The sequence below is a fragment of the Tiliqua scincoides genome, chromosome 1 (assembly GCF_035046505.1).
Source record: "Tiliqua scincoides isolate rTilSci1 chromosome 1, rTilSci1.hap2, whole genome shotgun sequence".
Taxonomy (NCBI): Eukaryota; Metazoa; Chordata; class Lepidosauria; order Squamata; family Scincidae; genus Tiliqua; species Tiliqua scincoides.
In genome coordinates, this window is record NC_089821.1 from 24,399,358 (window position 1) to 24,667,243 (window position 267,886).

General features: G+C 45.8%; 3 protein-coding genes and 2 pseudogenes across 13 annotated transcripts; 2 read left to right on the forward strand and 3 right to left on the reverse strand.

Annotated features, from left to right (window-relative positions):
• The first annotated feature begins 19,124 nt into the window (after positions 1-19,124).
• On the forward strand, positions 19,125-20,540 carry CHRM4 (cholinergic receptor muscarinic 4). Its single transcript, XM_066637945.1, has one exon. It carries the CDS (start codon positions 19,194-19,196, stop codon positions 20,538-20,540), a length of 1,347 nt encoding a protein of 448 aa, XP_066494042.1. The 5' UTR covers positions 19,125-19,193.
• Positions 20,541-33,056: 12,516 nt separating this feature from the next.
• On the reverse strand, positions 33,057-57,336 carry MDK (midkine). 2 transcript variants are annotated; one of them, XM_066634073.1, is made up of 5 exons: positions 57,108-57,336; positions 40,101-40,177; positions 39,051-39,212; positions 36,545-36,706; positions 33,057-33,867 (listed from the first exon to the last, which is right to left on the reverse strand). In XM_066634073.1, the coding sequence occupies exons 2-5, from the start codon at positions 40,174-40,176 to the stop codon at positions 33,842-33,844; spliced, it is 426 nt and encodes a 141-aa protein (XP_066490170.1). In that variant the 5' UTR covers position 40,177; positions 57,108-57,336; the 3' UTR covers positions 33,057-33,841. The 2 variants fall into 2 exon arrangements, with proteins under 2 accessions (XP_066490170.1, XP_066490179.1); XM_066634082.1 differs by having other exon boundaries at positions 57,070-57,329.
• An 11,890-nt stretch (positions 57,337-69,226) lies between these two features.
• On the reverse strand, positions 69,227-201,185 carry DGKZ (diacylglycerol kinase zeta). 10 transcript variants are annotated; one of them, XM_066634479.1, is made up of 32 exons: positions 201,019-201,185; positions 153,596-153,694; positions 119,129-119,237; positions 118,193-118,288; positions 115,825-115,902; positions 115,234-115,290; positions 111,824-111,892; positions 111,212-111,283; positions 109,724-109,840; positions 109,547-109,618; positions 107,580-107,675; positions 107,386-107,468; positions 106,481-106,541; positions 106,037-106,150; positions 105,760-105,900; positions 103,993-104,071; positions 103,359-103,414; positions 102,315-102,377; positions 100,251-100,324; positions 100,006-100,117; positions 98,968-99,167; positions 97,329-97,429; positions 96,862-96,941; positions 93,074-93,143; positions 86,838-86,878; positions 85,459-85,640; positions 84,788-84,819; positions 82,707-82,750; positions 81,719-81,842; positions 80,785-80,821; positions 78,083-78,182; positions 69,227-72,547 (listed from the first exon to the last, which is right to left on the reverse strand). In XM_066634479.1, the coding sequence occupies exons 1-32, from the start codon at positions 201,087-201,089 to the stop codon at positions 72,431-72,433; spliced, it is 2,847 nt and encodes a 948-aa protein (XP_066490576.1). In that variant the 5' UTR covers positions 201,090-201,185; the 3' UTR covers positions 69,227-72,430. The 10 variants fall into 10 exon arrangements, 9 of the variants coding, with proteins under 9 accessions (XP_066490576.1, XP_066490562.1, XP_066490545.1 ...); XM_066634465.1 differs by lacking the exon at positions 201,019-201,185 and adding an exon at positions 188,688-189,061; XM_066634448.1 differs by lacking the exon at positions 201,019-201,185 and adding an exon at positions 120,736-121,598 and having other exon boundaries at positions 153,596-153,616.
• Positions 88,794-88,916, reverse strand: LOC136637807 (5S ribosomal RNA; annotated as a pseudogene).
• Positions 201,186-205,139: 3,954 nt separating the features above from the next.
• LOC136637164 (5S ribosomal RNA) lies at positions 205,140-205,259 on the forward strand (annotated as a pseudogene).
• Positions 205,260-267,886: the final 62,627 nt, after the last annotated feature.

Consider the following 267,886-nt stretch of genomic DNA (forward strand, 5'->3'; position numbering starts at 1 on the left):
GGCGTCTAGCCTAGACGCCTTTAAAAGGGGATTGGACAAGTTTCTGGAAGAAAAATCCATTATGGGGTACAAGCCATGATGTGTATGCGCAACCTCCTGATTTTAGGAATGGGTTAAGTCAGAATGCCAGATGTAGGGGAGAGCACCAGGACGAGGTCTCTTGTTATCTGGTGTGCTCCCTGGGGCATTTGGTGGGCCGCTGTGAGATACAGGAAGCTGGACTAGATGGGCCTATGGCCTGATCCAGTGGGGCTGTTCTTATGTTCTTATGTTCTTATGTAACGTGTGCTGATTGCAGAAAGCAGGAGTTTGTTTTAGGAGACTGCCTCCTCCAAAACCACCTTCCATGTGTCCTTGCTCCCAGGGGCAAACAAGGGACGTTGTGCAGTTGAATAGGTTAATTCATTTAAATGTATGCAAATTTCAAATTGCTCATTGCTTAGCACTGAGGCAGAGCTAAAAAGGAATGGCTGAGTGCCAGGAAAGCACCCAGTTGAGCTGCATTAAAACTAAATGGCAACCCCTGTACCCGCATCCAGCATTTGCAGGTGAGGCACCCACCCAATTCTTCATGATTGCTGCCTCCGCCCAATCACAGGGAGGGGGTTCGCACAATCATATAATTGCACAGTGGAGCATTTGTGTGAGTAAATCCTCAGTGTCTTAAGTACGGAGGGCTCATCTGCATTTTGTGTTAATAAATGCATGATAAGAGATGTGATCTTTGCCCACAAAAGTTCAGATAGATGGCTTTTGCTAGAAAAACAAGAGGTCTTCACACCTGAAAGACTAATAAATGCATCGTACCATAAGTGTTTTGGGAGACAGAACTCACTTAATTGGATGCGTAGAGTGTATTTTGACTGACAGACACAGATCTATCTGTCTGTCCAGACTATTGGGGTTGGACTATTGGGCACTCATTGGCCCCAAAGCAGTGCCCAACTTGGCTGACTCCTAACACTGCCACTCATCAGAGAAGTTGAAATATTCTCCCACTGCTTTCTAAGTGTTACCATCTACATAATGCAGTCGTATGCATGTTTACTAAGACATAAATTCCACTGTGTTCAGGTGGTAGTCCTATACACACTTACACAGGAGTAAGTCTCACTGCACTCGATGGGTCTTACTTCTGAATAGACATGCATAGGCTTGCACTGTTTGTGTCTGATTTGTGTCCATTTCTTCTGTTGCACAGTTTAGGCAGAGTAAGTGACAGAAGGGCGTTGTTGGCAAGCAATAGAATAGACTGCATTAGCAATTGCTGTATTTTCCCAGAGAATAAAGAGAAACAATACAGTTAAGTTTATTATCTTAATGGACACTGCATTGGTTTGTATGCAGAAGTATTTACTCAGAGCTATTAATGATGTTTGCATTGATCAGGTGCATTGTTTTATCTACAGTTGAGAATTAGGGCTTGTGCAAAAGATCATTTTCTTTCCAAGTAACTGGATGGTATTAGTGCGAGGAGGTACTACCCCCAAGTCTGCACACAGTGCTATGATTATAAGAATGGGAGCCTTTCTACAGTGAGGCTCACTGGGGCTAACAACAGGGCCAGCTAGGCTATTTGTTTTCTCTGGTATGAGTGCAATGCTTGGTCATGTGACAGCCATTGATCATACCAAACCAACTTTCGGTAACAATCAAACCAACAATCTCGGTATCAATGATGTCACAGGCACTACCCAATAGATGCTTGTGCCTGCTGTAAAAAAAGAGAGTGTACAGTATACACCCTCATCACCGTGCTTGGGTGCTACAAAACTATTTTAAAAGTTATTTGTCAGTGATTGAAGTGTAATAGAATTGAAGTGTGGATCATACAGGACAAAAAGAGGAAAGTACCTTTCAACATCTCCAAAAATGTACCATCTATAGAACCCTTTAACATCTTTCTGTTCTGCCTCTTAAAGAGTTCTTTGCAGGCCCTTGACCATCAGAAGTTGGTTCAGTAAAATACATCTCCTCCTTTTCCTCTGTGTGTGTGTGTGCATGTGCGCGCATGCGCGTGTGTTTATTTATTTAATTGAAAAAAGACAAATTAAGATCTTGCTTATTTAATTATCCTTCTCCTACTCAGAGAGAAGGTGATGGCGTGCTGGTATAAGGTATTACTTGGGAGCGGACTCCATCCATGTCCAGACTCTGTCCATTGAGTCAGGCCCTAATCCTATTGCACTGCTAGAATTAGCATTCTGGCTGCACAAGGCCCTTTACAGTAGTGCAAAAGTCAGGCTACTGTAGCATGCACCCAGGCTCCTGTCACAAACAGGCAGCAGTGTGGTGTGGACAGCAGTAGCAGCTCCTGAAGCCCCCATCCGAGCCAGTATGTTGGTAGTGGAGGTGTGTTAAGGCCCTATCCCCTCTTTCTCAGGCCACCCCCACCCCTGTTCTCTCCGCATATGTATGCCAGCAAAATGGGCATAGATCTGAGAGACTCATAGGTGATCGGGCAGCCTAAAATACTTTTTTACTTATCCCCTGCTGGCTGTTGGATCACCACCCCTTCTACTACTGAATGCAGCACATGTTCTGTTAGTGCTGTTGCATCGGTACCAATGGTGGGGGATAGGATTGGGCAGTTTATATAGTAGTTTAAGGGTGGAAGCCTAGATCTACTGCACCCTCTCTGAAGCAGATCCTGTTTTTACCAGATGTTAGTTTGTTTTGGGAATGTTCCTTGAGATTTCCTGTGAATGAAGCTAGACTGGATACACCTTTATGATCTGATGTAAAAGTGATTGTATATAGCTATATAGCTCCTGAATACTGCTGGAAAAACAACTGTCAAGCCACACTATAATGAGAAACTTAGACACCAATCACCCTTTCGTGTGATCAGCAGAAGTCTGACCTGTCCCATGGTACAGACTCACATAGACAAGCAAAATTGCCCGTGTCTCCACTTTCTGAGAGAAGTGAATTTATTTTTCCCACTGTGCCTTCTGAAATGAAGATGAAACATTTCAGATGAAACAAATTCATCTTAGATGAAACTATTTTTTACTGTTGTCTTGCCTATTCTGACAACATCTGCTGCTTGCCCTGTTTTTGCTGTTATTTGGTTGCACTTTCCCCCTGTTAGTGAACTGCTTTAGTTTGATTTTTATTTTATCAAATAACTCTTTGAAGAGCCAGAACGGCTGAGAGGGACTCTCTAAATACAGTCAATAACTAAAACAAATAATCATGTGTCAATTCAAGTGATGGTGGGATTTGGGTCCCATCGATTCTGGTTATCACGGCTGATGGGAAAAATGTCCCACTGCAAACACAAGAATTGTTGTGGTCCATCGCTATGACGACCTGTTTCACATACATTATCTCTGTTCATGTAGGAGACCAGAACTGCTCTGTAGGTAAAGAGTCTATTGTCCAAATCAGTCTTTGGTTAACTGTACTGGCCCAGCTGGGGGAAGAAGACTGCCTGTTAACAGGATCAAAGCTGTATCAGCAGGATACCACAGACTTGGCAGCATTAAGCTGATCCATCAAACCTATTGACCTCTCAACACTTTTTATCATTGCTACAGAGGGCATCATTATTGTTTCTCAGGATCAAGTGTGCCACCTAGTGGCTGTTGGCATCTAATGCCAGTGAAGTGTTTCTTGGCAAGAAAATGTCATGCCAGAACCAGGTTCCTATAGAAACAGGATTCTTTAAAATGTGTATGTAGGGTGGAATTGTGAGTGATCTGTTGGGATCACTTAGGCTAATAAAGTTCACAGGTGCCTCCTCTTATAATATAGAGGCCTGCTAAGCAAGGATAAGGCTTGTGGTGGAGGGCAGGTCTTTTCTCTCTATGGAACCTACTGGGGATTTTTTTTTTAAGCCCATTTTCCAATGAAAAGAGTCTTTGTGTAAATCTTTATTACACAGCTTATTTGCAAAGGCTTAGTCAGGCCTCTAGGCAGGTATTTTAAAAAAATGTATTTGTTTCGGGTGCAAAGCAAAGCCATGGAGAAGACTGGAAAAGGTGAAACTGAAAATACTCTGGAATCAGAGGGATCTGCCTTGGTTGTCAGAGGCCATTCAGTGGACGATGGGGATTACAACTGGAAGCTATGCTTAACCCTACTGGTTAGGCTCCAGCTTCAGGATCTACTGCAAGGTTGAAGGATGGAGCGCAGAGCAACTTCTGCTTCCTTGCATAGATGCCATTTTCCCCTTTTGGACTTCCTAGTAGGCAGAAGGGTCAGACTGCTGAACACATTACAACTACTGCTGTTGATTTGTACCCATGTGTGTTTGTGCTGATGTTTTGTAAACTGTGCTGTGTTTGCTGTGGCACCCTCAAATGCCATGGGTACAGTTTGCCCTTGGGATTGGTTGGCATATGGCCTCTGGGCCTGGATGTTTCATGTAAATAACATGGCTGATGGGCTTGAACAGACCTCTCCTCCATCAATTTGTCTATGCCTCTTGTAAACCACCAAAGTCAGTGGCCATCACCACATTGCGTAGCGGTAATTTCCAAAAATTAAGTGTTGTGTGAAGACATAGTACTGTACTTCCTTTTGGTGGTCCTGAGTCTACTATCAATTGTTTACATTGGTGATCTTTATCGACTTTAAGAGCATAAGAACATAAGAAGAGCCCCACTGGATCAAGCCAAAGACCCATCCAGTCCAGCTTCCTGTATCTCATAGTGGCCCACCAGATGCTCACAAGACAACAAGAGACCTGTATCCTGGTGCTACTCCCTTGCACCTGGCGTTCTGAAGTAGCCTACTTCTAAAATCAGGAGGTTCCACATACCCGTCAAGGCTTATAACCTGTGATGGACTTTTCCTCCAAAATCTGTCCAATCCCGTTTTAAAAGCATCAAGACCAGATGCCATCACCACATCATGTGGCAAGGAGTTCCACAGACTAATTCCACAGACTTTCTCCACATTCTGCATCATTTCATAACCTCTCTGATTTTAGCTTGAAATGACAACCCCCGAGACACTTTGTCCCTGTCCTGTAGGGGAGACTCCGCAAGCCTTTGATCATTTGGGCTGCCCTTTCTTTGCATATTCGAACTCTATAATATCCCTTTCAAAATGGGACTTCCAAAACTTTTCATGTACACACGATTCCAAATGTGGCTCCACCAGCAATTTATTTCAAGGCATTGTGATATTGGTTCCTATCTTCTATTCCCACTACTATAAGTACGTAGCCAGGGAGACCTCAAAAACTGGTCCCCAGGGCTTTCCTCTCTATCCCTGGCCTCCTCATGTTCATGTAAAGTTAGCCTCAAATCTTCAACCAAATAGACCTCCTTGATTTGGTGCACGTCTCCCATCCTAACAGGAACATGATAATTCAGTATTTACTGTGCCTTTCACAACCTGTTGCTTTAGAAACCAACGGTGTGGATTTCTTGTTCGGGTTAGGCCTCCCAGTGAACATTCTGTCACATTTATTGACAGTTAAATTGAGTGACCTTAGAACCCAAATGTTTCATGAGATTTCTACCCTGTTTCTCTTGGTAGGGAGAGGTGTGGAGTTGATGGGGTGGTGGTGGTGGGAATCTGCAGATTTAAATGCTGGATGCAATCTGTTGATTTGGATGCATCCCAGAGGATCTTTTTTTTTTTTTTTTACACATCTAAAAAGGAAATAAATAACCGCGTCACCGCCCTTTGCTGCCTGGGGAAGAGACAGCCCGCCATCCCTACTTCTTCCAAGCTCTGTTCTTCCTCCAAAGGTCCTGATTTAACAAGCACAGATCAGAAACCAATCTCCTCTGGGAGGAGATTACATTCATATGGCTTAGAAACATTAATTGGTTTATCTAATTCATGCCATTTTTGTATGTGCATGTTCCTCCTACAGACTTATTAGTGTTTGTCCTTTTTTCACCCTCCCCCTGCCCAGCCCAGTGACTATTCCCTTGGGCTGATGTTTCCACTTAACCTGTTTTTGTCTTTCTTGCACTATTCCATCCCTATTCAGAGAGCAGGTTGAAACCTTGGCTATTCTTTGTAATGCGTTGTAGTATATCCTGGAAAATCTGAATCAACCTCTTTCATATAGCCACTGGTGTCACTAGGATTTGTGACACCTAGTGTGAGAGGCCAGCACGTTATCGCTATGATGGACCTTCTCCCATGCAGCGGGCAGGGCAACACCCCGGGCCATGGGTGTGGGGATGTGCCATCGTTCCACGTCCACTGGTTTTTTTGGCCATAACTTTCGATAGAAGGGAGATATTTCAACGCAATTTGTTTCATTGCATTCTGCATGAAATTATGCATCAACTGATATATAACATGATGGTATAATTCAAAAATACCAAAATTTAAAAATTTTGGGTGACTAGTGGTGTCATACCCCCAGTGACACCACTGCGTATCTAGTTACCCTAGTGCCGGTTTTGGTAGCATGCTAAACATGTTAGATTTCACTGTTTTTAAAGCATGCTGATCCAAAGATGGTCATCAGTGCACAATGAAGATACTACATGCACAGAGTAATTTTCCTCATGCCCAATCCATAGGCACTCATTGCACATGGAAAATTGCCTGTCTTGTGCCATAGGGAAAAAAATCTGCACAGGATCTTGCTGTGCATGAGCAGTGAAGAAATACAGTTGCCTGGAGTAAATGAATCCAGAGTTCTGTTTCCTTATGTGCAAAGCATTGCAGATGCACAAATAGCACAATGATGATGCCTTGTAAATAGAAATCTGTCCTCTCAAGCTGTCTTCCTCTCACTGCCAAAGGAAATGCCTATCTACATATTAATCTACCCTAACGGACTACAGGCAGCACTAGCTGTTCACACAGATCTTGGGGGGAGGCCATAGCACAGTGGGTAAGACTGAGAACATTGCCTGAAAACCCAGAACATTGCAGTCAGTCAATATACACAATATTGGCTATATGGGCCAATAGTCTGATCCAATATAAGGCAGTTTTGTATGTTCGCATCTCTCCGTTGGGGCTCAGGTTACTGGTCCTCGTGGTTATGAAGAAATCTTGTAGCAGTGGTTTGCAAAGGCTCAAAAATGACAATAGAATGATGTGAGATTTGATGTGGCCCTGATGTGCTCTCAGCTCTGGTTCTCCAACAGTCTTTACACTCCTCCCGTTGTCCCGTACATGAAACATCCTCTAGGGCAGGGGTGCCCAAACCCTGGCCCTGGGGCCACATGCGGCCCTCAAGGCCTCTCAATGTGGCCCTCAGGGAGCCCTCAGTCTCCAATGAGCCTCTGGCCCTTTGGAGATTTGTTGAAGCCTGCACTGGTCCAACGCAACTGCTGTCAGCTTGAGGGCAACTGTTTGACTTCTTGTGTGAGTTGTGGGATGAGGGCTTTCTCCACTGCTTGCTGTTTCATGTCTGTGATGCAGTAGTGGCAGCAAAGGCCAGCCTTGCTTTGTGCAAGACCTTTTATAGGTCTTGAGCTATTGCAAGACCTTTATTCATTCATATAAGTTCATCTTTAATATATTCATTTATGTACATTTATTCAAATTTATTCAAATTTTAAATATAAATTAATTCTTCCCCCCCAGCCCCCAACACAGTGTCAAGAGATTATGTGGCCCCCCCTGCCAAAAACTTTGGACACCCCTGCTCTAGGGCATTACGAACCTCTTGCTCAAATTTACTTTCTAATCCAAACTTCTGAATTCTCATATCTATTGCTGCTGGTTAGGTGCATCTGGACTGGCAGTTGTCTTGTTATCTTCTACCAAAATTAACATGAGAAATTGGTCATTTTGCTGTGTTCTGCATTGGATTCAGTGCTCTGTCACTCTTTAGTGCTTCACTCACTTCCACCTTTCTCATGGAGACACTTATAAAATAAGCAGATACCCTTCTGTGATTGGACTGGACAAAGGTGTCTTGTTGGCTCTCTTCCCAGTGGTTGTCCAGACCTTCCTCAGGACATGCTCCTCAGGAAATGCTTGTTAGGAGCATTTTCTTCTCCCTCCCCCCACCCCGTGTGTATGTGTATGTACATTTTATGGGGAATTGTTTGCACCTGGGTACTCGTGTGTGTCCATTCACCCGTTTCTTTTATAGATCCTAAAGCTCAGATGTGTTTTCCCCCCAATTAAGGATGGCTCAGAATCAGGATGTTGTAGGCCTTCATTCCTTGTTGGGGTTCAGCCCACACAAAGTGAAAATTCCAGCTGCTGCAAACTCTCCTCTCTGAGCTCTAACATGCCTCCCTCAACTGTCTCTGGGTAGTCTTAAGGAGACGGTTTTACAATGCACTGTAAGAACAATCCTTATGTCTAATGATACATAGTCCGGAGCAGTGATTTTCAACTGGTGTGCTGCAAGATTTTGCTGTGCTGTGAAAGGTCTACAGGCATGCCATAAGAGTTTGGAGCACAGCATTGAAAATCTCTGAAAATGTCTGAGTTCTGTGGCTCTGTTACTAGGGCAACTGTCTGTAGTAACAAATTGTCTGTCCCTCTTCCTCTGCTGGCAAAGCTGGGGGAGAAAGAGGGACAAACAATTCTTCACTACAGACAGATGTCCTAGAAATAGAGCCACAAAACCTGGACAAGTCTCCCAGAAGGCAGAAGTGACATCCCAAGAGGCAAAGACCATAGAGGTCAGTGTTCCTTGAGAAGAAAAATGTTGAAAATTGCTGTTCCAGAGCTTAGATGAAGAGTCCAGGACAAACTATTATGAATAGCTATCACAGGGATATATTAATGAACAGGGTACCCTGAAAACCTAAGATGTGGAATAAATTCCTTTAGGTTCAGGAAACATTCGGGTGTTTCCAAACCAAACAGAAAGAAAGAAAAAATAAAACCCCAACTTGGACATCACTTCATTTATTTGCTTTTGGGTCAGCTGCCAGAAAAGCAGGGGCAAGACTAATTTTCCCTCCCCGTGGTTGTTTTAAGCTATCCACTTTGGCTAATTAGACAGCTGTGGCACTGGGTTCTGGGACTGGGAACTGTCATCTGAGTGCTGGTTCAATTGTGACTGTGCAACAGTTTCTCTGGGAAATTATAGTGAAGTCATCCCTTCTTTGCTTGAAGACTGGAGCTGCAGAGTGTAGTTAATGGTACTTTTGGGTCCAACAGCAGAGTTGACAACAAGCCTGCCTTGCTTGTGTTGTGCCCAGACACTGTAGGGAGGGCCTCCAGAGCAGACAGACAAAATATCTGGATCTTTATCTTTCAGGAGAATAAAGGCCAGGATCATAATGACAGAGGCACTGAGAGCAAAACAATCTGTAAATCAGAAAGGCAGAGAGAGGAATGAAGACAGAAATTGAATTAGTGCCAGCTTGCTGGTCAAAGTGTGCTTGTGAGAGCATCTGCTGAGTGCTCCAAAAGAGTGGCGGAGAGCAAATCCAACTGGCATCTGTGTTTATTGCTCCAAATGGTTGTCATTCCCAAGAGCCTTTGCAAAGAGCCTTTGTTTCAGATCTGCCTCTTCCTTCTGACAGCACCGCGAACATGGGAGAAGCAGACAGGACAAAGGGACATAAGAAAAGGGGTGAACGAGACCAGTGCTGGCCCCAGGTTGCTGGGGGCCCTGGAAAAAAGAACTGCACTAGCTACCCAAAGGCCACTCCCAGCTGAGACTCTGGGTGCTACTGAGGATTCCTGGGCTGACCCAGACAGTGCCTGACCTGACTGACATCTGCCTGACAGTGCAGGTGATCGGAAATAGTCTGGGTCACTGTCAGAACAAATAATAGAGGAGAAACCTGGAGAGGGAAATGGTGATGTTCACATAGCTGCAATCCCATGCACTCTTTCCTGGAAGTAAGTCCCCTTGAACTCTGTGGGACTTACTTCTGTGTAGACGTGCTCTGTGTCTTATGCTCCGTGTCTGCTCCATAACTGTGTATTCTTTATTTTTAGTTGGGATTTTGCCCCCCCCCAAATTAAATGGACAGGTGTGATCATTTTTCATCACTGGCTGTCCACATTCAGAGGCAGTTTACCTTTATACCAGTCACTAGGGAGTGCAGCAGCATAGGACACCTTTATAGCCTTTTGTGGGCTTCTCAGAGTCACTGTGGGAGGCAGAATGCTTCACTTGCTGACTTTTTGGTCTGGCCCTGCATGTCTGTTCATATGTTCTTGGAGAGAACATTATGATCTTATGTTCTTGGAAAGGCCTGAGGAACCAAGGCCCAATCTCCCTTCGTTCATGTCATTAAAACAGCTTGCAGCAGGGAGCAGCCAGGGCAAGGCCCAAAAGGATGACCTTGGTTCCCACCAACATGTCACTAAGGGTTGGTTCTCACACGTACATATCCATCACTCATTGGTCACAGCCACAACTCAGTGGCTGCATGTGTGAACGATTCCTCACAGATTCTTCATCAGAAACAGAATTTGCAAATCACTCCAGAACCGCCTTAGGGCAATTAGACCAATTTGGCCAAAATGGGCCCTGCACCTGTAGGGGTCCTGCACTGCACAACTGCAGCCAGCACCTTGCCCTGTAGCTGATGCTCCAGCATGGAATCTTCCATGCCAAGGCTTTGCAAGGAGAGCGCAGTGAGCAGAGCTTTGTCACTGGATGGCCCTCCCACCCGCTCACCCCTGGGTCAGACTGGCTTGAATTGTCCCCCTCCCAAGCAGTTGGTGGTGACATTGCTGCCAACTGCCTCGCTGCTGCCACTCATCCTGGTGAGTGGGAGGGAAGCAGGAGTGGGGGGCCCTGCAAAAATATTTTTCATTGGGCCCCCACAGCTCCATAGGCTGGACCTGGCCAGCTCAGACCAAATGCTTTTCAGTGAACCTAATTCACAAATGGAGTTGTAAGCTGTGTTGTTGCGTAAACACAACAAACTCTCGTGGCTATTTTGCTGTGTCCATACATTCTCCATCCTCTTTGGAGCACAAAGAAGCACAGTAAAGTGCCTGGCTTTACTAGCTTGGTCTAAGCCTAACTAGGAGAGTTGAGTTTATTTCTCATTTATTCTGAACTGAGAGGTCTCGGATGGCTTAGGGCAGGGGTGCTCAATAGGTGGATCGCGATCTACCGGTAGATCGTGAGGCAAAATGAGTAGATTGCGGAGTGCCGACCCCCCCCTTTAGGTGCCTCTGGGAGGAAACGCCAGGAGTAAGGCCCATTGTACTCAATGGGGCTTACTCCCAGGTAAGTGTGGCTAGGATTGCAGCCTCACAGCCTAATCCTAGGCATGTCTACTCAGGAGAAAGTCCTGTTATACTCAGTGGGGCTCAAGGTACACCAACATACATTGTACACATAAATGTTATGTTATGATGGCGCGAACATTGTAAAAAAAACTCTGGTAGATCTCCGGGCCTTGGTGGGTTTCAAAGTAGCTCTCGAGCCAAAAAAGTGTGAGCACCCCTGGCTTAGGGAGACTGAGATGGAAACTGTCCCAGGCTATCAGAACTCTGTTTTCCATCATATTGAGATTGTGCCAAGATGATACATTGAAACTGACAATGAGGAACCTTGTGAAAATGGGGTATTGGCGCTTTGGAGTGCAGGGATGTGTCATCCTCTTCAAGTCTGCAGTACTTGACTTGGGGCCATACAAGATAATTGGTAGCTCCAGGCTGAGAAGCTGACCTGTAGTGAAGTGCCAGTCTGCCCAGGTGTTTGACAAGGGTAGTCTCTCTCTCTCTCTCCCTCTCTCTCTCTCTCTCTCTCTGTGAGCCTCATCTATGGGGTTAGCAATTTTCATAAGAATGCTCAGCATATGATCAGCTATGTGATAAGACAATCCACTTACCTTTTGTGATCCTGTGAAGTATCTGTAACCGGGACTAAATATGTTAACTAGTTTAATTTACCTTTTTACATTTTTATACCACCCTTCCTCCAAGGAGTTCAGAGTGATGTATGTGGTCCTTTCCTTCCTTTTGTCCTCACAACAACCCTGTGAGGTAGGTTAGGTTAAGAGCCGGCGGTCACCCAAGAACCTTCATGACTGAGCAGCGTTTTGGACCTTGATCTTCCAGGACTAAGTCCAGCATCAGAAACACTGCACCATTTCTGGCTAATGGATAGATTAATCAGCTAAGACTTTAACTGATTAATTGGTGGGTGACAATTTTAATCTATGAAGAGGTGTAGAAGTTGGCAATGGGTGGGGATGGGCAGAATGGACCCAGAAGGAGGCAGGATCAGTGTCAGGGGCACACACTGCATCCTATCCTCCTTTCTGGGCATGATCTGCCAACATGGGGCACCATAGACTCAGGCCAGCTATGTCGCTCAAGCAGGTCTGAGGTGTCCCATTGCAGCTGCTGGGGCTTACCTTACCCTGTGGAAACCTCCAGCATGCAAACTTCCCATGCAGGATTTAGCATAGCCTGCACTGGTTCCACTGTATCACTGCATGGGGATTTGCATTGAATTTGGCTGTAAGTCTTCTTCATGGGTCAGGTAGCAGCAGGTTTGCTTCTTTAGTGAAATATCAAGAGGGAATTGCCATGAGTCCATTCTTGTGCCTGGTGGTTTCTTGCAATTTGCTCCTGAGATTCTGGAAAGCCAATGCAAGAAGAGAATTCTTTCAAAAAGTAGTGAGAAGAATTTTAACATGTGTTGTACCTCTAAACCAGGGGTGTCCAAAGTTTTTGGCAGGAGGGCCACATCGTCTCTCTGACACTGTGTCGGGGGCTGGGGGGGAGAATTAATTTACATTTCAAATTTGAATAAATTTACATATGTTTACATAAATGAATATATTACAGATTAACTTATATGACTGAATGAAGGTCTTCCAATAGCTCAAGGCCTATAAAAGGCCTTGCACAAAGCAAGGCTGGCCTTTCCTTTTCTGCCGCTACTGCTTCACAGATGTGAAACAGCAAGCAGTGGAGGGAGCCCTCATCCCACAGCTCACGCGAGAGGATAAACAGTTGCCCTTACGCTGAGAGCAGTTGCATTGGGCCAGTGTGGGCTCCAACAAATCACCAGAGGGCCAGAGGTTCATTGGAGACTGGGAGCTACCTGAGGGCCGCACTGAGAGACCTTGAGGGCCACAAGTGGCCCCAGGGCCGGGGTTTGGGCACCCCTGCTCTAAACTGTTTATACACCTGACAGGCAGCTATAGTCCATTCCAACTCTTGGGGGCCGAATAATGCATGCACATATTTACCAAGACATGCTACCTATCTATATACATACTGTGTATATGCATGCTTTTTGATGGTTGATTAAGGAACATCACCCTCTTTTTTTTGTATCACACATTCAGGCTTCACATTTTGAAGGGTTTTTATTGGCCTTCGACTGCATTGCTGAACTTATCTGGCTAGGAAATGCAATGAATTGATGTAATCAGATCAGATGTGATCAGAAGACTGGAGAACAAGCCTTACAAGGACAGGTGGAGGAAGCTTGGTACGTTTAGCCTGGAGAACAGAAGGTTGAGAGGGGATATGATAATACTCTTTATTACCTGAAGGGCTGTTATATGGAAGAAGGAACAAATTTGTTCTCAACTGCCTCTAAGAGTAGAACTAGATCCAGTATAAGAGAGGAGATTCTGGCTGAATATCAGGAAGAAATGTTTGACAGTAAGGCTGTTTGGCAGTGGAACAGATTGCCAAGGGAGGTGGTGCAATGTCCCTCACTGGAGATCTCCAAGTAGAGCCTGACAGGCACCTGCTGGAGATGCTCTAGGATAGTGGTCTTCATGACACAATCAAACAAACAAACATGAGACTGGGGACCCACTGTTGATCCACCCCCCTGGGATCCTATCTTCCCAACCCTGTACCCATTGCCACCCTCCCCCTACCCTGTAACGACCCCCCCCCAGCACTGTTCACTGTAACCAAATATTCTTATTAGAGAGAACAGAAAAATTTGCCATGAAGTTTGGCACTGTTGGCAACCTTCAGTCTTGAAAGACTATGGTATCGCGCTCTGAAAGGTGGTTCTGGAACAGCGTCTAGTGTGGCTGAAAGGGCCGATTCGGGAGTGACAATCCCTTCCACACCGGGAGCAAGTGCAGTCTGTCCCTGGCCTGTCTCCCTGGCTATGGGCCTTCCTTCTTTGCCTCTTAGCCTCAGACTGTTGGCCAAGTGTCTCTTCAAACTGGGAAAGGCCATGCTGCACAGCCTGCCTCCAAGCGGGCCGCTCAGAGGCCAGGGTTTTCCACTTGTTGAGGTCCACTCCTAAGGCCTAGTTTGGCACTAGTGAAAGCTATTTGGAAAAAGATACTAGTGAAAGCACAATGGCTAAGAACCTGAGCAGGACTGGGACACAAACACCAGATGCCTCTCCCTTTACCTGGTGGTGCTCGAGGCCAGTGGTCCTCAACCTTTTTCATTCCTGTAAGTTGTCACAACCCCACAACTGAGGATACACTACCCCATTGGGGTCCTGACCCCATAGTTGAAGAACACTGCTCCAGGAGGATTTTCTGCTACAGGCAGAAGGTTGAACTAAATGTCCTTGTGTGTCCCTTCCAGCTCTGTGATTCTACGTATGATTTGGGGTAATGATTCCACTTTAATTGAAATTGCTCACAGGAAGTTTATGCTGCACCAAACATTACATCACAGGCAAGTAGCAAGCACTTCTCCTTCTAATGAAGAATTTGCTCTGGGCTTTCTTTCCAAAGCATTTCAGGGAATGTCTTCACAGGGCATGATCTGATGGAGAAAATGAGACCCTTGCAGAGCACCTCAAACGTCTGACTCCACTCACAAAACTCTAAGGATGTCCAGCAGAGGTCAGGCTCTTCCAAGCAAACCCCTGGAGCATGCCTCTGGGTAAGGCCGATCAGACCTTTCCTTGACATTTTGCTAACTTTCGCTGGAGCTGATTTTCTCTGGAGCTCTCTGCATCTGCGTAATCTCATGCAATAACTTAAAACGAAGTTGTGAGCTACTTCTGAAGCTACTCGATGCCATTGTACAATCTCTGCTGCCGTAAACAGCTCCTGCAGAGAGGGTTGCAGGGATTTGAGGGGAGATGGGAACAGCTCAGAAAAGGTTTTTTGGACATTAGTTAAAGATAACTCCAGCCTGGGAAAATGCTGGAACATTTCGACTCCCAGAACAGCTTGACTGTAACATGCGCTGTCATTGTTGCTGGGCAGGCAGATGAGATTTAAATAGTTTTTCTAAGACTAGGAAATGTGTGTGTGCGTGGGGAGCATTCATGCACATAGATGATACCATTCTCAACATATTGCATCACATTGCACTGGACTGGATGGCATGACAGTTGTATGTTACAGGTTCCAACACATGGTCTGAGGACATGTAATCAGGGCCTAGGAGAGGGGGGTAAAGGGGGTAATTTGTACCTGGGCCCAGGGTCAAAAGGGGGGCCCAGGAGCCAAAGGAGGGGGCCCAGAAATTTCTTGGGATCTTATATTTTCCTATCTACTCAGACTTGTTGCCCACATGGGATGATGGAGTCACTACCACAAGCTTGTGGCTGCAGCTACTGCAGCTCCTGGCAAGCCATATATGCTAGGCTGAGGAATGCATACATGACATTCCTTGACACAGTACCAAATCTGGGAGGAAACTGGTCTGCTACACTAGCTCTTTGGCTTGTGGATCTGCTTACCATAAATGCCTGTATAGGAGGTCAGAGACACAGCGGCAAAACTACAGCTGCTGCAGAAGCAAGTTTTGGTACACACAGGACACTTTCCATTCTAGCGTGACCCTAAATATGATAATGCTAATTTTCTACACAATTTTCTAGATTTAAAAGAGAGACTTGGAAATGTGTTTGCTTTTCCATATTCCTGTATCTAGCTGCCGACGCCACATGCGTAGGTAACCCGGCTTCCAAAGACTTTTCCAGCTGTCTCCATCCTCCCCCCACCCTGTTTGGCCTCTCCCTGCCCCCATTCTACTTGCCCATCACCATCTTCTCCCACTCTGTTTCACCCCCCCCCCTTTGCAAAGGGGCCCAAAAGAAACTTTGTACCTCCTGATAAAATTCCTCTCAGAGCCCCTGCATGTAATACAGGTCCTTGAAGAAGCTCAGCAGGTCTGGGTCTGGTCAGTGTTTGAATGGGAGGTTGACTGGGAATCCCAGATATGTTGCTGCATCCTGACTGCCTGATCCACCGACATGGGGCAGTGCAGACTTGCGACAGCAATTGAGCTTGTGGAGGTCTGAATTGCCCCATTGCAGCAGCTGGGCTTACCCTGGCACAAGGGGACAAATGTCCCCTTATCCCAAGGGGACCTCCAGCAACCAGAATTCCTGTGCAGGATGCAGTGCTGGCTGCACCACTGTGTGGGGATTTGTGCTGGATTGGGCTACAACTTTCCAGCGCTGATGCAGCTGCAATGCAGCCCTGCAGTAAGAGGCCAAACATTCTCTTACCTTGAGGATGCCTCTGTGACTACTTCCCCTACCCCACTGGTACAGCTGCAGTGGCACTGGAAAGTTGGTTAGGATTGGGCTGTTAATTCTTTACCATAAATTCCCACCATCTAGCATATCAGGGAGAAGTCTAGGCTAGGATTCTTCTTTCAGTCACCTGTTTATTGATATGCAGGGAGGCTTTTTTTGTTTCTCTGGACGAGGATTCAACCACCTGCAGGCGATACAACCTTAGGAGCATTCTTTCACCTTGTTGCCAGTTTTAGTGTAAACTAGGCTGTAGGTTGGCAAGTTCTGACCATGTTAGAAGGACCATGTTCCTGTCCTCTAGTGGCCCAGTCCCATAAACCAATGTGCTGGTGCCTGGGCTCACAGGATCAGTGGCAAGCTCCCCAGTGACAGTGACAACCCCTTGCACTAGAATACTAATGTGTCTCGAGGTTCAATACAGGGACAGCATGTGGTATTGCAAGCTTGGCTCTAGCAATGGCAGGAAGAGGATCCTAAGGGATGTTAGAAAAGTCTCAGATGGGCACACCCTTGGGTCTGGAGGAATAAGTAGGTCTAAGGGTTTTTTCAACTGTAAGAGGGGCACAGCTGCACAATAACTCTGCCATGTGCATTCTGCAGGGCAGAAGTTCATTTGAGTTATACAGTTAAAATAGTCCTTTGGGACTGGGCAATTAGCTCACAAGCAAATATGATGATAAAAGATGCTGGAGCAGGGCTTGGCAATCTTTTTCTTTAAATGAGCCAGATGTTTGGTGGTGATGGAATCACATCAATGCCCATCTTCTGGGTTGGCCTGTGCAGTACTCAGTTCCCAGTTTATTGCACACTCCTCTGTTCCTTTTCCAGTGCATGGCAACTTGGCCATGAGGCAAAGCCTCCCAAGCTAAGCTGTGTGTGGGCCAGATGACTTCGGCTGGCAGGCCAGATCTGGCTAGAGCAGGGGTGCCCAAACGTTTTGGTAGGAAAGCCACATCATCTCTCTGACACTGTGTCGGGGGGCCGGGGGGAAAAAAAGAATAAATTTACATACATGAATTTATTAGAAATGGAACATATGAATGAATGAAGGTCTTGCAGTAGCTCAAGGCCTATAAAAGGCCTTGCACAAAGCAAGACCAGCCTTTCCTTCACTGCCACTGCTTCATCACAGATGTGAAACAGCAAGTAGTGGAGGGAGGCCTCGTCCCACAGCTCAGGTGAACAGTCATCCTCATGCTGAGAGCAGTTTCATCGGGCCAGCATGGGCTCCAGCAAGTCTCTGGAGAGCCAGAGGCTCATTGGAGATTGGGGGCTCCCCGAGGGCCTGATTGGGAGCCCCTGAGGGCCGCAAGTGGGCCCCGGGCCGGGCTTTGGGCACCCTTGGGCTAGAGCATCAGAAACAAATCATCAAAAGATGACAAAATATATTAAGCTCCATTCATTTTAAGCTGGTGAGGCCAGTATGGTGGGACGGGAATCACACTGGACTTGGAGACCTGGTTTCAAGTTTCTTATCCAGCCATGGAGCCCAATAGGTGACTTTGGGCCTGGCACTATCTCTCAGCACTATCTCTCGCAGGATTTTTGTGAGGACAAAATGGGATCAGAAAGCTTTCCATGTATGCTACCTGAGCTCCTTGGAGACAAGGCAAGAAACAAAATGTGATAAAGGGAATAATATACTGTATTGTTATAGCTGACCAATCAAATTTCATTTTGGGACAAAGACAGAGACAGCTCTAAAGGCACCTTGTTGGTGTAGGTATTACTAGGGATCTGATGTAGGGTGGAGGGGTTTTCTTTCTTGCAGTATTTTGCGTACAGTCTGTCCCCACATATGAATGCCATAAGGCTCCAGTGCTCTTTCTCTCTTCAAGAGAAACCAAAATCTGAATGGTGCTGCCCCTGGAACTTCTCATCACTTGGAGAAGTAGTGAGCCCAGAACAATATCCATGTTTTTCACAGGCCAACTAACCTCCTTCATGATTCATGGTAACAATTACTGAACAGGGACTGCATGGCCACAAGCTTCAGTTTTAGCATTTGTCATGTTTATCACAGTGATAAAGAAATGATGTTATGTGCAAGCCGTGCAAAATAGTTTTCAGCCCTCTGGCTCATGAGGCTTTGGCTCTCAGGACTGAAACAGGGAGTGACCATAGAACCACCTTTGTGCCACATGGCTAGCATGCAACAGTCAAGTGGTGAGGTTTTCTTTGCTTTCACAGAAAGGAGTGATGATTCATACCCATAGCACACCATTTTGTAGTTACTGAATGCTCCCAGTATAAAATTACTTCAAGGATGTAAAAAAGATTCCAGGATCCTTAAGTACACTCTCATATGTCAGAGTGGGGCAGTTGATTGAGTGTGAAACTTGGAGGAAGATGAGATGGGTTCCAGTGTCTACATAGCCATGAAGGTTAGTGGCTTACTTGATAGGATAATTATGAGGACAATGGGGGAGGATCAAATGTACATCCCTGAGGTCCTTGAAAGAAAGATGAGATACAAATCTGGGGAGGGAAGATGAACAAGAAGAAAGTTTAAAACCAATCAGAGTGAAAGTTTGCATATGTGGAAGTGCCTCTCAAAAATATATACAAACTTGGACCTGTTTACCAAAACCAGAGATTATGTACGAGGAGAAATGTCATGGCGAATTAAGTTCAAGGATCTTCAGGGGGTAAAATTAAGGGGTAAAATGGAAGTGGTGATAAGAAGGGAAAGGTTAATTCTTGGGCACTGCAGGTGTATCATATTGCTCTAATGTCTCTCTCTCTCTCCCCCCCCCCACCCCCCACATCTGCAGATTCTACATACAACCTCTCCGCTCCATCTTGGACAAGGATGCCCAGCTTCACCAACGATAACTTCACCAAGGCCAATGACAGTACCAACAACAAGTATAAGGCAGTAGAGATGGTTTTTATAGCCACAGTCACTGGATCGCTCAGCCTTGTCACTGTGGTTGGGAATATCTTGGTCATGCTGTCCATCAAGGTGAACCGCCAACTCCAGACTGTCAACAACTACTTCCTCTTTAGCTTGGCCTGCGCTGACCTGATAATTGGAGTGTTCTCCATGAACCTCTACACAGTCTATATTATCAAGGGCTATTGGCCACTTGGGGCTGTCGTATGTGACCTCTGGCTGGCTCTGGACTACGTGGTGAGTAACGCCTCTGTCATGAACTTACTCATAATCAGCTTTGACCGCTACTTCTGCGTGACGAAGCCGCTAACTTACCCAGCTAGGCGGACGACCAAAATGGCAGGGTTGATGATTGCAGTTGCTTGGATATTGTCCTTTATCCTTTGGGCTCCTGCGATCTTGTTTTGGCAGTTCATTGTTGGGGAGAGGACAGTTCCGGAAAGACAGTGCTATATCCAGTTCCTCTCCAATCCAGCTGTGACCTTTGGCACAGCCATAGCAGCTTTCTACCTCCCAGTGATCATCATGACTGTGCTGTACATCCACATCTCACTGGCCAGCCGGAGCCGTGTGAGGAGGCACAAGCCTGAGAGCAAGAAGGAGAAGAGGCCTAAGCCACTCAACTTTTTGAAGAGTCCCTTGGTAAAGCAGAACAACAACAACTCTCCCAAAAAAGCCATGGAGGTGAAGGAGGAGGTGAAAAATGGGAAAGTTGATGAGCAGCCCTTGCAACAGTCAGAAACAACTGGCCATCAAGAGGAGAAAGAGACCTCCAATGAATCCAGCACAGTAAGCATCACCCAGACTGCTAAAGAGAAGCAGGTGCTGGAAATTGCACCAGTTGATCAGGGGCTGAGTCCAGCCCAACCACGGGCCAACCCTGCCTCCAAGTGGTCCAAAATTAAGATTGTCACTAAGCAAACTGGTACTGAATGTGTCACTGCCATTGAGATTGTCCCAGACAAAGAAGCCAGTTCGACTGCAATTACTTTGTCAAACAGCCGCCCAGCCAACGTGGCCAGGAAATTTGCTAGCATTGCCAGGAGTCAAGTGAGGAAGAAGCGCCAAATGGCAGCCCGGGAGAAGAAAGTCACCAGAACCATCTTTGCCATTTTGCTGGCCTTCATCCTGACATGGACACCTTACAACGTCATGGTCCTCATCCACACCTTTTGCAATTGCGTTCCTGACACGGTCTGGTCCATTGGGTACTGGCTGTGCTATGTTAACAGCACCATCAACCCAGCTTGCTATGCTCTTTGCAATGCCACATTTAAGAAAACCTTCAAGCACCTTCTCATGTGTCAGTACAGGAACATTGGCACAGCAAGATAATCTGAAATGGAGGGACTGCTTGGCAGAGCTGTGACGAGTCATCCTTTTCTTCTCCAATCAGATAAATGTACTGCTGTAACTATCATCAGATTTCAGAGGGAGCCTTTGCCCAATGCAAAATTAAAACCAGAGATGACACCACACCTTTCCGTTGTTCTTGGCTCTCCAGTGTTTGCCAATCAAGAAGCCACCTTCCACATATATGACCCATAAATATCATCTCCAGAAAACAAGGAGTGCAAAGACAGTGGAGGGATACTCAAGAAATGTCACAGTTTAGCTAGTCAAACATGAGAGAACAAGTACATATTAACTTTTGATCTCTCTGGATAAAGCTAAAGAGTCGTCCCCGTCCCCCCAGCTGTGCCAGTGTACTAGATAGGATATTTCTAAAAGAGAATTGGATGTAACAGGAAGTGTCTCTTTTTCCTGAATGCCTTGATGGCTTTGCACTTGTGTATGTGTAAGAGATTGTATGATTGAATGAGAAGGTGCAGCAGTGCTTATTAGTTCATTAAAAATACAAACAAGGACTATCAGTGCCAGTCACCAAAATGGCAATGGATTCTCCTTGGTGTCGAGACTGGGCATACTCAGAAAAGGTGACCAATCAATGCATACTTAATTCCTTTTATACACATGAGCACTTTGTCTAGTTGAGTTTCCAGTGTCCCCAGTGAAAGGGACTCATTCCCCTCAGGGAGAGTATTCTACAGCCAGATCAACATGTCTGCTTAAAGGGTTATCTAGGGACTCTTTGACCTGTCTTAACTCCATCTTGACTCTTTGTGACAGAAGGTTGAAACGGACAGCTGAACAGAGAAACTGATTTTAGGTTGAAAGAATCGCAGCTAAAAGTAATGACAAAAGTCACGAATATCATGCCTACAAAAAGAGTCAGCACTGTGACTTTCTGACCACATGCCCAAGGGAATGTTTCTATAAAGATATTTGTGTCAAGGCAGAAGAGCAACTGCCCTTGAGATGGCAGGTACTCAACAGGTTACTCTGAGGAGAACAGTGCACACAAAGTCTCCATGATGGGTTAGGAGTAGGGGTGGGGTGGGGTGGGGTGGGGTGGGGGAAGATTCCTGTACTGAGGAGACTTTTCAAAGGGTGTGTAGATTATTTGATGTAACCAGGTTTCCCCTTTGGGCTTTATTTTATTTTATTTTAAATGTCACATGCACAGTGTGTCCTGGTTCTAAGTTATTGTTTTAGCAACATTTTCTTTATCTACTAGATTTTGGGTTCCTTCGGATAGCGGGTTCCTGTAGGGACTTGGGGAGAAAACTCCCCACTCGCTACTGCTCCAAGTGCCTGGGGGCATATCAAGAAGATGGTCACTGAGCTTTGTAAATGGATGTTACCTCCCTTTAGTCAGTGTTGTCATGGAATCCTCAGCATGTGGGCTCCGATGTAACTGTACAGCCTAAATCTCAGAATATTTGTGTACAACCTAGACCAATTCAATTCAATTGTTGCTCCTTTCTCCAGAGTTTAGATGGTGCCAGCAACCCCCCCACCCCCAGCCCTTCCAGGCACAACAGTGCACAGTACAGATGAATGGCCTGGTTCAACCTGGGCTGGGCAGGGATGACACAATCGCCATCTCATGGCGAAGGACTCTCAGCTCGAGAGATGCAGTTGTATGTGGACAAGGCTGCTGCTTCATTTTGCTGGGGAGGCAGCCATAGAGCCACTGCCTTTAGAATAATTTGCATAATGTTGCCCCAAATGCCTTGCAGGTTTGTTGTTTTTTTTAAATTGTTACAGCTACAGTGAGACCCACTTAAACAAATAAAGTAATTGAACTACATAAACCAGACTTTTGGCTCATTATTCAGCCAATTATTTTATAAACTATATAACTTTTGTAAATTATTTTATAAAACTATAATTATACATCACTTTTCAGCAAAGTTCCCTAAATGGTTCACATGGCAAAATAAATGGAAAGACAGCTTCCTGTCGCTAAAGGGTCACAATCGGAAAAAAGGCACATACACAGTCACTGGAAAAGATGTTCTCCTGGAGTGAACATGGACAGTTGCTCTAGACTTGCTAAAAATAAGGGAATAGCCCCTTAAAATTTGTCTGCTATGGTCCAATTCTATGGGCCGTTTATGACAGCGAATCTACTTATCGGATCTACTGATCTGCTATCATAAATGGCCCTGTGACGGTGCAAATGGTCACACGGTTGTTGCCAGCAATGGAGTTGCTCTCAGAAACAGCTAGTGGCTCCACACATGCACCAGTCTAGCCTGGATGCTCTGCTGGCCAAGTTAAGATGACAGACGGGATAGTTTGTGTGCGGGCCAAGGGATGTTTGCAGTGAGGATAGGACAGGACAGGAGTGGGGATTATGGATCATGGTGACAAAAGCCCATTCTGGTTCCTATCCCCAATTTTCCAACCCAACCCCCAGACTCACACCAGCAAAAGAGCACGGTTCCAAAGAGTCTCCTAGGTGATGAAATGGTATGCTGGAAAGTAAGTTAAAAAACGTTTTACCTACCTCTTACAGGTTATCTGATCACCCTCTTCCCTATACCATAACATGCAGCACACAGTCTGTGGGCACAGCTGTATGCTATGAAGCGATAGGGGATAGAATTTGGTTGCTAGTCTAGTTAACCAATGCCCTCCTCTTAGGGGTTTTACACACAATGGTTTTAGGACTCCGGTGTGAAATGATGAGGCTCCATGAAAAATTTACAATGAACTAGTCCGCCACGGTTATTATTCAGGGCATCTTAAACAACAGCCAGGATCATAGAATGCGTCCTTCATAAAAAAATGCTACCTTACTGGCAGGCTACAATATGCCAAACAAATTTAAGGAAGGTAGTACAAGTACGAATATTGGCTATTGGTTGAAGGATATTTGCTCAAAATTGGAGTAACACTTACTAGGTTAGGAAATGAACTAAAAAGCAATATCTAATTGTACTGGATTGCTGATTGTTTTAGTATGCTATGATGGGATCTGACTCCTGCGACGCCGCTGGAACCAACCGTATTGGCTTCTGCCTTTCCATTGGACCATTCCAGCGACGTGGAGAGGGGGGATTTGCTGCATGGGTAACAGCCTATCCTCCATACCTTCTTTACCCAGGCTTCGCGCACTGGAGAGGACACTCCAACTTCGCCATACGGCGTCGGCACAACACGGGAAGCAGCAGTTTACCGGTTATAAGTCTTTGCTCGATTGGCGTAGAGCATGACGCCAGGGGCTGCTTCCGACGGTGGGAGAGATCATTGCATCTCATTGGGCAGCTACCGCCCGCCTTAAGCTGGGCAGTCCCCAGCCAGTAAGGTGTTGCCTCGCCACGGTCCGTTAACCTCATGGGGTGCGTGGGGTTTAGGGTGAAAACCGACAAGCGGATCGACAACTCTGCACCATGCAACAGAAAACAGAAAACTACTGCCCTAAAGCTGGGCACCTGGAACGTTAGGACAATGACACCTGGCTTCTCTGATGACCTGCAAGAAATAGACGACGCACGCAAAACAGCTGTCATCGACGTGGAGCTGAGCAGACTGCAGATGGACATCGTCGCCCTTCAAGAGACGAGGCTGCCAGATTCCGGATCTGTCAAGGAGAGAAATTTCTCATTTTTCTGGCAGGGAAAACCACCAAACGAAACCAGGGAACATGGCGTTGGCTTTGCGGTCAGAAATACCCTGCTGAAATCCATCATCCCACCTACTGTGGGAAGTGAAAGAATTTTGTCCCTGCAGCTCCAGTCATCAGCAGGACCTATCACTCTCATCAGTGCTTATGCACCGACTCTGTCGTCTCCAGCGGAAGCCAAAGACAAATTCTATGATGACCTGGCCACCACTGTCAAGAAAATCCCTGTAAAAGAGCCATTGTTCATCCTCGGCGATTTCAATGCTAGAGTTGGTGCTGATAACAGTTCATGGCCCACTTGCTTAGGTCAGTTTGGCACTGGGAGGATGAACGAAAATGGCCAACGCCTGCTAGAGTTTTGCTGTCATCACGGTCTCTGTGTCAGCAACACGTTCTTCAACACAAAGCCCCAACATAGAGTCTCTTGGAGACATCCAAGATCAAAGCACTGGCACCAGCTCGACCTGATCCTCACCAGACGCTCCAGCCTTCCCAGCATCAAGATCACACGCAGTTATCATGGTGCTGCCTGCGACACTGACCACTCCCTGGTGTGCAGCAGAGTGAAACTGCAAACAAAGCGACTGTATCACACGAAAAAGGAAGGAAGACCTCGCATTGATACCAGCAAGACCCGGGATCAGAGAAAAGTGGAGGAATTTGCACAAGCGCTTGAGGAATCTCTTCCAGGCCCGGCCGACGCAAACGCATCCAACAGATGGGAACATTTCAAGAATACCATTTACAACACCGCCTTGTCCATATTCGGCAAGAAGACCAACAAGGCGGCAGACTGGTTTGAAGCCCACTCTGAGGAGTTGACACCAGTCATTGAGGAAAAGAGGAGAGCTCAAGCAGCATACAAGGTCTGTCCCAGTGAGCGCAACCTGCAGGTCCTCCGAATTGCTCGCAGCAAAGTCCAACAGACTGCCAGGAGATGTGCTAACGACTACTGGCTCCAGCTCTGTTCCGAGATACAGATAGCAGCTGACACGGGCAACATCAAGGGGATGTATGATGGTATCAAGCAGGCCCTAGGTCCAACACAGAAGAAAATTGCCCCTCTGAAGTCTGCCACAGGCGAGGTCATCCAGGATCGGGCGCAGCAGATGGAACGCTGGGTGCAGCACTACTCTGAGCTATATTCCAGAGAAAATGTAGTCACTGAAGAAGCACTGAACAACATTGAGTGCCTGCCTGTGCTGGAAGAGCTTGACAGTGAACCAACCCTAGAAGAACTTCACGTGGCCCTGGACTCCCTTGCCTTTGGCAAGGCACCTGGAAAAGACAGCATCCCTGCTGAAGTCCTAAAATGCTGCAAAGAGATCATCGTCACTGAGCTGCATGAAATCCTCTGTCTCTGCTGGAGAGAAGGTGGAGTACCTCAAGACATGAGGGATGCAAACATCATCACGCTGTACAAGAACAAAGGTGACAGGGGTGACTGCAACAACTACCGCGGCATCTCTCTCCTTAGCGTTGTAGGAAAGCTGTTTGCCCGAGTTGTACTAAAGAGGCTCCAGGTACTTGCAGAGAGCGTCTATCCAGAATCGCAGTGTGGATTCCGAGCCAACAGGTCCACCACTGATATGGTATTCTCCCTTAGACAACTGCAGGAGAAATGCAGGGAACAACGACAGCCACTCTTTATAGCCTTCATAGATCTCACAAAGGCTTTCGACCTGGTCAGCAGAGACGGCCTCTTCAAGATTCTCCCCAAGATTGGATGTCCACCCAGGCTCCTCAGCATCATCAGATCCTTCCACAAGGACATGAAGGGCACTGTTGTCTTCGATGGCTCCACATCAGACCCTTTTGACATCCGAAGCGGAGTGAAGCAGGGCTGTGTTCTTGCACCAACCCTGTTTGGGATTTTCTTCGCTGTCCTGCTGAAGCAGGCCTTTGGAACTGCAACAGAAGGCATCTATCTCCGGACCAGATCAGACGGAAAGCTCTTCAACCTCTCCAGACTGAGAGCAAAATCCAAAGTCCAGCTGAAATGTCTGCGTGACTTCCTCTTTGCCGACGATGCAGCTGTCACTACCCACTCTGCCAAAGATCTCCAGCAGCTCATGGATCGTTTTAGCAAGGCCTGCCAAGATTTTGGACTGACAATCAGCCTTAAGAAAACACAGGTCATGGTTCAGGATGTGGACTCACCTCCCTGCATTACAATCTCTGAGCATGAACTGGAGGTTGTCCATGACTTTGTGTACCTTGGCTCAACGATCTCTGACACTCATTCTCTCGATGCCGAGCTAAACAGGCGCATCGGTAAAGCAGCTACCACGTTTTCCAGACTCACAAAGAGAGTCTGGTCCAACAAGAAGCTGACGGAACATACCAAGATCCAGGTCTACAGAGCTTGCGTCCTGAGTACACTTCTGTACTGCAGCGAGTCATGGACTCTTCGCCCACAACAGGAGAGGAAACTGAGTGCTTTCCACATGCGCTGCCTCCGACGCATCCTCGGCATCACCTGGCAGGACAAAGTTCCAAACAACACAGTCCTGGAACGTGCTGGAATCCCTAGCATGTATTCACTGCTGAAACAGAGACGCCTGCGTTGGCTTGGTCATGTCGTGAGAATGGATGATGGCCGGATCCCAAAGGATCTCCTCTATGGAGAACTCGTGCAAGGAAAGCGCCCTACAGGTAGACCACAGCTGCGATACAAGGACATCTGCAAGAGGGATCTGAAGGCCTTAGGGATGGACCTCAACAAGTGGGAAACCCTGGCCTCTGAGCGGCCCGCTTGGAGGCAGGCTGTGCAGCATGGCCTTTCCCAGTTTGAAGAGACACTTTGCCAACAGTCTGAGGCTAAGAGGCAAAGAAGGAAGGCCCATAGCCAGGGAGACAGACCAGGGACAGACTGCACTTGCTCCCGGTGTGGAAGGGATTGTCACTCCCGGATTGGCCTTTTCAGCCACACTAGACGCTGTGCCAGAACCACCTTTCAGAGCGCGATACCATAGTCTTTCGAGACTGAAGGTTGCCAATACATACATGATGGGATCTGAACACCACCCTTCAAGCCCCCCCCCCCCACAAGCCCCACAGCCTACCTCAACGTCTCACCTACCCAGTGCAATGGTGGTTGTAGCAGAGTAGCAAAGAGGCCTCCTTCCCTGGTATCAATTGGAATACAAACTGGCAATTGTTCAAGGCATCAGGTAACCTGAGAAATGAAATGTCCTCAAAGCACAACGTTTTTGTTCCTGGATGTCAAGCACTCTGGAGAACATGTCCTGGAGCTCCTGGTGTAGAAAGGTGGAAGGGAGGAGTTCTTCTTCAACTCAGATTATAACCCTGAAGATGGGAGATGAATTTACAAGGCTACAATGCTTGTCTTAGGTCAGGGGTGCTCAATAGGTGGATCGCGATCTACCAGTAGATCGTGAGGCAAAATGAGTAGATCGTGGAGTGCCGACCCCCCCTTCAGGTGCCTCTGGGAGGAAACGCCGGGAGTAAGGCCCATTGTACTCAATGGGGCTTACTCCCAGGTAAGTGTGGCTAGGATTGCAGCCTCATAGCCTAATCCTAGGCATGTCTACTCAGGAGTAAGTCCTGTTATACTCAGTGGGGCTCAAGGTACACCAACATACATTGTACACATAAATGTTAACATAAGAACATAAGAACATAAGAACAGCCCCACTGGATCAGGCCATAGGCCCATCTAGTCCAGCTTCCTGTATCTCACAGCGGCCCACCAAATGCCCCAGGGAGCACACCAGATAACAAGAGACCTCATCCTGGTGCCCTCCCCTACATCTGGCATTCTGACTTAACCCATTCCTAAAATCAGGAGGTTGCGCATACACATCATGGCTTGTACCCCATAATGGATTTTTCCTCCAGAAATTCGTCCAATCCCCTTTTAAAGGCGTCTAGGCTAGATTCCAGCACCACATCCTGTGGCAAGGAGTTCCACAGACCGACCACACACTGAGTAAAGAAATATTTTCTTTTGTCTGTCCTAACCCGCCCAACACTCAATTTTAGTGGATGTCCCCTGGTTCTGGTATTATGTGAGAGTGTAAAGAGCATCTCCCTATCCACTCTGTCCATCCCCTGCATAATTTTGTATGTCTCAATCATGTCCCCCCTCAAGCGTCTCTTTTCTAGGCTGAAGAGGCCCAAACGCCGTAGCCTTTCCTCATAAGGAAGGTGCCTCAGCCCCGTAATCATCTTAGTCGCTCTCTTTTGCACCTTTTCCATTTCCACTATGTCTTTTTTGAGATGCGGCGACCAGAACTGGACACAATACTCCAGGTGTGGCCTTACCATCGATTTGTACAACGGCATTATAATACTAGCCGTTTTGTTCTCAATACCCTTCCTAATGATCCCAAGCATAGAATTGGCCTTCTTCACTGCCACCGCACATTGGGTCGACACTTTCATCGACCTGTCCACCACCACCCCAAGATCTCTCTCCTGATCTGTCACAGACAGCTCAGAACCCATCAGCCTATATCTAAAGTTTTGATTTTTTGCCCCAGTGTGCATGACTTTACACTTACTGACATTGAAGCGCATCTGCCATTTTGCTGCCCATTCTGCCAGTCTGGAGAGATCCTTCTGGAGCTCCTCACAATCACTTCTGGTCTTTACCACTCGGAAAAGTTTGGTGTCGTCTGCAAACTTAGCCACTTCACTGCTCAACCCTGTCTCCAGGTCATTTATGAAGAGGTTGAAAAGCACCGGTCCCAGGACAGATCCTTGGGGCACACCGCTTTCCACCTCTCTCCATTGTGAAAATTGCCCATTGACACCCACTCTCTGCTTCCTGGCCTCCAACCAGTTCTCAATCCACGAGAGGACCTGTCCTCTAATTCCCTGACTGTGGAGTTTTTTCAGTAGCCTTTGGTGAGGGACCGTGTCAAACGCCTTCTGAAAGTCCAGATATATAATGTCCACGGGTTCTCCCGCATCCACATGCCTGTTGACCTTTTCAAAGAATTCTATAAGGTTTGTGAGGCAAGACTTACCCTTACAGAAGCCATGCTGACTCTCCCTCAGCAAGGCCTGTTCGTCTATGTGTTTTGAGATCCTATCTTTGATGAGGCATTCCACCATCTTACCCGGTATGGATGTTAGGCTGACCGGCCTATAGTTTCCCAGGTCCCCCCTCTTTCCCTTTTTAAAAATAGGCATGACATTTGCTATCCTCCAATCTACTGGCACCGTGGCCGTTTTGAGGGACAAGTTGCATATCTTAGTCAAGAGATCTGCAACTTCATTCTTCAATTCCTTAATAACTCTTGGGTGGATGCCATCAGGGCCCGGTGACTTATTGATCTTTAATTTATCAATGAGGTCTGAAACATCTTCTCTTTTAACCTCTATCTGACTTAACTCCTCGGTTAGGAGGGGCCGTTCGGGCAGCGGTATCTGCCCGAGGTCTTCTGCCGTGGAGACAGATGCAAAGAACTCATTTAATTTCTCTGCCATCTCTAAGTCTCCTTTTATCTCCCCTTTCCCTCCCTCACCATCCAGAGGGCCAACCGCTTCTCTGGCGGGTTTGAAGCTTTTATTATTATATGTTATATAATATATAATAATGTTTTAATGTTATAAAATTAATAATTATTAATATTATTAATAATAATAATAATAATAATAATAATAATTATTATTATTATTAATAATAATAATAATAATAATAATAATAATAATAATAATAATAATAATAATAATAATAATAATAATTGTTTTAATGTTATATGTTATGATGGCGCGAACATTGTAAAAAAAAACTCTGGTAGATCTCCGGGCCTTGCTGGGTTTCAAAGTAGCTCTTGAGCCAAAAAAGTGTGAGCACCCCTGTCTTAGGTTAAAAGTGAGCATTACAAGTCACTGAGGTTCATATTCTGAACCCAAAAATGATCAGTTCTGACTCAGTTGATAATTGTGCTCCAGGAGTGCAAGGGGCCTTCAGAGCAGTGCAACCTGCCTACCCAATAACAATAAATCAGGATAGGATGACACATGGCCCAGCTGGGGAGGAAGGGGCTGCCATCCTTGCCAACCAACAAGCAAAGAGAAGAATGATTCTTGGGCTTGTTAAACAAAACTTGCAGTAGCAGCCGTTCAGAATGGCAAACACATAGTGCTCATCACCATTATTTCATTGGAGACATGAAACTTTGCAAGGCTGCTTTTCGGACAAAGGAGGGAAGTTGACCCAGCAGGCTGCACTTGGACATTGCCTGAATTAGATGGCTCCTTGGGCCACAGGAATTGGGTGGCTCACTTTGATGAGTGGGCTGGTGGTTTAGGTGATCCCGTCTTCTTTCAGCACTTTAGTGGCAAAGTCTTCTTTGGTGCCCTGTCTGTGACAGAGTCTCCGAGCAGCACAGGCCTGCAGGGATTGCTCTCGATGGACAGCAAAAACCCTATCAAGCTCTCATGTGTATTTCTCCATTGACCTGCAAGCCCAAGAGACCTCTCCCCGCCCTGGAATCTGCTTCCAATCATCCTGCCACATTGTCAGTCTTGTGCTGGTCTGGTAGCAATTATGCGGCATTAACAGAGGAATTCTAGGGAGCTCCAGAGCCTGGGGCAGGGATTTTGTTCCTGTAAGGGGAGGGCACATTGGAAGGAAGAGGGATGGGTGAGCATTCAGGCAGCTGCCCCTACATGAACACAAAGGTCCTCTGAGGCCCTTCTGCCAATAGGTACGGACAGGGCAACATCCCTGCATGCCTAGTCATGTGGAGTCCACTTGGCTGACTTCAGTAGAATCTCCAGTGCAAACTGCACCGGCTGCCTTGACTGAGGGGTGAGAGGTTAAGGCAGTTTGAATGTTGAGTTTCCTAAACGAGGTCACTTGAATCTTGGGGGAGGGGATTCCACTGAAGCCAGAGATAGGAGGGCAGGAAGCAAGGCAGAAGAACAGGGAACAGACTGACCTTTCCACATCACCACAGAGTTAGCTAGGAGAGGCTCTGGGTGAATAGTACTGAAGGAAAGGGAAGGGTGACAATGGACTGAGCAGATCTCAAAGCACAGTCTGTTGATTGCCTCTTTTGGTTTAGCCCTGAATGAATGGAATCTGTGCAAGAGTGCATACATGTTTGCCTTGCTCATTTTGTTGGGACTTGTACAGGAGATGCTCCTGAAGATGGATCGTACTGAGAGTAAGGCTGCAAGCCTAACCACACTTTCCTGAGAGTAAGCCCCATTGAACAAAATAGAACTTACTTCTGAGTAGACCTGGTTAGGATTGTGCCCTAAGAGGAAGACTGGTGCATCTCAGTTCCAAAGGTACCATGGTGGTTTTGAGTGGCATCACTGAAGAAGAGGTGGATCAAAGCAATAGCCACAGCAGAGGGTAGCACATCTTTTCCAAATGCAGAAATAATACATTTGCAGAGAAGATCTTGTCCAAATGGCATGAATTGTTAGTCTGTGTATTCCAAACACTATAGACTTTTTGCACTAGCCTATTTGACACTGAATCTAGCTACATGGGGAGTTGGTGTGAATCTTGCAAGTGGAGAAAAATGTGCCCATTTGGTGTTACCCCGAATTACCCTCCCTCCCTCAAACGCCCATGGGACACCTGCAGACCACTCATAGCACACCAATTTGCCACAGTACACCGTGCTGAAAATCACTGCCGTAAGTTATAGCTAGCCACCAAAATTGCAGTGACAGCAGTGAAACCAGGAGGTAGATCCCCCACCTGGATCCATTAGCTTTGCTGACTTTAACAGAATGCACTGCCTGTTATCTAATATTATTTTACATAACTGGTTTTGTGCATTTACGTGACTTGGTTTCTGTAAAAAGGAATGGCAGACTATTAAAAAAAATGCTTTGAGAGAACAGGCAGTATATGCCTCATTAACCATTTGCTCACTTGCCATTCTCCCTCTGAATTACAGTAACGAAGTGAAAACTGTCTTATGTCAGAAATGGGCTGAAGGTATCCAAGGAGCAGCTGGTGAACTTTAGTAGTATTTACACCAGTCTTAATGTGTTTATGGTAGAGGGATAGTGAAGGATCTCAGTGATGCCATCTGTATTGTTGATTCCCCCACACTCTTCTATAAACACATAATAATAAGTATTTATATACCATCTTTTTTGGACACTGGATTGCTCCTTTGACTTTAATCCAAGATGGTTCACATAGGTAGGCTAAACCCTGAAGGGGTTTTGTACAATAACAAAGAAGTTAGATCTTTTCACAGGACTTGCACTGTAATTATGCTTATATCAGCAGTAATTATGATTATAATACAGTATTTATATACCGTCTTTCTTACTGATTCATATCTAGTGTGTCTCACTCCAGTGGCTGAAAAGTGGCACTCTGGAAATGCAAAAGGACAGCAGGCTCCCTGCCCTGGGCTTCTAGTCAACGCCTCCCAGCTTCTTCCTAATCAACTGAGTGTGGTTAAGCTTGCAATATCCTTTCCTCTTCTTCCTCCATTATAGTGACTATTTTGCGACAATGCATTTTAGTGAGCGGTGGTCTTCCTACACAACCTGTGCTGTTTTAGCAGACCCTGTGACCTTAAAGCTCATGGCACAGAAATGGGACACAAAAGAGTATTGTTTTTGTAAAAAGATTTTTATTGGAAAAGGGGAAAAAACTGTAAAAAGCAGAGAAGGCTTACCCAGCACCAGTAAAACAGGGGAAGGCAAAGGCCATAGCGTTCCATCAAAAATACAGATAAGAAGGGGCAAAAAGGAACAGGGGTGTAACAGTTGAAAAACAAGCAATGCTTCTGGGAAGATTCTTTCCTGGATGCTGGAGGTGGTGCAAGGTGTGGGTTGTTGGCAAAAAACAGAAAAAAAAAAAAACCCCAGCAAACACATCTATCTCTCTCTCTCTCTCTCTCTCTCTCACACACACACACACACACACACACACACACACACAGCTCCTCAGATGGAGAGTTGACAAAAGAATGTGGTGCTTGTGAAAAACATGTATTGGAGAGCTGGACAGGGGGAAAAGGAAGCAACACATACACATGCAGGGAGCGCCATAGGCAGCTTGCACAGATTGAGCCCCTTGAAAGTAGAGGGGGTAAAAATGACACCCAAAGTAGTGAAGACCTTCCTATTGCACACAGCCTCCTCTTTAGGAAGGCCAGGCAAACTTGGGGCTCTTCACTCGCCGTTCTCATTGTAACTCCCCTCACCCCATTACATCCTCTGGAAACAGTTTCCTTGGCTAATCTATAGAAACAGACAATTGCATGGGGAATTCAAAGGCATTGCTAAGGTGGTAAGAGACATGTCAGAAGGTCATTTGCTTTTGACAAAGGGCCCTGCATGTGAACAACTCCAGCCCAGCCAACCCTAGCTCAGCCCCATCCCAACACACACATGATGCTGAATTCTGGGCAATAAACCAGAGCAAAGAACATATACAGGGTGCATATACAGGGGGGATGGAAAGGAGAAGTTGGGGGAAGGCAAACAGCACCTCCTTCAGGACAGGGTGGGCTTGCTCTCTACAGAACTAGCAATTAGAACATGGTATCTCAGTTAAGGGCAAAGTTGGGGAGGCAGAAGAATATTGGGATTTGGCAAAGCATCGCCGAGCTGGGAGGGACCACACTGCAGCTCCGAGTGGTATATGTCCAAGTGGAGTCAGGCACCATGCCCTGAAGATGGTGGGATTGTATCCATCGTTCTAGTCCTTCCCCTTTCCTTTCCTGGCTGTTTGAAATAATGACAGAAGACAAGTGTTAGTGTGACATGTGCTGGGCCCACATGCTATGGCCTGCTTTGTTTGATAGGGTCTTTGTTAGTCTAGCACTTTCTTAAACTTGCTAGCTGCTTATTATCCATTGGAATACTGAGTTATAGTCTCATATTCATTCATCTACTGACTTGTACATAACTAAGGCACCCTGAGGAAATCCAACTGGGGCAGGCTGATTTGCTCCTTCACTTTTTCTTGTCACCTTTTGAGTTTGCCCTGTTTGGATACAGCACTTTCCTTTTAGGTGGGTGGGCCTAGTTGAGCCACTCAGATCGTCTGCCTCTCACCTTGAACAAATAATTTCTGCAGTACTTTGTGGAATAGGCACTAAGGACTTTTGATTCCTCTCTTAACATCTCAACCCAGTATGAATCTCAATGATATCTGCATCACTCAGGTCTAATATTTTGCAAAACCGGGTTGCATAATATGGAATTCATTATGACCTAGGTTTTTTCCCCACAAGATCTCCTCCTCCTCCTCCTGTTGGCAACCTTCAGTCTCGAAAGACTATGGTATCGCGCTCTGAATGGTGGTTCTGGAACAGCGTCTAGTGTGGCTGAAAAGGCCGATTCGGGAGTGACAATCCCTTCCACAACGGGAGCAAGTGCAGTCTGTCCCTGGTCTGTCTCCCTGGCTATGGGCCTTCCTTCTTTGCCTCTTAGCCTCAGTCTGTTGGCCAAGTGTCTCTTCAAACTGGGAAAGGCCATGCTGCACAGCCTGCCTCCAAGCGGGCCACTCAGAGGCCAAGGTTTCCCACCTGTTGAGGTCCACTCCTAAGGCCTTCAGATCCCTCTTGCAGATGTACAACTTATGCATGGTTGTGGCTCATCTTCCTTCCCCTGGGGGCTGGGGATAAGAATAGGCCTTCAGTTTGGCTGTACTTGTCGTAAGAGGCAACTAAACAGCCACCGGGTCAATGGGACTCGTCAGCCTGGGAAGGCAGCTCATCTGAGAGAAGGAAAACTCTGACCCCAAACCTCCACTGCCTTGTGGCTACATCCAGTTATGGAAAAGGCTTCAGGAGTCAACCTCGAGGCAAAATCCGGAGCCGGAGTCCCTGAGGCAGTTCATGGCTGAACACAGTCACGTTCTGGCAACTCCTGCGACGCCGCTGGAACCTACCGTATTGGCCTCTGCCTTTCCATTGGACCATTTCAGCGACGTGGAGAGGGGGGATTTGCTGCATGGGTAACAGCCTATCCTCCATACGTACTTTACCCAGGCTTTGCACACTGGAGAGGACACTCTGTTCCAGAATCACCATTCAGAGTGCGATACCATAGTCTTCCGAGACTGAAGGATGCCAACAACAACAAGGCTCATCTTCCAGGGAAATTGCTACTTTTTCTAGCTCACAGGCAAAGAACTATTAACTTTCGTGTACGTTTGTGACTTTACCATTATGCTATTCACATGATTAGACTTTTTACATGAACAGTTATTTCATCATGATTGATTCTTAGAACTGTCTGATTTAGATCCTTCATATAGGCCTAAAACTGCTGCCTTTGTCAGGATGCAAGGGTCTATTGACTAAAGTCCTTCCCTTTGACTTGATTTTATTGTAGTGAGGTGAAAGTGCCATTTTTACGTGCGTGTGTGAGATCAGTCTTTTGGGGGTTCTCAGTGAGATGCCCCATCATTCCAGCTGCTTAATAGCAAGAGGTAGTTTGGCTCAGATTACTTGTGCCCCATTTGTTTAAAACAAGTATTGACAACATTCCAGGGATGATGAGCCAAATGCAATAATGATGTAATACTCATACTAACAACAATCTTTTGAGTTCACTAGAATTCTTCCTTAGGCAAGATATTAAAAAGTGGGGTGAGGAGGAAGCAGACAGAGGATTGAATGCCTAGAGAAGCTTTCTGTGAACCTGAAAGCTTGATGTTTCAGATGATCCTAATAAAGGTATTGCATTACTGTTGCTTTTGGAATTTTTTTGCCTGCAATCTTGATCGGTGATGACGCCATTGCTTTAAGTGCCATCAAAAAGAAGTTTATGGATAGTTAAGAGGAGACTCCCTGGCTGTGTGTTTGTCTCAGTGGTATATTTATTTCTATTAGTATCTTGCCTTCTGTTTTCACAAGAAGCCCCAGAAGGTTTGCAACTAGCCAGATAATGATGGGCATTGTAACATTCAAACCTTAATAGTGACATCGGACTACTGTTCCTGGGGATCTATCATAAAACCTTCAACTAGCTAAATGTAGCCTAATTGAGCCAGCCCTAAATTTCGTATCTCTCTACAGGAGCAGTTACATACTTTCTGTATAACCATGAGTTAATGTAAAGCAGTGGTTCCCAAATTGAGGTGTCATGACACCCCACCCGGAAAACATCTGTCACTGCCCCCTTAAGGGATGGGGTGAAAGCAACAGTGGCAATGTGATCATGCTGCCGGCGGGGACAAAGGAATTTTTAAAAACTTACCTAGGGGTCGCTATGGCTCTCTGGAGGGTCGGTCCAGGGAGCCTGCGACCTTCTCCACAGGTTTCTCTGCACCTTCAAACAGATATTTTTGAAGCACTTACAGTGTACCCAGCTCTCCCTGAGAGTTGAAAGCCACTGATGTAAGGTAAAAACACAAAAAGCAGAAGAAGAACCTCTAAGAGCTGGGACTGACCTTTGGATTTTGACTTGGCCTTGGGAGAGCAGGGCTTAGTCACTTGAATAGTCTCCTGGCACTCGGCATTGTACAGGGCCTTCTTCAGAGTACCCGAACGAGCCTTTAGACCTGTTGCAGCATCACAGCCACCCCAGCTCTCAAACTTGTACTTGCAGTCCGCTAGAAGAGAAGTTTAGTCCTTTATGTTATTGTTACCCACAACAAAAAGTGAGCCTGTGAGTGGCACCTGAAAGTGATAAAGAGTGTTCACCGTGGTTTGACCATATTGCCAGGAATTATCTCCATGTAGTCTGAGAGGTCCAATCATAAATACAATACTGTATACAAAGAATCTGCCAACTTAGGGCCCAATCATATGCAGCTTTCCAGCACTGGTGTAGCCACAATGCAGTCCCAAGGTAAGGAAACAAATGTTCCCTTACCTTGAGGAGGCCTCTGTGATTGCCTCCCCACCACAGGATACAGCACACGCCCATTGGCACAGCAGCACCAGCACCAGCACTGGAAAACTGGATAGGATTGGGCCTTTATTAGACAAGATTAATTTCACAGGGCCTAATGCACAGATATATATGCAAATAGCAAAACCATAGCAAATAGAAAAACCCTTCCACTTTACAATCCAACACAGACTTTAAGAATGACAGCAACACAGTGGTCCCACTGATTTTGGGGATTCAGGACCTGCGGATTTCACCATCCGTGGATCCTGAAACTGCGGGAACAGCCTGATATATACCCTTTGGGAGACCTTAAAAGCCTTCCAAAGGCCTTTAAACGTCACTTCTGGTTTTCATGATAAACCAAAAGTGACCTTCCAAAAAACCTTCTGGGGGCCAGGGAGGCCCAGCCGTCAGAACATCTTCCAGAGTACTCAAGACCTGTGGATTTCATCGTCCGCGGGGTTCGGTATCTGTGGGAGGTCCTGGAACGGACTCCCCCCCGCCCCCGCAGATACTTAGGGCCCATCTGTAGTTGGGAGGGATCCAAGATGTGGGTGAGAAGCAAGGAGTTTATTAATTTTATTCATGTGTATCCTGTCTTTGAAGTTGAAACCTCCCCAAGTGGTTTACATGCCACTAAAAATGACAACACCACAATCCAAAAAGGTATGGAATTGACGGGCAAGCCCCCATCCCAGCGAGTCATAGACCAATGGTGTATTCTGACTAAGCAGGAGAGAAACAGGCACAAGAACATGAATGTGACTCGGAGATGGCAGAACCAGAACTAGGGCTGACCCACAAATTCACGGAAAAATTTGGCAGCATTCAAGAGTGTGTGGGCAAATGTTTTCCTGAACGCGCCCCCCATCTCCACTCATGTTTTCAAAAACACCATGTGTTTTATGCTCCTGACAGTGACAGCACCCTCACAGTGTCAGCAGCTTGGTGCTGCCTCCCTCCCCCAGCAGTCTGTGGAGTGAGGGCAGGAAGCACTGCACTCAGTCCGATTAGCTTTATGACGATAACGATGAAGCCAGTTCAGAGAAAGGAATATGCTTCCCATCATCACTCTAGAGACAGCTGAGGAAAAGGATAAAAACAGCAGCTGCCAAGTTCTAAGACTCTAGGCAGTAGCACAGCTACAGGGGTGATGGCACATTAAGTACTGCAGGTGCTGCAAAGTGCTCTTTAAGTGGCCCTTCCCACTTGCCACTGCTGCCTGGAATGGCTCCAAGTGCCGCCCCCCCCAGATACACCACTAGCTCAAGAGGTGCCTTCACAGCTAGTGATTAGTCACCGAATTCATCCCTTTTGCACATCCTGTCACCGAAGTGCCACACCTTTGGTAGCCCTAAGCAAAAACAATATGGTCAATGGAGGGGAACAGCAAGGGGACGACTGGAGTTCCCACAAGGGGAGTGGTTTAAAGCTTGGAGGTTGAATAAGGCACCTTATGCTGGCAATTCAGTTTCCCAGGCAAGCATAGTGGAAGCATGCCTCCTTCGAGCTCTCACTGATGGTCTATTTTCAACTCCCTCTCACACTCTCTCTTGCTCTTTGGAACAGGGATAACCCCCAACCATCATTCCCCTGGCCTCCAGTAAGGGCAGAAATTTCCTACCTGAGAAAGACTAACCCAGAAAAATATGCTTATTTAGAAGCATGTGTGATCTTAACCCAATTCTCTCTTAAAAAAATTTATTTTGTAAATGGAAGCTGACCAAGGAAGGCCAATGCTGGAAACCACAGCTATGCATCTCTACGGAAAGCCCAGATGGCTACAGAAGTCCAAAGAATATGTATCTTATATAAAAGTGATGAAACAAGCAGATTAGCTGGTGCCAATTCACTGAAAACAATGCAAAATGATGTTCCAAAGCCAACAGTGAGTTTTCATTTAGTGCACATATGATCTGAGCATTACCGGTCGGTCCTTGTTAACTGTGTAACCTGCCTGGACAACTAATTACATGCTCTCTAAAATTTGATAAGTTGCCCTGCTGGTTTCCCAAGGGCACAAAGCCCCATTGCTTTTCCTTAGGAAGCAACACACTCACCTCCAAATTCCTTTTTCCAGTTGCAGGGGATCTTGCACTTGAGTTTCTTGGTCTCTTCATTACAAGTCCCCTCACGGTAGCCAACACCACAGTCTTTGCTATTTGGGACACAGGGGCCCCAGCGCCATTCCTCACAATCTGAGCCATTTTTCTTCACCTTGTCTTTAGGGAGTAATAGGGGAACAGGAAGTCACTAAAGAAGACAACAAGTAGCCTCTCCTTTCAACTAATTCAGTGATTTTCAACATTTTTCTTCTCATGGCATACTGACCTCTATGGTCTTCTCCTCTTTTGATGTCACTTCTGGGAGACTCTTCTGGGTTCTGTGGCTGTTTCTAGGGCAAGTCTCTGTAGTAACAAATTGTCTGTCTCTCTGCCAGCTGATGGCAGAGGAAGGACAGACAATTCATTACTACAGAGAGTTGCCCTAGAAACAGAGCCACAGAACTCGGAAGATATTTTCAGCCATTTCCAACCACTGGGCTCCAAACTCCGGTGGCACACCTGCGGACATTTTGTGGCACACCAATGTGCCATGGCTGCCCTAACTTACTAAGTGGTGTAAGAAAATTGCTGCCCTAACTTACCAAGAGCTGTAAGAGCTGGCACTGACACCCAGGTGGTATAAGTTAGTTAGTGTTAGTTTAGGACTGATGAGACCCAGGTTCAAATCCATCCTTAGCCATGAAGCTCAGCAGGGGACTCTGGGCCAGTACCTTCCTCAGTCTAACCTACCCAAACATGTTTCTTATGAAGGGGGAGGGGGGAGCAAGTTCCTTGGAGGAAGGGCAGGATATATTAAAGGTTACCCCCAGTGGCTTAGCTACATCACTATTGTTAAAACTAGAAGTGCCTTTCTAAAGCCTCTGGCAGGCCTTCTCAGCCTTCCAAGGCTTGGGGAGGCTAGGTACAGCCTTCTTGGGCCTTAGAAAGGCACCCCCCCCAACATGGCACCTGGGGCAATTGACCCCCCCTGGACCCTCCTTAGCTACGCCACTGGCTACCCCAAATAACAGCAGATAGGGCCTTACCTCCCTGGGTGTCACTCACCTTTTTTGTTCTTGCCAGCCTCCAAAGATGCAGCCAGAAGAACGAGAACCAGGAGAAAGAGTCCACGGACCTGCATTCTAAAAATAAAAGGAAAATGAGTCAGCTCAGGCATCAAGTCTTTGCATGCTGTGGTGAAGGGGAAATCCACCCAAGGAACCTCGGAAGCATGAAGTTGGGGACAGCAAGCTAAAGATTCAGACCAAGGGTAAGAGCATACAGGCAAGATTCAGGGGTGTCAACTTTTTTTTACTGGCCCTACTCCTGAAGCTTTAGCTGCAGCCTGGCAAAGAGTAAGCAGGTGACGCTTATCTTCATCGCTCTATCCCAACACTAGGAAAGGTTTCCTCTGCATCATTTCTGGATATCAGTTTGCTTTTGAAGGCACAGAAACAGAGCCAGAATGGTCTTGACATATTTCTGTCTGGCTTCCAAACTGGACTCAGGACTCAAACCGATTTGATTGCCTTAGGGCGCAATCCTGGCACAGCGGTGCCAATGGGGCATGTGCTGCATCCTGCAGTTGGGTATCACTCACAGAGGCCTCCTCAAAGTAAAGGAATGTTTGTTGCCTTACATCAGAGCTGCATTGCCCTTAAGTCAGTGCTGGAAAGCACTAACATAAGGGGTTAGGACTGCACCCTTAGTTGGTGACCTAAACCAAGAACTAGGCAAGAGGAGTACACCCCTTTTGGTTCTGCTGGACCTCTCAGTGGCATTCAGTCCCATCAACCACAGTATCCTTTTGGACCACCTCTCAAGGTTGGGGTTGGGAAGAATAGTGTTGTGGTAGTTCATCTTTTCTTGAGGGAAGGATCCAGAAGGTAGGAAACTACTGTTAAGAACTGTGGCCACCTGTAGGATTCCTGTAGCGTCACAGAATTGGAAGGGACCTTCAAGGTCAGCTAGTCCAATCCTTATGGACAGCCATCTCAATCTCATCTGGTCAAAGGACAATCATGGATGATCTGAACCATCGTTTGGAAGCAGTTATATGATGGATATGGATAACAGATTGAGACTTATTTCAGACATGATGACAGCGGTATCCTGGAGCCTCCTGGCACCTGGGGCTGGGTGATGTAGAAACTTCACCTCCTTATGTGACTGTGTTTCAAAATGCCTGAGCTGGACATGTCCCTGATTCCAGAATGGCTCCATTTTGGAGCCAATCTGAGCTGAAGGAGGGTTCAATTTGTGGCACTCCCTGCTTCCAGTGATGAGCACTGTGTCCTCCCCACAATGAACCCGGGAAACAGGTGGGCAGCCATGGCCAGGAGCACTTCTGCCCAGTTTCAGCTGGTGAGCCAGCTGTGGTTCTTCCTTAAGAAACCTGATTTGCTAGAACTACAGGCTTCCCATTAGTTTCTAGGCCCAATTCAATTCAAAAACCTTTAAAGACCTAGAAGGCTTAGGTCTTCAATGCTTAAGAATTCCCTCATGCCAGAGGTTTTCAGGGGGCCCTGGCCTCTTTGCCCTTAAGGGGCAGGGGCAGCCAGGAGGCAGGGAGGAGGCAGCAGCGCAATTCCCAGGATCGTGCCGCTCAGGGGGCTGCTGGGGTTTGGCTGCACTTACCATAGCCTCCTGCAGCCTCCTGGGGGTGCGGGGAGCCCTGCGCAGCTGTCCACAGGGCTCCCTGCGGACAGCTTTACATATTACACTTTACATATTAAGTTGCCCTTAAACCCAGCTTGTAAATCAGGTTACTTTTTACCTCCAGCAGAAGTCCTAGTTAGGGTCACCTTCCCCTCCCCCCCGCATGTCCCATTACACACAACTGCACCCTTCTCATTGATGATAGTCTATAGGCCCTCCCCTTTCTGCAAGCCTAGAGCACACAGGTGCTGCTAGTCAGAGGCACCTCTCCAATCCCTAGAGCACTGGTGGATACGGAGCAGGATTCAGGCCTCTCCTTTCAAAATCTGGGTAGCATTACAATTGCTCTCAGATTTCAAATCCAGAGCAGCCAAGTAGCAGCCAAAACTAGGTAAGCAGATCTGCCAGAGGGATTTATGCTGCCCCTGCCTTTGGAAAGCCAGAAGGTTTCTGTGGGCTGGCAAGAGTGAGGCCCAGCTCCCCATTCCCCTCCAATGCATCCACAGTCCCGTCCCCCCATCTATCCCCTAATTTCCCAGTGCCTCTTTTATCCAGTGCTCAGCAGGCTACCTTGCCAATGCCAAAGATCCACGAGGTTGGGGGGATCTCAGCTGCCAAGGAACCTTTATCCAGCTCCCAAAGAATCCAGGGTGGGAAAAAGAAACCCCGACAGGCACAGTTTTTGAAAACTAAAACAGAAGATTAAAAATAAAAGCCCCACACAATTGGATCTCATGCAGAGCTTTAGAAGGCAGGCTGCTCCCCCTGCTGGCTCTCTTAATGTCAGCCTATTACCATATCCCTACAAAGGGACTATGGAAACAAGGCTCTGGGAGCGAACAGATTGAGTGAGTGAGAGAATGTGTGTCCATGTACCATAAAGGAGGCTGCAGGTGTAGAGAATAATATAGGAATGGGTGTGTGTAGCAGTTTCATGCATGTATGGAAGGAGGTACACCAGGAGACGAATTGCCTGTTAGATAGCCAGGGCAGATGCACTCCATGGGCCGTGTTTACTGAAGTATAGGTGCATTAAGAGAGAATGAACCTGTGGACAGCTTTGCCATTCTCTGCTGCATCCCACAGTATGTATTTCAACAAACAAGGTTAGTAACAGTAGGGATCCTCAAGTAGTAGACCCTGAAAGAAAGACAGGAAACCCAGATTCTTGGCTGGCTCATTAATTTAACCAGAAAATGGAAACCATCAGCTGTGTGTGCCCCTCCCCCATCCAAGTTTTAGGGCGTGTGATTCTTACACACCCAGGTCAGCCTGGCAGCAAAACTTTCAGATCAAATCTCCAAAAGCAAAGGGCATATCCCAGCAAAATAATTCTGATATTCCCATGCAAAGATGGGAAGCAGTGAGCAGAATAGAAAGCACAGTTCCTCCTGCTATATAATTTGTGACTTTACACTCAGGATTGCCAAATCTGTGGGCTACATCAACACATTTTGACCAGTTTGCTGAACTCAGTGGCAGTCTAATTATATTCAGCCCCCTAAGTCCTGCTCCCCCATCCTGCCACCGTGCACCTTCTTTCTCTTGCTGGATGAAATGATTGTTGGACTGAGTTGTTCTCACTGAGAGCCTGGTTGGTTGGTTGAGTGAGGGAGAGGGCCCTGCAGCTGCAAAACAAAAGCAACGCTCCCAACAGTGGCAGACCTCCCATGATGTTTGATGGGGCAAATGCCCCAGGTGTGAGCCTTTAAGACCCTGCGGAAGCCTCTCTCCAACGCAGGTTCAGGTCGCGTGAGGCTCTGTGAGCCTCAGGTGAGTGGGGAGGCAGCTTTCTGGGGGTGGGGCGGCAACAGCCCATGGGGACATCATCATGGACCTCTGCCCCATGGTGCAGAGCTGGGGAAGTCTGCTACTGGCTCCCAAACTAAAACAAAATTTCCTCCTACTGTGAAAATGTGAGTTATGTCCAAAATGGCTCTATTACATTATTATCAACCTGCTCCAGCCAACCAAAAAGAGCAAGACTGCATGATATGGCCCTGGCAGTTGAATGTTGGAGCCTGTCCCCAAAGCAGTACCCTTCTTTCCCATAAGAGAAGTTTTTCGCTGGGATGGGTGGTACATGGTGTGGCTTGCACATGAACTGTAGATATCATTGTACCACCAGGAGGAGGTATATAGTTTGACACTGGAATACAGAATCTATAACTAGGCCATATTCGTTTTACTGTGTTAATTATTGGAACAATAATTAAGTTATTGGAGGTCCTGGGGTGCAAAAACAGCTAGCACGGCTTTCGGTTGCAGCAGCACCGCTCACAAAAGGCTTCCAGAAGCAAGGGAGCATCTTCATTAGAAATCCCATGAACTGAACATGTGGTGATGCAACTGCACCAAAGGGGCACATGCCCTGTATCTTGCACGGGAGTTTTAGGCACTGCTCAGAGACCCTTAAGGGCTAGAACCATGCTTATTTATTAATTTTAAAGGCTTTCAGATTTTTCCATTTTGTAACCAAAAATCAAGCTTGCACGGTGTTGTGGAATCCATGTAACACCAGGCAGATACTATCCCCAATGCTTCCATATCAAGTGGCTGTACACAGACTTCACAGCTTCAAAACTCTTCCATGGGATCTATCCTTTGCTGGAGGATCCAACCAGCCCATCTTTTACATGACATGCACTTGAAAGATATTTAATTCTCTTTCCTCTAATAATGCCCCCCCACACACACAGCACTTGAAGGATATTTAATTCTCTTTCCTCTAATAATGCCCCTACACACACACAGCTTTGGACCAGGCAGCTTGAGACTTCATCAGGCACAGGGCGTTGATGGAAAAGCTCTTCTGCTTCTACTTGGCTGTCAAGGCAGCTCACAGGGGAACTGATTGCCTTGCAGATTGGGATGAAACATGCCATGCTCAGTGTAGGGGAAAGAGATGGCCAGGAGGACAGAGGAAAAGAAACACTGGGTCAGCATTTTTGCCCCCTCCCCCACCGTGCCCCCCCCCAGGCAGTCCACTGTAGAGAGTTCTCTTCATTACTCAGGCTCCAGTGCGCTCACCTTTTGTGTGTCTGTTGCTGTGAAGCTGCCGGATTCACTCTGAATTGAACTGTCACAGAGAATTACACAGCCTGGGTGGCTGAAGGCACAGCCCAAGGGATGAGAGCCACATTCCCCCTTCAGCTGGGAACCATCCTCAGAGGAGCACAGTGCCTGCCAGGGCATAGCCCATAGTTCCCCCCCCCCCCCAAAAAAAGCATTCCTTCAAGGGCCTAAATGAGCAGGAAATCAGCATGGATCAAACTCTGCTGTGACTGGCGTATCTGACAATAGTCTTGCCAGACATATGGGTTTTGAGCATTTATCCAGCCATGAAAATTAACAAGCCAAAGGAGGCCAGCCTCCTATTAGGCTTGGGAACGGGCCTATACATACCTAGCAAGTCAAGCTCAAGAGCTTTCTTATTTCCATCGGAACAGGACTGACCTTCAGGGTGGTTCCATTAAAAAAACTGTGATGTACTTCTCCAGAGTTAAATGTCACAGGTCAGGGATAGGCAACCTACAGTCTGTGGGCCAAATATGGCCTCCCACCCAAAATAATCCTGCCCACACGTTCCCAAAAGGTTTATCACCCAGCCTCAGTGGTCCTAAAAAAGAATTCAAATTTGTAATTCTACTTCTGTAAGGATGAGAAGATCAGGGGCTGATGCTCTTTTGAGTGTCATGCTCTGTCTGAGCATGTGTCTCTCCATGCTGTGCCCATCTCTTTTTTCTTAGCTCTATGGCCTAATTGGGAGGCTTGCGCATGTGTTCTTGCCATTGACAGACCTGGTGCCTGGCCTCTATGCAGGTTGCTGACCCCCACCCTAGGTGAAAATCTGGCTCATGATTTTGGGGAGAGAAAAGAGATGTCCAGCAGAGGCCGTTTTATATGTTCGTTTTGCAGTGTGGTTACCACTTGTGTGTGGTTTGGCAAGTTTGGGAACTGAAGAATAAGTGGGTTGGGAAGATAATGCATTTACATCCCATAGCAATGCTTCTAGAAAACCCTACAAAAAGGAGTTAAAATTAACCAATTTCTGCCCAGCCTGCAGACATACACATTTGATTCCCGTTGCGTACATGCAACGTTGGGGCAGAAGTGACTTAATCACGTCACCTGCCCATCCCTTGCCATCTTCCTGTTTCAGATGATACCAGTGCAGGACAAGAGCTGACCACACAGAAGTAAGCAGTGGTATTTAAGAACTGGCCTGGCCTGAATGTTCTTCCCCAACAATGAATGAACATAACTACTTTGTGAATAACCATTTGTGGAAAAGCAGAATAACAATAATAAATTATTCACCCAAGATATCATTGCTGTCTTCTTCTTACTAATACTTTCTAAAAGAAGTTATCATGGTGGAAAAATGCAATGCAGCCCTCCAGATGCAGGTACCCGGAGGATAATCCAGGCACACAGAGACCTCAGTGAGCTTCCTCATGTCATTCCTTTTTCTTGCAGACCACCTTTGGTGTAGATCAGTGGTGCTCCATGACATGACTGATGTGCACAGGGAATGCATTCTCCAGTGCAACCAGCACTCAAAGTTCTGGAGCCAGAAATCCCCAGATCGGGATGATGTAACGCTCTGGTCAGCCACATCTATGCTGAAATGCCACAGTGGGCACTGTGCCCGGACTTCTGCGAAGACACGACTGGCCACGTCCTCATCTGGGGACAAGAAGAGTTGTGGCGCTCTGGAAGTGCCGGTCATGTGAGGGAAGGATTTGGTCGAACCCTGGATCCAGCCCTCGGGCTGGGGTTCAACCAGCCCTAATGTAGAGGAAAAAAATGTGCTGGTGGGAGCCCAGAAATCAGAAGGGGAAAGAAATAATGGGCAATGACTGATTAGTTGTGAGAAGGAAGGAAAAATAAATAATTATGTATATAGAGAAGCAAGGTTGAAGGATGACTACATATCCAAGGTTACTCCATGCTTGAGCTGGAATTTTAAATCAAGTGTCTCAGACCCAAACTAGATGACACATAAGATCCCATGTTACCTTCCTTTGCTTCTTTAAAGAAGTCTTGTTAGGGACCTGTCCATCCTTTGTTTAGACCAGGGGTCTCCAAACCCCAGCCCAGGGGCCAGATGCAGCCCGTGGCGAGCCTCTATCTGGCACGCGGCCAGCCTCTGATCTCCTGAGAACCTCTAGCCCAGTTGGCCAAACACAACCAGAGTTGTACTTGTTGGGTGGGGGAATGGAAGTCCGTTTAAGTGTGTGCTTTATTTCTTGGACTGTGTTGGTGCTTGGAGAACACTTGACATTTGAGTCCATTCATTTATTCACTCATCTAAGTTCCATCTCTAATGTATTTATTTAAATTTTATATTTAATTTTTTTTTCTGGCCCTCAATACTGTGCCAGATATTTGATGTGGCCCTTCAGCCTAAAAGTTTAGAGACCCCTGGTTTAGACTGGCAGCCTGCCAAAGCTGCTTTGGGGGCAAGAAACAACATGGAATTCAGTATAATATTTAACAAGTCCAACACCATCACTGCTATAGCTTCTTTCATGACCTTGGTTTTATCATTTTTCTACTGTCACATAATTCTTCTGGGCAGAAGGTCTGGTCTAGAGGGTAGAGCTGTCATTAACCTAAGACAACATCGGAAGGTTGCCAATTCAAGAACACTAGAAGCTTCCATGTCCAGCGAGACTCTCAACTACATGGTGAGCTGAACTGAGCTCTCTTGAGTGGGTGAGAAGAAGCCAGCTGCAGCTGTTTCTCAGTGTGGGAGACAGCATGGCCAGAATGAAGTCCAGACAGAAAAAGATCCACCTGGAAAATAGTGTGTTCATGAATGACAGAACTTCTTTGTTTATTGTAAAAAAACAAAAACCCTTGGGGTTTAAAGAAAGCCTGCCAATGAAAACCATCTTGAATAAAGTCAAAGGAGTAATCCAATAGCCAGAAAGGCGGTATATAAATACTACTACTACTGCTGCTGCTGCAGATTCCACGGTCTTTTAAGAAGCTCAGCACCTGTGGCCCGGGAAACTACAATTCCCTTCTCTTTGCCCCTTTTCTTTTCCCCTTTTCTTCACATGCAAAGTGGCACAGATCATCCTCAATAGACCACCCTCTTAGACCACTGCAAAATCCAGCCGAAGACTGCATTCACATTCTCCATGCACTTCTTCTGTCCTAGTCATGGTTGTTTGCTCTTTTCTTCTTTGTACTATCAGGTCATTTTCTCCAAATTCGGCTATCTCTCCCCTCTGTGGCTACTGCTGTCAACTACATGGCAGATCTCCCAACTTCATGGTATATCCTTCCATTTCATAAAGAGAAAAGTTGTAAAAGCCTATATTGGGTAGTAAATGAAATGTTGGGGGAATAGGTTCAGTTCAATATGGCAGTTAAAGCTAGTTATAGATAGGGCCAATTTACTTACTTTTTTGGCAATATTGTTTCCCAAAGTAACAGAACAGTTGTGTGTAAATCCTCTTATTAGGTCTGTCTGATGACACATGCATTATGGACAAGGAAACAAGGAAACAAGGAAGACACTAACAGCCCAATACTATCCAACACTGGTGCAGTGAGCCACCAGGCCAACACTGTATCCAGTGTTGGACTGGAGCAGGTGGGAGTTCTCCTGCAATAAGAGAAGATTTGTTCCTTTAACCAATGTAGTACTCCAGCCTGCTCAATGGGGCTGCTCAGATCTCTGCCAGCTATCCCAACCTGCTCCCTGCTCCCGCCTGAAACACTCCTCACCTGGAATGCCCCCCCAGTCATCATACTTACCTACTATGGTGGCAGTTGAGAGGGACACAATGCCTGCGGGACAGTATACAGGCCTTCCCACCAACTCCACTAATTCACGTGGTGTTGAAAAGCACTTTATGGTGCTTTTACAACACCCAGCACCAGCTGGCAACAAGATAGGGCTGTAATGGCCCACTTATAGCGAAATATAAGGCTACTTTATATACAGTCATGCCTCAGCATCTGCAGGGGTTCCAAAAGCCCCACAGATGTTGAAACCCACAGGTAATGAAATCTGCTGGTCAGGCACCCTGTAATCCTCCAAATGCAACCACAGCTGCACTCCGGTTGCATCCAGAGGACCTTCTGAGGGCTGAGGAAGCCTCCCCAACCCTCACAAGGCCTTCTAAGGCCTCCAGAAGGCAGAAAATTGCAACCTTTGGTTTTCACCCACAAATCAGAAGTAGAAGGCCTCCTGAGCATTGGGGAGACCACATACAGCTTCCCCTGCCCTCAGAAGGTCCTAAGGATGCAACTAGAGCACAGTTCCAGTCACGTTGGAAGGACCAGGTCCATCTGAACGTTCAGAACCTGTGGTTAGATAGAATTGCAGGTCCCGAATCCACCGATAATCAATCTGGACACGTATTATCAAATTTCTACACTCACCGTGCACAAATAGCAAAACCCCACAATATATGCAATCCCTATGCAGGGATCATGACATATGCAAGCACTATGTAGAAACACTTTCCATGAAGAGATTTTGTGATGTATTAAAAATCCCTAAAATCAGAACTTCAGTTTTCACTCCCTGCACTTCTGAAGGTTCATTTTAGAAGCCCATAACACACTCCCCATCTCACATCACTATTAGCAGTCAGGATGGTAACAGTGGGAACAGCTTTCTCATCACTCCTCAGTGGAGAACACCACACTTTGTTCTTTACAATTCCAATGTGATGAAGTCAAAAGATGAACTCAGGGCTATTATGAACTCTTCTGAAGTGAAGGGAGAGCAAAAAGAGGAGGGGAGAGGAAAAGATGGAAAGGTGCCAGGAACCATCAGAAACTGCTGCTCCAGAGAGCAGTTAAGGCCATAATTTGCATAATCATCTCTGAAACTCCTTCCTTCCTTTTAGATTTTGTTTGAGGGGTGGGGGGGATCCTTAGCTTCACACACACACAAAAAGCTGTAGGAAATGAATTTTGGTAGAGAAAAGGGTTATTTTCCTCTCCTCCTCCTCTTTCTCATCTTGTTCATTATGGCAATGCAATTATCTCTTCCTTTGTCAGATAAAAGTTTTAGAACTTGCACTGTGCTAAAGAACAAGAAAGAAATTAATTTTTAAAAACCATTAACTCCAAGGTATTCCACTGTGTTGAAAATAAAAATAGAGAGTACCGTACAAGTCAGTCATAGAAAATATTTCAGAACACAATTAAATAGTCCCAGCTGAGAAACTCATTGTTAAGATGAATCTAATGTTTGTGAGGTTTTTTTCCCCCTCTTGCAAAGTAATGGTATTTCTGGTGAGCAAAATCAGGCTCTGGTTCCCCGATGTCTCATTATACTCCTGTAGCATTTAACTTTTGCTGTATTCAGGTCTTGGAGCATACCTCATTCCTGCTAGCTCTTTTGCCTCCTGGGTTGCGCATGCTGAGCTGTAGCTGAAAGTTTAGACATACTTTGGCAACAGTTTGGATTGCCAAGGATTTGACTAGCTCTGGATCAATTCCATGGAAAACCTCTCGGTGATGCTGGAATGGGACTGTAGGTGCCAAACACAATAATGAGGGGCCCTTAAGCTTTCCTTGGCCTCCCTTTGTTGCCAAGTAACATCTGCACTAGATGTCACTTCTAACCCAGTCGCCCGCACTGGGATATTTAGATGCTCCACTGCCTCTCTCCACCAGATGAATCATTCTGCAGGCAATGAGCTCCTTCTTGGTGAAAATGCAAGACTCCAAGGCTGCAACTCCATGCACACATAACTTGGATGTCTTAAGCTCACTGGAACTTAATCCCGAGAAAACAGGCAAAGGATGGATTGGGATGCATGTTTTGAGGAGTCGCATTTTGCTACCAACACGTTTGAGCCAACATACTTTTTCCAAGGCTTAGAGTCCCATCTGCCTGTAACTTCCTTCCACCCCTAAAGTATCAGAACCTGCTGGACCTGAGTAACCTGAATACTTCAGGGATTTCAGCAAAAGATGAAAAGAAAAGACAACCTCCTCCTTGACAGCAGAACACATGCAGCATTGGAATGTTCCCATGCGGGAAGAAACAGGCTTTTCAAGGAACCATTCATATCTTTCTCAGAATACACATTTCTTGTTCTGATAAATCAAGCAGGTCTAGATAATTTTTTTTAACCATGGAAACTGCTTTAGGGCCCAATCCTATCCAATTTTCCAGCCCCCAAAGGCGCTGCAATGGGAACAAATGTTCCCATACCTTGAGAAGGCCTCTGTGACTGCCTCCCTAACACAGGAAGCAATGCATATGCCATTGGCACAGCAGCACCGGTACTGGAAAACTGGATAGAATTGGGCCCTTAATCAGTTATAGAATATGGGGGCGGCTCATCTGCCATGAAGGCAACATCTCTTCAGCTGGTCTGCTCCTTCTCTTCTGACACACAGTCCACTCTATCTGATATCAGTGCACTTTTTAAACTAATTTTGAACACCCTTTGCTGCATAGGCATTGGCAGGTTGGTAGCAGGATGGGATAAAGCAGTGGATTCCAAACTTTTTTGACTAGTGGGTTTCTTGTCCTACTGGGCCATTGGCCGCAGTGCCCCATTAGTGCTACAATCTATATATTGTATAGGGCAGTGGGTTTTTTGCAAGGATTCCATGGCTCCCCTGGCTGGTTTCCACAGCTCCCAGGGGAACCACAGCTCACAGTTTAAGAACCACTGGGATAAAGGATTAGAATGCAGAGCAATCATGAGCAACACAACACCTAGTGACTTCAAAGTATTCCTTTCCTAAATCTTTCTCAGCATGAGTTTTCTCCACCTTCCAGACTGCCAGTGACCTCTTCAGAGTAGGATTCTACTGAGAGATTAATAACAATCTATGTAACTTCTAAGTACACAAAGTATTTTAAAATGCTTATTCACCATCAAGGTAAATAGATGTACAACACCAGCTAAGGTAGGTTGAACAAGGTAGGTTGAACATGAGTTTCATGCTCAAACAGAGAAGAAGTTGGGTCTTGATTTTTCTTATCTCTTTGGCCCAAAGTTCCCTTTTGAACTGAGGCATTCACATATCAGTTGACTAACAAGAGTCAAACAAAAATCAGTTTTCCATGTGATAAACAAATAATCATATTAGTTGCCATTTGCGAGATACACTTACAATGGTACCATTCTTTCTCCTTGCATTAGCTCAAAAGCTAACAAAGGGAAGAAAGCTGGAATGTTATAAGAAAAGAGTCCTCACCAACATACAATTACAGTATAATTGTGGCAGCTCAAACAGTAACTGGTTAGATTTATCATTTCATCTCATGTGGAGCCAGGAGTAAAAATGCTTGGGAATGAATAGATATATGTAAATAGAATACTAGGGGAAAAAAGTATCCCAACATTTTTCCCTGACCACCAGCAAGGCATTACGGGATTTTGAGAAATACCTGCAATTCATGTTTATCACTATGTGGGACTCAGCTTTACCTCATGCCCTGCATTTAGCAATAACACCAGAACAAAAATTGCAGAGGTACTGAAAACTTTGGAAAGCATCCTTTGTCCAAGATGACGAGTGTATATCTTTTGTGGATCTTTAATGATCTTGATTTCAGCTTCAAATGAGTGGTGTTTTGTAAAACATAGGCCACCCGAGAGCCACAACTATTCTGAACTGTTTACTGTATGTGCCAATTATATCTGACTGCTGGTTATTACCAAGTATCCGTTGAAGAGGACAGCAGTTCACAAAAGCTTGTGCTGGAATGAATGTGTTAGCCCAACCATTCTCAAACTGTGGGTCAGAACCCACGAGTGAGTCGCAGCATGATTTTGGGAGGGTCCTGAAACCAACAAGCAGACAGCTGAGAAGGAAAATGTTTTGAGCCCCATGGAAAGCAAAAATGAGCTACATGCGCACTTTTTTACTTGCAAGTAGGCAAATGTGCCTCAGCTCTTATTGAAGGCCAGGTGAAGGGGAACACAAAGACACTGGAATGGATCCGGTCTGATGGAGCTCAACAAAAGCTTCAGAAGGAGGGGGTCCCTTCCCCCTAACTTTTTTCCCCCCATCTCATAAAGCTAGGTGGGTCCTGACAGAGCATCATTTAAAAAAGTGGGTCCTGGTGCTAAAAAGTTTGGGAACCACTGCATTATTTTGTAATGTGCCACAAGACTCTTGGAATTTTTCAGGACCCTTTCATTCGCACCTTACCTCTATTTTCTGGCATCTGCTTTTTTGCTGCATTCAGAGAACAACTGCAGGCATTCTAATCTCCAACCTGCTTGACCACCACTTCTCCTTTTAGCCAGCTCTCATCCCCCCTTCTCTTGCTCTCTCTTTCTTATCTTTGGCCCTCTCTCCTTTTCTCTTCCTCCTTCTTAGTAAAAACTGGCCACCTCTCCTTGCTTTCCCCTGTAGTGAGAAGCCTCCTCAGATTTCGAGAGCCAAGTGCCGCTTCAGTGCCCTGCACTGTTCTTCCACCCCCTCTCCCTCCCCACCTCCCTTCTCTTAGGCTTCTGCCTGGTATGCTTCAGATCCTGTCTTCCATGCCTCCTCCACTTTTACCACTTGCTATTCCCAGCCCTCTCCTCTTCCTCACTGTAGCTATTGTTCCTAGGATATACAATCACTTGGCCACACTTGGCATGAGCAGACTCCATAAGCCGGATGGCATCTTTCCCCACAGAGTTAGAATTGTAGCAACAAACTAAAAGGGGGGGGGGGGAATCACCTCAAGGAAGAAACATCAAATGTTGCAACTGACAGTGCAATCCTATGCAAGTTTAGGTAAGTAATTTCCACTGCATCCAACAGGGCTTAAGTCCAAGTATGTGTTTTTAGGATAGTGAACCTGCTGTCAGCACCTTGCCTACCATCTATACTAGTAGCAATCAGCACAATGACTGGAATGGTCTGTATGCAGCTTGCCAGCATTGGCATCAGTGATGACAGACACTATATATCTATCTATATATATCTATATCTATATCTATATCTATATCTCTATATCTATATCTATCTATATATATATATATATATTTAAAAACCACCCAAGAATAAACCACTCTATCTGGAGGAACCTGATCATTTTTCACATAACAAAGCAAAACATGAGGTGCATTCTTCCTAAGATAGCATTTCAAACAGTGGAGCAAATTAAAGAGAATGTTAAAGGGTGACTAGATAAAGCAGGGAGGGTAGAGAAAGGAGGCTGTTGCTCTACCTAGACTTGCAGAGTAAACCCCCAAGAGAGTAAACCATCAGGAATGGCTGGAGGGCACAACAAGAAATTGACAGGCAGACATAGGTGTTGACGCATTCCTTGAGGCAGCAAAATAATGGAAACACTGGCCTGATAGCATGGGCAAAAAGTAACTTTTCTGATGGCGCACTTCCCAATAAGTCTATCATCACTAAGAACTACTACTCAGCCACAAAAGGAACCTCAACACCTCACAGTATTCAGAATCAAAAGCCAATAAAGCAGAGCCTGATTTAGAGAAGCACTTCGCAAACTTTTGATTTCCAGAGCCCTTTACACTCCTAAATGGGAAGCCCCATAGCCACATATACAGAGTCTCAGGGAGCCCCTCAGTGTCAGAACATGCATGAAGTAGCACAGCACTGAGCAGTTGACAGCCACTTATGGTGGCTCCATGGAGCACACTTTGAGAAACACTGGCATAGAGAAAGATTTGATCCTGAAAAACTCAGGCTCAGGGAGTATCAAGGGAGGTCTCAACAGTTTCATGGCTTATAGTCAAGCTGTAAACCCCCTAATATGCCAAGATTCTTGGCTTTCCTTTTGAAGTCATCATATTTCAATACATTTTGACCTCCAGCCACAATGCATCTGCTAAAGACAGAATCTAATAGGACTTGCTTATAGTCTCCTCAACACCTTTTGTAACCACCAACTCCAGCTTGTAACAAAAAAAAGTTCACAAATCAGAAAAAGCAAAGAACCCTGGCAAACAGAATAAAACATGGCAAATGTATCTAAAATGTTCCAGTAGAACGCGTGCTTCCAGTTTCAGAATTCAGAAGGATTTTTACATACAAAATCCTTTGCACTCTGGCCATAGCCCAAAATATCTGTAAGAGTGGGGGTAGCAAAAGGAGGGGGGGAGCAGGAATTACCTCAATACCTACTTTTTTGCCAAGAGCTTTTAGGCTTTGGGTGTGGAGACCACTGCAGAGCAGGACTGTCAGTAGAATGTACTCCCTATACAAGATGCAGCCAGGCATTCCTGTTGCCAATCTAACAGGAGGTTTGGATAAAGACCCGCTACTAAACAAACTGAGATCAGGTTAGAGAAAGCATACAAAAAAAAGCATACATCGCTGGCAAAAGTCCTTGTGAAGAGGGATTCTGAATCACTGCTGCTGCACTAGTTAGTGAAAAGGGGGCATAAAGATCCACCACCAGCTTCTCCTCTCATAACACACAATTTTGTTTTGTTTATGTGCACAGTGAAACGAGGTGTCCTAGTTTCATGGGGACAGTTCCTTCCTGGAACCAGCCTTGGGGAGAAACAACACCCTTTGCTCATTCTTGGTCCAGGCTGGAGCAGTTCCAAGAGCAGGGGTTTTGAATAGAGTGCTCTGCTTAGGAGTGAAGGTACTCATTCTCCATTATATGCACTCAAGTTCCAAATGCCTACAGTAGTTTAGGGAAGTACTAAGCAAAGGAGGGCTCTCCCAGGTTCCCGACTAAACACCAAGCAACAGGCGAATCCCAACCAAGACAGAAGGAATGATCAACAGTCATTAACATTTTCCTTTTCTGCATCAAGCAACCCTTGGGGCTTGAATGGAGATCCCACACCTCTGCCCCCCAGTCTAAGGTTAAGAGACCCCTGCAAGGATTAGGAACACCCGACCCTGCCTTGCCTGAATTAACTTTCACCCTAATAACCCAGATTAGTGAGTGGCAAAAACATAAGTAAACCAGGCGCATTATTTCTGAGGTGTGCATCGGAACAGAATGAAAGAAACCAAAAGACAGGGAAGGTGCATGTTTGAGCTCCCTTAACACAGATTTGTCAATGCTCTTAAATCCAGAACCAGGTTGGTTAAACGGTGGATTTCAATGCATGCATATCCTCTCTGTGTGCACGTGTCATGCAAGAGTGCGCTTTTGCCTTTATAGTGCAAGATGGTTTAAGCAAGTGAGTGGCAAGTAAGCCAGCCGGTGCCCAGGAAAGAGAAGAAACAGCCCCTTGCAGCTACAGGTGAAGAAACAGAAGAGACACAGAACTACATCCTGAGCACAGATGCACAATGGCAGAGCGCTCACGTTCCCCTCTTGCACTTTACTTTGCGCGGCAGGGTCTAGGAGAGGGGGGTAAAGGGGGTAATTTGTACCCGGGCCCAGGGTCCAAAGGGGGGCCCAGGAGCCAAAGGAGGGGGCCCAGAAATTTCCTGGGATCTTATGTTTTTCTATCTACTCAGACTTGTTGCCTGCACAGGATGCTGGGGACACTACGGATACCACATGGGTTGGTAGACCTGGGCTCCAAAGACTTTTCCAGCTGTCTTTACACTCCCCCTAACCTGTTTCGCCCCTCCCTGCCCCTGTTCTGCTTGCCCGTCACCACCCTCCCCAGCTCTGTTTCACCCCTCCCTCTTTGCAAAGGGGCCCAAAAGAAACTTTGTACCCCCTGATAAAATTCCTCTAGGAGGCCCAGTTGTTCGGTGTCAGCCTAGTTCAGGAAAAGCGGACAGGCACTGGGCACATACATGCTGGTGACTTGCAGTGCCAGCCTGCATCTTGGCATCAAGCAAGCAGGCACAGGTGGGTTTTGGGGCTTGCAACAACCCCCCCCCCCCAATCTCCCTACAAAACACTGCTTTTCCTGTTAGAAGTATGAGCAGATTTTTTTTAAGTACATGCAAATACCTACAGAGCGTCTTACACGAATGAGACCCCTCCCCACCACCACCAATGCTACAGGGCTGAGGAGTGAACGCAACCTACGGACACGATCCGGGCCATTCAGGAGAAAGGGATCAGCGCTGGAATCCCGCAGATCTCACCCCGGGAAGGCAACTTGCAGCCCAAGCCTAGGCATGTCTCCTCAGAAGTAAGTCCCATTAGAGTCAATGGTGCTTACTCCCAGGGAAGCGTGGACAGGACTGGGCTGTTGTGTCCCCTCGACAATTTCCCCCCGAGCGGTGGAAGGGCTCAGGATGGGGAGAAAGGAGCCCCTTCCATGCCTGGGGGCCACGATCCTGCGGCAGCCCCCTCGATCAGCAACCAAGGGTGCCTCCTCTTTCCCCCTGGCGCGCCGGCTGCGCCACCTTCCCGGGCAGGACGCGCGCCACTTCCTGGGAGCCACAGGACCCGCAGCGGGCAGGGAAAGGGCAACCTGGGGGCTCCTCCTCGCGGGCTGCAGGCAGGCGAAGTTTCGCGCGCGCAGCAGCCACTTGCCTGGCTGGGATGCTCAGGGCTCGCTGCCCGCCACTTGCCTGGCTGCGTCTCCTGGCGAAGGCTGCTGCTGCTCCTGCTGCTGCTGGCTCTGCCCCGCTCGCTCTCCGCTCCCTTTGTGTCCTCAGAACTAGTTTCAGCTGGTCACACGTGGACACAACCTCGCGCCCTGACGTCACGCCCAGCTGACCACCAAAGGTGGTTTGGGGAGCCCCAACGGGCTTGCCAGGCTCCTCCTCCCGCCCTTCCTCAGGGAGCTGCAGGCAAAAGGCGGGCTGGCTGGCTGGCCTTGGGGTGCAAGCTCAGGCTGTGGGACCCGGTGGCTGAAGAGCCTCCAGCCTTGGCCCAGCCCCATTTTCCGCCTGCCTTTCTTCCTCCTCCTCCTTGGGAATGCAGGGTTTCCAAGAGTCTGGAAACTGCCCTCTTGGCCTCTTTCTTCTCTCAGTTGCACACCAGCCATGCAGTCCTGATTGCACCCCCTCAAAACATGAGGCATGAATGGAGAGCCAGCAAATGTTTCTCCTCAGCTATCACCCTGAGACTGGAAAAAAAACCTGAAGGGAAGAGTTTGACGGCATGACTTCACTGGGGAACACTTTCCCCCCACTTTGAATTGTGTTTTTCAAAGAAATGTCAACCATGCAGCCATGCAGACCTGATTGCACCCCCACCCCCAAACATGAGACATGAATGGGGAGCCTGCAGAAGTTTCTCCTCAGCTATCACCTTGAGACTGGGGAAAAAAAAACCTGAGGAGAAGAGTTTAATAGCATGACTTCACTGGGGAACACTTTTTCCGGCACTTTGAATTGTGTTTTTCAAAGGAATACTCAGCATGTGGAAGTGTTTTCAGTACCTCAAAAGCCCGCATACCGCACCAGGACTGTTGGTTGGTCCTAACAGCGGTGTTATGGTTAGTGAATCAGACTGTTCCTTCCATTTCTGCCCAATGTTGCGTATACGCAACAGGGACCAAGTGTGTGTGCCTATGGGTCGGGCAAAAATGGGTTAAGAACAGGACAGATGTTACCAAGGCTTTTAGTCAAGTGATGTTTGAGAAATGGTTTGAGCGCCCGTTGAAATTCCAATCGGAAATCTACATTCACTAAAATAATCTGTGCACTTTTCCAATTTATTGTACACCAATAACCCAAGTTGCACTTTTCAGCCTTCACAGACACGTGGTTTTTTGACACTTTCTTCAATTCAGAGACCCTTCATAGCTGTGATTGTTCCCAAATAAGCAGTCTTAACTGCAGGACTCTACACAGAAGCCCACGTTGGTCACATTCACATGGCTGGTCATGTTTTGCACTCATAAGAAAGTTCTGAAACTACAAAAGGATGGTAATACATGAGATTTAGGGCAGAATCCTAACCAACTTCCCAGTACTGGCATAGCTGTGCCAGTGGGGTATGTGCTGCATCCTGCAGTTGGGGGGCAGTCACGGAGGCCTCCATAAGGTAAGGCAATATTTGTTCCCTTACCACAGAGCTGCATTACCCTTACCTTGATTCTGGAAAGTTGGTTAGGATTGCGCCTTTAGAGATGTTTGAAAACAGTGTTATTTATTTTACTCAGAAGGAAGCCCATTGTGTTCAGTAAGACTAAGGGTCCAATCCTATCCAATTTTCCAGTGCCAGTGCAGCTGTGCCAATGGGGTATGCACTGCTTCCTGTGGTGGGGAGGCAGTCACAGAGACCTCCTCAAGGTATGGAAACATTTGTTCCCTTACCTCGGGGCTGCACCAGTGCTGGAAAGTTGGATAGTTTTGGGCCCTTAGGCTGTAATCCTACCTTACTTGCTAGAAACACACACCTCTAGAGATTAACATAACATAAGAACATAAGAACAGCCCCACTGGATCAGGCCATAGGCCCATCTAGTCCAGCTTCCTGTATCGCACAGCGGCTCACCAAATGCCCCAAGGAGCACACCAGATAACAAGGGACCTCATTCTGGTGCCCTCCCTTGCATCTGGCATTCTGACATAACCCATTTCTAAAATCAGGAGGTTGCGCATACACATCATGGCTTGTACCCCGTAATGGATTTTTCCTCCAGAAACTTGTCCAATCCCCTTTTAAAGGTGTCCAGGCCAGTCGCCATCACCACATCCTGTGGCAAAGAGTTCCACAGACCGACCACACGCTGAGTAAAGAAATATTTTCTTTTGTCTGTTCTAACTCTCCCAACACTCAATTTTAGTGGATGTCCCCTGGTTCTGGTGTTATTTGAGAGTGTAAAGAGCATCTCCTTATCCACTCTGTCCATCCCCTACATAATTTGGTATGTCTCAATCATGTCCCCCCTCAGGCATCTCTTTTCTAGGCTGAAGAGGCCCAAACGCCGTAGCCTGAAAATTACTAACAGTTTTCAGATATGAGTCTCTGTTCCATCCAGTAATTTCTGGATGAAACTGATGATCTGAACCCTTCTGAATCCAACTTCTAGCCCAATTTTCCAACACAGACTTCCCTGTTTATTCTTGTGGGTGACCTATACTAGGAATTGGGTGGGGGAGTGAGCCCTGGCTGATTTGCTGGACATCTCAGTGGTTTCTGGTACTATCAACCCTTGTATCCTTCTGGGAAGTTGGGTTGGGATGGGGCGGGGCTACTGTTTTATGGTGGCTCTGATCTTTCCTGGAAAATTGATTGCAGAAGGTGGTGCTGGGAGACTCTTGCTTGACAAAATAACTATTGGTTTATATCATATTGCCTCACAAGGTTCTGTCATGCTATTTAACAGCTAAATGAAACCACTTGGGGAGGTCATCTGAAGATTTGGTGTGTGTGTGGGGGGTCATCAAAATGTAGTTGACAACACCCACCTTTATCTTTCCCTAGCTGGGAAGGCCGTGGCTATTCTGAACTGATATCTGGAGTCAGTGAAGAGCTGGAGAAGGACTAACAAGCTGAAATTAAATTTGGAGACATGCTGAGATGGTAATGATTTGGCCATCAGTTTTGGGCTTTGCTGCTGAATGTCCAGGTGGCTGTTGTAGCCAGGGGTGCTTTTGTACAGCTCTGACTGGTATGCCTGCTGTGCCAGTTTCTTTTTTAGCCATGATTAGTTGCTTTGCATATATGGCAAGGTGCTCTACATGAAACTGCCTGCGAGGACCATCCGGAAACATCAGCTGGTGCAATATGCAGCCCTTGGGTCCTGATGGATGCCCATTGTATTCATGTGACATCCCTCTGGATGCAGCTACATTGGTCACCCGTACATTTCTAGGTGCAATTCAAGATCCTACATGACTTAGGACCAAAGTACCTCAAGGACCACCTCCCCCCAGGGGAGTCTTTCAGTCCTGTTAAATATTTTGAAGATTCTGGTCATGACCTGTAAGAAAGTGTTCTTCATGGTTGCTCTGCCTTATGGGATGAGGGCCCAGCTTCCCCTAGACTGGGGTGCAAATTTTATCTCTCTGTGGCAGCATTCTACTAAGGTTTTTGCATAGTAGTTACCCTGCTCCTGTGGGCTATGAGGCTATGCTGGACCACCACATCCCCATTCCCTTTTTTTCTTTTGTTTACCATCAAGACTGAGGAAGAGGTTGTGAAACTCAAAAGCTAGTTCACTGTTTTGGGATATTATTGATCCTAATATAGATGCTGTCTTACTGTACTCAGTTGAGACTTGTAAGCTCTTTCAAAGCTGCACCTCTCAGTACCTCATCACATCTTGTAAATCTTGGGCAATCACCGATTTGCCTTGCGCCAGTCTAGCAGGGAATGCTAGGGCTGGCTCTCCTGCTGAGCTGCCAGTAGACTGTGGGAACTCATGTCATACCTAAGGAATTGGTTTGTGGTGAGGAATGAGGTAATTTTTCCACCATCCTCTCTGGAAGTTTATTCAGTGAGGGCTAAAAGCTGTCACAGAGTTTATGAGCTGCCTCAACATCAGAAATGTCTTGACACTCCCTCTCTCCATCTAATTTACACATTGCCAGCAGTTCCCTGATTTCGGCTCAGTTATGGTCTGGTATTTGCATGCAGCAGGCAGATGCAGGTTAAGCTGCACGAGCCATTTCATGCACCCAACATGCCTGCTTAAGCACCCAGAAGCCATGAAAAGTTTGCTGTATACAAAGCTTCAGTAGGCATAGTTCCAAGGAGCACATTGCTTCTGCATGGCTTCTTTCTCTGTTTGCTTTTAATATATGGAGAACTGGAAAACAACTGTCTCCTGCAATCATTCACCACTCTCAGATCTGCATGAGATGAGATACTGGTTCAGCTTGAACAATCAGACAAACAATTACGCAGGACTACCAAAAGAAAAAGAAAAAAAACACACTTTTTTAGTAGCCAAGGATGTTTGAACAAATTTAGAATATTTTTAGAGTGCTGACTTCAAAATTGGCATTGGTTTTTTTGCCCAGTTGGCACTAGTTTTTGGGGTGCGTCATAGCCACCTTATATACTGATTCAGGTTCCAATCCTATCCAACTTTCCAGCTCTGGTGCAGCCGCAATGCAGCCTTAAAGTAAGGGAACAAATGTTCCCATACTTTGAGGAGGCCTCTGTGACTGCTTCCCCACCGCAGGATGCAGTGCACACCCCCTTGGCACAGCTGCACTGGCACTGGAAGGTGGGATAGGATTGGGCCCTCAAGCAGCTTCATTGTGAGGAAGCCAGCACCATGGCATCCGCACAAGGAAGCTACTTGAATCAGCATACAAGGTGGCTATGCCATACATACCCCCAAAACTAGAACCAATCAAGCAAAACCAAAGCCATTTTTTGATTCAGGACCCCAAATAGATCCAAGAATAGATCTTTTACAACAACAAAATATATGTTATCAGGACTAACTGTTCTTTAGAACCCATACCTTGTTTCAGGCTTCCAAATGTACAAAGTATGTTTTAAAGCAACTTATCTGCTATTGCGTCCTCACACACACACACACACACACAGAGAGATGTTCATTTGACTGGGAGTTGTGGGTCTGGAGTTCCTTGCCTGGGCTACAAACCCATTGCAATGGGGAAAAAACTTCAGGTTAAATTCTAGAGGGTATTTGAAGAAATTTATGCGCATTTATTTCTCTCTATATGAATCTATCTGGAATGCCGGATCTCATAAGTTCTTCTGAGATCTGGTAGAGTCATTCAGATGCAGCATCAAAACAGAACAAGCAATACCTGCCCACCCTCCCCCCGCTGCCCTCCCCATCTACAAATGCAGCTCCTATATTCACTATGCCAGGTTTGCCAGTTTGATGTACAGTTCATCCTGAATGCATTCAGTGCACACCTTACAGCATCTTATTTCAAAGATAGAGCAGAAATGGCAGACAAGGTGGGCCACTTGTGCACAACTGCTGATCTGCAGACTGAGTAACTTTGATAAGCTTCTGAGAAACCCTAGGTTCTTAGGAACACAGTTTGAGAGTCTATAATCTGCTTAACTTGAGGTTGGACACAGTGCTGCAACCCATTTGCCCTTAGCAGTGCACAAAGACAGAAGCCTCAGCCAGTGCAGGTTTTCCAACCCTGTTTGGCAACTGCAAGATCAACATGAATTGTACAATCTATGTGGCCAGCTTCCTTCTGTCGAACAGGATTGTGCTAGTCCTGCCTACTGACCCCGGGCCATTGGCAGGACTTGCCCTTGAACCCTTGAACCCTTACATTTTTGATGTTTGAATAATCACCACCCCCAAATATTTTCAAGGTTTCCTATTGTTATAACAACTGAAGTCAAGATTCTCTGAATTCTGCATATACTTAGAAAACCACCATATTACGTGGTTCCCAAACATTTTAGCACTGGGACCCACTTTTTAAAACACTCAGCAATTATCAACCTTTTTCAGCTCACGACACACTGACAAGGCACGAAAATTGTCAAGGCACACCATCAGGTTTTTGACATTCAACAAGCACACACCGTGCTGTTTGTGGGGGGCTCACATCCCCCATTGGCCCAACTAATAAATGACCTTCCCCCAAATTCCTGTGGTACACCTGTGGACCACTCACAGCACACCAGTGTGCCACAGCACAGTGATTGAAAATGGCAGACCCGTGTAAATTTATGAAGCAAAAAAAAAAAAAAAAAAGGTTCCACTTTACCAACTGCTCAAGGCTCTGTTTTAAACCGTTTTACAATAGTGGTGGCGGGGACAGCCTTCTGGAGCATTTGTTAAGCTCTGCATTCATCGGATCAAGACCATTCTGATAGCGTTGCATTCCCCTCAGCCTGCCCTTCATAGAGGACTGAGGCAGGTTTACCTACTCATGTGCTGCTCAGTAGTGTTGAGCAAAAACACTGTATGTCGAACCTCCCACATTTCCCCCACCTCTTTGTAAAAGGGTACAACATGGTTTGCAGGAAGGTAAATAAAACATCTCTGTCGCAAAGGCAACTGGGTTGACAGTTCCTCAACTTGATCCATATGTGCTTATTTGGCTAGTTAGAAAGGATGGAGATGGGGTGCATTTGATGCACATCTGAGTGTGTCTCACCAGCCATGTTCTGCCATAACTAGTCAGGTGTAACAGCCTATGACTAGAACTGAAATGGGATGAAAGATGCGCTGCCTAGCACTGGTGAGCATTAAATTCCCAAAACGGTGTGGCAAGAGAGGGAACATTAGCCCAGTTGCCTGGGCAACAGGTATGCAATTCCTTCCCCCTCCCCAAGCAACAACAGATCAGGGGAACAATAGCTGCAAACAGGCATGAAAAAAATGTGCAAAAGAGTGGAAGGTATGTTTTTTTTTTTTTCTGGGAACATTTTCATGCCCCTGAAATGACCACATTCTCAGTGAAAACTAAACCTCACAAACATTCAGCATAGCAGAAGTAACTTGCGAGGTCAGCGGGGCCCAGATGGGCTTCATAAGAAAAATAACAATATGCAGTCACATGTTGGGAGTGCAAAAGTTTCGCCTTTGCTCAGCTGGGGCAATTATCTTCAGAGAGAGTGCCAAGAACGATTGTCTTGCGATATGTGATAAGGAGAGGCTTTGAAGCAGTACTTGGCAACGTGCCTGCTCTCTGTATAGCCGTGTGCGCTTCTGTGATCTGCAGCTTCCAAGGAACCTGAAGGGATATCCACACCATGTTTACTGCATCCACAGTTGGGAAGGCTGAAAAATCTCCTTTAAGAATATCCAGTGTGATGAAGGAGAAAACAGAATTGTTCTTAATGGAGTGGAACACTGGTAAATGTTCTAGGGCAGTGTTTCTCAATGTTTGCCCTCCACTGTACCACTTCACATGGTGCACCTATTCAGAGTACCACTGGAAGTAACTGGTGATGACATTATTGCCAGTTGCTTCTGGGTTGGGAGGCCAAAGGTGAAGTGACAAACACCAGTAAGAAGCTCAGGGTGGACAGGAGGGCTTTCTCAAGTGCAGAAAAATCATGCTTTGGAGCTTTTTCGGCCAAGCCGAGTCTCCTACTGCTGTTTGTTGTATCACAGCAACATGGGTGGCATGGGTCTGGGGGCCCGCAAGCACCATCAGACACCACCTCCAGTACCACTGGTTGAGAAACACTGGTCTAGGGCTTGGAACAGTTTATTTATGCCTTCATTGCGTAACTAAAGGGCTATCCTGAATAGGTGATGGGATCTTGGAAGTTGTTCCAAATTGCACAACAGGCCTGTGGATCAGCAGGTGCAGGCTCATGTTCTGTGGGAGGATACAAATCCAAGGCCATATTCCTATTAAAGTTAGGGGGGAACCATTGTAAGGAAACAATGGTGCAAAAGATCAAACTGCCTGTTTGCATCATTAAAATAAAATCTGTAAAAGCATTCTGTTGCTCTAATGGAAGTGCAAAAGTGAGAGTGCAATCTGCACATCAAGAGCTTTGCCTTGGTTTTTGTATCTTGGCTGGGAAGAGAAAAGTAGCATGTCTCGTCACCACTCCTGTTAGGCGTGCTGTCATGGACTTGTGTCAAATTTTCCTTGGTTAACAAAAGGTGCTGGCAAAGTATACATCTAGGCCACACTCTGCTGAACACAGATGCACTTGGCACATGAAAGCATGTCCATGTATTTTTTGATTTGCTTGACTAGGTTTGTTGCCTCCATCTCTCTATTACTCACATCTTCCCCTCAGTTTCTACGGAAACCTCAGGAGTCTTCCTGACATAATTTCACAGCTCCTTTAGGCCGTGGGAAGCCTGAGCAATGAAATACCATTTTTGAAAACTAGTATAATTGTCCCTAGAGAGCAGGAGCTGTAATCCTAAGAGGAAAAAATTCTGGGTAGAATTCCATTCCTTCCCCCCAGGTCATTTGACCACAGAGTAAACAGAAATCTTGATGGCTTCTTAGAGCTTCTGCTTAGGGCAGAGGTGCCCAAATCCCAGCCTTGGGGCCACTTGCGGCCCTTGAGGCCTCTCAATGCGGCCCTCAGGGAGCCCCCAGTCTCCAATGAGCCTCTGGCCCTTTGGAAATTTGTTGGAGCCCGCACTGGCCCAATGCAACTGCTCTCAGCGTGAGGGCGACTGTTTGACTTCTTGCGTGAGCAGTGGGATGAGGTCTTCCTCCACTGCTTGCTGTTTCATGTCTCTGATGCAGTAGCAGCAGCAAAGGAAAGGCCAGCCTTGCTTTGTGCAAGGCCTTTTATAGGCCTTGAGCTATTTCAAGACCTTCATTCATTCATATAAGTTCATTTTAATATATTCATTTGTGTAAACTTATGTAAATTTATTCAAATTTTAAATGTAAATTAATTCTTTTTTTCCCCTGGCCCCTGACACAGTGTCAGAGAGATGATATGGCCCCCCCCGCCAAAAACTTTGGACACCCCTGGCTTAGGGGAAATAATGGCTTCATGCAGGGGTTCCCAAGGTATATGTCATTATGCCTTAGGGTGTCACGGTGCACCCACTCTAAGGGGTGTTGCAGGGTTAGGGTTAGGCTACTTGATTGCCCGGGCCCTACCATCTTGGACCTCACAAAATCTCACAAGATCCAAGATGGCTATGTCCGAATCTTGTGAGATATGCTCACCATCTTGAATCTCACGAGCTCTTATGAGATTTCATGAGATCCAAGATAACGGTACCTGGATGACCCAGGAAGAAAAGGCTACAGGGGAATCATGACTCAGGTACATTTAGGAACCAATCATGCTTTGTATGGCAGCCAGGTTCTATCTAGGCTTCTAGTAGTAAAGGTGCTAAATGTGAAGTGCAGTCATGGCTACCTGGCACATATCCCCAAATATTTAAAGTCATAGGTCTCCACTCAACATTTTACTTGTTTACTGTCAGAAATATGAACCTAGCTGTCACATAAAATGGGAAATGGTTCCATCTTGGGACTTGCTGAGAAGAAACATTAACAGACCAAAAGGTATTGCACATTTGGTACTGAAGTACATAGTTAGATTCCTTTTCTGATAAATTAACAATGCTTACAACTGAAATCAGTGGCATCACGAGGGTTTGTGTCAAAAGGTGCAGGACGCCAGCATGTCACCCCCATGATGGACCTTCTCCCATGCTGGGCAACACCCTGGCTGGTGGGCATGATGAAGCACCATTGTCTTGCCCCTGTTGGTTTTTTTGCTATAATGTTGGATAGAATACAGATATTTAAACACGAGTTGTTCCATTGCATTCTGCATGAAATTATGCATTGAGTGACATACAACATGATGGCATTATTTGAAAATTTTAAACATTTAGCCAGTAGTGGTGCTGCCCCCCCCATAAGTGCACATCACCCAGTACAGCCTAGTGATGCCACTGAAGTGAATTATTCGTGGCACAGGGTGGGCAGGGTGCTGTATATTACATTACACCAGAAGTGCCACAGTGAGTTGAACAACAGCATCATGTGAAGCATTAAGGGTAAGGAAAACACAGAAGGGATCCTGGGCACACCATTTGAAGTGTTGAGAGAGAGGGAGCAAGTGCAAGAAACCTAATCCAAAACGAGAACCTTCTTTGGACGTCATCCAGCTCCTTCAGAGTATAAACACTAACTACAAAGTAGCTTCCACTCACTCTAATTAGTCAGTGAGTACCCAGCTAAATGGATTGGGAGCTGAATGTTTGGAGGACCATTCCTTTCCATATGAATCTGCCTGCACTCTGTTGTTATCAGGGGTGGCTTTACTTTCTGTGGGCTGCAGAGGGTGTAGTTACCCAGCAAGTAATTAATCTGAAATCCCTTGCCACAGGATGTGGTGATGGCACCTGGCCTAGATGCCTTTAAAAGGGAATTGGACAGATTTATGAAGAAGCCCATCACAGCTTACAAGCCATGGTGACTATATGTAATCTCCAGGTGTTAAGAGATAGCCTATCTCTGAATGCCAGCTGTAAGGGAGTGACTGTAGGATGTGAATATCTTGTGTTCTTGAGTACTCCCAGAGGCATCTGATGGGCCACTGTGGTATACTGGAAGCTGGACTAGATGGGCCTTTGGCCTGATGCATCAGGTTCTTAAGTTCTAGATCAGGGGTGTCCAAAGTTTTTGGCAGGAGGGCCACATCATCTTTCTGACACTGTGTCAGGGGCCGGGGAAAAAAGGAATTTACATTTAAAATTTGAATAAATTTATATAAGTTTACATAAATGAATATATTAAAGATGAACTTGTATGAATGAATGAATGGTCTTGCAATAGCTCAAGGCCTATAAAAAGACCTTGCACAAAGCAAGGCTGGCCTTTCCTTTGCTGCCGCTACTGCATCACAAATGTGAAACAGTAAGCAGTGGAAGAAGCCCTCATCCCAAAGCTCACACAAGAGGTCAAACAGTCGCCCTCTTGCTGAGAGCAGTTGTGTCAGGCCAGTGCGGGCTCCAACAAATCTCTGGAGGGCCAGAGGCTCATTGGAGACTGGGGGCTCCCTGAGGGCCGCATTGAGAGGCCTCAAGGGCCGCATGTGGCCCCAGGGCCGGGATTTGGGCACCTCTGTTCTAGATATATGCTGTTCCCCACCACCTTTTGAATGATGCTTCTTAGGATCTGAGTTTTTAAAGATATAAATCTAATGAGGGTTGCATGCTTAAAAATCATGGGCATTCGTTTGTCCAACATATGTATTACAGCAACCCTTTCTCTGCAGCAATAACCCTTTCTCTGGGACATTATTTTGGATGTAGCCTGAGGCATTGCTTTTAAAGACACAGGTCTCAAATTTATCATATAAGTGTTCCCTGAATATTCATTTGTGTATGTGGCATTTGGGAATTATCTCCTTCTTACAAAGAAAAAAAAAACAGAAAGAGGAAATGAGATATTCCCTCAAACATGAGTCAACAAGCTAAGCTAGGAACAGAATTACAAAGAGGCCTTCGTCTTAACTTTCAAACCACATGTCTTTTTAGGAGAGATAGGCCCATGCAGTTTAGAGTCACAGTGGTACAAATGCCAAAAAAGTTCTTTTGAGGAGCTCCAAAATAAACACTGTTGATTAAAAATCCCAACGTTATATTATGAGCAAGAAAATTTGCTGTTGCAATGAAAAGGAAAGTCTGATTCATGTAGGCTAGCTCACTCTTTGGAGCCTACATTTCCTTGAAAGAATAAAATGGATGCTCCAGAGTCCCTGCCTTAAACTTCATGTGTGAAGCTGATGACTTCAGCTAAACAAGAGATTTTCTTTGCTTCATGCAAGATGGCAGCTGCAACCTTAACTACATTTACTTGGAGCAAGGCCTGCCCCCCCCCCCAAATAAACATACCAAAGTAAAGTTGGTTAGGACTGGTCCAGAATTCAAGCATTGTCAGATGCATTGCAAGGGGAGAGGTAGGCAACTCTGAAAAAAGTATAAACAAAAATTGGAATTCAAGAGTCACAGTTTTGATCCTAGAACAGAAGTGGGGAAAAATTTTACCCAATTTTTACACAGAATGGGGCATTAGCTGCATCCCCACCAAGCACAAAATTTGCCTGACAAGGTCCAGAATGATGGGTTTGAATTAACAGTGGCCACAGCTAATTAAATACAACACAGAGGAAGCTCATAGGGAGAAATAGGAACAGGAGGGGCCGCTTTGATCTGCAGTTGTCTACCTTGACCTAACAAGCCAGTTGTGACCATTTGTGTGTCCAGGCATGTGATGACTTGCTAGCCACAGATCAGGACAACCACTGAATTTTCTTGAAGACACAGAAGACCTTTTCTATTCTGAACACCATCATTGCAGGCAAAAAAGAGGCAAGAAGAAAATGTCCATCATTATATTTTAATGGCAAAAACCCCAACAAAACATTTAAAACTGTCAAAGAGGAAAGCCAAAGCTTCCAACACAATTACCAAAAAAATACAGTCAATCAAAAGTGCCCTAATAGTGAGAATCTAGGAGACTGGAAATAGGTATTGCACAGGGGAAAAAAAATCCACCCTCAAAACACTCCTCCCTCTTGGAATAAAACCTAGCCACAGTTTGAATTGCACAGCAACTCGGCTTCGGACACGCATGCATAAACACGCATACAAAGATTGGGAAACAGTGTGCTTTTGAACTACCTGTACAAAGTTGAAGGTGAACATATAAAGAGGAGGAGAGAAGAGGCAGTAGGCTTATAGGGTGTAAACACTTCCAAAGGGCTGACCTGTACACCCAGACAGAGGAGAGCAATTTTCATAAACCTGTCAGAGCTTAGGGCACAGAGGACCCTGTGTGAACCTCTACGATGACAAAACTATTGTCAACCTGACCTGAAAGTACCCATTGCTCAGAACGGAATGTTGGAACTGCCTTTCCTGATATGGCAAAGGTGCAAGGCCAAAAGCCCTGGTTGACCCATCCTGTGACATGGTTGTGCACCTGCACCAAGTTTAATTGCTTGTTTTGGGTGTTCTCGCACACTTCTGAGGAAATGGGGGAAAAGTAGCATTCACATGGATGATGCTCTCTGAATGAACCGCTGGTTTAGAACCACCCAGGGACTGCACTCATGTTGATGTGTAAGTCGGCTTTGTGCATGTCTTAGTCTCATGGTGACATGTCTAGGTGGGGAGAGGGGATTCAGCCAGATGGGAAAGGTAAGGCCTCAGGGGACTTAAATGGCCAAATGGGGATGTAAATATGCCACGTAGGATTGCTGTGAATACCTCTACAATCACAGGAGCGCTGGGTGCAGAAAGTGGCTAAGCCTCAAAGGAAAGCAAGTTTCTAAGCAGAAACAAATATCTGTTCTTAATGAGGAATGATAGCAGGATGACATAGAAGCAAGTTCCTGACCCTGATCATGCTGAGCCTTTCAAATGACAGAAAATAATCCTGACACTTCTGCAGCTCATTCCTCCAAATTCACACTCCTGCATCCAGAGCAAACAAAAACATTGATCCACCTGAGTGCAGCCTTCCTGTCCCCATCGGTTTGTCCATGGCTGCCTTTAAAGATGCACCACTGTCAAAAACGGTTTATGAGCAAATGCTTCGTTTGCAGACCCCAATACACAATGCTCCACCTGGCAGTCCAATGTTGTTGTCATCGCATATGAAGCCACTAGTTTTCCCAACACAATTAGCAGCCTCAGGTTTTTGTTCCAAACTTTATATTTAATCCCATCAAAAGTTTTTTGTCCATTGCCAGCCAGTTCTTTCAAAGACTAAGCAGAGCTTTCAGTCTCCTAACCTCCTGGGATTAGGATTGCAAACTACCCAGTTGCAAGTCTACTGGACCGCTCCACATCAGCTGCTTCTACCCATATGGAGCCAAGACCAGCCAGCTGGCTGGTTACCTGCTCAATAAGTTTTGAGGTTGATTGAAATTTGCTTCAGAGATGCACAAGCTGGTTAAATGCAATGGTTTCATAATAATTGTAGATAAGATATAGGTTTCTTTGTTTAAAACACGATGCTCTTTAACTATGCCTGATTGTTTCAAGGACTGAGCTCCTCCAACATTAGTTTTTCTAGCAAAAATGAAAAACAAGACAAAAAAGAAAAAATGAGGGCTGAGAGATCTGGATTGGAAAGGAGCTTAGAATGAAATGCAGCAATCTGCTTGCAAAAGAAGCATCTTGCTTGCTTAGGGTCGAAGTCCAGGCTGTCTGCATACTGTAACAACTCAGGTTAAGTCTGGCCCAGCAGGCCACCATGGGAAGTTGAATGTGTGGATGTTCATGCCTGCAGTGGATCTAAAAATAAAATGCAAAATACTATTCCTCTACATAGAATGAATTAGAGGGCTAAGCAGGAATGTCTATCCCTTACCACTGCAGCCTCTTTCTACTGGTCCCTGAACAAATTGATTCAGTGTACAATTACCTCTGGTTTATGGACTCAGTTCCCTTTATTTCTGTATATATGATAGGAACAGCTGTATCATCCCAAGCAAAAAGTGTCATTTCCCCCACCCCTTTCCACTCAGTGCAAAGAGAGTCAGAAGTGGGACCCCAGCTTTTAGCTGTGACCAGAGCTGATGGCCGATTTCAGGGTGAGCTTTGAACCCCATCTCAGCAAACTCCCTGCAACCTAAACACTACAGTAAACAGTGAGTGGAAGTGTGAGAAGAAGGCAGAATATAAGAATGGAGAAAATAAATTGGAGGAAGTAGAAACAATAGGGAGAAGACACTTTGCTCAAAACATGTAGTACAGCATGCTAAAAAATCCACTCGAATCAGCTTCTGCTGAGCTGAAGGAAGGGGGTACTGTATGCGGCATCTTGCTTCCTGGACATAACAGCGCTTTCACCCTGTTACACAAAAACTACAGGGCAAGGGAACCAAAAGGAACAGGGGATGGTATGCTGTACTTGAGAGATGCAAGACTGGGCTTGCTTTGTGTACTCAGGCGGCCTGCTCATATGACGGCTACCCAAACTGAACATTGCAATGTGTGAATAACAGAGGGACGGCTGTAATACACCACCAGCATTCTTAGCCATACATCCTGTGCTGTCTCAAGAATGGTGACATTTTGCAACAACAGGATATACCAGGATGGTGGGCACCACTAATGGTGAAACGACTGAGAAAAGTGGCACCCTCTGCTTCGAATCTGCAGCTTGGTGGGGCTGAGGAACAGGAGACTTGAAAGGACTGGAGTTTCTGCCTCCTCCGCCTCCCCCCTGGTGAAATCAAACACCAGTTGAAGGAGCATCCAAAGACCGGCTCCAGTAATGGTTGGCAAAGAACAAGAGCTTCCTTCCCAATGCTCAGAGAGAGCAACAGCAGCTCTATCTAGGATCTGGAGGCAGGCAGGGAACATTAGGCACCAGAGTCCACCTATGGAATGTGGTGAAGGGGACATGGAGTCAGCACTGCTCAACATCCACTACAGTAATAAATAACAGTGCTGTAGGCCAAGGCCAAGCCCGCTTGATCCTCTCTGTGTTGAATATTCATGGAAAGGTTGGCCAGGCTCCTGTGCCACTATGCTCCTGCTTCCCTATGCAGGGATAAGGCACACTGAGCGTTACACGGCTGTCTCTTGATCTTCCCGTTGTATCATCTGGTAGTGCTGTCGATTTTCGAGGTAGGCAGCCAGGTCAGGGTCGTTTGCCTTCTCGGCTCTGTGCTTGGGTGTGTCTCCCTGCAAGAGGAAACAAAGAGGACAACAGCAGATGTCACAGCAGAAATGTTTTAGATCATACTAGAGTTAGAGTCTTCCTTGTTAGAGTAGCCAGTGCTGCATCAAGTATGCTGCTTGTCATGTCTGTTGAAATGGGTCCTAGGAAAGTACTATAAAGGGAAAAAATGGCATTTTTTGGTGGGTCTTTACTTGTACATTATTTATTTCAAACCAACCATTCTTGTCATCTAGAGATATTGAACATTGCAGTCCCAAGATCTATAATTAAAACCCAATTTTACTACCTGAACAGCAAAATTCTATGAGTAAATATAGACAGATTAGCATCAATACAGTATTGGTCAATTCCTGGCTTCACTGGTTGTTACAGTATGCTTTACTCTATGCTGCAACAAGAGAAGCAAAAGAAATAGATAGGTCCACCATGGCTAGTTACATGAACAGAATGACACATTTAAGTTTTACGAGTGCTTAAGATTGAAGGCAAGTATAGCTATCTTATTTTAACATGGTGATTAAGAAATCCCTTTCTTGATTCTGTAGGGACCTCACTTCGTTTTTATTACTGCCATGGGGATAAAAAGTGCTCCATTTCTACCATCACCGGTTTAGGTCATACACTGATATATATATATATAGCTGTATAGTGTATAGCTGGTATACACTATGTTAAGAACATGAATTTGTTGATGATCGAGGAGAGGGCCTGGCACCTTCCTCCCTCCCTAGAACTCCCATTACGGTAGTATTTGCTGCCATCACCAAAGCTAAAACACGGCAGAGAGCGGCTTCCCTGGATGTCTTTCCTCCCAGTTGCTTGGCAGGAGCCCTAGATTCGGGGGAGAGGGGTTTCCCCCCAAAAATGGATGAAGTGGCATAGTGCTAGTGATCATAGAGACAAAGTAATATGCTCTCCATCAAGTCACCCAGACTAAACAGTTTCAAGTTCAAAATAGGAGGAAAGTTTATTAAAACAGAAGTAGTGGACAAAAAGTATAAAAGTAAAAGTTAATACAGATAGACATATACAAAAATGATTTGGGTGATGGAGGACCTGGGTAGAGTTTTTCCAACAGAATGGCTTAAATAGCAATGTAAAAGACAAGCCTGAAAATAAACAGAAATCTGATCCAAACTTCCCAAGTCTCTTATCAACCTGAGCTACAGTTCCTGTCCAGCATGGCACTTCTCTCCACAAAAGTTGGACTAGATCCCTTCAGAGTATTGGTTCACTTGGGTCACTTTGGGTCAAGAGCATCTTTTAGCTTATTATTATATGTCTTCTGTTTGATGATGTCACCATTCCATATCACTGCTCAATTCATGGCCACTCCCCTATGCCTTCAAATCTGGTCAGGTGGGCAATATGGAAACATGCCAGCTTCATTGGAAGAGGCACACTGATGTCTTCTGGGATGAAGGAGCTAAATCCCTAAGGCTGCAATCCTAACCAATTTTTCAGCACTGACATGAGGGCAATGCAACTCTGAGATAAGGGAACAAACATTGCCTTACCTTGAGGAGGGCTCCATGACTGCCCCCCAACTGCAGGATGCAGCACATACCCCACTGGCACAGCTATGCCGGTGCTGGAAAGTTGGTTAGGATTGTGCCCTAAATGACTGACAAGTGCTGGTTCCTAATGGCTGTGATCCTAGAGTATTCCCTATCCCATTCTGAGACAGAAGAGAGAGAAATCCTGAAATTTTCACAATTAGGAAGTACAAATTCTCTTGTATTCTATCCAGCATTTAAAAATAAACAAACCTTGAATATCACCTATCCCAAGATTTTGAAATATAATTTTTAAAAAATAAACAACCACAGATACTGCCAGACCCTTCTGCATCAGGTGCCCATGATTTGTGTGAGTGTCCAAGTATTGGGGAACTTTAAGAGTCAGATTCCATACATTTCTGCAGACCTGGCTGCTGTTGCCTGGCTGTTTGGATACGGCATGCATGATCTTCATCCAGGCCCACATTCTCTCATGAATGTGCCAGGCTTTGAGAAGTGTGCAAGGGCCCTGGGGCAAGATATGGCATAGCTCTGTGAAAGGAGAGACAGCTGAGCACAGAAATCTTTTCCCTTCCAAAGCTTTGATTTTAAATTCTGATTTCGGCAGACCTCAACACTGCAGAAGAAAGCTTGAACACGTTCAGGCAACTACGTGGGCTAGAAACTTATGAATTCAATGAGATTTTAAAATTGTGCTAATTTGGACAGACACTGCATCACATACAGTCAGATGCTGTGATGTGCAAGGCAAGCATGGCTTTAGCTATCAACATCTTTTTTAAAAACTATGATCATTGTACATGTACAATTTGGGGTTGCTGTCACAGACAGTTTGGAAGTTTCAGTTGGACTGCTATGGGACTGCCAGACTGTTTGGAGCTGGCTGTTCAGAACACATAACCCCAGTGTTATCAAACCGCTTCCAGGCTCAATTCAACGTGTTGATTTTGATCTTTTGTCCTAAACAGGCTACGATCAGAGTATTTTTAAAAAAAATCACATCCACCCATGTGAAAATGTTTCACCTGCTGAGGTCATGTATGAACACTGTGGTCTGCATCCCCCTGCCATGGAACTCAAGGCAGTGTGCATAAGGGACAGGGCCTTTTCTGTGGTGGCCCCGGAACGCTGCAATCCCCTGCCTCAGGAAGTTTGCCTAGCCCCAGTTTTCCTCTCCATTGGACAGGCAGCTAAGATCATTTAGTGGGCATACGTAGATGCTGCCTTTTGAAACGGGCTTTTATTATGAAGGTGCTGTGATATTGATTGTTATCTTTAACAAATGCTGATTGTATTTTTTTAAATTGTTAGCCATCTTGAGTGTATTTTTGTGCAGAGATTAAAAATAGTGCTAACGTTTCATCACATAGAAGCCGCAGAGAGCCTTCCAGAAGGCCCTGCTGAAGGGATGCGTGAACATGCATGAGTTAATGCGGCTATGAGCAGATAAAGGCTCCTTAGAAACATTTCTGGCTGTCGTCTGCACATCCCCGATGCTGCCTCAAGAGGTGGGGGAGGAGGGGCAGGCAAAGTATGCTGGGAAAGGATGCGTGGGGTTTGCTAGGAGACTTGCAGCTGACAGATAAGTCCTCAAGGGCCTGTTTGCTACACTATCCCCACAGCTTACTTGTTGGGACAAATAAAGGTTTGCATTTGTACATCCCAAGTTGTGTTTGCACAAAGAGGAAAACAAGGTGAGAGTTTTGCAGAGTTGCACAATGAAACTTTGCTAGCTCCAGCTTTTAAGTTTTCTTGCTCTGTGGAAGCCAGGATAATAGAAGCAGAAGAGTGGGGGTGGGTGGGCTGAGGGTTAGGTGAGCCCCTGGGGAATGCCCTGAAATACCATCCCTCCACCTTCCTCCCCCACAGCCTCGCTAGCGCTCCTGATCCCAGAGGAGGCTCACATTTCACGAACTTATTGCAGCCATCTGGACTGCGTCCACTAATGAACTCCTGCACTCCATAAAAAGCAAATCTGTTAACAGCTTTCAGCCATGTCTCCCCCTCCTCCTCCCCACTCCACCAACGTCTCTCTCCCCCTCCAGTCACTACCCCCACACGCCATAGTACCGAACAAACTCACTGCTAAGAGAGGCCAAGGAAACCTGGCATGCTGCCGCCTCCATTGAAAGTGGAAGAGGACAAGCCTCCCACACTGGCCTTTGCAGCCCAGCAGGGAGAAGGCAGTCGTGGCAATGGATCCCAAGTCCCCAGGACAATCGCCAGCTATATTTCACTGAAGTGCACAATGGCTGAGACACACAGGGGTTCTGTCACACACACACACACACACACACTCACACAGAGCTGCAGAAAGAAGTCCAACACCACTGCCCCTCCTCTCCAAAGGATGGAGAGACAAAGGCGGAAGCAATCGGCATGCACAAACCCACCCACAAAGTAGAGCCACAGGTTCACCTACAAAGGAAGTGTACACACACACGCCTCTGCTTCAGCACTACACAGGATTTCTCTTGCAGCACCTTCTGCACCAAGAGCTTTGCTAAATAATGAAATTTACTCCTGTTCTCTTGCAACAGGGACAATAGCAAAGAACTTCCTCGAAACGCAGACTTAGTCTGGAACAAGAATTCCAAGGCACCTCCCTGTCCCTCATGTAGGCAATCATAATCTGTTGCACTCCAGCCACATTATTATATGGTTTAGTCTTGTCTAGGCAGCAGGGAGCAAATCAGGACTCAGTGATGCTACGAGTATGAAACCAAACCATCCTCTTCTTTGTGAAGGAGCTGCTGCTCCCACAACACAGTTGATTCTGCCTGCTTCAGTAAAGTCAAGCTGTGTTCCACTGGGGGCTCCCAGCAGTGTCATAAAAGAGAGTCACAAATTCAGACATGTGATTGGTCTCAGAAATGCAAACCCTGCCGACTGGAGGGATGAAGCCCCTTTCATATTGCAAGCCAGTTTCTTGTTGGCAATGGCTATGATGAAGACACACTGTGATGGGCTGAGAAAGGGCCATTCCTATTTCATACTCCACACTGTGGAAGTGCTGGCAGGCTTTGGGACGCTACCCACATTCACAGTCCCAACCATCCTATCTAACCGGGACCCTTTCTTTTCCATAGCCTCTCATTCAGTTCCCAGCCAAAGCCCATCGCTGGGCTCAAGCCATTGGCTGAAGGCAAGGGGACCAAGGGAGCTGCCAAAAATTGGCTATAAAACCACTTTGCACAGTTGGCAAAGGCTTTTTATTGCTTGTCTGAAATGCTCCAATGCTTTTATAGCACCATTAGCATCGACTTTGGTCAGGTGAAAGCAAAGGCCCCAAGAGCCTCTGGCAACATGACGTTGGCTAAGCCTATCGTTCAGCTTCAGATCACGACCCGCTGGCTCTGAGACAGAACAACCCTCATCTCATTGGTCAGTGCAGACATGCTTGCTTCCACTCTGTCACTGGCCAGCCCTTGAGAGTGTCCCCCCATACCAACAGATCATCTCAATTCCTTCTTCATCTGACACCAAGACATGATTGCATCATGACCAGGGTGTTGCAAAGGGTTACAACTCTCTTTGACAGTCAAAGATATGCTACTCATAACAGGTGACAGAAGCCTACCCCTTCACTGTATTCCTGATGGGTTCAAAGCCCTCCCTCTCATTCTGGGTGCATCCTCTTATCCAGAAGATTTGACAGGCTGCAGCTGGGAGGCAGGAAAAGTCTACAGTGAGACTGTCCTTGCAGTGACCTCAGGGAGTGGGAAGGGGAGAAATGAGACATTCTGGCCCCTCATGTAGGGAAAAAAGAAAAAAAACAACCCACCACAACATTGGCAGCAGAAGAGGCTGGTTTAACTCTTTGCATTGCTTACAGCTAAGTTACACACACACACAGGGAGACAGCTAAGTTACACAGAGAGAGGGGGGAGAGAGAGAGAGAAGTCTTGCAGCTTGAAGAGATACAATCTGGTCAACACTATACCAGTTGACCAAATAAAACTAACCCCTCCGATTCTGCACAAGCCATTTCCCTACATTCCCTCAGAGCAAGTTTACCTGCAGATCTGTTTTCATCAGTGAAGCCCCGGCCTCCACAATGTAATGGCAGATGGTGCGTTGGCGAAGAGCTGCAGCCTGGTGCAAGCAGGTCTCGCCACTGAAAGACAGAAGTTAAAACAGAGGCATGAGAACAGCAGCAGAATGTAGCCTCCTCCTGTCCGTCTCAAAGTGTACTTATAGGAGCTGCCGCAGAGGGCCTGGGCCTAGATGGAGTCCATTCATGGCACAAGCTAACTTTGTGGATTCAGGCCTACATTGGTTAGGCAAAACTAACAGGCATCACCAGTGGCGTCACTAGGGTTCACGTCACCCGGTGCGGGATGCCAGCGTGTCACCACCCATGCAGTGGGTGGGGCAACACCCCAGGTGGTAGGCGTGGTGATGTACCATCACTCCACCCCCACTGGTTTTTTGGCTGTACCATTTGATAGAACAAAGATAGAACACATTCTGCATGAAATTACACATTGATTGATATATAACATGATGGTATTATTCCTCCAAACTCTGATTTTAGTGATTTTGGTCACTAGTGGTGTTACATGCCCCCCTCCCCCGGGTGTCAACTTACTAACACCTTATTGCAGCAGTTCTTGAACTTTTAGCACTGGGACCCACTTTTTAGAATGACAATCTGTCCAAGACCCATCAGAAGTGATGTCATGATGGAAGTGACATCATCAGGCAAATTAAAATAAATAAGTACAAATAATTAAAGTAAAACAAATAATTAAATAAGCAGAAGCCAGCCCTGGTCCACCAAGTGAATTTCCTCTGCAGCCTACCTGCAATAACACCCCCCCCTCCAAAATCAGTAAGGTTTTCAGCCCTACCCAGTGCCCAGTTCAATTTAAGAACTTCTGTTTAAACCAGATCACTGTCAGGATCCACCTGGCTTTTCAAGTCTCAAAAAAGTTCACCTTATCAGCTGAAGCCTCTGTCTTGATCCTTTTTAGTGGGAGGGGGGGAGGCTGCCTTCTGGAGCACTTGTTTAGCTCCAGGTGCATAGGATCAGGACCATTCTGGTAGCCTTGCACTCTCCTTCACCTGATCTTCTACACCAGCCAAGGCACATTTGCTTACTCGCGAGTAAACATGACCGTGAGGCTTAGTTTCACTTTCCATAGGGCTCAATACATTCATCTGCTTGGAGGGAGGGACTTCCTTCTCAGGTGTTTTTGGGGGCTGCATTCATTGGATCAGGACCATTCTGCTGTCATTGGATTCCTCTCAGCCTGCCCTTTCTGAGGCCTAAGGCAAGTTTGCCTACTCGTGAATAAACGCGCGATATGGCTCACTTTCACTTTCCATAGGTATCCATGCATTTTCTGTTCTCCAGTGTTTTGGTCATAACTTTTGATAGAAAGGATATATTTCACTCTGGTTTTTGGCATTGCATTCCGCTCGAAATTCCGCATCCAATGGTATATAATATGATGGGGTTACTCCTAACCACCACAATTTTAGCATGTCACCCCCCAGTGCACATCACCCCCCCGTGCGTGTCACCCGGTGCGGCCCACACCCCCCTAGCGACGCCACTGGGCATCACTAACAGGTGATCATAAGGGTAATCACACACATATGACTTAAGTATGGTGGCAGGGCCTGGTTCAAATTAGGGTGGTAGCAGCAGTGAAGTGAGAAGGGGAAGATTCTCCCCAGCAATTTTGTCCCAGCCATTTTCTCTCCACTAAGTTACCTGAGCAGGCTGGAAAGCTCAGTGGGAGGACAAACAGCAGCTTGGGAGAGGGGGTGACACAGAGGAGCACCTGAGTTGGGAGTGTGCGTGTGTGTATTCATTCCTTTGAGTATCTACCATCATTTGCTTCCTACAGGTAGCCAGCATGCTGTGATAACCTGCCCACCTTCCTTGTGAGTACAGGTTGAGTCTCATTATTCGCAGGGGTTCTGTTCCCAGAACTCACGTGGATAGCAAAAAATCACACTAAAGTAAATTCATTTAAAAAACAATATCCTTTTGCTCAGCGATTCAGTCTTGCTGACCTTTTGTAGTACTCATAGAGGCATCAGTCTCTCTCCAGGCATTTAGAAAGTCTCCACTCTGAGGCAGCAACCACTCCCTTTCCCAGGAGCCCAGCGCAGGGAAAGAATGGAAGAGGTAATAAGACTTGCACTCTTTCACATGCTCAGGGGTAAGGGAGGAGGTTGCTTGCCTAGTAGTGAAGCTGTTCTAAATGCCTGGAGAGAGAATGATTGATGGGTTGTCTAGCCGGCTGCCCTCTCTCGCATTAACAAGGCTATTGTTAAATGACTTTTTTCCCATTAATTTAAAGGGCTCTTTTCATCGCAAGTAAAAAAAAATCTGTGGATGATCAGGTTATACCTGAATATCTGCAGGCAGGGAAATGGGATGTTCAAGTTTGCTGCAAGCAGATCTACCCAGGAGGAAGACACTTCTCTTCTCCAACACCCAAATTCTTAGCCAGTGTTTACTAATAAGCCCCAAAGCAATTACAATATAAAATCAAACAGAATTATAAGGTGCACTATTAAATATAAAAGAATAAGAAAGACCTCATCAACTCCCACTATCCACCCCTGTCACTTGCTAGAACAAATAGATTTTCCACTGGGGTTGAAAATCTAGGAGGGGTGGGGCAATACAAGACACCCATGAAAGGAGTTCCATAGCCATTACGCTCGTAATAGGAGTTATAAACCAGAATACAACTTACTTCTCTTCTTCTGCCACATCCAGAATCTCTGGAGGAGCTGGGGGGAGCAAGACAAAGCAAAGAGATGAGGCCAGCCCATTTGATAGGGTCCAAGTCCCTTCTTGCCCATTCTACAATGAACGGCGAGTATAGTGCCTCCCAGTCCCCATTAATGCCTATACACCCAACCGAGCAGGAACGGAACATTCTTCATGGTAATCCAACATTTCTGCCAAGTTAAACCCATAACTTTTTTTTTTCCTGCATGAAGATGCATGCAGGGGCTGCATGTAGGTAGGGGCTGTAGGTCAATGGTACCTACATTAAATGCAGAAGGTCCCAGGTTTAAGCCCCACTATCTCCAGGTAGGACTGAGTAAAATTCCTGGACAGCGTTGACAATACTGAACTAGATGGACCAATGGTCTGACTAGGCAGGTGACAATTAGAATAGAACTCAGAAAGGAAGTCAGATGCAGCATTGATCTGTGTGGCAAATTACATGTGTACATGCTTGTACACACACAAACAAACAGTGCTTCCTCGTGTTGCTTGGGGCAAGTGGCTACTGAGGTTTTTCTCCGAGTGCAGATCCACTAGAGCAATTCTTTTCTTCCCAATCTTCCAACTCCACAAGCTGGTTTAGATTTCTTTCTTTGCACACAGCATCTCCCCCACCTTCTGGTGGGGTCACAGCTGATGTTGACGTCCAGTGCTCCCATTTATCCAGTGCCAATGAGACAGACTCCCTAGTTTACAGACAGAGACCCGAGGGTGAAAGGATAGCAACTTTACTCAAGGTCACACTGCACATTCAATCAAGATGTGACCAAAGTCCAATACCTTTACTTCCTGGCTCACAGATGTATTAAATTCAAATGCTCACAGGCAGCCCAATAACCCAGAATTATGGTAGATAATAATAACTCTGCTGCACCTTTTCTGCTCTGACTTACCGTTTTCAATTATGTATTTAACAATCTCCTTGCTCCCCGATTTGACAGCATGATGTAGAACAGTTTGGCCTGTTTGATCGCGGACCATCATCAAGTTCTCGCGAGCCCGGTGCTCTTCTCTGAACTACAACAAGGTAAAACCAGTTTAATATGAATTACAATTTGAACTTCCTGGAGAAAAGCCTTCCTTAAAGCATTAATGCAAAGCAATTTCAAGAACACATTTTTGAAAATCAGTCAACAGCTAAGACTTCTCAAACGAGACTACTGTGTCTCATGAAGGTCTCACCCCTTGTGGTGAAGTTTCCCTTAATGCAATATTTTTCACATTAACTTGCACTGAGCTTCATCAGAACAGGTGCTGGATGGACGTCGCAACACACTGTCCCTAGCTGGGGTTGCTATGTTTAAATACCAAGTCTAAGGGACAGCCATGCTCCCAGTTCCAGAAAGATGAATCATTCCCTCTAGATGCAATTGTCGTGCACTATCACACTGGGTCAACATCGCTTGACTGCTGTGCAAATAGATGTGGTGCATCTATTGTCCACAGTGCAATACAGATCCTACAGGTGAAATGACCACCAGGGTGCATCCAAAATGGTACTGAACTGCACAAAGCCTTTTAACGCACAGCCAATCAAGACAATCTGCTCGGAGAACCAAACACAGTTCTGTTTGAATTGCTAAGGTGCCACTGTACCACCCTGACTGCAAAAGAAAGCAAGTCCCCTAAAACGTTCACCTAGCTTAGGAAGGCATTCTTGAGAGCATGCTTGAAAGGAAGCCTGCAGTGATGGGGGCAAACCCCTGTGGTACAGCCTAACAGGCAAGTTTGATAACAGTAGTGCCTCCAAGGGGTTGCAGAAGGAAAGCCAAGGACAGCACTAGATTCAATACTAGAGGGAGAGACAGGGACAACAATGCTGAGGTTACTGCACCCTTCCTAGCTTGGCAGCCTGGTTTTTAACCACACAGTAGCTGTTACCTTGTGAAAATCGTTATTCTTGGCAGCATCTATCAAAGCATCATCTGCAAGGAGGAGACACAGGTCAGGGTTACAAAACCAAGCAGGAGATAAGGAGAAAGTAGCATGTAGGCGGGATGGGTAGGTGGGTGGGTGTATATCAGCTACAGAGACAGCAACTATGGAGTTGACCATTACATGGCCCAGGAGCAGAGACTGGCCAACAAAGAGATTGGCTTATTAGCCACAGGGCTCTCAGGAGACTGCCAGGGTGTGTCTGCCAATCAACATATCCAGATGGTACATGGTATCAGTGAACTGCGGCAAAACACATGCTAATTCCCATTGGGGCTGCCTGGAATCTGGGAAGAGGAAGGGTAGGAGAGGAGAAATGCATGCACAGGCACACTTATGTTTAGAGTGGAGGCAGCATAATTTACATTAATACTTGGTACAAATACACTAGGTCCATTTTGCATTTAGGAAGCAACATTCTTCTCCACTACCATAGGAGTGCTGGCACATGCATTGCAACACACATGTGATGTGTTTTGTGCATCATCCCTGATGTGGCCTTCAGAGGTGGCTATGTAGGTGCTGTCCCTCTCTGCCTCCTCTGAATCTAAGCCTCAGCTGAGCAACCGCAGGAACGAGAGTTATCATAGGAGTTTGAAAGGGAACAAAAAAGGGGTGTTCACTTTCAAAGAGGGCTCAGTTTCATAAGCAGAATGCTTTGTGGAGGCGACGGGGAGGTGAAGGAATAAACCACAAAGAAAAACCAGAAGGATGGGAGGAGGAAAGCCAACCAAAGTGATGATGGCAGGAAGGATAGCAACATTTAAACTGAGATGAAGAGGGTTTGGTGAAAGTTATTTCAACTCCATCAGGCAATGGACAGATAGCAGAGCAGATGGGTGAGCAGAGGAGGAAGCAGGGGGCCTCAAGGAGACAGTGGCTGGGTGTGTGTGTGTGCCTCTCATCAGTGATTCACTTGCACTTCCAGGAATTAAGCTCTGTTCAAGCTCCAGGAAACACTTTCCATTTACTTAGTTAAGGGAGGCCCCTTGACCTTGTGCTCACACCTCCTGGAGCTCTCACTGGTGCCTGTCAGAGACTAGCTCTGCACTACCACCCCCTGCACAATGTATCCCATCCCTCTGCAGGTGCAGGATTAACCCTGCTCTATTGTGGTATTTCCTGCCAGACTTTGTAAAGGAGCTGAGGAAGGTAGCTGGTTCAGCCAATGACTGTCAGATCCCACCCAGCAACTCAGGCTTGCAGCTGCTCTCCAGAAGGAAGTCCCTGGTCAGGCCTCTGCTGCACTTAATTCCTACTACAGCATGGAAGAAGGCATTAAGCTCCAATTCTCCTGCATGCCCATCTGCTGTGTGGTTCCAGCCTGGCCTATTCCCTCTTTGTGCTCTGTGACAGCAACACATCCAACTGCAGCCTATTTCTGCTCAGGTTATGCTAAAGCTTCCTTGTTTTCAGATCCGGGCCAGTTCCAATGCAACCTCTGGAGACCTCGCCCTCATGAGCCGTGGTAGAGCAAGTACAGGCCCACTTACTATCAGGATGTATGTTAATGATGCTGTAGCTGTATTGATACTTCCATCTCCACTCTCCAGGATCATATCAAGCAGTTTCAAGGTCAATTCTCTGAATCATCCAATGATAGCTTAGGATATCCTGGGTTGCAAAAATGTATATTTGGCCCTGATGGACAACAAAAGCAGCTAGCTTGTTCCAAAAAAGCTTCTCTGTATACTATTGTCCTGAAAGAGAGCCATCTGGATCTATTCTAATGGACTGCACATTTCTCTCTCATTTGGTTTCATACAAGCTTCCAGAACCTGTATGGCTGCCATTGACTAAAATTCTCATAATTACATTCAGGTGAATAATGAAAAAACCAGGTTCAGTGTTTTAAATAAATAAATACATTTCACAGGAACAGATCCTACATGAAGCTAAAGTAGTGCGAGATTGGGGAATCAAAGAATATGAAGCTGAAGCACCAAACAATAACAGAAAACTGGTTAATAGCCACTACTGAAAACAGAGGTTAGAGGAAAACATGCTGGTGGCTGAAAAAGTCTCACCTTTGAGGGAGTGGCAGCTTGCCATTTCTGAGCTGGAAAAGCAAGATAAGAGAGATTCAGTGCTAAGAGACCATTTACTTCCTGATGCAGTTCTCTCCATCGGGGCAGATTCTTCTGCCCCAACAACTCCTCCTAACTGATTCCATTTGAAAGGGCCAGGAATGGAATTAGCTTTGCAGTAATCTGCATCACCTGTGCCATGGAGCCAAATAAGGGAAGGGCAAGTGACAGAAAAGGTTGCAGTAAATTCACTTCCTATCCAACTTACCTCTGCTGCACATTTAAATTCCATCCTACTAGCTCCATCTGACTTATGCCTCCCTTTCCTACATCAGCATGTTTACTCACTTCAGAATCCTGGTTTAGCATGTCCTCAGGTTTACCAACCACACACATCTGAGTAGACTTTCCATCTTCTGAAGTTTGAAATGGATGAACTAATCTACAAGGGATCTTAGGAGATTAGAAATGGGGGGGGGGGAAGTTTCCCATGTATTCTCCATTATTCCACTTTCACATTTAACCTGAGAGCAAATGCAAACGTCGATGTCTGTCCATTTGACTCTCATTCTCCACCGTGGATACATCCCCTAAGTTAATCTTCTCCTTGGGGTCCTTCCTCAACTTAGCCCGACCTTTCTTACCTCCAAGCCCCAAGCAGACAGCCTCACCTGGAGACTGGTGTGGAAGGCAGTAAAGCTGGAAGAGCAGAGTGCTGCCTTGTGGGTGTTGAGGGCACATCAACAAGGTCAGGCATTGCAGGAGATGTGCCAACTGTCTGGGTGAGCACCAGCTCTGGGTCCAACACAAAGAGCTCATCTTGGGAGATCTCTGTCACATAGTTGAGATGTTCCTGAAGAAGAAGGTCAAGCATTTCAGAAATTGAATTTGCATATTGTGTCCAACTTTGGCCCTGTAGATTCTGGGCAGAGACTTACTCTCAACTTATTTTCCTCTACCATTTCAGTCAGTTATTAGGGAAATAGACTGAACAAACAGAAAAGTAATGTACTACTGTAATTGTACTCTGGAATCTTGCTGAAAGTAAACCAATTGGTTTACATTTGAAGCTACTGACTGTACAGAAAGTGGTATAACCACTGATTCATAGCATTCCTAGACAGGCTATTTTATTTCCACTACAGTTAACTGGGGATCTCAATCAGCCTTGCCAGAGAATGTGGCATATGATGTGGATTCTAAAATGAAATTCAGCCATATAAGCCAAATCCTCAGAATCTTGGTTTTCCCTCTTAAGGAAGTAATACTGTAAAACCCTAATGATGGTGAGAAAAAAGACCTGGAAGAATAGAAGAAAGCTTATTTCATATGTTTCCCTCCAACCCCCCTCCCAAGAAACCAATCCAACAACAACAACAAAGAGCATGTCTAGTTCCAGAATCCAATACATAGGATTTTACCACTCTGCATATTCACTAGTTGAAGTCCCAATCCTTGGGCTCATACAAGATCTTTTAAACACATTCTACTCTCTATAAGCCAAAAGAATCAATTCTACTTCTTAAAATCCTAGCAAAAATAGGTAATTAGAACTTCTATATATTAAAACACCATGTTATAAACAGTGAACATGTAAGAATTTGGGATCTTTGACTGTATTTTATATGAATATATACAACTCTGTATTTCTTGCCTACAACTGTAAATCATGCAAAGTTGTAAGCAGATGGGAAACCCCGCCCAACTACTACCAATATAATACTATATACTCATGCTACAAACTACCTGATTTACATTTACGGCAGGCCTAAATTTCCTATTTCCTGGGCATTGTTCCTATAGTGACATTTTGCCCTAAATATCTCTTCCACACAAATGGATCAAGAATGAAAGGGAAGGATTAGTGAGAAAGGTCTAGGAGTTTCTGACTGCAGGAAACAAATACCTATGACTTCAAGACTGAATCCCTTTATTCAATAAATATATAATCACAGGGCTCTGACATTCTAGAGGAAATGAAAATCAAACTGTAGACAGCAGGCAGGCAATCTCAACTTCCACAGTCCACTGAGAGCAAACTGGAGCTCACCTGGGCACGGTCTATTCTATAAAAGCGATCTGCTGTAGTTGCTGTAAGAAAAAGAGAGACACACAGAGAGGTTCACTAAAACACTGTAAATTTTAGAACAGCGGTTCTCAAACACTAGACCCACTTTTTAGAATGACAATCTGTTGGGACCCACCAGAAGTGATATCATTGACCTGGAAGTGACATCATGGCCAGAAGTGAGATATCAAGCATTTTAACACCCAATGGTGGTGGGCAACCTTCAGTCTCGAAAGACTATGGTATAAGCCTACAGCACCCAGTATTCCCAGGCGGTCTCCCATCCAGGTATTAACCAGGCCTGACCCTGCTTAGCTTCCGAGATCAGATGACATCGGGCATGTGCAGGATAACACCCAATATGACAAAATCAAATCAATTAATTAAGTGTGCAATCCTAACCCCTTATGTCAGTGCTTTCTAGCTTTCTAGCACTGACATAAGGGCAATGCAGCTCTGAGGTAAGGGAACAAACATTCCCTTACTTTGAGGAGGCCTCCGTGAGTGACACCCAACTGCAGCATGCAGCACACGTCCCCTTGGCACCGCTATACCAGTGCTGGAAAGCACTGACATAAGGGGTTAGGATTGCGCCCTAAGTAAATTAAAAGTGTGCAATAAATATTAAGTTTAAAAATTTATGTAAAAAAGAATTCTCCAAACCCTTCCAAGCAGTTACTGATCTGTTTAAAAAATTTATATTAGACATCAAGGCTAATGTATTAGAAAAAATATGTACATTGAAATGAATGCGGACCCACCTGAAATTGACTCATGACCCGCCTAGTGGATCCTGACCCACAATTTGAGAAATGCTGCTTTAGAGCATTCAAACTTTTCATATACTTACGCTAAGTAATCCTTACAAAAAACCATCCTGGAAAATAGGTCGGTATTATCACCCTCATTTTGCAAATACAGCTTCCTGGTTTAAAACTTTGTACTCTTAATGTTGATCAATAATAGAACCAGGAAGGAAAAAAGCAGGCCTGATTCATGACAATAGCTCCATCACAACCCTGGGCCTATCTTTAAAGCGAGGTTGAAACCCATTCTTTAACAGATACCCATAAAAGTCTCAAAATTGCATTCCATAAACCACTTGGAATTTTAGTGGACAAATTACCTGGGAGAAGATCCATTTTTCAAAATGCGGCTGCTTGAGCACTGGGAAAACGCTCTATTTTTTCAGTGGAAATGCAAATTTGAGGGGGTATGTTTGGATTCTGCACAACAAATGAGTAAGGATGCTGCATTTAGTGCACATAAACACACACATCTGGGAAAGACCTTCAAGTGGAGCAACAATAGCCTTGGGCTTGAGTGTTAGATCACACCATGATGATAGTATACACACACCAGAATAAGCAAGAGACAGAGAGCAATTAACGTTGATTTGCTGTTTCTTTCCAAACACTGTGCCACCAGAAGTGGAGAGTATTTTCTTGAATGTTGAATTGCAGAGGAAAGTGTCCCAAATCTGCTTTGCAGCTGTTCTGGGACTTCCTGTGCATTTGGACAATGTATTTGCAGAAATGCAGGTGTGAGAAACTCTTGCCCCTCTGTAATACAATGAACCAAGTCTTTAACATGACCATGGGAGTTTGCTCATCTTATATTTTGTTAAAATGCAAGCTACTTATTTTTTTGGGTGAATGAGGCTGCAATCCAATCCACACTTTCCTTAAGCTGCATTGACTATAATGGGGTTTACTTTTAAGTAGGCTGGCTTAAGATTGGGCTCTTAGTCAATTTTTGTACTCAGTGCTGGAGAAAAAAAAACAGATTTACTAACCAAGACAGATTAATTTTCCCTTATTACACCTCAGCATACAATCCAGTAAGATAAAAGTAATTTCAAAAAGGTGTAGGATAGCGGTTCCCCCCTCCCCTGCTTTTCATGGTTGGCAACCTTCAGTCTCGAAAGACTATGGTATAAGCCTACAGCACCCGGTATTCCCTGGCGGTCTCCCATCCAAGCACTAACCAGGCCTGACCCTGCTTAGCTTCCAAGATCAGACGAGATTGGGCATGTGCAGGGTAACACACATGACTGATGGGAAACACTCCAGGTCAAAAAAAAAATTTCAAAAATAAAACATTAACCTAAAACTTTGAAATGCTCTCATGAACATGCACTTAAAAGGGGCAGTGGTAGAGAGAGGATGGGGAAGAGATTTAGTCTGCAATCCTATGCACACTTATTGGAAATCGGCTTCTCTGAACACAGCAAGACTAACATCAAAACAAGCATGCATAGGAATGGGATGTTGAGACTTCTTGCTTCATTTTATTCACTCTGTTGGTGTGAACGTGAAAGTTAATTAAAGGGTGGCTTCAGCACTGACTCACTGCTGAGTGTCACGGGTGCAACACCCAGTGCCGGCAAAAGGCGGGGGCTACAAGCTCAGGATTGGGCTCTAACATGCTCTAACTACCTATTCTTTTGGACAGGGATTGTGGGCTTCAACTTTACATTTCATCTGCCTTCGCAGTCTTAATGAAGATACAAGTGGATAGGATATTAGCTTTCTTGGTGTCATTTTATCCACAGAGCTCCTGTAGGATCCTAGAATCTCACAAGTCACCTGTTGGCCAGGTCCTTCTCCTGATGGGGATTATATTCCTTTATCTTATAAAAAATTGTTAGGTTATGTCGAAGATTCTGAAGGTGTATTGTACTTCAGTAAATAAGTAAGTATCTTGCCTCCTACTCTAAATATGCATCAATCAGAGCAGACAAAATAGTTCTTTCATTTTGTATGCACTAACTACAAAGCTATCATCTGAAGTCTCCTGAAGAATGAAGGATGGGCTAGCTACAACTCAGGTAAGGGCAGTGGTTCCAAAACTGTGAGCTGTGGCTCCCTGGGGAACCATGAAAACCAGCCAGGGGAGCCTGGAATACTTGTGAATAAGCCTGCCTACCTATACAACGTATAGGATTGGAGCCCTAATGGGGAGCTGAGGCCAATGGCCCAGTAGGTCAAGGGAGCTGCCAGTTGAAAAAGTTTGGGAACTACTGGGTAAGTGGATCATGTTGCATTAACGGGTTTTCTTTTTCTACTCCAATCCCTATATGGCTGTGGTCAGGGCTGAGGTTGCTATGGCTGGGCCCTGCAAAGACTGGGGAATTCACCCTGGGAATAGAGCAGGAATGGTGAGGGGGAAGGGAGGGGTGTCCATGACACAAGCCAGAGCAGATTAGAAGAGTGAAAGAGCCTCGTTTATCCTGTCCTGGGGAGAGATTTACAGCCACAGCACTGTTGATGGAGGCCAGTAATTCAACCATTTTAATGAGCCTGTGTTGCCCTTGAATGCCACTCCAGCCTTTTTCATTGACACATTTTCCTCAATTTGGAACACGCTGCTGGGAAACTGGCAAAAAACAAGAAAATAATCTGCAGCAGTAATATCTGGGAACAGGATCCTCATACATGGGCAACACAAGGGCAATTCCTCCCTTCAGTGAGATCCCATAAAGCAAAACAGAAAAACCACACTCGTGCACAAAAAAAGTAATTGGGAATCTTTTTTCTAGAGATCAGAGATTATGTAATAACTTGCATTTGGAGGGGCTGTTTATTTTGGGGGAGGGGTGCAGTAAAATGAAACAAATAGTTGAGCAACCAACATGCATACAAGCGTAGCTCCATTTAGCCTCAAAACCACCACCACCACCACCACCACCACCACCCTGTTCCATGAGATGGGGGGGGGTTTGCAGGGAAGGGAGGGGGCTCTAAACAAAAGAAAAAGAAAACCCAGAAGCAGAAGTCAAATGGGAGAAGGAAAAGCCACCTGAGGGATGGGCAGAGAAAATGCTTCAGACCCAAGGCAAGATTATAGCATGCGATCACCTCCCAGGCCTTGACAAGCCTGCCCACTACAGTTTCCTGCTCCCTAGTGTGAAATTCCACAGCACCAGGTGCTTCCTCCATCCATTAGGCCTCTCAGGCCTTGTTGCTGGTGCCTGCTACGGCCTCGCCAGAGGGAGGCATTCTGGCTTTGAGACTCACTGCAGCAAAAAGGCCCAGCCGGCCATGCGAGCTGCTCCCTGCGTTTTGGGGAACTCATTCCAGCATTGATGGCTACGAGGGCACAAAAGCTTCTATTGTCCCAGCCTGTGGGAGAGCCCCAGAGCCTTGCTAGAATCAAAAATGAGAAAGAGCACAAATGCATTAGTAAGAGTTAAACTCATAGCTCGGAAAGCTTTAGGAACACACACCAGCCCCTCAGGTGGGGGGCAGACGGGGGAGAGGGAAGGGGCTGAAAAGGAGTTGGAACAAAGCTGTGTTTATAAACAAGTCTCTGCTGCCCTGTGGAGCACTTGGGGGTTCTTGCTAAACACAGCCAGTTGGGTCACAGGCCCAGCAAAGAAAAACACAAAACAAAACTGGCCACTCTCCCTCCCCCGCCCTCATTACTCCCCAGTGCAAATGCTGTAATTGAATTTGATGCACAAAAGATCACTCTGAATGCAGCAACCAATGCTGGGTCCTCACACCTTTTCCTACAGAGCCACCTGCTGGAGAAGAGCAGGATCAATGTGGCCAAGTGATGAGACTGCAAGAAAAGCAAACCTCACCTCCGGCTACTATTATTATTATTAACAGGATTTATATACTGCCTTTAAACAGAAAGTACACAAAGCAGTTTACAGAGAAAATCAAACAAACAACTAATGGCTCTACCATCTACTACCACTCTGCTCTGTGGCGATACCCAGCAGTGTCTCCTGCTGGGAGAATTCTGAATGTGCTCTTTTTGGTATTCTTGCATCCAGGGTTTAGATTCTGCTCTACTGGAATTAGAAGTTAAAGAAAAAAGATGGACTGTTCAGTGGCTTTTCTCTAGCCCAGCCTCTACAGAGCTTTATAACCTGTAGTAATTGCTATGACAGGACAGAAGATGACATTTGAAGCAAGCAGCAAGAAGTCAGGTATGCAATTTCTGATTTAGAATACTGCAGTCAGCCTGTGGGCCTGTAAATACTGTCTACAACAGGTCCGCATTTCAGGACCACTGTGACATTGAGAGGGGTGGCTGCTCGAGGGGCAAGCCTTCTCTGTAGTGGCACTACAACTATGGAATTCCCTTCCAAGGGAACTCCCTTCCTCATGGCTTTTCGGCAAGGGCTCAAAACATACCTGTTTCGCCTGGCATTTGGTTGCTGAGTGGATATTTGCCCTCTGGGCCTCTGAAATATGGCTGTGACTTGACTGCTTCCCTAGACTAATTTGTTCCCCATTGTCCCAATGCTATTTGTTAGATTTTGTTCCATTTTGGCTTACATTTTGCTATGTAGTGTTAAAATTAATGTTTCAGTGCCTTGTTTGTAGTTTTTCTTTATACCTGTTGTGATACTTTATTATAAAGCTTTGTAAGCCGCCTTGGGCATTTGCTTTGGCATGGGAAAGGCAGGATATAAATTTCTTAATAAATAAAAATAAATAAAATTTTTTTCAGGGCAGGGCATGATTGTTCCCTCAGTTCCTTATTAGGGCAAACACACTCACATTGGTCAAGCAGTTTCTATTCCAATGGCTAGTAATTAATGAACTGGTTATTACTTTTTATCAAACATACACGGCAGCCTTTTCCTGCTGTGCATCTTTTATGTGAAGGAAAAGAATAAACTAGGAGGCCAAGGATTCAGCTGGAGTGACTTTGCCCAGAGGCTATTGAATATATATTCAGTACATACGTATGTACTCAAATGCCTTGATTTAGGTGGATTTGCAAGCTAAGGTATCTCCACGCTCCAAAAGGCCTTTTATACTTTTTGTCTGATTGTTGTTATGTGTTTTTAATGTGTTGCTTTTTTGTATTATTGTTGTAAGCTGCCTTGGGTGCCTTCGGAGAGTAAGGCAGGAAATAAATATAGTAAATAAATAAATATTCACATTCAAAAGGGAAAATCAAGATGGCATTATTAGGCACAGGTGTTGCTCTGAGAGTAGAAGAGGTGGACCAGGCCTGCTCCCCTCTATTTAGAAAGTAGTTAAGAAAATGAATGCAAAAATTCAACAGGGAACAAGCAACATTTCACAAAGAGCCACCCAGCTCTATTTGGGTTCTACCTAACAGAAAAATCTGATTATAGAAAACTTTCCCATTATAGTGCCCACTATGGGAATATTAGTCAGTGGAAACTTTCATACTTTGGCTCCCATCTCTGATTCTTTTTACATATCTGCACACACATATGTACTCACAGTCCAGAAAGCACCACTTGGGGGACAGTTTCTGGCATGACAGTGTCTTTGGTTTGGCTCCGTCCCCCTCCTGCAACAAAAGAAGCAAAATGAATCAAGTATCCAGTTCTTTTCCATCCTGTTCCCTTCTCACAAATCTCTTACAGCTTGTTCTTGTGCAGGCAGCTCAGGTAGACCCTAATATATGCATTTCAACCACAGGATGGAAATAGGTAGGCAGAAAGCTAGAGCACATGGATGTAGCTCAACATAGACACACTGAACCAATACTGATGCAAGCTCATCATGCAGGACATGAGGCAGGAGATGGGAAAGAAGGTGCCTCTGACAGTGACACAGAAGATACACACCTGTGGGAACAGGTTCTGTATAGTGGGAGGGCATGGAGGGAAGTCCTGTGGAAAGGTAAGGAGCTAGGTTACCACAACTGTTATGCCCTTGTACCTCTCCCATAGGAATAGCAAGGAATGGCCCTCACACCTGCTTCAGGAGCCAGATGCCACCACACCCATGTTAGTCTGTGTAACCCAAGAGCTGGGCCTACAAGCAGGCAAATGGTTACAAGTGTGGTTAAGGTTTTGAAGAGGCAGTGAAATCATGTGCTACTCCAGCCCAAGTGCTCTAGTTTTACCGAATGCTTCAGGCTGCACTGGCCCCCTCCCAGGTGCAACAACCTAATTACAGTTTCTCCTGCAGTTTTATTTATGGTCCGCATAGAGCATCAGGGATTTCTCCACATCCATTGCTGTAAGTTACTTAGCTGGCTAACAACCGAGTGCTGTACAAAGGGTGAATCAGAAATGCATATGTAGTGGAGCAGGCTTGTGGGAAGGAAGAGAAAGAGAGAGGTTGGCTTACAGACAGTTGCCCACCCATCTAAGTTCCTTTGGAACCAAGTCCTACAGGATGGCCTTCTTCATACATTCACTTGCATGAGCCAGAACTGGAAGTCAGCAGCATTTCCCAGCTAAAAGTTACTTCCCAGCTGTGTCACTTCAGCAGTTGCCTGACAAGGTACAAGCATTTCTCAGAACTGGAGGCAGCTCAGTTCTGAGCCTTTGGACTAGGACACAGTAGAAACCCATGTAAACACCAGTCCTTGCTGGTTGCAATTCTCTCCAGGTTGAAGGAATAAGTCAATTACTACTTTGGCAAAACATCTGGAACAAACTACACTAATGCTTGACATGCAAAACAAACTTTTCTTTGTGCAGATAAAGCAGTACAGAAGAGAATTTGCATTGATCATCCCTTGCTCTAGCTCAGTAGTTACCTCTTTGCACTGGCGTCGCTAGGGGAGTGCGGGGGGAGTAGTCCGCACCAGATGACGCGCCGTGGAGGGTGACGCGCCCTGGGGGTGACGTGCTAACATCGCAGGGTTAGGAGCTACCATGTTGTGCCATACACCGTTGGATGCAGAATGGCCAGCGGAGTGCAGTGCAGAAAACAGAATTGAAATTGCTCCTTTCCTTCAAAAGTTATGGCCAAAAAACCAGAAGGAAAAAATGCATGGAGCCATATATGGAAAGTGAATGTGAGCCGTATCTGTTTACTCGCGAGTAGGCAGACTTGCCTTAGTCCGTTGGAAAGGGCAGGCTGAGAGGAATCCAACAACACCAGAATGGTCCCGATCCAATGAATGCAGCCCCCCCAAAACACCTGAAAAGCTCCCCCAGCTGCAAGTCTGAGCCTGAGCCCAAAACGAAGTCACGTGGCCGTGTTTACTTGTGAGTAGGTGAACTTGCCTTAGTCGAGGCAGGCTGAGAGGCTCCAAGGACATCAGAATGGTCCTCATCCAATGAGTGCAGCCCCCCAAAACACCAGAGAAGGAGGTTCCCCCCTCCCAGCTGCCTCCCTCCCAGTCTATGGAGCCTTATGGAAAGCAAAGCAGCCTCACAGTGATGTTTACTCGTGAGTAGGCAGATGTGCCTTGGCTGGTGGTCAGGCCAGGCAAAGGGGAATGTGAGGACACCAGAAGGGTCCTGATCCGATGGGGATGGAGCACAACAGAAGGCAGCCTCCCCGCCCCCCCTAAAAAGAACAAAAAAGAGGCTTGAACTGGTAAAGGGAAAGTTTTCTGTTTTGCACTTGCAGAGCCAGGAGGGTCTTTGTATTGATATGTCTGAAATAGAAGAACTTTAAACTGGGCACTGGGGAGGGCTGGAAATCTCACTGATTCTTTTAGGGGGGTTGTTATTGGAGGCAGACTACAGGGTAAGCCCCATTGACCACTATGGGACTTACTTCAGAGTAGATTCACTTGGTGGAACAGGACTGGCTTCCACTTATTTAATTATTTTATTTTAATTTAATTATTTATAATTATTTATTTTAATTTGATTGATGATTTCACTTCCAATGGGTCCTGGACAGATTGTTATTCTAAAAAGTGGGTCCCAGTGCTAAAAGTTTGAGAACTGCTGCAATAAGGTGTTAGTAAGTTGACACGGGGCGTGTGTGTGTGTGTGTGTGTGTGTGAGTGAGTGAGTGAGTGAGTGAGTGAGTGAGTGAGTGAGAGACACTCTATAAGTTTTCAAAATCACTAAAGTCAGATTTTGGAGGAATAATACCATCATGTTATATATCAATCAATGCGTAATTTCATGCAGAATGCAATGGAACAAACCACATTGAAATATCCGTGTTCTAACAGAAGGTACAGCCAAAAAACTGGTGGGGGTGAGGTGATGGTACATCACCACGCCCACCTGGGGCATTGCCCCGCCCACTACATGGGGTGACATGCAAGCCTCCTGCACCGGGTGACATGAACCCTAGTGACGTCACTGCCTCTTTGAATTACTTTACTCCCTTTTTGTCCATGCTACATATCATGTCAAGCTTAGTTTCTCCTGTTCGTGTTTCTGTATTCACCTTGTAGAAATCAAAAGTTTACAGCTATCTCCACAATCCTCTACTTCAGCGGTTCTCACACATTTAGCACCAGGACCCACTTTTTAGAATGAGAATCTGTCAGGACCCGCCAGAAGTGATGTCATTACCAGAAGTGACATCAAGCAGGAAAATTTTTAACAATCCTAGGCTGCAATCCTACCCACTCTTACCCAGAAGTAAGTCCCATTTACTATCATTGTTAAAAGAATATGCATAGTAGTTTGTTCAAAGTACAGGTTTGTAACATTTCCCCAACTGCAATCACATATCGTGGTAGCATCAAATCTAATATATTAAAAGTAAAATATTGAAATGAATGAGGACCCACCTGAAATTGGCTCGCAACCCACCTAGTGGGTCCCAACCCACAGTTTGAGTAACACTGCTCTGCTTGGACAAACAAGAAAAATCTAGAACTGCTTTATAGTTAAGCAAAGAAGTAACTAAACCACCTCTGTTGGCCTTTCAGCACAGAAAATAAGTTGAAAGCAAGAGATGCTAGTGCTATTTAGTTAAGCTTCATAGGAAGTATAAATACTACGAGGAAATTACAGTGCTAAGAATACTTCCATGAGCATCTTCGACACCATTTAAAATAGTAGTAAAATTGAACCTAGGTAGTTGTCTTATACTGCATTAAACAGTTGGTTCAGGCAGCTCAATACTGTCCACCCAGACTAGCAGTGCCTCTCCAGGGTTTTAGACAGGAGCCTTCCCCAGTCCCACCTGAACATGCCAAGGATTGAACCTGGCATCTTCTGCATACAATGCACATGACTGACACTATTGAGCAACAGCCTGCTCCCCAACTCTAGCATGCTACAACCTTGGAAAGAATGCCTCCACTAATGGAAGATCCTCCCCTTCTTCCAAGAGGTCTGCCAGCATCTCACCTCCTGTAGCCTCTCGATGTGGGTCCGGCACAACTCCAGGTCACTATCTCCTGGCACAACAATAATACCCAGAGGCACAGCTGAAAAGTAAAAACATGAGATCAGGAAATATCTTCCTGCCTGCTAACTCTACCATGACTTCCCAGCTTGCCAAGGGTTCAAGTCAGCAGAGGCTTGGAATCATTTCAGATGTGAAAACCATGCCTGTGATGCTGAGTTCTTCCAGTGCCATACCACCTTACAACATGCAGAAAACTCTGGTGACAGACAAGCTCTTGTCTCTTTCAGATAAGAGCTCCGTCATCAGAGTTTCCTGCATGTGGGAAACTTGTACTATGTGACAAGTTTGTATTTAAACTAGTCACCTGCCCAAATAATCTTGTTATGAACAAATGTGTTCAGGACCCAAAATGTTCACGCAGACTGCCTTACTCTCATAACCTTGCATGAGAGTGTCAACTACTCACAAGCCTCCTTGAGCTTCTCTTTGTCATAGTGAAGTGACTCATAGTCGTGCATGCCAACTCGATTTACACGAATTCGCAGTCGCTCTGGAACCGGCTGCTGGCTGCAGGTGTAGCAGGAACAAAAAGTAATGGGATAATTAGTGCTGGACTACTGAAAAGGGGAAGACATCGTGTGTGGGGAAAGTGCAATTTACAGGCTGAAAAAGTCCCCAGATGGCAACAGGAAATGCTCTCTAATAGTCATTATTGTTATTTATTTTCCGAGTTAGCTGATACATTGATATCCTGTCTTTCTTCCATGAAAGAACTGAAGGCAGCATCCAAGTCATCTCCCACCCAGACTCAGACTCAACCAGGCTTCAACTTGCAAGGCTGCATGAAGTGTTGCTTCTGGACAAGAACTCAAAGCAGTAACTGCTCCAATTGAGCACAATCTTTGAGTCTTGAGGCCTAGGAAAAGGTTTAGCACTTCCAGATAAAATTCATTTTAAAAAAAGAGAGAGAGTAAGGGCCCAATCCTATCTTCCAGTGCCAATGCAACCATGCCAATGGGTGCACAAAACATCCTGCGGTCTGGGAGCAGTCATGGAGGCAGTCATCACCTCCTCAAACTAAGGGAATATTTGTCCTCTTACCTCGGGACTGCATTGGTGCTGGAAAATTGGATTGGCCACTAACTTGGCCACTAAGTTAGGTTTGTGTGTGCATGGCTAGTGGGAGGGAGGAAGGCTTCACCATTTTTTTTGACTCTGTCTCCTATGGCAGAGAAAGAGCCTTTAATGCCAGTGGTTCCCAAACTGTGGGCTGGGACCCTCCCGTGGGTCATGAACCAATTTTTGGGTTGAAAAAAAAAGTTTTTGAAACATTAAAAACAACAAACATTTGCAAGCAACCCTGAACAGTTTGCAGAAGAAAATTGTTTGCTGGAATGCTGACCTATGAGGTAATCTTTATACCTCCAAATTAAAATGTCACGTTTGCTGATTTTCTCTTGAAATTGGAGTGCTGCAGATCATGTGTGAACACAGTTTCAGCCTTTTGTGTTGCCTGAAAGTCCCTAACTGCACACCTTGCTCTCCAGTTCAGACTTCTGGGTACCCTGGAATGACTGTAAAGGTTTGGGAGAACAGTCCTTGACCTCAATTTCTAGGGAGAGTCTAGCAAATATCTACACACACTATATATATATAAGGTCTTTTGCAGCCTTGAGAGTACAGGACCTTTACTACTATTACTATTATCAATAAAAATGTTTTTTTTCTAGATCTCACTCTTTGGGGGGTCTAGTGGGTTGCGATAAATTGTCATTCTAAAAGGGGCTGCTAAAAATGTTTGGGAAGCACAACTTTATGATGTTGGTGGCGATCTTAATTCTGTTGGATTTTATGAAGTTTTACTTTATCCTTTATACTTCTTAGGTTGTACAGTATTAAATGTACTTTTTGGTTGTTTTCAATACAATGTAACCCATCATGAACCCCTGGAATGTCAGGGGACAGAAGTCTAACTGTCCTAAGTCAGGAACACCTTGAGATCCCAACAACAGCAGGTGCTCTCGCAAATGCACAGAAATGAATACTCTGAAATGATGAGGTTGCACCAAATCCCTGGAGATGCCCACAAATCAGGCAGAACATACTCATTAAGTAGGGGCATGGAGTTGCGCCTCTTGGTCTTCTGCACCATGTTGGCTTGGTTGCGCAGGGAAATGCGGATGCAGGAAGCCCCCAGCTTGCAGGGCTCTCCATCCACTTGCATGGGGATAGCCTTGGATGTGGTGAGCAGCACTTCTCGACACTGGTGCAACCTCTCTCCATGACCACCGACCTGCAGCGCTGCCTGTAAGGAGAGTGAGGCTGTGAATGGGAAAGATCACAACATTCAATCTCAACTGGAGATTCACATGTGGATAGAATTTGGGTACCCACATTATCACTACCAAGGAAATAAAACCCCTACGCAGTGCAGCATAAATAAGGACAGAGATGAAGATAAACCCTGGCGCATAAGGCCCTGCCCTCTGACAACCAACAATATATGTAATAGCAAGCGAAGCCAGTGCTCCATCTAGCCCAGTATTGTCTGCTCAGCTTGGCAGTGGCTTTCTAAGGTCTCTAAAAGGGGGCTTCTATTTGTGCCTCTATAGGCCCAATCCTATACAATTTTCCAGTGCCGGTGCAGCCCTACCAGTGGGGCGTGCACTGTATCCTTTGGAGGGGAGGCACTCACAGAGGCCTCTTCAAGGTACAGGAAAATTTGTTCCCTTACCTTGGGACTGCATTGTGGCTGTACCGGTGCTGGAAAGTCGGATAGGATTGGGTCCTATAACTGGAGATATTTGGTATTGAGCCTGGGACCTTTTGCATGCAAAACATATGCACTACCACCAAACTATGTATAGGAAAGTCCACCAGGGACTGCTACCACAATGCTTGTGCCAGATGAATCCTCCAAGTAAGCTGACAATTGGTCAGCAGGTAGTTTTGCAGAAGTTGCCAACATTCTTGTCCATTAATTTGCATAGTCATCCTTTCAGGCGAAATCCTGAAGTGTTGCAGAGGCCATGAGTCAATGTTGTTCCAGGCAAGCATGGCCCAGAGCACAAAGGGAACTATCTTTTTGGTTAAGGAGGGTTATTTTTTGCCTTAGGTTCATCAGCTGTGCTATGTTGACTTACCAGGGATGTCATAGTGAAGCCAATGACTTCAAGGCAGCCATCATCATGGCGCTGGGGCTCAAAGTCATGGTGTTCCCCAGGGTTGCCCCAAGGCATGGTGCCTGCACAGTACCTGCATATAGACAGACAGTGCTAGTGAAGGAAAGTGGAGGAAGTGCATGATGGAATGAAAAGAAGGAAGGGCAGAAAAGAGAGCCTAGATTGTTTGGTGATCCTTTGGCAGAGACTAGAAAGAGACCACTGACCTTGGAATGTTCAGGAAGACAAGGCATTGAGGTTTCAGATCTTGGATCTTCGGGGTCAAGTCTGTCCCATCACACTGATGTACAAAAATGGGGGAGGGGGGAAGAAAGAGCAACAGTCAGATTCCAAGGCTGGCTACACGAGGAATGAACCACAGATCTGGAAGCATCTTTTAAAGTCCTAACTCTCTTCTATTTAGCAGAGGACCAATTCAATGAATGTAAGATCCATTCCAGTGGTTGCTACTGGTGTCTCCTTAGTGTTTATTTTTAAGATTGTAAGTCTCTTGGGACATGGAATCATCTTCTCATTCTTCTTGCTACATCCATCAGTTTGAGAAGGGTGTGTGTGTTTTGGGGGCGGGCGGGCGGAGCAGTACAGTAATTACTCCCAGAATGCTGCTTCCTTTAGCATAGTTTTATTAAGGGGCAGTCTGTCCTGGATGTGACTGACAGCGACTGCGGTCAGGCAGCAGTATTTTCCAGCTACTGCAAACCAATCAGCATCAGTTTCTTCCTGAACTGCTGTCTCACAAAGTGCTTGGCTTGTAGGAACATCCAACATGTTATGTGAGGTGTTAATGTATATAAATATTCTAAAATTTGCCTGGAGCTGGATGTGGGTGAACAAGCTGAAATTAAATCCTGATAAGACAGAGGTTCTCCTGGTCTGGAAGTCCATAACTCTGGTATTGGGCTATCGTCCTGCTCTGAAAGGGGCTGCACTCTAAAGCAGCAGATTCTCAGCTTGGGGTGCTCCTGGAAGCAGTTGCTCCCAGATTTCCAGGTGGTGGCTGTAGCTAGGGGAGCCTTTGCTCAGCTTCAGCTGATTTGCCAGCTGTGACCATACCTGGGTCACTCAGACCTGACCACGGTGACCATTCCATTGTGACATCAAGATTAATTTATTGCAGTGGGCTCTTTGTGGGGCTGCCTCTGAAAGACTGTCCAAAAACTACAGTTAGTGCAGAATGAAGTTCCTGGGGTTCAATGGTTCCGTGTGGTTCCTGGGGTTCTTTGGTTCAACTCAGTCAGGCTGTTGTTCAGTGAATACACTGGCTGCCAGTTCATTTCTAGGCTTGATTCAAAGCACTAGTTTTGACTTTTTAAAGCCCTCTATGGCTCAGGTACAGGGTATTTGAGGGACTGCCACTTTCCATACAATTCAACCCATCCTCTCAGGTCATCAGAGGGGACCCATCTAACTGTGCCACCACCAGCAGAGATGAGGGTGGTGGAGGTAAGAAATAGGCCTTCTCGGTGGTTGTGGCTCATCTGTGGAATTTCCTTCTCCTGGAATTGAGAACACCACCATCTCTGGAGTCCTTTTGGTGGAGTCTTTTTATTCAGGGAAGCTTATGTATTCTGACACTTGGAGGGGGAGCTGGTGCTTTATTATGAAACGTCTTTTAATTGTGATCCAAATTGATTGTGTTTTATTGCTTTCATTGTATAAAACAATGTTCTAGTACTGTTTTATTTTTAAGCTGCCTTGAGTGCCCTTAGCAGGGTATAAAAGTGGGGTATAAATTCTATAAATAAATAATAAAAAATAAATAAAATCAGTGGTTGCCAAACTGTGCCAAGCCGGGATTACCGTTCCAGGTGTGGCAGTGGCAAAGCCTTACCGTTCCACCCAACAGTCTGCATTTGTTGCGCCCTATTGTCGTAGAGCTTCGTGGTGTGCAGCTTCTTCCATTGCATGTCACCCCAGAAGGCTCTGTGCTCTAATTTCCCAGGGGAAGTACTGCCCAGTACGAGGCTCTATGACAATCAGGTGCAATGAACGTTGGCTGTGGGGCAGAATGGTAAGACTTCGCTATTGTCACAACTCACCCAGAATGAATATTCTGGTATGCTGGATCCAGCTCATGGGCTGGGGTTTGGATGCCCCTGATCTAAATAATTCTTAACCACCACCAAATTCTCATTGCCTTTCAAGGGACCATTCTTTCTTCCACTGCAACCATCTTTAACATGGCAACATCGCCTCGCCCTCTCACCCCCATCCAATAATTCCTCTCTCCATCACCCTTGTAGAGCCTGCCAGTCCTACAAAACACTCACCACCACCTTGATGTGCTTTGCTAAGTCTTTGGAGCTCCCTGTGAGGAAGTCAGAGAATGCTGTCTGTCAGGAAAAGAGAAACACTGTTAACCCACAGATGTTCACCATGCACTAAACCTGCACAGTTCTTGAAGTAAAAGCTGAGAAGGCAGATGGATTTCATTCTCCAACTTCTACATACTTTGCAGTGGACAGAGAAGAAGAGCATCCCAGTGTCTGGACACAAGACAACTGCAAGTAAGGAGAACAGACATTATGCTGCGTGGAATATCCCTACTCCCGTCTGCTCCTTATTTTACTGCTCCCCTATTTTTGTAGTCTAGTGCCTGGCCCACACTACAGCAAAGATGAGAATGTACAACAGATTGCAGATTTCACAGATGCACATCTGACCTGTGCAGATTTTAGTGTGAACAGGTGACTTTGGTTTCACATCAAGACTTCCTCAGCTGCACCAGAGTTTTCCAAGTTCTTTTCAAAGCCCTGGTGATGTTTTCCACCCACTAAATGCCACTAAACCAGCATTTCTCCATTTTTTTCCATTTCCCACAAATTCTACCAACACTACCAATCTACCATCAATGCTTGCTTGCTCCATTGTTTCAACTGTTCGTTGAATTCTGCAGAGACTAGCTTACATTACACTACAGGATCTCTCCGAGGACAAATCTATAATGGGTGCCTTTTCAAGGGTCAGATACATACCTAATAACCCACAGACTTGAAATCCAGAACGTGCTAGTCCTTTTGGCACTGAAGCTGACCCAGACTGTATACTAGCTGTCAACAAAAGGCTTTCCTGCAGCTGTTATGATGTTGTCTCACACATTCAGTTAGAACTGACACCAACATGGATACGAACTCCAACATAATGTCATGCATTCCTCCACAGAAAGTATTTCGAACAAATGCTTCAAATGAAACAGTTACACAGGAACCAGACTGCAGAGGCTACATATGTTCCAGTGAGTGATGTTTTAGGTATATTAAGAACAAGGCAGCCATTCATAACTATGACATGATAAAATATCTGGATGAACTCACCCCAGCATAGAACATTTTATTCCGAAATCGACTGTTAAATTTCTCCGGATTGGCCTCTAAAGAAATATTTAAGTTATTGGTCATTTGTTCTCTGGATGAATTCCTACCTCCCACGCCTCCCCCTCACTAGTGCTGTTCATTCTCAGCAACACCTTATCTAGAGGCACATCTCTCCTTAGAAAAAAAAAGCAGGGCACCTAAAGGCTATCTCCCTCCCAACACTGCAAGGCTGCCCATCCCTCCCCACAATGCATTAATGGATTGAACTGCACCACTAAGTCTGGAACAGGGGCAGTATTATTACAGCACTAAAACTAATTTTATATATCTATATCTATATAATAATGGCCTCTACTCCCTAAGGGGAGGGAGCAGGGGGAGGCAGTGACGCAGTTCCCAGGATTGCATTGCTAAGGGGGCTGCAGGGACTGGTATGCACTTACCAGTCCCTGCTGCAGCCTCCTGGGGTGCAGGGAGCCCTGCATAACTGTTTGCAGGGCTCCCCAGCCTTCAGAAAGTGAAAGCGAAGAAATTGCGCTCCACTTCTGGTTTTGTGGAGGTGGGGCGCAATTGCTCCACTTTCACTTTCTAAGCTTTGGGGAGTTCTGCAGATGGTCCCCCCATTGCCACTCACCTCGGGACTCATGGAACTCTAGTGTCACCCGAGCATCAAAACCAAGGCTGAAATAATTGTTGAAGACATCAAGAGGAAGCTGAAATGGAGAAACAGAACACAGAGTCCAGGATGATGATGAAGGCAAGGCAACTTTACAACTAGTCTAGGGATACCTGTACATAACCAAATAAGCAAAACAGAGGTCAATTAATGCAAACTCTTCTTCCCAAGAGGCCACTAATTAGGAAATGTGTCATTCTTTGACAAGAGCCAAGTGCTGTGAGCATCAGTGGCTGTGAAATGCCCTCTTGGAATTTACAGCCCTAGAAATGGCAGCTTCAAGTCAGTCTATTTTACTTTCCTTTTTGACTTGTGTTCAGGTTGTTTCTTAAGCAGTGATAGATACTGGATTGAATTAATTAGGTTTCATGAAGAAGGGTGCAAAGGTGCTTTCTGCCATTAGGATATACTCAAATCTTTTCTCTGACCGTTAACTAGGTAGAGGTGAAGCTCTGAAGGCAAGAGATTCTACACAGAGACACCTCCCACCAAATCTTAAATTGTAATTGAGATTCCTTACAGGGTTTTATAGTAAGAAAGCAGTCTTTTTAAACCTTGGCAGGCTAAACCCACAGAGGTCCTAAGCCTAGAGGAGGGTATATCAGGGACAAACTAGTTGGGTGCAATATTAAAAAGGACCATGAGGGTAAATAGGAAAAGCTGCTTGTAAACAAGCATCAGAATCAGAAGTGGCTAAGGAAGGAAAGGGTGCATAACCTTTTTCTCCTGCCCGTTTCTCCACTTCCAATAGTGTTCTATCGCAGTTGCAAATCTCTGTTCGCCTACATTTGCAACTCTGGGGGGGGGGGACGACACCCTTGAGCAGGCCGATTTGGAACTAGGAATTTGTGAGAAGAGAATGGATAGGTCTCTGTTATAAGTTTAGGTGCACCCCTCCCCCCCAAAAGAAAAACCCCTAAGGAGAAAAGCTCCTTGAGGTCATTTTTTTCTGGCCCCAAGATACTGATTTCTCTGGAAAATGTCAGCCCTGATGGATTTTGTGTCATTCCATTGTATAATCCAAGTATAACTAAATCCTGTCCTAAAACGTTTGTGCACATTACAAACGCACAACCCACAGTGATTGTGAGTAATCCTTAGTTACAATTTAAAACCTTAATGAAGCACAGATCCGAACAAAATAAGTATGCATGAAAATTATATAAATTATTTTATTCAGGAACTGTTTACATAAGCTGACCTTCTGGGGTGGACCCAATAAAAACCAAGAGGATCTCAGTTACATTGCCTTTTAATGCAGAAATGCAAATTTTGCCCTATATTTAGGTTTTTGTGAAATTCAGCAAAATTCATTGCACCTAAATATGCATGTGCGTTTTAAAGTTAAGGACAGTGGTCCCAGGATCATTCCGGAACTTCACCGCTTTCTGCTTTCCACTCTTTGAAATGACTACTTATGCTATCCTAGTTTTTCATCTTATTTTTCAGAGGCTACTTATCCATCTTTATTCAAGCTTGATTTGTATCCCACTAACTGACTGACACAATTCCAGTAAAATTAGCAAGGGAAGAGTTTTCAAACCCATGTTCCTCCCTGCCATCTGACATCTATCATTAGGTTTAGCTAATCCATTCAATAGCTGACTTTTGGAAAGAAACAAGCCACAGAGATGGCTTCTAAGCAGATCTTGTCTAGGTTTGGTAGCTGACTTAAGAAGACAGGTACAACGCTGTGTTTAACAACGACAATATTGCGGGTCTCACCTTGTCCGTAGCTGTCTCATCCTTCTCGTCAGCGTTTGCCTCGAGATTTGGCTCCACCTGTAGATTCCAGCGGTCAAGCTGCACAATCTCTCCCTCCTCTACATGAGATAGGATTTTGGACAGGGGCTCATCTGTGTAACCCTGTGGGTTGAGATGTGTTCCATGAGGGACTGAGGCAAAACAGCGAACACCAGTTACCTTCATTTAACCTTAAAATTACGCACAATACTAATCGGGAACACAGTCAACTACTGAATTGGAAACAGCAAAGTCTTACCCCGCCCCAGTTCAATGTCCTTGCTAAGTCATTTCCTGTCCCCAAAGGAAGGATAGCAACAGGAGGCGGAGGGTTCAGGCGTAACTGGTCCAAGATAGAGAGGATCCATCCCACCTATTCAGCCAGAAAAGACAGAAATTAGGGCAGAAACTGAGGTGTCTGCCAGAAGTCTCCCATGTTTTTGCTTGTACCTTTTACTGCCAAAAGGGACAAATAATTTTTCTTCTGGGACAGGAATGATGCTTTGTGAGAGAACCCCATGCCAATATCTCTTTCACCTTTCTGTGGGCTATGCTAATCATGTTTCTCTCCCACTTGGTAGTCAAGTGGAGGGCCAACACAAATGGAGAGTGGGAACATGTAAGGTGAACATAGGACTCTTACAATAAATAAGCCTGACCCTAAGTGGGCTCATCAAGGGCTAAAGGGTCCATGACCACTTACCGTACCGTCTCCCCCACAGGCCAAAATTCGTAGGTTGTGCACTTTACGGTACATCTCTAGCCTGCACAGAAACGAAGAAGAGTGATGGTTAAAAAGGCAGGAATGGAATGACCACAATGAATCACAACCATATCGGTTGTGCAAACATTGTGCAATGAATTCCTACAGAGTTTCTACAGCCTTTTGGCAATGTAGAAGTCCAATGAGAACCACAGAGACCAAGTAAGAACTGGCGTGAATACTTTTATCATTGGAACCATTCATTTTCCTGCCACAGTAATCAATCGTTCCTCATAACATCCAAAGCAATTATATGCCTAGGCCACAAGGCGGGGGGGGGGGGGATGACACTGAGGTATTGGGAAAGAGTGACAGTGCTTTGGATTACATGTTAGCAATCAAAACTAAACTTAGATATTTGCTCAAAACTACTAAGTTTTCCTTCCTGCAAAAAGGAAAGGGGTCTGAATAGAAGATGCAATTAAAAAGAGGTCACTTTGGAAGTGGACTTGGTGCCTAACCCAGAGCCATATACACAGCATTGTGATGGATCTGGGAAACTCAAATTCAGTCATGATGTTTGCCTGACTAATCTATCTCATATGTATGTTTGTTCCTTCTGCTGCACTTTCCCTTTAGAGTGGCTTACGTGGGGCTTCCATAGATCCACAGCCACAAAGTCTCAATGGTGCCACAGCACTGGGTGATGCCAAAACCATTCACACTTGTGACATTAAAGTCACAAGTGCTCCTTGGAAGAAGAGGGGAGTACAAATGCTACAAATGAATACATGTGTTATTTCCTAGAAATCTGTCTTTTGTCACTTGGAAGTGAAGAAACCCAACCTCTATAGTCAAGAATTATTGCTGGGATGGGGTTAAGCCTCCTCCATGGTGGTACTCACGCCTCTTTGGGACCTCCTTGGCTAAGGTCAAAGACTTGTCGAGGGTTGAGGTACCACATAAATGACTGGATGATCTTTGTTCCCTAAAAGTATGGAGAAAGGAAAGAGTCAAAAAGACAGGAGATGAACAGCAGCATATGCTAGAACTATAGAACACAAAAACTTGGCCACTCAAAAAAATAAATAAAGCCTACCTGATTCCCACCACTCTTGGGGTTCACAAACACCAGCAGTGGCTTCATAAGTGGTGCTGGAATGGGTTTGATGACAAAGGGTTTCCATCGGCCCTCCTGAAACAGATGCCCAGAACTATGAATGTGAAATGAAGAAATACAAACTCTAACTCATGGGTGCTTGAAATTTTTTTTGCAGGAGGCCCCCTTGCCATTTTATGACCAGTAAACCAACAATTCACAAAGGCATACTGGACAAAATGAGCATAATTTAATTGTATGATAAATGGTAATCTGAACGGAAACTTTGGGCAAAAACTGGAGTTGTGTGCATTTCTCAGTCAGGCACTTAGAAACAGGAATGAAAACAACACATGCCAACACACATTTTGCTGTCTAAAAAGTTAGACCTAGTCTTCAATACATATGGGGTGCTGATTACAAGTTTAGCATCAGTTTTGCCCTATGTCTAGTTTCAGAGGTAAGGCATAGCCTTGTTAGTGAATGGTTCAAGCAGCTTTCTTATGAGAAAGACTATGCTATACCTTCCTCACAAGGAAGCTGCTTGAAACATTCACTAATGAGACTATGCCATATCTCTGAAACTAGATGTGACAGGGCAAAACTGATGCCATTACCCCAAATTCATATAAAACCACATTCATTTTGAAGGTAAAGTTTTTCTGGCCCTCAATTTTGCAGATCTGCATAATGGGAAATAGCTGGGTACTGAATGTTGCAATCATATCCACTCTGGCGTCAATGCTTTAGCACAAAAGGCTGAGATGTTTTCAGAATACATTTTTGTTCCCTCCCAACCCCTAGTCTCTTGGGGCGTCCCATGTGATTTAATCATTTTCTACAGTAATGATGGAATATGAATAGTACGAGTTGATCAAATGTAACCATGGTGGTCCATGTCTTAGTAATATCAAGATTTGATTACTACAATACGCTCTATAAGGAGGCTTCCCTTGAAGACTATCTGGAACGTGCAACCAGTGCAGAATGTTTGTGTGTTCTTGTGTAGTCTCAGGGGCAGTAATCTGGATCAGGATCAGTTCTGGGCACAATTAAAGGTGCTGGTTTTTACCTTTAAAGCCCTTTAAAAGTTTTATCGCTTGGGGCCACAGTATCTGAGGAACTGCCTTCTTCCATATAAAGCGGCATTCCCTGAAGTTATTTGAAGTGGTCCTGCTATGCACGCCACCTTTGGCAGAAGCCAGATTGGCAGCAAGAAGGGACAGACCTTCTCTGTGGTGGCACCATCACTATGGAATTCTCTCTTGGTAGAGAAATATGCCTGCTTTGTTAGCCTTCTGGCAGGAACTAAAAACTTTTTATCTAGCTTTTCCATCCTAGTTTTGCTGATTTGCTTTACTGTATTATTTTGCTGTATTTATGGGTTGCATCATTGGCTTTTTTTTTAAGCCATTAAAATGCATCACTGTGAAGCTGTTTGATTGTGATTTTTATCTTGTTAAGATTCTTTTGTGTTTTTATGCATGTTTAATTGTAAGATTATTTATGCTTTTTTGTAAGTTGCCTTGACTGCCTTAATAATGTGGGGAAAAGCAGGATATAAATATTTTAAATAAATATTAAGAAGCAATTTATTTTAGGATTTTGACATGCTGAAACCAGTTTAACCACACCCTTCACCTAGTCATTCTCTACAGACCTTGGATAATTCTTTTAAATTATGGCACATATTATGGATACTAACAATCTATATTTAATTTTTTTTTTGGGTGATGGTGGTGGTTTGTAAATTAAAATGAGTCACATTGATCAGAATGGGAATGGAAGGAATGATCCACTTGCAGAAGGGGTTCCCCTCCAGGAATGCAGTAGTGGAATATAGCAAATGCAGTAGTAAAGCTGCTACCCCTCTTGCCCAGTACTTCCTTTGTCATTTCCTCAGAACTACTAACTTCTCTGTCTGCACCTTTCACCCTTCAAATGTTCAGCTGTCCTTAATCTCTGACCTCAGGCCCCTTCTTGCTGGATTTCCGTTTGAATGATGTCCTCTTTTTCTTCTTACTTGACTTTAGTGGATTCTGGGAAAAGAACCAATACAACACAAAAAAAGCCACATAAGGAGGGGGTGATTTCAATGGGGCCACCAATGTAAAGGGGAAAGAAAAGCTGAAGGAGGAACACACTTGTGGATGCCGGACCCGCAGAATCCAGGTGGGTGGGACGACAACAGCGGCGTGTGCACCCAGTGAGCAGGGCTCCTCTATGTGCTGCAGCATGAAGCAGGACACTTTACTGTGATACTGAAAGGGAAGGAAAAAAAACAAAAATGACAACAACACAGGGCCAGTTAGTGGCTACAGCAGAGTCAAGCGTAATCACAGCCTTAGGCAGATATAGACTTGGTCTGTACAGCATATGCAGCAGAATGGGATGGGGATTGTGTGGTGCTCTCCTGAGTTGCAGAATGGATGGTACCTCTTTGGACTGCGCACAGGAGAGCAACATTTTTTGAACACTCCCTAGTGGTTTGAGAGGTGGACTTAGACCTGGAAGATCCAGGTTCAAATCCTCCTTCAGCCTCCTGGGTGCTTCCTGGGTGACCTCGGGCCAGTCACTTTATCTCAGCCTCGCTTACCTCACAGGGTTGTTGTGAGGACAAAAAGGAGGGGAGCAGATGCGTACACTACCCTGAGCTCTTTGGAGGAAGGAAGGTATGAAAATGTGAAAAATAAAATAAATTTTAAAAGCCTTTTTTGGTAGTGGCACCTGTCCTTTGGAGTGCCATCTGCTCAAGGGCTGGTAGACACAGCTGTGAAAGAAAGCACTTTGTATGACTGAGCTCGCAAAGGGGCTTTTGCTCTTTCTTTGCTTTTGTTCTGCTGCTGCTGCCGCTTAGTTTGCTGCTGTTGTTGAGGACTCCGATTGCCACAGAGGAATTGTATTGATTTTTGTTTTATTTTTATATGGTGGCTATTGGGAGTGTTGCTATTGCTGTATGTTGTCCCGGGTCTTGTGGGAGAAGGACGGAATGAAAGCTTTAAAAAATAAACGCAGCAACAAAACGTCTGCCAAAAAGAAGGCTCGGCTGCAACAGGCAACGTGCTTCTCCCTGCTGGGGAACGCATTTTGTTTTTAAGCAGAAGAGAGCGTTCAACCGTGGCAGTCACCATCTGCAGGGGTATAGGCTATTCTTATGGCCTTAGGATTTAACCACCTCATTCTGTTGCATGTTAAGCAGGCATGTGCCCAAGGAGCTTGTAATTCAGTGCTTTCCCATTGTTCTAATCCTATGACCCAGGAAGAGACACTCTTAGGAAAGACAGAAGGGGGGAAAGGTGATAAGAGAAACAATGAGTGGGAAGAGTGCTGGGACTGGACGTTAGCAATGTGGTTCCAATTCCCAGTTTCCCCAGCACTGGGTGGGAACCATGAGAATTCTCTTTCAACATCAGTTCCCCATTTGAAAAAATGCGCACAGTGGCAAACTTATCCCTCTGTGAGCATAGATGACATGGAGACTGAAAAGACAAATCACTATGCAAATGATAATAGCATCAGAGGCTTCATTAAGTAGCCTCGCTGTATGCTGAGGGAAGGTGGCAGGGAAGCAGAGCTGCATGGGTGTAAAAAAAAAGATGGCAATTTAACAAACAGGTACATGCTGCACTCACTGCTTGCTTACACCAGGAACAGCTGATGGCTATAATTTCCTTGCTGTGAAAGGCAAATTTCTGCTGGAAACCCTGCAGAGAGAAAGAGGTGGAGGAGAAAAGTGGCGTCACTTCTGGTTTCTTTCTACAGTGCAATGAGAGGCTCGTGGCCCATTAGGCAACAACAACAAAGTGGCCCCATGCCACCTTAAACACGAACAAGTTATTGCAACCTAAGCTTTAGTGGATAACATTCCATCAGACATCTGTCTGTCTGGCCACCATCAATTTGCCTTTATAGTCTTCGCAGGGACTTTGCTTTTCCTATAATACACTAACATGGCTTCTTTCTGAGTATGGTATATTAAGTGATGGATGCTGAACCAAGGGAAAAGATGAGCTAGGTGGAGCTCATGAACTTCAACTGTTCTGGGAGCTCCCTTTGTTTGGCTTGAGATTGGACAAAGCTGCATATTCTGAGAACATACAATGAAGGAACTCTCCTAAGCAACATGGGTTCAACACTAGCATTAGAATCCCTGGATAAAATGCTGCATTTCTGGATCTAATAAGTTCTCTGCATACCAAGACAAGATCCACTGCATCTTCAAGCAAATAAACATTCTCTCTCACCTTTCCACACTGCCGGCATTTCCCTTCCTGGCGCCTCCGGTGCACCCAATGATGCCGCACAACTGTAGGCTACAGGGAAACACATGCACAGTTTTAGGAAAGGGGGGAAGCCAGTCTTAAACTGCCATTTCTCAAGGCTCCTGGACTGTGATGTAGCAGCCTGGAGCAACAGCTGTTGACTTAATGTAATCTAGATATCCAGGATGAGCTCAACTCCATTCCCTGCTCTAGAATCCCTCCCACAATGAACAGCCTCAAAGCCAAAATACTAGTTGTGAGGACTACAGAGAGCATTCTCCAGGAAAGCATGAGTCCTCCCCCAACTCCAGAGAAAACCAGTGCTACTTTGACGATGCCCCCAAACAAGACCACTCAAAACTACATTCTTCACTGCATCTCATTCAGGCATACCTTCCGATCTACATCAGCAGTTCCCAAACTGCGTAGTGCAGCAAGCTCACAGGGGTGCTGCAGGATGTCCCTGGTGGCCTTCCTGGCTCTCCTGGGTGTTGCTATCTTGGATAGCATGAAATCCAAGATGGCAATGCCCAGGAGAGCTGCGAAGAAGAGGCCGCCATGACTACAGTAGGTTTGGGAACTGCTGATGTGTTTGCCATGAGTACTGAAACATGGTCATGAGTATCTCTATGCATCCCTTTGTTCACACACTGAATTACGCATGTCTTTCTGAAACAAATGTTCATTTGCAGGAGTAATGCATAAAAGCTGCCCTGAGGAAAAGGAATAAGTTAAAGGAAAAGTAAACAAGTTCTGTTTAACAGAGATCTATCATAACTCTCCTCATTTTAAGAGGAATAAAGAAGTGGAACCAGTTCAGTTTGGCAGAAGACCACTTTATCTCTCCCACCCTGTAAAATACTACCCACAAATGGAGATGCTGTGAAGAAGTCTCTCTCTCTCGAAAAGTTTTGAGAAGCTAAGCCACATGGCAGGATCAGTTAAAATCCATCCCAGGAGGCCATTTTGCTCAGAGTCCATAAGGATGGTGTTAGGAGTTTCCTGGGGTAGGTACTGGCTAAGGTCACAGGTTCATCATAGGGTCCCCCTGGCTGGGCTGACTCCTCAATACCAGTAAGCAGTAGTAGTGTGTAACACACTGTTAGGAGGTGGGCACCACGGAGGATCTAGTGCAGGACTCCGTTTGCAATAGCACCCTTGTTTTTGAATTCTGCCTTCGTGTTCTATAAAATAGGTAAGACTTAAAAAAAAAATTTAGCAGGCAGCAAGACAGATGCTATTTTATGCTGATCTGTTTTTTTTTTACTTCTGCTCTGCAATGTGCTACTGCTTATAGTTGCATTTAAAATTAATTGATAGTGTTTTATTGCTAATTATTGATTGCCTTATTCTTAATTGCAAGTTGCCCCAGGGGCCTTTTTAAAGGCCATGCAGTGGGACATAAACGCAATACATGGAAGTGGGCAGGTTTTGAGCAAAGGCACCTAATGCCTGAATGTAATAAGTGTCTTGCATCTGCTGAAAAGCGGAGGATGCAAGTGGTGAGAATCAGGGAAAGATGGTCAGGTATTTACTTCTATTTCTTTTTCTGCACCCCTCACATAAGAAGAGACCCAATGGGTCAGACCCAAAGGCCCATCAAATTCAACATCCCATTTTCCACAGTGACCAACTAGGTATATCCTGGAAGTACACAAGCAAGGCACTAGTACTAATGAAGGCGTTAGTATTATCCTACTGGGTCTCCACACCACCCTAGCACCCAGAGGTACATCGTCTCTTAACAAAGAGTATCTACACAGTCATCATTGCTAATGGCCATTGATACACTTGTCCTTCCTGAATTTGCCTGATCCCCTTTTAAAACCATCCAAGCTACTGGCCATCATCTTATCCTTGGCAGTGAATTCATCAATTAATTATTTGTTTTGCAAAGAGGTACTTTCCTCTGCCTGCCTCAAATCTCCTGCTAATCAATTTCAGTGGATGACTGAGTTTTCTTAAGAGACCTTGCGAACTCATCCACTCTAACAACACTCCTACTTCAAAACTATATCAAGAATCAGCAAGGTGATAGTCAAAACCAGGTTTGGCTGCAGATACCCCCTTAATAGCAAAAAAATTTTTAATATTATATTTAAGATCTAGGTTTAGACACTCATCTCACAGCTCATTCTCTCGTGAAATATTTTAAGAGTTAGACTAGTGACTCAGTTCTGATGACTAAGCACTTTATCTTAATGGTTGTTTCATTATAAAAACTGTTACATCAACTACTAGAGAGGTCCCAGATACCATTCCCAAAGAGGTTATGTGTCTGTGCTCAAGTCAAACTGATTTGGCTTATTTAGGAGATATGAGAAGGAGATCCCCTAAGTCGAATATCGAATTTAAAGGGCTGGTGCGTTGAGATTGTTCAGGTTACAGCAATGTGCACATTTCCTTTATGGGGTCTCTTGGCACAGGTTGCATTAAAATCCAGTACTAAGTATGGAAGCTATCTGGTGGTCTGCCAACATGGATTCTTCTTAGCCCCACTCTCTACCTTTCTGGACCATGGAGAGTTCCACTTTTCCAGGAACAGCACAGAGTGTTGGTAACATCCTCCCAGAACACTTGGTTGCTTTTTCCTCATGAAATGACATTAAACATTCACAGTGCTTCCCAATGACTTAGAATAGCATCCATAAAATATGGCAGCAAGCAAGAGAGCCAATGGAAACCCTTTAAAATTACAAGGTAGTATATAGTTCCTGAGAACCAACCTTCCAGAACAGGTGCTAAATGAATGGATGGTGCAGAACGGCTATCAAGAGTTTGGGGGAAGTTTAACTATCTACCACGCTTTCCTGTGGCCAGCTCAAACAAAGCTCATCAAATCAGTCACATACTTGTATCATTTGATGTCTCAAACTACAAGAATGCATCTGAGCAGAGAGAGGCCAGTCTCACACACAGGCACTGGTCTTAAAGCTAGTCACTTGTCAAGCATTTGTATCATATACTAGTAAGGCACAAAAAACCAAAACCATAAGGATAAATGGCAAACTGTGTTGACTAGCCACACTTTGACAGAGCATATATTCATCCCTTTATAGTTGCCACCAGCAGGTACATGAAGAAAACAGTGGGATATGTTGAAAAATTCTATCCATTACCACAGCATGTGAACAGTTCTTGATACCTGGTGCTGGCTGGCATGAAGAGTCTTGCTTTTGCAATCCTGGTGTGCAGAGTCACAAAGGGGGAAAAAATGGGTCTCCTTCTACTGCCTGGATCTGTCTTAGCACCTCATGTTTATGCAGGTGTACAAGAGCTGGCTATAGGCAACCTGCTGCTTCAAAACAAATTGAGGCCAAATATTTCAAGTTCTATATGCAGGCAACTCCCCTATGCTACAAAACTGCAAGCAGAGCACCCAACTGTCTTACCTCCCGGACATTCCTTGATCCGGATTCCCGGAAGGAAGGTTTGCAGCGAAAATTGATCTATGAATTCAAAAGGAGGTGAAGAAACGTAAAAGTGAGAAACACCTTTTCCATATGTGGAATACCTTAGTTCAGCATGGAATAAATACCCCCCCACCTACATCACCACCATGAGACTCAATGAAACATTAAGCATATAAGCTTACAAAATTATATAGATTCTGGCTACTGGTCCATCTGGATTAGCATTGCCTAATTTAACTGGCTATTCCCCAGCCTGGTATAGTACTTTTTCCCAGGCCTTCTTCCCAAAATCCTTTAACTAGAAATACTGGGGATTGAACCTGGGGCCTCCTTCATGCAGAGCATAAGCTCTACCACTGAACTATGACCCCTATAAGTGAACATGGTTTTGCTCTTTGCTGATTCTATGGAAGAAAATTAGAGAGAGAGAACTCTGAACATTGGAATTTCTCCCATTAGGCATGTAAGCACTCTTTTGATATTAGCCCTAGTAGAAACATTCACTCTTTTCAAGAAGGTTGATCCCAGTTCTCCAGGTATAACTGAGCAGTGTGACCAGATTCTACTCACTTTCTCTAGCTGTTCTATGCAGGGTGTGTGGACTACAATCTTGCATGCTGCACACTTGCGCTTAGACAGAGGTTTTTGCTGCAAACAAAACAGAACATCATCAGATAGTGTATGTGTGCTTGGAAATATGGCAAGCTTCATTTCCAAGTAAATATCTGTCCAGAAAAGTAGCCTTATGGATCTGTAGTATAGGAATGCTACAGGCAAAAGCCCCAGCTTAAACCTGTGTTCTTCTATCCTTATGCACATAGCAGTGGAAAGAAGGCAATGAGTAAGTAAGTGACGTGCAACAGCCTCCCCCTCATATACATAGGGAGGTATTGCACATGTTATTTCATACATTACTGAAAGGTCACAGCCACCAAGTACAGGCAGACCCCCGTATCCGCAGATCCAGTATCCACGGTTTCAATTATCCACAGATTCCTCCCCCCACGTGCCCATTAATGTTCTTTAAAGGGTTACTGGTTTCTTGCTTTAAACTGGTCGCTATAAGCATTCTAGCTTATACCACAACAAGAACAGGCTGCCAGCAGCCTGAATGCATGACAAAACTAGACTTAACACTAAACAGGAAGCAGTTAATTTCCACTTCCTGCTTAGCGTTAGGCCTAGCTTTGTCAGGCATTCAGGCTGCTAGCAGCTTGCTCTCATCACACTATGAGCTTGAATGCTTATAGCGACCTGTTTAAAGCAAGACACACTTCCTGGTAAGCCTTTAAAGAGTGCAGGGCAGTGTGCTAACATAGGTGCAACCCCTGCCCCATATCTGCAGTTCCTGTATCTATGGGAGGTTCCTGGTACAGATCCCCTGAGCATATGGGGACACGCATGGGGACACGCATATGTACTCTAAAACAAATTCAATCAATGGGATAGCTGGGCAGATTTATTTAATTCTATTCCACTTTGTATATTTGAGCTCAGTTCTTTAAAAACAAAGACATTTTAAAACTATATAAAATGAAAACACACACCACATGAGCACACCATACAATAAAACAGGAAAATTACAAACAAATGTAGATGAGTTTGCACCAAAGAGAAAGTCTGCCAGCTCTACTGGATAAACAGAAGGGCTATGATTGCATTTTCTGCTTCTTTGTTTGAAAACTTCCTGGAAAACTTTTCAGTGTGACTTACTCTTTTGAGGCATTCAGGCAAGCCACAGATACACAGTTCAGTTTGTAAAATAAATAAATAAAAGCCCAAATTCTGATGCCAGTAAAACCAAATCAAGCAAGTAAAATAAATTACTTCATCTAGAAAGACTTGCACAACTGTGGGAAGAGAGCTGTACAATTTGTTAATTGCCTTAAAAAAATTGGCAGGGGAAGGAAGGTTATGGCTCACACAATGCTCAACAACAAGTCTAGATAAAGAAAAGGATGAAGGAAATAGGAACTGCGCCAAGTACAGAATTCCCAGTCCATCACCAATGAATTTCCCACATGTGAATATATGCAACTATATATATATAGATTCAGACACTTGGATTCACACTTATATAGATTCACACACTTGATCCATAGCACCAATATTGTCTACACTGCATCTACCAATGTCATTGTGTAGCGTCACCTATCGAGGTAGGCACTTGAACATAAGAACAGCCCCGCTGGATCAGGCCATAGGCCCATCTAGTCCAGCTTCCTGTATCTCACAGTGGTCCTTGGCACCTAAAGCCTCCAGCAGATGTCCTCCCCAGCCCTTTCAGAGCTTTTTTCTTAGCTGAAGATGCTGGGCATTGAACATGGGACCTAATTTAAGAAAAGCACTTCCATGGAGCCATAGGGATAGCTTATACAGATACTTCTTCAGACTCACTGGCCCATCTAGCTCGGTACTGTCTGAGCGAACGATGGCTGGCAGTGCTCTCCAAGGTCTCAGGCAAAAGTCTTTCCAAGACTGCTGAGACTCTGTTAACTAGAGGTGCCAGAGTTTGAACCTGGAACCAACCATTTGCAGAAATTGCGTTTCATCACTGAGTTGTGCCCCCTGAGTTGTGCCCCAATTGCCTCAGTCAGCCTTATGATGGGTCAGTTCTGCCCCAGAAATTTTTGTATGCTATCAGTTTGATGTGGTAGAAAGCACATTTTACAGTTTTTGCTAAGAGTTTTAAAAAAATAAGGCAGTAACATACCCAGTAATAACACCACCATAAGCATTAATATAAAGGCACACTTAGCATTTTCTCTCTTACAGCAGTATCATTTCCCCACAGTGAAATCTGTTCATATGACCTCTGCTCGAACGCCTTCTGCAACCCGAGGCCTAAGAGAATTCTTTATTTCTCCACTAGGTGGTGGTGCAGCCCCACACACTGGCCAAGTTTACCAGGCAGCAACCACATGACACTAAGACTTACCAGCATTTTTGCCACACAGTTTTGCTCCCCCACGTAGCAGAAATCCCCAGAAACATTGGTTTCAAACCATATGTGCTCCCCGTAAAGTGCTGTCTCCTGAAAGACAGAAGTTATGGTGTTATCCTGCAGTACTTTTGGAAACCTGCACACAATCCAACAGTGATTCTGCTCAAAGCCATCACCTCTAGAAGGATCAACCCAACAGAAACCAGAACAGGAATGAGTTTGGGGTATGTATGTGTGTGTGGGTACAATTCTACACGATTGTAGCCAAGTTACAGCTGCTGCCTCAAAGCAAGACCATAACATTGCTCCACGAGGTAAACCCACGCTAACTGCATCAATTTCCCCTTTCCTATAACCAACCAGTAAGAAGTTGCCATTGGCCTGAAGTGGAGGTGGAAAGCTCTGCATAACTCAGGCAGCTCATCACCTGGAGAAAGGCTGTTCCCTCCAAGATGGGATTTCAGCTGTAAATAATCATAGCTCAGGTGGGAAAGAGCTTGCTTTCATGCATACCCATGAGGCAGAACAGAAAGTCTTCAAAATGTGTTTCACATTTCATCCTTTAATTGAGTTGCTCAACTATGAGTTCACTTAAGACAGCAGCATCCTATGTTGTTGGTTTGGAGTTGCCCTGGGGTACCATTCTAAAATATTATTTCATTTCTATCCCACCTTTCTTCATAGAATGCAAAGTGGCATTCATCAGTTCCCATGTAAGCCCAGACCAAGCCCAGCTGCACTCAGCTTAACAAGACTGCTGTATCACGTGCTTTCAAACCAAAGTGCTGGTCTGAGATATCCCTGCATTCATTCCAGAACCCCCAACAAAATGTTGACCTCTATGCTGATGCTGGCCATAGAACGCAGGCTGCTGAGCCCATGGCAGAGGGAAACTCTTTTCCTTCCCCAGTAGGAGATGATGGAACTTACACTCCAGTCAACAGTACTGCGAATTTCCCTCTCAGAGTCGCTTCTCAGGGCTAATGTGGGGGGTGGCTGAGTTATCATGTGCTGGAGACCAGACTTGGCAATAGCTTTTCTGAAAGACAAAAGAAAGAGTGGCTGTAAAATATTTCACTTCAGTAATAACATTTTTTTTGTTGGTGCAACACCCATCCACAAGTCTTCTGGAAAAAAACATTGTTAAAAAAGGGATGGGGGGATTCAAAACTTCTTTAGTGTCAATATCAGTGAGTAGATTAGAATGTGAGACAGAAACACACATAAATTCAGAGTGGTAAAAACCAGTGTACACTTTGCAGCCAGTCTTAACTAAAGCAGTTGCAATTCTTCACTGCACACAAGCTGTTTCCAAATCATGCCCTGAAAAAAAGTCTCCCATGGTCTGGTTAAAAAAATCAAAGTGACTTGTTGATGACAGTAAAAGCACAGAATGGCTCTGAATTCCAACTCACTCTGATATTTCTCTTTTCAAGTCTGCTCAGTTTGATGGTAGGAATTAGAGGAGAAGATAATTTCAGAATCTCTGAGCACATGCCCCAGATCATACGTACCTCTGCTCCTAATCCATCAATCAAAGACAAACCCAGCACCTTTTCACTCATTTTAATTTTCTTCCCCCAAAGAGAAGTCAGTTTTCTTTTTAATGTACTTCATTTTATCCTCCCCTTCCTCCAAAGAGTTGAACAGGGCACATGGGGTGTCCTCCCTCTTTTATGCTCTGCACCATTTTTTCTACAATGACTCTGTGAGATAGGTTGGGATGAGATACTGCAAGTGGCCCAAGGTCACTTAACAAGCTTTGTAGCCCGAGGGGATCTGAGCCCAAGGGCAAACATGCTCTTTGGACCAACATGCCAGTCACTGTACCACACTGAATCAACACCCCACACGTAAATGGCACTGAAATTAAGGGCATTATATTACCACTTTGCCAGGCAGGAATCCCACCATGTATAAGAAAATGGAGTCAAAATGTTCAATGCACCCTGGGCAACCTTAAGTCACTTTTGTCCCAAGTTCAAACTTGTTTGATACGAGAACTTTAAAAATTGTTTCTTCGCCCACCATTAGAGGACCCTTCCCACTGGCTATTCCATGCCAAAGACTTGGGCAACCTAGAAACTCAACTAGGCTGCAAGGGATAAACAAGAGTACAGCCAATTCTCTCATCCTGCCAAGTTCCAAATGAACAATCCCTTTTCAATTCTCAGCCTACCTATACTTTCAGCTGAGGAAAACAGGAAATGGTCCATTAGAAAAGGAAGTGCACAATGGTCACAGAACCAATTAAGTCCAGTATCGGAATGGAATGCCCACATTTAAACCCTTGCTTGGTTGGAAGTTGTCTGGGTGGCCTTGGGCAACTCACTCTGCCTCAGCCTAATCTATCGCATTCTGCACTTCTAGGATGAAGAGAGAGATAAGAGTTCCGTCCTCAAAAAGATGCAACTCAGGCCACATTCTGCCATATTTAACCCATCACTATCCGCATGACTGTTGCCATGCTACTGTCATCCCTCCCCCAATCCCCTGTATGCAAATGACGTTGGTACTACTCATAAAGCCATACATACGGCAATAAGGCACTGCAGACTTCAGAGGACTCACTGCCACAGCCCATCAGGCAGTTGTGGGTCGTCAATGACAGCCAACTGGTTTCAGCATGGACCTTCCACCTCCTGGCAGCCCTCCGGGTTCCACATGGCTGGAGTAAAGCACTGGGCTTGGGGGTTTCACTTGACCGTCGTTGATGGCCGAAACATCGGTAGTGGCCTTGAAGCCCATAGGCTGCTCTGCTGTGCACAAACTCTGCAGGGAGGAGGTGGGAGGACCTGCGGCGCAGGTAGCGGGGGCTTCGCAGGAAAGGCCTGAGATTAGCGGGATATTGCACATAGGGACTAGTACACAGTGACAGCTCAGTTAGCGGCTCCTTTTTCTCCTCTGCTGTCAGGCCAGCTCCTTCAGAGCCAGAGGATGCCATTTCCTCACTCGAGTCCCTTTCCTCTAGCCCCTCTTTTGGGGATTCTGAGCAGGAACTTGCAGCACAAAGCGACTGCCTCCTTTCCTCTTCCTCACACACCTGGATCAAGCTGGCTAGCAGTAAGGAAGGGCCTACAAGGTGAGTGTCAATGATGCGCACTCGGCCCCCACGCTGCTTGTGGACAGAAAATCTAGGGCTCAGGCGCGGAGTGGTAGTGCTGGATCGCCTCCGGAAACTCGACCTATGCTTGCGCCGGGAGCCCAAGCAGGACAGCCCTTGGAGCTGGGCACTGGAACTGCGGCGGCGCTGTACTAGTGCGACAGAGGGCTGGCCCACCACAGACCGCCGCCTGGCTTTGCTGGCAGGCAGGGCCACCACACTGCTACGCCGGGGCCCCGATGACGCGGTCTTCTTCCTGAAGTGCTTTTTGAAAAAGGATTCCATAGCAAATGGGGGCTGTTAACAAAGAAACCAGGCGGGTTAAGTGAGGTGCTTGCCTTTTAAGTGCTGACCTTGACCGTCAAGACAAACATGGGGATGATGGGACACCCCTCCTGCCCCTCAACACTGAGCAAAACAGTGGGCTTCACTTGGACCCCAACCCTTCTTTTCTAGCCTATAAGCAGCCTGACTTCGGTCTTCCACAGTGGAACAGCAACCCATCCTATGCAGCCACTTGTCCAAGATTACCAATTCACCACAGAGCACTAAGAAAAGAAAAATTATGGAAAAATCAGGTAACCACATATAGAAGAGGCAATGAGATTGGGGTTTAATAAAGGAAGTCCTATTGGTTGTTTTAAAAAAAATACACAAAACACATGGGCTAGATACAAGGTTTTAAGTTTGGAAGGCTAGTAGTGGTGTTACTTGGAGACATTGCAGAATTGCTGGTTAGTGTGGAAGATGCAAGAACTATCGCATACTTCCTAAGAATGTTCAAACCACCAACACCTAAGCCCATCTTTAAAACAAGCTCTGAATCACATGACGGTGAGATCCAAGTGTTACTGGTTCACATGGGTCATGTTAACTGAATATGCTCTCACACAGGTATCTTTACTTGCATAAAAATACATGCTTAAGAGGTCACAGCTTTTTTTTTAATAAGGTATTGTGGGAAAACTGCTTATGCTACTTCTGCGACACTACTTAAAAAGTCACCCCAGGGCTAGGCCTGAGTGAGAAATGCATGTTGGCTCATGTTTCTATTCTGACTCTCTTCAGGACATGAAAGATTAAGATGTGGAGGTCCAAAATGTTTCTGTTTGATGACATTTAGAGTTCTGCTTAGAATTTGATCAACCACAAAAAAAAAAAAATCAGTCAAAAGGCAGACGAGAAAGGGGACAGCAAAGAAAAGCACACAGGGTATAAGGCGCAAGCACAGACATCGATAGACTTCCAGGAGTGGAGAAAATATTCAATCCCCACCCCAATTCTGGGGCCCCATTCATTGACTAACATGGGCGGAGGGGTTTGGAGATTTTCCATATTGGACAAGTTCTTCTGGAAGATAGGAACAAAACTTATAGGTGCTTCTCTTTTTAACTGGCAGCTGCCATTTCTTCCCCAAATGCCCATGGGATCAACATCGGGTCATTACAAGTGGGGCTTCAGTATCTGCGAGGGATCTGTTCTTGGAACACGCCCCCCCCCCCACACAGGTACTGAATACAGTAAATAATGAAATTCACAGTTTCAGCCCCTTTAAACTCACCAAAGGTGACCGGAACTGTGCTCTGGCAGCCTCCAAAGGACTTTCTGAAGCCCGCAGAGGCTGCGCGTGTTGGCCCATGGCCTCTGCGGGTTTCAGAATGGCAATTATGGCTGAAAAAATGCTACTTCCAGTTTCTCTCCAGAAACCAGAAGTGATGTGTTATGCTTCCCTGGGCCTCAGAATGCCTTACAAGACATAAAAACATCATTTCCAGCTTCCTCCTGGGAATCAGAATTAGCGTTTTTTCCCTGCCATAACAGCCATTCTGAAGCCGCAGAGGCCATGGGCGGGTGCTGCCGAAGCAGCGCTCCTGAGGCTGCCAGAGCAGAGCTCTAGTCACTTTCAGAGGGTTCAGGTTGGGCCAAGTTTAGGTCAACACGGTTTGGGGGACCCACGTTGAGCCAGGTCCGCAGAAATAAAATCTGCATGTGAACAGGCTCCACCTGTACATCCCCCAAAATAACCCCAATCTGCTTCCTAAAAAATGTGAAAGCAGCAACATGTTTTTGTCGCTGAACCCTCACCCCACTCCAAAACTGTCGAGCTGTTGAAAATGTGGCCCAGCCCTGACACAGATTTTAACTTGACCTGCTGCATAAAGGCTGCAGTCCTAAATACAGTTAACTAGAGAGCATGTCCAAGCAGAGGTGTCACTAGAGGAGTGTGGCTGCACTAGGTGATGTGCATAGGGGAGTGACACCAGTAGTGGCCAAAAATTTTTTAATCTTGGTATCTTCGAATAATACCTTCAGGTATCATTTGATGCATACATCTATGCAGAATGTAATGAAACAAACAGAGTTAAAATATTGCAATTCTATCAAAGGTTATAACAAAAAAAACAAACGAGTGGGGATGGGGCAATGGTGCATCACCATGCCCACTGCTTGGGGCACTGCCCTGCCCATTGCATGGGAGGTCGTCCATCATGGGGGGGGGGGTGATGCGCTGGCCTCCCGCACCGGGTGATGCAAACCCTAGTGATGGCATTGCTTCCAAGAAAACATGCTCAGAATCACACTGCACAGACTATGAAAGGGAAATTCATTATTCTGATTCACTTTGTGATCTTTCACTTATTTGTGATGACAGATCCTTCAATAAAATTCACTTTACTGGGGTAAAAGAGAAGAATAGCCTTTGGAATGCTGCCAAGTATTCCAAAGAATTTTGTTTTCTCTGTACCAGCTCTGTGGATTTAAATGCAACCTGACACACAGATGAAGCTTTTTCCAGCAGGAGATGAAGTGACAAGGAACACCTTTACCTGCTTAATTTCTCTGTGTCAACTACCGCTGAAGTTACAGGAGCAAGACCAGAAGAGACGGTAGTAACCCAGCATTGTACAAAGATGTAGTAGCAGCTAGCAGTGTGACAGCCTTGGTAGCTGGGCAGTTGGTTTGAGAAAGTTCCCTAACAATCGATTGCATTTATTCTTATTAGGAATATTCATATACCATATTTCAACAACAAGAACAAAAATAGCTCACAAAGTGGTTTACCTAGTAAAACTAAATATATCAATTGCTTCCTAACTTCAAAGGGCTACACAAAATGCAGAAGAAAAGCCTGCAAATAGTCGCAAGAGGCTATGCTGAAGGAGAGAGCAGATGTGCCTCTTCACTTCCACTTATTCCTGAAGGTGTGCCTAGTCGGAAGGCCATTCCAAAGGCTATTCTTCTCTTTTGAACTGTGAAGGCATGCCATTTCCTTCTAACCAGGGTTAAGCAATACAAGTTAAGGAAGGATGTTTTGTGGAGGTTGCCATCAAGGGCTCAATATTTAGGACACAAGCAAGGAGTTTCTCCTCCTACTTTAAACAGAGAGACAGATAAAGAGCCATGATTATTTTTTGGTTTTTGGAGTAGAGACATGACACACCAGCCCTTCATCTCTCTCCAGCTTGTATTGCTATGTGCTCAGTCTCCAAGGCAGGCAGGAGAGAGCATCTTGTACATGGCCGTCACAGTACTGTTCCTGCTACTGCTGATAAAATAGGTTAGGACTCTCTTCCTGGCATAAATAAATGGGATATTCCCACAGCTCCTTCCCCAACTTTTTTTGTGGTATATGTCAGGAGCACACACACAATGCAAACAGTAGAAGACTCTCCCCATTTTTAGACTTATAATTTGCATTACTGCCTAAGTGATTTGCCTAACAGGCAAACAGGGTTGACTGCATTTGGTGACAGGAATATGGCTACCCTATCTTCGGTGACAAAGACATTCGGTGCCATTTGCTGTTACAGCAAATCAAAAGGATCATTACTTCTTTCTTACAGAAAGTGACCGTTTGAGAGAATGTTCACACATGATAGCTGCCATGTGAACAGTCTATAAATAAACTTTAGAAAATGGGAGCATTGGCTTCATGGCAGGACATGAGAGATGCAGCGGGTGTTCTTTTGATGAGTTAGGACCTGCAAGATCCTTCCCTCCAATGGCTGTGTTGAGTCTGTTGCAGCAAAAAGTAAATTCAGGGCCCAATCCTATCCAACTTTCCAGTATTGTTGCAGCCACAATGCAGCCCCAAGATAAGGGAACAAATGTTCGCTTACCTGGGGGGGGGGCCCTCCATGAGCCCCATTACCACAAGAAGCAGCACATGCCCCATTGGCACAGCTAAAGCAGCGCTGGAAAACTGGATAGGATTCGGCTCAGACAATACAATGTAAATCTTTTATATAAGACAAGCCCAGAGACCGTGACCTGTCAGTCTTAATGGTGGTTTCCCTCATTGCGACAGCATGGAAAGCCAGGGGCAGGCTTGCACCTTATTCAACAACTGAGCAGAAAAGTGTTTGTACTGTTTCTTTTTACATCCTGGGAGCTAGAAAGGGCCAATGTAACAGTAATTCTTCTTAATTCTCCAAATGGGTACCAGACAGTGTGCCTAGACTCTGGGCAAAGCCAGAGTAGCCAGGTAGCATAGCAACTCTGTGTTAAGACCTCTTTGCACAACATAATACAAATGAAGGATTCACTCTGCAATAGACACCCCCCGTATCCACTGTTTCACTTATCCACAGTTCTGAAACTCCCACCATGACACTAATTTCATTTGCAAACTCATTTGCTTTTTCTTCCTTTCACTTTGAAAGGAAGCGGTGAGAACCTAGACTCGTTGCTCCTACGCTACAGGAGGTGATTGTGAAAATGCTAACAGGAAGTGGACAGCAGAGGACTCCTGTTCGTGCTCTCACAATCACCTCTTGTAGAGAGATAGGCTCCTGCTGCTACCGTGGGTACCAGAAACAGCAGACAGTAGTAAACCCTACAAGTAGTTCACAGATTCCTCCCATCTTGCAAATGGTAGATCTTTGATTGCAGCTCTCCTGTTGCTTTCTCCTGTGTCTTGCTCTCCCTGTGCTGCTGCGAACACTCGCAGGAAGAAAGAAGCACTAACAGGAAGTGTGCTGGAAAGCTTAACCCATTTTTGCCCGGCCCACGGGTATACACATTTGGTCCCTGTTGTATATATGCAATGTTGGGCAGAAATGGTTTAAAATATGACACTTAGCATTGCGTTGTTTGCAGCCTTCCAACCAGCTTTCTGTTAGTGTTTGCAGCAGCTCAGAGAGACAGAGGAGATAGCAAAAGGAAAGCCGCAATCAAAGATTAGTCATTTGTGCAACGGGGGGGATTTGTGAAACATGGATAATTGAAACTGCAGATACAGGAACAGCGGATATGGGGGGACGGGGAAGCCCATACTACACACAAGCTTTGTGGCAGAGATGCTCCCAGACCTGCTACTCATGAGGTGGTTAAAAGAGAACCGAGCAAGGAGTCACTCACCTCACTCTGTCCCTTTAGGCAGTAGGGTACAATGCCCTGGAGGGAGGGGGGACCACCTGATCCCTGGCTTAAAAGCTTTAGAATTTTCCCCCACACAGGAGGGTGCAGATCCTGTTAGCATGAATAGACAAAAACCATGGCAAAGATCTCAAGTTTATTAACAATTAAGCGTTCCTGGGAATACTTCCCTTGCTGGGTTTTACAGCCGAACTGTCAGGTCTGATCTATGGTGTAAACATGATGAGGCTGACAGTTTTGTCTCTCTGAAGTGGTAGTTACCATGAGTACTAGTTTGTGTGAAGTCAAGTCATTACATGGCAGCTGCAATTTATCTCACTCAAGATGGCCTATCACATTTAGCAATTGAGCTAATCTGTGCTGAAGGTTTTGCCACAGGAACGAGAAAAACACTGGTCTCACACGCATGTTGAACTGCTTGTCTCATGTTAATGACTAAAAAGAGGGCTTACAGAGGTAGAGCCTGGAATGTGGCAGAGAGGAAGGCGAGAGCCAAGCACACACCTTGTCCCGCAAGCCCCTAGATCTCGCATGGGTCACATTTAGAACATAATCCCCTTCGCTGACAAGGTCTGGTGCTTTTATCTGCAATCAGACTTGCGATGAGCTTTACTAACAGGGCACAGCTTCTTAACAAAACGCTGCTGAAATTCCAGCATAACAAACTGGCTAAATGTCACGAGAGCAGTTCCTTCCTTTCAGGCTTCCTGGACTGCAGTAATCAAGGTCTATCGATTCCAGCATCTCTCAATGTCTTGCCCTAGTCCAGCAGTTCCCAAACTATAAGTCTGTGGCCCACCGCAGGGTCAAGATTCAATTTTGGGTGGTTCACAAAACTGACAGGGTAGATTAGGCTATATGAATCAAGACTGAAACAACCTGCTAATTGGGGGGGGCACTACTGCCCAATCACCATTACAGCCACAGAGGCTTGAGCTGTTGGTGAAATGAAACTTTTTTTTAAAGGATGAACCGATGCAAAAAATGTTTGGGAACCACTGCCCTAGTCTTTAGCATGCTAAACACAACATGTGCTGAATGAGAAAACTTCATGGCAGGTCTGAGGCATGGAGAACTCAAACGCAAGGAGAATTCTGTCCGATTGCTTTGGACTGTCTAATGTAAATAGCTCCCCTGCAAATACCAGGCCAAGCAATCCCAAAAGGCAGCAGGCTACTGACGACAAAGGCTCCAACTATCTTTTGGTGGCAGAATGAAATGGGTAGACATTCCTATTCCACCACTGACCCTTAGGATAAGAGCCTGCCTCTATCAAATGCAGCTGGCTTGGGAAAGGTTCTTTTGTAATATGGGTTAAGTGAGGCCGCAGGAAAGTCAATTTTTCTCTCCTCTGAAATGCAGCCTCATGTTAGACAGCATATCACAAGGACTACAGACCCTGAAGGTTGCCAGATGGGGTTTTTCCAACACCAGCTACTAGCGTCCCCAGGACCAGGAAACTGTTAGAAGTACAGGCGCTATTAATAATCTCTGCTGTTGACACAGGGACCTCGTGGGCTCTCTTCACTATCGCTTTGCCATCAGGATGCTGGAAAGGCTGAGGGTTGGGAAACTCGGCCAGGGATTTCACTCTTCAACTCCTGCACAGTTCACATGCCAGAACTCTCCTTCAGCTCATGTTTCCATACAAGTCTCCCAACTCCCACACCCTCCTGACATCCCAAGATGTATTTTCTCATATATGCAGCTGCCTCACCCACCCCCACCACCCCTCAGCAGAGATCCTCTTTTCCATTCTAGCTCAGCTTTTGTAGTTCCTGCCTCTTGGGTTCAATCCCAGCTTCTAGATTCTGCTGTCACTTGATATGGGCAGCCATTGCATGCATCACACCACTTATGACACACCACTTATGCTCAGTTGGTTAGAGGCACTGGGAAAGATAGAGGGCTTCCCTTGCCAGAACGACCAGGGCCCACGTGCCATCATATGCAAGAAATCAAATGAGACCAGCCGTTTGTGACTAAACAGAGGTAGGAAATACTATGTGACTGTGAGGCACATTGGTATGGCAAGAAAAAGGGCAAACACTTCTAGCAGGGACTTTCCCCTCACATTTGAAGTAATCTGCCAGGCCTAGTTCCTCTCCCATTGCTAGGGCACATGGCCTATGAGTCACCAGCCACAGGCACCCACCTGGCACAAGAGCCTGAAGCCATCTGTGTAAGGAACAATCCTTGAGACATCAAGCCTCCTGATCACACTCGCTCTCAGCATCTTGTTTGCCTAAGCGAAACCCTCAGCATTTGACTGAGTAAAAGTTGCCCTTCCTCGACTGCCTCTGAACCAGAAAGGATGCAATTGTTAAGCTGCCAAAATCTCTGAGGCACACAGACTGTTAACATTGCACAGTTTTGAGTGCCTGGCTGTCACAGCCAAGCCTGCAATGCTAATCGCTTCATGGGAAGGAACAGCCAAGCTGGTTGTGGGCTCGCAGTAGCCGAGTCCTATTTTAAGGCTCGCTGAACTGAGGAACCACAACTAGTGCCAAGGCCTGTGCGAGAAACAGGTGCATCAGCTCACGCTGCCTAGGAAAGAAGGACTGGCAGTAATAGGGAAGCATTTTAACAGCCTACCGTCAACTATCTCTATGGGTTCTTAGGGCAGGATTCTTTTTCTCTTTTGCAGTTAACTAAGAGCCCAATCCTGAGCTCTTATCGCCGGTCCTCTGCTGGTGCTGAGTGCGCTGTAAGGCATGTCTGCAGACCTCAGCGCTGGTGCTAGCTCAACACTACCAGCCACAGGTCTGCCAAAGAAAGAATTCTACAACTTTTATGCATATGTCTTTGGGGTTGAATATGCAGTGAGCCTTATGCGTTTTATCTTGTATTTCCAATATAAAATAATTCTTCAGTATGCCACCTTACACGTTCAAATATAATTGACAGAAGTATGGTTCTGTCTATCCCTCCCGTGGACAGTAAATATGGTAATTTTGTGAAGACACCGAGAAATCTTTGTTAAATATCTCTTGCCTCTGCTTCACAGAACTACAACCCCTTAGTTGGGCACTACGGCTACTAGATGGGTTCGAAATGAACCACAGCTGCAAGGATAGGGCCCCAGCACTATGGAAGACGTTCTGCTTCCGTAGAAGCGTAGAGATACCAGGTTCAATCCCTGGTATCTCTACGTAGGGCTAGGGGGAAAAAAAACAACAACTCTGAAATCCTGGTGAGTCAGTGATGGGTAGTTTAAAACTGAGCAAGATGGACCAAATGTCTGACTCTGCAGAAGGCAGCTTCTTATTTTTCAAACTGACTGAATTTGCAGTTCAGACCTACATTTCATTCACATCTTGCATGCTCTGTTCTAATAAATCTTGAAGTCATACTGGAGTATTTCAGTACAAAAAGGTTAGTGAAAACAGTCCACACTAGAGATCAAAAATTCTGGCAACTTGCCCAGCAATTCATAATTGGAGAACGTCCCTTTTCTTCTGGCTTCAGCACTCACAAATACAAAGAAGGAGGGTCAGAAACAACAACTTTCGAAGAAGTCTGACCACTGCCATGGAGTTCATCTCCCATCGTTACACCTAAATTGGAAGTTATTCACAGCTCCTCTAGAAAATATGTGACTAAGCAAAGATACCCCATTACCATCATCATGGAAACAGGCTCCTCAATTGCTAGACACTGACCAAGACTACAAGGTACAGATCTACACATGTCTGGAACAGCAAATGCCAGGGAAGCTGTGGAATCTTCAATGAAGTGATGGACAGGTATCCCTTCTGGACCTAGAATGACTTATTTTAAAAGTCAGACTAAATGACTTCCTAGGAATCTTCCAGTACCATGGCTTGTTTGGCCAGCTCTTATTTTAAGCCTACACAAGTAACAGCCTCCAAGTACAGCAACTGATTATTCACAGAGGCTGGTGGTCCTAGAGATCTAGCTAAGAGATGCATTTGCCTTATTCTGGAACACCTCTCCCCCCCCCCCCCCGTGCAGCAATCTCCTATCCAGGCACTGACCCAGCTGAGACCTGCTTAGTTTTAACACTGCATCTTGAACAGTAGGAGTCTAGCCTTCACAGAGATGGAGGAACATCTTGAAAAACAGGATTGCAGGATGTATCTTATCAGATGGAAAACAACCCAGCCAAAAGAACAAAAACACAGCACTCCGCATTTTTTTAAAACTTCGTAATTTCTTAGCTGACCTAGTGTGCTTGCTCTCCCTTGTTCTGTGTGCATGCATGCACGCGCACACAGGTACATAGTTGCTTGTGTTTAACACATGGAGTTGCCACATACAAGACCGCAGTCACACCAGATGTCTGAGACACAATGGCCAGGCCCTTCCTCCTAGTTCCTGTTGTATACGGCAGTGTTTCTCAAGGTTCATCCTCCTCCGAACCACTTCACATGATCCACCTATTCAGAGTACCACCTGAAGTAACTGCTGAGGACATAGTCACCAGTTACTTCTGGATTGGGAGGCTAGATGCGATGCAACAAACGTGTAAGCGGTTTGGGTTGGATGGGAGAGCTTTTTGAGTGTGGAAAAGCATGCTTTGGAGCTCTGCCCATGAGCTGATTCTCCTCCCGCTGTTTGTTGTGTTGCATTCCTGGTCACACTACTGGGTGGCAGGGGTCCTACAAGTACCACCAGGCACCACCTCAAGTACCACTGGTGGTATCTGTACCACTGGTTGAGAAACAATGGTATTTGGTGGCCCTTAATGGTTGCTCATTGTTGCTGCTAAATTCATTAGTATCAGTACCCCAGTCAATTATTTACAAAAACCAAGTCCTTTGGCTCCATAAAGATTTAAACTTAGATATTGACCCAACGGTTCCTACTCATCCCAACATAAGATATTTTCCAGTGGCTGTTTGCTGCTGGTGGTTCTCTTGTGTCCCTTGAGAGAAAGAGAGAGATTGTAAGCCCCTTTGGGGGAGGGAGCCCATCTTTTAAAATTTCTTCTCAGTTACTGCTACTACGTAAACCACTTTACAAACACTCTTGTTGAAAAGTGGCATATAAATATTCTGGATAAAGAAATTGTAACATGAGGTTCCATGGAGGATAGTTCACATCACCAGATGTACAGAACGTTATACAAAAGCTCATGCTACTATAAATGAGTTCATCTGCTGTAACAAACTACACAAAGAGTCTTGTAGCACTTTAAAAACTAAACAAGGCAGCCACTCTCAGAAAGGATTTTACAAGTGGCTTCTGCCACAGGTCCTTCTATGCAACTTTCTGGCATTCAGGTCAGAGAGACCAGAAACAAGCACAGTTCTACTGGCAAGTACAGACACATCCACGCAGGGCCTAGGAGGGGTGGGGTAAAGGGGGTAATTTGTACCTGGGTCCAGCGTCAAAAAGGGGGTCCAGGAGCAGCAAGCCCAGAAATTTCCTGGGAACTTACATTTTCCTTTCTACTCAGACTTGTTGCCCGCAAGGGATGCTGGGGACACTACCAGGAGCGTGCAGCTGCAGCTACTGGTAAGCTATATATGCTGGGCTGAGGAATGCATACACAACGCTCCTTAACAAAGTGTCAAATCTGGGAGCAAACTGGTCTGCTACAGTAGCTCTTTGGCTGGTTGATCCGCTTACAACAAAGGAGCATACAGGAGCTCAGGGACACCGTTTTGGGACTACAGCTGCTGCAAAAGCAAGTATTGGTACACATATGACATTTTCCATTCAAGTGTGAGCTTAAATACGATTTTCTGCATAATTTTCTATATTTAAAAGTTTTTAGAGAGACTTGGGAATGTGTTTGGTTTTCTGTATTACTGTATCTAGCTGCTGAGGCCACATGGGGAGGTAAACCTGGGCTGCAAAGACTTTTCCGGCTCTCTCCAACCTCCCACACCCTGTTTTGCCTCTCCCTGGCCCCATTCCGCTCCCCAAAAGGAACTTCGTACCCCCTAATAAAATTCCTCTCTGCAACCACACCGAGCCATCTATCAGATGCAGCAGGCTGAACAGCACAATCAGTAAAACTATTTCTCATGTCTTGCCAAGCAGAAAGCCACCATCTTACCTCCTTAAAATGAACAAGCTCCTTCCGACACAATTTCCATACACTACCACCTTCCATGCTGCAAGCATCAAGCCATCAAAACAATCCTCTCTCCAAAGTCTTACAAACTGCTCTTTTTAATATCTCCCAGCTCCAGACTGTGCAGCAATCATAGATCTCCCAGCTTAACGTTACACTAACGCTGAGCTAATGCCTCAAGAATATGAAAACAAATTGCTCTGGCATGTCTGGGGCTGAGGAACCTTCAGGTGGCCACATTCACACAGTCAAACAGGGAAAGGATGAAGTACTCCTGACCCAACAGCTTCATTCCTTTCCCATGCATCATCCATATCGTACGGCAGCAGGCTCTGGTTTTGCTACTTGTATACCTAGGAGAGGGCAGATGGCAAACATTCTTCTTGCTCAAGCACTCACAAACAACTCACAGATAACTGTCTAGACAAGGCAAAATAGGCTTTAAAACGAATTTGCTGTTGTTTTTAACAACACTGTTAAAACAGCAAGCTGGACTGCAAGTAGGAAAGCCCAATAAAGCACGTTGCAAAATATGTTCATGGATGGTGCTAGATGGGGCTTAATTTGAGCCCAGCCTTGAATCCTGTTGTTCACATTGGTGTAAAAAGTAAAGCAGTGATAAAAAGGAGAGTTCATCTGGGCACATCCAGAGAGTCCCGATTAATCATAGCCCAACACCCCAAATCTGCAACAAGAGAGAAAGTTAGAAGGTGTGACTACAGTGCTTAGCACTGAAATGCCTTAACACAAATGCTGTGCTGAAATGGGGTGAGTATGGTTGTGAACATTTTATATCTCTCTGCTCCTCCACCTTGGCAATTTTTTTCCCTTCAGAGGATGCATGAAAGAAAGTAAAAAAAGTTGCCCCCACAGCTCTCTTCCACATGATGACTCTGAATCTCCCCTAATGTCACACAAGCCCCCTCTCTCACCTTCCCATATATTTTATAGGCTTTTTGCAGCCCACATCAACTACTGCTTCTGTGCCACTGAACTAAATTAACTTCCTACCAGAAACCGTGGGGCTGTTCCTTAGCCAATCAGATTTGGTTGGGCAACAAGATCCTCAACATCCTCAAGCACAAGCAAAGTTTATAGGTAATGCAATTGCTCTGAATAGCTGGGCATCTTCACTGTTTCAAGGAGGAGAAAGTTGAATTTTAAAAACAAAATTGGTCCCAAAACAGCAACCAGTCAAGGGCTGGGGTTCTGAGCTGTCTGTGACAGATCAGGTCTTGGGGTGGTGGTGGACAGGTCGATGAAAGTGTCAACCCAATGTGTGGCGGCAGTAAAGAAGGCCAATTCTATGCTTGGGATCATTAGAAAAGGTATTGAGAACAAAACGGCTAATATTATAATGCTGTTGTACAAATCTATGGTAAGGCCACACCTGGAGTAGTGGGTCCAGTTCTGGTCACCACATCTCAAAAAGGACATAGTGGAAATGGAAAAGGTGCAAAAGAGAGCGACTAAGATGATTACTGGGCTGGGACACCTTCCTTCTGAGCAAAGGCTACGGTGTTTGGGCCTCTTCAGCCTAGAAAAGAGACGCCCGAGGGGGGACATGATTGAGACATACAAAATTATGCATGGGAAGGATCAAGTGGATAGAGAGATGCTCTTTACACTCTCACATAACACCAGAACCAGGGGACATCCACTAAAATTGAGTGTTGGGAGGGTTCGGACAGACAAAAGAAAATATTTCTTTACTCAGCATGTGGTCAGTCTGTGGAACTCCTTGCCGCAGGATGTGGTGACGGCATCTGGCCTGGATGCCTCTAAAAGGGGATTGGACAAGTTTCTGGAGGAAAAATCCATTAAGGGTTACAAGCCATGATGTGTATGTGTAAACTCCTGATTTTAGAAATGGGCTATGTCAGAATGCCAGATGCAAGGGAGGGCACCAGGATGCAGGTCTCTTGTTATCTGGTGTGCTCCCTGGGGCATTTGGTGGGCTGCTGTGAGATACAGGAAGTTGGACTGGATGGGCCTATGGCCTGATCCAGTCGGGCTGTTCTTATGTTCTTATGCTGTGAAAAGCAATGAGCCAGCACAAAAGGTAAGACTTTAATCAGGAAATGTCTCTCGCCAATCTCCTTTTTTTCCAAATTTCTAACTTTATTATAAGAAAAAACAAGAAAAAAAACACACACAATAGAATGAAAAGAAAAACAAATGTTAAACACTCCAATCTACACCAGAATTTGAACCCTAACATTAATGGGTTGCACCTAACATTAACACCCATGTTTCTCGTCACTAGGACTTCCCTTATTTCTTACACACACACACACACACACACACACACACACACACCCTCTTCCCAGGATTCAAAAAAAAGTTGGTACAACAGTGCATCAAGGACTGTGTAGGTCCCCAGGCTTCTGATCAACACACTTCCTCTTTCCTTTATCGTGAAAAAGTCTGCTTGTCAGAGGTACTATCTAGAACAGGATTTTCTCCAAAACACAGCACCAAAACAACTCCATTTACCCCTCATTTCTTTCTTCCCCCTTTCTTCCCCCTTGGAAGGGATAAAAGCAAGAAAGAATGGATACAGTGCATTAATGAAAATCAAAAGTGAGACAAACAGTGGATATATAACAGAGGTTAGTATTATATATCCCAGTTTATGGCTACAATGTTCTTTAATATACAAGGGTGGGATGTGAGATTGTCCCAAGAAATGTAGTCATCTCTGTTTTACAACTTTGTGGTGATCTTGCTTTCCTTCCTCCACTATTAGTGCAGGGGGATGTTCTATAGTCTTAGAGATATCTTGAATATAATCCAAAAATCTACAGCAATCATAGAGGTAGCCCCCCAAAATACTGCAATTGCGGAGGTCCCCCCAAAAATCTACAGCAATCATGGAGGTCCCCCATCCTATGATTTGTCTCCACCAACAAATGTTAAAATTCTTTGCATCAACTCAGCTGATTTATTTGGACAGTCTTCCATCCCACTGCTGTACATGAACAATGTACAGCCTTGAACTCAAAATGAAACTTGAGATCTCTGAAGGTAAAATGAATGGATACTGTTCTATTACCTAGACCAGGGAAGGTCCCCAGAAGGAATTCAATATAGTCCCTGGTGGTTCTACTAAGTTTTTAGTCAAGATATGGTAAAAGATGTTTGCCTATATAGTCTCAGTCATGATGAGGAAAAACCACCACAATCAACTTGTCAGTCAGTTACATTTATTTGTTCATAACCAAAGGTCATTGTAAAAATGTCACACACCACAGACCTCCCCTAAGAGGCTGATATCTTTGAGAAGGCATGTGTGTGCATTTTCAGCTTGTAAAAAAGTTAAGAGATGCTTTGGACTTTAAAATATTGCATCTCTTTCAAACATTGTGTGCAACATGTAAAATGTACATATGCACATGTTTGTCTGTGAACCCCTGACTGCTAAGTTAGTGCAAACTTTTGTTTTGGAGCCCTGGTAACCTTGAAGAGATTTCTGGCCTTAAGTCTTCAGCTGGAAAACAGAGAAGCCCCTGAGAAAATACAATTTGGTTACTTCTCTGTTCAAGCTAAATCAAGTGCCTCAAAAAAATTTAGCACACAAGGGCAAGAAGAAGAGCCAGATTGTAGTGTTATCTAGTACAGTTGCCAACACCTGCATTCCTAAGTCTTTTTTTTAGTCAGTAGAAGGGAGCAGGTGAGGCCACCTGAGGATCATCACTGGTTTTAGGGCGCAATTCTAACCCCTTATGTCAGTGCTTTCCAGCACTGGCATAGTGGTGCCAATGGGGCATGTGCTGCATCCTGCAGTTGGGTGTCACTCACAGAGGCCTCCTCAAAGTAAGGGAATATTTGTTCCCTTACCTCAGAGCTGCATTGCCCTTATGTCAGTGCTGGAAAACACTGACGTAAGGGGATTGGATTGCGCCCTCAGTCTATAACTTGGAACTGTAGTACACGTCAGATGGCTATCATGTTGTGGGGGGGGGAAGCCATTTTAAGCCATCATGAAATGCATCATGGCATTACGCAGATCAGGCAGTCGTCCGCCCGTCCCGTCCCGTCCGTCCGTCCCCCCCGCCTGCCCAACATTAAATTGTGAGTTTCTGGTGGAACTGGGACCAAAAAAAATAGTGTGACACACGACATGGAGAAAACCACTGATGCAAGTGGTTATCCACTTTATATGAAGCTCGCCAGATAGCACGATTAAGGCGGGATCTAAACATGAGGAGGAGCAGAACTGATAAGAGTGGAAAATATCATCGTCTGTAAAGCAAGCGAGAGAAACAGACTTTTAAAATAAAGTGGCCTAATGTTTAAAAAAAACAAAAACTCTCACACAAAAGTCCTCTGGGATTGCAGGGAGCAACCAGCCACAATCTTTCTCCCTGCTGTGGTAGTTTTACTAATTTTGAATACTATCCTACCTACAGTTCAAAGTGGTACAGTCCATTCCACCATCACCAGAGACAACCACCATATCATATTCTGCTACACCAGGTCTTAAAAGTGATGGCTTTCTTGTGTCTGAAACATTTGTACTGGCCCCTGCTCAAAGTCATTCAGAACTAGCTTATATGCTATGAGATGATTCTTGGCATTTGCAGGGGTTCCGTTCCCAGAACCCCCAAGGATGCCAAAAACCGTGGATAATGAAATCCATGGTCCCAATCTATTTTTTTGAGGCATGGGGAGGTTGCGCATGGCCTTCCCACAACTCAGAAAGCCTACCGGAGCCTTTTTGCAGGCACTTCAGTTTTTGAAAAAATGAGAAGTGGCATCCAGAAGGCTCCTGCAGGCATTCTGAGGCACAAGGAGCCTGCACATGGGCCTCCTTGTGACTTAGCAGACCTTCTGGATGTGACCTCTGGTCACATCTGGGAGGTCCTCAGTGAGTCCTCCAGTCGAACCTGTGGTGGGTCAAATCCACAGATAAAGAGGACCCATTGAATTGTCACTTAAAAAACTATTTAGAAGTGTCACCCTAGGGCACATCACCTGTAATCTTGAGGGAACTTCAAAGTTCTTCAGAAGTTCAGTCCGCAAATATTTCAGATACAAAATTAAGAGGAAAACTGGAGTTGGCAGTTCTGGAAACCGGGGGGGAGGGGGCAGGGAGGGAGAGAGAGGGGGGGTGTAGAAATAGGCATGAGAAAGGACAGAAGGAAGCTAGCATGAAGTCTCCATAAAGAAATTCCCATTCAGGGGGTTCTTTCTTTGCAAACACATAGTTCTTATCTTACAGAAGTAAATTTAGCCAGGCTATGGCTGAAGGACTTGCTCTTTACAACTGGTTTGTGTAAAGATAGCAGCTGTTGGTTTACAAATCCCTTATGACAGAAGATGGAGGGGGGCAGGATTGGAGGAGGAAGAGAAGAATTTTCTTCCTTATGGGTTCCAGCAAAGAATCTGGACAGCTCGCAAGAAAGCAACACACCCCAGAAACACAGAAATTAATTCTGATTTGCCCACACAAGTACCAGGCTTGTCAGCAGCTGGTAAGAAGAAAAAACTGTCAGTGTCTCTTACAACTGGGTACAAAGATCCAGAGGCATGTTCTGAAAAAACTGTAGCGACAGATTCCCTCTGTCACGTTGGGTCCTAAACTTTCTCCTGTCCTCTTCATTATTCAGAAAATTAACACACAATGAGGATGCCCAACTAAGCAAGGCTGCCGCCATTATTCCCCGAGTCCCATCTATTTGCTGAACATACTACAGTCTGGTTCATAACTCATATTTTAAATAAATTAAACATATTATGCAGCGACTTAAAACGCTGTCTGCATTTCTATGCAACAAAATGTTTGTATGAACCACCTTTGACTTGAAAAAACTCAAAAGTTAGCAGATCAGAACAAACTGATCATTTATAGTGTTTTTTTCTGACCAGAGGCTCAAGTTTTCCAACATGGAGATGGAAACATGCAAACTCCTCAGCCCATGAAAATAAAAGCTTAGAATGCAAATGCAATTGCACCGACTTCCCATTCTCCCAAAACTCAGCTTAGCACTATGCAAAGACTACACCGTGTTAAAATGCAACTTGCAAATTGGATGCAAACTTGTTGTGATATAAAATACACATAAGGTCGGTTTGGACCGCCAGATAAGATTCAAGCAGCCTCAGAAAGAGTGCGTGGGGTGGGCCATCTCTCTTTCAAGGCTGGGTTCACACAATACAGGGGGAAAAAATTAAAGGGATCTCATCTCTCCCTTAAACAGAATATGCAGGAGACCCTAAACTGCAATTCCTTCAGAACTATAGTAGCAGGCACAGCAATGTTGCCCCATATCAGACCACCCCTTCTTAAACCTTTTGAAGCCACTGCTAGTTTTCAATTATGTTTTTTTACCCCAAGACTCTCATCCTAGCCTCCTACTATCACCATGTTCCTTTGCCATGGAGTGAGGATTATTTCTCACAGAGATCCAATCCACCCACCCTTAAAACCTTCTCATTTCCTCTTTCCAAATGGCAAAACCTAAGCAGGGAACATTAATGCAGGGGAGGAGGAGGAAGATGAAAGGGTTGGCAGAGGCTTTGTGACCTGATCTGAAGCTGATGACGGGAGTCCCTGCAGGTGAAAACCCTGGAGAAGCAGTCGGCAGTCAGAGGAGAAGCTGCCAGCCCTGTACAGATCCAGTCCTAGTTTGGAGAGAGAGGTCTCTGTTTATCCCTCTGCCTCCTCCCCATGCTGCAAATCATGACAGCCCTTTTTAAAATAACTAACGACACTTCCTCCTTGCAGCAGCTATGGGGGCGGCTACCTCTAAGAGAGGGCGGGAATAGAGAGAGAGAGAGAGAGAGAGAGAGAGAGAGAGAGAAATGCACACACACACTCTTACTAACCCCAGTTAGGTTCAGTAGAAACGGTTCTTGCAAATTAAGAAATAAACCAGCAACAAAACTACATTACTTATGAACTAACCAGCTACAGTATTTTGTACGTTGTCAACCTGAAACCCCAACAGATTCATGCATGTCCCTATGCACACAATTTGATTCAAACACACTCTCTTAACCTCAAAAAATGTTTTAAGCATTGTGACAGTATCCCCTATAAAGGGGAGAATCTGAGAATCCCCAGCTCATGGGAAGACGTCGGGACCACCTCCCATAGGATTCTGCCTCTGTTGCTTTCGCTATCTTTGCCAAAACACTTTTCTGGTTTTCTGGCACCACATCTAGACAACCAAAAAAGTCTATAAAAGATACAACCCAGACTGGATCTTGCAAAACCCAGAAAAACCCAGAGTTTGCCATGCCCGCCACCTCTCATTTAATTGTGCTTAGTTCATAGCAGCTAAGTGCCTTGACCTGCTTTTGCTTCAGCAAAAGGTCACTCTCCTGCCTCACTTCCTTCCCGTCTTCCGTGAGTTGTTTCTCTAGTTAAAGAGGCTGCACAACGATCAGTCACAGCTCTTGCTTTCAAATGATTCTCTGTTACCTGGCAAAATAATGCAGTCTGCCATGTTGGCTTGCTGAAAAACATCCAAACAGCATCAGCAGCACAATGCCTTTATCAGTTGGCCTGAATACAAGGGTATTCAGCAATCCACTGTTGCTATTTTAATTAGCTGAGGAATGGTGACGGGCTAAGAGCCCCACCCACTGCAGCCAAACCAACAGGGCATCAGGTGATTTTCTGCTCCATGACAGCAAAATTATTCCCCTAAGGGGCTTCCTATGCAAGCCAAGAACTCGCAATTGCATCTGCTTTGCCTTCATTAAATAGCTTCTGCTTCTCCTCGTGGACACACCTGCAGATTTAGCCACAGTGAAGGAGAACAAGCAACGTTTAGGGAAGAAAACTCAAACCTACTTCCTCAGCACAAATGTGTACAACCTTCCATGCCACTTTTGCTACATCTCTTTTCCACTGTTTCCTGTTTTGCAGTAGGTTTGGGCCCAGCCAAATTGGGCAAGATGAATATAGTACTCTTGTCCTGATCATCATCACATCAACAATGGCTGTGATACATCCATGTGGATATTGCACCATCAACGTAGTTCTCACTATGTTTAATTGGGGAGCAGGCTTTTTTTTTTTTTTTTTTTGAGTGGAGGAAGACCTGGCTCAAGACCTTCTGGTGACTGCGGCAGCACAAATGCCTGCCCGCTACCCCCTTCCCCAACCTGGTGGCTTGCCAGCCACTATTGCTCCTTCAGCTCCTTGGATTTGAAAAGGAAGAAAGGAATGGAGCAGAAAAGAAAGCAGAGCAGAGAAAAGAGGGTTTGGTTGGAGTGATGCCGTTTCAACCCATCACTCTTCTCTCCTCCACACTATCTTTTCCACTTGTACCTTTTCAAATCCGAGGAGGATGAAAAGTAGGAGAAGCACACAGACACGGCATTTCCTATCAATCCACTGCCCAAGACAACTATATGAGGCAGCTTCAGTCTCAGGCATAGGTGACGGTATCTTCCAACCATCTTGATTCTTCCTTTTAGGCTTTTGTCCTCTTTCTCCTCTGTAAAAGGAAGTCAATCAATCAACTTTTTAATACGCCATCAGTTGGAGCCTCCTTCCAAGTCTGACAGTCTTAATTAATGCACACATCGCTGTGTCTCCATACCAGAAAACAAAAAAATGGCAAGTTCACATGTTGCAGATTCACTGTGCCTTTCAGATCTTCTTTGCACAGGGATACATTTTAACACTGAATGAAGATGCAGGTCTCTTATCCGCTAAGCAACAGAAAATACAAAAAATCACTAATCATTTGGAAGGGCAGAGTAGCCAAGTATGGTTAACTGCAATGCTGAACAGTTAAGTATTTTCTCAGTTTAAAAGTTCACATTTTAATTTGTGGACCCTAAAATTACTGAGCTGATCACTCTTGGGCCTTGCAAGAGTTTAATTAAGGACCACTCAATGCCACAAGTGTACAGATGCCGGTGTTCCCCAAAGTGCAAATGAATTGGGGGCGATCAACTTACATGCACGTGCATCTTTAAAAGTTTATTTGGTTTTATTTATAAGTCACCAAGGAGCTCAAGGTGGCATACATAGTTTCCTTTCCCCCTCCTAATTTTTTCCTCACAACAACCTTATGAGATATGTGGGACAGTCACTTTCTCTCAGTTGTCCTGTGAGGTTCAAGGCCAAGCAACAGTCATGCTCCAAGTCCGATGCTCTAACCGCTGCACCAGCTGGCTCTATGTAGGCACACACAATCATGGAACCTTAATTGAGTCAGACACATGGTTGTTTGCTGTAAATGTAAACAAGTCCTGCTGCATAAAAGGTACAACATCCCTTACACACCTTAACTTGAGGCCTCCTTGAAGTTTACTTCTCACCCTATTTCAAATGTTACATACTTATGCAACTGCTTGCACAAGTACATTGGACAATTTAGCTGGAAAATGTAAACATGGTTACATAGTTGAATCCAACAACTGCTTCGGCTCTACGGCTTTCATTCATTTCAAGGCAGGAACAACCCTTGGTAATCCAAATTCAGAATATGCTGTTGTTCAAAGAATGAACAAGAAAATATCTGCATCTATATCACAAAGCAAAGGCCACAAGATGATTTCAGTGCCAAATACCCTACCCATACAATTCCCGAGTCCATTTCCTCCTGGACCGACAAATAAACCTGACTCATTGTACTGCCGCATAAAAAGCAGGAAAGGAGAAAGTTCTAGAGTGCTCCGCCAACTGTCTTGCTACCGCTATGCTGATGGATATCTCAAAAACCTCACACAGGATATCATTAACTGATGTGGTGAGTGGAACCTGGGTCCCTGCAGCAGTTACCGTTAGAGATAGAAGCAATAGCCTCTGAAGGTTATCTGCAGATGATGAAAGGCTCAGAGGCTTGTTTCACAGCATTGCACCCTGAGACCAAGAAAGGATGCTGGCTGTCTTATACACCCAAATGGTAAAAACAGCCCCCCCCCCAAATGCAGGTGGGTTTTTCAGCCTATTCCTGTGTGACATTTTGAGAAGGAAAGCACAAGAACATGGGTACTTGCACTGCTTCCCCCAACTGGCACAAGCAAGCTCTCTGAGCATCAGACCTCCTTTACCAGGTTGAAGGGTGATTGTGTAAGTGAGCCGTGGTTGGTTCACTGATACACAAGTACCACAATGAGATTCCACTGGGGAAGGGCAAAAATAGGACTGGTGAGTAAAAGACAGCGGCTGGCCCAATCAACTGAAATTCAAATAACTAGAATATCTCTTTCCCAATCCCATTGAAGCAAGTCTCAGCAAGGAGTGCAATGGAGAAGGGGGTGTGCATTGTAGATAGTTTTTCTCGTGGCTTTTTAACAGAAGGATTGCAGTTGCAGGTATTCTTCTTAAAAGCCCCAGCTGCTACAGTGGTAAGCACATAAGTTCTCTCCAGAGCTAACTCCTGCAACAAGATAGCTTGCAAATGTGATTTTCAACGTCCCAAGGGAATTTAAATACCCTTACACAATTAACTTCGTTATTGGATCATCAACATCAACATCAACATTTGCTCGGGTAACTGGAAGAAAGTAACGTACATTCCAGGACTTCACAGAGCTCTTCTTCAGGCTCTTAAGCTGGAAAGACTGAAATCTTTCCTCTTATGGAAGCTAAGACTGTCACCTGACTGATTAAAACATGTTTAGAGAAATCTTAATTGATTACTCAATCAATTGATTACTTCTGTATTATTTTACATATGAGAAAAGAAGCAGTTCTAAACAGTAGCATAGCCAAACGGGGGGTGGCCTGGTAAGTACAGCAGGTGCCACAATGCGCCGAGTAACACCCCCCCCACTTGCTGCCACAGCCATTCTAGGTAGCAGTGGAAACATGGATGCATGAGTGCCTGCACACTGCTGCTGCTGCCCCGAACGGCTCCAACAGTTTGTGGGAGGGGATGCTTACACAGCACATTGCAACACCTGATTTTTTACTGCACCGCCCCCCGGCTACGCTACCAGTTCTAAAGAATAAACCATACTGTCTTTGCTTCTAGATGATGCATCTAAAAGATTAGTAGTTGGCAACCTTCAGTCTCGAAAGACTATGGTATCGCACTCTGAAAGGTGGTTCTGGAACAGTGCCTAGTGTGGCTGAAAAGGCCAATTTGGGAGTGACAATCCCTTCCACACCGGGAGCAAGTGCAGTCTGTCCCTGGTCTGTCTCCCTGGCTATGGGCCTTCCTTCTTTGCCTCTTAGCCTCAGACTGTTGGCCAAGTGTCTCTTCAAACTGGGAAAGGCCATGCTGCACAGCCTGCCTCCAAGCGGGCCGCTCAGAGGCCAGGGTTTCCCACTTGTTGAGGTCCACTCCTAAGGCCTTCAGATCCCTCTTGCAGATGTCCTTGTATCGCAGCTGTGGTCTACCTGTAGGGCGCTTTCCCTGCACGAGTTCTCCATAGAGGAGATCCTTTGGGATCCGGCCATCATCCATTCTCACGACATGACCGAGCCAACGCAGGCGTCTCTGTTTCAGCAGGGCATCAGTATTGGCAACCTTCAGTCTCGAAAGACTATGGTATCGCGCTCTGAATAGCAGGGCATACATACAATATATACATACAATATACATACAATATACATACAATATATACAATATATATATACAATATACATACAATATACATACAATATATACAATATATATATACAATATACATACAATAGCAGGGCATACAATAGCAGGGCATACATGCTAGGGATTCCAGCACGTTCCAGGACTGTGTTGTTTGGAACTTTGTCCTAAAAGATTATGCTTTTGGTATTGTAAAGATTAGATATTGCAGTAACCATCTTATTTATTTACAATATTTTTATCCTGCCTTTCTACGCAAAGGATTCAAAGTTGCATTTTCAGAAGGTATAGAAAAGGCATTTTATCTTCTCTCAGGTGGTAGGGAACGCTTCTTAAAACAGGAGTGACTATCTGCAGTTTTTATACGTACAGGTACTAGTGCTAAAAATAATTTTAATGCATTTACAATCTGCTTACTGATTAATTGGGAGCACCGCTTTAGCTAATTAAAATGCTTTTAACCTATTAACTGTCTACAGCACAATTCCAATTAAAAACAGCTTCAAGGAGAACTCCCACTTTTCGTGCCTTATTCTTAGCACAGGAGAAATTAGCCTCTGCCACTGGCATTCAAGGAAAAACAGGTCAGAACTTCAGAACTTCTGTATAGTGCTCACATCTAATAAGCCCCAGTTAAGTCAAACTATTTTCTGTAAATTATTTTTCCGTATCCCAGTTAAGTTAAACTATAAGTTAAACTATTTTCTGTACCATAAGATGTTAGGGAAGCAGAGGAGACTACAAGAGTCAAGGTCCTAACCAGAGTCTAGTCCAAATCCTTTCAAACTTTAACACTGGGACCCACTTTTTAGAATGAGAATCCATCAGGACCCACTTGAACTGATGTCGTGACCGGAAGTGATATCATCAAGCAGGGACATTTTTAACAATTCTAGGCTGCAATCCTAACCACATATACCCAGGAGTAAGCCCCATGGACTATTTAAAAGCATATACAGAGTAGCCTGTTAAAAGTTCAGATCTGTAACATTTTCCCAAATACAGTCACATATCATGGTAGCATCGTATAAAATATTAAAAATAAAATATTGAAATGAATGGGGACCCACCTGAAATTGGTTCATGACCCACCTAGTGGGTCCTGACCCACAGTTTGAGAAACACTGCTCTATTCTTTCTAAAAATCTCTCCTAGCAGAAAAAAGTCTGTTTAGTACCATTTTATGTACAGTAAAGGCCAACAGAAGCTCAACCCTGATTGGAGGTCCTTGATTAGGCTGACCAGGGCTCCTGAGAGCTGAGACTGTGCCTAGGGCAAGATGTTTGATTGTCCCCCCTCCCTTTCCTAAATGCATTGGGTTAATAGAAGTGCATTGAAAGTGGATTTAAGTTATAGTCAGAAATCTGGACCCACCTGCCAATGTGGTATGAGCTGCCATACTCAATGGGAACACAGCCCTGGATAGGCTAAAATTGAGGTACCCAAACTATCCGTGGATTTCACATCCACAGATCTGGCTTAATGTGGGTCCCCTGAACCTGTGCTATCCAGACTTGGTCCCACCCGAGCCCTCCGAAGGCGACCAGAGCTGTGCTCTGGTTGCCTCTGGAGGGCTTCAGAATGGCCCATAAGGCAAAAAAAAAAAAAGTCACTTCCAAAAATGTCACCTCCTGTTTCCCAAGGGAAACCAGAACTAGCATTTTTTTGGCACACACTTTAAGGGCCATTCTTAGACCCACACCTCTGTGGGCTTCAGAAAGCCCTCCAGAGGCAATCGGAGCAGAGCTCCTGCAACATTCAGAGGTTTTTAGGGGCAAAAAACCATGGATCTGCTTATCCATAGTTTTCACTATCCACGGGGGGGGGGGGGGGTCGGGGGTCTGAGAATTGACCCCTCACAGATAACAAGGCCCCACCTATAAATAGTTTGTGTTATCATGGCCTGGGCCCCATGGATTTTGTCCCTCCCATCCTGGCCTGATGCTGACCAAACTCATCTCATAAACTGTCCAGAATTTTTAGACCCAGCAGGTTCTGTGCAGGGAAGCAGAGGTGGAGAAACAGAGTTGGTAACCTAGTGGAAAACTTAGCAAACCACCCTCCTATAGTTTTCATGTATCCCTCCCTCATTCCACAACAAGCAGAGCGACCATCCTGAAACCTCCAACCCCATCCGGCAGCAAAATAGTGGTGGTGATGGGATGGAAATGAGAAATAAGCTGAATGAAAAACAGGTTGGCAGGTGGAAGAGCCCCTTAGATACCCTTGCTCAGAACCATCAGAAATCTGGACTCGCCTGCCATTGTGGTATGAGATGCCATACTCATTGTGTCCCCAGAACCAAGGTGAGCCTAGCATCACACCAAGTCTGGGACATAACAGAACATAAGCACTCTGTGCATGATCAAACTCTTACTCTGAAAAAATGAAACATGTCCGTGAAAGTTTAGTCATCCTTCGTACATTCTACTGCTCTGGTGAGAGCTGAGCGAGTCCCTTCCCTTAAACATACATGTGGTTTGGACAGAATGATGAACTGTGGTCTTGCCTCCTGCAGCCCAGTCCTGCAGTGTAAGCTTCTGTCTCACATTTTCAAGCAAAAAGATGAAACAAAATAAACCACAGCACTCACAGACAATATTTCAGATAAATGCAGACCAATGCCAACAATGCAAATGAAGTCGAATCTTCTACACATTTGGATTCTCAGAACGTCACAAAGAGACAGTGACATGATCCAAGTCCGGATGGGGACAACAATGTTGTGAGAATTAGCGATGCGTGTTGGCCCCATCAACTGACCTCTTCTGGAGAAGGCTAGGAAGTGGTCAGGTGGAAATGGCAACCACACAGCTCCAATGGTGACACAGCCCCTGGGTGACCTTGGGCCAGTCATCACCACTCAGCCCCACCTACCTTGCAGGCTTGTTGTGAGGACAGAAGGAGGAAAGGAACTATGTAAACTGCCCTAAGCTCCCTAGAGGAAGTATAAAAAAGTGAAAAATAGTTAAGATAGTAGTTAAAATGTGAAAAATAGTTAAGATTCCAGGGCAAAGATTGCTTATAGGAAAGGCAGGAGCCCATTTGCCTCAGTATGCAAATACAAAAAAAGACAAAAAAATGTAAGACATACTGTATTTACAATGTTCCGAGAAGTTTTTAATAGTGTTATGCATTTTATGAGGTAGACAAAATTCTTCTGAGCTATTTTTAAAGAACAGGATATAAGTGCAAGTTAATCTATTGTAGCAATCTCCATTTTATCATTCCCCCACCACCAATTTGTAAGAGTTTATTTATCTGTATTGATTCATGCTATTTTTATCTCAGCCTTCCAGTAAGAGACTCTTGTTGGTATACATGATTTCCTCCTCCATGTTTTATTTTCAAAACAACCTTGTGAGGTAAGTTAGGTTGAGTGTCTTGTCCATGGTCACTCATTGGGAGCCATGTCTGAGAGGGACTTTGAACCCAGGTTCTTCTGGGTCCTGGTCTCACACTAATTACCACACCACACAGCTAGAGTTAGCCTTTTTCTAAGTGACTGAAAAAATACTATTAGCTTTTTCCATGAGACATGGGATTTGAGGTTAGAGAAGCTACATGCTTCACCTGCTCTGAACATTTTGAATAGTGGATATGTTTAAAGACACATTTATGCATACAAGAGAAAGCAACACAATATTCCATCTACTCTGTTGAGCATTAGCTTTCATGGGGACTGCCTCCAGTGATTCACAAATAAAGGAAATGCTTAGTTGGGGGTGGGTGGGGGAAGACCTACTGTGTTCCATGAGACCTCTGAATGATGCTTCAGCATGGGCTGCAATCCTATACGTGCACCATGAAGTAAAATCCCTACTGAAATCAATGAGACTTACTTTCAAATAAAGATGTGTAGCCGTTATATGGCAATTTAAGGGCAGGGAGCGCTCTAGCAAAGTTTGGGAACTCTCTCATTACAAAGACCCTGCCAAATGCACACTTTAAAATATATGTGATGAGCTCAAAGGTGATGGGACAGATAGGGGAAAGAAGATTCTCTTGCCTAAGTGGTCTGTTAGCATGCAAGAATACCTTTTCTGGACATAGGTACAGATCAAGTACAGGATTCAGAAGAAGGCTCACTTTCTGACAGTGGATTCACTTGAAATACATACAGTGCTCCCTTCATACTGCTACAACTTACCTTACAGAGAGCAAAACAACTCTAGTTTACCTATATACTCTTCACAGATATTTAGAGAGGAGAACTAGGGGAGTAAACAATATCTAATCTAAGTTATTCACACTTTATAGCACCTGTCGTAACAAAACAAGGGATTGCAGATGCACAGTAAAAGGAAAGCAGCTTATTAACGAATAAGCTTAATGCTCTGAGCCCTAGAGTATGGGGAGACATCCTGTGTAATAGTGAACCCTCTAAAACCAGGCATCGCAAAGACAGGACCTTCTTAGTAGTGGCATGATTAGTAATGGCATTATATGCGGGAATTATCTCCCCAGGGAGATACGCGTGGCTCCCTCTTCTACAGTTGTTAAATGCAGTTGTGAACTATACTCTTACTAAACCAGAATGGTGTTATTGGATTTTAGAGACTGCCTTTATTTGTATTGTGTATTTATTCATTGGTTTCATTGTTTTTAGTTACTGTGAGCCATCTTGCGTCAGTTTTTAAACAGGGAATGGAAGGATAACACCCCCACCACTAAAAGAGAGAAAGATGAGGTAAGGTATAAGAAGGTAAGGGAGAGATTATCAAAATGAGAATTTGTAGCACTTGGGACAGGAAAGCAATAAGATTTTGGAGAAACTGAAGAGGATTTAGCAAAACTAAGGATATGTGGGGGCGTTAGGGAAATTGGAGAGAGGACACAGCAAACAAGAACATAAGAAGAGCCCTGCTGGTCAGGCCAAAGGCCCATTTAGTCCAGTTTCCTGTAACTCACAGTGGACTACCAAATGCCTAAGGAGCACACAAGACAACAAAAGGCCTGCATCTTGGTGACACTCCCTTGCACCTAGCATTCTGAGGTAGCTTACTTATAAAACCAAAAACCCATCATGGCTTGTAACCTGTAATGGAATTTTCCTTCATAAAATTATCCAATCTCCTTTTAAAGGCTTGTAGGCCACGTGCCATCATCACCCTGTGGCAAGGAGTTCCACAGTTAATTACGCACCAAGAAATTTTCTTTTGTCTGTTCTAACTCCTGAAACACTCAGTTTTAGTGCAAGTCCCCTGGTTCTGGTGTTGGGCAGCAAAGCAGCTGCCAAATGGTTCTTGAAGGTTTTCCACCCAGTCCGCTTATGGGGTAAGACCTTGCTTAGCTTCAGTGGCAGAACACATGTAAATGAAGGGCATTTCCTCAATTACTTGGGCATCTTGCAGACCACAGTGCATCCATTTGCAATCCCGAACCATCTTCCACTTCTCCGTTTTCCACTTGCAGGGCCAGTGGGGTGGGGGTGCAATATAATCCCTGGCAACAGCAAGGTCAGCATGAGACCCCACCCCCACCAAATAATCCCTGCTGCTTGCTAAAAAGAAATGTGGTGCTCTTCTGAATGAAGCAGAAGTGGGAAAACAGCAGCAAGCATCATCAGAGGCACACAGATAAGTAAGTTGTCTCTTGGCGTAGAGGGGAAAGGGGGAATTTTTTTCCTCACAAGATGCGGCGGGGGGGGGGAGGGAAAGAAGATCAAGGTTTTTTCTGGACAGCTCTAAAGCAAAGGACAGGGGCTGCCTTCACTTGTACCTTCCCTGGTGTGGCTGATGGAAACACTTAACAGATGGGATGTGCTACAGGGTTAATTGCATCCATGCAGCCTGAGAGAGCTCTCTCAGGAGGGAAGCTGACAAGTTCTCATTAACAGCTTCCCTTTTTAAATGAACTTCCCCTGAGAGCAAGGCTGAGTGTCAGAAAAAGCAGGGGAGAGACTAATGAGTAAATGCTATGGAGGGTGCTGCACTCTACAAAAGGCGCAAGCCAGTAGCTTCCTCCCCGCTTCGCAGGGGAGCCTCTGCAGGACTCCCTTCCCAAAGAGAACATTCTGACAATGACCTAGCTGGGCTCTCTATTAGCTAGGTGGGAGGGTCAGGGGAAGGAAGGGAGATAATAGCTTGCAAATATCTGAAGTGAAACTATTTCTCATGATTTCCAGAAGGGTAGCTGTGTGATGTCTGTTGAAAAAGAGTCTTACAGTACCTTAAAGTTCGACACTTTTTTTTTTAAACATAGCATACAGTGTGCTACAATATGCTTACGTGACAATAAATGTATGAGAACCAATGCATTTAGCACAGTATAAACATATTGTGGTATGCTGTAAAAAGTCAGCTTTTTTAAGGTGCTTACAAGACTTTTTGTTCTCTTTACTAATGTGAAATTAGGAATTTAGCACTCACTCTCTCTCTCTCGCACATACACATACACCATCCAGATTTTTACTTAAGGGAAATATTTGGAGTCTAAACTTTTTTTTTTAAACCAATGTCTGCCCTCACCCCCAAAATGCATGCATGGCCCAGAGGATCACTTATGCCCTCTGGTGTTGAAAATGTAATTCCACACCTCCCAAGTCTTAATTCCTACCAAGTTAAGTAGGATGGTGGTAATAATTCCTAATGGATCAACTTTTATTGGTGAAAGAACTGCAGTATCAAACTATTTTTCAGGTTACTCAGAGGACACATAAAGCTTTAAGATTTTTCCATAAGCCTGGATTCATGTGCTCATGGGAAAGTGGTCCTCCGGGTGCTCTGCCCTAAGACATAATTCAGTTCAGCTCCACATAACCATTCTAAAGGGAGCCGAGTGAATCAGAGTTTGCATCTGTGAGAGAATTCTCTGTTGACTGCTTCGCTATGAGCCAGATTGAATCAGAACAAAAGAAAAAAAAAAACCCTACATAACCAGTTACAGGACTGAGGTTGTTCTAATTATCCCCAAATCAGGGATATCTTCAGACCCCATATAGCAAATGGTGGGATTTCATCACATGAAATGCCATGATGCTTTGTGATGGACTTAACCCAGTGGGGTTCATGAAAGAGGCACTGTGGTCTAGTGCTTTGGGTAACTAAATAGGAAGGGTGTATTGCAGGAGATTACTCTGAATCGCTCAAACAACTGAAGGTATGCCAAAGAACTAGCAATGATTTAAGCAGTACCGAGTTACAGACAACTGTGGGATCAAAGTAGATGACATCTACTTGCCATTTGAACATTGGAGAGATTACAAAGGCCAACACACATTTTGCTTCCTTAAACGTTACACAAATTCCTGGGTATATTTGGGGTGCTGATTCCAAAAATGGCATCCATTTTGCCTTATCACATCTAGTTTTGAAGACACTGCATAGTCTCTTTAGTGAATGGTTCAAGCAGCTTCCTCATGAGGAAGTCTACACCATGGCTCCTTCATGAGGAAGCTGCTTGAACCATTCACTAATGAGGCTATACTGTATCTCCAAAACTAGACATGATAAGACAAAACGGATGCCATTTTTGAAATTGGAACCCCAAATTAATATCAAACCATCATAAAATTTGGGAAAAACTTTTCTGACCCTCAATTTTGTGGGCCTGTGTTATATTCAGTTACTTGACAAGGGGCCTTTGGCAGCTCCACAAGTTGGAAATTGCTGCAAATGTTGCCTGTTCATGGGAAAAAGGAACTTGGTTCCCTAGGCTACCCACCAGATGGGGAACTCCCAATGGCCTTTACTCACCCACCTAAAAGTCAGGCATAGAGCAGGGGTGTCAAACTCATTTCATACAGCAGGCCAGATACCATTCATTATGTCTGCTGAGGGCTAGAAGTGATGCCATTAAGCAAGTCAGAACCAGAAATAAACACTTTTTTTCTCACTTAGGAACTCATTAGCTGTAAGTGTCCAAAGAGAAAATAAGCAAATTTTGATCATATTTTCATGATATGGGAGAGCCCAAAAATCATGTTGGCTGCTCTTTCAGAAGCAGGAGCAGCTGATGGTGGTGCTGGGAGAGACTGAGGGCCGGATAAAGAGCTTCCATGGGGTGCATCCAGCCCCAAGGCTTCATGTTTGATACTGCTACATTAGAGAGAACACTGGAAGCCTGACCCTCCACTTCTGACATGTAACAGCAGAGGGACGAAAGAGAGAGAGAACTCATTTCTGCCAGAAGAAGAGCTCTGTGGAGACTGTTAACATTCACCTTGTTGAGCAGCCCACCTCCCCCTCTGTGATCAGAAGCAAGACAAGTGAGAGCCTGTGTGTTCAGGTCAACACTGGTGGGACAGCATCAGTACAGTAAAACTAGGATGTTGTGAGCTTTCACAGTGGGTCTTCTTGTGCATTTGTGGAGCGAAATTTAAACAGCATGGCTTTGTGAGTTTGAGGGAAGGAGCCTAAAGCCGCTGCCTGTGTGTGTGCTGAGGAAAGTAGCTGATGCAAAGAGAAAAGCAAACCTTTTAAGTAGCTGGGGGGGGGGGAGCAGTGTGTCTAACACCATGGCTCTGTGTGTTTGAGGGAAGGAGCTGGAACATGAAGGCAATGCAAATGTAAGGCTTTAGGGAGCTTCCAGCTTCTGGCAGTGCATTTAACATAACAATGAGGCCTAAAGAGAACAGTAGGCACTTAAATCACCTTTTAGAGAAGGGAACAGCTTAGTTTTGTGGCAGACATTGAGGTCTTGGAACAAATTACCAAAAAACAAGGCATTATTGGGCCCACATAACAATATTTTCACAATACAGTGGTGTCTCCAGACAGATCAATGTAAAGTGGGGGGGGGAGGGGTCCACTGTACATTGCCTAGTTGTCAGCATAATGGAAGTGAGCAGGAATCCACAAATGCACTTGCCCCTTCCAATGTGGGAGAGTGGAGAAAATGAACCAATACGGAAGAGGCTCAAGCAGGCTTTAAGGTTTATTATTGTTTGGACCATTCAAGCACAAATTCAAGAAGTGTGGGGATACAGGAAGCTAACCAAGTCATTAGGAAGAGTCCTTGGAGTGGGGGACCAATTCTTTTATCTTTGCTAAGCAGATGGGAAGGCACCTGGTGTCAACTGCCAGGAGAAAGCCTTGCCCAGAAGGTGACTTTGAAGAGATAAAACTTCACTGTACTAAAAACAAAAACACCCCCCCCCCCCCACACACACAGTATGATCCCAGTTCCAAAGCCAAGCACTGCTCCCCAACGCAAGGGTTAGTGTGAAACATGCAGACCCAGCAAGCAGCCTTTGGTCCAAATGGCGCAGTTAGTGCAGTCTCTAGAAGGTCCCATGGGGCAAGAGGTGGCTGGAAAAAGAGGAGAACCTTTGCTCAGCAGCAGGAAACAAAGCTGCAGTTACCAGCACTACAGAGCTTGGGCAAGCTAGTAAAAATACCACATACTTATACACGGCCGGCCTGCGCTTTATTCTGTGGACTCCCCAACGGTCAGGATGACTGCCCTGGAGGCCAGGCAGGGCATCACTGCGAGACAGGTGGAGTCTGGGGATACAAAGAGAGCGGTCAGCAAGCCCTGGCCATGTCTGTCGTCATGCCATAATACTGCTTCTTGTTTCAGAAAAGTTTTTACCCTGTAATATTGGTCTCCATGACTTGAGTCCAAACCCACTGCAGCAGGGAGAGGCTTACCATACCTCTCTCCTCATAATAGGTAAATGCTCAATGTCAATGACATACCTATAATAAATGGCTGAAGAGAGCAGCAGCGGTGCCCTCGCGTGGGCTGACAATCCTCCCTTTTCCCCATTCTGAAGTCAAAGGGCAGCTCTCTCCCTCAACAGAACCAACCAAGAGCCTTTCACACAACCACCAGTTATTCTAAGAAAAACCACCACTGATCTCAGTTCAGATTCCAACTGGCTGAGATCTGTAAGGGATTAATGATCCAATGGTTCCCATATTGTGAGCTGTGGCTCCCCAGAGAGCCATGGAAACTAGCCAGGGGAGTCACAGAATCCTCGTGAAAAAAAACCTGCTGGCATATACTATGTACAGGATTGTAGTCCTAATGGAGAGCTGCAGCCAAAGGCCTAGTAGGTCAAGGAAGCTGCCAGTTGAAAAGGTTTGGGAACCACTGGATTAATCAATTAAAGTGAGCTGAAAGAGAATGCAACAGTTTTGAGAGTCAACAACCTTTTATAGGTAGTCAAAAACAGTGTTAGCATGGTTACCTCTGGTGAGTAGAGTTCATAAAATGACCCAAAAAATAGTTAGCAAAAAGAGTGGAAGTGGCTTGAAACAGTTTGGAATTTCTTACTCATATAAGCTGAGGTTATAGGCTCAAACTAAACTTGAGATAGAAACACCAAACAGCAGTTTTGTCATCTTATTGCTTTAAAACTTCATTAGACATGGAAAGGAAAGCCCACTGCCTGACAAAGGGCCCAATCCTATCCAATTTTCCACTGCCGGTGCAACCATACCAATGAGACATGCGCTACATCCTCTGGTGGGGAGGCAGTCACAGAAGGCTCCTCAAGATAAAGGAACATTTGTTCCCTTACCTTGGGGCTGCATTGCGGCTGCACCGGTGATGGAAAGTTGTATAAGACTGGGCCCTTAACCATCAGAAGTAGGGTGAAGCCTTAGGGCAGGGTTTTTCAAACTGGGACTTCACGACACCCCAGCCTGCGGGCCCTGGCCCCTGCCCCCTTAAGGGGCAGGGGCAGCCTGGAGGCAGGAAGGAGGCAGCGGCGCGATCCCCAGGATCGCGCTGCTCAGGGGGGCTGCAGGGGCTTGGGCACACGTACCCAAGCCCCTGTAGCCTACCGGGGTGCGGGGAGCCCGGCACGACCTGCAGTAGGGCTCCCCACAGCAGTGAAAGTGGATGCGGAACAATCGCGCTCCACTTAGTGATCCTGGGGATCGCACCGTTGCCTTCCCCAGCCCCTGCTGCCTCCCCCCTCCTGCCCACGCAAGAACTTAGTGGCTCTCAAACTCTCCCAGAGAGTTTGAGAACCACTGCCTTAGGATCATAAACTCTCTCTCCAAGAGTCATAAACCCTCTCTCTTTCTCTCCAAGACTTTTGGCATGGAAGCTTTTGGGGCCAGAACAACAACAAATATGCCTTAAGATTATGGCTGCAACATTTAACTGAGTAGTTCAATGAATTCACTTAGCAGCTTTTGATTAACTGGGGGCATCTTTTAAAAAATGCTGCATGATTGCTGCATTAAAAATAACAATTTTAAAAATACGGCTGACAAAAGCTGTGAATCCGGTTGCAGGCTGGAAGAGGCATTCCTGCTTCCCTCTCACACAGGAAGCAATGACTTCTCCAAGATACTGGAAGACACATTTGGACTGGAGCAAAATGTGTGTATATCATCTAAAAGTGAGGTATGCTCCCCCCTTGTTACTATTGCTATAACCATTAGTACACTCATGAAATCAATCAGTGAAGATTGTTAATCAGTAACCATCCTACTTAAGATGCTAAAAAAAACCCTGCATATCTATCAAAGGTTCTCCCTCTCTCCAAGCCCTTCTGGGATTTCCTGAAGGGAACACAGGACACCCCAGAGTGCCCTGCTGCTAGGACCACAGAAAAGGTGGCACAAATTACAACAAAGTCAAGACGTGTTTCTCACCACAAGGTGGCACCACCACCCTACCCAGCAAGAGACAGGTCCTATCCCACAGGGTGTCATGTCAATGCATTTTAAAACTGTCCTGGTGCGCCTGTATGTGTGACCCAGATACTTGAGAGCACAGCTCAGGGAGAAGAGTGGGGTGGCAGATCTTACAGGAGAAGCTGCACGACCCTCCCCCTCTCCTGATCATGACACCAGCCTGGCTCTTGTCAGCAACACTCACCTTGATGGCCAGACACAGATATTGATTTGTAATTCAAATACATGGGGACAGGGCACCAAGCAGACTTTGTACTGTGACCCTGAAGCGTTGTTTAAATTGGGGTTATTTAAGAACTAGGGAGATTTTTTGTTGCAGAAAGAACAAGAAAAACATACCAACCAGGGCCCAATGTTTCATTTCTATGTCGCCTAAAAATATGTTTGTAGAACAGATTGAATTACACAATACCAATAAATTACTAAGGCTACTCATTGCAGCAGAGGTAGGAATGGACTGCATTCTAGAAAGCAAAAATGAATAAAAACTGGAAGGCCTCCTTTAAATTCTCCACCCGTTTCCATACAACATGCAAATGACACACAAATTATCAGGCAAGATACTCAGGGCTGCAGCTGTGTGATTCACTAAGGAACAAAACAAAACAAGCCTTTATACATAAGCATTTCCCAGTTAATTTATCTAAAAGATCAAAGAAGATTAGACACATTCCTTTGCCTTCCAACAGTAAGATCTTGGGAAATGTAGCTCTTGGCACTGGTACATCAGGTGGTGCTCTACAAGATAATGCACTGTATATATAATGCACCGTATAAATAATATTCACCAGTGATCAGTTGTAGAACCAGCATTAAATTATTGTTTCTCCTAGGTCATGCCTAAGTGACTTGCGAACCCTTAAGTTTCCTACAAGAGTAAGGTCAAGGCATTAATACTTAACTAAAACAATTAATTAATGGACCACGGTATCCTCCTGAGTTGCCTGGCTGGGATGGGGTTGCAGGATAGATACCGTATTACAATGGTTCTGCTCCTACCTGCTGGGTCAGCCCCCACAAAGCTTATTCCTTGGGCACTGGTGTATGGGGTCCCACCTTGCCCTTTAGTATCAATAGTAAATGGCTGGAAGCTGTTGTCTGGGGATTTGGAGTGCAGTGTCATTAGTATGTGGATTACACCCAGCTCTACCTCCCATTTCTACCTGGGATCACAGAGGTTCTGAATTGGTATCTAATAGCCACAAAGGACTGGATGTTGGCTAATAAACTGAGGCTTCAGAGGTGCTGTAAATCTGTAGGAATGCTGGTTCTGGAATGAATTTACAACCTATTATGAATGGGGCAGCACTCTCACTGTGAACAGGTTCACAGAATCCTGTACCTGGGCTTTGCTCCTGGAGGGACATCTGGTGACTGTGGTCAGGAGTGTTTTTGCACAGCGTCAGCTGATGCACCAGCTCTTGCCCTTTCTGAGGAAGACATATCTGGTTACAATAAGCTATGCCTTGATGACACCTTGATTAGAAGACTGAAGCACACTGTACGTGGGACTGTCCTCAGAGATGGTCCAGAAGCTTCCATGGATACAAAACATGGCAGCTGCTGTACATCTAGGCAACCAACAATCTGAATACATTACATTTGCACTTTGTGATCTGCACTGGATTCCAATATGCTTTCAAGCTCTAATTAAAGTGTCAGTAATTACTTATGAAGTCCTATATGGTTTGACGGTCCCAGGCACTTGAAACTGTTTATACTCTGAAATTATCAGAGGTTCTGCCCTGTGTATCATAAATATAGGGCAGCAACCCTATAAACAGCAGTAAGAGGGTCAGCGTGGGTGAGAGGACCTTTCCAAACAAAAATTGCACACAGCAGCTCTGCCTGCCTCTTACCGCTGTTTAGAGGGTCGTGTTGTGGTCTTGCTACTGTCCTTTGTTTTATCCACCACTGGTGTTCAGTCTTTTGTTGATTGAGTATATCTACATTGCTGAAATTTTACTGTATCTTTTTTTCTGTGAATTTTAATCCATAAGCAGAGATTTGCAGGCCCCAAAGGCAACCTTGGATTTATCATCATCTGTCCATCTGTCATCAACATGAAGGGCCACCTTAAAATCAACCATCTGGCCTATGGCCACAGAAAGCTGTCTTAGTTTCCCTGGAGGGTAAAAATCAGACAAATCGTGGCCCAGCAGCATCCTGATTTTTCTATGGAGCTACCACCCACTCTGTGAAGCAAACAGTTGCACAGAAGCAAATCTCCCACTAATCTGATAAACACGTTATCACCTGGTAAACAGAACAGTGACCTCAAACAAAAAGAAAAAAAGTCTTGTGCTCCAACAAAATAAAGTTGTAGATTAATGAGTAGAAAGAGGTAGCACAGAAAGCAATGAGATGTGGAGAGAAAAGAGAAGGAAACTACTGTGGGTTGTACAACGACACAGCCTGAAGGGCATTTCTGGGTTGCACTGCAAGGCAAATATTTGGCCATCTGAATGAATATAAAAGAGGAAACCTGAATGGACTGAGATACAGGATGAACTCCAAGGCTTTCGACAAGTTTCATGTGTTCCTGTAGATGTGTTCCATCAATCTCAAGTAGAGATTGAAGGTGGGTCTGACTCCACCGTAGAATCTCTGTGGGTTAAATTACCAAGCCTGTGGGGCGATGTAATACTGGGGGCATACTATTATCCTCCAGACCAGAAATCGGAAGGGGACCTTGAAGTGAGGAAACAGATCAGGGAGGTGACAAGGAGGGACAGGGTTGTAATCATGGGGGACTTCAATTATCCTCATATTGACTGGGTCAATTTGTGTTCTGGTCATGAAAAGGAGACCGGATTCCTTGACATGCTAAATGACTGTGTCTTAGAACAGCTAGTCATGGAGCCCACCAGAGGACAGGTGACTCTGGATTTAATATTGTGCGGTACTCAGGACCTGGTTAGAGATGTCAATGTTATGGAGCCATTGGGGAACAGTGATCATGCTGCAATCTGTTTCGATGTGCACGTCGGGGGAAGAATACCGGGAAAATCTCTCACAAAAACCCTTGACTTTCGACGGGTGGACTTCCCTCAAATGAGGAGGCTGGTTAGAAGGAGGTTGAAAGGGAAGGTAAAAAGAGTCCAATCTCTCCAGAGTGCATGGAGGCTGCTTAAAACAACAGTAATAGAGGCCCAGCAGAGGTGTATACCACAAAGAAAGAAGGGTTCGACTAAATCCAGGAGAGTGCCCGCATGGCTAATGAGCCAAGTTAGAGAGGCTGTGAAGGGCAAGGAAGCTTCCTTCCGTAAATGGAAGTCTTGCCCTAATGAGGAGAATAAAAAGGAACATAAACTGTGGCAAAAGAAATGTAAGAAGGTGATATGGGAGGCCAAGCGAGACTATGAGGAACGCATGGCCAGCAACATTAAGGGGAATAATAAAAGCTTCTTCAAATATGTTAGAAGCAGGAAACCCGCCAGAGAAGCAGTTGGCCCTCTGGATGCTGAGGGAGGGAAAGGGGAGATAAAAGGAGACTTAGAGATGGCAGAGAAATTAAATGAGTTCTTTGCATCTGTCTTCACTGCAGAAGACCTCGGGCAGATACCGCTGCCAGAACGGCCCCTCCTGACCAAGGAATTAAGTCAGAGGTTAAAAGAGAAGGTATTTCAGGCCTCATTGATAAATTAAAGATCAATAAGTCACCGGGCCCTGATGGCATCCACCCAAGAGTTATTAAGGAATTAAAGAATGAAGTTGCTGATCTCTTGACTAAGATATGCAACTGGTCCCTCAAAACAGCCACGGTGCCAGAAGACTGGAGGATAGCAAATGTCACACCGATCTTTAAAAAGGGAAAGAGGGGGGACCCGGGAAACTATAGGCCGGTCAGCCTAACATCTATACTGATGGTGGAATGCCTCATCAAAGATAGGATCTCAAAACACATAGACGAACAGGCCTTGCTGAGGGAGAATCAGCATGGCTTCTGTAAGGGTAAGTCTTGCCTCACGCACCTTATAGAATTCTTTGTAAAGGTCACCAGGCATTGACCTTTGCAGGCCCCAAAGGGTCATTATATATCTGGACTTTCAGAAGGCGTTTGACACGGTCCCTCACCAAAGGCTACTGAAAAAAATCCACAGTCAGGGAATTAGAGGACAGGTCCTCTCATGGACTGAGAACTGGTTGAAGGCCAGGAAACAGAGTGGGTGTCAATGGGCAATTTTCACAATGGAGAGAAGTGAAAAGCGGTGTGCCCCAAGGATCTGTCCTGGGACCGGTGCTTTTCAACCTCTTCATAAATGACCTGGAGACAGGGTTGAGCAGTGAGGTGGCTATGTTTGCGGACCACACCAAACTTTTCCGAGTGGTGAAGACTAGAAGTGATTGTGAGGAGCTCCAGAAGGATCTCTCCAAACTGGCAGAATGGGCAGCAAAATGGCAGATGCGCTTCAATGTCAGTAAGTGTAAAGTTATGCACATTGGGGCAAAAAAATCAAAACTTCACATATAGGCTGATGGGTTCTGAGCTGTCTGTGACAGATCAGGAGAGAGATCTTGGGGTGGTGGTGGACAGGTCGATGAAAGTGTCAACTCAATGTGCAGCGGCAGTAAAGAAGGCCAATTCTATGCTTGGGATCATTAGAAAAGGCACTGAGAACAAAACAGCTAATATTATAATGCCGTTGTACGAATCAATGGTAAGGCCACACCTGGAGTATTGTGTTCAGTTCTGGTCGCCGCATCTCAAAAAAGACATAGCGGAAATGGAAAAGGTGCAAAAGAGGGCAACTAAGACGATTGCTGGGCTGGGGCACCTTCCTTATGAGGAAAGGCTATGGCGTTTGGGCCTCTTCAGCCTAGAAAAGAGGCGCTTCAGGAGGCACATGATTGAGACATACAAAATTATGCAGGGGATGGACAGAGTGTATAGAGAGATGGTCTTTACACACTCACCAGAACCAGGGGACATCCGCTAAAATTGAGTTTTGGGAGAGTTAGAACAGACAAAAGAAAATATTTCTTTACTCAGCGTGTGGTTGGTCTCTGGAACCCCTTGCCACAGGATGTGGTGATGGCATCTGGCCTGGACGCCTTTAAAAGGGGATTGGACAAGTTTCTGGAGGAAAAATCCATTACAGGTTACAAGCCACGATGTGCATGTACAACCTCCTGATTTTAGAAATGGGCTATGTCAGAATGCCAGATGCAAGGGAGGGCACCAGGATGAGGTCTCTTGTTATCTGGTGTGCTCCCTGGGGCATTTGGTGGGCCGCTGTGAGATACAGGAAGCTGGACTAGATGGGCCTATGGCCTGATCCAGTGGGGCTGTTCTTATGTCCTGTAAAGTAACAAAATCATGCCCTTTGTAAGAGAAATTCTGGTGCAATGGAGAAATAGGCTGTCTGAACACCACTAGTGGCAGACTAACCAATTATAGCACTGGCTACCATCCAGCAAGAGTGAATCCAGGTAATACTCGAGCTCACAACCTTATCATGCAATCCTATGCATATTTACCCAGCAGGAAGTCCTACCGATGCCTGCATGTGATTTACTAGTCTGCAGATAGAGAAGGAGATAATGATCCCATTATCAAATTCCACAACTATTTTTAAGTAGGTCTCCCTGGAGGGACTACATGTAAGCCTTCAGCCTTGCTGCTGAAGGTTAGTAACTAACCACAACCATGACCGAATCCTACTCTTCTTGGAGCAAGAATCAGAAGACTTATGCTTTCCTTCTCTACATTGTAATTGTTAACTACACTGTCAATAATTATTGTGTAAGAGAGAAGTAGCTGTAGCTTCCTTCAATCTATACCCCAGACTGCCACCCAGACTGGGTTAGGGGCCTCATTTTTGGACATTCGGATCTATAGGAATAGTTTCCATAGGTTCCACGTGGAACCTATCAAGATTCCCCTGTCACATACAATGTGTGTGCAATTAGTGCTTCATTGGGGGGGGGGGTACAGCACATGCGTAGCAAAATTGTGCCATCTTTCCTCCAATTAACCCTATAACAGAACTGAAAAGCTATCCCATTTTCCCAGTGTACAAACTATAACACATTTCTTATTATGAAAATAGGATACTCCATTCCACGCACGTGAAATACAATTGTATGAGCACTACCAGCACCTATTCCAGAGATTACAACACTGCTATTTATTGAGTGACACAGCCCATCTTGCCGGCATCATGCATTCTTGTTTTAACAGATCCTTTCCTTGTGGGAAATGCTCACCTAGCCCTTTAGAGTCATAAACAAGGCCTAACCATTCCATGTGCAAGGACAACACTAAATGGTCAATCTGAGATTTTAAAATAATTTTCTGGGAAGAAAGTAACCAGATCAAAATGCCAATTGGGCAATATAATGCTGATGTGTCTGAAATAAGTGCAGTTCTCCAGTACAATGGATAAACTCCTTAAATAAAGGGGTGTCTGGCCATCCTGAGTCTTGTGCAGAAACTGATATCTATAATAGAACTTTGTCATCCCAGTCTAGTGGGATGGGAAAACACTTTGGCAGGAGGGCCACATCATCTCTCTGACACTGTGTTGGGACGAGGAAAAAAAGAATTTACATTTCAAATGTGAATAAATTTACATAAATGAATACATTAGAGACAGAACTTGTACGAATGAATGAATTTTACTGAGCTTATTTATAATACACATGAGAACTATAATACAGGCATGTAGAACCATGTTTGCCACACACCTCTTGCACATTGAAAATATACAGACCAAGCCAGAAACACATGTTGACATAAGTCAGGGGTGTCCAAACATTTTGGCAGGAGGGCCACATCATCTCCCTGACACTGTGTTGGGGGCCGGGGGAAAAAAGGAATTAATTTACATTTACAATTTGAATAAATTTACATAAATGAATATATTAGATATAGAACTTATCCGAATGAATGACGGTCTTGCAGTAGTTCAAGGCCTATAAAAGGCCTTGCACAAAGCAAGGCCAGCCTTTCCTTAGCTACCGCTGCTGTGTCATAGACATGAAACAGCAAGTAGTGGAGAGAGCCCTAGTCCCACAGTTCATGCAAGAGGTCATCCTCACACTGAGAGCAGTTGCGTCGGGCCAGCGCAGGCTCCAGCAAGTCTCCAGAGGGCCAGAGACTCATTCGAGACTGGGGGCTCCTTGTGGGACTGATTAGGAGTCCTCGAGGGCCGCAAGTGGCCCCCCAGGCAGGGGTTTGGGCACCCTTGACATAAGTTGTTCAGAGCAATGGGGGGTGGGGTTAAAATAATGCCTGGAGAAAAATCAAAAAACATATGGAGACTATAAAAGGCCTTGCTCTTACTCAGCCCACTGTTTGCTTCTGGTGTTTACAACTGGCAGTTGTGGGCCAGCATGGGCTCCAACAGGCCAGAAGCTCATCAGAGACTGGGCACTCTCTGCAGGCCAGACTGGAGCTTCCCAAGGGTTGCAAATGACCCCCAGGCTGGGGTTTGCCCACTCCTGGTCTAGTGAGTTGTACTCTCCCTGTAAGGATGCAATCCTGTACACACTTATCTGAGAGTAAGTCCCACTGAACTCAATGGGGCTTACTTCTGAAAAGATATAGAGAGAGTTGGCCTTATTTGAGATTTTTTTCAGGGTCCTAGAACCCTTCCATCACCTAATGGTGCTCAGAGCTTAATCACCATTTGAAACCCACACTGCAAACAGCACAAGGATCACAGGTTTTTGAATCTCAACACCACTTATGATATATTTAACAAAAGTGTTTATTTAGAAAGAATCAAAATAGTTAAAGCTCAGATAATACAGATAGCATTAAAAGCAAAGTACTTCTAGGTATCTTTTGATCTGTTCATATGACAAGAAGCAAACACACACACACACACACACACACACACACACACACATGCATGGGACGAAAATGTCATAATTCTAACTTGAATCTTATGTCAACAACAGTTGCTCTAGTCTAAGAGGACTTATTTTCTAACAGTGTTTTGTCCAAACACTATGCAAGGTCTTTTTCAAATGGTCAGGACTGGCTGACAGTATTTGCAATTCACTCCTCCCCAAATATTAAGATCCTAATAAGGGTGTTTTGGATAACTTGATATCCAACACGCACATCTTTTTGCGAGATAAATTCCAGTTTCTTCTGACCAGGAAACATTCAGACGACACATCTGTAACACTTAGCAGAATCTCAAATTTCATCCTTTACAGAAGTCTTCTCTATCGGTCAGGTGAAAAGTTTAGAAGAGCAAAACGTTTGGAATATCTATGGGTTTATTAAACGTGTGCAAGCCCAATTTGTCTACAAAGGAAGGACTGGAAAGTCAACTTCTTATACTAAAAATTGAGCATGTTGGGGGGGGGGGGCAGGACAAAAATTCACCCTACCCCATCTCACATTGCTGTGCTCTGCTGTTTTAAGTTTTTTTCTTCCTGCAGGGTCACTTCTGGTATTGGGTTCAGGCTAGGAAAAACTGCTTAAGTGCAGTGGAGCGGAAGGAGCGAGTTTTGCACCCCTCCTCCACACACTCTGTTGGGTGGCAAACCTCTTCCCCTGCTCCTTTACAGGCAAATGGAGCAAACACTTGCTTAAGAAACAAGACGGCTGACCCAAACGTCAACTTTGGCCCTTGCAAGTCAATGGACCTGCCTAGAAAATACACGGAGGCTAGAGCTGGGACTGACCCAAGTCTTCAGGAGTTGGGAAACGAGCCTGACAATTCTATCCTTACCTCCCAACCTCTGTCAGTCTTCTCCATATCTTCCACAACAACAGGCCTCCTCTTCCTACTTCCCCCACTCCCTTCCCCTCCCCATAAAGCGAATCTCCAAATGTCCTTCATCTTCTCCTTTTATCACCCCCCTAACTAAAAGTGTAGCCCTGGAATCAGAGATATTCAAAAAGAAAATATGTTATAAGAACTATTTATTCAGATGACTGTACAAAGGACTATATCTGCATTTAAAAACACACACTCACTCCTCAGGCACTGCAACCAAATTGGTTGTGGAGTGCATCGTCCCCCTTGCCACCAACTATGAAATCGTTTGCCCCTTAAGAACTGCTGCAAGAGGAATCCTGGTTGAAATTCTCACCAACTGCCACAACAGTCCTGAAGTCACCATTAAAACCTGACGCCTTCCTGCCATGCACAGAAGGCACAGACATCCTACAGTTCAGGTTTTGGCCTAAGAGCCAAGCATTTCCCCAGACTCTGAGGAAAGCTATGCTTTTTGATGGTGACCCCACAGCTGACAGTTAAGAAGCTTAATGAAAAATCAGGACAGCTCAAGGCAGCAGCCACTGCCAGTATGAGATGTGATACAAATAATCCAACCAAGAGAGAACTTTCACACAAAAATAGTGTGTGGCTCGGCTCCCCTCCCTCTCAGAGTTGTGGGCAAGGGGTGTCTGTGTGTGCGCAAGAGAGAGGAGAGCTGCGAGTTTCTGTGCTTGGCAGCCTACGCAGAAAGATGTGCGTTAAGATACAGGGACCTTCCCCACCCACTCTTCCTTCATGCCAAGGGCCTCGAACCTCTGTTGAGCTGGCTCCTGAGTGCATGGTATTCAGGCCTCAAACTACTCCACCTGCGGATTTCCTAAGCCCAAGGAGGAGACATCTATGAAGGTGAGAGAGGAGATGCCAGGAGGCAAAGCTGTAGTGATACTGACCCCCGGAAGGCAGATGTGAAATAGCAGTTATCACACAATAAGAACAAGGGCAGCACCAGATATCAGAACAGGGAATGGAGGAGGTGAAGAGGCAAACCTCAAAAAAGCACAGCGACACTGTTTATTAGAAAAGTAGTGCATCAGAGGCAATTGTTTCATTTCATATCTCCTGCCTGAGAAATCCTGTCCTTGAGAGGACATGCTCTGAAAGAGCACAATCCTCGTGCACGAAACCTGAAGTGACTATTACCTCTAACAAAGGAGTAATATACAGTATTAGGACAATGCACACATGAGGCATGGAAACCTTTTCTGGAGAGCTTCTCCGGTCAAAAGGCACCTTTCACATATCACCCCTCTTTTAGCTGGATGTGGTCACATACAACAACTCCAGCAGCAGGTGAACAAACTGGGCTGTTTGTGGCAACAGGGCTTTCTTTGGGAGGCAAAAACACAGCAGGCAGCACCCAATTCCACCTATTTTCCCCAAGGCAATACTGATGAATTTTACACCTAACAAAAGCAAAAGAGTTTTTGGACTGGAACTCAAGCTGTGACCATAAACAGGACAGGTTAACTTGTTTTTCTTGGTCACCAGGCTGATTTGCACCTCTTTTGCATCTGGTCACCCACTCCACATGTTCTCATAACAGAATCACATCTGTTTGTCATGCATTTGGACAACTGTGTTATTCCCCTCCTCCCCCCCACACACATATAACTTTCCCCTTTACGCTGCAGGTGCTCTTCCTACAGAGATTTTTTTCTTGAAAAACATGCTACTGAGAACTGCCTAATCTTTCCAGTTTTTCCTACTCAGTTTCTTACTGTGACAAGTACTGGGACTGAATCTGCACAAGGTATAAATCAAAATCTGCCAAACCACTTTTTGGCCAAGTCAACATACAGGGTAAACCCAAAAGTAGGTGGACAGTAAATGATAACATTTATTTTGAGATTACATATACAGTATATTTACTAAATTACATATACAGTATATTTACTAAATTACATATACAGTATATTTACTATTAGTAAATAGTATACTATAGTATATTATATAGTATACTATATACTATATAGTATAATAGTATACTATATTTACTATATTTACTAGTATTTACTAAATTTACTATATTTACTAGTATATTTACTAAAACAATTAAATTTTGATAAACAATTATTACATTTACAATTAAATTTTATTATATACAATAATACAATACAAAGGCACTGAAAATTTTATAAGTTATAGTATAACCCTAACACAAACCCTATTCCACCTACTGTCCACTTACTTTTGGTTCACCCTGTATATCATTGTTGATTCAGGAACTTCTATCTACAATTATTGTGCAACTCGGCTAAGTTAAACATTGTTCCCCCTCAAACTCAATGTAATTTTCATGTTGCTGCACTGATTTTCCATAGACAAGAGTGAGTGTGTTGTACACCTATGGGATTTTTGCAGTAGCATAGATTCTGGCATCCTGACAATCTCAGCTTTTGTTTCTTAAAAGATGTTTCTAGCTCATATGAGTTTAGAGTAAAAAATGTTTGGGCAACCACTACTGACAGATCAAAAACCATAGAGGAATAGACCAAAAAAATCACATTACTAAAGGCTGGGAATCAGTTCTCCAGACAAGTTAATTCCATGTTCTTTCCATGGTTCCACAAATGGACAACCCCAATTACCATACCCGTCCATATTTTGTCTCTTCATTCTTTGAAAACCAGATAAAAAAATGAAAAACACAAAATACACACAAATGTGCTAGAAGTGCAGTATTCTGAACAAAAATTTTAGGATATATTGGTTCAGAATTTGTCTATTAGAGTGAGAGTAATCACCCACAGCCCTGAATCTCTATTGTCAGTATATATAGTGTGTGTACTCAAGAATTATAGAAATGGACACTGACTGTTAGATGTACAGTACACTTTTCTGATTTACAGCCCAATCCAACCCTCCTCCTTGAGCCAGCACAGGCCTCCCGGCGCTGGCTCCAAGTGTTGCAAGTGTGCCCTAAGGCATGTTTGTGCTGACTCAAGAGCCAGCTGGGCCAGCGTGGAGGCCTGTGCCGGCACAGCCAGACCGGATCTTGACCCTGTGCTGGCTGGCACAGATAAGTGTGTGATCGGTGGCGTGGGGGGAGGAGAGGGTGTCAAGAGGGTGGTTCGGAGGCAGAGAAAGGAGTTTCTGGACAGGAGGATGGTGGAACTGGGAAGGATTGGGCCCAGGAAAGTAAAGGATCAGCAGCTCAGAGCACAGTGTATCCTAACCCTGCTTCTGGACAGCCTAGTATACCAGGCTTCTCGAATTTGTACCAGCTGAATAGATGGCGCAGATTTGAGCAGCCCCATAGGGCAGGCTGGGCATTGCTCAGAGTAAGGGGAAATATATCCCCTTACCTCAAAGTGACTATGTGACTTGGCTGTATCAGTGCAGGTCGGGATTCTGTTGTTAGTCATTTATACTGACTTTCTATGCATACTCAAGGCGGCTGACAAAAGAGATAGGTGTTGCAGCAATGGCAACTAAACAGTCATCAGCAACACAGGGTCAGAAGATCCCACAATGATACTGCTTGAACTTTTCCTGCAAACATGCCCCTAGATTTGAATCCTTTGAAGAGTCCAACTGAGAAACTGCCAAAAGAATTGGCCGCCTAGACTGCTCCCTTCAGGCACGCACGCACACACACACACACACGCCCCAGAGAGGGCCTCAGGGTAGTGGTTTCTGGAATACACCCACATTCAGGTTTGTGACCATATTTGTATCATGACTAAAGCTTGCCATTAGCTGGCACTGCCAGGAATAGCTTAAGAAGAAGTGCATTAACGGCTCAGCAGTGACCATTAGCTATGGCAGGAGATGGTCTGCAGGGCACACAGAAAGCATTTCAGAAAGCCTACAAGAGCAAGAGGGAGCAGGTGTGAACGTAAGCACAGGCAGGGGGAGGGTGGGTTAGAATGGAATGTCTGATGAAATCCAAACACACAATCCCTTTAGCAATGGTCTCATGTCAAAAATATCACTGCTGCTCAAAAGGAAACCACCACTCATTCTGGCACGTGGGAGAAGCTCAGTCTGCTAGACAAGCAGCTGGTCAATCATTTTGGACCAACTAGAAGAGCACAACTTTTTTGCTGCCTGCAGAAAGCTTTCACACAATCATGATATATAGGCATATGTAAAACAGGGACAGGCTTGCTCAGAATGGGTCCAGAGACTGTTTAAAAAGCTAACTGGTGTACTTCTAGGTAGAGAGCCAAGAGCACCTGAATAGTCTCTGCCTGGAAGATCACCTGGAAATACCAAGCATGACAGCTGCTCTGAACTTCTGAGAAGTGGCAGGTAAAGAGAGCAGCCAATAAATTAAAAGAGGACATTTAACAGAAGCAAAAACACAAAGAGTGAAACCAAAGGAAGCAATTCCATACAATCCAACCCATCTTCTCAGGTCATCAGAGGGGGCCTTTCTGACTGAGCCGCCACTAGTGGAGGTGAGGGGGATGGCGGCAAGAAAGAGGGCCTTCTTGGTGGTAGCTCCCCGTCTGTGGAACTCCCTTCTCCTGGAACTGAGAACAGCTCCCTCTTTAGAGTCCTTTCAGCGGGGGCTTAAGACCTTTTTATTTAGGGAGGCCTTTTATGCTGACACCAAGGGGCATGGCGCTTTTTGAATGTGTTTTAATTTGGGATCCAGGCTTTTTTTTATTGTGTTTTATTGTTTTTAATGTCATATATAGAGATGTATATTTTATGCTTTTAATATATTTTCAATTGTGAGCTGCCTTGAGTGTCCTTCAGTGGACAGAAAGGCGGGATATAAATTTCTTAAATAAAATTCTGGGTATTGTCACAAACTAAAGGGAAAAGACTGTTCTCACTGTACAACAAAAAGGTGGTCTGTACAGGCCCCTTTGTTTCCACTGACAGCAAGGCAGTGAAACAAGAATCTGACAGCTTTAGCAGAGAGTCTTCAGCAGTGACTAAGAAAAAAAAAAAAGAGAAGGGGGCACACCCTGATGTTTCAAACTCCAGATGACCAATGGGATGACACACTCTGGACTTAAGATACTCTAAGCAGACTACATGCTGCTGCTTTCTAAGGGGCATGGATACAGCATGCAGTCAGTACAATATGACTGAACCAAACCAATCACAGCATCTCACTAAATTTATTCAGTACAGGAAAGAACAGGATGGCGGGGTGCGTAAGCAAAACTCTGCCCAGGATGGCCAGGCACAGATTTTCCTATATTTAACATTTTCCAGAGCACATGAGTCTGATGAAAGGTTCTTGTCTCAGAACACAGGAAATAGGAGCAAGCCTCTGGCCAGCCTGAGGACATCACAGGAAGTAGGACAAGTTTCTCGCACACAGGAGATAACTGCAACAGCAGCAGTTGCAGGCATTCTTTTGTATGATGTGAGTGAGGTGGACACATTCAGAGTTTCAACTGCAGAATGCAACAGCAACTTGTAACTGATTTTTTAAAAAAATTGAACAGCTGTTTTTAATCCAAGAGAACATGAATGGAGGGCAATCTGAACCGCAGGCCATGTGCCTGCTTCAACATTGTCCTATGTTATCAGCTTGTCATATATTTTCCTTTGTAGGCTGGCAAGTCAAAAACATTATTGTAAGGTTTTGTTCTGCCACCCCACACACTCCTTTTCACACACACCCCCCACCATCAGCGTTAGCACAAAAATAACTTTTTCGGTTCAGTCAATGGCTTATAGAAAGTTGCTTTGGGTCACATGTAATTAAACACATATACTGGTATGGATGTTGGGAAGGGGGAAAATATGGCTATGCAGAGTACATACTCATTAAGCATGCAGCAAAATGGTGAGAGAGACAGATAGCTGAATGCAGATTAAGCATTGTGAAATGACCCCATTCAACATTCATCTTGCTGCATGCTTCACAGGCACAAACGCCCCCAAATCCAGCACAGTATCATGACTGAGAACCAACTTAGGACACTTTCCCCATGGCCAAGCAGCAGCATACATCTTCAGATGTCCTAACTTCATCTTCAGGCCTTATGAAAACATGGAGAACGACCACAGTTTTGCCGTGCCTCTGAGCCTGCCAGCAAGCTGTCTTTGCTGCTATGCTACATAGCCGAGCTCCCAGGTCTCCCCATGAAGAGATCCTCCCTATGATTAGGGGTACCGGACAACCAATGCTGCTCATCACAGGAAGGATCTCATCCCAAGGAGAGCATTTGTTGCTATAGATTAGGAGCCACCAAACCCCAGCCCATGGGCTGGATCTGGCACTCAAAGAAAAGCCTTCTGGGCATGCTAGTGGCAAAGTCTTACCGTTCTGCATCATACCCTCCTGTCTCCAGAGCTGATCTTTGCAAAGAGACGCACAGAGCAGCTGCTCCCCCACCCCCAAAGCTGGGCACAGAGCCTTCTGGGGCGATGCATGGCAGTATCAGTTGCCCTGTGCAACTCCTTGCAAAGACTGGCCGCAAAGATAGGAGGCTGCAGCCCAGAACAGTAAGGCTTTGCCACAGCCATGTCCATAAGGCTTTTCTTGGAGCACAGTAATCTACAGTTCAGCAACTGCTGCTATAGATGAAGAATGGGAATGCAAGGATATAAAGTATGGCAGAAAGGATGCTGAGCACAATTCTGCACTATATAATAAATCATGCCCCGTCATCATGGTAGCTTTGCGCAGAACCACACTGGTGATCCAGAATAAGCAGCTATGGAAGTGGTTTGGCCACCACTATTATTTGGGTAACAAAGGGGCTAGTTATCACTCACTAGCAACCACACGGGCTCCTATAAAGCATTTGGACCTACAGCCTTTACCTGGTGAAGAAAAAGGCTCACACTCAGTGTTCACATGAATGTGAGGAGATCAGATGGCATTCTGAGTCAACAGCCTTCACCCACCACTCATCTGATCTTGAAGCAACCACTTTCAAGTGGGGAACCGTACAAGCTCATAAGCAGAGTGAAGAGGCGTGGGTCTGAGTTAAGTGTCAGCTCAAAGGGTCACTTGGGAACACAAACACAAAAGGAAACTGGAGCTCCAAAAGAGCAGAGCTGCAGGCTAAATATAGCAGGCTCACCATATCGCCTTAGAAACTGTCTCATTGTGTGTCGTGTGCAGGAGCAAAGAGTAAACCCAGCACAACATTCTTCTCTCTACAATGGTCCTAGCGACTGTTCTGTTGAACCTTCCACAACTGGACATGCCTGGGGTTTTCTGACTTCTGCAATTCTCCATAACTACAGAATCCTTTACTGGGTGCAGAAGTTCGCATGCTGAGAAAACCCAGTTTCTAATTTAAATAGGCATACCCTGGATTTTTAAATTAACTTAAACTTTAGCAGCCAAAAGTTTTGGTTGGTGCATTTCAGTAAGTATGTACAATTCTTCCCCAGGCTCTTGGTCACCTCTTTGGGTTTCTTAACCCACAGCCTTCAAAATTACCCAAGTACACTCACACTGCTCTATAAATGGCAATGCCACAGAACCCCCATCCTTAGGCTGTGGGGAACATTTTCCCTTCAGCACCACTTTGTCACTCGAGGTCAGCTCTTTATGTCTCTCCTTTGTCCAAGCCACATGTTCCCCTTAAGTCCCTGCATCACAGAAATTGAGAGATTCAAGCACATGCATACACACACGCACATGTAGCGCATACAGAAAATAATGCTGGGAGCATATTTTCTTCACTACTAAATAACTACATCACATGATTGTAGAGTCAAATGTAAAATGTTTGTAAAATGTTTAAATTTTTTAAATAAATAACTATGGTTAATCTACTCACTCAATTAAGGATACTGGCTACAGAATATACAGCATGGCTGTCTCACAGGTTATGGGCCCTGAGCCTCTCTTATTAGAAATTGAGCAATTTCCTCTCAAATTATTTGAATTCACTCTTCAAAGCACGTTTCTAGCCCTTAAGGCTTTGAAGACAAACTTGAAACCTCTCTTGACAGAGGCTAATAGGTCTTAAGACAACAACCGAAATGACCTTCTCTTTTACAGGCCCATATTTAGTTCCCATTTTATTTGGTAAATCATGAACAGCACAGAATTTAAGGATAAGGAAAGTCATCTGAACTGTGGGTCTCTATGAATAAGATCTTATCTCTATCCCTGTTTACTCAAGACAGGGCTGGGGTAGGCAGAGAAGCTTTTCTTCAACCTACTAACGTTTATTTCCCCAAGTTTCACAGCTCTTGTTCTTCCTTCCAGCAAGTACTGTTCATGGAAAGCTAAAAAACACAGGCACCCAACCGGCAACAGATTTCAGACACGGAAGGCTAGACTGGGCAAAAAACACTGCTCAGTATTTTTTATTTGTTTATTTTATTTCTCTACCTTTCTCCCTAAAGAGCTGAAATTGTCATTTTAGCCTCAGAACAAACTTGCAAGGTAGGCTAGGCACAGGGAGTGAGCAGATTACTTAGCTGAGGTCACTTACCACATTTCTTGGTTGAATAACCTCTGAACCTGGGCTTCCTACATCCTCAAAATGCAATGCACAAGCCACAATGGTGATGAGAAGCAAGCTATCCTGTAATCATAGCTTTCTCTCACATTAAGAGAGCAACAGGCTTTTGAAGAGGCTCAGACAAGAGCTTCATGTCACAGCTGCACTACAGATCGAGACTTTTCCCACCTGCTCCTCTCCTACTACTAGGGAAGTGCTCAGCCTAGTGAACTCCCAACCTCTCTGCCCTAGTAACGTTCCATGGATATAAGTCCTCACTACATGCTATGGAAAAGGGATAGAGTACAGTACTTCCTTGCTGGTACCCAGTTTAAAAGAAGTACACCTCCCTGATAACCAGAATGTTCAAAAGGCAATTTGATCCCCTCCACCTGCTACTCCATCAGCTCATTGAGAAGAAGAAATGCCAGGCTACAACCTGAATGCACCTTCCATGTAGTTTCCTCAATCAGTGCTGGAGCCAATTATTCCCTTAAATGTATTCTCTACATTTCCCTTAAGCCATTTCTACCCAACGTTGCATATATGCAACTGGGACCAAATGTGTACACCTGTGGGCCAGAAAAAAAGGGTTAAGACAATTAAAAGGGACAAAAATAGGTTTGCTGTCAACATGCAGGAACCCAAGCCACATAGCCATTCTAGGTTCAGAGGAAGTTGTTTCTTCCTCAACTCCCACGTCCACCTCTAGTTCAGAAGAGAAACAATTTTCCCCTACCCCAAGCAGAGTGTTTCACACACCACACTGTGCAGATATCACGGCACTGCAGTATAGCAACCAACGGTCTTGCCATGCGCTTCTCCTCTTCTGAAGGAAACGCTTCTCCTTGTGGGGCAGGAAATTCACTTCATCATCAAGAGAGCTGAAAAAACAGGTTGACTCTCAGTTACTCTTTCCTTTGCCCCTGAAGATGGGCTGGTGGTAGTCGGTTATGGGTCCTTCTCTGTTTGAATGCATCTTGCTCATCAATCCTTTTGCTCTGAAAACCTTGGGAAGGGGCTGAAGCAGTTTAATGGCTTATTAAATGTCATTTAAATAGCACACACCAAGACAGCTCAGGGGCTTAAATGACAATTCAGTCTCACTGGTGATGCACTGCCCTTAATATGTCAATAAAAACGCTTATGTTATCCCCCCACCCCCCCAGAACGATGCTAATGTGTACAGATCTCAAACTATGTTTTCGAAAGCTTATGAATAGACCAGGGATGTCAAACTCGTTTCAAACAGACAGCCGAAGTTAGCATTCATGGTGTCTTCTGAGGGCCGGAAACGACATCATGAAACAGATGATGGCCAGAAACAAGCACTTTGTTCTCACGTAGAAAATCAATAACTGCATTTATTTATTTAGCGTATGCAATACGCTTTATGCAACAATGCAATACGCATTTGCAATCACTGCAAATGACAGAAGAGAAAATCTGCAAATCTTGTTCATCTTTTCAAGATATGAAAGAGTCCAATTTTCAGACTGGGAGAGTTCAGTTATAACAGGAGCTGGAAAAATTGCTTCCAGGGGCCGCATTTGGCCCACGGGCCTTATATTTGACACTCCTGGAACAGACCCATTGCTCAAAGACTTAATTTCAAGTCTTTATTTCTGATTTCTTTATTTCCATTCCTTATTTCTAATAAGAAATAAAAATAGATTCCAAAGAAATCCTCAAGAGTTATTTTTGGTTTGAAAGCAAATATAGTGTATTGCGTTCAACCAACTGAGCAGAAAGGAAACCTCCATTACTGGGTTATTTATAAGACCCATAGGTGCATGTATGCTGAGCATTCACCTTGATTAAAAGGCAAAGGTATTCCAACAAACTGTTGGCAGGCAAAGTGGAAGTGGAATTCAACGTCCATCACTGTTATGTGAAAGATTGGACAGCAGATGGAAAAGCCACACTGCTCCACTAGCTGGAAAAAAAAAACAACACATTACAGTGTGCTGTAGCCATTCCCGCTCTCCCTTTTGACAGAAGAGATTGCAGAAGTGGGGGGAGAAGCAGGATGACACAGCAGTGTACTAAGACTGCCACATGCTCTCTTTCTTCTCCTGTGCCAGCATTTAAGGGCAGCTACCAAGCTGCATTGCTCCCTCCTGCAATCGCAGCAGCCACCTGGCTTGAGAGGCAACACTGCAATCAGCATACGTGGCTGGCTGCTGGTGCCTGGCACTTAGTCCAAGCTATGGAGTGAGTAAGTGGGTTGACCAGGAAGGAGAAAGTGGCAGCTCCAGAGAAAGGCACCACCATGTAGGAGAACATTTTTGTCGGCAAGGCTATTCTTACCACTACTACCTGTGCAGCTCAACACTACCAGATTCAACATGGAGAAAGGATCCCTACACTTCCCCTGTCTCGCAGCTGCAGAGACAGGGGAATTTCAATAAGTGCAATTTCTCCCATTGTAGTGCTGCTGTGGTAGGGTAAGCGGCTTGTTCCCCAAACCTCTCTTCAACGCAGGTGTTGAAAAGGCACATGGTTGATGCTGCCATGTGGAGACTAGCAATCTCAATTTTAAAAAAAGGTTTATATTGACTCAGAAGGGAGTGGGAGTCATAGTTTGTTTCCTGGCATTCATTTCACAGAAAGCAAACGGCTCTTCTAAATTCACCACTGTGATCCAGAAGGGAGCAAACTAAAGCATAAAACATAGAGGTAGGAATGATGCTCAACAAGAAAGAGGCAAGCAAAAATTCCAAGGGATGAAGGGAATTGCCCTCCAGCAGCTGAATTTGCATTTTAGGTGAAGCAGCAAAGCTACTGTGTGTCAAACAGGAGACCAACCAAGTCCCAAGACAGATGGAATTTCTGGCTTTACAGGTACACAGGCAAATTCCTGTGGCAGGAATTTCTAGACAAATTCCTAGGCAGCCCACATCTTCTTTATCAAAGAAGTTGCTTATAAAAAAGAAGAAATTTATTTTATACTCTGCATGAACTTATGGGGCTTCATGCCCATCCAGGACAAATGCTTGTTGAGGGCAAACACTGAAAGCCCCATGTGCACAAACAGAAGAGCCAATCAAGATAAGCCAATCAGAAAAGAGTTATGAAGGATAGTACACTGGGGTGGCCACATTTGCCAGTTGGAAGTCTGGAGATTTATGTGGGCAGGGCAGCATACAGGTGGTGCACTCTGCACATAGATGTATGTTATGCATATGTGGGACCCCATTCTCAAATTGTCTGAGGGCCTCATTTAAAATGTTCCAAATGTGCTGCGTAAGACATAGTTTGCCCACCTCAGCCATGCTATAAGATGAAAGGCATACTGTGCACAACAGCTAGAGGTTAGCAATGGGCACTGCCCCCTGCTCCTGTTTTACCCTTTAAATGAAGTCAAACTGAGAAAAGTAGATCACTCCCGCCACTCCTTGGAAGCATGTCAGAAAGAGACTCCTAAGGAAAACTTTCCTCTAGTAGAGTTAAGAACCCCAAAAGCCAGGGGTTCCCTTATAGCAAACAGTGGTGGAATGTAATGATCTGAGAGACACGGCAAGCCACCTACAGCTTCTGAGTGAACCAAAACTAGGCAAGTGAAACTGTAAAAAGGCAAGAAACTTTAAAATTTTAAAAGGTTTTACAATGTACCAAGGCAACGGAAAGGAAATTAGAAGACATGGGTGATCTTAGGCGAAGAGACAAAAGGGGGGCACACCAAAAAGGTAAGCAAAGATGCTGAAATAAAACAAACTCCAATGTTCTTGCTGAACTTATTCACACTGCTCCAAGGTCCTGGTCTTGCAGCAAGGAGAGTGGGTGAGCCTCCTACGAAGTATCAGTTGCTTCAGCATAGGACCTGGGCAAATGCATGAAGATGGGCTGCAAGATCCCACTTTTATAACACCTAAGCATTTATACCAGGTTTCACCTGCAGGACTGAGCAGGCAGAAGGGACAATGCACAAATTCCTTGCTCCTGAAAAATCAGATGCACTTTATGGTGCAATGAGCTGACACAAAGCTGAGTTCTTTATTTCCTGGTCAAGGAAGAAGAAGAAGCTCCAGCAACACATCTTACAACAAGGCAAAGGTGGAAACATAGAAACCATCTGACTGGCTCAGCAGTTCCTTCATGATGCCCAGGCATCACTGAAGCCTCCACGGTGACAGGAAGGCTCAAGACAGGCAAAAGATAGGCAAAAAGAGAAGTCAGTCAAGGATTTGCATCATGCATGCACACTGATCAGTGAATGAAAACAGAGGGAGACTATGACATTAACTAGTATATCAATTCACCAGTTCCAAGACTAGTGTGCTCATTCGTGTGGTCCCACAAGACCTGGAGTCAGGATTTATACTTGGCATTTAATCCAAGCAATAGGGAGCTGCCTTCTACAGAGTCAAGCCATTGGTCCACTTTGCTCATTTACACTGGCTGACAGTGGCTCTCCAGGATCTCATACGGGGTCTTTCCCAGCCCTAGTGGGGATTCCTGGGAAGAACTGGAAATTCCTGCGTACAAAGCATGTGAGCTACTGCCAAAGTATGCCCCCCCAATCTGTGACCTGAGCAATTGCTAATGGAAAAGCTCACTGCCAGGCACAGTTACTGTTTAAAACTCACTCCTATAGACACCCAGTCACCAATCCCCGTGTCAACAGCCATTCCAAAATGCAAACATAAACCATCTGCACAATACCTCAGATGCGCTGGCCTTTTATGGCATTCACACCCAGCTTCTTGCCCCGCCAGTAAATGAGACAGCATACCTAGGTTTCCCCTAAACATCAAATCATGCAAATATGTATAGCTTGCCTCATCAATGAAGGCTGCACTGGTGGCACTCTCACTCAAGTGAGAATAAGCCACCCTCCTGGCACCGCAGTCCGGATGAAAGCAGACATGGTTAGAAAGATTACAGTCCAGAAACAGGCCTGCTGGAGAGCACCTCCAGGGCCCTTTGCAGTGAGTAAGTTCTCTCTATTCCAATCATGGAAAAAATATGCATGGCACTGACGGCAATCAAGTAACCAACTACATTTATTGTTAAAATCTCAACATAGGGGCCTTACTGAGATACTGAAGGAAGCATAATTTGCATAGTTTGCAAGGTCCCAGGCAATGGTCTTTGGTCAGTCACCTTGTAGAAGCCAAGGCAATCTGGGTTCTCCTGGATGGCCAGTGCCTGGATGGTAACCATCTAGGAACCCCATATACACCGAGTTGAATTCCATGTTGGAAAAAAGACAGGATATAGATTTTATCTACCATTTTCTATTGAAAATTAAAAGTAAACATGGGCTTTCCATCTCTTTTCATTCTCTATTATACTAACCCATCAGAAATGAAATGGTCTCAAAAAATTAACCTATGGGCTCTCAATTCACAGTCCTATAATCTTCTGATTAAAACTTACAGCCCTAAATCATGGAGAGGGGAAAATGCTACAGTTACACTTCTTTCTCTCAAAAGTTGTGGAGAAAAAGTGTTAACATGAGCAGGCCACATCTGAAACTCTTGTTATCAAAAGCAAAAAGAGAAAAACAAAGTTGTAATGCTTTCAAGCTGCCTTATTCTAGAATCATCGCAGGATTTTAAGTCAAAAAGCCTATGGGCATATAACGCAAGGGCTGGGTGACATGTGGCAAGACAAGATTCATTTCCAACCAATGGGTCAGAATCCTATTACATCTTTTCAGATTCTAGGCAAGGAAATTGAAACACTCAAAGTCCTTTCATCAGACAGTCAACACCAACGATCACCTTGGAAATGAATTAAACGGCCCCTCTCAACTTAGTACAATTCTTCAAGAACAAAATTTTCCACCTTCACACTAGCATCAAAAGATCACTCTTCTTCCTTCCCTTTCCTTTTCTGTACAGACCCCATCACACCTGAGAGGGCACATACTATTCCGAAAGGGTGGCATTCTAAAAGTGATATGGAGGCAAATTTGCACAGAATGGCAGCTGCCATCATATCCAAAATTAGAGCAAACAGAAAGAGAAACCAGTTTGGCATCTACCCTTTTGTTCATGTCATGCTCAAGTTGCACACACAGTAGAATGATTCTAGAGGGACTCAAATGAGATAAAAGAGGAAAGGTAGACCATCACAGACCAACTTGGTCCATCCTAACTGAAGTGTGTCCTTTCAGTAAGGTAGCCCTAGGCAGGAGAAACTAGAGAAAAAAATTATCACCCAGACAAGGAGGTAGGCTCTTGAAATAACATCATGGGACCAGCACAAGCAAGAAATCAACACACCATGAAGCAGGGAGTCATCAGTCCCCAACAACCAGATATAAGGTCCACACTTGCTAAATAAACTTGCTGGCTGAGATCCCTTTAGATAGAAGGAAGTGAGAGTTAACTTGCTGAGAAGGGCAGAAGCAATAATCTCCCCCATCTTGAACAGGAGTGTTTCAGCTTAACCTTGGAACCTAATTAGCTAGATAATGTGAAAAACCAAAACCTCCACAAGCTCAAATATATGCGGTTTTCAAAATGGCTCCCAACATCCTTCTATTAATACTACATTCCAGCCCGGGTCACACAACACACTGCCTTATCTGGGGATAAAATATACCCAGGTTAAGTCATCAAATTTATTTCATTGAAGAAAGCAGCGCTGAAGGTAAAAGGTCAGGAGTTAAAACAATTTATTTTAATCTACACCGACTTCAGCTTATTCACACATACTCATGGCCATGTTACAAAACACAAAATGCCTGACCAAGGCACAGATACCCTCCACACAAAACACACACAGCTACATCCTTCACAGGTGGCCTCTGGGTTTTCTAGGACTTATATAGGTGGCTAACTAGAGCCAAGGGAAAACAGCCTTTGTAGTCTGGAAGATACTCTGGGGCAGGTGTGCAGCCAGATGCCCATCAGAAATAGAGGGGATCATCCAACCTACAAACAAGGAGGTAAAGACTGAGTGCAGAAAGACTGGAACCTTCCACGGTGGGAGACTCTTTTTCCTCAGCCTCCTGTTAATATGATTAACTCTTAGTATCTTTGCCAATTTTTTCATATCACAGTGGCAGATTCAACACAGCCTATCGTTAAAACACTGGCCAATGCCGCTACACACAAGAGTTGGCCAACAGGCACCATGATTTTCACCTAGCACCTAGTCACCTAGTCATTTGCCATAACATCCAGTTGACAGCCTAATCAGACACTAGAGCAGTGCCTTCCGAGGCTCTAATTACATATCCGAGGCTGAAATTACAGCCTGCTCGCAGTCTACACCGAGAGCTTCCCACACAGAGATCCTCCTTCCGCGCAGCAAGACAGCTCCACATCCAGATATCAGAAGAGTCTCCTTTCCACGCACAGAGTTGCATGCACTGCTGTGCTCTTTGGTGAGCAGACATTATGTTTTACAGCTGTCTGACACAGGAAAAAGTAATTCTCAGGAGCATTTTATCAAAGAGCATCTCACCAGTTAAAAGATGCTGGAAGAACAGGGTGAAAGGGCTGCAGAAGAATTCACACAGACACCAATTCACACTTCAGCCAGCAGCCTTGTTTTGCCACCTGCACGTGTGAAGGGAAAGTGTTGTCTTCCAAGCACATTATGGACACACACCAGGGAGATGCAGCCAATCTCAGCTCATCCAACATTCGTGCCCAGCATTAGGGGACTAGCATCTTCAGTTCACACTTTACTATGCATTTAGGCCACCAAACAGGCCTGCCAGGAAAGTGTGAATTGACTCTTAGTCATGTGTGCTACTCAGTGTCCCAAATCCTTATGGCTAGCTGTCTACAGAACACCCACACACACCCCTTTTACAGATCACCTCTCCAAAGCATAAATGAGCTATCTTTGTCCAGATTCTGCACAATTCAAAGTATAGGCAAATGACCTAATTAATAGACCGCAAGTGAGAACAGTGCGATTCACAGAGAAAAGATTTCCATTTGTTCTCTTGACAAGTAACACCCCTCTCTAGGTCATATATGGTGCAACACGAATTTCAGATCGGCCACCACCCCAGCCAAAAATGCTTCATCAATACCTCTGCCTGTGTTACCGTCACTGTGAGTGCCCTGGTTATTATCAGCCCTGCAAAACAAGCAGACCAGCTGCCGGGTTGGGAAGAGATTGATACCCTTTTCAAAAACAGAAGCAAAAAGTGAAGTCCCCTTGAATCTAAGCTCTACTAAATATTCTGTAAACCCCATCAGTGCTAGATCCGTTCTACTGGTTTTAGTGAGGTATGCTTAGTACAGTATTTTTCCAAAGTCACTCATTCATGCTGGATTTATGTTGAGCTATGACAAAAATAATATCATAATTTACAGAGACCAAATACCCAATTCTCAATCTACCCTACTGGAACAGTGGATTTCAACAGAAATCAATGGGCAGCAGGCCATTGAAATCAGTAAATTTCCACCACTGAAAAAGCAGCTGAAGAGCCAGTTACAGTATATCACAGATGCAGAGGCAGATCACTGTCCTCCTTCAAGCTCTATATAGGTACTCATCTTCCCAGGGAGACAACTGTGTGCTTAGAGGAGGGGAGCAAGACCAAGCCAGCAGTGCCCACTACTCTGATGCTCTGGCTTCCACCAGCGTTTGTCTGCAGCAATAAACAATACAAGTGCTCAAGGAGAGATACTGGGCAGTTACATTCATCATCATGGGAAGAATCTCTCCCCAGGTATAGTATTTGCCACCTCAGATTCCACATTCATGGTTGATGGGGGCCGGGGTACATTAGAGTGGCGGTGGGGTTTCCCAGCACGTTCTTGCTGCTCCTACCCTGCACATTTTTCTGCGAAGTTTCCATAATGCCTGAAAAAGGTTCTAAATGGTCACTGATTCTCAGACTCACTCAGAGCGTTTCACATGCCACGTTAGTGCTCAATGCAGGATAGCGACTACAGTGCCATATATTTGTATCCAGGCAAAGATGCCTGCTAAACACAATCACAACAAGACCCCATGTACAGAATAGCCTTTTAAATGTTTCTGTCTCTGTTCCTATTTGTCATAGGGCCTTTCACCACCACCATTTGTCAGCCTCAAAAATATACATATTGGAAAGGAGCAGGCAGAATAAGGATTCTGTGAGCTTATACTCAAAAAGCCCCAAATATTCTAAAATAAAGAGCTCCTTCAGAGAAAGCAGAACATGCAATTATGCATACAGATAAAAAAGGAAACATTAAAATGAACTCTCAATTGGATACACATCTACCTTTTAAGGTACACACTGCCAAATTAAAAGCAAGGTACCTAGAAAAAGGGCAAACTGGTGACAATTATGCTGATTTCAGGTTGACCATGATAGTCCCTTCCCCAAACGGTCAGAACATTCTCACGATTCATCAGTGCCATTTCAGTTCTCTGGGGTGACACTTCTCTTCCTTTCAATTGCTTACAGTTTGTTTCTTTTTGCACATACGTGCCTTGAGCATGCAGAGGAACACATGGAAGCTTGTGTGTGTGAAGGCACGACACTGGCAAAACTTTATATTAGGCTAGCAGAGCCAACAAGGCAGGCAGGTAGGTCCCTGGGTGCCTTAGTCCCACCTGTGGGGCTTCCAGTTGCAGTGCCACCAACAGCAGGGCTTGCAGGCAGTCCTGCATCAGTCACCCACCAACAGTTGGAGAGGCACTTGCAACAGCAGTAAGTCTGTCTTCCAACTATTTGCCTCCCTCAGATCCCTCTGGGGTGGCTTGGAGCAACAGAACAGCTACAATATGGAGGGCTGTAGTCTCAGAGTAGGCCTCCTGAGAACAGCCCCCAAGGCCTGTCTCAGCCAGCACAGCTACAGCACATTTACTAAAAGTTTCCTGCCCTGCCCAGGCATATCTTAAAAAGCATATGTGCTCCCTGACTTTCCCCCTTCTGTTCTGTGCTGTGTTGACGTGTCTTCCCTACCTGTCTTTTGGGCTGGGTGCATATTCTGCCATGCATTCATAGGACATGTCATCATGCGCTCTGCATGTGTGTTTTGAGTTCTCCATCATGGGCTCACAGCTTGTCTTTAGGGCTAGTCTCAGCCCCAGTGTTTGCCATCTGTCAATGCAATAAGTGTTTTCGAGAATGTCTTCTAAATATGCTTATTAACAATATGCGGTGTGTCTGTGTGTGTTTATACATGGGCTTTGATGTGCAGTCAAAGCTCACCTGCCCCAATTATCTGCTTTGCATGCACGTTCAGTTTTTGCTTTGTGTTTGCAACAACAGTTATAGCCTGGATTATGTTTGATTAATCTGTGATGGCCGACAGAATATTGGTGGTAATGCCTGACCGTAGGGCACCTGAAAACATACGCAAAAGCTTTACACCAACAGATAGAGCGCTCCGAGGGCTCTGACACACAGTTTTGTGACACACAATTTTGTGACAGCTCCACCTGGAAGACTCTGGCAGCAGGTGGAGGCAGGGAAGAAGAGCCCCACAAGCCTGAAAAATCTGCCTACTTTGGCCTAGAAGTTACATAAACACAGATCACAACCAATGTTTGACTTGGGCCTTTCCTCCTTAGAGCACAGATAGTCCCAGTTAGGTTTGAGGACTTACAGTTGCATGCTCCAGAGCAGTGACTCTCCCCATAGGCTATATGATGCCCCAGGGGCCCATGGAAAATACATTCTAGAGGGCCCATGGAAAATACAAAACACGAGGGGGCCACTCCAAGGAGGCCACTTGAACTTAACTGCCACTCATAAGATAAATTTGTCACAATGATAAATGCCAATTATCAAAATATTTTTGTTTATATATATAAAATGCCTTTAAGAATGTTCTTTTTTACTTAGAAATAAAGTACAATAAACAGTACAGGTGGCAAAGTATCTTTTTCTCCAACTAATATTGGCTATGGGGGGGCATGGAGGCAAGTGATGCTCAGAATGGGGCCATGGGCAAAAAAAAAGTTGAGAAATCCTGCTAATGTCTTGTAGGAACCCAAAAGTCTGTGCCTAGTCCTGTTTCCCTATTCCCCCTTTGCTGTGAATGAGAAGACCAATGATCACTCATACCTCTTACTTCTCAACATACTCAAAACGACCCAATGCCTTCTAGAATGTATGCCTGCTTTTAGGCAGGAAGCTGAAAGCCAGGACCTCAAAGGTAGCGTTCTCTGAAGTGCTACCTGTTCCACGCGCAGGGCCAGCTAGGTAGGCGGAGATCAGGGGTCTCAATGCGTGGATGAGACGGTGGTGTAGGGAGGAGGGGTTTAGATTAGTTAGGCACTAGGGAATGTTTTGGGACAAGCGGGGCCTGTACAAGAGGGACGGGCTCCACTTGAACCAGAATGGAACCAGACTGCTGGCGCATAACATTAAAAAGGTGGCAGAGCAGCTTATAAACTGATCCCTGGGGGAAGGCCAACAGGAGCCGAGGGGCATCCGGTTCGGGACTCCTCATCCCTATGGGATGAGGATGGGGAGGTTAGAGAACAACAAGACAAAGGCAGGGTAGGAGAAGAATTTGGGAAAGGTAGAGTGATGGGATGTGATAGACGGTTTGGCACAATGAGAGGATGCGGGGACAAAGGAGCAAATAAGCAGCCCATCCTAGGGCATTCCGTGTACAAATGCTTTTATGCGAATGCCCGAAGTCTAAGAGCAAAGGTGGGAGAACTGGAATGTCTGGTGACAAGGGAAAACATTGACATAGTGGGCATAACGGAAACCTGGTGGAATACGGAGAATCAGTGGGATACCGCAATCCCGGGCTATAAACTCTACAGGAGGGACAGGCAGGGGCGTGTTGGAGGTGGGGTGGCCCTTTATGTTAAGGAAGGGATAGAATCCAGCAAAGTAGAGATTGAAGGTGGACTCCACTGTAGAATCTCTGTGGGTTAAATTACCAGGCTTGTGCAGCGATGTAATACTGGGGGCGTGCTATCGTCCTCCAGACCAGAAATCGGATGGGGACCTTGAAATGAGGAAACAGATCAGGGAGGTGACAAGGAGGGACAGGGTTGTAATCATGAGGGACTTCAATTATCCTCATATTGACTGGGTCAATTTGTGTTCTGGTCACGATAAGGAAACCGGATTTCTTGACGTGCTAAATGACTGTGGCTTAGAGCAGCTAGTCACGGAGCCCACCAGAGGACAGGTGACTCTGGATTTAATATTGTGCGGTATGCAGGACCTGGTTAGAGATGTAAACGTTACTGAGCCATTGGGGAACAGTGATCATGCTGCGATCAATTTTGACATGCACGTTGGGGGAAGAATACCAGGCAAATCTCTAACAAAAACCCTTGACTTCCGACGGGCAGACTTCCCCCAAATGAGGAGGCTGGTTAGAAGGAGGTTGAAAGGGAGGGTAAAAAGAGTCCAATCTCTCCAGAGTGCATGGAGGCTGCTTAAAACAACAGTAATAGAGGCCCAGCAGAGGTGTATACCGCAAAGAAAGAAGGGTTCCACTAAATCCAGGAGAGTGCCCGCATGGCTAACCAGCCAAGTTGGAGAGGCTGTGAAGGGCAAGGAAGCTTCCTTCCGTAAATGGAAGTCTTGCCCTAATGAGGAGAATAAAAAGGAACATAAACTGTGGCAAAAGAAATGTAAGAAGGTGATATGGGAAGCCAAGCGAGACTATGAGGAACGCATGGCCAGCAACATTAAGGGGAATAATAAAAGCTTCTTCAAATATGTTAGAAGCAGGAAACCCGCCAGAGAAGCGGTTGGTCCTCTGGATGGTGAGGGAGGGAAAAGGGAGATAAAAGGAGACTTAGAGATGGCAGAGAAATTAAATGAGTTCTTTGCATCTGTCTTCACAGCAGAAGACCTCGGGCAGATACCGCTGCCCGAACGGCCCCTCCTGACCGAGGAGTTAAGTCAGATAGAAGTTAAAAGAGAAGATGTTTCAGACCTCATTGATAAATTAAAGATCAATAAGTCACCGGGCCCTGATGGCATCCACCCAAGAGTTATTAAGGAATTGAAGAATGAAGTTGCTGATCTCTTGACTCAAATATGCAACTTGTCCCTCAAAACGGCCATGGTGCCAGAAGATTGGAGGATAGCAAATGTCACGCCTATTCTTAAAAAGGGAAAGAGGGGGGACCCGGGAAACTATAGGCCGGTCAGCCTAACATCCATACCGGGTAAGATGGTGGAATGCCTCATCAAAGATAGGATCTCAAAACACATAGACCAAAAGGCCTTGCTGAGGGAGAGTCAGCATGGCTTCTGTAAGGGTAAGTCTTGCCTCACGAACCTTATAGAATTCTTTGAAAAGGTCAACAGGCATGTGGTTGTGGGAGAACCCGTGGACATTATATATCTGGACTTTCAGAAGGCGTTTGACACGGTCCCTCACCAAAGGCTACTGAAAAAACTCCACAGTCAGGGAATTAGAGGACAGGTCCTCTCGTGGATTGAGAACTGGTTGGAGGCCAGGAAGCAGAGAGTGGGTGTCAATGGGCAATTTTCACAATGGAGAGAGGTGAAAAGCGGTGTGCCCCAAGGGTCTGTCCTGGGACTGGTGCTTTTCAACCTCTTCATAAATGACCTGGAGACAGGGTTGAGCAGTGAAGTGGCTAAGTTTGCAGACGACACCAAACTTTTCCGAGTGGTGAAGACCAGAAGTGATTGTGAGGAGCTCCAGAAGGATCTCTCCAGACTGGCAGAATGGGCAGCAAAATGGCAGATGCGCTTCAATGTCAGTAAGTGTAAAGTCATGCACATTGGGGCAAAAAATCAAAACTTTAGATATAGGCTGATGGGTTCTGAGCTGTCTGTGACACATCAGGAGAGAGATCTTGGGGTGGTGGTGCACAGGTCGATGAAAGTGTCGACCCAATGTGCGGCGGCAGTGAAGAAGGCCAATTCTATGCTTGGGATCATTAGGAAGGGTACTGAGAACAAAACGGCTAGTATTATAATGCTGTTGTACAAATCGATGGTAAGGCCACACCTGGAGTATTGTGTCCAGTTCTGGTCGCCGCATCTCAAAAAAGACATAGTGGAAATGGAAAAGGTGCAAAAGAGAGCGACTAAGATGATTACGGGGCTGGGGCACCTTCTTTATGAGGAAAGGCTACGGCGTTTGGGCCTCTTCAGCCTAGAAAAGAGACGCTTGAGGGGGGACATGATTGAGACATACAAAATTATGCAGGGGATGGACAGAGTGGATAGGGAGATGCTCTTTACACTCTCACATAATACCAGAACCAGGGGACATCCACTAAAATTGAGTGTTGGGCAGGTTAGGACAGACAAAAGAAAATATTTCTTTACTCAGTGTGTGGTCGGTCTGTGGAACTCCTTGCCACAGGAAGTGGTGCTGGTGTCTACCCTAGACACCTTTAAAAGGGGATTGGACAAGTTTCTGGAGGAAAAATCCATTATGGGGTACAAGCCATGATGTGTATGCGCAACCTCCTGATTTTAGAAATGGGTTATGTCAGAATGCCAGATGCAAGGGAGGGCACCAGGATGAGGTCTCTTGTTATCTGGTGTGCTCCCCGGGCATTTGGTGGGCCGCTGTGAGATACAGGAAGCTGGACTAGATGGGCCTATGGCCTGATCCAGTGGGGCTGTTCTTATGTTCTTATGCCCTGCCCCACCCAGGAGTTAACTCACACTTCAGGGAAGTACACAGCTACTGTATAGAGACTTTGAAACTCCAGTTTGTTTTATATACTACTACTGTATTCTTTGACCACAGAAAATAATATCCAGAATAGTTTTGTAAAGTAGTGGGGGGTCGGGACATAGTGGACTCCCATCAGAAAATATTCAGCCCCCACCCCAAACAAGTGAAACCTCTGTTCCTGTCAACAAGTAAGACACTTTCCTTTCTTGCACAGATGAGCTCCAGAATTAACCACACAAAACACAGAAGTACTTCTGAGAAGTAGGAGGAGGAGGAGGAAAAAGTGGTGTCCCCTGCCTTGCAATTAGAAGAGCTTTAGGTAATCCATACAGATCTCACAGAAATGGGAGTGGGAGGGTTGGACAGGTCGATTTACAAGTGCATCCTTTGCCACATAGTAAACATGATCATCAGATCCTTTCTCTCTCTGTTACTTCCTGTTAGTTAACCCACAGCACCTCTCGCTGTTCAAGCCCTGCATTCAGAATCCATAAGGCAACCTGGAATCACCTCTTGGCTCAGAAATCCAGGCTGGCTGCAAGTACAGAAGCACCAGTGCAGTGACAACAGGCTAAGGCTGCAATCCTATCCACAGTTTCCTGGGAGTAAGTCCCATTGACTCTAAAGGGACTTACTTCTGAGTAGACATGGACAGGACTGGCCTCTGAGACTGCAATCCTATCCACTGTTTCCTGGAAGCAAGCCCCATTAACTCTAATGGGACTTACTTCTGAGTAGGCATGGATAGGACTGGCCTCTGAGACTGCATTTCCTGGAAGCAAGCCTCATTGACTTTAATGGAACTTACTTCCAAGTAGACATGAATAGGACTGGCCTCGGAGACGGCAATCCTATCCACATTTTCCTAGGAGTAAATCTCACTGACTACAATCGGTCTTACTTCTGAGTAGACATGGACAGGAGTGGGCTGTGACAGCCCACATACATGTCTACTCAGAAGGAAGTCCCACTGGAGTAAAGGGGGCTTACTCCCAGGTAAGCGTGGCTAGGACTGCAGCCTAAGAGAAGTAATCCGATCCGCGTTCAGGAGGGTAAACAAGGCGCCTGGCGCGACACCGAAGCACCCAGACGGGCAGTCCTTTGCCCCCCCCCCAGCCCGGTTCCCCTGCCAGGTGCGGCTCAGCCGCCCCCCGCTCACCTGCGCCCGAAGATCCGGAGCCCGGTGAACCTCTTCTTGCTGTGCCTTCGCCCCGGCGCGGGCGCCTTCTCCAGCTCCGGGCACACGGAGGACTCCGAGCTGGCCGAGGACGGAGAGCTGGAGCAGGCGGCGGCGGCGGCTCCACCCGAGCCCCTCTCGCTGCCCTCCGGGGGCTCCATGCCTCGGGCGCTCTCAGCTGCCCCGGAGGGCTGCGCTCATGCCCGCGGGACCCCCTGGGGTGGCTCCGGGGCGGGAGGCAGCGAGCGCCTCGCGCCCCGCTCCATGAACCGCGCTCTGGCTGGCCAAGGCGCACGGTGGGCGCACGGAGGTGCCGCCTGCGCTGCCGCTCCGGGAGAGGAGAGGGTAGTGCATGCCCGGCGCGCCCCCTCGGGCAACTGGAGCCCTGCAGGAAGTGTCAGCCGAGAGCAAGGTAAGCAGCCGCCCGAGGACCCCGGATAGCTGCCCTGGCAGCTGCCTCCTCGCAGCCCGCAGAGCCCGGCAAGCACGGGCTGCGGGCTCCACCTGCCGTCGCTGCGAGGAAGTGAGCCCGGAGAGCGCACCCTTGGCTGCGGCTGCGACCCCCCAGCCCTGCGGGGGAAGGGCCTGGATCCACTGGGGGGGGGGGGGGGCTGCAGTGTGGACAGGGCAAGGAGGAGAGAGTTCACACTCAGGGTGGTGATACCACCAGTGGCATAGCCAGAAAGGGTGCAAAGCATTAGGTTTTGCTCAGGGAGAGACACTATAAGTGGCATAGCCAGAGGGCGTGCAAAGCACTAGGTTCTGCAGGGAGCCTCACTGCAGTGTGCAAGCAGCCTCTCCCCCTCCCATAAGAACATAAGAACAGCCCCACTGGATCAGGCCATAGGCCCATCTAGTCCAGCTTCCTGTATCTCACAGCGGCCCACCAAATGCCCCAGGGAGCACACCGGATAACAAGAGACCTCATCCTGGTGCCCTCCCCTACATCTGGCATTCTGACTTAACCCATTTCTAAAATCAGGAGGTTGCGCATACACATCATGGCTTGTACCCCGTAATGGATTTTTCCTCCAGAAACTTGTCCAATCCCCTTTTAAAGGCGTCTAGGCTAGACGCCAGCACCACATCCTGTGGCAAGGAGTTCCACAGACCGACCACGCGCTGAGCAAAGAAATATTTTCTTTTGTCTGTCCTAACCCGCCCAACACTCAATTTTAGTGGATGTCCCCTGGTTCTGGTATTATGTGAGAGTGTAAAGAGCATCTCCCTATCCACTCTGTCCATTCCCTGCATAATTTTGTATGTCTCAATCATGTCCCCCCTCAAGCGTCTCTTTTCTAGGCTGAAGAGGCCCAAACGCCGTAGCCTTTCCTCATAAGGAAGGTGCCCCAGCCCCGTAATCATCTTAGTCGCTCTCTTTTGCACCTTTTCCATTTCCACCATGTCTTTTTTGAGATGCGGCAACCAGAACTGGACACAATACTCCAGGTGTGGCCTTACCATCGATTTGTACAACGGCATTATAATACTAACCGTTTTGTTCTCAATACCCTTCCTAATGATCCCAAGCATAGAATTGGCCTTCTTCACTGCCGCCGCACATTGGGTCGACACTTTCATCGACCTGTCCACCACCACCCCAAGATCTTTCTCCTGATCCGTCACAGACAGCTCAGAACCCATCAGCCTATATCTAAAGTTTTTATTTTTTGCCCCAATGTGCATGACTTTACACTTACTGACATTGAAGCGCATCTGCCATTTTGCTGCCCATTCTGCCAGTCTGGAGAGATCCTTCTGGAGCTCCTCACAATCACTTCTGGTCTTTACCACTCGGAAAAGTTTGGTGTCATCTGCAAACTTAGCCACTTCACTGCTCAACCCTGTCTCCAGGTCATTTATGACCCCTTTGGGTCATTTATGACCCAGGTCCCCTTTGGAGCTGTTTCAGGTGGGGGGAGCAAAACAGAGGTGAATGCCTCTATTTTGCTCTCCCCACCCAGAATGGCTCCAAAGAGGAGGGGGCCACTTGCACGCCATGGTAAGGCTCCCTGCAAAACCAAGTGCTTTGCACCCCCTCTGACTATGCTATTGGATAGGACGCATTCCAGTTCGACCAGGAAGCTTCAGCTGGGACACTGGGCTTGATGGGCATAGCTAAAGGGGGGGTGCAAGAGTGGCAACTGCACCGGCCAACAAGCTTTGGGGGGCAACAAGCTGAGCTGGTGTAATGGACAATCATCAGGTGGATGATGTGGTGTTGACAGCTCTGAGAAGGGCAGGGACACCTGGACACCTGAGCTTCATTTGACCTTGATGGGACTTTGAAATGACATGGACTGAAGGGATGGCTCACCTGAGCCTAATTTGAATTTAAAAAGGGGGCTACAGGATAAAAGGCAGCTTCAGAAGGTGCTAAGAGGTACCCTGACCCAGATCTATGGGACACTGACAAACCAGGACCTATGGGAGAAGGAGATTGCCAGGACTCTGCTGGAGGACACAGATGAGAGGACTGCCAGGCCCCTGCTGAAGGAGACACTCTGTGGGAGATGATACAGAGGAGGGACTCTGCTGCAGAAGACTGAACTGGGGAGATTGGACTTGGACTTGGACTGGAGACTTCAGACTTTTACCTACTAAGTTGTGGAGTTTTGGGGAGGGGAAAGCCTCTGGACAAGAGGAATTGCAGGGAGTGTGTTTGTAGCAATACATTCTGGTTAATTGCTCAAAGTGGTAATGAGTTGTGTTTGTTTCTTTGCACACCACAGCTGTTCTTTCTAGAGATAAGAGGGGGTGTTCATTAGCCAAAAAGCAGGCATTGGGAGACAGAATAATTTTTGTGTATGAAAAAAATTCATACACACCTGCCTCCAAGTGTGTATGAATAATACCATCATATCATTGGAAAGGTAATTTTAATGCAGAGTGCTATGAAACAAACTGTGTTGGAACAGTATTCTATCAAACGTTATGACAAATGAACCAGATAATGAAAACACAACTGCCTTACAGAACAAAAAGTGGATTTCTTTCAGCTGTTTCTGCCCAGCATTGCATATATGCAACAAGGACCAAATGTGTACACATGTGGACCCAAAAATGGGTCCCAAAAATGGGTTAACTCAAAACTGATCTGTGAGACTGATTGTTCTGAGAGCCAATGAGGTGGTGTTACGATACAGCATGGAATCAATAAGGTGGTAATAAGAATCAGCTCTCATTTATAATTTCTTTGTATACAGTTACCCCTGCTAACTGGGTAAAGAGGCACTTTAAGTGGTGTTCTTAGTTAGCAGGGGGAGAATAACTGTCCTCCTTCACCAGCACACTTTCTCTAACCAATATGGGCACATTTATTTATTTATTTAGGGTGCAATCCTAACCAATATTCCAGCACTGACCTAGCTGGCCAAAGGTCAAAGGTAACAAACATGCCCTTACCTTGAGGAGGCCCCCCTTGCCTGCCTCCCACTGCAGGATGCAGCGCATGCACATTGGCACAACTATGTCAGTGCTGGAAATTTGGTTAGGATTGTGCTTTTACTCACTTAGGGCCCAATCCTATCCAACTTTTCAGCATCAGTGCAGCCACAATGCAGCCCTGAGGTAAGGGAACAAATGTTCCCTTACCTTGAGGAGGCCTCTGTGACTGCCTCTCCACCACAGGATGCAGCTCATGCTCCATTGGCCCAGCTGCACTGGCACTGGAAAATTGGATAGGATTGGGCCCTTAATTAAATTTGATTTTGTCATAGTGGGGGGTGCTACAAAATCTTCTTTGACCCCACGTAGCAGATGCCTCAGCTATGCCACTGAGCTCAATTGTGGTGCTTCCAGATCAGGAGGATGGCCAGGCCACTTAGCAATGCAGCAGGGTCTTGGCCAAGCACTGGCTGCTGCATGCATTTGGCTCTGCTAGACTGTGCTGCTGCTGCCAATGGAAAGGTGGCTGCTTCTCCTTTTGTTTCCTGAGAGTTCTCTGTGCAGCCTTGCCCAGCTACCTCTGGGGCAGAATATTGCAGATTTGCCACAGCATATCAGAGCCACACAACTGCTCAGAGCAGTGGCGTCGCTAAAGGGGTGCAGATGGTGCGGGCTGCACTGGGTGACGCGCACAGGTGGTGACGTGCACTGAGGGCTGATATTCTAAAATCACGGTGGTTAGGAGTAATACTGTCATGTTGTATACCATTGGATGCAGAATTTCCAGCAGAATGCAATGCAAAATACCAGAGTGAAATATCTCCTTTCTATCAAAAGTTATGGCCAAAAACCAGAGAACAAAAAATGCATGAAGCCCTATGGAAAGTGAAACTGAGCCATATTGCGCATTTACTCATGAGTAGGCAAACCTGCCTTAGTCCACTGGAAAGGGCATGCTGAGAGGAATCCAATGACAGCAGAATGGTCCTGATCCAATGAATGTAGTCCCCCAAAACACCTGAGAAGGAAGTCCCTCCCTCCAAGCAGATGAATGTATTGAGCCCTATGGAAAGCGAAACTAAGCCTCACGGTTGTGTTTACCTGTGAGTAAGCAAACGTGCCTTGGCTGGTGTGGAAGATCAGGTGAAGGAGAGTGCAAGGCTACCAGAATAGTCCTGATCCTATGCACCTGGAGCGAAACAAGTGCTCCAGAAGGCAGCCCCCCCCCCCCCCCACTAAAAAGGATCAAGGCAGAGGCTTCAGCTGATAAGGTGAACTTTTCTGGGACTTGCAAAGCCAGGTGGATCCTGACAGTGATCTGGTTTAAACAGAAGTTCTTAAATTGAACTGGGCACTGGGTAGGGCTGAAAACCTTATTGATTTTGGAAGGGGGAGTGTTATTGCAGGTAGGCTACCGAGGAAATTCATGTGGTGGAACTTCTGCTTATTTAATTATTTGTTTTACTTTATTTATACTTATTTATTTTAATTTGCCTGATGATGTCACTTCTACCATGGCATCACTTCTGATGGGTCTTGGACAGATTGTCATTCTAAAAAGTGTGTCCCAGTGCTAAAAGTTTGAGAACTGCTGCAATAAGGTGTTAGTAAGTTGACACCCGGGGTGTGTGTGTGTGTGTGTGTGTGTGTGTGTGTGTGACACCACTAGTGACCAAAACAACTAAAATCACAGTTTGGAGGAATAATACGTTATGTACCAATCAATGCATAATGTCATGCAGAATGTGTTCTATCAAAAGGTACAGCCAGAAAACCAGTGGGGGCGGAGTGATGGTACAGCACCATGCCCACCACCTGGGGTGTTGCCCCGTGCACTGCATGGGAGGTGATGCGCTGGCATCCTGCACCAAGTGACGCAAACCCTAGTGACGCCACTGGCTCAGAGCAGCAGACAAATGCAGAGTAAGGAATGGAGATCAGAGAAAAGAAAGCAAAGACTGGAGGAGATGAACTTCTAATAGTTTGGGGCCAAAACACTGAATTGGCTTAGACGAGCAGGGTCTCGAAGTGAATGTTACCCATTAATGTACGTGGGAGGCAGTAAAGGGGCAGACATGGGGACAATATTGGAACAAAAGTTAATGCTGCTTTTCAGTCAGTGACACTAGTACTTGTCAGTGCGCCAAATGGTACTTGGCCAGGATGGTATAGCGATTCGAGAACTGGACTTAGACCTGGAAGATCCAGGTTCAAATCTCCACTCAACCATGAAGCTTCCTGGGTGACCTTGGGCCAGTCACTATCTCTCAGCCTCACCTACCTCACAGGGTTGTTGTGAGAACAAAATGAGGGGAGGAATGATGCGCACCATCCTTGAAGGAAGGGTGGTATAAAAATGAAAAATAAATTAATTTGCCTCAGGGTCCTCATTTGCCTGGCCTGACCCTATCAAAGTCAGGTGATTATCAGAGTAGTCATGATGGTAACTAGTAGCTAGGTATAGCTGTGTGGTGGCCTGCCCCTTTAAAAGATGTGTGGGTCACATAAGAAGATTGCAGAGGAAGAGCCCAAGAAGCTGCAAGCACTGGTGAAGACCATTTTTTTGCTGCAGGCACAACTGGTGCATATGTCATCCACCTCTGAGCACAGTAGTCATTTCTGGTGACGGGGCACTTGGAAAAGTGCTACTTGCCAAAAAGGTTGAAAAGCCCTAGATTAAAGTTACTCCTGCTGATTTATTTATAGCCCATCTATGATGGAAGCCAAGATAGCATACAAGAGATTTCCAGGCAATCACCCCTCCAGAGATTGACAGGTCTTGCTCCGCTTAGCTTCAGCAAGGTCACTGAATCATATACTCTCATATCATGCCCTGGGGCTATGGCTATGGCTACCAAACCCTTGAAAATCAAGCCTGCTCTTATCAGTCTAGCCATCTGGTTCCCAGTCTGTGCCTCATGGCACCCTTGGGTGCTTAGGCACTCTCTCAGGAGTGCCACACTGACTCTTCTTCCTGGCTCACCAAGCCGAGATTGTGTGAATTCTCATGAGAGAATACAATGGTGTTCACTGCGGCACTATGGTTGGAGGGCACCGTGGCAGCAGTAAGTTTGGGAACAGCTGGCCTAGCCCAATCTGCTTTCTCCTTCTTGGTCAAAAATGTGAGCCGTTGAACACAATCCAGTCACTAAGTTGCCAGTGGTGACTCAAATTTAACGCTGGCAACAGCAGAGAAAGCATCTAGAACAGTCTATCACAAAACCATGTTTTCTAAAAATCATCTGCATCAAGAAAGGTAGAGAGTGCCTCTTTCAAAATGAGGCTACCCCTGCCCTCTTCACTGGGCAGTAGGCACAACAAGGGTGGTTTTTTTTCTTAACGGAACAGAAAATAAGAAAGCAATGCCTCACTGGCTACTAAACTGAGCCAAAATTTGTGGATCTTATATGTGATGAAAGATGGAGAGTGTCTGAAAGAATGAAGGCGATTGACAGTGTAAGCCTATGTATGGCTATCCAGAAGTAAGCTTCACTGAATTTAATGAAACTTAGAATCCAATCCTGAGCCATAGCACTGAGCGGTACAACTGGACTGCTGGTGCCGGGTGTCACAAACATGTCGTAAAGCTGCCAGTGGTCAGTGCACCTGACCAGGCACGAGGACTCTGTACAGCTGCCAGTGGTCAGTGGCACCACCAGGCAGCAATGTGGCTTTTCGGGGCAGGGGAAGGCAGGAAAGGATGGACCAAGACAAAGGGAGGATCGGGCCCAGGGGAGTGGAGATGGTGCAGGCTCTGCCGCCGTATCCTATCTTTCCTCTCAGCCCAGGCAACCCAACAAAGTCCTCTTCGGTTCTGTGTCTGCTCAAAAGCAGACACAAATCCAAGGAGATTCATTGGTGGCAGCCAATTAAAGGAGACCTTTTGGTGGCATGGCACCATGACTCATCGGTGCATGGTGGCATGGCATGGTGGTAAGGCAAATGCTCCCTTACCCTGAGGAGACTCCCAGCGCCCAAAGGATACAGCAATTTCGGCGCAGCTGTAGGCCTGGACACTGACAAGCATAGGATTGTGCTGTCGGTTTCATGTAACTGTGTATAGGATTGCACCCTGAGTTTTTGACATACAGATTGTGAAAGTTCCAAGCAGTTTTCTTCCAGATAATGCATCGGGCACAAGAGGTCTAAAATGTTTTTTTCTCCACAGTAAACTGTGGACGGAAATGACATTTTTGCAACACTTGCATTGCAAATGTGGTTTTCTGCAGAACCACATCTTCCATGGCTCCTTGGTGCACCATCTGAATTGTGGCTGCATGTGTCCAATAAAAGCACCTTTTGGTTAAGCACCTGCAACAACACCAGTAACCAGCCTGACATGGCTGCCACCTCCTCGTGCCCACACCATTTTGAATAACTTTGGAAAAAAATGTAAGTCTGTTTTACTGAGGAATAAACCTTGCAGATGCTAGGAAAGGCACCATCCTTGCAGCATTGCAGTCTTGAGACATTTTTTTAAAGTGTAGCAAATTTAATTGCTTTCAATTTTTTATGAATGAATTTAAACAACAAGATTCCTGAAAGATTCTTCAGCTCTCTTCTACCGGTTTTAGGGCACAATCCTAACCAGGTCTACTCAGAAGTAAGTCCTATTGTGTTCAATGGGGCTTACTCTCAGGAAAGTGTGGTTAGGATTACAGCCAAGGATACCCTCCTGTCTCACTTGTCATACCATTCCCCAAGAGCTAATTAGAACAAAGAGAAGAGGAAAGATGCACTTCAAACAGTTAATTAAGCCCCAACATATTTTGATACAAGAACAAAAAGAAATGACTCTTCTTCAGGGGCATCTGAACCAATTTTCATCAATGCATCTAAAGTAAGCCTGTGCGCTCTCTGCAGCAAACAGTCAACTGTCTCAAAATGTATAACAACAACAGCAGCAGCAGTTTTAATAGACAGTTTTAAGCTAGTAGTTTCTTATTTATTCAAAGGCTAGCAAGACATTAAAAGGGCATCAAGAAATAAATAACTCAATTTCCTTTTTCACATAATTGGCTGCCCAATCTTAACTTGGATTTGAGCTGGTGCAGGCCTCCTTGTGCCAGCTCGTAGTGTTGCAATCATGCTGTAAGGCACATCTGTGCTCATTTGGGAACCAACTCAGCCAGGCCAGATCCAGACCCTGCATCAGCCAGCACAAATAAGTGTGCACCAGATAGGGTAGGGGGTGGGTGGGAGAGGATGGTGAGAGAGTGCTCTGGAGGCAGGGGAGGGGTGTTTTGGAGAGTGTAGAATGGGGGATCAGGCCTGGAAGGGGGTGGAAGCAGCACATGCTGTATCCTAACCCCTGCTCCTGGGTCAGGTCCAAGTAGCCCCATAGGGCAGGCTGGGGCTCAACACGGGGTAAGGGGAAAAACATTCCCTTCTCTAAGGTGACGTCCAGCCTGCTCCTAACCTGCATTGGACACAATGCAGAACATGCAACCTGGCTGTTCTAGCACAGGTTAGGATTGCGCTGTTAATTCTCAACTGTGCACTGCTCTGTCTCAGCACAGGGACAGTTTTTTAAAGAACAAAGCAGTAAACAAGCAATCCCCTCACAACTCTGGTACTCTCCTCTGTAACAAAGCTACAAGAGGGAAGAATTGGATTAAACTCACTGCTTAAGCCACAGGAGGAAGTTTGGGAGACCTGTAATGAAATCCACAGGCGTGATTTCCCTCCAGTTCCGTTTGGTCATAGCCCCCTTGTAGCAGTTGCTAAAAGCAGTTGCTAAAGGGGACATCCCAATAGGTCAATTTGGGGGGGCCAATTTAGTGCCCCCACACACACACACACTTGAACACTGAATTACTTTTGGGCTAATAGGAAAAGGTGGGATTTAAAAAAAAAACATTTAGGAAGGCTTTGAGTGTGCAGAGTGGTGAGAAACATGGGGGTTTATATCCTGGAAAAAAAGCAACACCTATGCTATAAATTCTGAGTGGCATAGGATATGACATAAGCCCTGTGTGCCAGCAGGCCTTGGTTCTGACTATGCTATGCTATGACATCACCATGATACTGGTGGAACTTCATTCTGACACCAGCGCAACTCCTATCTGCATAACCCCTACATGGGGCAGAGAACTGGATGGAACAAAGAAGACTTACACCGCATCCTATAGCCCTGTTGGAAGACACACACACATACCCTTTTTTGGGTGTCAGGTTGCACTGACGTTTGAGCTTACATAAATCTAAATGCCCCAAAAGAAATGAAAGCAAGAAAAAAAAAATCCCACCAAAAGCTCTAGACTCCCCACCCCCATCTGCAATGACAGAGCATAAGATACAGACCAAACTTTGCACCCCATCACAGCACTACTACCCAGGAATCCCCCGCAGTGTTCCCTTTGATGGCTTCATGGGACCCAGCCAGGTATGCCTGTTTGAACCTATCTCCAGTTCAAACCTATAGTTTCTTGTACGCCTCCACTGTGCCAGCATTCCACAGCCAGGCTCTTAACCTCCCTACTGCCTAAGCTCAAACCTGGCTTACTTAATTTCCAGTCTGGCTTTCTGTGCAATGAGCCAACTTCCTATTTACTGAAGTGCACTTGGGACTCCTCTTGTGGATTGTCACAGTTCTTTTCCTGACAAAACAAGTTCTTTCTAGCTAACAGATTTTCCCACAGGGGCTGGAATCATTGCGTTGGGAAGCCACATAATTAGATGACCTGCCTGTTCTTTCCAAAAGAGTCACCTTCTTCTTTGTGGTCAACTGCAGGCAAAAACGTATTTCTTGGCAGGATGTGTGTGTGACTAAGGTGACTGTTGGGGTTCCTGGCTGCTTTTTACGTTCACCACTTGGGCAACATTATACCCTGCAGCAGAAAGTGCTGTGGCATCCATGTGTTCAGGCAGGCTACATTGGTGTGCTGGCAATTGTTGACATGCATTGATTGGCTCCTTCCATGCCCTGCCCATGTGGGGGTGTCATCAGCACGTGTTATCAGCACCCCATGATTAGTACATGCTGGAAGTGTTGCTGTAGCTGCTGGGGGAGTGGCTGACTGGTTTGCACCTCTTTGGAGTTTTGAAACTCTTCTCCGAGTCTCCCACTTTGTGTTGGACTAGTATGGGATACAGGCTACAGTGAAGCCAGGCTTAATTTGAGTCTAGAATTGTACTATTAGCCAGCTACTAAGAATAGGACAACATTGGAACTGAGCTGACTCAAAATGTTTTGCAAATAAAATTCCAGTTTAGCCAGTCACATTTTGCCTTATTTATTCATTGCCTTGCCAGGAAGTTTTGAAAAACACTGAGAAAAAGCAAAGAGAGCACTTTGTGTCACTAGAAAGCAGTCTGGTTTGTCTTGCCATGGCTTCTAGGCTTTGCCCTTTCAAGCCCAGGCCATTTCTCCAAATGGGGCCAAACAAATCACACTCAAGTCAACTTTGTAGCCTATCCAGACTATCTCAGTTGTTCTCAGAGTAAACAAGACAAGAACAAAAGACTTTGTTCCATCTAATATGAAGCTCTATTCAGACATCTTCAAGCGGTCAGAGGATGGGCAGGAAGGCACATACACACAGAAGGCAGCACAGTGTGTGAGTGGAATGGGGCAGAGGATGGCAGCAGGATGCAGTCCTGAATGGAGCTCCCCTTGTGCCACTGTTGTGTGATCTGAGTAGCGTTCTATTGTCTGCTTTGTGTGTGTGTGTGTGTCCCATCTACAGCTGCTATTTAACATAAACCACCCTGTGGTTTCAGAAATGGAGAACTATGCACAAGAAGCGTGTCTGCTATTTATGGTCACTAAAGGAGATGTTGATTTCACCTAGGAAACCCACACCTGTTCCCTGGAAATGGAAGCAGCTGCCACATCAGCCCCCCCTTTTTTTGCAAAGCAAATGAATTACAACCTGCTCCTTCCTCCTCCATTTATCACACACCATGCTGAGGCTCACTTGGAGAGCAAAATTTGCCTGGTGAGTATTGCCAGCTGGCTGGCCCTTCAAAAAGAAAGGGGGGGGGAAGAGAACCTCACTGTGTCGGCCATCCTATTCACACTTACCTGGAAGTAAGCCCCATTGACCACAGTAGAATTTACTTCTGAGTAGATGTGTATCCAATTTTCCAGCACTGGTGCAGTTGCAATGCAGCCCCAAGGTAAGGGAACAAATGTTCCCATACCTTAAGGAGGCCACTGTGACTGCCTCCCCACCACAGGGTGCAGCACATGCCCCATTGGCACAGCTGCACCAGTGCTGGAAAATCAGATAGGATTGTGTCCTTAGTTCCCGCACCACTTTCTAGACAGAGATCAGGAGATGTCTTCTGCAGCTGCAGTTAATACTCCTTTCAAACAGCCATTTTCAGCCACGGCACACTGGTGTGTCACGACTGGTCCACAGGTGTGCCACAGGAATTTGGCGGAAGGTCATTTATCAGTAGGGCCAGTGGGGGATGTGAGCTCCTCCACTGGCAGCCGGGTGTGCCTTGTCAATGGTCCAAAACCTGATGGTGCGCCTTGACCATTTCGGCACCTTGTCAGTGTGCCATGAGACGAAAAAGGTTGGAAGTGGCTGCTTTAAAAAGAACCTTAGGGCGAAAGAAGATTCAGGACCCCTGAAGTTCCCCTCCCCATCATTTCTCATCAGGACATCCCCCCCCCACTCCCACCCCACAACTTCCCACAGTTAGTGCCAGGAGGGGCAGACCTGCTGCTGCTCAGGCCAGTGTCTGCTCCTGTGAGGAGCTGGGACATCCCCCCCATGTTCCAACTCCTCACAGGCCTGCCTTCCTCCACCCCCAGGCGCAGGCAGCCCATGGTCCCCCGAGGGAGGAAGGGGGAGGAGGGGACGCCACGGCCCAGGCCTTTCCCTCCACAATGGCAGGATGTAAACAAGCGCTCTGCGTGCGAAGAGGCAGCCCGGGGAAAGCGGCACAGCCCCAGCCCGGCGTGCAGCAGTACCTGGCATTGGAGGAGGCGGCGCTGCTCCCTGGGGGGCTCCGCGGGACGTCCCACGAGCGGTGCCACCACATGGGTCCAGGCAGGTGCCCCTTCACAGCACCCGGCCCCTTCCCGCGTGGCTGATGGAATGCGGCGCGCTGGCCAGGGAGGCGGCGGCGGCAGCAGCACCTCGCCCGCTCCCGGCCATCCGCGCTGCGGCGGGGCAGGCAGGCGGTGCGGCTCTCCTCCTCCGCCCGGTTCCTCTTTCGATGCGCTTCCTGAAAGGGCAGCCCAGGCGGCCGCGCTGCAGAAACTCCCGGCCACGCTGCCAGCCGGCCGGGGCGAGTGCGAACAAGTCCCGTCCTACGAGTCTCCATCTGGAGGCGAGGCTCCTTTGGGCTACCGCAGGGGCAGTCCCTGGCCAGCTGAAGCCACTGGGACTGGGAGAGGAGGCTGGTCCATGCCTGGCAACCTCTCCGCTTGGGGGAGAGTCCCAGCTCCTTCTCCCTTGGCCCTGCTGGCATCCACAGGCATGGGCAAGCTGGCCCACTGGCATTTTTGAGCCATGCACCGGGTTGTAATGTGCATGGTGATTTCCTTTTTTTTTGGCTCACAACCCTGCAAAGTCAGCCACCGCCACTGTGCCCATTTCACACACGTGGAAACTGAGGCCGAGAAGTGGCAACCTGCCTAAGGGCCCAGTCCTATCCACTTTCCAGCACGTGTAGCCGCAGTGCAACCCCCAAGGTAAGGGAACACATGTTCCCATACCTTGAGGAGGTTTCTGTGACTGCCTCCCCACCACAGGATGGAGCATGTGCCCCTTTGGCACGGCTGCACCAGCAATGGAAAGTGGGATAGGATTTGGCCCCACCAGTCATGCTGATGGGGCTAAGGCCTTACATAAGAACATAAGAACAGCCCCACTGGATCAGGCCATAGGCCCATCTAGTCCAGCTTCCTGTATCTCACAGCGGCCCACCAAATGCCCCAGGGAGCACACTAGATAACAAGAGACCTCATCCTGGTGCCCTCCCCTACATCTGGCATTCTGACTTAACCCATTTCTAAAATCAGGAGGTTGCGCATACACATCATGGCTTGTACCCCATAATGGATTTTTCCTCCAGAAACTTGTCCAATCCCCTTTTAAAGGCGTCTAGGCTAGACGCCAGCACCACATCCTGTGGCAAGGAGTTCCACAGACCGACCACGCGCTGAGTAAAGAAATATTTTCTTTTGTCTGTCCTAACCCGCCCAACACTCAATTTCAGTGGATGTCCCCTGGTTCTGGTGTTATGTGAGAGTGTAAAGAGCATCTCCCTATCCACTCTGTCCATTCCCTGCATAATTTTGTATGTCTCAATCATGTCCCCCCTCAAGCGTCTCTTTTCTAGGCTGAAGAGGCCCAAACGCCGTAGCCTTTCCTCATAAGGAAGGTGCCCCAGCCCCGTAATCATCTTAGTCGCTCTCTTTTGCACCTTTTCCATTTCCACTATGTCTTTTTTGAGATGCGACGACCAGAACTGGACACAATACTCCAGGTGTGGCCTTACCATAGATTTGTACAACGGCATTATAATACTAGCCGTTTTGTTCTCAATACCCTTCCTAATGATCCCAAGCATAGAATTGGCCTTCTTTACTGCCGCCGCACATTGGGTCGACACTTTCATCGACCTGTCCACCACCACCCCAAGATCTCTCTCCTGGTGGGCTCAAACCTTGGTGGGCTCAAACCTGTCTTGCCTGCCCCTCCCCACAACAATCACGACAGACGTGGGACTTTGTCAGGGTGACCAGATGTCTTAACTGCAAAAGAGGACTGGGCACCCCAAAATGTAGGACATCCAAGAAAAATGTAGGACACGGCAAAATAAAAGCTAAAGACTCTCATAGATTGATTTCATGTGGTTAATTTAAACATTGTATTACTTATTATTACATATAAGTTATTACACATACAGGCATGCGCCGCTTACCAACCATTCGCTTAACGCCGGGCCACATATATGAAGGTGGTCAAAGCGCAATAAAGATGCTCTTAATGAGGCAATTGCATCTCCCATAGCCTGCAGCAGAGTGTCTGTTTACACAACAGAGAGACTCTTAATGCAAGGAATAGGCAATCTATTTCCAGTAGCCTGTGCAGCCAGCTAGTGTCTGAAAGGGAGTGTCTGTTTACACAACAAAGGCAATAGATTGGACCAAATGTTCACTTAATGACCTAATCACATAACAACAGGAATAGGAGAATGTATCCCCGTTGTTAAGTGGCACATACCTGTAATTTATTAATTACAAGAAGGCTATGTGCTGCCTGCAGGGGCCAGTTCACAGGGGAAAGGAGGACATTTAAGTTCTTTTCTAGCACATGGGGTTAAAAAGAGGACATGTTCTGGAAAAAGAGGACATCTGGTCACCCTGGACCTAGTACTCCTTCTGGATCCAAATACCACGTGTATGCTGACAGGGACCAGCAGAGAGAGTCCAATGCCAGGAAGAACACTGCAGTTATTTCAGCCACCAGAAATGACACCTTTCCAATGGCTATGATTTTTTTCCTATATCAATAGGGGCTAGGAGGACACACACAGGAATGTCTGTCTAAAAGGGGAGGTGGAAGAAAGGATCCCGCAGGAATATTTTTATTTTCTGAAAGACATCAAAAGTGCAGAGTGGGGAGGGAGCAAAGAAGGCCTAATGAAATGGCAGACTGATGATTTTCTGGGTATATTTTGCAAAACAAACACATGAAACAAAACTGAAACTTAAACCTCCACTGGTCCCTTCCATGCGAGGGTCAGATGTATTTCATAGAAAGACAGTGACAGTGGGAAAAACCAGGGAGCCCAAAGGTCCCACAACTTCGCTAAAGTCCCAGGAGGAATTGAAAGTGTCCAGAACATACAGTAGGACCAAAAAAAAGCACTCCATTCGTGAGGAGGAACAAGGAAGCAATGGTGAGAATAACCATACCTATGTAAGGTTATCTGAATGACAGGCCATACGGAGTTCATCCTCTCAAACTCTCCAGCACAAAAGGGAACCACCACCACAAAATAGCTAACTCCCAAATCTGCAACCACAAAGCAGTAATGCACAAAGAAAAACCCCACTTTCTACTCAGCTTTAGGATGTTTGCATATTTAATAAAGCCTGTCAGCAGCTCCACCACCAGCTGAGAATTGGCCAGCGTTTCAAGGAAGCCACACTTTGGCCACATAATCCCGAGGAAGCTCATGGGATGGGCGCATTTCGTGCTTGATGACATCCTATTGTCTGGGCTTCTGGAATGGACACACAGAAATTACCTGTGCTCAGAAATCCCAAGGGCCTTTCCCAAGACTTTACTGTACCTAGATCCTTCTGAATTTCCAAAGCCTAAACTTCCTCCAAGATACACTGAGCTTGTTGTAAGCCCTGGAGTGCAAGGAAAGGAGCAACTTTCTTTAGCACTTCTTAAGTCCTGGTGAGAAACAGGAAAAGGATATTTGTGAGTTTTTTTAAAAAAAATCCCTTTTCTTGCATTCTATACATGGGAGCATGGCAAAACTAACAGCCCAATCCTATGCCTGTCTACTCAGAAATAAGTTCCATTATAGTCAATGGAGCTTACTCCCAGGAAAACATGGATAGAATTGTAGCCTAAATTTGGGAGGCTTTGCATTTTACAAAGATTCAGGGGCCACACACCCAGTGACCAGCTGTCATAACCACAAAAGAGGACAAGGCACCCCAAAATGTAGGTCATCCAAGAAAAATGTAGGATGTGATAAAATAAAAGCTAAAAACACTCATAGATTGATTTCATGTGATTAATTTAAAAACTAGATTATTTATTATTAAATTTAAAACTATATGACATATATTACATATAATTTATTAATTACAAGAAGGCTACGTGCTGCCTGCAGGGGCTTGCTAACAGAGAAAAGGAGGATTTCTTTTCCAGGACACGAGACTAAAAAAGATGACATGTCTTGGGAAAAGAGAATGCCTGGTGACCTTGAACACAGCAGCTCTCAGGAATACATCTTGATTCACATGAAATACAAGACATGATGGGTAGAGGACCAAATACAGCCCAAACTCACCTATTTTTATCACAAGAATGATTAAAAAGCACAGTTACATATACTACATGCAGCAACTGTTACCCTGCACATGCCCAATCTCGTCTGATCTTGGAAGCTAAGCAGGGTCAGGCCTGGTTAGTACTTGGATGGGAGACTGCTTGGGAATACTGGGTGCTGTAGGCTTATACCATAGTCTTTCGAGACTGAAGGTTGCCAACCAACCATGCAGGAGGAATATCTCATGGAGCCCTTCATCCCTATGGAGTGCTCTTCACCTCTCTCCTATCTGGTTGGGTGGTTTAGCAAGCAGCTTTGTGGAGTGGCCAATGTGGGTTCTAGATCTGCTCCCTTCTCTTCTTCTGCCCCTGCTTGTTATGGGTGTTTACGGCCACTCATGCTGATGGGGCTAAGGCCTTGGTGGGCTCAAACCTGTCTTGCCTGTCCCCCAGCCTCTGTCATTCTGCAGTGAGCTTCCAGCTCTCTGCTATGTCTGAGTGCTGTTGAGGCTCCCCTTATGACTCATCCCAGTCCCTCCCCTGGCAGATGCCCCCACAAGGACTCAGACCTTTGTCATGGTGGGGTTTCACAGGCCTGCCCTCTTCCAAGGTAGCTCTGTTTCCGCCCTTGCTCTGCTCTGCTCTGCTCCAAAGGTATTCCTTGGATGTACTGTATGTGTTTATATGGGTGGGATAAGAGAACTTGAACCCTGGGTGCAGGGGCCTCTAGCTACTGCTGCGGGGGTAGGGGTAGGGAGTAGGTGTTGTACTGTGGGGTAGGGAGAGGTGTTGTAGCATCCTTGTGTCATGGTGTGTGTGTGTGTGTGTGTGTGGGGTGTCCTTGGGGCATCTCGCAAGGTGTCCCTTTTAAAGATTCCTTATTCTGAGTCAGGTAAAGGGCCTATCAAGGTCAGTATTGTCAACAGAGGCTACCAGTGGCTGACCAAAGTTTCAGAGAGGAATTTTTTTCTCTGCCCTAATTGGAGATGCCAGAGATTGAGCCTGGAACTTTCTGTATGCAAAACAAGTAAGCAACTGCTGGGCCAGAGCCCTTTCTTTAATGACATATTAATGATCTCGTTCTTGCTACATGGTATATTTCCCGACATCTACATGGCTCCACCTTGAAAGGCCATGAGCTTCTGCATATCATCTTCCATCACAGCCTGTGTCAATCCCTGCCAATCCACATGTCTAAAAAGAAAACAGTGCAACTAGCATGGACTAGTCTACACAGTGAGTGCTAGGGATGACCCAGAGGAAAAGACACCTGACTTGTCCAGCGAAACTCCTCATGATCCCATCAGGTACTTCAGCACTGAGCATGGAATATAGAAAGCTGCTCTGCAGACATGTCCTGGTCACATTTTATGCCAAATATTGTTTTACTATAACATGTCTCTTTGGGGGTGGGCAAGTGGCATAGCTAGAGGGGGTGCAAAGTGCTAAGTTTTGCAGGGAGCAGCATGCAAGAAGCCCCTCCCCTTCCCCTTCGGAGCCATTCCAGGCAGGCGGAACAAAACAGGCATTCCCCTCCATTTGGGGGAGGTGGAGGGGTTGCCTGCACGCTGGAGTGAGGCTCCTTCAAAACTTAGTACTTTGTACCCCTTCTAGCTATACTACTTGGGGTGGGAGTGTAGGGGTGAAGAGTATTTGAATTGTTGCAGGTTTTGGATTTCCCTTGGATAACAATAGTGGATTAGAATTTATACAGAATTTATTCAGATCACTTCACATCTGTTCTTTTAGTGTTCAGGAACAATGAACAGTTTCAGAACTGCAGCTTCAGATTTCGGCCAGAAGATGGTACAAGGTTCCATACTTGAAAAACATGTGTGTGTGTGGGGGGGGGGGGGAATGAATGCCTGATTTGACAGAATGTAAATTGCGGCCATGTAAAGATTGTGGCTGAATGGTAAGGATAGAATGGCAAGCACAGGAAACCCATGACTAACTCAATGATGGCTCACCTATGGAGTAGAACGTTGCTGCCATCTGCAAACCTGTTTCAGATCCCACCTAAACATTTGAACCTCCATACCCACAGACTACCCCTAAGCTGCCTCAGTTCCACTCTATGACATAAACAGAGGTCCTTGCAACTATCAGCTTAAATTTTCAGCATTGTGGACAATGTTGCAGTCCCCAGTTCTTTGAGCGTATGTGATGGACAGAGATGCTTCCTGAGAAAGTTGATCCCTGATTCATCCAGCAATTTCTTGCAAATGACTCCGAGCCCAGCCCTGTCCTTCCTACCCACCCACCCCCACCGATGCAGCCAAGCCAAAAAGGCACACATATCCAGCAGGGTGGTGGTGGTGGTGGATCAGGAGGCTTTGGATGGGAAAGGGCAATTATTTCCCCTTAACCATAACCCCCTTGCTCCACAATGGGACTCCTTGGACCTGCGCCAGCTCTTTAGCTGGTGCAAGTCTAAAGAGAGGAAAGGGGCAGGGAGACTGCTAAAAGAGCCAGGGTGGTGTAGTGGTTTGGGAGGTGGACTTAGACCTGGATGATCCAGGTTCAAATCCCCCCTCAGCCACAAAGCTTCCTGGGTGACCTTGGGCCAGTCACTTTCCCTCAGCCTCACCTACCTCACAGGGTTGTTGTGAGGACAAGAAAGAGGGGAGGGGCAGCTGTGTAAACCGCCCAGAGCTCTTTGGAGGAAGGGCGGTATAAAAATGTGAAAAATAAATAAATAAATAAAAGAGGGAAAAGGTTCCAGTGTGTGCCATTGCTGCTGGATCCACCCCCTCCTGCCACCTCCCTGTTCTGTTCCTCCTTATCCCTGCCCAGTTTCATTCCTCCCTGCCCTCTCCTCACCTATCCCCGCCCCCACTGCTGCTTTAAGTTGTCCAGCAGGCTTGGCAGGGTCCATTGGTGGGGTTGTGGTGCTTCTGCCTCTAGTGGCAATGCTGGGAAATGGGCAAATTGGCTGCCAATGGAGTGCCCAGTGCTCTGTTGGCAGCCACTTCACAACAGCGGAATACTGTGCAACAGCCCAATCGTGCATAGGGATAGGGCTATCAGGAAATCCTGGGCGGCAGTTATAACATTTCATACCCAGATTAGATAATAGTTTGTCAAGCAGCAGAGTTGAATCAGATAACACAGAGGCAGTTGGTACACATCACGGATAGCCCACCACCACCATCATCACCATTCCCACTTTCCCACCCACCTTTGAGGAGTGATTCTTGATACCAGCCCTCCTCGATCAGCACAGCGCTGAACAACAGCCAGCGGTTAAAATACAGCAGCCAGATTGTTCCTGCCCTCTTTACACTTCTCCAAATGCTAAGTGCAGGAAAGAGCCCACCAGCTGGGAGAGGAGGACAGAGCCATATGCAGGCTGGAAGAGAGGAGCAGATGCCTCAGGAAAGGCCAATTGACTGAGTGAAGAGGTGGAACTGGCAGGAAGAGAGCACAACGGTGATGGGCACCATGTGTTGGTTCCTGCAGGCTGTTCAATCCCTTGGGAACGATCCCAGCAAAGGAAGCATTAGCAAGTGAATCCATCTGCCAGGGTAAGAGATGAAAAACATGGGGGCGAAGCGTTCAGGAACTTATACTAACTAAAGAAGCAAGTGGGCTTTGAAGGGATTCCTGCCAGGACCTACCTGCTGGGGGTGTCAGAGCAAGGCTTGGCCTGACCTCACTAGATGAAGGGAACTGAGAGAGGAACAGACCTCAGTTAAAGCTGGGAGACCCGAACACCAGACTGCTCAAGTTCAACAGCTCAGTGAAAAACTCTTTGTCAAGTCAGTTTAAGGCTGCAATCCTAACCACACTTTCCTGAGAGTAAGCCCCATTGAACAAAATAGGACTTACTTCTGAGTAGAACTGGTTAGGACTGTGCCCTAAAATCAGTAGAAGAGAGCAGAAGAAACTTTCAGGAATCTTTCGGAAACTTTAGAACAGAGAAAAGAAAATATTTCTTTACCCAGTATGCCAGTAGTTCTCAAACTTTTAGCACTGGGACCCACTTTTTAGAAGAAGAACCTGTCAGGACCCACCAGAAGTGACATCATTGAGCAGGATACTTTTTTAACAATCTTAGGCTGCAATCCTACCCACATTTACCCAGGAGTAAGTCCCATTTACGATCATTGTTAAAAGCATATAGAGAGTAGCCTGTTCAAAGTTTCCATTAAAAAATTTCCCCAAATACAGTCCCATACCATGGTAACATCAAGTCTAATACTTTTAAAATAAAATACACGTTGAAATGAATGGGGACCCACCTGAAATTGGCTCATGACCCACCTAGTGGGTCCCAACCCACAGTTTGAGAAACACTGCAGTATGCTATCAATCTCTGGAACTCCTCACCACAGGATGTGGTGATGGCATCTGACCTAGATGCCTTTCAAAAGGGACTGAACAGATTTGTGGAGGAAAAGCACACCACAGGTCACAAGCAGGGGTGGATTAGCTTACCCCTGCTAATTGGGTAAGAGGCACTTTTTCAAGTGGGTGCTCCTTTTTTTAGCAGGGGGAGAGTAATTGCCCCACCTCACCCCAGCACTGTCTGTTCTAGTGGCAGTCTGCTGGTATTCATTTGCATCTTTTTAGATTGTGAGCCCTTTTGGGACAGGGAGCCATTTACGTTATTTGATTTTTCTCTGTAAACCGCTTTGTGAACTTTTAGTTGAAAAGCGGTATATAAATACTGTTGATTGATTGATTGATTGATCAAGTGCTTGTGTTTGTTGGGGGGGAGGGTGCCATGAACGCTACCAACTTCAAAGCCCAGGTCAACCAGATGGGTAGATCTGGGCTCTGGGCTGAACTTGATGGCCTCAGTAGCCAAGGTTTGCTGGGTGGTAGACCTGGGCTCCCATGTGGCCTGGGAGCCCAGGTATCCCAACTGGGTAGAACTAGGCTTCCACCTGGACTTGAAGCCCAGATCTACTGGCTGGGTAGACCTGGATTCCCACCTGGCCTGGGTAAACTTGGGCTCCCATTCCAGCCAATCTTGCAAGCGCCTACCCAGTGGGCATTCCCCTGGTGCCTGATTTTGCTCCTCAGCCCGGCAAGCACCCTTAGCATGATTAAAAAACACTGGCAGGCAGGATTCGAAGGGAAGGCAGCTCCTGAAAGAGCAGCTCATCAACTCACTACCCATAATGCATCGTATCTGCACATGGCCTCCCACTTGGGAGCGACTGATGTGCTCCTGCATGTAATTTTCCAGTGCACAAGCAGAAAGACAGCAACACTCTGGACTTTGCCACTGTCAAAGTGGCACACAGCAAGTCAGCTGAGAATCCATGCAGTGGAGGCACAGCTCACAGCAGGAGTTTTACATCAAGGCCTGTTTGGTGGAGTTGTTGCTGTTGCGAGCACTTGGCACAGACAGCCAGTCCCAGAGAAAGAGGAAGGTAAAAGTATGGAATATTGATTAAAGGAAATTATGAGGTGGTAGGAGGAGGCCAGATCCAACATAACATTAAAAAGGTGGCATAACATTAAAAAGGTGGCAGAGCAGCTTTTAAACTGATCCCTGGGGGAAGGCCGACAGGAGCCGAGGGGCATCCGGTTCGGGACTCCTCATCCCTATGGGATGAGGATGGGGAGGTTAGAGAACAACAAGACAAAGGCAGGGTAGGAGAAGAAATTGGGGAAGGTAGGGTGATGGGATGTGATAGACGGTTTGGCACAATGAGAGGATGCGGGGACAAAGGAGCGAATAAGCAGCCCATCCTGGGGCATTCCATGTACAAATGCTTTTATGCGAATGCCCGAAGTCTACGAGCAAAGGTGGGAGAACTGGAATGTCTGGTGACAAGGGAAAATATTGACATAGTGGGCATAACGGAAACCTGGTGGAATGCGGAGAATCAGTGGGATACCGCAATCCCGGGCTATAAACTCTACAGGAGGGACAGGCAGGGGCGTGTTGGAGGTGGGGTGGCCCTTTATGTTAAGGAAGGGATAGAATCCAGCAAAGTAGAGATTGAAGGTGGGTCCGACTCCACCGTAGAATCTCTGTGGGTTAAATTACCAGGCTTGTGCAGCAATGTAATACTGGGGGCGTGCTATCGTCCTCCAGACCAGAAATCTGATGGGGACCTTGAAATGAGGAAACAGATCAGGGAGGTGACAAGGAGGGACAGGGTTGTAATCATGGGGGACTTCAATTATCCTCATATTGACTGGGTCAATTTGTGTTCTGGTCACGATAAGGAAACCGGATTTCTTGACGTGCTAAATGACTGTGGCTTAGATCAGCTAGTCACGGAGCCCACCAGAGGACAGGTGACTCTGGATTTAATTTTGTGCGGTACGCAGGACCTGGTTAGAGATGTAAACATTACTGAGCCATTGGGGAACAGTGATCATGCTGCGATCCGTTTTGACGTGCACGTTGGGGGAAGAATACCAGGCAAATCTCTAACAAAAACCCTTGACTTCCGACGGGCGTACTTCCCTCAAATGAGGAGGCTGGTTAGAAGGAGGTTGAAAGGGAGGGTAAAAAGAGTCCAGTCTCTCCAGAGTGCATGGAGGCTGCTTAAAACAACAGTAATAGAGGCCCAGCAGAGGTGTATACCGCAAAGAAAGAAGGGTTCCACTAAATCCAGGAGGGTGCCCGCATGGCTAACCAGCCAAGTTAGAGAGGCTGTGAAGGGCAAGGAAGCTTCCTTCCGTAAATGGAAGTCTTGCCCTAATGAGGAGAATAAAAAGGAACATAAACTGTGGCAAAAGAAATGTAAGAAGGTGATAGGGGAGGCCAAGCGAGACTATGAGGAACGCATGACCAGCAACATTAAGGGGAATAATAAAAGCTTCTTCAAATATGTTAGAAGCAGGAAACCCGCCAGAGAAGCGGTTGGCCCTCTGGATGGTGAGGGAGGGAAAGGGGAGATAAAAGGAGACTTAGAGATGGCAGAGAAATTAAATGAGTTCTTTGCATCTGTCTTCACGGCAGAAGACCTCGGGCAGATACCGCTGCCCGAACGGCCCCTCCTAACCGAGGAGTTAAGTCAGATAGAGGTTAAAAGAGAAGATGTTTCAGACCTCATTGATAAATTAAAGATCAATAAGTCACTGGGCCCTGATGGCATACACCCAAGGGTTATTAAGGAATTGAAGAATGAAGTTGCAGATCTCTTGACTAAGGTATGCAACTTGTCCCTCAAAACGGCCACAGTGCCAGAAGATTGGAGGATAGCAAATGTCACGCCTATTTTTAAAAAGGGAAAGAGGGGGGACCCGGGAAACTATAGGCCGGTCAGCCTAACATCCATACCGGGTAAGATGGTGGAATGCCTCATCAAAGATAGGATCTCAAAACACATAGACGAACAGGCCTTGCTGAGGGAGAGTCAGCATGGCTTCTGTAAGGGTAAGTCTTGCCTCACGAACCTTATAGAATTCTTTGAAAAGGTCAACAGGCATGTGGATGCGGGAGAACCCGTGGACATTATATATCTGGACTTTCAGAAGGCGTTTGACATGGTCCCTCACCAAAGGCTACTGAAAAAACTCCACAGTCAGGGAATTAGAGGACAGGTCCTCTCGTGGATTGAGAACTGGTTGGAGGCCAGGAAGCAGAGAGTGGGTGTCAATGGGCAATTTTCACAATGGAGAGAGGTAAAAAGCGGTGTGCCCCAAGGATCTGTCCTGGGACCGGTGCTTTGCAACCTCTTCATAAATGACCTGGAGACAGGGTTGAGCAGTGAAGTGGCTAAGTTTGCAGACGACACCAAACTTTTCCGAGTGGTAAAGACCAGAAGTGATTGTGAGGAGCTCCAGAAGGATCTCTCCAGACTGGCAGAATGGGCAGCAAAATGGCAGATGCGCTTCAATGTCAGTAAGTGTAAAGTCATGAACATTGGGGCAAAAAATCAAAACTTTAGATATAGGCTGATGGGTTCTGAGCTGTCTGTGACAGATCAGGAGAGAGATCTTGGGGTGGTGGTGGACAGGTCGATGAAAGTGTCGACCCAATGTGCGTTGGCAGTGAAGAAGGCCAATTCTATGCTTGGGATCATTAGGAAGGGTATTGAGAACAAAACGGTTAGTATTATAATGCCGTTGTACAAATCTATGGTAAGGCCACACCTGGAGTATTGTGTCCAGTTCTGGTTGCCGCATCTCAAAAAAGACATAGTGGAAATGGAAAAGGTGCAAAAGAGAGCGACTAAGATGATTACGGGGCTGGGGCACCTTCCTTATGAGGAAAGGCTACGGCGTTTGGGCCTCTTCAGCCTAGAAAAGAGACGCTTGAGGGGGGACATGATTGAGACATACAAAATTATGCAGGGGATGGACAGAGTGGATAGGGAGAAGCTCTTTACACTCTCACATAATACCAGAACCAGGGGACATCCACTAAAATTGAGTGTTGGGCGGGTTAGGACAGACAAAAGAAAATATTTCTTTACTCAGCGCGTGGTCGGTCTGTGGAACTCCTTGCCACAGGATGTGGTGCTGGCGTCTAGCCTAGACGCCTTTAAAAGGGGATTGGACGAGTTTCTGGAGGAAAAATCCATTATGGGGTACAAGCCATGATGTGTATGCGCAACTTCCTGATTTTAGGAATGGGTTACGGGGATGCGGGGACAAGGGATGCGGGTTACGGGGATGCGGGTTACGAGGATGCGGGGACAAAGGAGCGAATAAGCAGCCCATCCTGGGGCATTCCGTGTATAAATGCTTTTATGCGAATGCCCGAAGTCTACGAGCAAAGGTGGGAGAACTGGAATGTCTGGTGACAAGGGAAAATATTGACATAGTGGGCATAACGGAAACCTGGTGGAATGCGGAAAATCAGTGGGATACCGCAATCCCGGGCTATAAACTCTACAGGAGGGACAGGCAGGGGCGTGTTGGAGGTGGGGTGGCCCTTTATGTTAAGGAAGGGATAGAATCCAGCAAAGTAGAGATTGAAGGTGGGTCCGACTCCACCGTAGAATCTCTGTGGGTTAAATTACCAGGCTTGTGCAGCAATGTAATACTGGGGGTGTGCTATCGTCCTCCAGACCAGAAATCTGATGGGGACCTTGAAATGAGGAAACAGATCAGGGAGGTGACAAGGAAGGACAGGGTTGTAATCATGGGGGACTTCAATTATCCTCATATTGACTGGGTCAATTTGTGTTCTGGTCACGATAAGGAAACCGGATTTCTTGACGTGCTAAATGACTGTGGCTTAGATCAGCTAGTCAAGGAGCCCACCAGAGGACAGGTGACTCTGGATTTAATTTTGTGCGGTACGCAGGACCTGGTTAGAGATGTAAACGTTACTGAGCCATTGGGGAACAGTGATCATGCTGCGATCCGTTTTGACGTGCACGTTGGGGGAAGAATACCAGGCAAATCTCTAACAAAAACCCTTGACTTCCGACGGGCGGACTTCCCTCAAATGAGGAGGCTGGTTAGAAGGAGGTTGAAAGGGAGGGTAAAAAGAGTCCAGTCTCTCCAGAGTGCATGGAGGCTGCTTAAAACAACAGTAATAGAGGCCCAGCAGAGGTGTATACCGCAAAGAAAGAAGGGTTCCACTAAATCCAGGAGAGTGCCCGCATGGCTAACCAGCCAAGTTAGAGAGGCTGTGAAGGGCAAGGAAGCTTCCTTCCGTAAATGGAAGTCTTGCCCTAATGAAGAGAATAAAAAGGAACATAAACTGTGGCAAAAGAAATGTAAGAAGGTGATAGGGGAGGCCAAGCGAGACTATGAGGAACGCATGGCCAGCAACATTAAGGGGAATAATAAAAGCTTCTTCAAATATGTTAGAAGCAGGAAACCCGCCAGAGAAGCGGTTGGCCCTCTGGATGGTGAGGGAGGGAAAGGGGAGATAAAAGGAGACTTAGAGATGGCAGAGAAATTAAATGAGTTCTTTGCATCTGTCTTCACGGCAGAAGACCTCGGGCAGATACCGCTGCCCGAACGGCCCCTCCTAACCGAGGAGTTAAGTCAGATAGAGGTTAAAAGAGAAGATGTTTCAGACCTCATTGATAAATTAAAGATCAATAAGTCACCGGGCCCTGATGGCATACACCCAAGGGTTATTAAGGAATTGAAGAATGAAGTTGCAGATCTCTTGACTAAGGTATGCAACTTGTCCCTCAAAACGGCCACGGTACCAGAAGATTGGAGGATAGCAAATGTCACGCCTATTTTTAAAAAGGGAAAGAGGGGGGACCCGGGAAACTATAGGCCGGTCAGCCTAACATCCATACCGGGTAAGATGGTGGAATGCCTCATCAAAGATAGGATCTCAAAACACATAGATGAACAGGCCTTGCTGAGGGAGAGTCAGCATGGCTTCTGTAAGGGTAAGTCTTGCCTCACAAACCTTATAGAATTCTTTGAAAAGGTCAACAGGCATGTGGATGCGGGAGAACCCGTGGACATTATATATCTGGACTTTCAGAAGGCGTTTGACACGGTCCCTCACCAAAGGCTACTGAAAAAACTCCACAGTCAGGGAATTAGAGGACAGGTCCTCTCGTGGATTGAGAACTGGTTGGAGGCCAGGAAGCAGAGAGTGGGTGTCAATGGGCAATTTTCACAATGGAGAGAGGTGAAAAGCGGTGTGCCCCAAGGATCTGTCCTGGGACCGGTGCTTTTCAACCTCTTCATAAATGACCTGGAGACAGGGTTGAGCAGTGAAGTGGCTAAGTTTGCAGACGACACCAAACTTTTCCGAGTGGTGAAGACCAGAAGTGATTGTGAGGAGCTCCAGAAGGATCTCTCCAGACTGGCAGAATGGGCAGCAAAATGGCAGATGCGCTTCAATGTCAGTAAGTGTAAAGTCATGCACATTGGGGCAAAAAATCAAAACTTTAGATATAGGCTGATGGGTTCTGAGCTGTCTGTGACAGATCAGGAGAGAGATCTTGGGGTGGTGGTGGACAGGTCGATGAAAGTGTCGACCCAATGTGCGGCGGCAGTGAAGAAGGCCAATTCTATGCTTGGGATCATTAGGAAAGGTATTGAGAACAAAACGGCTAATATTATAATGCCGTTGTACAAATCGATGGTAAGGCCACACCTGGAGTATTGTGTCCAGTTCTGGTCGCCGCATCTCAAAAAAGACATAGTGGAAATGGAAAAGGTGCAAAAGAGAGCGACTAAGCTGATTACGGGGCTGGGGCACCTTCCTTATGAGGAAAGGCTACGGCGTTTGGGCCTCTTCAGCCTAGAAAAGAGACGCTTGAGGGGGGACATGATTGAGACATACAAAATTATGCAGGGGATGGACAGAGTAGATAGGGAGATGCTCTTTACACTCTCACATAATACCAGAACCAGGGGACATCCACTAAAATTGAGTGTTGGGCGGGTTAGGACAGACAAAAGAAAATATTTCTTTACTCAGCGCGTGGTCGGTCTGTGGAACTCCTTGCCACAGGATGTGGTGCTGGCGTCTAGCCTAGACGCCTTTAAAAGGGGATTGGACGAGTTTCTGGAGGAAAAATCCATTATGGGGTACAAGCCATGATGTGTATGCGCAACCTCCTGATTTTAGGAATGGGTTAAGTCAGAATGCCAGATGTAGGGGAGAGCACCAGGATGAGGTCTCTTGTTATCTGGTGTGCTCCCTGGGGCATTTGGTGGGCCGCTGTGAGATACAGGAAGCTGGACTAGATGGGCCTATGGCCTGATCCAGTGGGGCTGTTCTTATGTTCTTATGTTCTTATGTTAAGTCAGAATGCCAGATGTAGGGGAGAGCACCAGGATGAGGTCTCTTGTTATCTGGTGTGCTCCCTGGGGCATTTGGTGGGCCGCTGTGAGATACAGGAAGCTGGACTAGATGGGCCTATGGCCTTATCCAGTGGGGCTGTTCTTATGTTCTTATGTTCTTAACATGGGAAGGGAAGTAGATCAACCCTTGGAGAGAAAACTACCTAAATAGCTGGCAGGCGGGCCAGTTGTGAGCTGAATGCAGAAACTGATTGAACTGGAGGCTCCCAGTGTAAAATCCTAACTCAGGTGTGTCAAACTCATTTCATACAGAGAGCCAAAGTTTGCATTTGTAGTGTCTACAGAGGACTGGAAGTGGCATCATCAAGCAGGAAGTGACATCATGAAGCAGATGATGGCCAGGAATAAGCACTTTGTTCTCACATAAAACTCATTAGCTGCAAATGTCAGAAAAGAAAATGTGCAAATCCTGTTCAGATTTTCAAGATATGAGAGAGCCCAATTATCATGCTGGGAGAGCCCAGTTATAATGGGGGCCAGATAAATAGCTTTCGGAGTCTGCATTCGACCTGCAGGCCTTATGTTTGATACCCCTGCCCTAACTCTTCCCTTAGCCTTAACACTGCCACCCTGTCTCCCCACCCAGCCACAGCACAAGCATGCTGCACAAGGCCTCCTGCACAGCAGGGCCAGTGCTTGCAACAACCTAGCATGCAGCATCAAGAAGGTCCTTCAACAGTCCAGGAGCTGGATACCTATCCTTTTTCTGTCACACACAGCAAATAACTCTTTGGCTGCATTAGCTAAAGTGGACCCTGTAAAACAGGGTCATAAACCGTATTTTGTGGTGTGGTTTTCTATCCATTTTGCTTCTATGTTACCCCACTTCATCCCAGAGTACCCCACTGCAGAAGGCTGCAACTGTACACTTTCCTGGGAGTAAGCCCTATTGAACACAAAGGGACTTACAGCCTAATCCTATGCACGTCTACTCAGAAGTAAGTCCTATTAGCATCAATAGGGCTTACTCCCAGGAAAGTGTGGATAGTATTGGGCTGTTAGTTCTGAGTAGACATGCATTGGATTGTGTGGTTAATTAACAAATGTATGCATTATTTTCCTATAGTTTTTTTTTTTAACTGAGGCTGCAAACTTTAACAGAAAGCATAAGAACATAAGAACAGCCCCACTGGATCAGGCCATAGGCCCATTTAGTCCAGTTTCCTGTATCTCACAGCGGCCCACCAAATGCCCCAGGGAGCACACCAGATAACAGGAGACCTGCATCCTGGTGCCCTCACTTGCATCTGAAATAGCCCATTTCTAAAATCAGGAGGTTGCACATGCACATCATGGCTTGTAACCCTTAATGGATTTTTCCTCCAGAAACTTGTCCAATCCCCTTTTAAAGGCATCCAGGCCAGATGCTGTCACCACATCCTATGGCAAAGAGTTCCACAGACCAACCACACGCTGAGTAAAGAAATATTTTCTTTTTTCTGTCCTAACTCTCCCAACACTCAATTTTAGTGGATGTCCCCTGGTTCTGGTGTTATGTGAGAGTGTAAAGAGCATCTCTCTATCCTTCCCATGCATAATTTTGTATGTCTCAATCATGTCCCCCCTCAGGCGTCTCTTTTCTAGGCTAAAGAGGCCTAAACACCGTAGCCTTTCCTAATAAGGAAGGTGCCCCAGCCCAGCAATCATCTTAGTTGCTCTCTTTTGCACCTTTTCCATTTCCACTATATCCTTTTTAGATGCGGCAACCAGAACTGGACACAGTACTCCAGGTGTGGCCTTACCATAGATTTGAACAACGGCATTATAATATTAGCGGTTTTGTTCTCAATACCTTTTCTAATGATCCCAAGCATCGAACTGGCCTTCTTTACTGCCGCCGCACATTGGGTCGACACTTTCATCGACCTGTCCACCACCACCCCAAGATCTCTCTCCTATATGTGAAGTTTTGATTTTTTGCCCCAATGTGCATGACTTTACACATTGAAACACACCTGCCATTTTGCTGTCCATTCTGCCAGTTTGGAGAGATCCTTCTGGAGATCCTCACAATCACTTCTGGTCTTCACCACTCGGAAAAGTTTGGTGTCATCTGCAAACTTAGCCACGTCACTGCTCAACCCTGTCTCCAGGTCATTTATGAAGAGGTTGAAGAGCACCGGTCCCAGGATAGATCCTTGGGACACACCGCTTTTCACTTCTCTCCATTGTGAAAATTGCCCATTGACACCCACTCTCTGTTTCCTAGTCTTCAACCAGGTCTCAATCCAGGAGAGGACCTGTCCTCTAATTTCCTGACTGTGGAGCTTTTTCAGTAGCCTTTGGTGAGGGACTGTGTCGAACACCTTCTGAAAGTCCGGATATATAATGTCTATGGGTTCTCCCGCATCCACATGCCTGTTGACCTTTTCAAAGAATTCTGTAAGGTTCGTGAGGCAAGACTTACCCTTACAGAAGCCATGCTGACTCTCCCTCAGCAAGGCCTGTTCGTCTATGTGTTTTGAGATCCTATCTTTGATGAGGCATTCCACCATCTTACCCGGTATGGATGTTAGGCTGACCGGCCTATAGTTTCCCGGGTCCCCCCTCTTTCCCTTTTTAAAAATAGGCGTGACATTTGCTATCCTCCAATCTTCTGGCACTGTGGCCGTTTTGAGGGACAAGTTGCATACCTTAGTCAAGAGATCTGCAACTTCATTCTTCAATTCCTTAATAACTCTTGGGTGGATGCCATCAGGGCCTGGTGACTTATTGATCTTTAATTTATCAATGAAGTCTGAAACCTCTTTTAACCTCTATCTGATTTAATTCCTTGGTCAGGGGGGCCAAACGGGCAGTGGTATCTGCCCGAGGTCTTCTGCCATCTCTAAGTCGCCTTTTATCTCCCCTTTCCCTCCCTCATCATCCAGAGGGCCAACTGCTTCTCTGGCGGGTTTCCTGCTTCTAACATATTTGAAGAAGCTTTTATTATTCCCCTTAATGTTTCTGGCCATGTGTTCCTCATAGTCTCGCTTGGCCTCCCATATCACCTTCTTACATTTCTTTCACCACAATTTATGTTCCTTTTTATTCTCCTCATTAGGGCAAGACTTCCATTTACGGAAGGAAGCTTCCTTGCCCTTTACGGCCTCTCTAACTTGGCTTGTTAGCCATGCGGGCACCCTCCTGGTCTTAGTAGAGCCCTTCTTCCTTTGCGGTATACACTTCTGCTGGGCCTCTATTACTGTTGATTTGAGCAACCTCCATGCTCTCTGTAGAGACTGGACTCTTTTTACCTGCCCTTTCAACCTCCTTCTAACCAGCCTCCTCATTTGAGGGAAGTCCGCTTGTCGGAAGTCAAAGGTTTTTGTGAGAGATTTGCCCGTTATCCTTCCCCCGAGGTGCACATCAAAACTGATCTCAGCATGATCACTGTTTTCCAATGTCTCAGTATCATTGACATCTCTAACCAGGTCCTGAGTACCACACAATATTAAATCCAGAGTCACCTCTCCTCTGGTGGGCTCCATGTCTAGCTGCTTTAAGGCACAGTCATTTAGCATGTCAAGGAATCCGGTCTCCTTTTCATGACCAGAACACAAATTGACCCAGTCAATATGAAGATAATTGAAGTCCCCCATGATTACATGAGTTCCCCATGAGATCCCCTTGAACTCAATGATTTGTCAGGTAAGTACGCTGAGGATCAGGCCATAAAAGTGCTGCATTGCAAGAAATGCTGAAAAGGAGCTAACTTTGTGGGCATGAACACCAAGAGTCTGAATCCTAAATGCCTTCATGAGTCTGGCAGCGGGACTAGACTCCCATAAGGAGGTACTGCAGATGGCCATGGGAAGTTTTTGTGGCTCGTTCCAAAGAAACTGAGGCAAGGTGGGCCTCTGCTGGCCTTAGAGCCTTGACAAATACAAGAGGGACTCTGTTGTGCCAGTTTGGGGGAACAAAGAAGCTGCTCTGGGTGATGAAGTGTTGGTGACAAGTGAGTGGCTGTACCATCAGTAGTGAGGATTCTTGTGGAAGGGCAGCTGTTGCCTTGGGGGAAATGGGCGAAGCTTTTCAGACTAATGAAGAGGAGCTTTGCTGGTTGAAAATGAAAAGGGAAACAGCTTCCCTGCTGTTTCCTTACCTACCATAGGAACAGATTAAAAAGGGTGATAAGCCCAGGAGATAAGGATGACTGAGGCCTGAGTTGCAGCAGCTCTGACCTCTTTGGCGCCAGTACGTTCTGGGTAAACAAACCCATCTGCTTACAGCACAGAGTGGAGAGCACAGGAGGCTGGGAGGGGAAGAGAGAAATGGGGCTAAACCAGAAACTTGGTGCTCTGAGCTTCAGGTTAAGCACCCCAACAGGAAAAGAATCCAGGATCAGCATCAGAGCCATTTCTATGTCACACTGAGAGGCAGACACAAGTATAACTCTTTTAAGGGAAAACAGATGAGAAAGGATTAAGGGGCATATTTTTGTTCAGAGGAGTGCAATCCCCCCCCCCCAACTTAGGAGTTAACCAGATTTTCTAGAAACCAGGTTGGAGGGAATGGACAGCAAGGGGAGGGCTCCTATTCTTGCCAATGTACTCTGCCCCACCCCTTCTAGATGAGTTGGGAGCTTTTCCTTCAATCAGTGACTGCTGGTTATAATTACCCAATGGGGAGGGAAAGGTGATGTGCAGGTGTGGTATCAGAGGGGTATTTGCCCCTTCAGCACTAGTGGCATTCATGTGTGGCAAACTCATATGATATCAGAGCCAAGCAAAGAGCACCATGGGGGCCCAGTGCAGACCCCCCAACCTCAGCAATCTGACCCGGGCACTATACATATCCTCATAACACTCTTCCAGTTTTTGTGACTTCATATCTTCTGTTGCTGAGGGCCAAGCTAGATATACTCAGCTGTGCATAACTTTCCCCAGGTTCTTTTTTCTAAAACAAAAGCAACCTTTGAAGACTGTGAACTTAAACAGAGGAAGATGGGGGGGGGGAGGGCAAGGAGTGTTGGAAGAGTTAGGACAGGCAAAAGAAAATATTTCTTTACTGAGCGTGTAGTAAGTCTGTGGAACTGCTTGCCACAGGCTGTTGTGATGGCACCTGGCCTAGATGCCTTTAAAAGGGGACTGGACAAATTTCTGGAGGAAAAGTCCATCATGGGTTACAAGGCATAATGTGTAATGTGCAACCTCCTCATTTTAGAAGTAGGCTACTTCAGAATGCCAGATGAAAGGGAAAGCACCAGGATGTAGGTCTCTTGTTGTCTTGTGTGCTTGCTGAGGCATTTGGTGGGCCACTGCGAGACATAAGAAGCTGGACTAGATGAGCCTATAGCCTGATCCAGTGGGGATCTTTTTATGTTCTTATGAGGCTGTGTCATTTTCCCTTCTATTTTTCTGCTCAAAATCAGGCTCCCTCAGCTATGCTTCTCCAACAGCAAAAAAGTAGGGGAGGGGATTTTGAGCAGGGGGGAAACGATAGGAGAGAAGGCAGTTAAGCAGCCCCTTGCCCAATCACATAGACCTGTGGTACTCAAACCTTTCTGGCCAGTGGCTCCCTTGACCCCCGTGGCTGTTGGCCATGACTCCTCATCATGCTCCTGAGGGCTGGAAGCGATTTCATTAAACAGGAAGTGGTCAGAAATATTAACTATATTAATATTAATTATATTAATCATATTATTAATTAAATGCAGATCTTAAAAATATATTATTAATACACAGCAATATACATGCTTTATAAATGATCAGCTGCTGATCACTGTTGGAGACAGGATGCTGGAGTAGGTAGATTTTGTCTGGTCCAGGAAGACTCATTTTTTAAAACTTTGTAAGCATACCAATAGAATTGTTTTATCAAATGAACTTTGTGAACAACCAGTCTGACCAACATGACACACACACACACTCCTGTGGACCCCAATCCAACTAGTCATTTCTCCCATTCTCCTTGGAGAGGATTGAACCCTTTATTAATTTAATGAAATTAAATTTTTCCAGCCCCTGGTGGGGAAAACAAAAATAGACCATGAAAATATATCAGAGCTGATAAGGGTTTGATTAGGAAGCTGATTTGTCTCCTATACTAGGAGATGCACAGCTCAAGCCTATGCATGTCTACTCAGAAGCAAGTCCTGTTAGAGTCAATGGGGCTTACTCCAAGGAAAGTAATCCAAGGATAGGATTGGGCTAGCAATCACTTCATCAATGGCTGATAAGTATTCCCTTCAAATAGCAAGATTCATCACTTTTAAAATACACCCTTTCCTCTTCAGTCAAACAACAAGTTTAATAAATCACTTTAAAAACAGTACCCTTTTTCTGCTCCTGGCCAAGTAAAGTGTGTGCTTGTCTCTCCCCTTCCCCTTTGCCAACTGCATAGAAGCAACTTTAAGGGGAGGGGGAGGAAAGCGGGAAGGTTTGGAGATCGAAAGGGGGGAGTGGAAAAGGGAGGGGGTTGAAAAGAGAGATTTCACAATCCCAGGCTGGGAACTAGGAACCAACCAGACAAGGATCAAGGAGTGTTTCTTTCCGACTGTCAGCAAGGACAAGGACAGCAAAAGGAGCATGCTTGGTACTTGCCAGATGGGGGCTGGAGTGGAAGAGCTTTGCAAACAACATGCAGCGAACACAGAAGGTGGCAGCCTCGGAGTGGAGGGAGAAGAGGGCGGGGCGGCAGCAGCCACTCTCACAGCTGAGCAATTCCTGTTTCCAAAAAAAAGTGCAGAGACGGGCAGAAGACGGGCTCCTATTCTGCCCAGGGGTGTGACTGCGAGAGGTCATCCCGCGCCTCCCCTTTCAGTTCCTGGCGCCCCCCTAATGAGCCACGCCTCACAGTTTGAATAACACTGATAGACCCACAGGTCCTAAGGCTGTATATGTGGTGTTTTTAAAAATATATTGAGGGGAGAAATACATGCAACTGAGCATAACATTGGGTTTCAGCTGTAACATTGAAGGAGATTATGGAGTCATGCCCTGGGAATCCTTGCTGCTTCTAGGGAAGTCTGAGAAAACAAAGAGGGGAAAAGCTTATAAAAATGGTGGGGGGAGGAAATAAGTAAGACTAAAAGTGTGGGGGACGGAACAAGAAAGAAAATGTTGAATAGAATGGACAAAAAAGGAACAGCAGGCAAAAAATGGTATTTGGGTCTAAAAAGAATGTGTTAAAAATAAGAAAACCTGTTGTGGAGGAAATATAAAGAGCAAGGGCAGGGATGACTTGTGTGGGAAGTGGCAGGTGTAAAAGAAGAGGATGGCCTGCACAAAGCAGCACACAGGAGCCAAGGGGAAATTGGCTTCTTGCTCTCTTCAGCTACCCAGCTGCCAGCCAAGAGGACAGTTTTTCAGACACTGGGCACTTGAAGGTTTGCACCCATTTACTCACCCCATTTATCTGAAGGGCATCTAAATCTACTCACATGGACTGTTACCAACATACTCCTTTACCCTAAAACCTGACAGTCCAGTCAGATGCACGTTCACTCAGAAATAGTTCCCACAGTGTTAAATGAGCCTTACTCTCCAACCTGACTGATATCCCCAGATTTTACTCTATAGCCGCTACTGCATTGTCTCCTGGAAGGCTTGTTATGCTACTACAAGGCCTCTTCCACATGGGGTGAAGTCCTGACCCCATGATTTGAGAAAACCTAATCTATGCTCACCCCCCAGTTTGTTAGCACTGGTTGGTGCCAAGGCAACTTGTACCAAGCTAGCGATATTATCTGTCAATGTCTGGATCATTCAGGAGGCAACTTCCCCTGTGCTATATTAAATGGGCAGGTGAGAAGAATGTGCTCAGCGTGGATACAGGCTACAGGGAATTCTGCTATCTTTCTGATATATCCTTCCATTGGGAGAAATGAAAACTTCCTCTTCTGGCTGGAAGAACAGACACGTAAAAGGGGAGGAGGAGCCAACAGTGGACGAACAGACATATCCCCAGAAGCTCCTGGGAGACAGTTTGTTTTCCCCCAAATACTGCAGTTCTGAAGAGGATCTGAAGATCTTTGTTAGGAGAGACAAGATCTTCATCGGTGCAGGTATCTGGGAAACTGAAAGCCCGACCCGGGGGGGGGCTTTCTTCTCAGAGGAATCTAACTGTTTGTGATAGTATTGGGGGAGGTGCAGTGACCTGCAATTAAGCTGCTGGCACTGAGATGTCATATGGAGGGGGGGAAAAGTGTGAAGTGTAAAGTTTAAGCTGGAAATTTAAGATAAGCAAATGTTAATATTGTCCCTGGCTCTGATTGACTGATTTGGCTAAAAGCCCTGAATATATTAGAGGCATTAACGAGAGACTTTTTAAGGAGGTTGAAAGTGCTCTTTTTCTCTTTCATGGAATAAATTGGTGGTGGATTATAATTACAACTATAACTTGGGTGTGAACTAAAATCCAGAATTATTCTTGGACATAATTGGATATAAATATAATTCTCATTAGATTTGAAAGCGCTTTGTTTTCTCTGCACCAGAGATGGTTGAGACTGTTTTCTTTCGTTTTGTTTTTCTCTCCATTAACTGCACTGGACTGTTATCTGCAAGAGGTATGTAAGGAATGTGGATGGCAGAGTAGTAATGACATGGTGGAAGTGAGGAGAATAATATGTTGTGGACATCTAGTGGACTAGAGAGAAATTGCAAAATGGACTCTGTTCCAGAAATGTGGATACCGAAAATCTTGATTAATACGGAGAGATTGCTTGTTATGGAGTGACAACAGCTGAATTGGTCCTCGCAGATTCAAGCCAGTCTGGAGACTTTTCCCCAACAGATAGAAGTCTGTAAGGAACAATTGGAAGATGTGAAGAAACAAGCAGAAGATAAACAATGGAGTGCAAAAGCGGACAAGGAGGAAAATTAACAGGATGATCAACAGGACGAAGAAGAGGTGCTGATGGAGATCAAGAAAGATAAGATGGACAGAGTAACAGGAGTGCACAAATCACAAAATTTGTTGGAACAAGAAGGAGAAAATATATCCCAGTTAATTGGAAGAATGAACACACCCTATATAAGAAAGTGTGGATTTATCAGATTCTGTTATAGAGATAAATTATTAAAGATATTACAGAAGAAAAAATGGAAAGTAAGAAAGAAAAAGAACCATGAGGCGTAATCTGAGGGTAAAGAAAATTGGAGGATTTATTCAGTTAATAACAATGGCCCAAATTTATTTGAAGAAAAAAAAAAAGAATACGTATGAAATTGATAAATATGAATTAGAATGTATTAAAAAATATAGCTGGAAATGTAAATGTGTGGAAGAATGGTTTTATATGTGGTTATTATGTCAAAGAAAAAAAGGGTAATTAGATTGCAGAATTAGATTGGAGTTGAAAGAGCTGAGGTGATAATTTTGGTAATTAGATTATTTTGTTTTAATATTAATGAGCAACTGAAGTTAGTTTACACTTGGTAGAAAGTGAATATTTAGAAAACATAGTATAGAGCATTAGGGAAAATTTATTGTATATTATATAAATAAATGGATAAAGCAATAAGAGGTAGAAATAGATGAGTAAGTAGATTAGGAGATATAGTATGATTAATTAGTAATGGTATATGGTATTTAGCACTCCCAAATGTATGTTATATGTTTGTGTGTGTTAATAAAATAAATAAATAAATAAATAAATAAATAAATAAATAAATAAAAGCACGCACAGGGCTTCTTTCCATTATATAATGGTGCATACCCATTGTGCACCTCTTAATGTGTACCAGAAGAGCACACATCTTTTATGTGCTGCAGGGTACTTTCTACAGTGTACCTTCACAGGGTACACTGGATTCTGTACAAAGGATTCTGTGCATTTGCTCCATTAACAAGCGCATCTGCACCTTTTGTAATGGACAAAAGAGCCATTTGTGAGCAGGCACTGAGACGTTTTTCCTGGTTTGGTCTGAGTTGCCTGAATTCTCCGGGTAAATCACTGCTGGAGTCAGGTATATGGATGTGAAGCCTTCGCAGTTTCTTCTTACAGTGAATTCAGCACAGGCTGGAGCAAATGAGCCTTGCAAATCCGATGTCATTAAGAGGCTTGGCTCGGGGAAGTGCTAAATATAACCAGTGCCTTCAGCCTCCACGCCTCCCACCTACAACACCTTCACACACCACATTTTCTCTATTTCTGGAGAAAATATTTATTTCCACTGACTTCAAATATCATGGGTGTTCTTTTCAGAACCTTTACGTAAGAGCTGATGCGTTCACCCTTCCTTCTGTCTGCTGGGGTAGAGCAAGAATGAGGCCAGCAGGGCAAGCATCCGTCTTAGGCAATTCACATGATCCCCTGCAGGCTGAGGAACACCTTGCCTTCTAGAGTTGGACTGCAATCTTTTGAAGGGCCAGCAGGGCGGGCCCAAGACCTCCGGATGCTCTGGGGCAGCCTGACAAATGTTGCCCTCCATACCCAGTGATATCCCAGCCTCTGCTCCTCCGACTCCCCAACGTTCTAGCTCAACACTCACCTCCCCTTCACATGTCCTTTTCCTGTCTGTCATAAGAACATAAGATGAGCCCCACTGGATCAGGCCAAAGGCCCATCTAGTCCAGCACAGTAGCCCACAAGATGCCTCAGGAAGCAAACAAAACCACAAGCTATCTGCATCCTGTTGTTATTCCCTTGCAGTTGGCATTCTGAGGTAGCCTACTTCTAAATGTCCCCCTATAATGTTCCCTGGCCTTACAACAAAGGAAGTGGGAGTCATGGAAGAAGTAAAACAGAGATGGGTGCCCCCCCTCCCTCACCAATCTGCTGCATGAAATGACTGCTTTGGTTGGCCAAATGGATAGATTGGAACTGGAAAGTGTAAAGTCATGTACATTGGGGCAAAAAAAATCAAAACTTCACATATAGGCTAATGGGTTCTGAGCTATCTGACACATCAGGAGAGAGATCTTGGGGTGGTGGTTGACAGCTCGATGAAAATGTCAACCCAATGTGGAGCAGCAGTGAAGAAGACCAGTTCTATGCTTGGGATCATACAGCTAATATTTTAATACCGTTGTACAAATTGATGGTAAGGTCACAGCTGGAGTATTGCGTCTAGTTCTGGTTGCCACATCTCAAAAAGGACATAGTGGAAATGGAAAATGTGCAAAAGAGAGCGACAAAGAGCACAATCCTAACCGCTTATGTCAGTGCTTTCCAGCACTGGCATAGCGGTGCCAATGGGACATTGTGCTGCATCCTGCAGTTGGGTGTCACTCACGGAGGCCTCCTCAAAGTAAGGGAATATTTGTTCCCTTACCTCAGAGCTGCATTGCAGGGCCTAGGAGAGGGGAGTAAAAGGGGTAAATTGTACCCGGGCCCAGGGTCAAAAGGGGGGCCCAGGAGCCAAAAAGGGGGTCCAGAAATTTCCTGAGATCTGACATTTTCCTGTCTACTCAGACTTGTTGCCCATATGGAATTCTGGGGTCACTACCATGACTGGGGGTGCTGGGGACACTACTGATGCCACATGGGTGGGTAGACTTGGGCTCTAAAGACTATTCCAGCTGTCTCTACCCTTCCCCCACCTTGCTTCACCCCTCCCTGCCCCATTCTGCTTGTCCATCACCACCCTCCCCTGCTCTGTTTCACCCCTCCCCCTTTGCAAAGGTGCCCAAAAGAAAAAGAAAGAGATGGACAGAGCAATTCAGGGCAGGTAGTTGGCTGGGCTGGGGCAGGAGAGGGCAGGATTAGCAGCAGCCACACACACCACATCCTATCCCCACTTCCTGGCCCAGATTCTCCTTAGACATACACTAGCTGAAGAGATGTCTGAGGAGATCCATTGGAGGTCTGAGGAGATCCATTGGAGACCAGGTGGCTTACAGAGAGGTAAGCAAAAATGGTCTCTACTTACCTCTCCAGGGCCATCTGATCTCCTGCCAGCCTATAGCAGGCAGCATGTGTTCCACCAGTTGTGTTGCATGCTGTGAGATGGTGGGGAATAGGTTTGGGCTGTAGGTGGCCTTCTTCTCTGAGCCTCAGCACCCAACCTCCACTATATGGGGATAAAAATGCTGGCTGAATTCACAACGCTCTTGCATTTCTCATTCCAAGGAGAATGTACATGAAGGGCTTTGTGCACTTGAATTATATAAATGCAAAGCATTCTTATTTGCAAGGAAAAGGAGATCAAAGAACTAATAGGGGATGGATCCTGGTCCTCAGGATATTCCCATCAGAACTTTCCCCATAATTTGTGATCCCCATTCTGCCCTCATATCTCAGCTGCTTTATCTGTAACGCATTTCAGGGAGGACAACAGAAACTCTTAGGCATGTCAACTGCTCTTCATTCCTGTACATTAGCCAAATCCTATGCAAATGGGAGCAAGGGAGGTGCATCAAGGGAGCGTTCTACCAAAGTCTCTGATGTCATTCACATGGGCTTGTGTGGGAGTGGGTGGAGCCCTTCTGCCCTTGCTCAGTTCAAAACATGGTATCAGTTGCCAACTAGGATAGTAAAGAATGTGTGTTGTAATAACCTGTGCTAGAAAGAAGAGATCAGCATGGCAGCTTGCCCAAAAATGCAGAAACTGTCCCTGGTTAAAGGTAGGTAACTTTTGGCTGCCTCTGAGACCTGAGTCAATTATGTTGCTGACTGCATGGCCAACCTGTTTCTCTAATTGACACAGGCTGTGGAAGGCTGGCAGGTGACTAGCTCAGTATGTACTCACAGGCTTAGGTAAACATTCCCATCCAACTTGTGGCACGGATTTGCTCTTGGGAGGCTGCCTGACTCATTTCTCTTTGGACTTGGTGGTTAAGACTGCCTTGTGCCCAGGTGTTTCTACAAAGAGCCTCAAGGATAAGCAAAAGACTGGTCTGAATTTGTCTGTTTGCAAATGGCTCGAGTTTGTTTGCGAAGGGCAAATGACAGACATCTTTGTAAACACTAATCTGTGTAGGCATGGATTGACTTGTTTTATACAAATGTGGTAACCTCACCTGAAACCTCTTATCCTGACACCCTCTTCCTACACTCCCATGCTGCCATCTGGTCACTGATAGAGACTGGATCATGCTCTTAGTCTGACCCAGAGTCGGTCCATCTAAGAGGCTGTGGTGGTTACCTGAGACAGTGGATTGTTGGGGGGTACTTCCGTCTCCCCCACTGGCCTCCACTGCTCTGCTGCTCCTATTTCTACTCCCTGGATTGTAAAAGGAAGAGGGGTGTGAAGAGGAATATAGAGGCATACAGCATTGCTCTTTTAGCCCACTACTCTGCTCTCCTGTTCCCCTTTTCCAAGCCAGGGAATGGGAGAAGCAGAGGCTGACACATCACCAGGTAAGGGAAGAGCAGAAGTTGGCATGTCACCTAAGGTGCTGGGAGGTCTTAGATCAGCCCTGCTCTGACCTAAGGCTCATGGAGAATACTGTAATGCAAACATCTGTGCCTATTCATGCACTGTCTCTAGATCTAGGACAGGGGTGCCCAAACCCCGGCCCGGGGGCCACTTGCGGCCCTCGAGGCCTCTCAATGCGGCCCTCAGGGAGCCCCCAGTCTCCAATGAGCCTCTGGCCCTCCGGAGATTTGTTGAAGCCTGCACTGGCCCAACGCAACTTCTCTCAGCGTGAGGGCGACTGTTTGACCTCTCGTGTGAGCTGTGTGATGAGAACTCCCTTCACTGCTTGCTCTTTCACATCCGTGACACAGCAGTGGCAGCAAAGGCCAGCCTTGCTTTGTACAAGGCCTTTTATAGGCCTTGAGCTATTGCAAGACCTTCATTCATTCATACAAGTTCATCTTTAATATATTCATTTATGTAAACTTATGTAAATTTATTCAAATTTTAAATGTAAATTAATTCTTTTTTTTCCCCGGCCCCCGACACAGTGTCAGAGAGCTGATGTGGCCCTCCTGCCAAAAACTTTGGACACCCCTGATCTAGGAGGTAGCCAGGTCTGGCTTGTCAGTAGCTTAGCAAGAGCCAGGCCAAAGATCAGATCTAGCTCCAGGATGTCTTCAGCCTCATCAGCTTATCCCTGCCTTACTTCCTTCTTCAGTTTAAGGGTTATAAAAAGCATTAACTTCTTTGCATTCTGGTTGGAACAGTTATTGCCATTCATACATTAATGTAGCGGAAAATTTGAGAGCTTGTTAATAGTGCCTCATTTTCTTCTGGTATTAAATGCGCCTCACCACCCCCAAATAGAAAAGGCCTGCTTTTAATAGAAATATGTGTCTGTATCTTTGGCTGCTTAAAAAAAGCTACATTTTGAACATTTTGTCCTGGCTGACAACTCAGTGAGTCACCTTCACCAGTGATCGCAGCATTACTTATAACTCAAATTTGCAGCTGTAGGAGTACAGTAGAGGATATAGGTGTGCAGGGGGTGCTTTTTTGGGCACCAAGAGAGGCATGTGAAATCTACTGCAGGTCCTGATCAGAGCAGAACTGGAACTCAAGAACAGTTTTGTTTCTGGAGAGCCCTATCAAAAGAGCCCCCACCCTCCCTTGACCAGATAGGAAAGTGAAACTGGTATCTAGAAATACCAGGCAGAGTTCAGAGCAAATCCAGGCTGATCAAATTAGTTTGCAGTATGTTCCATTCCTCCCACAGGGAATTTGGGATAATTGAAGCGGCCTAATATGTTCATAAAATATAGCATGTGCATTGGGAGAATAATAAATAAGGCAATCGGGCTTACCTCCTTTTTTCTAGGCTTGATGATTCCTCACTCTTGGAAGCATCAAGACCAAAATGCTTTTAAATCTCCAGAGACTCAAAGTAGCTTCTTATGTCATGACTCTGGTTCTAAAGCACCCAGTCTTGCAGCCAAAGGCAAGGAAGGATATAGCCACACCTGCCAATTAGGCACTTCCCCATGTTTTAATGGGACCCAAGAGCCAAAATGTAGTTGGCCAGTGTGTTGGGTCTGTGCCTGAGGTGTCTGATGTTTCCCTCAGTTTTTCATGAACATACTGGGGTACAAGCAACGCAACTGAGTGCATGGGGCAGCAGTAGGGGGGCACCAGAGAAGCAGCATGCAGGCCAAGAGAAGTGCTCCAGTAACTTCAACACCCCAAGGACCTAGAGTGGTCCGTGGATTGCACTATGTATCTGCTTAAGGTGGGAACATATTTTGGGGGTGGCCCTAAAAGGAACATGTAAGTGACAGCTTTTCACAATCCCAACTTGGACCCTATAATGCATAACCCAAGCAGCATTACATTTCCAAGGGAAAGGCAGGCACATTTCTCTTAGAACAACAATCTGCTTCCTGTGAAAGATTGCACAGTTTGCACTGGCCTGGCGCCACCTGCACATATGTACTGTGGGAATCAGATGTACTAAAGCAGTTTCCTGAATCCAAACCCCACAAGCAGCTGGACTGGTGTGTAGCACAAAGGTGGTTTGCCCCCATCATCCAGTCAGAGCCCTATTTCCTGTATTAGATTGCTACATTTGTATATGATTGCCATAAAGGAGCTCAAGTCAGGGCTTCAGCTTCACAGCAGCACTGCAAGGTCAGGCTAAGAAAGTGACTGATGGGCCAATCCTGTTTCCTGCCAGCCCATAGCATGCAATGCCACTGATGTAGTGTGCACTGCATGCTATGATGGGGAGGGCAGAGACCAGATGGCCTGGGCCTAAATCTTTTTTACTTTCTTCCCTGAAGGCCACCTGGCCTCTATGGTCTTCTTAGACCTATGCTAGCTACTTAACTAGCATAAGTCTGAGGATCCTCAGGGGGCATGTCAGGCTGGGAAAAGGGGGATGGGATCTTGGCACATGCCAAGATGCTACCTCTGTCACTCCTGGTTCTTCCCTGTGCCCACCCTGTTCTTCCCCCAAACTACCCCCACTGCCACCTTGCCCACTCTGGTGGGGAATCAGGGAGCTGCTGCCGTGCATGTAGGGCCTCCAACTGTTTGCACAGCAGCTCCAAAGTACACAGCGGCAGCACAGCTGACATGATGCTGGAACTGGGCTTGTGCTGATGGATTGTGAGATCTATCAGAGTAAGCCCAGCATTAGAACATAAGAACAGCCCTACTGAATCAGGCCATAGGCCCATCTAGTCCAGCTTCCTGTATCTCACAGCGGCCCACCAAATGCCCCAAGGAGCACACCAGATAACAAGAGACCTCATCCTGGTGCCCTCCCTTGCATCTGGCATTCTGACATAACCCATTTCTAAAATCAGGAGGTTGCGCATACACATAATGGCTTGTACCCCGTAATGGATTTTTCCTCCAGAAACTTGTCCAATATAAGAACATAAGAGCATTGGACTGGGCTGCCTTTCATTTAATGTACTTCACAGGTGAATGGGGTTGTGAACCCAGCTCTTTTCCACATCTAAGTGCAGCATTCTAGCCAGTGCACCACAGTAGCTTGTTAGAGAAATGGACCAGGCTTCCCAGGTTTCATGTATGCAAGTGTTTAAAGATTATTCAGCAGGGGGAGAGTCAGTGGCATAGCTAAGGGGGTGCGGAGATAGCAGTTGCACTGGGCAACAATCTTTAGGGGTTCAACAAGCTGAGCTTGACACCAGTGGCCAAAATTGTGAAAAAATTTGGTGTGTACGAATAATACCATCATGTTATAAATCATTGGAAAGCGGAATGCAATGAAATAAACCCCATTTGAATATCTGTATTCTACCAAACGTTATGGCCAATTAACCAGAAAACAAAAACGCAACTGCCTTATGGAACAAAAACTGGATTTTCTAAACTCAAAACCGACCCATGAGACTGATTGTTCTGAGTGCCAATGAAATGTTATGATACAGCATGGAACCAATAAGGAGTTAATATGTGTCAGCCCTCATTTCCATGTATCTCCTACTCCTGCTAACTGATAAAGAGGCACTTTTTCAAGTGGTGCTCCTCTTATATTTAGCAGGGGGAGAATAACCATCCATCTTTACCCCAGCACAGTGTCTCTAACCAATAAGAGACACACTTTTTATTTATTTACTTAATTAATTTGATTTTGTCATGGAGGGGGGGGGCTACAAAATCTTCTTTGATCCCAGGTAGGATATAGATGTTTTAGCTATGCCACTGGCTGGGGAGAGGTGGCAGATCAAGTGTGTGGTGAACTGCTCGGAGGAGGAGGCAGGTTTTCCCCCAATTTGCACTTTTAAAAAAGCCCGAGTGTGACGACACTTCCGGTTGTTTCATCACTTCCGGGGCATCATTTTGAGCTCTGCTACATGTTCATTAGCTACATCATTAGCTACGCCACTGGGGAGAGTAACTGGCCCTCCTCATCCCAGCAGTGTCTTTTCTAGTGGCTGTCTGCTGGTGTTTTGCATCTTTTAGATTGCAAGCCCTTTTGGGACAGGGAGCCATTAGTTATTGGATTTTCTGTGTAATCTACTTTGTGACATTTTTGTTGAAAAGTGGTATATAAATATTAATAGTAATAATAAGGTCATCCACATTTACATTTCTGGTGCATGGAAATACTGGTGTACATGCAGCAATCATGCTTGCCATACAAAGGATGGACCCTCCTTAACAAGCTGTTCAGGACGTAGAATTGCTTTGTGTGTATAGATCACCAACCAAGCCACTTTCAGTTACAGATCACTAAAGTGTTCATTCTTGTAGCAATCCTAAAGAATCAGACATGCAAGATTGGTAAGACAATGCCTATTCTATGAAAGAGAAGATGCAAACTTTCGAGTATCACACTGTTCTTCTTCAAGCAGATTTAAATCTAGTTCTAAGGCTGCAATCCTAACCACACTTACCTGAGAGTAAGCCCCATTGAACAAACAGACTTACTTCTGAGTAGACCTGGTTAGGCTTGTGCCCTAAGTCTCCAGCTGCAGTAAACCAGCTCAGGGGAAAATATTCAAAGATATCCAGTTTTGTGTGCACTGCTATCAACTCTGCTAAGGGCTTCTTATAGGGCTGTTACCCCATTCTGCCCAGCCCACAGGTGTACACATTTGATCCCTGTTGCATATATGCAACATGGGGACAAAATTTAAAGTGACACTGCTAAGTAACTAGTACATTTGGAATTCGTTTTGGCTCTCAGAAGAGCTCAGTGAAGCTCAGAAGCATTCCCACCAGCTGAAATTCTGCACTTCACATCTTTGCAAATGGCACAGGTTATAGGATAGAAGGTTTTGGCTGCCCCACTTCTCAAGCCTTCACATTATCATGTATTAATTGTCCCTTGGTTTTCTAGTGTTCCCTCCTGTCCCATTTTCAAGACTGAGCATGTACAATTTGGATGTGGAGCTTCCTGGTCCTTTCAGATACTGTAGCCACAAAGTCTTGTCATCTGTTTGAAAAGGGTCTGTAGATTTGTACCAGATCTCCTGCCAAGAGACATATCACAGATATGATTAAATGGAGCTATTCAGGACTGAAAGCTCAGTTAAGCGCATGGGCTACTAGCCCAGAGAAGATGGACCCAAAAGGCTGAAGATTTCCAAGATAGAGAAAAATGCAGAGAATAATAAATGCCTGCATTTGATTGTGATTTATTCACTGGGTCAAGCCCTCCCCCCTTTCCCTGTCATACAGTTCGGAAGTTTTACTACCTCGCTTGCCTGTCTACATTTCTTGCCATCCCCAGAATGTAAAGGTGGTGGCAGAGGAGATAAACTGGAATAAAGCTATAGATTTTTTCTTCTCTCTCATTATTAAATTGAATTCCCTAATCATATTTAATCTGCTCCAGCCATCAACCACTGTTGTAACATACAGTTGTCTCCTGGCCCCAACAGCAGACTTTGCCAGGAGAGGGGGGTAAAGGGGGTAATTTGTACCTGAGCCCAGGGCAAAAAGGGGGGCCCAGGAGCCAAAGGAGGGGGGTCCAGAAATTTCCTGGGATCTGACATTTTCCTATCTACTCAGATTTGTTGCACGTATGGGATGCTGGGGACATTGCCATGACTGGGGATGCTGGGGACACTACTGACGCCACATGGGTGGGTAGACCTGAGCTCCAAAGACTTTTCCAGCTGTCTCTACCCTCCCCTCACCATGCTTCACCCTTCCCTGCCCCTATTATGTTTGCCCGTCACCACCCTGGTATGGGCATATAGAAAAAGTCTGACTCTGAGGCTGCAGTCCTGATCCTGGGTGTACTTATCTGGGAATCAGTTCGTGTGATCTCAGAGAATTTTACTTGTGAATAATATGCATCAGATTGGGCTACTGATCCCTCTTTTGATGGGTCAAAGGCCACTCACAATGAGACTCTGAGGTCCACTTGGTGATTGGGGGTGGGGGGAGACCCTAAAATGTTTTGGGAAAGTAGTCTTTATTTTCCCAGAGCTACCCCCTTGGGTGACTTGGGACCAAGGAATCCCTTACCTGTAAGACACCTGCTTTCTGATGGTCAGGTGCAGAAATTGATCCTCCACTTGTGCTCCCATGGATGGACCAGCTTCAGCTCCAGATGCTCTCCGCTCTCCAAGGTGTGGGTTCAAATTTGGGCCCAGCTGAAAGGTTGGTGGCAGGGACTTCCCAGCTCCCAGAACCCTCCATTCTCCTCTGGCAGACCTGGGCAGGTTTGATTTGGTTTCTCTGGCTGCTTCCTCTTCCCCAGCCGGAGCACACCCTCTCCAGTTCCTGGAAGCTTCAGCCATTCCTTTTCAGACAATAGGACTTCTACTATTATTGCTTCCTGTGGTTGCTGTGGTGGAGACCCAGAGGACTCCAATGCCTGGCACACCCTGCTTTTCTTGGGGATTTCTTGAGAAGGAAGGGGGGGGGGAGAAGAGAAGCCCAACTTTTTAGCAAGGCTGCTTGGCAGCTTCTTGGGGTGGATGGATGCTCAGAATGGCTCATTCAGGAAACAAAATCCAGATGGACAAAAATCCAGAAATGTAGGCAAGTCACTGCCCAAGAGTCATCTGTTGCCTCTCCAGAGGAAGGAGGATTGGAAAGCTATGGATCAGAGAAAGGAGTTAGACGCTTCATATGGGGTGGGGGGAAACAAGGAGGCAGCCAACTGGGAAAGGACCAATTTCCCCCAGAGATGAGAAGCCTGATTCCTTTCCTCTTGTCCTGGGGAGGGGGATCAGGGTGGATTCCTGATCTGAGAGCTGATGATCAGGGTCTCCTTCAGGACCAGCCAGGTCAGCACTGACAGCTCCCAAGCCGGGGACCCAAGAGCCAGCACGGATCCCGCCGCTGCAGAAGACAAAGCCAAAGGAGAGACGGAGGGAAGGGGCTGGCTGGCTGGCTGGCTGTGCTCGCGCTACAGAGGAGTCACCTTAGAGACACTCGCGAACGGGGACTTAACCCTTCACAGCCCAGGCAGAGAACAGAGCCCTGGAAGAGCATGCCTCCCTTGCTGCTGTCAGTCCCCGAGGCATTGGACTTGGCACAGAGTCTAAGCTCAAAGGGCACTCCAGGGAGCATCTAGTCTGACCCCCTTCCCACAAAAAGCATTAAAACCCTTCCTTCTTCTATATGCATCTCTCTCTCTCTCTCTCTCTCTCTCTCTCTCTCTCTCTCTCTCTCTCTCTGTGTGTGTGTGTGTGTGTGTGTGTGTGAAGAAGGTGATGGCCTCAGTTTTTCATCTGTGAAATGGACACAATAGTGACCTATCTTACAGGACAGGGTCAAGTAAACAAGAGAATGCACTTTTCTCATACTGAGACTTAACAGTAAATTACTTTTCGGTAGGGGTTGATTCCCTCATAGTAGGATTATGGATGGCAATTCAATTCTGTTAATCAGTTGCAGGCTACAGGGGCTATCCAAAGTGTGGAAAGAACATTTAGAGCACAATCCTAGGCATATCTACTCAGAAGTAAGTGCCATGTGTTCAATGAGGCTTACTCCCAGGAAAGTATGTATAGATTGTAGCCTTAATGCATTTCTGTCCAGCCCACAGGTGTACGCATTTGATCCCTGTTGTGTATATGCAATATTGGGCAGAAATGGCTTAATGTTTGTACAAGATTTACTCTTTTTCTTCTTCTGGAGAAATGATTGCACACTTGCCTCTTTAGTTCAGGAGACAGACCTCTTCCTTGCCTGCAGGGCATGGAAATTACATTTACCTAATGCTCCACTGCAACTTGGTGATGCTGATCAATTGTGGTACTCTCCAGAACTAAGACCTCTAGTGTTCCTGAGAGTACTGAGTGCATAACATAGCTGGGCAACTGTCATGGGCATCTACTGGATAGTACCTGTGACAACAGTGATGACCAGCAACACAGTAGGAATGCACAATATTGGCAGTCTTCCAAGGTTTATTTTGATTTTAATTTGCTTTTTGTTCTTTGCAGGATAAGTGCTTCTGTAGTGTATGATATGAACACCCATGTAGTCTTTTAAAACACATGAAGAAAGTGACCAACATGAGCAAAAATATTCTTCCATCCCAGTTATATTGTACCCTCAATTTTGCTCTTTTCCTGATAAGGTTGTGCAGTTCCCCACTCCTACACTGGAGGGTGCATTTCCCAATGATTATGCTGACCCCTGAACGGGTTTTTCTCTCACTGTCTAGTCTAGTGAAACACCCAGCCCAATCTCATGCATGTCTATTTGGAAGTAAGTCCCACTATATGGGGTTTACTCCTAGGTAGGTGTAGACAAAATTGCAGCCACAGTTACCATCCCCAACTTTTCCACTCCCATAGCAGGGCTGGGGATAGTGCAAGCATAGTGCAAAGGAACAGCCACTTCCATTGCTTTAAAAAAAAGTCTCTACATGCCCTTAAGTGTGCCATTCAAGGAGCTATAGTGTACCCATATCAAAATTCCACCATACCAAGCTAAACTGAGTAACAATTTTCTCCACAGCCTCTGGATCTTTAGTCCTCCAGCCCCTATGTCTTGATAGCAATGGAAATTCTAGCCTTCACCTGGCTTCTAGAGCATGGGCTTCCAAATGCTAGCATGTGAGCCAGATCTGGTGCACCAGCAGAATCATCTCAGGCATGCTGGTGGTGAAGCCTTCTCATTTTGCTCTGCAGCCACCATTCATCGCACCTGGTTATCGCAGAGCCTCACACCAGGCAGCCCAGGAAATCGGAGAGCAATGCCTTCTGGGACGACATACTGCAGAAGTGGCTACCTGGCACAAGACTCTGTGATGATTGTGCATGAGGAACAGTGGTTATGAGACAGAACAGTAAGGCTTTGCCGCCACTGTGCCACACTTGAGATGATTATGCTGGCACACCATAGGCCACAGTTTAGAGACCCCTATTCTAGAGGATCAATGGGATGTGCTGCCCCAGAAACTAGCATGAATAATGGACATCATTGGAAGAGGCTGTACCAGGTGAAGGGCCAAACCAAAGGAGAAGCATGAAGGGTGCAGATACATTTGATCTAAAGCAGGGGTGCCCAAACCCCGGCCCTGGGGCCACTTGCGGCCCTCGAGGCCTCTCAATGTGGCCCTCAGGGAGCCCCCAGTCTCCAATGAGCATCTGGCCCTCCGAAGATTTGTTGGAGCCCACACTGGCCCGACGCAGCTGCTCTCAGCGTGAGGGTGACTGTTTGACCTCTCGCATGAGCTGTGGGATGAGGGCTCCCTCCACAGCTTGTTGTTTCACATCTGCGATGCAGTAGCGGCAGCAAAGGAAAGGCCAGCCTTGCTTTGTGCAAGGCCTTTTATAGGCCTTGAGCTATTGCAAGACCTTCGTTCATTCATATAAGTTTAATTCATTCATTCATATAATCTTTAATATATTCATTTATGTAAACTTATGTAAATTTATTCAAATTTTAAATGTAAATTAATTATTTTTTCCCCAGCCCCCAACACAGTGTCAGAGAGATGATGTGGCCCTCTTGCCAAAAACTTTGGACACCGCTGATCTAAAGCAACCAATACAGTTTTGATGCATTCTGAGCACCAAGGCAGCTCTTAACGTGACAACATGTTATAGTACATACACTTGAAATCAAGGAAGTTTACTAAACAAGCTACATCCTGTAACACTTTTCTGATTATGCTACCATAGCATTGTACCCAAGCTACTAGGAATGACGCATCTGGCAGTCCTCTTCAGGGATCTGTTGTGTCATCTATACCCAACACTTGGGCTTTGTCCTCTTAAGTATCACTGCAGGACCTGAGCCCAAGTGGCTACTGAGTCAAGATTCCACTGAATCTCACCACAGTCCATCTAGCTCAGTTGAATCTCTCAACCAATGTTTCAAGCAGGGGCCTTCTAGCCCCAGCCAACCTGGGACCCTTTGCGTGCTAAGCATGTGCTTTTTTTTTTTTACTGAGCTATGATACCAGCCATACTAGTTACTTACCAGTTCCTTGACCTTGCTGCCTCCCATGACCTTTCATCTGTTGCCTAGATCGCCCTCACTGCCGCTGGCAGGCCACTATTTATGATGGCAGTTTACAGGAATCTACCCAAGTTTACTCCTACAAACTGTGGATCCCTTGACTCTGTGGAATCGCAACAGGTTGTGGGGGGTGCGGTCTGCCCTGGGTACCAGCCATAAGAGGGCCCTAAGAGGGTGCCAGCATTGCTCCTTCCCCAGCCATGCTGCAGCCTGACTGGTAGGAGGTTCGGTTGTCCCTGAATAGCAGTGGGTAGGAGAGACAGTGGCACTTGCCATGGCTGCATGACCTGCACTTGGCGCACCACAGCCAGCTTCAGCAGTGAAAGCTCAGCAACCTGGGAGTGACGTGATAAAGTTATCGCATCAACGCTAAGCTTCCAGGTTGCTGAGCTCTGAACTGGGTGATGCCACCCCCAGCAACGCCACTGCATCAACTCCCAACAATTTTCATTTTCTGGAACTCCACCATCCTTCTGTGGCAGGGAAGGGGATGGTCCCATAGCTCCCTGATGAAGACTTCAGGATACAGCTGAGAGAAGGAGCTGCAAGGGGCATGTAAAGAGGAACTGAATTTGCTCTCTGCAGACCTAAAACTCACATGAGAAAATCATGCAACTAGAGCAAAGGAGGGCGAAAAAATCCCTAAAATTTCACCCCAGAAATGAGCAGCATTGCACCATCTCTGCCTCTCAACACCTCCCTTTTTGTTTGTCTCTGGGGCTTATACCCATCAATCACTTGACAACTCTACCCCCCACACCTCCCACACCTCCCTATTGCCTTGTCGTGACTTGTCACTTAGCCACTCTCTCCATACCTTCCTTTCAGATCTCTCCCATGACTCAGACCCATCAACCCCCAGACTGCATGAGTTCCTCTTCTCTAGATTGGTTGTCATCTGTGCCCAAAGATGTTCACTGGGTGAGATGTGCATTTGTTTGGTAGTATTTGCTATGTTCCAACATAGGTATGTAATACAGGATTCGGTGTGAAGGAAGACCCTGCTGCCTTTGTTGCAACTGTGTCCATGTTCATAGCGCCCAACCTCCTAGGATGGTGCCATGTCCTGAATGGAGCTAGCAGCAGCTGGGGTGCCCAGCAATAGATGGTTGGATAAATTTTTTCAAACCTGACACCCAGGCTTAATGTCACTAGTGCAGGGGTGTCCAAACTTTTTGACAGGAGGGCCACACCATCTCTCTGACACTGTGTTGGGGGCCAGGTAAAAAACACTGATTTACATTTCAAATTTGAATAAATTTACATAAATGATATTAGAGATGGAACTTATATGAATGAATAAAGGTCTTGCAATAGCTCAAGGCCTGTAAAAGGCCTTGTACAAAGCAAGGCCGGCCTTTCTTTCTCTGCTGCCGCTGCATCACAAACATGAAACAGCAAGCCGTGGAGGGAGCCCTCTTTCCACAGTTCATGCAAGAAGTCAAAGAGTCACCTTCACGCTGAGAGCAGTTGTGTCAGTCCAGCATGGACTCTAGCAATTCTCTGGAGGTCCAGAGGCTCATTGGAGACCGGGGGCTCCCCACGGGCCGGATTGGGAGTCCCCGAGGGCCGCAAGTGGCCCCTGGGCCGGAGTTTAGGCACCCCTAATCTAGTGGATAGATCATCCTAATTCTCCACTTGTTTCATTGTTCTTCTCTTAAAAGCTTGAAATAAGATAGATTTTGAACTCCATAAAGCTCATTTAGGTTTGTGCCTACAGCTACTTGAGCCAATATGTTTCCAACAGCCTTGAGGTAGATTCGAACACTCACTAATGGGTCTGGATGAATCACCCCAGGGACAAAAGAAGCTGGCAGGACCAAGTTAACCACTATCATCCTTCTCACCCTTTCCCCAACACAAATCATCCCCTACTTGTAATATAAAGGTTGCAGCATAATGTGTCGTTGGCCTCAGAATTAACCGACTTTTGTATTGGTTCATGTATTATTCTCCTACCACAATATACATGAGTAACCCAAAACAAAATAAATGCAGAGAGTTCATGTGAAATCAATTCATCTTTCATTTTTTGAACACTGGGTATGTTCCAACTGAACTGTTCCTACCTCCCAAATATTATCTTCCAGTACTGTAATATCAAGTGGTGATCAAGCTTAATGGCTGGTAAAAGCTTTGTAATTGTCAAGGACAAAAGAAGAGAAAAATAAAATCAGGTACATTAAAAAATGGAAAGAGCATACTAACTTAGCTGCCTCTCTGACTGGGAAGGGGCTATAGCTCAACAGTAAAGCACAGGCTTTGTCCACAGAAAGTCTCTAGCATCTCTAGATAGGGATGGCCAAGACCTCTGTCTGAGACCCTGGCACGATGCTGCCAATCAGTATAGACAAGTGTTTCTCAAACAGTGGTACAGGCACCACCAACGTTACCTGAGTTGATATTTGGTGGTACTCACAGGACCCCTGGACCCCTGTTGCCCGGCCGTGAGACCAGGAATATGAAACAACGAACAGTGGTAGGAGGCTCAGAGCTCCAAAGCATGCTTTCCCGTGCTTTTCTGTCCACCTTGAGCCTCTTAGGGTGTTTGGTGTGTTGCATCTGGCCTCCCAACCCAGAAGTAACTGGCAGTGATGTCATCACTAGTTACGTCGGATGGTACTTTGAATAGTTGGACCATGTGAAGTGGTATGGTGCAGGACAAATGTTGAGAAACACTTGTATAGACAATGCAGGCCCATTGACCTGATTCAGTAGAAGTTAGTTTCATATTTATATGTTGACCAAGGATGGAACGTGCTCTGGCAGGGCCAGATACTTCATCTACACAAAAGGGCATTTCTACAACTCTCCAAGCCCCACTGCCATGGCATGCAACGGTATGGCTTGACATGTAGGTTTCTCATCTTCTGTGGATTCTAGCAATGGTTAGCTTCAGGCAAATGCGTGATGCTGGTATGGAAGCTCTCTCTGCAGTCAGGTGGACATATGTAAGATGTCGCAGCTAGGCATGCAGAGTTGCTGTATTGTATCTTCTCTTTGATCAGACCCCTTTGACCAACACTTACTGATCAGCACCAACATCAGCACCACAGGATCTTCTCCAGAGGCAATCACTTTTCTCAGGGGCTGACCCTCCCTTAATCCTCATTCAGTTAGTACTCATTGGGGGCTGGGGCAACCCAGAAGCTGTTGCATCCCTTTCTTGTACACAAGCCCCTCCGGTTCAAATTGGCCACATGAGGGAGCCTGCTAGAGGGTGTGCATTTGAAGCTAGCTTGTGAGGGAGCCCTAGTGATGAAGCATCAAGGGAGATAGGTGAGTTAAGCACCTGTGAGTTGAGAGGCTGAAGAAAGAGGTCAGAGCACCATTACCTCCCCTCCCCCCAACACCAAGCTTCTTGGAAATAGGAATGAAACACAAAGAAAGACTTAGCTTCCAAGTAAATAATCTATTAGAGCCTCCACAGAAAATTAAAGCACATGAACAGAACTAGTTATGAAGGTAGAAAGCCAGGGGAGAGATGTTGCAGGCTTCCCAGTGTATTGAACAGAGTATGACATACCTGCTGAGCAGAAGTTGTGGGTGTATCCTTCATGCAATAAGGGTTGCTTCCTTGAAGCCAAGGAAGCTGAAAAAGGAAGATAAGTATGAGAATGAGACATTCAGGGACATGATAGAAGCATCTCACTCCCAGGCTAATAGCTCTGTGAGTTTCAGGGAAGGACATCACCCTAAGGAGGAGGGACATGATCCTGTAGAAAGGACCAATTCCTTGGCTGATTGTCCCATATGACCCCACTTGGGTGGAGAATAGACTTCAGGGGATGGGGGCCTCCTAGATGTGAGTGATTCAGTTACTGGGAATATGAAGAGGTGGGTCTGTGACTGGCATGTAGACCACATGGTGACTTACCTGCCATGGCTGAAGCTTGCAAACATCATGTGTTGTCTAGACAGGTGAGTACACAAGTTCTGGGATGGAGACAGTGGCCATGGTGTACGTCGGTTGGAAAATGTAGAGAGGTCCAGGAAGCCAAATTTGGCTTGCTAGGGGGCATGCTGACAGCCAGGACCTCCAGGGTACTACTTTCAGATATGCTACCTGTTCCACATTCAGAACCAGCTAGACAGGAAGAGCTGAGAGGCCTCAATACTTCAGTATCATCCCTGGCATTAGAGCCAGAGGTTCATGTGATACCAGTGGCATCACTAGGATTCGCGTCACCCAGTGTAGGAGGCCTGCGCATCATCCCATGAAGTGGGCGGGGCAACGCCCCAGGTGGTGGGCGTGGTGATGTGCCATCGGTTTTTTGGCTGTACCAAAAAACACAGATATTTTGTTAGAACACAGATATTTCAATGTGATTTGTTTCATTGCATTCTGCATGAAATTACGCATTGATTGATATATAACATGATGGTATTATTCCTCCAAATTCTGATTTAAGTGATTTTGAAAACTTGTAGAGTCACCCCCCCCCCCCGTCAACTTACTAATACCTTATTGCAGCAGTTCTCAAACTTTTAGCACTGGGACCCACTTTTTAGAATGACAATCTGTCCAGGACCCATTGGAAGTGATGTCATGGCCAGAAGTGACATCATCAAGCAAATTAAAATAAATAATTATAAATAATTAAATTAAAATAAAAGAAATAATTAAATAAGGGGGAGCCAGTCCTGTTCCACCAAGTGAATCTACTCTGAAGTAAGTCCTATTGTGGTCAATGGGGCTTACTCTCAGGAAAGTGTGGGTAGAATTGCAGCCTGTGAGCTCAAGCCTATAAATGTCTACTCAGAAGTCCCATAGTGGTCAATGGAGCTTACTCTGTAGTCTGCCTGCAATAATACCCCCCCCCAGTGAGATTTCCAGCCCTCCCCAGTGCCCAGTTTAAAGTTTTTCTATTTCAGGCATATAATATTAATAATAATAATAATAATAATAATAATAATAATAATAATAATAATACAGGTATTTATATACCGCCTTTCATGGTCTTCAGATTTCTCCTCAGACTTTATTTCAAGGCAGTTTATAGGCTATACTAAATCCCTATAGGGATTTTTACAGTTGACAAAGGTTCTGCCTTTCAAGAACTACAACATTTCAGATGGATCCTTTTATGATCTGGTATCACATTCTGGCCTCCAGTTTCCTCCCACACAAGCTGACAATCCTTCCTATCTCACCTGAAGGGCGGCCAAAGAGCAGATGGAAAAACTCGGCTTGGCTTGTCAGCTGCTTCAAGGTCTCGCCGTTCACGGTGCCGGTGGCCTCAAACTGGCAACCTTCAGCTGTTATCTTCAGGCAAACGGAGGCTCTACCCTCTAGACCAGACCTCCTGCCCAAGATAAGGACCCACCTGGCTTTGCAAGTGTAAAATAGAAAACTTTCCCTTTAGCAGTTCAAACCTCTTTTTTGTCCTTTTCAGTGTGTGTGTGTGTGGGGGGGGGGTGTGTGGAGTTGCCTTCTGGAACATTGTTAACACCATTCTGGTGTCCTCACATTCCCCTTTGCCTGGCCTGACCACCAGCCAAGGCACGTCTGCCTACTCACAAGTAAATACGACCATGAGGCTGCTTCGCTTTCCATAGGGTTCAATAGACTACAGCTGGGAAGGAGGCAGGGACCTCCTTCTCCCTTTTGTGTTTTTTGGGGCTGCATTCATTGGATCGGGACCATTCTGACGTCCTTGGATTCCTCTCAACCTGCTCTTTCCGAAGGACTAAGGCAAGTTTGCCTACTCATGAGTAAATGCGGCCACGTGGCTTTGTTTTGGGCTCAATAGACTGGGATGGGACCTCCTTCTCAAGTATTTTTTTTGGGCTGCTTTCATTGGATCAGGACCATTCTGGTGTTGTTGGATTCCTCTCAGACTGCCCTTTCCGAAGGACTATGGCAAGTATGCCTATTCATGACTAAATGCGCGATACTGCTCACTTTCACTTTCCATAGGGCTCCATATATTTTTTCCTTCTGGTTTTTTGGCCATAACTTTTGAAGGAAAGGAGCTATTTCATTCTATTTTTTTGCATTGCGTTCTGCTGGACATTCCACATCCAACAGTGAATGGCACGATGGGCTAGCTCCTAATTCCGTGATTTTAGTGCATTCTCCCCCAGTGCTTGTCACCCTCCCGGCACATCACCCGGTGCTGCCAGCACCCCCCGCACCTTCCTAGGTGCAGCCCGCACCTCCCCGCACTGTGTGATACCAGGTGCCAAAGTGTCGCGCAGTGTCCCACAGAGCTCAGAAAGGCTTCTGAGTCTCAAGAGGGCCCTTTAAACAGTACTTCTGGTTTTCTGGAAGTACTGTTTAAGGGCCTTTCAGAGGCTCAGAAGGCTTTATGAGAGCTCCAAGATGCTGTGTGAGGCTCTGGAGTGCCCAGGTAAGCAAGGGGGATGCCAGCCTTGGGGGGCACCAGCCAGGGGGGCACTCTATGGTCCTGGTCCTGGGCGTGACATCACCCAGGGTGGCCACTGCAATGCTTGAATGAGACAGTGGTGGCAGGAGGAATGGTTTGCATTTGTCAGGCGACTATTTTGTACCAAGATGAGCCTGTACAAACAGGATACACTTCCTTTGAATCAACATGGAACCAGACTGCGGGCACTAAATGTCAAGAAGGTGTCAGAACAGCTTTCAGGTTGACCACTGGGGAAAAACTAACAGGAGCAGAGCAGCATTCAGTTCAGGTCAAAGCATTCCCGAGGGATGGGAGTGTAAATGGTCTAGAGCAGTGCTTCCCAAACTCCTATAAGGGAGTTGGGAGCACTATAACTGTGTGCAGGGGAGGGCCTATGGCAGCAACGTGTTTCCCAGGTTTGCACTGCTGCCAGGCTGGGTTTTTTTTTAAACTTAATAGCAGCCAGTGCCAGAATCCTGGGGGGGGGGGGTTGTCCTGAGGGTTCTGGGAGTCTTATGCAGGGCTCTCCATGCCTCCAAACATGTAAAAATAACAAAAAGGGCACTTCCAGTTTTGCAGCAAAAACCAGAAGTGCCCTTTTTTTTCTTATTTTAGATTTTTGGAGGTGTGGGGAGCCCTGCGGAGACAGCAGTGGGATCCTGGGGATCGCATCACTGCCTTCTCCCTTTAAAGGGCAGGGACAAATGCTTCCCTGGCTGGAAGGTTGCAATCCACCAGTTTGGGAACCATTGGTCTAGAGACCATTCAGCAGGGAAAAGAGTCACAATTTGGAAATAAGCATATGGCAGGATAGGATAGCAGGCAAGGAGAATAAGTGTTTGCAAAGAGAAAGGCACAGAGTCTGATGAACTGAATCAAATAGAAGGGATGATGTTCTAAAGGGCATATTGACAAATCAAGCATTAACAAATCATTAGCTCCAGATGGTATCAAACCGAGAATAATTAAGGATTTCGAACAGGAAATTGCAGATCTTCTCACGAACACACGTAACCTGCCCTTTAAATGGGCTTCCATGCCAAAGCACTGGAAGGTAGCCAATATAACACCGATATGGTGTAGTGCAATGGTTCTCAAATTTTGAGGGAGCTTTACTCCCTCAGTAAATCTTTGCAGGGGAGGGGCAAGTGCAGCAAGGTGATCCCCAGGGTCACGTTGCTCAAGGGGGCAAGTGGAGGGGGGTGCTTGCACTTATATTTACGTAGCTAGGGCTGCTGGAGGCTGCAGGATGTGCAAGGAGCCCTGTGCAGCCCTCCACAGGATTCCCAAGGCTTGGAATGTTCAAACGGAAACATCGCAAAGCACCTCCTGGAAACTGGAAGTGCTTTGCCATGTCTCTTTTGGGACATTTCAAACCTCAGGGAGTCCTGCGGAGGGCTTTGCACTAACTACATGTAAGTGCAGGCACCCCTCCATTAGGGACGGGATCCTGGGGTTCACTTCCCTGCCTTTCCTCTTCCCCCACCCCTTAAAGGGGCAGGGGAAGCTTTATAGGAACTGGTGGGTCATGACTCACCAGTTTGAGAACCACTGGTGTAGTGGATTACCCAGTGAAAATGTTGACCCAGTGTGGCAGTACTGATGTAATGTAATTCCAAACTAGGGATCATTAATAAAGAGACCAAGTCTACTAATACTATATTACCTTTTAGAAAATGATGGTGTGGCCATGTTTGGAATATAGTGTCCAATTCTGCTTGCCACATCTCAAGGATGTAGAGCTGGAAAGAGTGCAAAAGAGTGCAACTGAAACGATCAAAGGGCTGGATCTTTATGGGATAAGGCTATAGTATTTTGGGTTTTTTTTAGCTTGGAAAAAAGATGATTATGAACATGATTGAGATAAAATTATGCATGGAGAGATGGATAGGAAGCTTTTCTCCCTCTCTCACAATACTAGAACCAGGGGTCATTCATTCAAATGGATGGGTTAGGGTGGACATAAGGAGGTACTTCTTCATATAGCTCATGATTAGTCTGTAGAATTTGTTGCCATAAAATGTGATGGTGGCCATGGGGAGAAATTTATCAATAGCTACTAGTCAAGATAGTTATCTGCAACATACAGATTGCAACATACAGATTGTTAATAATTGCGTGACAGAATGCTCCTGAAAAACCAGTTTCAGGGGAGCAAGATGGACCTCTGGCTTGATCCAGCGGCGATATTCTTAAGTTCTTCCACGTGGCTAAGGGAACAGGTATCTTGACCCTGAGCTAACAGAGTTCTAAAGAGAAGTTACACCACAATCATAGAGAAACTGTGGCCCAAGAACTCCTGCTTATTTGGAAATAAGCATATGGTAAGTCAGGATAGCAGGCAAGGAGAATAAGTGGTTGCATAGAGAAAGGCACAGTGTCTGATGAACTGAATCAAACAGAAGGGATGATGTTCTAAAGAGCATATTGACAAATCAAGCATTAACAAATCATTAGCTCCAGATGGTATCAAACCGAGAATACTTAAGGATTTTGACAGCATGCCAATTGCTGTTCCCACTTATCCAATGATGTGCCAACCTCTGCTCCTCCCACATTCCAGCAATTTCATTCCCTCCATATTTCCTCTTCCTTTCTGTCCCCCTCTCCTTTCCAATCCAGGGAGTGGAAGGAGGAGTAATGGAGGCAACTTGTCACGGATGGACATTCCCTGCAACAATCTGCTGCCTGAAGCAACCACTTCAGGTGGCCTCATAGATGAGCTAGCCCTGGTTGTGGCCCCCATTCATGTGTTGTTCTAGCAGCACAGGAGCTGCCCTGCTATGGGCTGGTCTTAACCTTCTCCAGCGACATGCGAAAGCAGAATAATGCTGTATCTTCCCAGATCAGTATTAACCTCCCTATAATTTGGGCAGCGGTGATGGGGGAATGCACTATGGCTACGGGGATCATAGAATCATAGAGTTGGAAGGGGCCTAATTGAAATGTTTATTAAGAGACGGTTTCCTGGTCTCCATAGGGTGATCAGATGCAGAGGGGGCAGGAGGCCCACCTTTTACATGCAGTCACTCTTGCTGTGGTAAGGGTACAGTTTATTCAGGAACCTGTGCTGTCCCTAACACGAGCAATCTCTGCCACCATGAGAAGGTTAGGAGAGTTTGCTCTCACTGCTCAAAAGGTCATTTTTGCTACCTGGTCTCACACCCACAAACAGGCACTGATGCAAAAGTAGGCACTTCCTTTCTTGCCTTTCACAAACCCAGAGGCACTTGGTGACCTGTCACTGAGCCCCAGTCTCTGTCAGAGATCTCTGCGACGATAATGTGACACGCTGACTGGTTAGTGTAGAGCGCTTCACCGCCGTTCTCAAATTGGCACCATCCATTCTGTGTCGTGACAACTGGGATTTGTAGTGAAGAAGGCTGGGGAGCAGCAAGTCTGCAGCTGCATTTACTTGACCAGGAGTACTGGCTGACTTCGACAGGACTTGCTTCTGAGTAAACATGCACAGTATAAGGCTGCATGTCAAACACTGGGCTCAAACAGTACGATCTCTAGAAATCAAGCTATAGACTTGCTAGAGGCCTTCTGATCTACATGAGTAGCAGAATGAGGGCCCAAACCTATCCAACTTTCCAGCACCAGTGCAGCCACAGTGCAGCCCCAAGGTAAGGGAACAAATGTTCCCATGCCTTGAGGAGGCCTCTGGGACTGTCCCTCCACCATAGGATGCAGTGCATGCCCCATTGGCACAGCTGCAGCGCCCCTGGAAAACTGGATAGGATTGGGCCCTCAGGTGGCAGATTGGAGTGTACTACTTCAAACTGCAGATAGAGGACCCTATTTTTGAATGCTACTCTTTATAAAAGATTCCCTTTAGTAAATAAAAACAAAACAAAAAACCCCAAACTCCTACCACACCAAGAAGAAAGGGTCTAGCCCAGCCCACGCCTTGCCATGATAGTTTTCAACATTCAGGGAACTTCATTGCATGGAGGGAGCATTTTAAAGTGGCAAATCCTACCTGCAGTTTACTCGACCACCACATTCTGCTATGGTGGGTATGGTTGGCCAGGCTTAAGCCCTCCCTGGAAGGAAGCATTGCTTAATTATGCTATTGGTTGCTTATTAATGATTGCCTCCAAGACTTTCCAATGTCTGAGACATTATACAAAATGCTCTCCAGCCCTTATCTAACAGCATGGCAACTTCCACCTCCTCCTCTCTGGATTCCAAAAGGAAGAGAGGAATGGAACAGAACAGAAAATGTGAAGGAAAGGAGAACATGGGCTAGCACCAGATCAGTGGTTGCCAAACTTTTTAGCTCTGCGACCAGAGCCACAGATTCTTGAGGAACCACTTCCTGGGTCCCCCCTCCAGCCAATCCTAAAGCAAGAATCCCCTTGAGCTCCTCCTGGTTCTCTCCCTCATCCAGAGCCAAAAAAAGACCACCCACCATTCACTGAATGATCATAGGTTCCTTCAGAGATGGAGAAAAGAGTCAACTCTTGCCTCTCTCCCAAACTCCTGCTCGATGCAAAACATTAACCCTTCCCTGCCAACTGGCTGGAACTTTCCTGCTGCTGCTTGCCAGGTCTGAGTTACAACCCCATGAAGAGTTTCATGTGCAGAAAAAAAGTAAGCAAGCACACCCAGGCAGACTTGAATCTGCATTTGTGGGGACTCATTTCCAAGTCAGTGGCTCAAACTTGAGTCAGTGCCTAGGTCAGTGACACACCTGACTTGAGTGTATACAAGTCAGCAAAGAACATGTTTTTACGACTCAGACTCAAGTCACCTGACTTGAGTTCCCATCCCTGCTGGGACCCACTTGTTAAAATGAAACTCTGTTGGGATCTGCCTAGCTTTATGAGACTAAAGAACAAACATTGAACTTTACCGGCCACTGAAGCCTTTGTTTTAAACCCAATGTATTGATCCACTTTCTGGAGCATTTGTTGAGCTCCACATTCATAAGATCGGAACCATTCTGGTGGCTTTGCATCCCCCTTTGCCTGCCCTTCAAGAAGAGCTGAGGGACACTCACCTACTCATGAGTAAACATGCACAGGGCTCAATACATTTTCCTTGTCGGCTATCAGTTTGTCAGTTTTGCAACCCACCAAAAATCAGGTTGTGCCCCACTGGTGGTTTCCGACCCACAGCTTGGAAACTACTGCGCTAGATCATCTCCAACACTCTAGCCCAATATTTCTCAACCAGTGGTACTCATACCACCAATGGTACTTGAAGTGATGTTTGGTGGTACACGAAGGACCCCCATACCCCCGCCACCTGACATGAGACCAGCAATGCAATGCAATGCAATGCAATGCAACAAGTAGCAGGAAGGGGCTCAGCTCAGTGGGAAGAGCTCCAGCTGTGCTTTTCGCATGCCCAAAAAAGCCCTCCTATCTGCTATGAGTCTCTTACCAGTGTTTGTCACGTTACATCTGGACTCCAGGTCCAGAAGTAACTGATAATGACCTCATCGCCCATTACTTCTGCTGGTACTTCCAATTGGTGGATCATGTGAAGTGGTCAGGCAGGTGATAAACATTGAGAAACACTGCTCTAGCCCACTGCCTTCTTTTCCTCCACACTTCCTTTTCTGCTCTGTTCCCCTCTTCCTTTTTGAATCCTGAGAGGAGGAGAAGCAGTAGAGGCAGGCCAGTGGATGTAGGGGTGACTACCTCAATTGGTCTCATGGACAGGCTGACCCTTTTTGGTCCTGGGATCTGACTTACTCTGCTCCGGCTTGTATTGACAAGCTATTGCCTTCCTGTTGTAGTACATACCAAAGAAACCATGCAGAACTGGGACAAGGTAGCATTGTGTCTCCCCCCCCCCCCTTCATCAGATGCCTAGTTCCTAGCCGTTCCTCCTCAGATTTTCAGTGTATGGAAAAGACTCTGCTAGAGTCATTAATATGACCACACATAAAAATGTATCTTGGAGCAATGCTCAGTTAATGACAAGCCGCCTTGGTCACAGCATCTCTGCACTTCGGAGCTCAAGATTCTATCAAGGGAAATGACTGAGTTGGTCGAGCACGAATTGTTCCCTATAAACTTCATTACCATGATTTCTTCTGGGTCCATTATTCTCCAGCTTCTCTGCCTGTCAACGCATGCCTTGTGGCGGCAATAGACCAAGGAGCGGCAAAAGCGACAACCTTTTCGCCCCACGCCTTGCAGTCGCTTGTGTCTGACTCACACCCCTTTTGTCAGAGCTCCTGGGCTGAATTAGGAATGTGCAGAAAGGTTTGCAGAACCGCTTGTAAGTGTGAACTGGGAGTTTCAGGTCCATTTAGTGGGGAACCGGTTTTATGGTGGGCATCCCAACCAAGAGAAAATGCAGCAGAGGATGGAACTCCTCTGCCTTTAATGGTTCTGTGAGAGAGGGCATTTTGGCAGGTTCCACTTCCTCCCGCCAGAAGCACTGTTATATAACAGACTGCATCAGCTATGTTCTTTCCTACATAGCCATTACGGCTACAGATGTCCCACCCTCATCTACATCTGTTCCCTCTAACGATATTTGTCTGTCATTTCTAGAACAAGCTGGGACTAACCTCATGGAGTTCACATCTACTCCATTTATGCTGTCTTTAGGACTGTCAGTCAACTAAATATATATTTTTGGTTGATTAATCACCTGCCCTTTAGCCAAATAATCAGTTCTGCTTGAGCTGCGTTGCTGCTGTTTACTTTTGTTCATTGCCCCAATCTTTATGAATAGGATGGGCTAGAAGCTAGGCAGTCCAATCCTGAGCAGCCTGTTGCGCCGGGACTACTATGGCGCCAAAACGGCTTCTACGGCATCCTCTGTGCAACAGAGCAGCCGCTGGCTGGTCTTCAGGGAAAGGGGACTTTTGTCCCCTTCCACCAAGTAAGGCAAGCAGCTCCACAGTGAGGCTACTCGATTCTGCGGCCTTGAACCCTTGGCTACCATAGAATCAAGAGCCTCCCTCCTCCCTTCAACCACCCAGCCCCTGCCTCCTGGACCAATCTACTCTCCTCCCACCATGTCTGCTGCTGACATCAGTCTGAAGGCTGACTTCTGGACCACCCCCCAAAAGTAAAAAAAGTGAGCAAGAATGCACACACACTTGGGACTCTTGATAGGGACCCAAGTCTATTTGAGTCATGACTCTTTGCTGAGTCACTGGCCTCAAGTTGCGAGTCAAGTTGAAGTCAGTGACATTCACAACTCGAGTCAACTAAAAAAGTCAAAAACAGCGTTTTTGGTGACTTGAGTGGAGTCATTTCGAGTCAACTGCCCATCGCTGGTGAAAGGGTTTATCAAACTGCTCCACTCTATATTTCCCAGCTGGAGTTGCTGTAAGGAGCAATGGCCCCACGGGAACTCACAGAATCTGCAGCCTCTTTCCTTCTCAGCAGGAGGCGCTGTAGGAGAGCTCCACATTTATCTGTTTACTGATTTCATTAGTGCCTTTTATCCTCTCCCATGACATTTCCTCCAACACCTGTGCTCCGGCACTCAGGACTAATTAGCAAAGCAACCAACAGAGAACCCGGGGGTGTGATTTCCAGTCAGTTGCCTCTGACATTTCCTCCCTTGATACGGATGCTACTTTTGCTGTGCCTGAGATACTAAGCTCAAAGAAAAGGCTCTTGGAGCTGCTGCAAATGTCCTGCTAGCTCATGTTAGCTCCCTTTCATCTCACTCTTCTTCATGCTAAGGAATTTCCTGAATTCCTTTATCTCACTGAAGCTGTGATCTTGTTTTGAGGAGTTGGAAGTTGATACTCAGGTGCTGCCCCACTTTCTGCCCCACCAGCCATATCTTGCATTTCCAGCCTGCATCTTACACATAAGGTTTGATCCTGTGCATCTGACGGGATGTTGGAAAGGAAGGTAGAAAGAATTAAAGCAAGACACATAGAAAGAGATTTCTGGAGTGCTTAGCTCACAACTTTCATTCTGTAGAATGTGCTGTGGAAAAGGAAGAATAAAGTTATCTTGGCCTTCAGTGTGCTTCTGTGATCTCCAGACTGTTGTTTTTTTTTACCAGGGATGGGAACTTGAGTCAGGTGACTTAAACCCAAGTCACAAAAACATATGTTTTTTGCTGACTCTTGTACACCCAAGTCAGGTGTGTCACTGACTCGGGCACTGACTCTAGTTTGAGCCACTGACTCAGAAATGAGTCCCCACGAATACAGACTCAAGTCTGTCTGTGTCTGGGTGTGCTTGCTTACATTTTTCCTGCACATGAAACTCTTCATGGGGCCATAATTCAGACCTGGCAAGCAAGCAGCAGGAAAGTTCCAGCCAGGAGGCAGGGAAGGGTTAATGTTTTGCATTGAGCAGGAGGCAGGGAGGGAGTGGGCTCCCTTCTCCATCTCTGAAGGAACCCATGATCATTGGACAAAAGATGGGTGGTCTTATTTTTCCTCTGGACGGTAGAAGGAGGAGTCCAAGGGGGTTCTTGCCTTAGGATTGGTTGGAGGGGGTTAAAGGAGGTGGGGAAGCCAGGAAGTGGTTCCACATGGCTCCGACTGTTGTTACCTGGGAGCAAGAAGTGGCCATATTGAATGACAGGCAATGGGACTACTTCTAAGTAGAGCTGCAAAGTGTTGGGTTGTACTCTTAAGCCTCCCAGCTGCTGCAGCGCAACCCTCCTCCAGCTTCTCTTTGTCTGTCCTGCCCCCTCCAGGCTAGCTGAGCTTGGATGCCTCCCAGTCCCTTTTGTTCTGTGCCCTGGCGTGCTGGACCCAAAAGACATTGACTCGTGTCAAAATGACTTGGGAATTTCAGGGGACGAGTCAGCAAAGGGCATCCATTAAGACTCTTACACAAGTTGAGTTGTGGGGGGGGGGGGTGGAGACTTGGGATTCGACTTGAATAACACCATGGTGCCAAGTTCCCATCCCTGGTTTTTACTTGTGAGTCCCTTTGTACTTTTCTGAAAGAGCCCACTGGTGCTTTTGGCAGGTTACAATAGAAGGCAGACAAGGGGGTCCCAAGGAGGGCTTCTTGTCCAACGCCTTCCAGGGCCACTAACTGGAGGATTGGGCACTAACATTGCTGGTTTGGCATTGCCATTGCTGCCCCCTAAGCCTACCTAGTCCGTTTGGCTACTAGTCCTTCCTGAACTGTAGCTTAGGCATGCTGAATCCTGCAGATTCAGTGTGCACCTGTTGCTTGCAACCAACTCCATCTAGAAGTTCATTTCTCTCCCCACCCTGCTTACTGCCCACCATTCTTAGTCTAATCCCGGTTCAAGGGGTAAGTGGCGTTAAGCTGCCTGGGCAACAGTGGCCACAGCACCATTTGAAATGGTGCAGGCGTGGGTGGGAAATAGCTCCAAGAAACCAACTCAGTCACATGCTTTTCAAATGGAAAAATTAGTGGATTAGTCAAAAAGTATCTGAAAGGTATAGTTTGGAGGATCAGTTCCCTGCAGGCAGCCTGGAAGCTGTTTAAAAATGCTATAATAGATTCAGATTCACATGACTTAACAGCCATTCTGGCAGAGATAAGAAGAGGGACCCCATCATAGGGCAATTGGTTTCTTATGGTGGGAGGAGAATTAAGTCTTGAACAAATGAAGAAAATAAAGAGTAAAACTTTGGTTGGAGAAGGGCAATGTTTTTGTGTGTGTGTGTGTGTGTGTGGCTGCAATCTAACGACATTTTTTAAAGCGTAAGTCAACACAGTGTGACTTACTTCTGAGTATACATGCATGAAATTACACTGTTACACAGGTGAAAGTGATATGATTAAGGCAGAATAGCCCTTACTGTGGCAGACACATTTTTTTGGTCCCTTGGTCAGCTCTGGTCATCACGGGCATGCTGAATGAGTTTACACATCACAGGTTACAACAACATCACTGTCCTCCTGGCTTCAACATTCTGAAAGAAAACAGATCTATTACCGGTTTCCAGTCCTCAACATGCTCAATCAACACCTGCAATAAGAGAAACAGAGAAGGCCTGTCAAGAGCCAATGGGAAGAACTAAATAATTAAAATGGCTTAATACATTTGAAGAGCTGTGTAGAGTGGAAGTGACATGCAAAGTGGTTCTAGAGCTAGCTAGGCAACTGTACAATGAATCACTGCTGCCAGATTACATCTGTTGAAGAATTCTTAAAGAACTAGGGTTCCTTGACATGCTAATTGACTGTGCCTTAGAGTAGCTAGTCATGGAGCCCACCAGAGGACAGGTGACTCTGGATTTAATATTGTGCGGTACTCAGGGCCTGGTTAGAGATGCCAATGTTACTGAGCCATTGGGGAACAGTGATCATGCTGCAATCCGTTTTGACATGCATGTCGGGGGAAGAGCACCAGGCAAATCTCTCACAAAAACCCTTGACTTCTGACGAGCAGACTTCCCTCAAATGAGGAGTCTGGTTAGAAAGAGGTTGAAAGGGAAGGTAAAAAGACTCCAAGCTCTCCAGAGTGCATGGAGGCTGCTTAAAACAACAGTAACAGATGCCCAGCGGAAGTGTACTCTGCAAAGGAAGAAGGGCTCGACTAAGTCCAGGTGGGTGCCTGCATGGCTAACGAGTCAAGTTAGAGAGGCCATAAGGGGCAAGGAAGCTTCCTTCTGTAAATGGAAGTCTTGCCCTAATAAAGAGAATAAAAAGGAACATAAACTGTGGCAAAAGAAACGTAAGAAGGTGATACGGGAGGCCAAGAGAGACTATGAGGAACACATGGCCAGCAGCATTAAGGGGAACAATAAAAGCTTCTTCAAATATGTTAGAAGCAGGAAACCCACCAGAGAAGCAGTTGGCCCTCTGGATGCTGAGGGAGGGAAAGCGGAGATCAAAGAAGACTTAGAGATGGCAGAGAAATTAAATGAGTTCTTTGCATCTGCCTTCACGGCAGAAGACCTTGGGCAGATACCACTGCTCGAATGGCCCCTCCTGACCAAGGAATTAAGTCAGATAGAGGTTAAAAGAGAAGATGTTTCAGACCTCATTGATAAGTTAAAGATCAAAAAGTCACCGGGCCCTGATGGCATCCATCCAAGAGTTATTAAGGAAGTGAAGAATGAAGTTGCTGATCTCTTGACTAAAATATGCAACTTGTCCCTCAAAATGACCACAGTGCCAGAGGATTGGAGGATAGCAAATGTTACACCGATCTTTAAAAAGGGAAGGAAGGGGAACCCGGAAAACTAAGTCAGTCTAACATCTATACCGGGTAAGATAGTGGAATGCCTCATCAAAGATAGAATCTCAAAACACATAGACAAACAAGCCTTGCTGAGGAAGAATCAGCATGGCTTCTGTAAGGGTAAGTCTTGCCTCACGAACTTTTTAGAATTCTTTGTAAAGGTCAACAGGCATGTGGATGCGGGAGAACCCATGGACGTTATATATCTGGACTTTCAGAAGACGTTCGACACGGTCCCTCACCAAAGGCTACTGAAAAAATTCCACAGTCAGGGAATTAGAGGACAGTTCCTCTCATGGACTGAGAAGTGGTTGAAGACCAGGAAACAGAGAGTGAGTGTCAATGGGTAATTTTCACAATGGAGAGAGGTGAAAAGCGGTGTGCCCCAAGGATCTGTCCTGGGACCGGTGCTTTTCAACCTCTTCATAAATGACCTGGAGACAGGGTTGAGCAGTGAGGTGGCTAAGTTTGCAGATGACGGCAAACTTTTCCGATTGGTGAAGGCCAGAAGTGATTGTGAGGAGCTCCAGAAGGATCTCTCCAAACTGACAGAATGGGCAGCAAAATGGCAGATGCGTTTCAATGTAAGTAAGTGTAAGATCATGCACATTGGGGCAAAAAATCAAAACTTCACATATAGGCTAATGTGAAGTGCCTTTAAATGGGGATTGGACAAGTTTCTCGAGGAAAAATCCATTACGAGTTACAAGCCATGATGCATATGTGCAACCTCCTGATTTTAGAAATGGGCTATGTATCAGAATGCCAGATGCAAGGGAGGGCACCAGGATGCAGGTCTCTTGTTATCTGGTGTGCTCCCAGGGGCATTTGGTGGGCCGCTGTGAGATACAGGAAGCTGAACTAGATGGGCGTATGGCCTGACCCAGTGGGGCTGTTCTTATGTTTTTAGGGTTCCCAGCTGTGAGGAAAAAGTACATGGCCTGTTCTTCTGCCTTCAACAGCTAATTTATATAAAGAAATTAGTTGGTAATGAAGCTTATCTCCATGCTGTGATCTGGCACTCTCAGACAGAATCTATGGCTCTGTAGAGCCAGTGGAGGAAAGGAAACAGATAATTTGTTACTACAGACAGTTACCCTAAAAACAGAGCCACAGAACCCAGAAGAATCTCCTGGAACCCAGAAGTGATATTGCAAGAGATGAAGACCAAAGAGAAGCCCATAGAGGTCAGAGTGCCTTGAGAAGAACAACATTGAAAATTACTGAGCTAGACTATGCAAGACTCTACAGTGGTTCTCACACATTTAGCATCAGGACCCACTTTTTAGAATGAGAATCTGTCAGGGCCCACTGGAAGTGATGTCATGACCAGAAGTGACATCATCAGGCAGGAAAGTTTTTAATAATCCTAGGCTGCAATCCTACCCACACTTACCCTGGACTTAAGTTCCATTTACTATCATTGTTAAAGAATATACATAGTAGCTTGTTAAAAATACAGGTCTGTAACATTTCCCCAAATGCAGTCATACCATGGTAGCATCAAGTCTATTATATTAAAAATAAAATATTGACATGAATGGGTATCCACCTAAAATTGGCTCACGACCCACCTAGTGGGTCCCGACCCACAGTTTGAGAAACACTGCTCTATAAGCATCATCAAATTGAATGTAAGAAACTACCTTTACAGTTCATCTAATTCAGGGCTGTCTACACTGACTGTGCAGGTTTCAAGGTTGTTTCCCAAACCTGCTTGGAGATAGCTCAAGCTGGCCACTGGCTGAAAGCCAAGGCCCATCAAACTGTCCACATCTTTAGGCCAGCCCCTGAATCCTTAATCCTGATGACAGTGGCAGCACCTAATACAGCACCATGGGGACAAGAGGTGGGGCAGTAAGCATGTTTTGCCCCAGGGGCTTTGGCAACTTGACACTGGGATTGCTAGGGATTAAACCTGGAACTTTCTTCATCCAAAGCAGGTTATCTACCATTGAGTTATGGCCCTTTCCTTGGAGTAGGTCCCTCTTTTTTAAAATTAGCATACACATAGGGGATGTGACTCAGAACCAAAGTGTGGGGGGATGGTTAAACGCTTTTTCCTGCATGCTGCAATTCTGATGAAAATCGATCCCGCCCAGCCACCCTGCAAACTTGCTGTTTGCTCCAGGAGGAAAACTGATGGATGACAAGAGCAAATTCACTGGCAGGGATACCAAGGAGAATGCACACTGCAAGCAGCAACCTCAGGTTCCTGCTCTCTTGACAAAATTTTTGAGTAACTAGAGCTTCATTTTAAATGTAAGCCATCATTCCACTTTCACATCTTGTCTGTGCAGCAGTAAAATAATTCTTTTTTCCCCCTTTCACAAAAAGCAACAATGCTCTGTGCAGATCTCCAGCCCACCCATTTCCTGAAAGGTAGGTTTAGGGAAGAATGATGTGCCCACATGGGGGCTGCATCTGCAGAGGCGTAAATGGCATGGAACTCAGAGTGGCAATGTAACCCTCATCTGAAGTAGAGCCATTTGTTAAAAGTATTTGAACAATGCAGGGCCTAATTTGTAACTGTTATGGATACTTTCATGCCAGCGACTCAGACCTGCGGTAAACAAGCACATGCGGCCAAATGTGACATTATACAATGGCCTTTCTGATTTGGGTGTTTATTATTCCCCAAAGGAAAGTGCATCCCACTCTGCCAGAATAAATTAAGTCGATTCAAAGAGCAATCCTATGTGCCACAGCACTGATGCAGCCACAGTGAAGCCCCAAGGTAAATGTTCCCTTATGTTGAGAAGGCTACTGTGACTGCCCCCCCCCCCCGCACTGCAGGTTGTAGCACACATTCCATTGACATGGTTGCATCAGCGCTGCAAAGTTGGATAGGCCCTAACTGGCCCTAGCGCCTGCCCTGGGTGTTGCAAAATATGCATAAGGCACATCCATGCCACTCAGGGAGGAAGGCTGCCGATGCTGGGTCTCAGAGCCACGTGGATGGCTGGTGCTCCTCCAGCACTGGTGGGAAGTCTTCTTGGGATAGGGGGAGGAGGGAGTGGGTGGAATGGGGTAAAGGGAGGGGGGAATCGGGCCCTGGAGGGGCAAACACAGTGTCAGGCTCTACTGCCATATCCTATCCTCCTTCCTGCTCCTGGTAGTCCAACATAGTCCTCCTCAATTCTGTGTCCACTCAAAAGTGGATGCAGATCCAAGCAGACCCATTGGCTTCACAGCTGTGTTACCTGGGTTAAGGTAGCAAACACTCTCTTCCCCTGAGGAGACACCCAGAGCTAACCAAGCATTCATAGGATCCAGTGGTAGCCATTTCAGCCCTGCTGGAGCCCTGGGTTTAGGATTGGGCTTCCCCAGCAAAAGCCTAAGCATGTCCACTCAGAAGTAATCCCCATTGCATTCAATGGGATTAATGCCCAGGTCAGTGCAGCTGAAAATCATTCTATCTGGATGTGCCTTTGGCTGCTAGTTCAGACGTTTGGTGTGCTGCTTTTTTGTTTCATTTGTTTGCTTATTTACTGTTCTTGTTGGCTTTGATTTTATTCAGATTATTTTTCAGCATTTTAAATGAAATCCTTTCTTTGAATATAAAGTGGTCTAGAAATAAATAAACTAAATGAATCAGTAACGGAAGAAGTTGAGGCAGTTTCTCACAGGGTGCTATATTTGGAGATGAGTTGGTGATTGTAGTGTTAGACCATGTTTTGGCAAGGGCCTCAGGACTGATGCAGGAGGGTAGATGCTTGGCCAAGTATTACCACGGCTGCCCTGGGATCCGGCCAAATCCTTGGAAGCACTTTTAGGAGTTTAACTCCAAACTGGCTTTCTGAACCAGTAAAGCACTTACTGATGCTTCACTTCTGAGAGACAGCTGTGCATTCAAACCATGAGGAACGTACTCTGCATTCCCAGTTCATGCTACTACCAGCACTAGTTGGCTTGAAATGGGATGAAACTCTCCCACCTAATGCTAGTGAGCTTGCTTGTGTGTGTTCTGTGCATGCGCACAGTTGTGTCACTAGGATTTGCAGCACCCAGGGTGGGAAGCCAACACATTACCATCATGATGGAACTCCTCCCTTGCAGTGGGCCAGGGCCTCTGAGAGGAATTTTATCAGGGGGTACAATGTTTCTTTTGGGCCCCTTGGGGGTGTGTGTGCAACATTTTGGGGGGAAACAGTTTCTTTTGAGCCCCTTCCCTTTTCCATTGGATCATAATTTCTACCAATTACAGTATATGAAACCATGCAGGTTTAGGCAAAATATGAGTGCTAGTCTTCACACAATATATGCAAACATTTTATGAGATCCCAGGAAATCTCTGCTTCCCCTCCTTTGGCTCCTGGGCCCCCTTTTTGACCCTGGGCCCAGATACGATGTACCTTCTGCACCCCCCTCTCATGGGCCCTGAAGGAGGGAGTGTGGGAGAGCTGGGAGATCCCTTGATCAGGAGGCAGAATGGTTCTCCAATGGTTCATTGCTGTAATAAGGCCAATAGCTAGAATCTGAGAACTCATCTCCACATTCAGCGAACGGTTCTTTTCTTTTCTTGCCCATTTCCATTGATTTTTGGTCTCCCTTTTCTCTTAACTAGCTCTCCTGGCCCTCTCTGCTGGACATTTTCCATAACTGCATTCAATTTCAATACTGTACAGCAGTGTTTCTCAAACTGTGGGTCACAAACCCATTTCAGGTGGGTCCCCGTTCATTTCAATATTTTATTTTGAATATATTAGACTTGATGTGTGACCGCATTTGGGGAAATGTTACGGATTTGTACTTTTAACAAGCTACTATGTATATTCTTTTAACAATGATAGTCAATAGGACTTACTCCCCCTCACCACCAGAGCCATACGGTGTTGATCTCACTGCCCGAAATGGCTCTGAAGGCAAGGGGGAGAGGCCACTTTACATGGGCGTTCAGGTGCCTGACAAAGTTAGCGTTTTGACCCCCCATCTAGCTACGCTACTCCTCCTCTTACATTTACCAGGAGAGCAACCTTCCCTCTTCACCCCAGTATGGCGTCTTTTCCAGTAGCTGTTTGCTGGTGCTTCATTTGTTTGTTTGTTTGTTTGTTTGTTTGTTAGTCCTTTGGGAACAGGGAAGCATTGACTGCTTTATTTCTATGTAAACCACTTTGTGAACTTCTGTGTTGAAAAGCAGCGCACAAATGTTCTTAATAATGATTGTCCCATCTCCAGGTCATAGGCCCATAGAGTTGGAAGGGGCCTAATAGTGCAACCCCCAAATGCAAGTGCAAGATCACTTGCAAGCACTACTGTGCACGGTCTCCTTGCTTCAGGTGGATCCCAAAATGCCATATTGCAATAACCTTCCCAATATTGATGAGATTCTGACCCAGGGCCCAATCCTATCCAGTTTTCCAGTGCTGGTGCAGCTGTGCTAATGGGGCATGCGCTGCATCTAGTGGTGGGGCAGCAGTCACAGAGGCCCCCTTAAGCTATGGGAACATTTGTTCCTTTACCTTAGGGCTGTATTGCGACTGTACCAGTGCTGGAAAATTGGATAGGATTGGGCCCCCAGTTGCCTCCCCTCCCCAGCTGCTGGTGTTTTTCCAGGGCTGTTGGGGCAACTTGGGTTCCACTGTTATTGGAGCCACATCATTCCCCTTCATGCTAATGGATTAAGGCATCCACTCCAGGACATGCAGGCGCACCAGAGTCCAGACCCCTCTCCCTTTTCATGGCATCACAGGAAAGAGCGTGAAGCCCCAAACCTTCCCCTTGCTGCCCAGCCAGTGGTCCTGTGGATGCCCAGCCAGAGGGATGCGGGTGCAGCAGCAGGGATGCAGGTGAGGATGCAGGTAGGTAGCGCTCTCATTTGCATGAGCAGAGCCCACTGGAGGATGGAGGACCCGCCCTCTGCAACAGGTAAAGGGGAGTCCCGCAGAGGCTGGAGGAATGGCAGGTGAGTGGTGCACGGTGGGGGCTGCCCAGCGGGTGAGGTTCAGCCTCCTGAGCTCAGGAGTTTGTCTCCTGTTGGCGGCTGACACTGCCTCGCTCCCCCGGCCGCCTCGGCAGGCAGAGGGCACAGGAGCACGACCCCTGGTGACCGCCACGACAGCGCAAGACCAGTGGTAGTGTGGTGCTGGCAGCCAGCAGGCAAGCATCTTGAGCTTTGGAGCAGGTCTCAGGAGGGAGCCACTGGCCCCCCAGGCAATAAGCACCAGGAGCGAGGTCCCCCTGGAGTCTACCACCTCCGTTTTGCCTGCCTGCCCCACTCAGCCACACACACCGCCAACTCCATTCTCCACCTGCCCTTGGCTGGGCATCCCCGAGGGGTCCACGTGGGCTTGGCCTGGCCACCCCCTAACACACACACAGACACCCTAAACTGGCTTCCGAGTAGCCCCTGCATCAGGGGGGAGCTTTACACACACACAAGTGTGCAGGCATAGAATGCACCTCTGGAACGGGCTGCCACTTGTTGGCTTAGGCAACAGGAGACTAGAAGCAGACCCGATAAGGTGCTAGATCAGTGGCCTCACTAACGGGGGGAGCCGCAGGGATCAACTGTCCGGGCTCCACGCTTGGGGGGGCAGCCTGGCGCCACAGCCCCCCCTTTGGAAGGCTCTGTTCCCCAGTCTTCCTCCCACTCCAGAGGTGACCAGGAGTGAAGGGCGACCAGAAGACGAGCGTCACAGTGTCGTCACTAGGGTTCGCGTCACCCGGTGCGGGATGCCAGCGTGTCACCCCCCCATGCAGTGGGCGGGGCAACACCCCAGGTTTGCTTGCGAGTAAATGCGACCTTCTGGCTTAGTTTTGCTTTCCATAGGCCTCAATACATTCATCTGCTTGGAGGGAGAGACTTCCTTCTCAGGTGTTTTTGGGGGCTGCATTCATTGGATCAGGACCATTCTGGTGTCGTTAGATTCCTCTCAGCCTGCCCTTTCCAACGGACTAAGGCAAGTTTGCCTACTTGCGAGTAAACTTGCAATACGGCTCACTTTCACTTTCCATAGAGATCCATGCATTTTTTTGTTATCCAGTGTTTTGGCCATAACTTTTGATAGAAAGGAGATATTTCACTCTGGTTTTTTGCATTGCATTCTGCTCGAAATTCCACATCCAACTGTATATAATATGATGGGGTTACTCCTAACTATCACGATTTTAACTTGTCACCCCCCAAGTGCACATCACCCCTCCCCGTGCACGTCACCGGGTGCAGACCGCAACCCCCGCACCTCCTAGCGACACCACTGACTGTGATGTCTACTCAGAAGTAAGTCCCACTGGATTCAATGGGGCAGACACCAGGAAAGCGTGGATAGGATTGCAGCCTTAAAGCCCAATCCTCTGCATATCTACTCAGAAGTAAGTACCACTGACCTCAGTGCGGCAGACTCCCAGGAAAGTGTGGATAGGATTGCAGCCAAGCTCCTAAGCAGCAAGCCGCCTCTTTCCCTGGAGAAACGTTGCCTCTTCCCTTTCCCAGCTGTGCCCCTGAATGATCAATGCGACCCTCCAGGCCGTGCAGTGCTTGCCACTCCCTGGGAGAGGAGCACTGTCTTGCAAAGGAAGTGGCAGGGATATCCATCCCACTCCTGCATACCACCCTCCTTCCCACCTGCTCCAGGAGAAATCCTGATTCCAGGGCCTCTGAGAGGAATCTTATCAAGAGCTACAAAGTTTCTTTGGGGCCCCTTCCTAAAGAGGGAGGCCAGTGAAACAGAGTAGGGGGTGAGCAGAATGGGGCCCAAACAAGCAAGGGGAAAGTGGCAACAGCCAGAATAGTCTTTGGAGCCCAGGTCTACTTGTCTTACCAATGCAGAGCTCAGGTCTACCTACCTGTGTGGCATTGGCAGCTAGATTCAGTAATGCAGGAAACCAAACACACTCCTAAGTCTTTCTAAAATCTTTCAATATAAAAATCATTTCAGGAGATTAGTATTTAGACTCACACTAGAATGGAAAGTGTCTTGGTTGCCCCAAAACATACTTCTGCAGCAGCTGCAGTCCTGCAGCTGTGTCACTGAGCTCCTGTACACTCCTTCATGATAAGCAGATCCACTGTAGCAGGCCAGCTTCCTCTCAGATGTGACACTGTTAAGGAATGTTCCTGGGCCTGGTGTGTATGGCTTGTGGCAACAGTTGCCGCCATGACTATGCTTAGGGGCTAGGGATATAGCTCAGAGATAGAGCATTTGCTTTGCACACTAAAAGTTCCCAGGTTCAAATCTCTGTTATCTCCAGGTAGGGCTAGAAAAGATTCTTGTCTGAAACCAAGACAAGGGACACCCCAAAGAGCAACTGTAAGTCAGTGTAGGCAACAACAAGCTAGATGGACCAATGGTCTGAGTCAAAATCAGGCAACTTCTTATGCTTCCGAGATGTCATGCAGAGCAATCTCAGGCATGTTTACTCAGAAGTCCAGCTGTGGTCAATGGAGCTGGTTCCTAGGCAAGTGGGCAAAGAATTACACCCTATGGGTTCCCAATTTTTGGCCTTCTAAAAAACATTTATTTTTCTCTATTTAAAAAAGTTTCAAACTTGTGAGCTTCTCTGCTGAAGACCATGACCATTCGTGAAGTTCTTTAAACATTTTTTAAAAGCAGAAAATCCACACAATGCCTCCCTTCAGAACATTTTCTACTATGTTTTTTCCCCTTTGAAGGATTTGTTCTCTTCCTCTGAGCACTAGAGAACACATCTGGTATTTTTTTTTTTTAAGGCAAATATGCTTTCCCCCAACAGGAAGTCTAGGGCCCATGCAATAGGCCTTCCTCACCATACATTATATTTTAATCATTATCTAGCTACTGCTCCAGGACAAGGACAAGTGCAATGATACATCCATGAGGGAAGCAGCTGCCATCACTCCTCAGAAATAAACATCTCTGTACAAGCCGCTATCTGGCTCTCCTCAAGACCTCCGGCCATCATGGAACAGCATAGCAATTATGTGGTGGGTGATGGAAGGGCTGCATTTGCACAAACATTACCTAAATTAATCAACCCTCTGTTAAATAATGAACAATCTGAACAACAGAACTGATGCTGCATCTTTTTTTTTTTTAATTTTGCTGCTCCAAAGCAATTGCAGAGCTAGTAACAGGAGGAAACGGTGATATAGATATATAGATATATAAAAAAGAAAACAAGGCAAACATCAACTGCTAAGTTTAAGAGGAAACTGCCCTGTAAAGAGAGGAAGTTCATAGAGGCCAAGCCCGCAGTAACTCTTAATAAAATACAATACAGAAAATAGGATCTGAGAGTCTCCAAAATACAATATCTTAAGGGACTGGCAATAATACAAAATAAGGTTCATTATGTACAAACAATTTTTGCTTTTGGTCTCTGTACAACGGTGTGAATTTGAGGCACACGTGGACTACACCCAGTAGAATTTCTGCCTAGTGACATAGATCAAAAGGATACGCATTAACTGAACAGTGGTTCTTTATGCTGGTGTTTGGTTGGGAGATTAGGAGGGGAAGGAGGTGCAGGCTGGTCCGAGTGGGCTTGTTCTTGACGGTCCTCTGAATGCTCTCTCCATTCCTAATATCAACTGGAAAGAAAACTATGGCTGAAGCAAACCCTTTCATCTGTCTCCAACAGCTCTAGGAAACATTAGCAGAATGGTATGTACAGGGAGCAAGCTGTGGGCAGATCTACCTACAGTGGCATTGCTAAGGCATCTCGCCCCCAGGGGCACAAAATTTTTTTAACACAAAATCAAATTTAATACCCCACTTTGAGTCCAGTCATATCTGGGAGGTGGTCTGAGGTGTGGGGAGGCCGTGAAGTGTGGCCTCTCCAAAAGGCCACAAAAGGCCTCCTGGAGGCCTTAGAAAGGCATTTCTGGTTTTTGTGAAAACATGCATGGCCCCTCTGAGCCTCAGAAGGCTGCTTATTCACCTCAGGTTTGCTGCTAGGGATGCGGGTTGGCACCCCCTCAAGGTGTGGTACCTGGGGCAATGAACCCCCTACCTACCTTAGCTACACCACTGCCTACCAATGCTGCCTAGTATTCTGGAATTTATGAGGAACTTATATATGGATACATCCAGAGAGCTCTCTTTCGTTAGATCGCTGATATAGAGGCTCATCCAGTCTGTAGTCACATGTTTCAAAAGGGGACAGCACAAGAGGACCTCATTTAAGGCATGTTTGGAGAAAACGGAACCAAAAGTCTGCCGAGAAGTAGGCGGTGAAAATTGAAAGGGGATGAATAGTAATTTCTAATTTAATTTGCAAGGTCCTCTGGGCCATCCTTAATTCTAACAGTTTCAACTCATTGATTCATTAGCAATCATTTCAGACCAGGAAGGAAGGAAATGTGTAAATTTATCATTGAGACATTTGGGGGAAAATGGAGTTCAAACAAGGTATCAGACTAGTATATGGAATGGATTAATTTTGTGACATTTTACAAATCAGAGAGAGACTGAAAGACTGACAGATTCTGATTGTTG

Coding starts and splice junctions, on each gene's coding strand:
- CHRM4 (XM_066637945.1), top strand. CDS start 19,194: ATGGTTTTTATAGCCACAGTCACTGGATCGCTCAGCCTTGTCACTGTG.
- MDK (XM_066634073.1), bottom strand. CDS start 40,176: ATGCAGGTCCGTGGACTCTTTCTCCTGGTTCTCGTTCTTCTGGCTGCA. Junction 36,707..39,050: donor CTGGAAAAAGGAATTTGGAG/GTGAGTGTGTTG, acceptor CTTCTCTTCTAG/CGGACTGCAAGTACAAGTTT. Junction 33,868..36,544: donor GGCCAAGTCAAAATCCAAAG/GTCAGTCCCAGC, acceptor TATTTCAAACAG/CCAGGAAAGGAAAGGGGAAG.
- DGKZ (XM_066634448.1), bottom strand. CDS start 121,586: ATGGAATCCTTTTTCAAAAAGCACTTCAGGAAGAAGACCGCGTCATCG. Junction 109,619..109,723: donor TGCGGGTCCGGCATCCACAA/GTGTGTTCCTCC, acceptor TTCTTTTCCCAG/AATCCACTAAAGTCAAGTAA. Junction 86,879..93,073: donor CAAGTGGTGCTTTCTGGACT/GTGAGTACATAT, acceptor TTTTTCTTACAG/CAACTACAGCAGATCGCTTT.